The sequence below is a fragment of the Miniopterus natalensis genome, chromosome 1, assembly GCF_054644295.1.
Source record: "Miniopterus natalensis isolate mMinNat1 chromosome 1, mMinNat1.hap1, whole genome shotgun sequence".
NCBI classification, from domain to species: Eukaryota; Metazoa; Chordata; class Mammalia; order Chiroptera; family Miniopteridae; genus Miniopterus; species Miniopterus natalensis.
The window spans coordinates 68,813,838-69,052,445 of NC_142081.1; the positions used below are offsets into that span (position 1 = coordinate 68,813,838).

The 238,608-nt window shown below is 47.8% G+C and overlaps 12 protein-coding genes and 1 non-coding gene across 21 annotated transcripts in view; 6 read left to right on the forward strand and 7 right to left on the reverse strand.

Annotated features, from left to right (window-relative positions):
• Window positions 1-299: 299 nt before the first annotated feature.
• On the forward strand, window positions 300-31,455 carry RNF212B (ring finger protein 212B). The gene is made up of 15 exons (XM_016205825.2): window positions 300-447; window positions 2,486-2,617; window positions 6,931-6,983; window positions 7,346-7,420; window positions 19,847-19,962; window positions 21,399-21,459; window positions 22,196-22,224; window positions 23,437-23,483; window positions 23,701-23,743; window positions 23,904-23,964; window positions 24,340-24,388; window positions 25,358-25,397; window positions 25,676-25,776; window positions 26,889-26,950; window positions 28,462-31,455. The coding sequence occupies exons 2-15, from the start codon at window positions 2,518-2,520 to the stop codon at window positions 28,525-28,527; spliced, it is 903 nt and encodes a 300-aa protein (XP_016061311.2). The 5' UTR covers window positions 300-447; window positions 2,486-2,517; the 3' UTR covers window positions 28,528-31,455.
• On the reverse strand, window positions 29,721-37,536 carry HOMEZ (homeobox and leucine zipper encoding). 2 transcript variants are annotated; one of them, XM_016205826.2, is made up of 2 exons: window positions 37,390-37,536; window positions 29,721-32,452 (listed from the first exon to the last, which is right to left on the reverse strand). In XM_016205826.2, exons 1-2 carry the CDS (start codon window positions 37,427-37,429, stop codon window positions 30,852-30,854), a joined length of 1,641 nt encoding a protein of 546 aa, XP_016061312.2. In that variant the 5' UTR covers window positions 37,430-37,536; the 3' UTR covers window positions 29,721-30,851. The 2 variants fall into 2 exon arrangements, with proteins under 2 accessions (XP_016061312.2, XP_016061313.2); XM_016205827.2 differs by lacking the exon at window positions 37,390-37,536 and adding an exon at window positions 35,711-35,848.
• A 5,860-nt stretch (window positions 37,537-43,396) lies between these two features.
• On the reverse strand, window positions 43,397-48,537 carry PPP1R3E (protein phosphatase 1 regulatory subunit 3E). The gene is made up of 2 exons (XM_087822961.1): window positions 48,121-48,537; window positions 43,397-47,855 (listed from the first exon to the last, which is right to left on the reverse strand). Exons 1-2 carry the CDS (start codon window positions 48,535-48,537, stop codon window positions 47,433-47,435), a joined length of 840 nt encoding a protein of 279 aa, XP_087679087.1. The 3' UTR covers window positions 43,397-47,432.
• A 3,832-nt stretch (window positions 48,538-52,369) lies between these two features.
• PABPN1 (poly(A) binding protein nuclear 1) lies at window positions 52,370-69,580 on the forward strand. Of its 5 annotated transcripts, XM_087822980.1 has the most exons (9): window positions 52,370-52,384; window positions 52,684-52,771; window positions 53,245-53,684; window positions 65,242-65,356; window positions 66,059-66,126; window positions 66,712-66,818; window positions 67,384-67,471; window positions 67,558-67,709; window positions 68,646-69,580. In XM_087822980.1, the coding sequence occupies exons 3-9, from the start codon at window positions 53,253-53,255 to the stop codon at window positions 68,683-68,685; spliced, it is 1,002 nt and encodes a 333-aa protein (XP_087679106.1). In that variant the 5' UTR covers window positions 52,370-52,384; window positions 52,684-52,771; window positions 53,245-53,252; the 3' UTR covers window positions 68,686-69,580. The 5 variants fall into 5 exon arrangements, with proteins under 5 accessions (XP_087679106.1, XP_087679103.1, XP_087679117.1 ...); XM_087822977.1 differs by lacking the exon at window positions 52,370-52,384 and having other exon boundaries at window positions 52,497-52,771; XM_087822991.1 differs by lacking the exons at window positions 52,370-52,384; window positions 52,684-52,771 and adding an exon at window positions 54,305-54,421 and having other exon boundaries at window positions 52,834-53,684.
• Window positions 69,581-74,786: 5,206 nt separating this feature from the next.
• LOC148094194 (U6 spliceosomal RNA) lies at window positions 74,787-74,889 on the forward strand. Its single transcript, XR_015716289.1, has one exon. It is a non-coding gene; the product is annotated as a U6 spliceosomal RNA (small nuclear RNA).
• A 2,211-nt stretch (window positions 74,890-77,100) lies between these two features.
• Window positions 77,101-79,967, reverse strand: SLC22A17 (solute carrier family 22 member 17). Its single transcript, XM_016205834.2, has 6 exons — window positions 79,294-79,967; window positions 78,952-79,097; window positions 78,677-78,782; window positions 78,299-78,516; window positions 77,899-78,010; window positions 77,101-77,742 (listed from the first exon to the last, which is right to left on the reverse strand). The coding sequence occupies exons 1-6, from the start codon at window positions 79,329-79,331 to the stop codon at window positions 77,454-77,456; spliced, it is 909 nt and encodes a 302-aa protein (XP_016061320.1). The 5' UTR covers window positions 79,332-79,967; the 3' UTR covers window positions 77,101-77,453.
• Window positions 79,968-86,889: 6,922 nt separating this feature from the next.
• Window positions 86,890-94,752, reverse strand: EFS (embryonal Fyn-associated substrate). Of its 3 annotated transcripts, none has more exons than XM_016205835.2 (6): window positions 94,593-94,752; window positions 90,743-91,021; window positions 90,341-90,481; window positions 89,527-90,243; window positions 89,064-89,153; window positions 86,890-87,881 (listed from the first exon to the last, which is right to left on the reverse strand). In XM_016205835.2, the coding sequence occupies exons 1-6, from the start codon at window positions 94,608-94,610 to the stop codon at window positions 87,447-87,449; spliced, it is 1,680 nt and encodes a 559-aa protein (XP_016061321.1). In that variant the 5' UTR covers window positions 94,611-94,752; the 3' UTR covers window positions 86,890-87,446. The 3 variants fall into 3 exon arrangements, with proteins under 3 accessions (XP_016061321.1, XP_016061322.1, XP_016061323.2); XM_016205837.2 differs by having other exon boundaries at window positions 87,689-87,877; XM_016205836.2 differs by lacking the exon at window positions 90,743-91,021.
• A 9,169-nt stretch (window positions 94,753-103,921) lies between these two features.
• On the forward strand, window positions 103,922-108,176 carry IL25 (interleukin 25). The gene is made up of 3 exons (XM_016205774.2): window positions 103,922-104,498; window positions 104,693-104,928; window positions 107,407-108,176. Exons 1-3 carry the CDS (start codon window positions 104,490-104,492, stop codon window positions 107,660-107,662), a joined length of 501 nt encoding a protein of 166 aa, XP_016061260.1. The 5' UTR covers window positions 103,922-104,489; the 3' UTR covers window positions 107,663-108,176.
• Window positions 108,177-108,789: 613 nt separating this feature from the next.
• On the forward strand, window positions 108,790-111,665 carry CMTM5 (CKLF like MARVEL transmembrane domain containing 5). Of its 2 annotated transcripts, XM_016205775.2 has the most exons (5): window positions 108,790-109,134; window positions 110,097-110,249; window positions 110,980-111,072; window positions 111,262-111,346; window positions 111,444-111,665. In XM_016205775.2, the coding sequence occupies exons 1-5, from the start codon at window positions 109,009-109,011 to the stop codon at window positions 111,455-111,457; spliced, it is 471 nt and encodes a 156-aa protein (XP_016061261.1). In that variant the 5' UTR covers window positions 108,790-109,008; the 3' UTR covers window positions 111,458-111,665. The 2 variants fall into 2 exon arrangements, with proteins under 2 accessions (XP_016061261.1, XP_016061262.1); XM_016205776.2 differs by lacking the exon at window positions 110,980-111,072.
• A 2,192-nt stretch (window positions 111,666-113,857) lies between these two features.
• On the reverse strand, window positions 113,858-138,128 carry MYH6 (myosin heavy chain 6). The gene is made up of 37 exons (XM_016205838.2): window positions 137,928-138,128; window positions 136,589-136,732; window positions 136,229-136,385; window positions 136,103-136,130; window positions 135,735-135,846; window positions 135,360-135,452; window positions 134,398-134,461; window positions 134,063-134,161; window positions 133,521-133,624; window positions 133,297-133,435; window positions 132,099-132,367; window positions 131,647-131,817; window positions 130,186-130,495; window positions 129,442-129,512; window positions 129,075-129,162; window positions 128,869-128,986; window positions 128,636-128,759; window positions 128,216-128,352; window positions 126,453-126,708; window positions 126,077-126,319; window positions 125,714-125,890; window positions 125,283-125,428; window positions 124,951-125,041; window positions 122,525-122,914; window positions 122,052-122,178; window positions 121,842-121,960; window positions 121,297-121,493; window positions 120,596-120,779; window positions 120,260-120,425; window positions 120,035-120,159; window positions 118,835-119,143; window positions 118,325-118,528; window positions 117,340-117,465; window positions 116,855-117,130; window positions 115,085-115,180; window positions 114,253-114,387; window positions 113,858-113,881 (listed from the first exon to the last, which is right to left on the reverse strand). Exons 1-37 carry the CDS (start codon window positions 138,126-138,128, stop codon window positions 113,858-113,860), a joined length of 5,820 nt encoding a protein of 1,939 aa, XP_016061324.1.
• A 4,981-nt stretch (window positions 138,129-143,109) lies between these two features.
• On the reverse strand, window positions 143,110-166,132 carry LOC107531658 (myosin-7). The gene is made up of 40 exons (XM_087823033.1): window positions 166,095-166,132; window positions 164,698-164,751; window positions 163,847-164,055; window positions 163,424-163,567; window positions 162,992-163,148; window positions 162,775-162,802; window positions 162,063-162,171; window positions 161,889-161,981; window positions 161,725-161,788; window positions 161,236-161,334; window positions 160,903-161,006; window positions 160,146-160,284; window positions 159,928-160,046; window positions 159,665-159,814; window positions 159,214-159,384; window positions 157,970-158,279; window positions 157,622-157,689; window positions 157,163-157,250; window positions 156,410-156,527; window positions 156,177-156,300; window positions 155,757-155,893; window positions 155,260-155,515; window positions 154,436-154,678; window positions 154,085-154,261; window positions 153,154-153,299; window positions 151,194-151,284; window positions 150,094-150,483; window positions 149,497-149,623; window positions 149,245-149,363; window positions 148,384-148,580; window positions 147,639-147,822; window positions 147,303-147,468; window positions 147,039-147,163; window positions 146,185-146,493; window positions 145,733-145,936; window positions 145,486-145,611; window positions 145,098-145,373; window positions 144,095-144,190; window positions 143,839-143,973; window positions 143,110-143,246 (listed from the first exon to the last, which is right to left on the reverse strand). The coding sequence occupies exons 3-40, from the start codon at window positions 164,045-164,047 to the stop codon at window positions 143,229-143,231; spliced, it is 5,808 nt and encodes a 1,935-aa protein (XP_087679159.1). The 5' UTR covers window positions 164,048-164,055; window positions 164,698-164,751; window positions 166,095-166,132; the 3' UTR covers window positions 143,110-143,228.
• Window positions 166,133-184,490: 18,358 nt separating this feature from the next.
• NGDN (neuroguidin) lies at window positions 184,491-191,488 on the forward strand. Its single transcript, XM_016205845.1, has 11 exons — window positions 184,491-184,528; window positions 184,859-184,918; window positions 185,541-185,612; window positions 188,520-188,657; window positions 188,908-188,992; window positions 189,079-189,131; window positions 189,382-189,502; window positions 189,596-189,764; window positions 190,508-190,664; window positions 190,802-190,859; window positions 191,314-191,488. Exons 1-11 carry the CDS (start codon window positions 184,508-184,510, stop codon window positions 191,331-191,333), a joined length of 954 nt encoding a protein of 317 aa, XP_016061331.1. The 5' UTR covers window positions 184,491-184,507; the 3' UTR covers window positions 191,334-191,488.
• Window positions 191,489-226,495: 35,007 nt separating this feature from the next.
• ZFHX2 (zinc finger homeobox 2) overlaps window positions 226,496-238,608 on the reverse strand; it is a 25,165-nt gene continuing 13,052 nt past the window's right edge. Inside the window, 10 exon segments of the mRNA XM_016205846.2 lie at window positions 226,496-227,666; window positions 227,927-231,409; window positions 231,577-231,703; window positions 232,155-232,355; window positions 234,038-234,096; window positions 234,533-234,607; window positions 235,878-236,118; window positions 236,677-237,080; window positions 237,083-237,193; window positions 237,377-238,604. Of these exon segments, the coding sequence (XP_016061332.2) occupies window positions 226,687-227,666; window positions 227,927-231,409; window positions 231,577-231,703; window positions 232,155-232,355; window positions 234,038-234,096; window positions 234,533-234,607; window positions 235,878-236,118; window positions 236,677-237,080; window positions 237,083-237,193; window positions 237,377-238,604 (6,909 nt within the window). The 3' untranslated portion in view covers window positions 226,496-226,686.

Below are 238,608 nucleotides of genomic sequence, written 5' to 3' on the forward strand. Positions count from 1 at the left end.
TTTCTAGCGTGTCATTGTCTACTGGACCAGTATTAGGTTTACAGTATTTTCACCTCGTTTCCACAGTAACACGTATGGGATTAGGTCACATTCTTTATTTGTTCCCAGTCTTAAATGAAGTAGATTTCCCAAGTAAACGTAGAGCAGTCCTCCCTCCGGCCGAGCCCCGGGAGGCCCGCCCTCGCCCTCACTACGCGCCTGCGGGCCCCGCCCACGCGCTCCGCACACTGCTGGCCCCGCCCCCGCCCCGCGCGCGCAGTCGCTGGCTGCTCTCGCCCATGGGAAGCTCGCTGTAAAATTTCCCGCCATTTGCAGCACGTCCTGAGGAGAGCTGGTTGATTTCGGTGAGAGCTGCAGTCTTCTGGGATCACGGCGGGCAGTCGCGCTGTAAAGGAACTACTGGTAAATTTAAGACTCAGCCAAATCCCTCTCACCCGGAGAAACCAGGCAAGTCTTGCCCTCACAAACCTTGTTAGCTGCCCTTATAGGGGTTCGTCTGGCCAATTCATTTGACTAAAATTGTTGTTGCTGCCTCTAAGCAAATCAGGGCATATATAGTGGGGCCTTTTCAGTAGTTCTGTTGACTCCCTTCCTGTTAGAAGTTACTGTATAGTGAGCAACAAATTGAAATCTGAAGCTCATGGCTTTGAATATGTAATACGTTTGCATTGATTAAGTTTTTATCGTGAATCTTAATTTACGTGAAAAAAATTTAAAACGTGGTTCAAACTAGCCATCATTCTTTTAGCAAACCTCTCCATAAGCTATGTTAAAACTAATTTTTAGAGAAAACACTTAGGTGGGGGGAAAAAAATTTTTTTCATTTTCCCAATTTAATTTCAAAGGAAATCAAGCTAGTAGATATTATATCCTTTAAAAAATTTTTTTGAACCATCATCTCCTTTAATCCTCATGACAGCCCTGTGAACTCACACCTACTAATGTCCCCCTTTATATATGAGGAATCTGAGGCTCAAGATAGGCTCCACAAGTTCTTTGAAGTCAAAATGGCAGGACCTATGTTTCAAACCCAGAGTTGCTTAAAAGCTCAGCTTTTGAACCATTTACACGCAAGTATATAATTACCAGATCTTAGAGATCGTACTGTTTTTGAAGATTATTGATAATTATTAAATACAGAGCTAATGGCCAAGTTGGTCAGCATCCTGCCTCCTTGTCTTCCTTCACTTATGTTGAGACTGCAAAGGCTGACAGCATCTTCATTCTGGGGGTTCTGTTTCTGTTTTTGCGCTTTGAAATTACAGGCTTTAGGAGACTGAAACACGGGAAAGTTGTTTTGCCGCAGCCATTTAGGCCTTTCCTTGTTTTCTTCCATGCCTCAGAAGACACACTGATCCATTACTGTGGAATTGTCCACAGACAGCGTGGCAGGCCCAAGTCGTCTTTCTTGGCGCCTGGGCAGTATGGGCCCTTTGGGCCTGGAGAGCGCACCGCAGTGGCAGCGCTGGTGACAACCGATGGGGGAGGCCGCACCTCGTGGCAGCGCTGGGCTAGGGGGACTAGGAGGCCCTGCGGGCCACGTGGGCCGATATTCTTAAATAGTATATTCATGAAATTAAGCATATGAACTCATTAAATATATAAGTAATTACAGCTCATTATGTATTACTACAGTTCTGTATTTTTGACATGTCAATTTCTTAATTTAAAAATCTTACAAACTCACATTTACATAGTTATGTATTTAACAAATTATATGGAATTAGTATTGGAAGAAAATATGGGACATAAGGTTGCCATGTCTAACAGAAAGACTTACTTAATGTGATAGCAAGAACTTGACACACGGAGTAAGAAGACTTGAGTTCTAATTCCAGAGCTGCCACTAAATAAAGTAGAACTTTGGACAAGTCATTGAATTTCATTGAACATTAGGTATATCTTTGGGAAAATAATGGGATTGGACAAAATGTTAAATGATTTTCAAGACCCCTTCCAAATCTATGATTCTGAGTTTTTCTGTAGAGTAGAAGGGAAAGAATACAAGCTGAGAAAACATTATTATTCACAAACCATGTTTCCATTAGTTAAAATGTATCCCAAGTGGCCCATATATTATCTATATTTGGTCCACTGCTCCTGATTCCATCTCGCAGTATCATAGGAAACTATTAGGAAAGAAATGGATGGTTCCTTTTTTTTTTTTTAATTAAGAGATTAATTATGAATTAATCCAAAGAGCCTGGAAAACATAAAAAACATAGAGGTAACACCCCCCCCCATAATCATACCATTCAAAAAGAATCTCGTCGTTGTCCTATTACTTTTCTAAATATGTATATTTCTTTATAAAAAATGGTATAACATAGTCTGCAGTCTGCTTTTTTTCACTTCAGAGCTATATGTAACTTCCTTTCAACCAGTTGGAATATGCATAATAATATGCCTACATATCAGTAAGATGGGACCGAAGCAAACATTGTTATGTAGATTTTGGAACAGCTTTAATTCTATTCTGCCCCAGGTTATTCCTACTTTTCCTTTATCTGCTGCAGAATGGATTGGTTTCATTGCAACCTGTGTTTCCGAAAAGATGGGGCCCATTTCTTTGTCACCAGCTGTGGCCATATTTTCTGTAAGAAGTGTGTGACTCCGGGTGAGTGACTTACCTGACTTAACTGTTTTCAGATTCAGGCAAAAATGTTTTTAACCTGGAAATGATTAACCATTTCTCTGTGATTCTTGGGATAAAAATCACTTAGTACACCAAAGGTGGTTATGGATACTGTAGGAAAGTGTTGATTATGGAAATTGGAGGACTCTATTAATAATGATTTAGCTAATGGAATACCCATTATTTGTTAGTGTTTTGAAGCCTGTGGCAGTAAGAAAGCCACAAGATTATCAACCTGATTAGAAAAAAAGTAAAAAAATGGGTAGAGCCCTAGCCAGTTTTGCTCAGTTGTTAGAGCGTCAGCCCTCAGACTGAAGGGTCCTGGACTCGGTTCTGGCCAACGGCATGTACCTTGGTTGCAGGCTTGATCCCTGACCCTGGTTGGGGCAAGTGTGGGAGGCAACCAATAGATGTGTCTCACTTCAGTGTTTCTCTTTTTCTCTTTCACTCTCTCTGAAAAACAATGGAAAAAAATATTTTCTGGTGAGGATTAAAAAAAATAATGAGGAGGAGGAATAGAAACGGGGGAAAGTTTGGTTGGTAACAAGAGCCATTTCTAATTGGAAGTGGTCTAGCCTGTGAAATCAATTTGATTAGAAATGATTATGATGGTGGTGGTGGTATAGCCTAGTAAGAAGCTAGGAAAATTCCAGGACAAGCCGAATAGGGAAACTAAGACAGTTAAACAGCAGTTTGCAGCCTCCTAGTAAGTCCTATTTTCCCCAGACCAAGGACATTTGAGAGTAAATGGTTTGCATTTCTCCTCCCTAGCCAGAGGGTAGATAGCTTAAATCACCCTATTCCTGGAGACAGATAACATCCAATTAGCGCCATTTGCCAACCACACCCAAGGACAGACAAATTAAGAATAAACCTCATTTTGGTACATCAGCATAAAGCTGATGAATATTCTATTGATCCGCCCCCAAGACCTCCCCTAAATGCCCAGCCTTTAAAACCCCTGAAAATGAAGTCCCAATGCCCATGCCCACTCCTCCCCTCCTCCAAGGCAGCATGCCAGCACCATCTCCTTTTCCCCTCCGGGGGGTCCCCTCCAGACTTGCAACCAGGGGAGCAATGGGCAGCAGCAGCTTGTCTAGGGCTTAACCTCTGAATCTGTCTCCAAGGCCCCCCCTTCTCTCTCTCTGACTTCTCAGTGAGCCAACCCAGCCCAGCCTAGGCTCTCCTGTTACTTCTATGCTCTTCCTTGTTTCACCGTCCTAAGTATATTTTTGCTGTGGCCAATAAATTCTTGCTTTTCTACACTTTGTCTTTTGATTGAAATCTTTCCTGCAAGAAGACAAGAACCAAGGTCTCCCCGTTTCCCCGGTAACAGTGGTGGTAGTGGTGATACCTTTGCATTTTAAAGAGTATTTTCACAGGTTCTAATTTTATGTATTCTCACCACAATCCCATGAGGTTGTCAATGTAAGAAACATTCAAACCTATAGAGAATTTTTGTGAGTTTATTTGAGCCAAACTGTTGACAGTTGCCAGGAAGCAAAATCTCAATGGATTGAGGTAATGCTCCAGAGAATGGCAGTTTTGCACCTTACTTTATACATTACAATAAAAAGAAGATGTAAGTGGGTTACATGAAATCCATTGGTGATAGGTTAGGGAGAAAGCAAAGGGGGGTGGACTTCTGGGATTGGATGAAAAGTAAAATAGACACATCTTTTCATAGGTGGGTATAGGCTAGTTAACAGTCAATTAACATAGCAATAACAATGAGGATTTATGGTCTACACCCTGCTGCATTGGTTGTGCCCTGAGGGGTCTAGGAAAAAGAGGAGTTATCCTGAACATTCCAAAGGTGTGGTATGGTAGATGCAAAAGACAATAGACAGGCTCAGTTAAGGTAAAGATTGACTTTTGTCAAGGAAGATTCTAGACTAGGACATGACTACTTGCCATAAACTGCTTTTTGTTAAAAAGTTTAAATTTCAGTCCAGCCGGTGTGATTCAGAGGTTGAGCATCGACCTGTGATCCAGGAGATCGAGGTTCAGTTCCCAGTCGGGCACATGCCCTGGTTGTGGGCTTGATCCCTGGTAGGAGCATGCAGGAGGAATGACTCTCTCATCATTGATGTTTCTTTTTTTTCTTTTTTAATATATCTTTATTGATTTCCAAGAGAGGAAAGGAGGAGGAGAGAGAGAGAGATAGAAACATCAATGATGAGAGAGTCATTGATTGGCTGCAGCCCGCAACCCGGGCATGTGCCCTGACCAGGAATCGAACCCGAATCGCCTGGATCCCAGGTCGACGCTCAACCGCTGAGCCACGCCCGGCTGGGCATCATTGATGTTTCTATCTATCTCTCTCCCTCTCCCTCCCTCTCTCTGAAATCAATAAAGACATATTAAAAAAAAAAAAAAAAAAAAGTTTAAATTTCAGACCATCTTTTGTGGTTACTTTAGGTCTCTGAGTTTGCAAGGCTGCCACACAGGCCTTCCCTGAGCTTGTCAGGTTAGCATGTGGCCCCTCTTTGTTTACAAGGTAATTATTAATAGACCCACTTTACAAATGAGAAACTGCTTCAGATAGGATAAATGATTTGACCAAGTTCTTGAAGCTGTTAAGTCTTAGAAATGAGATTTGAATTTAAGGTGTTTTAAGACCAGAAGAGGGTCTTAGGATATGGAACTTTGATCAGGAAAGATTTTATAGAAGAGATGTTGCTTCAATAGAGTTTTTTGGTTTTTTCAATATCGTCTTACTGATTTCAAGAGGAAGGGAGAAGAGGAGAGAGATGAAAACATCAATGATGAGAGAGAGTCACTGATTGGCTGCTTCCTGCATGTCCTCTACTGGGGATTGAGCCCACAACCCCGGAATGTGCCCTGACGGGGAATCAAACCGTGGTCTCCTGGCTCAACCACTGAGCCATGCCATCCAGGTGCTTCAGTCAAGTTTTGACTAATAAACTGGAGTTTGCCAAGTGCATAGGCAGGGCAGATCATTCTAGTTCAAGAGAACAACAGGTATAAGGGCATACCATATCATAAAATCACGGTGCAAGGGACTACACATGGTTGAGATTTGTAGAGCATAAAAATAAGATTGGTGATAGATGAGGCTAGACAGTTGGGCAGTTGCCAGATAATGGAAGATTATATTACAGGCTAAAGAACCTGAACTTTATCCTGCAGGTGACGGAGAGCTGTGGAAGTTCGTTTGTTTTGTGTTTTTCTTAAACAGAAGAATGATTTGCATTTACTACCTCACTCTAGCAATAATATAGAGGGAAGCCTGGGAAAAACCTTTAATCCCCAAGGAAAGAAGAGTCAGGTTAGGTAGCCTCTGGAGAAGCTTTTCTGTATATCAGTGATTTTCAGCTGGTGTGCTGTGGCACACTGATGTGCTGCAAGAATTTTTAAAACCTGCAATACCTGACTAGTCAAGGGCACTGGCCTCTTTCCCCTTGGATTGTCAAATAAAAAAATGACAACAGCCAACACAACAATAGCCGTCTAGTGTGAATGAATCAAAATTATACCTATTTTTTTGTCTGATCGGCAAAAATATTTTTTGGTATGCCACAGAATTTTAGTAATCAGTTTATGTGCCATGAGATGAAAATGGCTGCTCTATGTGAACCTCATAACCTTTTAAAATTATCTGGTAATGTAACAAAGCTTTTGACTATAGTAACAGCAGCTCACTTTGGAGCAGTTTGTCTCAGTGAAGCATATGCCATGTGATGGTTTTTCCTGACATGGCATTTATCTTCATAACCGGCACTACTACTAAAATTTCAACTTACAAAGAAAGATTAGGCATTTTAATTTTCTCATCTTTCAGAATGGGTTAATTAGAGAATAAGAATAGGAGAGCTTCAAAACAAGATCAGGAAGATTAACAAAGTGAGAATAGGGAGGAATAATTGGGGAGTTTTCTTAAAGTATATGATCTATGCCTACTGTCAGGTAGGTGGGATAATAAAGAGTAACTTAAAGTTGAAATCACTGATACTCTTGCACTCTTGCCAGTACTCTTGTAAATGTCCTTCAGTACTTCTGCCAGGGCCTTAGAACTCCCTCACCCACAGAAGAAAATTGGTAATTTTAAAGAGGGAGATGGGTAGAGGTACAGTGTAAAAGTCTGACTTGTCATCAACATACAACTTTTGAAATGCTGATTTAGAGAACAGAGCTCAAGCTCATGTCCTTTTTTAGCAAATGGTATTCTAAATTTTTTCTTCTCTTGATAGCCTACCTGACTGTTACCATATACTTTAGGAAAATCTTACCTCATGTCCATGAAAACCAAACCTTTCCCCTTTCCTCCCTAGAAAAATGTTCTGTTTGTGGAGCTGCCTGCAAGCACCTGGCTCTTTCTGATAATGTAAGTTTTACTTCCCCTCGCACCAACCATTTTATCCTGGCCTGTAGGAAGTATACGAAGAGTATAGTTGAATGACTAAGCACTGAAATTTAAAAGAAAGAAATAAACAAAACTCACAGATAGCGATTGTAAAAAAAAAAATCGGAGTAAACAATAGATAGAATTATTTGTGGCTACTGTTACAGAAGCATGGGATAAGGATAATAATCTACATCTAGAGCAGTGGTGATTGCCTTTTCATTTAGCACAATGAAATAATACCAGGTGCTTTAGAAGGAGTGGTACATCCTTTCCCACATTTGCCAGTGTTTTATTTCATCCCATTGTGGATATGCTCAATGTTTGTGTTGCTCTCTTCAAAGCTGAAACCTCAGGAGAAGAAGTACTTCAAAAGCCCTGTGGAGACAGCTTTGCAGCATTTTAGCCACATCTCTCAGGTATGAGAAACAAAAGTGAAGAAACTGATTCTCCAGGCAAGTTCTAATTGCATCTTATTCTTTATCAAAGCTTCTCTTTGTACACAATGGACAGAAATTGGCCGCTCTGTTTACTTTCTTCACTGATGATATATATCTCAATGGTTAACTTTTACTGACCCAGAATCTGTGAAAGGCTGTAAAAACCACTATGTAGCTGACATCTTGCCTTGTAGTTTCCAATTCTATTAAGTAATTTTTAAGAATAAAGAAGGTTCTAAGGAGCTTTATCATCTTTCTGTGTAGACTAATGAATCTTTTAAAAATTAATTTGAGCCCGGCCAGGCGTGGCTCAGTGGTTGAGCATCGACCTAGGATCCAGGAGATCAGGATTCAATTCCCGGTCAGGGCACATGCCCGGGTTGCAGGATAGGCAGCCGATCAATGACTCTCTCATCATTGATGTTTCTGTCTCTCTCTCCCCCTTCCTTTCCTCTCTTTGAAATCAATAAAGTTATGTTTAAAAAATAAAATAAAAAATAAAAATTAATAAAAATTAATTTGAATATATAGGCCTGACCCTGCAAACAATAGATTTAGTGGTCTCTCAACCTTTCACTTATATACTTAAGTTCAAGAAAGGATTTCTTGTTTCCCATTCTCACTTTTCAGTAACCTTTCTTAGTAATGCATATATATTTAATTCTTCATTTAGTGTTCATAATTGGTTGCCTGAATTTTAGAAAAATATTTTTCTTGATGCATCATATGTTGGCATACCATTGACTTGGTCAGGAACAAAAGGAATGTAGAAAAACAGAGAAAAAAGTCAGGAGAGCCATTTGAGAGAGTTCCTAAATTGTAAAAGCTTTGGTTTTTCCCTTGTACTCTCAGTTCTCCACTGAGATTATGTCATAGTCTCATGGGGTTGCTATCTTGGCACGTTTCTTAAGATTTTTATCACTATGCTTCTACTCTTATCTCATTCTTAGGAAAGTATCCCTTCCCTAAACATGAAGAGGAGCCTTAGTCATTTTCTGGCCAAAGACAGTAGATTTCATTTTTCTTTGGTTCACTCTTCAATACTAACTCTGGAGAGAGAGGAAGGGGAATTGAGGCTTTGGCTGCATCCTGCTTTTACCTGCTTGGGTGAAACATCACATTTTAGATACTATTTAACATTATAGGGAGATAAAATCCAGCTGAGGGCTGAAGGAGAAATGTAAACAAGGTCACATGAACAAGAGAAAGAGCAGACCTTTGGTTAATAACTAAGCCCAGGATTAGTTAATGATTAGTAGAGAAATTATATGTAGTCTGAATCTTAACCTACCTAATCATGGGACCAATTACACATGGTCAAATAATCAAGATAAAATAAACGGAAAGGGTCAGTTAATCATCACTTTAGTAAAGGGCCAGTTTGGTGAAGTCAGCAATGTCTGAAAATGTGTTTTCCTAATCTGTGAAGTTAAATAAGTGATCCAAGTAATGTCTAGATTGCCTCACTAGGCTTCTGCTCAAATTTTCCTTTCTCATTCAAACCTTTACTGACCCATATATCTTAAATAATAGCCCCAACACTTCCTACTTCTTATCCTGATTTTTCATCATAGCACTTATCTCTAACATTATGTAATATATTTGTTTATTGTTTGAATCTGGCACGGAAATGTAGTAAGCTTCATGAAGGCAGAGATTTGGTTGGTTTTGTTTATTGTTATATATCAAGCTCTTTGGATAGTTCTTAATATGTAGTGGACACTCAAAATATTGTTGAATGAATGAATGTTGATCTAAATATCCACTTGTGGGTTTTTCTGTTGTTAATCCTCACTTGATATTTTTTTCCATTGCTTTTTAGAGAGAATGGAATGGAGGGAAGGAGGGGGAAAGGGGGGGAGAAAGAGAGAGATCAATTGATTACCTCCCACAGGCACCCTGACCCAGGCTGGGGATTGAACCCATAATCCTTTGGTTCATGGGCCCACACTCTAACCACTGAGCAACACCGGCCAGCGCTCGTTTGTGTTTTAATCATCACCAATCTCTGTAATGACTTGACAAGGGCATTTTTTCTGCTGTACTACTCTCTGGCCAATAGTTGATCAAGCTGCTCCTTTAGAATTCTTTATTCACCTCTAGATAAAACTAACTATATTTGGGGATTGGAGAGCCTATATGTACCTGATAGCTTTCTTCTGTTCCAAGGTCATAGACTACATGCACTCTTATCCACAACTAGACATCTTGCAAATGCATGCCAGTAATTGTTCTTTCTTTGGTAAAGCCTCTGATTTCTGTAGGCAGATTTTTGCTCTGTCCTTTGTACTCCTATCCCACCTTGCTCTTAACTCTGCAAAAGTGTTTTAATTTACTTGTTCATATGTCTGTTTCTCTCATTGAACTGAAGCTTTTGAAAGGCAGGTATCATATTTGTATTGCCCAGTGCCTAACTAGGTACCTGGAACAAATTAGGTACAGAAGTGTTTGTTAAGAGAATGAATGCACATGTAAGGCTGGAAGAGTGGGAGAGAGGAAAAGTTCAAGGTAAGGTTGGAGATAGACTTGATAGTATAGGGACTCGTAGGCTGTGGCAAGGGATTTAGATTCTCCTTTAAGTGCAGTGTGACACCACTAAAGGGTTTTAAGTAAGGAAATGACATTATCTGATATATAATTTTCAAAGAGAATCTGGCTGTTGAGTGGAGAATGGATCATACAGAAGTTAAGAGTAGAAGCGGGAAGACCAGCTATGAAGCTAAGGGAGAAATCTAAGCAAGACTGCTTGGGCCAAAGTGGTGGCAATAGAAATGGAGGGGGTAGTTTATGTGAGATATGTTTTCTAGGAAGAATTAATAGAACTGCTGTTGATTTGGATGTGGAAGATGTAAAAAAGAGGAGTCAAGCAAGGTGTCTGGGTTTTTGTCTTGAACAGGTAAGTTGGATGATTGTACCCTTTACCAAGACTGAAAAAACCATATGGAGGGAAAATACCATTTTGGACATATTAGGCTGTGGGTACTTGTTAGAAATCCAGGAGGAGAAATCACAAAGGCAGATAAATTTACCATTCCGGAGCTCAGGACTTGGGTTAAGAAAAGAAATATAAGTATGGAATTCATCAGGATATAGTTACTTTTTTTTTTTTTTTAATATATCTTTATTGATTTCAAAGAGAGGAAGGGAGAGAGAGAGAGAGACAGAAACATCAATGATGAGAGTCATTGATTGGCTGCAGCCCGCAACCCGGGCATGTGCCCTGACTGGGAATCGAACCCTGATCTCCTGGATCCTAGGTCGATGCTCAACCCCTGAGCTACGCCCGGCTGGGCAGGATATAGTTACTTTTTAATCCTTATCCGAGGATATGCTTTTATTAATTTTAGAGGGGGGGAAGGGAGAGGGAGAAAGAAACATCAATATGAGAGAGAAACATTGATTGGCTGCCTCCTGCACATGCTCTGACCAGGGATTGAACTTGAAACTCAGGTATATGCCCTGACTGGGAATTGAACCAGCACCCTTTTGGTACATGGAACAACACTCCAACCAGCTGAGCCAACCAGCCAGGGCAGGATATGGTTTTTAAAGTCTTGGAACTAGATGAGATTACTCAGAGAAAGAGTCCCTTCAATATCTAGTGATTAGGTAGAGGAGAGGAGCTATACCAGTTGGGCTAAGTGTAATGTTTTTGAGATTCATCCATGTTGTAGCATATATTAGGACTTCATTAGGACTTTGTTCCTTTTTATGACCAAATAATGCTCCATTATATAGATGGATATGTTTCATGTATCCATTCATTAGTTGAGGGACTAAATTAGAGTTGTTTCCACTTTTTGGCTATTATGAATAATACTGCTAAGAACATTTGTGTATGAGTTTTTGTGTGGACATATATTTTCATTTCTCTTGGATATATACATAGGAGATGACTTACTGGGTCAAGTGGTAACTCTGTGTTCAACTCGTTGAGTTCTTTGAGGAACTGCCAGACCATTTTCCCAAGTGCCTGCAGTGTATGAGGGTTTTGATTTCTCAATATCTTTGCCAACGCTGTTTTTAACTGTATTTTTATTATAATCATCCTAGTGGGTGTGAAATGGTATCTCACTGCAGTTATGATTTGTGTTTCTCTGGTGACTAATGATGTTGAGCATCTTTTTGTGTGCTTATTGGCCACTTGTATATCTTTAAAGTAATGTATATTCAGATCCTTTGCCCATTTTTAAATCGGATTATCTTTTTATTATTAGTTGTAAAATTTCTTTAGATAGTCTAGGTACAAGTGTCTTACCAAATATATGATTTGCGAACATTTTCTCCCATTCTGTTGGGCCTATCCACTTTAAAATTAAGAGCAAGTAACAATTCTCCATTACATAAATATAAATAGGAAGAACAGACAAATAAGACATCAAATAGAACAGAAAATAGAAATTAAGTTAAAAATGAGAAAAAGGTATACATTCACAAAGAAAGACAAATTCAGAGAAAAAGACACAAATGGATATATAGACTTTTGTAAATTTAGTATTGGGGTTGACAAACTTTTTCTAAAAGGGCTAGTAAATATTTAGGCTTTGCAGGCCATATAATCTCTACTTCAGCTACACAACTCTTCTGTTGTAGCACAGAAGCAGCCATGGGCTATATGTAAACAAATGGGTATGGCTGTGTTCTAGTCAAACTTTATTTACAAAAACAGGCGGGGGGGGTCATTTGTAATACTTTCAACAATAAAGATAAATTTTAAAAAATAATAAAGTGATTAGAAGAGTAAAAACAACAAAAAACAGGCAGCTAGCCATGATCAGTAGTTTGCTGACTTTGAAGTCATGTTTTGCTAACGTATACATAAATAACTACCATATATACAATTTGAATAAAATCAGGTCAAGGGCCGATCTCATCAATAGATCTGACCAATTCTTCATCTCTCACTTGAATTTTAAAAAATTGAACAACTGAGATAGTCAATGGTGCTTTTGAAGAAAGGTTTATTTAGTCTAAGTTTCTCTGAAAAGGAAAAGCTAATCTGTCAGTATGTACAACTTCTGAAACAGTATAGTTGAGTCTTCATCACCACTGAGCAGGAGGTTGAGGAACCTTAAGCCAATGTGAGAAGTAATATTGTTTTGATAACAAACTGTGCAACCCAAAACTTAACCCCCAACCTCATGGGCTGCTGTGGCTCTCTCATTCAGAGTGGGTACCTTTGACGTCTTATTAACAGTTCTCCAATTGCTTTTGAAAAGGATGCACTTTTAGGGTTCTTTTTTGCTCAAACCTATTCTCTCTGAGCAACACAATAATCTATTTCAATTACAAATCTGGACATGTAACTGCCGTTTCAAAACCCTTTGGTGGCTTTCCATCACAAGTTTCACACTCTTGAGAGTGACACCTAGTTCCCGTAATGATCTGGTTTCTCCTAACCTCTGCAATCTCATTCACAACCACCTCACATCTTATATGCCAACATAAGTTCTTAAGTAGGTTATTTATTACCTAATCTATAAAGTAGACTTAATTATTTGCAGTTCTTTTATATACCATATAGTTTCATAACTCTGCCTAGAATGCTTGACTTCCACACTCCAAAGGCTGAATAGTTACCTCTTAATCTTATTTCTGTACTTTATACATACACTGTTCTGTATATCACTTGTGCTTTGTTTATTGGTTCACATGTCTGAATGTCTTTTCTACTAGAGTAATGAGCTACTAAAGGACAAGGACCCATACTGTTCATCTTAGCATTTCCAGTTCCACCACCCTACTTTACCAATTATCAGCTCGTGGCCAGTCTTCCTCTATATCTATTGCCACCTCATACAGTTTATTTTGAAGCCAAAACCAGATATCATATCATTTCAATCTGTAAATATTTCAGAGTGTGTCTCTAAAAGATGGGGACTCTTTTCTTAAATATAACCATGTCATGCTAAAATAATAACTTTTTACTATTATCAACTAATCAGTCAGCATTCACATTTCCCCAGTTGTCTCATAATTATTTTATTTTATTTTTACTCTCATAATTATTTTAAAACTTTGTTGGAATTGGGTTTCAGTAAGATCTATATAGTTCAGTTGGTATGTCTTTTTTTAAAAAATTTATCTTTATTGTTGAAAATATTACAGATATCCCCCCCTCTTTCCCCCCATTTATCTCCCCCACCCCAGGCCTTCACCATGCTATTGTCTGTCCATGGGTTATGCATATATGCATTTAAGTTCTTTTATTAATCTCTCCCCACCCTCTTCCCCACCCCCACCTTCCCTTTGAGATTCATGTCTGTTCCATGCTTCTATGTCTCTGGATCTATTTTGTTCTTCAGTCTGTTTTGTTTATTAGATTCCACATGAGTGAGATCATGTAAAACTGAATCAGGAAGACTCAGAAAACCTGAATAGGCTAATAACAAGTGATAAGATCGAAGCAGTAGTAAAAAACACCCAGCAAACAAAAGCCCTGGTCTGGACAGCTTCACAAGGGAGCTTTCTAATTCTTTAAGTTGTAAGGTCGGGTAGTTTACTAAAAACTTTTCTTCCTTTTTGAGGTAGGCCTGTAGTGCTCTGAACTTCCCGCTCAGGACTGCCTTTGCTGTGTCCCATAGATTTTGGGTTGTTGTATGTTCGTTTTCATTTGTTTCCGGGAACTTTTTGATTTCTTTCTTGATCTTATTGGTAACTCATTCATTGTTTAACGACGTGCTATTTAGCTCCCATGTGTTTGAATGTTTTTGAGTGTTTTTACTGTAGTTGATTTCTAATTTTATGCCATTGTGATCTGAGGTGCTTGATATGATTTCAGTCCTCTTTTTGTTTTTTAAATATATCTTTATTGATTTCAGAGAGAGGAAAGGAGAGGGAGAAAGAGAGATAGAAACATCAATGATGAGAGAGCCATTGATCGAGCCCACAACCCGGGCATCTGCCCTGACTGGGAATCGAACCCTGATCGCCTGGATCCTAGGTCAACGCTCAGCTGCTGAGCCACGCCCGGCAGGGCTGATTTCAGTCTTCTTGACCCTGTAGAGACTTGTTTTGTGTCCTAACATGTGGTCTGTTTTTGAGCATGACTCGTGTACTTGAGAAGAATGTATATTCTGCAGCTTTGGGGTGAAATGTTATGTAAATATCAATTAAATACATCTGATCTAGTGTGCCATTTAGTCACTGTTTTTGTGTTGACTTTTTGTCTGGAATATCTATCCAGTGAAGTCAGTGGGGTGTTCAAGTCCATGACTATGACTGTATTGCTGTTGATCTCTCCCTTAAAGTCCTTAAGGTTATTATTGCTAGGTCCTTATTTATTGCCATTTTAAGTCTTTAGGCCTCTGTTTCTCTATTTCTTCTTATTACAGCAGTCCCTTTAACATTTCTTGCATTGCTTCTATTTCTACTTCTAATTACAGCAGTCCCTTTAACATTTCCTGCAGTGCTGGTTTGGTGGTGATAAACTCCTTTAGCCTTTTTTTGTTGGGGAAACTCTTTATTTCACCATCTATTTTGAATGATAGCTTTGCTGGATAGAGTAGTCTTGGTTTCAGATTCTTATTGTGCATTACCTTGACTACTTCATGCCATTCCCTTCTGGTTTGTAGAGTTTCTGATGAGAAGTCAGCTAACAACCTTATGGGAATTCCTTTGTAGGTAACAGATTGCTTTTCTCTTGCTGCCTTTAATATTCTCTCTTTGTCTTGAATTTTTGGCATTTTAATTATGATGCCTCTTTGGATTCTTGCTTGGGACTCTCTGTGCTTCCTGAACTTGTGTGACTTTTTCCTTCACCAGGTTAGGGGAGTTTTCTGTCATTATTTCTTAAGATTCTCTAACCTTTGCTTACTTTCAACCTCTTCTGGCACTCCTATGATGAGAATATTGTTCTATTTCATGTTGTTCCACAGCTCCCTTAGACTGTCCTCCTGTGTGTTTTTTTAAATATATCTTTATTGATTTCAGGGAGAGGAAAGGAGAGGGAGAGAGAGAGAGAGAGAGAGAGAGAGAGAGAGAGACAGAAACATCAATGATGAGAGAGTCATTGATCGAGCCCGCAACCCAGGCATGTGCCCTGACCAGGAATTGAACCCCGATCACCTGGATCCCAGGTCGACGCTCAACCGCTGAGCCACGCCCGGCCGGGCTGTCCTCCTGTTTTTTAATTGTTTTTTCTTTTTGGATCTCTGATTGAGTGATTTTTTTCTACCCTATCTTCTAATTCACTGATCTGATCCTCAGCTTCCTCTAATCTGCTGTTTATTCCAATGTATTCCTTATTTCTGACTGGTCATTTTTCATAGTTTCCATATCTTTTTTCATGTTGTTGAACATCCTTAAAATCAGTATTCTGAACTCTATATCTGATAGATTGCTTATATCTATTTCATTTACCTCTTTTTCCAGAGACTTCCTTGTTCTTTCATTTGGGGCTCGTTTTTTGGTCTCTCCATTTTGGCTGCCTATTTGGGTTTGTTTCTATATATTAGATAGGCCTTCTAAGACAGTATTTTTGGAACATCTCTGGTGCAGGCCAATGTCAGACGCTGTTTGTGACTGGCCTTTAGAACGCAGTTTGGAGCTATCAACAACCGACGGCTTGAGGCACCCTCTGTTGGAGCTGGGTGCATTTGGACAGCACCAAGAGGCACACCAAAATTTGCTTTTCCAAGGCCTGGTCCAGAAGCAGATCAGGCAAAGCCTCAAAGTACTCTCCAGTTGATATGTTTCTTAAGTTTCTTTTAAACTGTAAGTTTCCTCTCATATCTTTTTTTATAATTGTTGAAGAAAATGGTCTTTTGTCCTGTAGAGTTGTTCAAAGTGTAGATTTTGTTCATAGAATCATTTAATATGCTTGTCCGTGCTCTGTGTTTCCAGTAAGTTAATAGTTAGATTTAGGCTTAATCAGAATCATTTGGTTGAGGGGATTGGAGGCAAGAATACTTTATAGCAGCATTGTGTTCCACCAAGAGGTATGTAATGGTCTTCTGTCTCTTGTTTTGTTTGATGGTAGCCATTGATAAACTTTACATAGATCTGTAATGCATTAGGAGTAGCAAAATTCTGATATTTTATCATTCCTTTCTCATTTTTTTAAAGCTGGAATATGTCTGTAAAGAGAAATTTCCTTTTCTTAACTGTATGATTACCTTGAGATATAATTTTAAAATACAGATATTATGGAACAAAGGAGTCAGTTTCACAAAAGATATATAAGGCAAACTAATAGGTTTTGGGTGTCAATGTGAGATAGCAATACCTTTAAAGTAACTTAGCAACTCCTTAATAAACATTCAAGACATTAAGATTGCATGGGAATATAAATCTTCAACTAAAAAAATTCTGACATTTACAAATAAGAGTTAAGAAAGCCATTCTTTAGCATAAAAAATAGTCAGTCAAGCTAATATTCATTTCCAAAATATATACTGCCATTACAAACAAACAAAATCCCCTTTTAAAAATAAGGTGGTAAAATGCACATTGGACCAAAATATCTTATGTCTTTATAATAAACTCCTGAGCCATCCCTTTGCTTTTGTTATGGTGCTTCTCTTGGTATCTTTCAGTGATTTCTCCCTTATTTTCTCCAACCTCTTGCCATTAACTGGACCTAATTCAGACCTGAGTTTTAAAATACTTTCTTCAGTAAATAAAAAATAATGTTCCATGTTGTCAGTTCTAAAATGAGTCAGAATCCAGAACATGAAGACCAGGATACCCTTACTTAGTTCTATAGTATGGAGATATAGGAGAGGAATCTGGGTCTAGAAGTAGGTAGTTTCATACTTTATTCCAATAAAATAAACAATATTTAACACTTGGAGATATCCAGACGTGTTTAATGTTATCAACAGAACTACTTTTATTATTATCTGTTCTGTGTTACTGTATTAACAAAATAATCCCAAGTTAAAAACACACGTGCACACACAAGTGAGCAAAATTTGTCCTTCAGGGGGGAAAAAAGCCAACCTTTTTATGAGGCTGAAGGATTTGAATGAGACAGAATAATAAGTTTGCTAACAATTGAACTTTTCTTTTTTTTTTTTTTTTAATATATCTTTATTGATTTCAGAGAGAGGAAGGGAGAGGGAGAGATAGAAACATCAATTATGAGACAGAATCATTGATTGATTGCCTCCTGCATGCCTCCTACTGGGAATCGAGCCTGCAAGCTGGGCATGTGTCCTGACTGGGAATCGAACTGCTATCTCCTGGATCATAGGTCGATGCTCAACCGCTGAGCCAAGCTGGCCAGGCAACAACTGAAAATTTTTAAATACTGAGATTCGTTACTGAGTTAGGTTTTAGAATCTTCTTTCTTTTTTTCTTTTTGATCCTTAACTGAGGATATGCCTTTATTTTTTATTTTTTAAAATATGTTTTTATTGATTTTAGAGAGAGAGGAAGGGAGAGGGAGAGAGAGATAGAAACATTGATGAGAGAGACACATCAACATCCATTGTCTGCTTCCTATACGCCCCTTGCTGGGGATGGAACACGAAACCCAGGCATGTGTACTGATTGGGAATCCAATCAGTGATCTCTTGGTGCATAGGTCGATGCTCAACCACTGAGCCACACCAGCTGGGCAGGATATGCTTTTATTGACTTTAAAGAGAGAAGAAGGGAGAGAGAGAGAGAGAGAGAGTAACATTGATTGGTTGCCTCCTGTAGGCACCCCAGCTGGGGACTGAACCTGCAACGTAGGTGTGTGCCCTGACCAGGAACTGAACCCACAAACTTTTTGGTGTACAGGACGATGCTCCAATCAACTTAGTCACCAGGCTGGGGCTGGTGGATGTATTTGAAATAGGCTAAACATTTGTACTCTAGCATTGGGCAAAACCACTTGTTCTTCTCTTCTGACACTTCTTACTGGTGGTTGTTTTTTGGATTGGTGTTTTTTTTTCTTGGAATGGTCAGGTCTGAGATTTGGGTTTGAGTTTTAGGGGGGATAAGTAGGCCTGCTTAGGCCTGGGCAAAAGGCTCTCCAGTACTGCATTCTGGAGTTCTGCAATAGGGTCTGTTCTCTGTGCATGTATGACCCTTGGTGGTCTCAGAGGGGGAAATGGTCTAGGGCAGGATTTGGATTTTCTTGGCCCTAGCCTGATACTTAATGTCACCACAAACTGATCTCAAGTAGGTTGAGGCCATGGCCGGTGTGGCTTAGTGATTAGACTGTTGCCCACACACCTGAGGGTAGCGGGTTCAATTCCCAGTCAAGGGCATGTACTTTGGTTTCACATTGATGTTTCTCTTTCTCCCTTCCTCTCTTCCACTCTATCTAAAAATCAGTGGAGGCATACCCTTGGGTGAGGATTAACCAAAACAACAACAAAAAAGTAGGTCAGGAGATTGGAATACTATCTCAGCTATATATTACATTTATCTGTAATATCTGTTGTTCCCCAACACCCCACTACCACTATCACCATTTTAGGTAACTCCCAGAATTCTGAGTGAATTTTTTTCTGCTCCTGCACTGTTTAAATTTTCTAAAATGAACATGTTTCACTTTTTTTGAAGTCAACTTAAAAAAAAAAAAAGTAGACCATAATTAATTCTTATCTATGTAGAACTAGTTTAGTTTGCTTTGAATGGAAAGGAAAGAGGCTAGAGACTGTATAACTCTTAAGTACAATTCTGTAGTAAGGTGGCAAAAAGAACTTTTAACTTAGGTAAGAACAAAGGTTTATGACAAGATACCAAGATCTAGGGAAGGACCTTAGACAAAAGGTTTATAGTCTTGAGTAGGGAGGAAGCAGATTAGACATAAATACTGCTGTGTATTCAAAAGTAGAGCTTGACAAAGCTAAAACTCTTTTTAAATATTAACTTTTGACTTGATTCAGTAATCCCATGATATGCACATCAGTATATCATACGGTGGCAAAAGAGAAAATTATTTGTTGGTGCCGAGAAATAAAATTCAGGAATAAGTAATCCCCTTTGGTACCTTGTCACCCTTTACTGTAGCAGCATAAGCAGCCTGTAAGTGACTATGTGAGTTTCTTAGGGAAAGTAAATTGGTTACCAGTGCTCTGGAACGTGGAAGCTGAGTCCAAACGAGTAAGATAAATCCAAACTAATCTGATAAGTTAGATCAGAACAATTCTAAGCTTGAAAACGTTTTTTGGGTATCACTCTTCTTGCCAAGATAAAATATTATATTTTAAAAGGGCCCTTCTACTATGTTAGAATATTCTTTTTAAGATCTTAGGAAGCCATTTTTCGGGAAATGGAAAGCCTTTTTTTTTTTTTTTTTTTTTTTAAGTGCTGAGCCCTTTAGTTCTGGGGAGTCACAAGTTAGGCCAGATGCTCAGAAGAAAATGATAAATAATAAAGTGTGAATTATGAATTCCCTTTGTTGCCAGAAGTAAAGGGAAAGGAGTTATGGGGGTGTTTGTCAAAAGTTCTCATTTTCTTTCGTAGGTGTGGCGTTTCCAGAAGAAACAAACAGATCTCCTCATTGCCTTTTATAAGCATAGAATTACAAAGTTAGAAGCAGCCATGCAGGAGGCACAGCAAACAGTGACCAGACAGAACAAGTAAGTCGCAGATGAAATCACCAGAGAGCTTTTTTCTTTCAGAGAAGCTTATAACCCTCAATTCCATATGGTTGCAAAGACTGAAAATTGTTCCATGTGTGTTTGTTTATCTTGGGCAAATCAGGTACAGAATTTTTGGTCCCCTCAATCTCATTTTATTTTCTTCTTTCTTCCCTCAAGGGCCCTCCTCATTTTATAGCTTTCCTGTCCGACTTACTACCCCCCCCCCCAATCAAAAACTGCTTTTTCAGAGAAATCAGGCATAGCTTTTTCACAGTGATAAAGATAAGGGACAGTATTTAAAATGTTACTTCTATGCAGCCACTATGGAAAGCAGTATGGAGTTTCCTCAAAAGATTAAAAATGGACCTACCATTTGACCCAGTGATCCCACTTCTAGGAATATATCCTAAGGAACCCGAAACGCCAGTCAAAAAGAACTTATGCACCCCTGTGTTCATAGCAGCGCAATTTACAATAGCTAAGATCTGGAAACAGCCCAAGTGCCCATCAGCAGATGAGTGGATAAAAAGCTGTGGGACATTTACACCATGGAATACTACGCAGCTGTAAAGAGGAAGGACCTTTTAGCCTTTGGCACAGCATGGAGGGAACTAGAAAGTATTATGCTAAGTGAAATAAACCAATCGGAGAAAGACAGGTACCACATTATCTCACTTATATGTGGAATATAATAAACAAAATAAACTGATGAACAAAATGGATCCAGAGACATAGAAGCATGGAACAAACTGAGGGATCTCAGAGGGAAGGCGGGGTGGGGAGAGGTTAATTTTTCTTAATGTAAAGATTAAAAAAAGTACAGAATATTCAGCACAGCGATGTTTGCTGTACAAAGCTTACTGTTACAAACATTGTTATAGCATGAAACTATTGAGTCTGATTAAATATATTATGATATAATCATATCATGGAGTATCATGCAGGCATTAAAATTATGCTGTGATTTATCTTTGTTGCACAGAAATCTAGCTGTAATATTAAGTGGGAAAAAATTACAAAATGGTAATTATTGTATAATTCCACTTTAGTAAAAGTAAAAGTAGCTATAGGAAAAAAAGAAAATAAAGCTTAGGGCAAACTAAAAAAAAAATAATAAAATGTTACCTCTAAGAAAGTATATTTTGGAAATCTTAAGCTAAAAGATGGAATCCTTGATGGAAATTTTCATATATCAGCAGGCCAGGGGTATATGTGGAGAAGAAATGGAATTCTATGTAAACTCTGAAGTCAATACCAAGTGATTGTTTATTTTGTCCATCTGATTCTTACCATTGTCTCCGTGAATCACTAGATCTCAGAGTGAAATACCGTGTATAGTGGCAGGCATCTCTCCATAAACATTAATTAGATGATAATAAAAATCAGGTTTTTTTATCCCACTGACCTGCTGATTGTTTTCATCTTTTGCCTAGAGAGCTGTCAGTCTTAAGGAAGGAGAATGGAGAACTAAAGAAATTTTTAGCTATCCTGAAGGTGAATGAAATTGATTTTCCTTATGATTTTCTCTCCTTTTTCCATCTATCTAGCAGATTTAATAGAATAGTGTTCCCTAACCTTTTTCACATATAACTAATAATATGTGTATAAGCACACTGTAGTAGATGGATGAGGCCACAGAAGACCTTGGAGGGCTGAAAAGATCAATATTTAACACAGTGGTAGCCATCCTTGAACATCACTGAGTCACAGCATACCATTTGGAAAGCTCTCTTATAGAAAAGGCATCTGTTATAACTTAAAATTTCTCTTCAAGAATCCCAAGACACCTCAAGACCCTTCCTGTGCCTCAAATTGTGTTTTCGAGACATTTGTCTCTTCCTAAGAATGTACTTTGTACATATATAATGTTCTTGATCATACTCCTGTAACTGTTCTAGCACATTGTAATCCTTTCATTTTTCTTTCTCTCCCCTATTTCCTCATGTATCTCAGTCTACAGGATTCCCAGTTTTTTATTATTTTATCTTTATTGTTGAAAATATTAAAGATGTCCCCTTTTCCCAATATGTTTTTATGAGGAGGAACTAAAATGTTATTCCCCCAAAGCTAAAATGTTCCTAAGGAAACGCTGCTGCTATCTTTTCTCCTATTGGAAGTCTTAGCAACCACAACTAGCAGACACTGAAGCTTAGGTATCTAACAAGTGAGATCCACTGATTAGGACCCTTGAGCTGCAGCTTCCTTCACTCCCATTTTTTTTCACTTACAGGAATCTCCAAGTTGGTACCAAGGAAGCAGGTCAGTTTTATCAGGCCCCATTCTAGACCTCTTTGAAAATTTCTGTTTTTTCTTGACCCTTGGTTGTAATTCCTATGTGCACTCTGAGGTGAAGGAAATGGTTGATGAACTTATCTTTCACTTCTCCAAGAGTTCTACTCACTGAAAAGTGCTGAAGTAAAATCTTGAAAGTAAAGCTAACCCTTGACCGTCACCTTATGAAATCTTACTCATCCTTCAGAATTCAACTCCCATGCCATTTCTTCTGTCAGGATTTCATTAGGCAGAGTAGATGTTCTATTATTCATTTATGCAATAAATATTCATTAAGAGACCACTTTTGAGTGCTGGGTGTACATCACCAGTCATTCTAATTAGTAATGTCTGTACCCTACCAATTGTTCTTTTTTTTTTTTTTTTTTTAATATATTTTTATTGATTTCAGAGAGAGAGAAAGGGAGAGGGAGAGAGAGAGAGAAACATCAATGATGAGAGAGTCATTGATTGGCTGCCTCATGCATGCCCCACACTGGGCATTGAGCCCTCAACCCAGGCATGTGCCCTGACCCAGAATCAAACTGCTATCTCCTGGATCCTAGGTCAGTGCCCAACCGCTGAGCCACGCCCAGCTGGGCACCAGTTAAATATGTTTAATGTTAGCTCTGTATTGGTGGATTAAAAAAACAACAAAAAAACATAGCTCCTGTACTCACAGAAGTTACAGTCTAGTGTTCTTTCATACTTCTATACTTCTGATACGCCCATTATAACACTTAAACATTTGTTTATTTGTTTATTTAGTCTCTCCCACTACCCTCTGAGCCTCTCAGAGATAGGAATCATATTTTAGTATCTAGGATGTATAAGCACTAAATAAATGCTTGTTGGATAGATGGATGAGGGGATGGAGAGAATGAGGGAATGGTGGATATATGAATGAAAGGACAGATGGATAAAGTTGAGAGTATTTGGCAAGGCACTGAGGAAAGAAAGAATGAAAGGAGAACTTCAAAACTTCTCCTATTATGGGCAATAAAAGGGAGTTGGACAGCCAAGGGGTCTCATGGAAACTTCGCCTCCATATTTTGGGGTGATACCTGTTAATACATAATAATAAGTAATTTATTCTCAGAGTGGAAGCTATTTCTAGAAACAATGATTTGACTTATCCTCTACTGTGAAACTTAACTTCTACTTAGAAATAATAGAGCTGCCTTTTTTTTTTCCTTGCAGGCCAACCACACCTCGACCAGTGGGCATTACTTCTCCAACACAGTCAGGTAGAGAACATTTTTTTGCTCAAGTATCTGTGTAAGGTGAATAAATATTCTGTTCCCATATGGAAGATGCTTTCCTCTTGGAGACTATAATATGGTTTCCCTAACCTGTGTATGATATGAGAAGATCATACAGTCAAATACCCACTTGCAAAAGATTGGCTAGGCAAGAGCACACTATTGATGGCAACTTTTCACTCTGTACTTTCTTCTTTTTCAGTTACTCCAAGACCCAGTTCTCAGCATAGCAGCCAAGTGGTCAGGTGAGTAGGAAGCCTACGTAGCAACATTAAACTGTTGGCAAAAGTGGGAAGATGAAAGAAATACCTACATGTGGCTGAGTTAAGGACTAAGGAGATTTTGGGTCTATGTGAAAGTTTAACACCAGGTTTGCTTGTTTCCTTTTTGTCTCACCTTATACAGTCGGTCCTCCTCAGTGGAGTCTATCCCTTATAGAGTGGCTGGCTTTAATAGCGTGGGACAAGTAAGTAAGAGTTACCTTCTCTTTCCGGATTGAGATTTCTAATGCTAAATGAAAGCAAAGATTTAAGGCAAGAATATTAAACTTACGTTGATGTTGGCATAAATTATCTGATGCCATCCTGGACTTTCTTTTCTTTTGGCAAAGCAGACCTGATGTTAGAAGCTGATGCACTCAGATAATGAATAGGGGTGAAATAGTGGAAATGTTCAAGGACTAAGTTAACAGTCTGTCACGTTCATTTTGGAAGTAGTTTTGTTCTCACTCTCGGAGAACAAAATGTGTTTCAGTGTGTAGATATAGAGAAATAGCAAGGAGTAATGGAAGCCAGAAAACCAAGGTGTATTTATTAATTGATGTTCATTATTTGTCCATCAGGGAGCCAGAAGCCTTCAGGGAAGAAGCACTCCCAGAGACTCTTATATTGGTGAGAGGAGAGGAAAAAACCGTGTCAGAAAACAAAATACTCTGTGTATACCCCAGCAGATTTCTGGTTTTCTATGCATAATATAATGGGATTTTACTTTGTTCCAGTGATTCCAGATATCTAGACATATATTATGACTTTTCAAATAATGATATTTCTGTTCTCAAACTGATAAGGGGGCGATAAAAATTTGAGTGATAGGAAGTCATTGGAAACCTCATCTAGTCAGATGGGTGAGTTAAATAATTAACTTGGATTTTTTTTTTTAATTGCCACAAGATGGCAGTAGAAGTTAGGTTTAAAAGGGAGGTTAACTAGATGCTGATTATGTTAGCCTGCAGGGTATCTGGCTTCTTCACTGTGTATTAAATGTTAAAATATTGCAGTGAAGAAATATTTTGGTTCCACCCACTTAATTTCTTGTCTCTTCCCCCTTAGAACTATTACTGTTATTACTATTTTCAAGGGCATTAGACAGTCCATAGAGAATACTTATCAGAGATTTCCCTTTCCAAAAAGGCAATTTTGAAATTCACAAATCTCTTTCTGGATAACAATTTTGAACTTCACCAAATAGTCTCCCCCCAACTGTTTCATACTTACCTCTTTGAAAAATGTAGATGTTCTCACCAATTTATTTATGGTAGTTTTGTAGTAATATTCCCTCTTTCATTCCTGATTTTAGTTATTTGAGGCTTCCTCCCACCCCACCAGCCTGGCTAAATATTAATCAGTTTTGTTGATCATTTCAAAGAACCAAATATTAGAGCAGAAATAAAGATTAGAGCAGAAATTAATGAACCTAGAGAAGAGAAAAACAGTAGAGAAAATAAACAAAATCAAAAGTTGGTTCTTTGACATATATGCTGAAAGTCTTTGATCCCTAGTTCCTTTGCCCTGACCCTGAGCATACTGAATCTCTTCTCCAGTTCATGGATTTTCTCACAGGCTCATTTTTATGCTTTCTAGAAACTCCTTCTCCAGCTTCCACTCACAGCCTATCTTACAGGTGAGTAATACTGTGCTTCCTTTCACTTGGGATCTGTTCACACTGACACTCTGCCAGCAGCCCTGGGGTTTCTTCTCCACTGGCCTGTACCACTGAAGTTTATAAGCTACCTTGTAAACAGTAAAGAAGCTTGCATGGTATTGTGTCTAATATACATCTGAATTACTTAATTTTATTCTCATTTGCAAGCTGGGTCTCTGGACTAAATGTATAGATTTTTTACATATGCTTTTTAACTTTATCTTTCCTTTGCTGATGCTTTTATTTCCCCTCCATAGAACTTCATCTGCCTCCTCTGGACTGGGGATTTTCTCTTTCAGACCATCCTTAAATAGTGGGGATTCAGGCCACATACAAGTACTCACTCCCAACAATTCAGGTAAGTTAAGTAACATTCCCAAAGGATTGTAGCTTCAACCACTGACACATATACAATAAAATGAAAAATTTCAAGGTGAAAATAAATTGTTCCTCCCACAAAAAAACATTGTCTTTAGTTTGACTTTTACTTTTTTTTCTTTTTTTTTTAATCCTCACCCGGGGATACTTTCTTCCATTGCTTTTCAGAGAGAGTGGAAGGGAGAGACACTGAGAGAAACATTAATGTGAGAGAGATACATCGATTGGTTGCCTCCTGCACTCGCCTTGACCAGGGCCGGGGATCAAGCCTGCAACTGAGGTACGTACCCTTGGCTAGAATCGAACTGAGACCCTTCAGTGCACAGTCTGATTCTCTGACTGCTGAACCAAACTGGCTAGGGCTCTAGTTTGAATTTTTAATATTCTGTAAGTTATTCCATTTCCTTACCATTGAAAGGAGGCTTTGCGTTTTGCCTAAATAGCACTCATCCTGTCACCAGCTAAATTCTGCTCTTTAGCCAGAAGGTCAACCTGTAGAATTAAACTGCATCTCCCTCCTTCTCCTTTTTGAGATCCCTGTTTGAACACTGCTAGGAGCTCGGTTTTGAATGAGAATGATAAAGCCAGTATCCTATTTTCTCCCCATCTTTTTCAAAAAGGTACCTCTGCTACCAGTCCTCATGATAAAGGGCTGTCATCTTCCATAGCGCAACAAAATCTTTATATTGTTTCTACAACTTTCTACTTACAAAGTCAAATCTCTCTGTTCCCACAGGAAAGGAATGGACTTTATAAACCACTTTTTTTTTTTTTTTTTTTTTTTTAGCATATCTTTATTGATTTCAGAGAGAGGAAAGGAGGGGGAGAGAGATAGAAACATCAATGATGAGAGAGTCATTGATCAGCTGCCTAGCCTGCAACCTGGGCATGTGTCCTGACCAGGAATCAAACCCCAGTCTCCTGGGTCCTAGGTCGATGCTCAACCGTTGAGCCACGCCCTGCCGGGCTATAAACCACCTCTTAAATTGCTTAGTGAACAGTTTTTCCCTTCTGAGTAGTGTTCTGCAGATTAAGAACTACCGGGGAACTGCCCAAGGAAGATATCTTTCACCATTCCATTCTATCCTTCAGGTCAGAGGGAGAGTAGAACCTCACTAGAGAGTCTTCCTGGTTTCCAGCTACCAGTCCTGCAGGTGAGACCTGGATAGTCTAACTTGTCTACATATCAGAAACTCACACAGTTAGGCCTGCACACTAGATACCTCACTTTGGTCTCCTCATTCTACTCTGGTAGAGTGTAACCAGTGGGGAATGATATGGGTTTCAAGTGTGATAACCGTACGTAAACAATTTTCCATAATGGTCTCAGTTTCAAAGATTCTATCCCACTATCAGATTAGTTTCTTGCTTTGGGGTTTAAAAATTAGGTCACATACTAGTGAAAAGCTTTAAATTGAGAGGTCTTTGCGAGAGTGAGCTGTGTGTATGGACACAACTGACAGATTCCTAAGTTTCACAAATAAAGTATTCTCAATGGAATACATCTTTTGCATAGAGGTACTGCTGGAACTAGGAAAACCCATGTTTATTTCTCCTGAGATAGCCAGAATAATGTTTTATAAATTTATGGGACTGTGATTCTGATCCAGGCAACAAGGGGAAAATGGCATGGGATCGAGAAGAGGTTTGTTAAGGAGCTCTATTCAATGAAAACTCGTCTTGACTTTTAAGTTAACTTTTATGGCTTGGTTGTGAGGATATTTAAGCCCTTTCTCCATACCAAGCCTGGTGACCCCAGGGACATACTAAGGTAGGTAAATATTTTGGCCTCATATTTCAAAGTTCCCTTTATTTCACTCAGCAAGAAATTAGGGCCTACACCCTAAGAGGCAATACTGGGAAAGTAACATCCTTCTCTAAGATCCTCACAAATGGAGGGATTAACCTACAGATGAGAAGACTTGAGCCATATAAGCCATCTACAAAGATATGGGCCCTAACTGTAAAAAACCATTTGTGAAAAAGTTGAAAATTTAATACCTGTTGGACATTTGATTTTAAGGAGTTAATAGGGGTTTTTTGTAGGTATAATGCTATTGTGGTTATATTATTAAAAAAATAGTCTTATCTTTTGAAGATACATACTAAAATATTAATAGATAAGAAGTTAAATGATTATCTGAGTTTTGCTTTAGTATAATCTAGTAGAGAGGGGCCGTGAGAGTAGAAATGAAAAGTGGGCCATGAGTTCTTTGTTTAAATTGGGTGATGGGTACATGTGAGTTCATTATGCTACTCTACTTTAATGTTGTTGTTTTGAAAATTTTCATAGTAAAGTTTTTTAAAAAGTTATTGAAGAAAGTGCCACCTCCCTGGAGGCATGAGACTTTTGCCTCTCTGGTAATCATCTGTGGGTATGGTAGTATTATGTTCCAGGTCTTCCAAAAATAGTTTTATTTTCAAGTAGTCTATCTTATCACCAGAAACCACTGAAATATCAGTTTCATAAGTAGCAACAAAGCCTTTGATACACTAGATGTCTCAAATCTTAGTTTGGAAGTTAGTTAGCACACAATGGAGAAAACTATGGGAAAGCAATAGTGGTGGTTTACTGTCCTGATAAATTTCATAAAATGGCTTGAGAGCGCCTTACTTGTCCTTTTGGTTATAAACACCCATATCTGCCTTTTCTCTTCTGCTGCAGACTCTCTACCAACAAAGGCAGATGGGATTAGCGAGGGGGAGAGAAGCATGGACCACTCCCAGATAGATCATCGTCAAGGTCTGATTTGTACATACAGCTGAAGGACAGATTAGCATCTGATACCCATTGGGCGTGATGGCCTTAGAAAATGTACCCCTGCTTGGTTCACTATTTTCTCTTGATCTTTACCATATACACCCTGTATCACCTCCTTGGAAAGTGGTTAGGTCTTGCATAAGGCTAGTGCTTCCAGAAGATTACATTTCTCCCACAAGACAGGTAGCTCTCTTATTTCCTACAACTTGAAACAAAAGTTATTAAAACATTTCTTGTCACCCTTGGGTGTGGGGGTAATGTACTCATAACTGTGTTTTACTTCTAGATTTCATTTTTTAGTTTTGGATATATTCTCCTATTGCCAATGTTAACAAGCAACAATTCTCCCTGTCCCAATTTGATACTTTCTGTTTGCCTGTTGTTTTCTCTATGCCTGGTTATTATGAAATATGTTGATTTTCCTTTCTGTCTGATAATAGTTGGAGACAGACATTCTGCTTACTAAAAGTACATAGATAATGCAATAAAGAGGATGTCCTTTTTTGCTACTGCAACTCTGCTGGTATTACAAGCTCTAGAATGGTGGAATGGGTAAAGAACACTACCACTGAGATCAAATATTTATTCTTCTTTGGGTACTAAGGGGTAGAAATGAGGAATTACATGGGTAGGCCGTGAGCAGGCAGGCCTTAAGCAAAAATATTGAAAAAAAACTAAAGATAGCAAGCCTCTGCCAGAAATAAATTAGGTCTTGGGAATGACCTTGTAGCTGAACTAAAATCCCATTACCCTTTCTGGAACGCTAAAATTTATTTTTAAAGGCATTTCCAGGCACACCTCAACTCCTGAGCAAGAGCCTGTGCTATAGCAGGTGCAGGAAACAATCTTCCTAGTGATACTGATCTGTTGCCTTTCAAAGTTATTGTTCTTTTTTATTATTTGATTTGAGAGAAACACTGATTTGCTGTTCTACTTACTTATGCATTCATTCGTTGATTCTTGTATGTGCCCTGACTGGGGACTGAACCTGCAACCTTGGTGTAGCAGGATAATGCTCTAACCAACTGAGCTACCTGGCCAGGGCAAAGTTCTTTTAATTTACCTCAATATATCTTGCTGCTTCAAATATAAATAAAATGTATACTAAATCAGAATGTTAATGTATTTGGCTACTTAATCTCTAAACCATAGAAGTGGCAAAGTAGAGGAGAGAAACAATTTTATTTTTGGCTTTTTTATTATTCTAGCACATTGGAGCTTCCACTCTTATTTCTAGATGACATCATTATATCTGACCCCAGCTGATGAAAACCATTCTTAAACGTCAATAAATTCAGTTAAAGACCATGATCCCTCTGTCCCCAAGACAGATCCTATAAAGAGAGGGAAGTCTCTTTTCTGGATACAAATTGAACCAACACCAGAAAGATGAAAAATCAGTCTGTCAAGTTAGGAAGGAGTATCAGGCTTGTAAAACCAAACCTGAAAAACCTACTTGCAGTCCTCTGAACAGTAGAAACCATCCCCTTTCCTCTACCCTCCTGTAATCTAATTCTACTTTTTTAAAAGGACATCTCTCCTAATTCCCACCTCCAATAAATATCCAGTCTAATTTATTCTCCACCCAGTTATTAAACTTTTTCACAAGCTCCTTGGGGAAGACTTACCCTGAGACATAGTGAAGAGAATGGGGATTTTGGAAAGAGATAAAAAGGTACAAGGCAAAGTGGTCTCAGTATAGGAAAAAACATTCTGCTTCCTGTGCAATTCAATGAAATCGGTAAAACATATAGAGTTGGTATGAGGAAGAGTTGAAATATTTGTGAGACTGGGACATACTGAGATTCTTAGCTGCATTATGCATGGACTTGTGCTCAGAGGAAAGGAGAGGTGCAAGGCAGCCTTATATTCCAGGAAAAATGGTGGGACTAGGGGATGCACTGGAACCAATTCAATCAAAAATTCTTTACACCTTCTTTCCAATCCTCCTAAAGACATGGGACTAAAGTCAGGCCTCTCTGTAGTACACTAAGGGAAAACAACAGCACATGAGAGCAAAAGCCTTTACCCAGCCCATAGTCTGGACCCAGTCCTTAGCAATCTTCATTGAGGCTTAGGCCTGATTTCTGCCCATTCAATCCCCACTTCACTTTGTGCCTTATGATCATCCTCCCTGGTCCACCCTCACAACATCCACCTTTCCCCCAGCCTCAAGAACACAACGCTTTTCAGTTCTTTGCCACAAGGTAACTTTAAAAATGTGGTTTCTTTGTTTAAACAGTTACTAAGTTGGTTGTCTTTTAGTAACAGACTGCCCCTCCCATAGCCCCCATTCAGTCCTGTATGATCACATCATCATCATCATCATCATCATCGCTGTCGTCATCGTCGTCCTCCTCATCTTCATCGTCCTCTGGCAGTTCTTCCTCCTCCTCCTCTTCCTCTTCATCTAGACAAACTACCACCTCAGCTGGCTCAGGTAATCGAGAATCAAACCAATCCAGTACCTGTTGTGTGCTAAGCCTTGATGCCTCACTCAGTTGAGGGACATCACTTTCCCGTAGCTGTTGGTGGGCTGCCCAGTACCTCTCCAAGGGCTGTATATCCGGTGGAGGTGGAGGCATCGGCAGAGGTGGTGTCTCAGCCCATTCATTCAAGGAGCGGGTTGAAGGTGATGGTGTGGGAATTGCTGGATCCTGGAAACTAGGGGCACCAGGTACTGCGTTGTCCCGAAACCATTTTAGTTGCCCATGCTTCAAGGCATAGCGTGTGTCACCAAACCACTGAATAATCTCAGGCCGAGGTAAACCAGTGATCTGTTCTAATTTATGGTAGTCCTCACGCCGTGCCCATTGGCACTGTAAAAAAAACGATTTGAGGATAGCCAACTGCTCTTTGGTTTTGCGCTTTGTCTTTCGCTGGCGTTGGGTATCTGGGGAAAGGTATTCTGCAGGGCCAACCCTACCTAGTACTGAGTTAGGCCTTAGCCTCTGGGGCCAGGCTGGCTCCACATGTATGGGTAGAGCCTGTTCATTGGGTGAGAGTGGCTGCGGGAGACAGCCCAGTGGCTGGAGGGGTTTAGAGGTGACTGTGATTCCATTAGCCAGTACCTGGAAAGAGGAAGAAGAGGTAGAGGAAGAAGAAGTTACATTACATGCTGACCCCTGCTTACAACTACTGGCAAGTAATGATATTGGTGGGGGTTTATCCCGAGTTTGTGGCTGATGGACAGCTGTGGAGCGGTTCCAGGAAGCAGTACCTAGGCCATGTGACTGTTTGGGACCCCTGCCTGCCTGTTCCTTAGAGAGGCCACTGCTTTGAGGATCCTGCCAAAATTCTGATTGGTGGGAGAATGCCCCACTGCCAGGTGCTATCAGAGACTCCTTTGTTTTCTGGTGACTCACTGGCTCTGAGGGATCGCCAGGCTCTACCTTCAATCCTTTCACCTGGGTGGGCTCACTAAGAGTCAGGGGCACTATTCCAAGACTAACTTGCTCTGGAGGTGGCACTGGAGGAGGCACCTCCTCTGGGGGCCGCCCTGCATGATGAGTAAAAGAGAGAAGGGATTTGAAATGGAGTTGATCCCTGTGATAGACCACTCGGGCTCGAGTCTCTTCTATTTCTTCAGATGACCAGCTAATGCCACAGCGGAGGCGCTGGGCCATGAACCAAGTCTTGACTTTTTCCATCTGCAGTCCATAGCGTAGGCAGAGAAGGGCAATGTCTGCCAGACTGGGATAGGGAAAGTAGCTGAAGGTTTGTAGCAGGTGTTCATTGCCATCCAGCTCACTGGTCTGTGCTGCTTGGGTCCACACAAGCTGGAGCTCCTCAGAGATTGGAGGGAGGCAGATGAGCCCCGCAGCGGAGGTATTAAGACTGCTGGCCTCTTTATTAGGAGGCATCCCGCTTTCAGATTTGTGCCCTTCAGAGATAGCTGTAAGAAGAAGAGGAACATCTCAGTCATTAGGGTTCCTCTTTTGGCCCATTACTCAATTTCTAACAAAATGTTGTACTCCAAAACAATCAACTTTCTATGTGTACTGTGCTGGTTTGCTTTTAAAATGCTCTAACAGTTTCTCGTTTACTTTCATAACCCTGTGAGTCAGAGCCTGCTAAATTTCCCATTGTATGAAAAAAAAGTCCACAATTATCCCAAGTCACATGACTAGTGACTGTTTTCACCAAGATGAAAATATGTCTTTAGATGTTAGGAAGGAAAACATCCTTATAAAGCCTTTACCTTTCCAATTGAATTTACTTCACCAAGTTCATGGAATAAGAGTCACAAAATAAAGACTCAACCACAAAAACAAGAGGAACAGTGATCTTGTTACAAATGCGTTAGCTCCTAACAATTTATTATCTCAAGAATGTGGAGATGGTTTGGAAATACAACATATGAAAATCTAGAAGGTAGGACAGCACTGTTCCTCTGCCCAATCCCAAGCCCTTTTCCTTTCCCTTCTTGGAGATGGAGTGTTGGGGAAAGGGAGAGAGATAGTACCTTTAAGCCCAAAATCCAAACCTGATAGCTTTAGTTTTTCTCTCAGTAGGATGAGATAGGTCAGATATCTGGGTCAAATGGGGCTTACCCACCCCCCACCCCCATGAGGGTAAAGAGGGGAATGTTTCCTTCCCCCAAGTCATCTTCAGAACAAAGGTTATCCCCTCCCCCCAGCCTTTGTCTCTTCCAACGGCTTGGTCTCTCTCCAGGGAGCCTAGAGAACTCCCTCAGAATTTAACAGCCCCCTTCATACAGGGCGGAAGGCCTGCCGCTCTTAACTCTTCAGGCCAGCTTTCTTCTCTGGCCCAGGTGGGAAGGTTCATAAATTGTAAGCAGGTCCTGCAAGCCACCCAGCAGCACTACTGGTCCTGGGTGTGGGGACTGCAGGAATATCCCCTCCACATGCTTCATTCCAGAAATACCTGCTCCAGTTATTCCCCAGGTTAATCTTGTTGACTGAATTTTAATTCAGTTCCCTGTGTGGGTTTTAGAGACAAATATTACTTCTAATAAGTTAAAGATGGGACGGGATTCTTATGCAAATACTACAAGATGAATTGAGAAAAATCTCCAGACTAAAAAGTTACAAGTAGAGCAGGGTAATGAGGGATTTTATATGATGATTAGAAAAGTTCAGAAGCATTTTATTATCACCATTCCCTTTAACAAGCAAAGCTTAAATGAAGCCCATGCAGATTCTAAAGGCAATATATATTGAAGAGAGCCTTATGAGGGTAAATGGAGGCAGTATGGCAAAGTGGGTAGAAGCGTGATTCTTGAATAAGGCCAATCTGCAGTTTGAACCTCAGTTCTGCCACCAGCTATGTGCTCTTGGGCAAAAGTTACTGAACTTAAATGAGCCTGTTTCCTCATGTGTAAAAATGGAGACAGTGCTGGGCATATATAAAGCTATTTTTACTGAGCAACTACTATGTGCTAGACATCATGTGTAGGCAGGGTCCAAAGCTGCTGTTAGAGGTGGAATTCTAGAGTGAAGCAAATTTGAGATTAATCGAAGCACCACCACTTCCTAGAGTGCTGCTTGTACTTGGGCAAGTTATGTAACCCTCTAAGCTTTAGAAAAAAGAGAGGTCATAACAATATCTACCTCACAAGTTTATGACTAGATGAAAAAGTGCACTTGACATTATGCCTAGAACAAGGCTCAATAAATAGCAGCTTTTATCATTACTTCAGCCTCTTTGGGTGATTCCAATATAAGGTAATGCTCCTCCTAGACAATACGGGAAGTGAGGCAAAGACTGAATCCTTTAAAATCACTGTTTAAAATCTGTTTTTTCAGAGTCCTAATAACAAGCACAAGAGGAAAATTATGTGTGATTTTATACTTCTTATATTTTGAAAGTTTGATATAATTCCAGAAAGGATTTTGCTGTTTTAAAAAAGTATGAAAACCACTGCTTTAGGAGAATTGATTCCGTAACTTGGCTATAAATCCTTTTTGATTGCCAGGGGAATTGCCAGTGTGGTAGCTCTACTTTTACCCTCCAGGTACATCCCAGACAGTTGAGTGCCCTGTGAGGAATTGCTTGCACGGTCACATCTAACCCCCAGGAATACCACCAAACCAAAGCTAGAGAATACTTTATGAATGCAACACTTGACATCTACTTAACCTTATTTGTGACTTTTTTTTTTTTTTTTTTTTTTTAATTCACCCTCACTCCTACAATCTTGTGTCCTGCTCTTAAGGACACAGTAATACTTTGGATATGAGAAAAATGTAGCATAAGGAATAAAGCAGTCCATTATGAGGATGAAGATTGCCAGACAGGAAATAAGGCAGGCACAGCTATAAGCCTAGAAGGAAGCATTTTGCTTTCATTTATGTGGTTTGCTCAGATTCTCATAGCATCTTCTTGATACTTTAGTGTAACATGCAGTAATGCAAATACCATTTGGTATACTGTATACATCCAGTTTTCCAATTATGCAAGAGTTCCTAATACAGAATGGTGGCTTAACTTAAGCCAAAGCTGTATAGCTGGGTACTTCCCTGGAAGAATCTGGCTTTGAAATAGAAAGAAACTACAACTCGAGTGGTTCATGAGAACTATAACAAGAAGGGTAGATCCTACAGTGATCAAAACCACAAGGAAGACACTACAGTGACTTGTGCCTGCATTTGGAAAGGGAAGGGGGGTGGGGGAAGGAATCAAAGCTGCAGAAATGACTTCTACAGGCAGAGGTGACAGTGATGGTGGGATTATCAATTCTGAATAATTACTAAATTTGTATTCTTATTAAATATGCCAGATATGCCCTACAGCTACTTAAAGTCACTAATAAAAACCAGAGTCAGGATATCACCCTTCTTTCCCTTTGGGCTTTCCATATCCCTGGGCAGGTGGCAGAAAAGAATGAGCTACCTTAAGCTTCCAGGCTAGGTATTCACACAATCCTAGGAAAAAAGAGGTTTCAGCTGAGGCTTATGGTTAAAGCAGGAGACAGTTCTAGAGACTAGCTATGATCCTGCTAAATTCCCTAAATCTTTATTCAGAAAAGAAGTACTGACTGAAATGTGTTTTGATGACAGTTTTAAGGGCCTTCAAGGACTTTTAGTGATATTCAACTTAATGTGCTTCTCAACTTTTTAGATCATGACCCTCTTTTCAAATCAGATGAAAGTTATGGATACTCCACCCCCAAATAAACATTCACACTTACACATTATATATATAATCTGATGGGGTTCACTGGCTGCTCAGAAGTCCAGCAGAAGAACCTCTGTTTAATGTTCTCCCAAGTTAATAAATGCAATGGTGGTAACTGCTTAAAGAGGAACAAACAGCTTGATGTGAATGGATGGAAAGAGTGGATGGAAGACTCAAGAGAATTTAAGTAAGTGGGTATTGGTGATATTAGCTAGAGAGAGTGGGAGGGGTGTTCAACTGAGCCAGGAGCCTGGCTTCACTGACCCACTGGATTATATGACCAATATCCATAGTGCCCTGGATGCCAGAGGCTGGTAGGCTACTTGTCTAGTATGCCAAAATCATCTGCTTCCTTCAGCTGCCCTGTATACTTGGGCAGTTATGTATGATTCCAAACCTGCTTATGCCTGTTTTCTGTATTTATATAATAATGTAATTAAACATTACATAAACCTATGAAATATTAGTGTATTCAAAATGGTTGCTATGAGAGACATAATACAAAGGAGTATACATTTTAAAAACTGTTGAGTTGGGAGTAGGCAAGGTAACTGTAAAAGACTTGAGGGGCAGGGGACTTTAAAAAATCGCAAAAGGATTCTGCATTCAGTTTTCTTCAAAAGTGTTCAAGTTCTCACTCTAAAGAAACCAAAACTGAAAATCATACATGATGAGAGGCAGGGGCTCCGGTATTAGATTGCACACTAGAATTGCCTGGGAAACTTAAAGCCGGGCACCCTCTAATTTTTACTTAGTCTGGACTGGGGCCCAGGCATCATTAGTTTTAAAAAGTTCTCAGGGTGCAGCCACATTTGAGATTTGCTTGTGTAGTTTATTCCAGAAAGACAATTAAGAACTCCAATCAGCAGATTTACACAAACTTGGGGACTACCCCAAAAGAGTGGTGAAAAACATACTTTTAATGACAATGCTTAGATATGTACGCATCATTTTAAAAATCCCCAACTTTAACTGGCTTATCTATTTTTCCCGTTACTGCCATCTACCTATCCTCATCATATAAAAGGACTTCACATGTATGGTGAAAAGGTAGTTTATATGATAAAGGATCTGATCTGGGGCCACCTTACTTATTATAAACAGGTCTCAGCTTCAGTCTTTCAGTTTAGAAGTCTCAGAATTGGACGCAACACCAGGAACCTCTCTGAGGACTCGGGTCCTTACTTTCCCGGTCGGTTTTCTGAGTACAGCTGGGTCAGAAGGGGCAGTTTCTCCTAAACCTTCCATTCCCAAAGGCCAATGCTCCCCAGCAGTAAGACCAGGTTGGTTTCTGTACGTGTGTTGAGGTCGCCAGGAGGTAGTCATGGGGAGGAGGGCGGTCTGGGAAGGAAACGTTTCTCCTAGCCTCCATTTCACAGGCAGTCTAGAAGGCTCCAAACTGGGTCAGAGAACAAAAAGTTGCTGCACTTGGGGCGATGAGCCCCAGGGATCAAGCGAATCTCAATCCTCCCCTCGCCAAGGGCGTCCCAATCCAGCCTTCCCCTCCTCCCTACACACCCACTCGCCCTCCCCCAGTTACAACAAGGAACCAAAAAGTCCATAGGAGAAAGGAGAGAACCCGGCGAGTTCGAAACTGGAATTCTGCCCCCCGCGCGGGGATAGGGCTCCGTAGGTCGGAGATCATAATACAGGGGCTGGGAGGGGAAGTCGGAGGGGCTGGGGATCACTCACCGCGGTCCGGCCCGGGCGGCGGCTCCCAGCCTCGCACCATGGGCCGGGGGGAAAGGGGGAGAAAGGGCAGGGGGGCCTCCGGGGTGGAAGTGGGGTTCCCGCCCGGTGCGGCCTGCTCCGAGCCCACCCGCGCGGAGGGTCGGGACCAGGAATGCCCCTCCCGCCCCCGAGAGCGCGCCCGCCTAGCCCGGCCCTGCTCCAGCGAGTTGGAGGCGGGGCGGATGGGTGGGGCGGTACCAAGGTGGCCCGGGTCCCGATTCGTGGACGCAGGCAGGCGGGTACCGGAGGAACACACTGGCCTTGCCATTGGCTGCGTGGGCCTCGGCTGAAGCCGGCTATTGGCTGCGTGGGCCTCAGCCGGGGTGGCTATTGGGTGCGTGGGGCAGGGAAGATGTCCTCCTCCGGGGCCAGGGAATCTACCCCCACCCTCGACCTAGCGGCGCCGGACCTTCGGAATACGCGGGGCCTTGTTCCTCTCGGAATTCCCCAAGGAGTTCACAGCACTTTGCCGAACTGTCCAAACTGCCAACAACTACTTCCCATTTGTTTCCTCCTAAGGAAGACCTTTTCAGCATCTCCGCAACAGCCTCACACGCGGGCCGCGCCTTCCCAGCCCAGGGGACGACCGCCGTCAGCAGCGTCACTGGAAATGAAGCGCCTAGAGGAACCTGGAACTTGCTCTCGAGATGGAGCCAGTATCTTGCCACCCGGAAAGACGAGGAGGATACTAGGAGCGCGGCACCTTTTGCTTCCCGGGTTCAGCTGGCGCCAGACAGGTGTTCCCAAAAACGCGCCGGAGGCGTCACCTCATTGGGACCTAACAGGTCCCAGGTCCCCTCCCCGCGCGTAGTAAACACCCGGAGCTCTGCCTCATATTTGGGACTTTGATTTTCACCATCAAAAAAAAAAAAAAAAAAACCCCACCAAAAAACAAGATGACAATAAAATGGGCTTTCCGCCAATGCAGTATTCCACACACCCCGAAGTTCTGGGACAAAAGTTTGTATAGTTAGGATTCTCAGTCTTCCCACTAGAACTTGGTAACAGTACTTTCTGAAGTGACTCTCCGGTCCTTATGCAGGTCTTTGAAAAAGTCTCTTTTGCCAGTTCAGATCACTTTATAGCCCTATTTTCTGCTGCTGGCCCTGTACTTGCCCCTGCCTCCCTGCTCTCCTTCATTACATTTAGTAACAATCTCAACTCCTAAGAGCCAGCCCCGTGTCCTTCAAGTTAGTATTCTGCAAATACGTAGGAGTAAGCAACAGAAAGACACACAGGGTACGGCCAAAGTAGGTTTACAGTTGTTTGTATGGAAAATAATACAATTAATAAATAATACAAGAACAAACTGTTTCATGTACTCAACTGTAAACCTACTTTGGCCTCGCCCGTATATACTCACCTTTAGAGTTAGAAGATTTTGATCCCTCAGGGTTTAAGCTAGGGCTGGTGGTATATACAGACCTCCTCAACCAGACCATTACAGTGCCCCAATTATTTGTATGTAATGAAGGAAGGGAAAAGTGAAACATTTTAGAAGCTAGCAGCCCTCAGTTTTCAGTGGAGTGGTCATCCTCTCATAATCCAAACAATGAGACTTGTTTGGCTGGAAAGTCAGGAAAGAACTGTCTGTGGGAATTTAGTGCCTGACCCTGAAGGGTTCAATCAATCACTTGGGCATCACTAATCACAGGCTTGGAGTTATGATTGGTGAAGAACTCAGCCACCTTTCTTGTCTCAGAAAGACACTCGCTCCCATTGTCAGGAGCCAGGAGCAGAATCAAAGACAGACTTAGGAGAGGGAAAACCCAAGGAAAGGAGAAGAAACTCCTCTGCCCCAGTTCTGGAGCACAGGCTGATGTCTCCGTCTTTTGTGTGGGTTTCAAGCTAAAGCTTTAGAAGATGGAGTGGACTGGGTGGGGGAATGGGAGAGAGCTAGAGGCTGACAATATCAGAAAAGTGAGGGTCCCACCTTTAGCAAGACAATAATCCTCGTAGCTCTAACAGGGACTAGTGCTGAAGAGTGGGGATTCATCATGTTGTTCTCATGGTAGAAAGGTTAACCCCGCATAGTTGGTAAAAATCCTGTCTCCCTTTGCATGGCTCAGGCATTAGGAGGACTGACCAGAGGTGCATTTACCCTCTCTAGCTTAGGAAGATAAGTTTCACAGACTACTTCCAAAGCACTGGAGGAGCCCCAGCAATGTGTTAACCTGGCCATAGATTTTTGTAAAATTTGAAAAAAATACTTAAACTGCAATTGAGGCAAAAAAAAGGGGGGGGCAAAGGCCTCAAACTCTACCCCTCCCCTCCTATTTTTTGTCTTGGCTGGAACATTGCAGACATGACCTTCATTGACCAACTGTTCCTCCTCTTCCCCCTCCCCAATTTCCTGTAATTGAGAGGACAAAAAAAAAAAAAAATCGCTATCTAGAAAAGAGGGTTAAGGACAAGCTGTGTTGGCAGTCACCCCACCAGTGTTTGAGGCAGAGGACCACCCTATCTACCCCTTGCCCACGCTTAGTAAAAACCTTCCACCAAGACCCCATTGGAGCTTCTAGCTCTCCGAGGTCGCCCACTCTCACTTCTCAAGTGCATACTATCGCTTTAATAAATTTACTATGGTTTGCTAAATCTTTCACATTCTTGAATGCTTTCTTGTTCCTTGACAAAGACCTGGACCCCGGTATCAGGTTGAGGCCTCCCTTAGTTTCCCTGGGTGCCTCCGGGCATCACAATTGGTTAAGACTGATGTTTCTTTCCTTTCTGACTTTCCTTCTATCACACTTTCCATTCTGTCAGGTATAACTGGAAGGGCCTTGGGCATTTGGGGATTGGCTAAGGAAATTGTTTGGGATACACTTAGTTTGGGTTTTGTAGGTATACATCTGTGGTTTGCAATTACTTCTGTGAATAAAAAGTAGGTATAGTGTTATGGGTTGAACTGTGTCCCCCTCCAAAAAAATTTGTAATGTTAGTCCTAACACCCAATACTTCAGAATATGTTTTCAGAGATGAGGTCTATAAAGAGGTAATTAAATTAAAATAGGCCTTTGAGGTGAGTCCTAATCCAAGATGACTGGTGTCTTTATAATAGGAAATTTGAACACAGATATGCACATAGGAAAGACCACATGAAGACATAGAAAGAAAATGACTATCTATAAGCCAAGGAGAGAGGAACCTCAGAATGCAATCAACCCTCCTGACACCTTGATCTCAGACTTCTAGAACTGTGTATTTGTGTTGTTTAAGCCAGTCTGTAGTAATTTATGGCACCCCTAAAAAATTAATACATATAGCTTCCAATATTACTAATGTCAACAATTCAGAGTATACCAGGTCCTTGAATAATGAGTTGTTTAACGTCATTTTGCTATAATGATGAGGTGCCAAAGGAACTTCCTTGTTTATGTCAATTAGCCTATGGTAAAGTTGGTTTTATTATACCTTGTTCCGCTTAAAGTTGCAGCACCTGTCAACACATTGAGAACTTAATGTATATGACATTGTAAATTTGAAATGCTCCAAAATCTTACACCACACATACCAAAGAAACTTGATAGTTTTTCCCAAGTTTGACAAAAGTCCTAAAAACTATGACATTCTCACTTACAAGGTGTGGTGAAATATTCCTATTATTAATTTTTAAGTGATCATGCAGAAGACTGAATTACCTTTCTACACTTTATAGAAAACATTAAGTATAATCATGAAAATGCTATCAAAGAGCATGCAGCCAAAAACAAAATTGTAGGGGAAAAAATAGGTTTGCCAGGTAGTTTTAAAATTTATTTAGCTTTGTGATTTTAGCTTTTTAAAAATTGTAATTTGTTCATCTTTTCTCATTATATATTCTTTTGTGCCCAACATATTTTCCTTTAAAAAGTTCCAAGCCCGGCCAGGCATGGCTCAGTGGTTGAGCATCGACCTGGGATCCAGGAGATTGGGGTTTGATTCCCGGTCACGGCACATGCCCGGGTTGTGGGCTCGATCAATGCCTTTCTCATCATTGATGTTTCTGTCTCTCTCTGTCTCCCTCTCCTTTCCTCTCTCTGAAATCAATAAAGATATGTTTAAAAAAAAAAAAAGTTCCAAAAGTTTGATCTTCCCTGGGATTAACCAAATGGAGATAGTGAGTTTCTGCCTATTTAGGAGAACCCTGCTGTGTTATTCCCAAGAAATACCAGAGCTGAGAGCTGACACGTCAGAACTGCAAGTATTGAGGATTTGGGATAGCAAAAGTTGCAATGAAGGAGTTTGTGGAAGAAAGGGTTCAGACAGACCCACTGCCAGACTAAGATGTAAAAAGTCTGGAAAGACATTAGGGCTACAGAGGGACCCTAGGCAAAAAGCCATGGTGTGAACCCCTGGAAAGCGTCCACTTACCTCTCCTTGGATGTCTGCTCCTCATGTTGACTCCTCTTTAGCATATGTAGTTTCACTTACACATACTACTCTGCAGTGACATCACAACTTGGCTATTATGATGTAATGAGGAGGCATCTGATTATTCTCAGCTAGAGCTTCTCTACTAAGAACATTGTCTCATTGCTTAGTGGGTAATTGGATTTTTTCATCAATACTATGCTAGAACTTCACCTTTTTCAAGGATGCCTCCCTTTAATATGTTTCTATTGCCCCATTCTGGATTAGACAGAGGTCCCTGCTTTTTCTCCCTGTCATATTTCTCATCTTTGGCTTTAGGGTTGCCCTTGATAGGGAAGAGGGCTTTGCTCTTCTTTCCAGTGCTTAGGAAGCAGAATGTAACTTGGGTTGCCCCCTTAAGGAAAAATAGCTCCCACCCAAGCGAAGACACGGGACTGCTACCCAAGCTGTTCCCTTTGATGGCACCAGCAGCTGGTGCTGTGTGCTAGGAAACTAAAGCACTGGACCTTGATAACTTTTCCCACTACTACCCCAAATGGTGGTGGGACTATTAAGGTGTTGTATACCTGGGTAGCCCAATCCCTTCCCACACAACTTTTGCATAGCCAGAGGACTCAGGAAGACAGGGAACAGGACTTTTAAGAAATGAGATGACGCCCAGCCAGGCGTGGCTCAGTGGTTGAATGTCGACCTAGGATCCAGGCGATCAGGGTTCAATTCCTGGTCAGGGCACATGCCCGGGTTGTGGGCTTGACCAATGACTCATCATTGATGTTTCTATCTCTCTCTCCCTCTCCTTTCCTCTCACTGAAACCAATAAAGATATATTTTAAAAAAGAAAAAAAAGAAAAAGAAATGAGATGACCAGCTGGCCAGTGTTGCTCAATGGTTGGGCATCTACCTATGAACTAGGTCATGGTTAGGTCAAAACCCGGGTTGCAGGCTCAACACCCAGTAGGAGGCAGCCGATCAATGATTCTCATCATTGATGTTTCTCTCCCTCTCCCTCTCCCTTCCAGTCTCTAAGATCAATAAAAACATTAGGAAAACAATACACAAGATGACCAGGAAATTGGCTTCTGGGTCTCTTGCCATTCTCAGCCCAAAACAAACAATACTTCCCAGTATCTAGTGATATGTTCTTTTCACATTTCAACTTTATTTCAAACACGAGGTCTTTTATCCAGAAGGGAGGGTCAGTGTATGAGGAAGCTGAACAGGTTTGGGGCCCAGTGAATAGGGCTGCACTCTGAAGGGGGTGGGAAGGCTCTGGGCCTGATGAAAACAGTGGTTTGGGGGAAATTCACTGGGCAAACTTCCCTTTCCTATCCAGGTTAGCTATTAATGGGTGGATTATGCAATCTTTTTAGCAACTTTTCTTTAGTAATATTACCAAAAAAAGTGCCAAGGATGGGGACACTGAGAAAACTACCAGTTCCTTTTGTTTCTCCTTAGGCCTGGATGAGGAAGGGAATGGATACTAGTAGCAGAAAATGAAACATTTCTGCCCAACCAGGTGTGGCTCAGCGGTTGAGCATCAACCTAGGATCCAGGCGATTAGGGTTTGATTCCTGGTCAGGGCACATGCCTGGGTTGTGGGCTAGGCAGCTGATCAATGACTCTCTCATCATTGATGTTTCTCTCTCTCCCTCTCCTTTCCTCTTTGAAATCAATAAAAATATGTATTTTTAAAAAAGAAACATTTCTGATACTATCTCTTGCCATGAAAAATTATGGGTCTGACTGTGCAGAGGCCTGGTTCATAGCCTGGGAATGGGATGTGGTCAAGAGGCCTGGGCTTAAGCCCTGTCTGTCCTGAGCTGTACTAAAAAAAAAAATTCTTTGCCCTGGCTGGTGTGGTTCAGTTGTTGGAGAGTCGGCCTCAGCACTGGGGGTGGGGGAGGGTGGGGGTGTCGCAGGCTCAATTCCTGGTCAAGGGCTCATAACTGGGTTGCAGGTTTGATCAGGGTGGGTGCAAGAGGCAACTGGCCAAGGTCTCCTTCACATTGATGTTTCTCTCTCTCTCCCTTCCTCCGTCCCACTTTAACAATTAAGGGAAAAAATATCCTCGGGTGAGGATTAACAAAAAACAAACAAAAATTCTTTGACCCCACTGGAGTTACTTTTCATCTCTGAACCTATGTCCCCATCTGTACAGGAGCCGGGACCCAATGATCTCTAAAGACAAGCCTTTTTTCAGGTCTCTGTTTCTATGACCTGTGGATTACAAGGATCCAGAGGAGCTCCAGAGAAATATAGGAACTTAGAAGCAAGGAATGTGAGAGTTAGATTGGGAAGTTGAGGAATTAGGGTTTATTATGAAGAGAAATGATGAGCAACATTCATAAGGAGAAACAAAGATAAAGGAGGAAGGCTATCAGACATGTGAGGTCTGGCTGAGAGGAAAGGGCAACAATGTTCCTGCTGTGTTGCTTCATGGACCCAAGCCCCTCACCATGGTTAAGTTCCTCTTACAGCACTTCCTGGCCCACAAGTGACATATTATATTGTAAATTGCTCCTGTTCATATAGTCATCAGCCTTTAGAGGAAAGTCTCCATCACAATGCCTAACACTCCTAGTGTTTCCCAAATCATATCAGACTATCAGCTTACTCCAGGCCCTGGGGCAGCTCTATATGGGAAGAACCAGGAGACTCATGTGCTGGGTCTATAAAGTTGAGAACGGGGAGCATGAGTGAGCCATAGTGCTTCTTACAGAAAACAATGGATTATCCTTGGTTCCCTGCCCCCAACCAGCTTGCATTTATGCACTAATACCTGGGCTCTCAGAGAGGGCCCAAGCACACAAAGCATCCTGCAATTGTCTTAGGGATCCTTCTAGCAGAAAGTTTAGGTAACTGGCCTATTCAAGGCTAGTGGGGGTGGGGGTGGAGGGGTGTAAAGGGGCTTGGCATACCAGCAGCTATGGAGGGTTGGCTAAGGATCAGGGGAGAATCCCATTATATGGATTCAAATGGGTTCTAACTTCTCTAGCAGGCAGGTGGATTGGTCCCTTGCTGATCCTGCAGAGCTGGGACACTAGCACAGGAGACAGCAGCAAACTCCTGGAAGGAGATGAAGCTTGGGACCCTCAGAGCTTTACCTTCTCCAAGCCACTCAGGAGACTGGGAGGATGGGAAAGCAGAGCACAATTAGAAACTGTGGTGTGTTCCCCCCCAATAAGAGAGAATATATGGCAAGGTTTTTAATTTTGTTTTTAAAGGAAAAAATATAACATTATGGTTACACATAGAGGCTCTGGAGATTTCCTGGGTTCATAATCGTAGCTCTGCCATTTACTAGCTGTGTGATCTTGAACAAACTACTGAGTTTTTCTGAGCTGTTTCCTATCTCTAAAACAGGGATAATATTATAACGCATGCAAGACACCAGATTTTAGTAGATAAGTAAATGTGAGCTACTACAACTGTTAATACAACATAACAGTACACATACACATTAAGCAAGAGATTACTAAACACTGAGCCTCGACCCAATCTGTCTCTCCAGTATACTCTCTTGGGTTCTTTATTGATGACTAATAAGTATGTTGCTTGGTGGTTTCCAGTACAGTTTCTCTTTCACTCTGCTGGAACTTTGACCTGAAGGTGATCCATAAAATGCATGAAACTGTTTTCTTCACCAGAAGGATGATGTTTAAATGGGCATTTGAGGAATGACTCAGGGTTGCTCTCTTTCAGCCATCTTTCTTCAAAGGATTAAGGCTTTGGACAGGATAGGCATGGTAAAAAGCCCCATGTACGGGTACATGCCCATGCACTCTCTCTCTTACTGACAAGGAAAAGGCAGTTCCGGAAAATGTTCTTTGAGAAATCAGTAGCAGATAGAAAAGGGGGTGGGGAGCTGGTTACCTGGGAGCTTTCTTCATCTGCACCAGAAACTGCTTCTTTTCCCTCTTCTCCCTTTAGAAGACTGTCAAGAAGGAACCTGAGGGAGGAAGGAGGACCAACCATAGTTTTGAAGAAAAAGCAGGTTTTCTACCCCTTCTGGAGGGAGAAGGGAGAGCAAAATGAACAAGGATGAGAGGGAGGCAAATGGAAACAGAGAAAATGAAGGTAAATACCCCATATGCTAAAAGAAAGATGAAAGTGATGAGAGAGGGACAAGAAAAGAGAAAAGCAAAGAGCTTAGAACAGGGTAAGAGGAAAAGAAAAATAACTAGCAGAGGTTAACCATGAGGAGAAACGTAAGGCATGAATGTGAATGGGTAAAAGTCCAGCTTTCCCATTTCAGCTTGCTCAGGATGTGGAGCAGACTGCCATCTTCTGGTGCCATCTAATTTTCAAGTTGTTTTGATTCTTCGTTTGAAATGCTTTCCCTTTCTTATACCCATAATCCTTTCTCAAGAGAGCCCCTAATATTGTTTTCTTTCATCTTTGGGACCCCAAGCATAATTTTCCCCGAGAGATATACCTCTTCAAAGCTGTCTCAGAGAACCCAGGCTGGGGCCAGAGCAAAAAGCAAGGGCAGAGGATGGGCTGTGGTTTGAGACCTGAATACGGAGGTTGCAGGCTGGTTTGAGGATGCTTCCTGGGCTGTGAAGGACCCATCCTCAGTCCCAACCAAAGGCTAGGGGTCTGTGTGTTCTGAACTAGAGCACTCCAACTGTAGGTTGGAGAATGTGGCTTCTAATCTACACTGTGCCACTCACGGATCATAAAATGTTAAAGCAAAAAGGGCCTGTAAGAGATCACCTAACCCAAATCCAATTTCCCAGGGGGAAACTGGGCCCCAGAGAGGTGAAGAAACTTGCCCAAAGTTATACAGCTAGTCAGTGATTTCCTTGTCTTCTGAAGCAAAGCAGAATAGCAATTCTTGTGATTCACTGTCCCTTGATAAATAGAGTTCATAAAGTGCTTATAAGTCATTAGAAGGCACCCCAGAAAGGTAAAGCTGGCATTTTCCTGGAAGCCCCTGAGTGTACCAGCCCTTTAGGTGCTACATTTGGCCACAAGGACAGGCCTGGAGTTTTTTGCCTTCCTTTTAACCCCTAGGGCTGCCAGGAGGCTGGAGGAAGGAGCTCTGACTGCTATCTGCCATCACCCAGGCAGTTCACAGAGACCGACGCCAGGGACAATCAGGGGTGACAAAGGAATCCTGTCATAATGCCAGGGACTAGGGAGCAATGGCCAAGTTCCTGGGACTTCAGCAAGGCAATTATGGCTGAGTTAAAGCTAGGATGGGCAGGGCTGGGGGACCTGAGGTGGCAAAGTTGGGAAAAAAAAGGGAATGAGCCAGCAATCTAAACGACTTGACACAAAATACCTCCTCAATCCCAAAAAGGTACCTTATCCTTCGACTGCCTAGGCCTGCAAGTCTTTCTCCCAGCGCCCACTCACGGAAGAGAACGTCACCATCATCACTATTTTTTTGCTTTTTTCTAATGCTTCCAGCACCCTTTCCGGTCTCCTTTCCTTAGGCCTTGGGATCCTTTTACTAAGGTCCTACTGGTGTTCTCCACCTTATCTCACACACTTCGATTCCACCCACTTCCACACCGCTTTCATTTCTCCCCCACTTGACTCTCTAGTACAACTCGCCAAACTCGGCTTCTCTGGTTCCTCCCCGCCAAATCTTCGGGCTCCCGCAGTCCCCGCAGCCTCTGGTATTTCCGCAGCCGGCCTCCGGCGTCTCAGATAAAGTGGATCCAGCCCTGCGGCTCCGGGGTCCCGCTACTGCCAGGGTGCTCGGGCCCGCGTAGAGCGTAGTCCCGGCCGTCGTTGTTGTCCCAGAACTCGTGGCCCGTCACGCGGTAGCGCAAGGCGAAAAGCAGGGCGCCCCCAATGGGCGGCGCGGGCAGACGGAAGGCGAAGCGGTCGGCGCGCGGCGGGGCCGGGGCGGGGCCGGCGTAGGCGGCGGGCGCCTCGCGTTGGCTCCGCCAGCCGTCGGCGCTCCAGCGCACGCTCACGCGCTTCTCGAAGGCCAGGTCCAGCACGCGCGCGCTCCCGGCCACGCCCAGCGGGCCCGCCTCGGCGCGTTCCAGGCAGATGCGCTGCGCTTGCAAACGGGCGGCGAAGCCGGGCTCGCTGGCCGGCTCCAGGGCGGCGCGCGCCTCCTGGGAACGAAAGAGGGAGAGGGAGGACAGAGGCTCGGGGACTAGAGGGCAGAGACAGGAGGAGGGGTCAAGGCGAGGAACTGGGCCAATCCAAGCCCGACCCTGGGGTCCCAGCCCGACCCTAGAGCCCCCGGCCAAAAGGGCACTAAGCGAGCAAGGCCGGGGTTGAGGGTGAAGATGGATATTCCTTCATAAACTTACTCCCCCACGCCCGCCGCGGCAAGGATGGGAAGTCCTGGGGAAGAGGCACGCCTCTGCAGCCTACCTGGAGGCCGCGGGCGCGGGGCTGACACGGAGCGAAGTGGCGGAGGGCGTCCCTCTGCAGCTGGACCTGCACGTGGCGGGGTACCCGGGGCAGCTCTCCGGGGCGGAAGCGGCGCACCACGGCCAGCTCGAGCCCCAACGCGTCAGCGAAACGCACTCTCTTGCGGGTGTCGGGGCTGCGGCTCCGGGGCGCCCGGGCCCCGCCGCCTCCGGCGGGTGCGGAGCGAGCCCGGCGGCCCCGGTTCGAAGCGTGAGCGCGGGATCGGGCCCGGAGGCGCGTCCCGCCCTCTCCTGGCTCCTCCTCCGGCTCCTCCTCTAGGCTGGGCCGCTGGCTGCGGTAGTAGGCTCGCTCTGTCAGCGCGGCGATGAAGCTTAGGTTGCGGGGGATGTCGGTGCGGGGGGGCCGCTCGCGAGACATAGCACCCGCAGCTCCGCGGGGCCCGCCCGCCCCGCCGCCGCGTTACCCTCCCTCCCAATGGCTAGCCCGCCGGGAGTCCACGCAGAAGCCGCCCGGGCCGCTTCAGCCGTTCCTCGCGTTGCGTACTCTCCTTGCAGTCACCTCCAGGATCCTCTACCTCCCGTAGTTCTGCCTCAGTTCCGTGACTACTGTTCCCTCCCTCTGGCTGTCAGCTCCCAGGGTTTTAGCGGATCATCTGTCTTCTGCAAGCTGTTTGCTCTGAGCGTGCGCTCCGCCGCGCACACCCTCCGGTCTCCGGACCTTCGAGGCCCCCGCCCGGGCCCCGGCCCCCGCCCCCGCCCCCAGCTCTCTGACAGGTGGCTCCGCATCTGTCTTCTGTGCCGCCGTTGCTGCTGCTGCACCAGGGGGCGGGGACTCCACCCTTTCGGTCCTGAGTGAGACCGCTCTACCATTTTTTTAAAAAAATGGCCTCAACCGTGTTGGAAGAGTTAACGCAGGATGTAAAGAGTAACGTTTCCTTTTCTTGCAGGGGATGGTCCAAAACGCTCAGCGTGTGACTTTTTCTTAAGGGCTTACCGTTTTTTTTTCTAAACCTTAGGCTCCAGGTTTGGGAGCGGAGTGGAAGTGGGTGCAAAGAAAGGAAGGTCATGAAAACTAGATAGAGTCTCAAATAGAAGCTGAGATGTGCTCACAAGAGCTGATGGCCCATTGGAAAGAGTTCTGGACTGAGAGTCGTAGAAAGACATAGGTTTGGGTCTCACCACTGGTGCTATTTAGCTGCGTGATCTTGAGCAAGGCAAACTTCTCTGGACCTCAGTGTTCTCATCTGTAAAAAAGTGGATTAGAGTTCTGATCTCTAACCAGACTGTAAGCCCTTTGATGACTGAGGCTGTGTCTGATTCATAGTCAGTTTCATCACATAGTAGGCACTCAAATTATTGAATGAATAAGCACACGCTCTCTTGAAGCTGGGGCTGTAGGGTTCTGTTTCCACAGAGCTGGCGGTTTTCTTCATTTTTTTCATTGTTAGTGAAAAAGCATGTGAAGTTTTGTTTATTTTTTTTTCCTAACTTACCTACGGATCTTATATAGCACTTACAATGTGCTGGATATGGTAGTAAGAGTTTTACAAACATTAACTCATATAGTACAGCCATCACAGGAGCAGGGAGTATTATTATGGCTATTTTACAGATGAGAATATCAGTGGAGAGAGGGGCAAGGACTCTTTCCCAGGGTCACATAGATAATAATTGGGGAGCTGGGATTAGAACTTCAGCAGTCTGGCTCTAGAGTCCACTTTCTTATTTAACTGGTTAGATAAGATTAAAACATTCAGTGGTAATACTTAACATCTTCAGAGTATTGAAATATGGAGACTCTTAGAATAGAAATGAAATCTCTAAATTTAAAACAGGAGAGTTTAACTATAAAATCACTAGTGACTAAATTGGAAATAAACTGAGATATATACTATCTTAATATTGTGCAATCCATTCCTGTTTGCATTTTAACACCAGCCATGCTATTGTAATAACCACAGCAATGCTATTTAGCCAAGACTAATTTTTAAAGTGATATTGAGTTTTATTTTCTCATTATATATATATATTTTATATATATATATATATAATATATATATATATATATACCCATGGACATACTATTTTCATATTTTGGTGCAAAATAGTATTTCACTAATTTGTTTTATAGTCAACCAGTTTAAAATTGTCTTCCTTGCTCTGGTGAAATATATCAACAGAATAGATAATGTTCAAGATTAGCCTATGTGGTTTGAAATTTCCTGGTAAAAGCTCTGTTACCTTGTCTGCAGTTTGAGCTGCCATTCCTTGGCTCTGTGGTATTAGTCTGAGAAGATCCTTGAGATATACAGCTTTGGACCCAGTATAATTCCTGTTGGTCCAGCAGCTCTGTTCTCCTGGCTGCTCAGACTGACACTAAACCTTTATTCCAAATAAGCCTTTGTTTCGTAAACAGCCACTGTAGTTATCTTCAAATATCTGACTGGGACTGCTCAATAACTGGCCAGAGGCATTGAGTGATTCATTCAATCAACATTTACTAAGAGTCTGTTAGGCCTTGAGGACATAAGAGTCTGTTAGGCCTTGAGGATATAAAAGTGAATAAAATTCAGTTCCTGCTCTCAAAGAGCTTATAAATAAATGTGTGGCAGACAGAAATATATTTGGATCCTGAAACTTAAAAATGTTTTTATTTCAAGCAAATGTCTTAGAAGAAATCAGGATTGCAAATGAAGGACTAGAAGACTAGAAGGAAGCAACCTTGTTGGTAGCAGCTGGAATGATCAGCCCAAGAGCAAAGAAGAAATGAGGGTGGTTGAAAGGATACAGTCATTAAGGAGTGAGATAGGCTATACATTCAGAATACAGGGGAGAGCTGAGTTTGGTCTTATAAATGTCATAGATTCAGTTTGGACTTGTAAATGGCCATGATAACAACATTGATAACCTGAAGTGAAGAGGGACCTTGAAGCAATACAGTGTTAAGACAAGCTTTCAAGTCCAAAGTAGATTGAGTCCTAGCTTCTCGGTATGTGGCTTTGAGCAAATTGCTTAACTCTCCAAGCCTTACTTCCCTCATCCATCGAATGAGGAGGAAACAGAATAAGGACTGGTGTGAGGATAAAATATGCACGTAAAGAAAGCACTTGGCACCTAAGAAGTCTTCAAAATGTGTTAGTTATTATTAATGTTACAGGAAAGACCTTGCTTGGCCAGTGACCAGAGGGGCAGATAGGAATACCGAGGCTTGGACTGAAGGCAGAAGCAAAGGGAACTGGCAGGAAAGGAGAACTGGGTTACCTCTTTCTGGCCTTCAGTTGGAGATCTCTCCAAATGGAGCTGAAGGAAGTGCCAGCTGCAAAAGCTGATGGGCCCATCAGGATACCTGAGAGTGCCCTTGTGTGGATCAGCTCTGGTCAGACAGCTTCACACCCTGTGAACTGTCCTGTATAAATGTACTGCCATGTATAAATAATAGGCACATATATATGTAATCTGAAAGGATAAACATCAACCTTGATTGGCAACTTCCAGGAAAGGAGGAGGAATTGTGGGATGGGGAGAGGGAGGGAGATTGAGGACTTGTACTTTTTTCTCTATACCTCTATATTGTTTGACTTTTTCATAATGAAAACAAGTTCATGTGTTGCGTAAAAACAATTAAAAACAAAACCAATCTGATTACAAAAACAAGAAAGAACATGAAAAGTTACCTGCAGAAATTGCTTGTGATCCAAGTCCTGGCTCCCTGATGCCTGGCTAAAGCCACAGCCTACAAGAGACCACAGGGTTAAAGATCCTGGAGAAAAGGGGAAGTGAAATGTTTAGTGACTATGTTGTGTGTGCCAGTTCCACGGGGCAAGGCACCTGGCAGGCAGTTCCTGCTGGTATGGGAACTGCTTCTCTTTTCCAGGCACCCACTCCAGGCCTGAAAAGTTCAACAAGTGCATGGAACATCAGAGACCTGCAAATGCTGAATTTGCTCCGAGGTTTGCTGAGGCCCATATGGCTTCTCTGGGCAGCCTCCAGGGTCAAGCAGCCCAGCCCTCGGTGCCCTCTCCACCCTGCTCTTCCTGGCCACCAGCAGCCCTCTCTCTTCCTGCATTGTGGCCCTTCCCAAGCCTGCGTCCCAGCCCCGCCCCTCTCTCTGGACGCATCTCTGGGCCCCATCATCACCAGGCGCCAGGCCCTCCCTCCCGCCCCCCCTTTCTCCTCCCTCCTTCCTTCCCTCCCTTCCTCCCTCTCTCCCTCCCTCCCAGCTCCTGCACCAGGAAACGGCCTGGATCCCGGCGGCGGCCTGACCCGTGAGATCTCTAACCTGGCAGGCGGGAGGGATTGGAGACAGGCTGAGGGTGGGGGTGAGGGAGGAGCTGGGCCTTTGGGCTGCACTGGGGGGAGCCCGGAGTAGAGATGGTGTCGGCAGGAAGCCCTTGGCCCTGGGTTTCCTGGGAGGACAGTCATTAAACATGGATTCGGCCACACAGCTGGTAGAGCGTTGGAGGCAGAGGCCTGGTCCTGGGAGCTGCAGCCCCAGCCTTTCCCAGCCCAGACCCTGATCCCTGGCCTTCCCCACCTAGCTCTGATGCCCTCCTCCCCTTCCCAGGGCTCCGCGCTGGCCAGGAGGATGAAAGGCCCCAGCTGGGGGCTCCTTGCCACCAGCGCTGGGTCCTAAGAGCTGCCATCCAGGCTGGGTGAGTGTGCCCTTCCTTCTCTGTCCCTGGCAACCCCTTGGTTCCCCCACCTTTCCCTTCAGCCTCTGTCTCCTCCCCCATCTTGTGCCTCTGCCAGCATCTTCTCATCCTACCTCTGGAGAGGTCCTAAGCCTCTTCTCTAGCCAAAAGGTGTGTACTGCCGAAGGGGGGTGTTGTACGGGTGTCATAGAACTGGTGTTGTCTTATTATGGGAAAAATCTAAAGCAGTTTTAAATTAAATTTACTTGTTTACATTTAATTCGGCATATTACGAATTTAATGGCCAGCCCCTCGTGCCCTGGCCCGTCACCATGATTTAATTTCCTTGCTCTCATCTCTCCCTGCCCAGTGGTCTCTGAGCATTTACTCCCACCTCTCTCCCTGTCTCATTGGATTGGCCAAACCTGAAATGCCCCATTCTGGGTCTCTGACCATATATATTCATGCCAGTCTTTCATCCTTGACTGTTACAGCCGCCCGGATGGCGACCCCAGCCTCGGCCCCAGATACACGGGCTCTAGTGGCAGACTTTGTAGGCTATAAGCTGAGGCAGAAGGGTTATGTGTGTGGAGCCGGCCCCGGAGAGGGCCCAGCAGCTGACCCGCTGCACCAAGCCATGCGGGCAGCTGGAGATGAGTTCGAGACCCGCTTCCGTCGCACCTTCTCTGATCTGGCGGCTCAGCTGCATGTGACCCCAGGCTCAGCCCAGCAACGCTTCACCCAGGTCTCTGATGAACTCTTCCAAGGGGGCCCCAACTGGGGCCGCCTTGTGGCCTTCTTTGTCTTTGGAGCTGCTCTGTGTGCTGAGAGTGTCAATAAGGAGATGGAGCCACTTGTGGGACAAGTACAGGAGTGGATGGTGGCCTACCTGGAGACGCGGCTGGCAGACTGGATCCACAGCAGTGGGGGCTGGGTAAGAAGCTTCTCACTTGCTGCTCTGCACATCCCTCTGCAAAGCTGGTCTCCAGAAGCGGGAGGGGGCTCTGGCTGGAGGCTGGGGGCGGCTGTGCTGGGAATGAATGAGGCATGGGGCCTGAGGCTCCCTATTTGGGTGGAATCAGATGCCCTCACTATAGGCATCACATTGAACGCTGAACTCCAGGGCTGCCATGCAGTCATCACTGGATGGGCTCATGGTCTAAAGCAGAGGACAGAATCCACAGTACCCCTGGGAGTGCCAGCAGAGAAATGGCATCCAGACATCAGGAACATTTTACATTTGAGTACGTGGCAGGGGAGCAGGAATCAGGGATGGGATGTGGTCAGGCAAATCTAGGTAAAGGATGCCAGTTCTGAGCAGAAGTTTTGGCCAAGGAAAGGGTGGGATTCACCTGAGGCAGGGAAGGCAGATGAGCCAGGTGCTCATGGGGGATAAGGGGATTGCAGCCAGTGGAGCTTTGGCCAGAGAGGGGCTGGGTGTGGGGTAGTGCTTGCAGTGAATGGAACTGGAACTCTTCCTCTCCTCTTTTCTCTACTCTTTCCTCTCCTGATACCCCTTTCTCCTTTTTCTCCTACTTCCCTTCTCTCCCACAGGCGGAGTTCACAGCTCTATACGGGGACGGGGCCCTGGAGGAGGCTCGACGCCTGCGGGAGGGGAACTGGGCCTCAGTGAGGACAGTGCTGACGGGGGCCGTGGCACTGGGGGCCCTGGTAACTGTAGGAGCATTTTTTGCTAGCAAGTGATAAAGTCCTGGGCCAAGTGGGGCTAGGTGTGGCTGGGGGACAGGAGAGCAGGAACCAAACAGAGAAATGCCCTTGAAAGAAGTGGGGTGAATGGATGGACATGAAACAAGGATGGGCAGGGGCAAGGTAGTGTGTGAGGGAGCTGAGTGTGCCAGCAGGCAGTTGGAAAAGTGAACTGGAGACCTTGGGGAGTTATTTGGAAAGTCAAGGGGCCAGGAGATAGAGTCATTCCAGGGTTAGGGGGAGGTGGGAGGGATCATGCCTGTAGATGTAGGCACAGGAAACTTGCTGGAGCTTGGTTTGAAGCCTTGAGGAAGGTGGACTTGCATAAGGGGTTGGCATCTCCATCGGATGAGTGGGATTTGGGGAAAACACAGAAGGCACATCCCTTTGAATAGAAGCTCAGATTCTCAGGTGATAGGGAGATGTGGCTGTGACAGTGGGCTGCTTGGACACGCGTGTGCATGTGCACGTGTGCTCATGTGCATGCTGGGCTGCTTGTCAAATTTGGTGGTAGTGGGATTCTTTAAGGAGAAAACATTCCCTCTTGCAAGAATGGGGCAGTTCTCTGCCTCCTTCCCCCCTTCCCTCCTCCCCTTGTCCTGGAGCCTCAAGGCTGAGGGAGAAACACTGTATCCAGATGAGAGGGCTTTGGGCACTTCTCTGCAGAGAGTCAATAGCAGGGCTTTGGAGAGAAGAGCAGTTCTGTAGCTGGCCTTGTTCCTTCATGGTCCCCTTTCCTTGTGCATCATGCACTTGCTGCTGCCTCCTGGGCTCTGACAGAAAGGCAGGGCTGCGGAGCCTGCAGTGGGTAGAGGCTTTGGTAGCTGGACCTGCCTGCTGCCTTCCTCTCCCACTGGGGCACACTGGTGCCTAAAGTGTTCCCTATCTCTGGGACCTTCTGTACCCAAACGTAAACTCTAAATTGGGACTCTAATTTTCCTTCTGAGAGTGGATGTACATGCTGATCTAGAATACAGTCTGGGTCCTGCACTATGTCTCAGTGAGACTGTTGATGCCTTGAGAGGAACATTCCAGCTCTGAACCCCATGGGTGTGAGGGTGATGTGTACTCTGTGACTGGCCTGTTCCGTGTGGTGGGCTTTGGTGCTGCTTTATCAAGGGCCAGGTGTATGGGTTCTAGAGTACCTACCATGATCTGGAAACATATTTTCTTTGAAGCCACGCTATTTGCATGGGTGTTACTTGTCTGTACCTCAGAGTCTGCGAATGTTAACTTTAGAGCTCACAGTCCTTTAGAACAGATTCAGATTATAGCTTTTCCTTTTGAGAGAGAAATTATTTCACTCCAAATGCATGCCCTGAGCCAGACCTCACTGCTGCACTTTCTAAGGTGCTAAAATTGCTGCTCTCCAATGCTGACTTCTTTAGACACAGTGCTCTAGAACCCTACCCTTGATCCTGAGCACTGATCAGCTTAGCTAGACTAGACCATGGTTGACTCTTCTTGGAGATTTTTCACTTGGTCCCAGAAGGTGGCAACATAGTTGTACTCACTAGAATGTGGGACCAAAATTGGCCTCAGGTGTTTAGCCCAGACTTTTGTGCTTGAGATAGGGCTGCACTTTTTAATGGTATTTATGGGGGAGGTGGTAGGCTGCATGTGCCACTTGGTCTGTCATGAGTATGCTGATACCAGAAACTCAGAGCTGCTCTGTGGCAGGCAGTTGGGGTGGGGGGGTCTCTGACTTGCTCAGGACAAACTAGGCCAGTGGTTTTCAAACTGCTTGGCAGAGCCACAGTTTCCTAGGGGTTGCCTCAGGAGTGCTTGGGGGAGATGAAGGTGAAGAAGGCGGGGCGCAGAGCAGCTCTCCTTGTAGTTGTCTTACATATCGGGGTTCAGGGTAAGATTTTATTTGCATTAAGGGTTTTGCTGCTGAAAAAAGTTGGAAAACCACTGACTAGACCATCAGCTCCAAATTGGAGCCTGTGCTCCCCTAGGTTTAGGGCAGACTCATCACCCTACCCTCTACTACAGGACGCCTTTCCATGTTAGCTCTTCTGGGGGGCCTTTAGCAAACAGGGGCAGCAGGGACCATGGTTACTGAGATGCCCTGCTCTGAGGCCTTCACACCTGGGTGGAAGGACAGGCTGTTTTCTGAAAGTGTAAGGGGCTTGGTCTGGATTCCCAGAAGCATAGCTTGGATGGGACCACAGTGGGCTGTTTTGAATGATCCTGCCCTTCTTAGTTTGAGGGGCAATGGAAACCCCAGAGACTCTTCTGTCAGGGAAAAGTAGAGACTCTCCTCTAGAGCCATATAGTTCCTTGGGATTAGTTCTTGGCCAGGAAGGCTGAGTATGGCTCCCAATTTTTAAATCCATTTCTTTTTTTTAAGTAAGGGAAATAAATCTAATTGCCATTTTGCAGAGATTAAATAGGTGGAGAGGGTGTTTTCCTTCTCTTCAGAGCCCAAAGGGACAAATAGGGACTTGCTTAGGCCAAGGAAGGAGCAGAAGTAGAGCAACTGGGTCCTGCAAATATTAAGCCCACTCCCCACTTATTCTAGGGCATACACTATTTTACTTTTTTAAATCATAAAATGGCGGGAGAACAGATCTGGTTAGTTTAGAAGAAAAGAAAAAGCTCTATAAATATAAATATATATTCCTGTATTTTTATTTAATAATTTATAAATACCAAGTTCATTTGACTTTTATTTTTGTGTAATATGTAATGGTCGTATTAAAAATAAATAAATAAATAAATAAATAAAGCCCAGAAGTTTAATGAGAAGGACTGAGTAGGGTTTGTGACTTCTACACTGTATAGCCTTGGGGTCAGGACATTTCTTGATCCAGTCATCTCTTCATGCCCTTGTTAAAGGCAAGAATTAGAGTAACAGAGATTTTGGAAAGTGTTGAGATAGAAAAAGAAAATCAGAGTTGTTCCCCTATCCCACCTCTGTCAAATGCCCAAAGCCAAGAACTCCAGCTCTGCCAGCCCAAGCCTTAAGAGGGTGTGTGATATGGTACTTTGGGACGGCCACAAAGAAAAACCAAAAGAAAACCTACCAAATATCTTTGTGTGATGGCAATCAAGTCCCTAGTTGTAGTTCAGCCTCTAATCAGTAGTATGTGATAATAAGCATTTCTCCCTAATATACCCTGCTGCCTACTTCAGACTTAAAATAAGTCTGGCAAAAATGGAGTCCCTGCTTCCTTTCCTGTTCCCCTGAGACATTTGGTTTCAGACATTTTAATGCGAACTGCTAAGTTGGATGGAAACTACAGGAATTATTCAGCCCATCCTTCTGTACTTCTCGTCTAGGACCACATCAAAATCATGTCTGACAGAAATAGGGATCCTAATTTTAAATTACAAGTAGGAGTTTTTTAGTCTTTCTATAATCTAGTGCAATAAAGTGATATTTGGGTTTATTTGTTAAATTGTAGTAAGAAATATACTGCTTAGAGGAATCCAGGGTTGCATTTCCATTCTCTGTAGAAAAATCTACAGGGCAAGCCATCTTAAAATCTGAGAGTGGCTTGGTGATCATGGCACTAGGGGAAAGGGGAATTAGATGCTATCAATAGTTAATATCATCAGGCTATAATAGCTAGCACATTTATCTCCACTGCAGTGTTATTGGTTAATGATTGATTTATATTTGCCAAAAAGCATTTGCAACATCTTATTAGAATACTCAAAAGACAAAACATGGGAAAATACAGATTTTTAAAGTAGGGAAAATTGAAACATAATAAAATGAAAGCAAAGGGAAAATTAATGCACAGAAGGCATTCTATAAGCAGTTTTCCCAAATACTAAAGCTAGGCTATGAATTCGGTTCTGAATTTCTTGGCATCCAAAGCAAATTAGAAAACACAATGAGATTCACATTCCTCTTAGGATTTGTAAAAGCATATCAGTTTCCAAGATGGGCAAAAAGTTTTGTGGCTCTTCTGAGAAGACACTGAGTGATGTAGAGGACACCACCATCTTTAGTACCTGAGAGCAAATATGTTGTTTTGTGTCACTGTTTCTTATAGAAACACCAAATGGGGATTCAGTAGGTCCTATGCTTGTCCTATTAGTTTCATCACAATTTTGCCAAAGTATGCTCTGTGATGCTACAGTTTAATGTAGGGCTAACTTTTAGACTATCTAAATGGACAGATGATTATCTTTCAGACAGTTTTCTGTGAATGTTACTTCTCCAAATGGTATTTTTGGTAAAAGTTAAGCAACATTTAGTTATAATTTTTAGCAAATTGATGGATTGTAGATACTCTATGTTTTAAGATCAGATCCTTTGAAAACTTTAAAAGCTGCCTTAAATGTGGATATAAGTGAGATATAAATAACATTTTAAAAGTCAACCAGAAAACAATATAATCAAATACTATATAGTTCTTCATTCAGTCATTCATGTAACAAAACATTCAAGCATCTTCTCTGTGTTAAGCACAGTTCTAGGCACTGAAGTAGAGAGGTAAACAAACAGGCATAGATTTCTGCCTTCATGTTGCTTACATTCTAGTAAGAGAAACAAACAAACAGTAAATAAATAAATTTCACAATATTCACTAACATTTCATGTTAGGTGACAAATGCTATGAAGAAAAAATTCATTAGGGTGGGATTGGAAGGTGTAAGTAAGCATGTATAGATTTCAATATTAAATACAATGGTCAGGGAAGGCCTCATTTCTAAGGTGACTTGAGTAGTCATTAAAAATGAAATTGGAAAAATATCTTTATTGACATGGAAAGATGTTTCTGTATCTTATTGGATAAAAAAGAAAATAGATTAGAAAATATATACAGTATGATCCCCCCCAAATAAATAAATAACTGTGTGTGCACATGCCTCTATATGTATTTTTGTGTTGAAAATTTCAGGAAGGGTATATACCAAAATATCAGTAGTGATTATCTCTGGGTGGTGGATTTTATGGGTGATTTTGTTTTATTCTTTTTGCTGTCAGTATTTTCTGATTTTTTAAATAAGGAACACATTTCTGGTACAGTATATTAAAGTAAGTTTTTCAGGTGCAAAGTTTTTAAAAAGTTAACAGCAGAATGGAAATTAAGCAGCCCAACAGAGATTCCTTCTCTTAAATGGCCACCTCCCACTTACATACAAGGGCAGACCTAGGGGGTTAAAGTAGGTAGGGCCAGATTTTGATTAGTAAGAATTGGAGCCTGCTTCAAAATAGAGTAAGTAAATGATCAAGCTCCAAGGTTCTATATCAACACTGTCCAGTATAAATATAACACAGGCTACATATGTAGTTTTATGTTTTTCAGTAGCCTCATTAAAAAGGCAAAAAAAGCCCAGCCTGGTGTGGCTCAGTGGTTGAGCATTGACTCATAAACAAAGAGGTCTCTGGTTTGATTCCTGGTCAGGGCACATGCCCGGGTAGTGGCCTCATTCCCCAGTAGGGGTCCTGCAGGAGGCAACTGATGGATGTTTCTCTCTCTTCCTCTCTCTAAAATCAATAAAAACATTAAAAAAAAAAAAAAAAAAACCCTGCCCAGTGTGGCTCAGTTGATTGGTTGGAGCATCATTATACACTGAAAGGTTTCCGGTTCGATCCCTGGTTGAGCAAGTACTGGAAGGTAATTGATCAGTGTTTCTCTTTCACATCAGTGTTTCTCTCTCTCCCTTCCCCTTTCTCTAACATCAATAAGCATGTCCTCGGGTGAGGATTAAAAAAAACAACAACAAAAGCCCAGGTAAAACTAATTTCAATAATATTTTATTTAACCCAGTATTTAAAAACTATTATAATTTCAACCTGTAATTAATATTAAACAATTAAGTTATTTTGCAGTCTCTTTTTCATACTAAGTCTTTAAAATTTGGTGTATATTTTGACACTTCCAGTACATCTCATTTTGGACTACTCATGTTTCAAGTGCTCAGTAGCCATGTGTGACTACCATATTAAACAGTATAGTTCTAGATTACAGAGGATTATTATAGCTGGTAAAAATTTCAAAACAGAGCCCTAGCCGGATAGCTTAGTTGGTTAAAGCATCATCCTGATACACCAAGGTTATGGGTTCGGTCTCGTCAGGGCATTTACAAGAATCAACCAATGAATGCATAAATAAGTGGAACAACAAATAGATGTTTTCTCTAAAATCAATCAATAAATAAAATTAAGCAAAAAAATTTTATTTTCAAAGCAGGAGTCAAAAATAGGCTTGAAGCTACCATGAAGCCAAGTATTTATGTTAAGTGAGAAAACTTTTCCCTCCTGGACAAAACTGGAGATGCCCTCATTTTATTGATTTAATTTTGCTTTTCACAACTGCACTGACCATTCACTTCTATTAACACATTTTTTCTTCTAGGGCACATCACTGAGTTTCAGTTTTCCCAGACTTCCACAGCTCTCTATTGATAGGTTATTACTAAAGGAAAATTATACTCATAATGGGTGAATCTCATATCATTACATACAATTTTTTTTTAATTTTTATTGATTATTTTTACAGAGAGAGGAGAGGAGAGGGAGAGATAGATACATTGAGTCATCAATCGGCTGCCTCCTGCATGTCCCCTACTGGGGGTCGAGTCTGCAACCCAGGTATGTGCCCTGACCTAGAATCCAACCGTGACCTGGTTCATAGGTCGATGCTCAACCACAGCCATGCCAGCCAGGCAACATACAAATTTTTAAAAAATTCTCAGAGGGAAACTAATCTCTGATATTCTCTATGCATCATTAACAGGCAAGATATTAAATCAGATTATTACAGAAGAAAACTCATTCAGTTACCACTTATTGAGCGCACAGTGATAGGCAATGGGCAAATATCAGCAAGATGGTGTTCATGCCTTCCAATAGGGAAGTATCTTTACAAATATCTTTTAAAATATGTTTGTAAAAGTAATCATGTTTATTAGACTAAGTTTGGAAGTTGGAGTTAATTTTAAATAAAAGTAATATATGATATTGTGGGAAAATCATAGAACACAGAAAATTATAAAGAGAAAGATTAGTCATCATCCTTCTACCCAGAAAGAACCACTATTAACATTTTGGCATATTTTCCCCCATCTTTTATCTGTACTTATATTTTATGATCATACTGTATATATAATGTTGTGTACTCCAATTCCAATTACCATTATATTGCAAGCATTTTTCTTTATCATTAAAAAAGGCATAATGACTATATAAAATTACATCTATGTTTGTACAATAATTTTCCTGACAGTGCCCAGTTGGACATTCAAGTTGTCTACATTTTTTCACTTTGATGGATATTCTAATTCTCAAATGTTTTTCCAGTTTTTATATTATTTCTTTAGGACAGATTATAAGAAATACAGTTACTGGGTTGAGAATTTCAACATTTTAAAAAGCTTTTGGTACATATTGCCGAAGAAAAGACTGTAGTGGTTCTTGTTCCTTCACACCATCCCTCCTTACCCAAGGTTTTTGTTGTTGTTGTTGTTTTAATATATTTTATTGATTTCAAAGAGAAGGGAGGGGGAGAGAGACAGAAACATCAATAATGATAGAGTCATCATTGATTGGCTGCCTCCTGCACACCCCCTGCTGGGGATGGAGGCCGCAACCCGGGCATGTGCCCTGACCAGAGAATTGAATGGCAATCTCCTGAATCATAGGTTGATGCTCAACCACTGAGCCATGTGGGCCCAGCCCAAGTTGTTTTTTAAAAAAATAAGATTTACATAGTTTTAATCATTCTTTATATACAAAGTTACATTCTACTTTTTTGGACTAACAAAATATTTTGCATGTTATCACACACTATGTGTAAAACCTTTTAATAGGTACATAATCATCTTTGGATGTAATTATGGTTTGCCTGAATACTTGTCTATTGCTGGAACTTAGTTGTTTTTTTCCTCCAATTTCAGCATCATAGATAATGTAATCTTTGTGTTTTTAAACAGACCTTATAGTAATTTTGATCGATATGAGTTTTGAAAACTGGCTTTGAATTCCCTGCTCACTTCTAATTAGTTCCATGACTTGGGCAAGTTACTTCAGTTTTTCCTCATTCCTAAAAAAGGATATGGTTTTGGAAATACTTCATAGGGTTGTCGTGAGAATGCAATGAAATAATATAGTAGAGAGGCTAGGATAGTGCCTGTTACAAAATCGAGTGCTCAACAAAATTAGGATTCAAGGCATTAAAAAAATATATCCCATTTCCCTTCATTGGTTTGCTTAGATTAAACTAGATCCCGCTAAAACATCCAAACCTTGACTGGGTTAAGTACAGCAGAAAAGATTTTTCTTCCAGTGAACTCACATTCTTCTAGAGCTTGTCTTCCATGCTGAACTTAGTTCTCCCAGACCACTGAAGCTGAGATGGCTGAGGAAGCAATTTTCAGTGAAATTTAAGTAATTGTGACTGCTCCAAGTTCCCCTGTTCCTGAGGTAAGGATTTGTGAGAAAAAATGAGAGTGAGGGGGGAAGAGTGAGAAGCTTTTGACTCTTGCTTTAGCAAATAGGGATCTCCTCTAGTCCAAATGCCCCTGCTCCTATTGGGGTTAACTATTTGGTTGGGCTCACATTAATCTCGCTTTCAAACCATAGCTTGGCTACAAACATCCCTCTTGCTGACATAGCACCGCCGTTCCTTCCTTTTTAACAAATGCATAGGATCACTACTATAATATGGCAACCCTACCTTCCAAGACTAGGTCTCATTGGTATCTAATAGTGCAACGGTGTGGTGGGAACCTGACTGGAGAAATTCCTCTGGGATCTGAAGGAGGGTTTGGGGGCTGGGAAAGCACTTAAGGTGAAGGGTGGTCCCCAGGTCCCCAGTCAATGCAGCCTTTGGTCAGCAAACATTATTGGACACTTAACTATGTCTAGGCATATTGCCCCACAGTGGAGATGCAAATATAAACAGGATCCAGCTTCTTATCTCCAAGCTCTCCGAACCTAGTTAGGAAACACAGCACAAAATGATTAAGCACAGTGAAGTAGGCCCGCTCGTAATGGGCCAGGGGAGGCTAGTGGAAGGCGTCTCAGCAGCGGTGATGCTGAGGTTTGCGACGGTCTTGTTAAAGGGGGACTGCATGTAGAGAGCCACCGACGCGCTCAGTGCACCCCCTGGAACGAGGAGTGTGGAAATAACATTAGCGCAGTAGCCTAGTCCTGAGGTCTCTAAGCCACGGTGAGGAATTTTTGAGACTACCTGGACAGCAAGGGGGTGGAAACTCAGCCTGGGAGTGGTGCCGATTGGAGGGGCGACACTGGAAGCCAGGAGACCCATTAGGGGGCTGTAGCAAATACTCCAAGCAAGGGAAGGAACAGGCTGAAACTGGGGCATGCACAGAGGTCTCGGAAAATATGCCTGTGCAGGGAGACAGAACCGACAGGACTCGTGCTGGTAGCTCTGGAATAAGGATTCCTCCCTGCTTTCTGGTTTGGGAGACCTGGTGGATGATGTACCAATAACTTGAATGGGAAAAGTAAGCTCCTTCCTGCGGAGCTCCATCAGAACCCTGCATCTCCAGCAACATCCCACCTAGTGGTGCTTTTCTGGTCAGGAGACCAGTTTCCGGCTTCTACCTTACAAGAGCTCCCTAGTTGGCAACCAGTAGTAACAAGATGGCGGCCACCTTAAGACTAGTCAAGTGACCTCGGTTTTCCCCTGCGGTAAGCCCGGCAGGCCGTTCGCGGGCAAGGTTCATCTGTCACAAAACGGGTATCAGCCCTTCACGAGCCAATCGACATCTGAGACGGCCTCTGCGTCGAAGCAATCGGAAGATTGGTCCTTTCCATTTGTCAAGCCAGCGACCAATCACGGAGCGCCATATACCTTGCGGGCCCGCCCATAGACGATAGAAGCAGGAATGTCGTCACAGTGTGGCGGTATTGTTACCTAAGGACTTGGGAGGAGGTGGGACGTGTGTTGATTGACTGACGGATTTCACCTACCGGGATTTGAGACTTTGGCGCAATCCCCCGCCTTGGAGGTGGGGTCTTATTTGATTGCCAAATAATATTCCCCAATGGAGTCCTAGCTCGTGGTGACGGGCAGGCTGCTTGACTAATGAGTCGTCGGCGTGGCCCTCACAGTTCTCCAATCGCTGGGCGGCGGGCCCCAGTCTGAGCGGCGATGGCGGCGGCGGCGGCGGCGGCAGCGGCAGCGGGGGCTGCGGGCGGTCGGGGCTCCGGGCCGGGGCGGCGGCGCCATCTTGTGCCCGGGGCCGGTGGGGAGGCCGGGGAGGGGGCCCCGGGGGGCGCAGGGGACTACGGGAACGGCCTGGAGTCTGAGGAACTGGAGCCTGAGGAGCTGCTGCTGGAGCCCGAGCCCGAGCCCGAGCCTGAAGAGGAGCCGCCCCGGCCCCGCGCACCACCGGGAGCTCCAGGCCCTGGGCCTGGCTCGGGAGTCCCCGGCAGCCAAGAGGAGGAGGAGGAGCCGGGACTGGTCGAGGGTGACCCGGGCGACGGCGCCATTGAAGACCCGGTGAGGGAAGGAGGGCGAACGAGCTGGTCGGCGACCGGCCGTGTCACGGGAGGCCCAGAGCTCAGGCGAGCGGGAGGCAGGCGGGGGGGTGCGGGTGGGCGGGGAATAACGTGGCTGGGGCCCGGCTCGGATCCTCGACCGCCAGAAGAGGCCCGGCCGGGTTGATTCGGGCGTCATGGGTCTCTAGTGTTGTTCTACAGAAGGTAGCTTGCATTTCTTTTCATAATGACCCTCGCGTGGGGTGAGGGAAATGGCCGAGCATGGTTGGGGCCGCGCGCGGTGCGAGAGCAGGCAGAGCCCCTGCGTTGGTTCCTCTTAAGCTCTTCTCCATACCTTCTCCACTCATTGTAGGAGCTGGAAGCGATCAAAGCTCGAGTCAGAGAGATGGAGGAAGAAGCTGAGAAGTTAAAGGAGCTACAGAATGAGGTAGAGAAGCAGATGAATATGAGTCCACCTCCAGGCAATGGTGAGTAACTGGCGGTTGCACGCGGAGCCGGGGTCCTCGGATTGGAAGGGTTGTGGGAGCACGGGTTATATGGGATTAGATGGTCCGCACCTTGGAGCTGCTTGGCTGAGCAATTACTAGTCAGGTGCCGGCGGTCATAGTCCATTGTGTATTCCTCTGACCTTTGTGGGACAGAAGCTATGTTTTGGTGATGGTAGTCTTGTGCTTCCCTTTGTCCCTGTTACAAATATATTTCTCATTGTTCTTAGTCTACCTCTACGCTTTGTGGAGGTTGCCAGCTGGCATTTGACCTTCAAGTTTAATAGTTCTTCCTTAAGTTGGAGACCCTTTAGTTAGGAGTCCTGAGATAAACTGCTCAGCTGCAAGGAGCTTCCCCATTAACCAAAAAATGTCAAGACTCAGCCCATTTAATTTTGTTCACTTTTCAAATCATTTCAACCAAAGCTATTCAGTAGGGACTTGATTTCGGGACAGGAAGGGATCCTGTACTGTTTTCTTTGTGTGTTTTTTTAAGTGAATGTGTTATTTTGTTTCTTAATCTGTCTAATACTTAGCATCTCCTGTGTGCCAGGCACTATTCTAGGTAATGGGTGTAGCAAAGAATGGACCAAAATCTTCATCTTCACTAGTGGTGGTGGTGGTGCGTATATTGGTCAAATAGAAAACAAGTGTTTTCTTCTGATTCTTTTTTTATTTTCAAAGCTGGCCCAGTGATCATGTCTATTGAGGAGAAGATGGAGGCTGATGCCCGTTCCATCTATGTTGGCAATGTATGTACTAGGGCCCAGATTGGGATTGGTGGGAGTTCTTATCTTGGGGAGTTATTTAATAGGAGTCGTGAAAGGAACATTTCCAAGTCTTAGCCAGTTTAACTCAGTAGTTAAGAGTGTTTGCCCGCGGACAGAAGGGTCCCGGTCAGTTCTGACCAAGGGCATGTACCTTGGTTGCAGGCTCAGCCCCAGTCAGGCCGCATGCAGGAGGCAGCCAATCCATGTGTCTCTCTCACATCGATGTTTCCCTCTCCCTCCCTCTTTCCGTCTCTCCCTTCCACTCTCTCTGAAAAAGCAATGGAAAAAATATCCTCAGGTGAGGATTAAAAAAACATCTCCAGGATAGGTGGTGGATTTGGGGGTGTAGGGGGAGGGTTGGGAGAAGGTAAAAGGTAATAGCAATCAGCAGAGCCTTTGGGCTTGGAAAGAAAAGAGATTAATTAGTTCCTTAGAGAACCAGATTTGATGTGCCTTAGTCTATATGGATGGCCTACCCCAAAGGCTAAACAGTGTATCTATTGAGATGGGAATTTGTCCAGTACCTTTTAAATGTACCCCACCACACACACACATATACCCCCACAGGTGGACTATGGTGCAACAGCAGAAGAGCTGGAAGCACACTTTCATGGCTGCGGTTCAGTCAACCGTGTTACCATACTCTGTGACAAATTTAGTGGCCATCCCAAAGGGTAAGTACGGAAATATATTGGGGTCATTTTAATCACAATTTTAAAATAGATTATTTTATATTAAGCACTAAGTTAACTTGTTCAAACAAGTGGTCTTTGTCTTTTAAGATAAGGCATTAATGTTGATGTACAGAGGTGGGCAAAGGTAGGTTTACAGTGACTTGTATGGAAAGATGTATAGTAGGAGAACGAACTGTTTTGAGTACTCACAACTGTAAACCTACTTTTGCCCACATTTGATATGCAGAGGTTGCACATAAATACCTTCAGAAGCCAGACAAAACAAAGATGAAGGCTAGGTATGGATGGGATCATGAACTAGAAGGGGAGGGACAGCTTCTGCTTGGCCCTAGCTGGTTCCACCACATGGAAATTCAGGTCTTGTATACCCTATTTTATAATTTTCCAAGAGTAGTTGGGAATCTTGATTAAAATTTTCCTTTAGATTTTGACCAATAATTTAAACGTGAACACATTGTACCCAAACAAAGTATGCCTGCAAGTTGGATTTGACCTATGAGCTACTATTTGCATTCGCAGATAGCTAAAGTGACACTTTTTTCAGGTTTGCATATATAGAGTTCTCAGACAAAGAGTCAGTGAGGACTTCCCTGGCCTTAGATGAGTCCCTATTTAGAGGAAGACAAATCAAGGTAAGCCCCATGCTCATTGCTATTTTGGTTCTATGTAAACTCTTCAGGTTGACTGAAGCTCTATGTTGTACATCTTTCACTCTCAGGTGATCCCAAAACGAACCAACAGACCAGGCATCAGCACAACAGACCGGGGTTTCCCACGAGCCCGATACCGTGCCCGGACCACCAACTACAATAGTTCCCGTTCTCGATTCTACAGTGGTTTTAACAGCAGGCCCCGGGGTCGCGTCTACAGGTCAGGATAGATGGGCTGCTCCTCTCCCCCGCTTCCCATGAACCCTGTATGCTTCCTTCTCTCCTGATCTGAGGAGCCTCCCTCCCTAACCCTCCCCTTGGTCTCCAGGGATTTGGTCTCCTGCCTGTGCAGGGTGAGGAAGGTAGTTGCAGGCCAGGCCAGGAGGCCAGTCTCGTCATCTTTTTCTGGAGCAGGAATTGGTGATAAGGGCTGGATCTCTCCACTCTGTTCTGAGAGATGCGTCTTCCCCCAGCATGATTTTCCTTGAGAGTTGGAGGCAGTGAATGGGTTTACACAGGAGGTTTGGAAGAACAGGGCCTCAGAGCAGTGAGAATTACTGCTTGGACATTTTTACTTTTCCCAGTTAGGAAGAGGTTGACGTTTGAATGTCCCTTGGAAGAATACCAGAGGCTAGTTGATTCTCTTTCAACAGCCATGTGGGAGGATATTGAGATATTTACTCTTTAACCGAGCCAGTCTTTTGCAAGGTTAATTTTCTCACTGAGCCTAGTGTGCTGCCCATGTTGTTGCTTTGCTTTACCTCTGTCTCTTTTCATTTAAATAGGTAAGTTAGGCATATAGACGTGGGCTTTTCATAATATTTGCCTGTCTGCTCCCATGAGTTAGGATCTGTTGTTCAGGGCCTAGGGTTTAAGAGCTGTGGAGAATTGAGAACTGTACAGAGTCCTTTTTCTTGCTCCTTTGTCTCAGATGCACTTCTCTATTGCCACTGTTTGGAGAAGTATTTTTTTAATTCCCCCCTCCCATTTGCCAGCTGTGTCACTGTTTCTGGGATTGTGGGGTCAGTTTTAGGACACTTGGAAATTTCTTTCCCCCCTTCCCTTCACAGTAACTGGGGCGAGGGCCCATGGGGAGGGGCTTGTACTGAACTATCTAGTGATCATGTTAACACCTAACTCTCCTTCTTTCTTCCAGGGGCCGGGCTAGAGCGACTTCATGGTATTCCCCTTACTAAAAAAAGTGTGTATTAGGAGGAGAGAGAGGAAAAAAAGAGGAAAGAAGGAAAAAAAAAAGAATTAAAAAAAAAAAAAGAAAAACAGAAGATGACCTTGATGGAAAAAAAAAATATTAAAAAAAAAAAAAGATATACTGTGGAAGGGGGGAGAATCCCATAACTAACTGCTGAGGAGGGACCTGCTTTGGGGAGTAGGGGAAGGCCCAGGGAGTGGGGCAGGGGGCTGCTCATTCACTCTGGGGATTCGCCATGGACTCGACTCAACTGCGCAAGCTGCTCCCACTGTTTCCCTGTCCCACTTCACCCCTTTGGGGGCTGCTCAAGGGTAGGTGGGCATGGATGGTAGGAGGGTTTTTGTTTTTTTTATAACCCAGGGCTCTGGAGGACACCAAACTGTTCTGCTTGTTACCTTCCCTCCATCTTCTCCCTCACTTTCACAGTACCCTCCTGCCTGCTCCTGTCCTGCCAGGTCAACCACCCACCCCACCCCTCTTTTCTGGCTCCCTGTTCCTTCAGATTGCCTGGTGATCTATTTTGTTTCCTTTTGTGTTTCTTTTTTCTGTTTTGAGTGTCTTTCTTTGCAGGTTTCTGTAGCCGGAAGATCTCCGTTCCGCTCCCAGCGGCTCCAGTGTAAATTCCCCTTCCCCCTGGGGAAATGCACTACCTTGTTTTGGGGGGTTTGGGGACTTATTTTGTTTTTCAGGTTTTTTTTGTTTTGTTTTTTTGTTTTTTTTTTCTTTGCTTTTTTTTTTCCCTTTTATTTGGAGGGAATGGGAGGAAGTGGGCACAGGGAGGTGTGGGAGGTGGATTTTGTTTATTTTTTTAGCTCATTTCCAGGGGGTGGGAGTTTTTTTTAAATATGTGTCATGAATAAAGTTGTTTTTGAAAATAAAAATTGTTTGGCCTTTTGAGTGTAAGGAATATTTATCTATCTTCCTATTCTCTCATATCTCAGGTGGCTGTTAATTCTCCTTTGTGAAAGTGCTGGTGTGGAAGGGAAGTTCTCACGAATTAAGGAGTAGGAGTTGTTAACTAGCAGCAACATTATGTGTTTAGTTAATGATAGTTTTCTGGATAGCATGTAGCCCTGATTGGAATTTGAGAGGTAAATTAAATGAGTTTGGGAAGTAAAAGAATGGCCAGATTAGAATGATTTAATAGCAATTCTGTGTGTGCTTCTGATAAAACTTATGTGCAAATGAAGTATCCACACCAGCAATACTAGATTCGTAGACGGGGGTCTTGGTAGCCTATCCTGCCGCCTTTACCCCGTAGTAAGCTTAAGAAAAATAACATTTAGCTAACAGACAATTGCAAAACATATTGTCTTAGCCATGCAGTGACCACATGATACCAGCTAACTTATTTTGGGTCATTCCATTAACATGGACTTCAAAACCAGCTTTCATTGTTTTAGTTTCCTTAAATTTAATGGTTTAGTTACTTGGTCATATTAATAACCTAATTTTCCATTTTCTAATGTCAGATTGGTCTTAAAATCCTTGGGTGCTATAATTACCCCACTCAAGCCTTCATAGATTCTCCATTACGTACAGGGTTTCAAATATTTTAAACTTCCTGCATGTGCCATTGACTCATGTTCTCAGGATGTTTTGTTTATTGTCATTGCCTCAGACCTAGACTCGCCAATAATCATAGAAAATGGCTCTGTTCTGTATCCACGGATCCTTAACCCACTTTGTGTTCTGAATTCTCAGGTGGATAGTTGACCACTTAATTTAGCATTTGATCGTTTATTGTACTACTTTATGTGACTTGTTAAGCATTTGAGGGTATGCCTTTTAACTAGATTCAACTAAAACTGCTTTAATCTGAGTGTGGAGACGTCTGCAGAAACTGATTAGCAAGGGGCTGGATAAAGTGTTACTTTACTGGAAGTAGCTTGATGCCGTTAATGCTGGGAAGGTCTCATGTATCCACCAGGGGGCGCTGAGTGGCTATCAAAAATCCCTACAAATCTTGGATCTTGGAGGATGAATGTCATTATTTGCTCTTCTTTGTTTTTAGTTTTGTATGTTTAGTCAGATTCTTAATATCCTGTCCATTCTCTCTATTCTACTTTACCTGCTTGAGCAATCCCCTCATCTCCACTGCAGTGGGCTCCTGGCAGATGTCTCTGGCTCCAAACTTCAAAGGCCTTACCAGAAAGGCCTTTATGTTGTCACTAGTAGTATGAGCTCCAGTGTGGACCTGAGGCCTTTTCCAATTTGATCTTGATGAAATTTCCCTGCCACATCCATGAGTTTTACTTTATTTTCATGTATTGCCCGTGCTGTTCCTCAGGCCTGCTGTGTCCAATGCATCTATTCTATCAGTATCATAAACCAAGCACCACAGTTGAGAAACCTTTCTTGATTTAGAATGAATCACTGAGTCACCTCTGCATTCAGGACAAGTTGTTCCTATCTCTAGTACTTAATTCATGGCTTTATAATTAAGATATTTATATCCTGTTTCTCCACTAGACTGCAAGCTTCTTGAGGGCATGGATTGTGCCATTGTAACAGCTCACAGTGCCTGCCACTTAGTAGGTGCTTAGAAGATGTTAAGTAATAGGTCAGTTTATCTCGGATCCCTTTATCCTGAGCCTACTGGTTCCTATCCTTATAGGAATCAGATTTTCAACTTTACCTGGTCTTTTTCTCTGTAGCAGCATCAGTAATTTTAGAGACAGTGGCACTGGAAAGTTAGTTGCTTTCCTTGGGAAAGATTGGTTACTTTTCTGTCAATCACTCCTGATAAGCTCTCTCTTAAAAAGGAATAGGAATGAGCCCAGTCTTACTGGGAATCTGTAGGAGGGAAGTGTAAAGGGGAGAGATTGGGAGAGCCTGTTTACAAGATTTCTCTGGGGTGGGTCTGAGTCAGAGATCCTTAGACTGTAGGTGATAAAATGAGTGAAGACAACCCAGTGCTTTTTCAGGTAGGATTTGCGTAACCTGACAGCAATAGAGAAGATAGGTTGCTAGGTTTTTTCAATGGCATAATAACTTTCCTTTTATGTATGGTTTAAATGAGTAGCCTTTCTCAAATCATGACATAATTTTTGAATGTCTTTCAACCCTGTTAATTTCTCATGCCTTTCCCCCCTTTTTTATGCCTATGATAATCATTTACCAAGTACTTTTCAAGTGCTGCACACTGTTGTAGGTGCTAGAATTTGTTACAGGAAAAGTCCAGCCGGTGTGGCTCAGGTTGAATTTCGTCTCATGCACCAAGAAGAGGTCACTGGTTCTATTCCTGGTCAGGGCACATGCCTGGGTTTTGAGCTCCATCTCCAGTAGGGGGCGTGCAGGAGGGAGCAGATGGATTTTCTCTCTCATCAATGTTTCTTTCCCTTTCCCTTCATCTCTCTCTAAACAAATTTAAAAAGTAAGGAAACTAATTTTATTAGAAAGTGTCAGTTTGCCATACCTCTGACTTGCATCTCACCAAAAAACTCTATGGAGTTTGTTTTTTTATATAATTCACATACCATAAAATGTGTCTTTTAAGTGTACAATTCAATGGTATTTATATACATAATTTTCCCTCCCCCCAGCCCCTAGCAACCACTAGTTTACTTTTTTCTCAATGGATTTGCCTGTTCTGAATATTTTATATAACTGGAATTGTATAATATGTGGCCTTATGTGTCTAGCTTTCACTAAGCACAGTGTTTTCAAGATTCATCCATGTGGTAGCATACATCAATAATTCGCTCCTTTTTTATGGCTGAACAATATTTCATTGTATAGCTACACCACATTTTGTTTATCCAGTCATCAGTTGATGACATCTGGGTTTCCATTTTTTGACTAAGGAATAGTGCGGCTACAAACATTTGTGTATAAGTTTTTGTGTGAACATACCTTTTCATTTCTCTTGGGTATATGCTTAGGAGTGGAGTTGCTAGGTCTTAAAGTAACTATGTTTAACATTTGGAGGAACTGCCAGGCTGTTTTCCAAAGCAGCTGCATCATTTTATTTATTTATTTTATGTTACCTAGAGGTTTTTTAAAAATTTTTTATTGCTTTCAGAGAGAGAGGAAGGGAGAGGGATAGAAGCATCGATGAGAGAGAATCAATCGGCTGCCTCCTGCACACCCCCTACTGGGGATCAAGCCCACTACTTGGGCATGTGCCCCGACTGGAAATCGAACCCACGACCTCTGGGTTCATGGGTTAACACTCGACCAGTGAGCCACACTGGCCAGGCGAACCTGCCCCCTTTTAGTGTACGGACGACGTTCCAAACAACAGTCCGCCAGCCAGGGTGCTGAACTATTTAATTCTAATAGTTTTTTTGTGTGGATTCCTTAGGACTTCCTATATACAAGATCATGTCATCTATAAATACAGAGTTTTATATTGTCCTTTTCATTCTGGGTGCCTTTTATTTCATTTTCTTGCCTCATTTTCCTGGCTAGAAGAACTTCCAGTACAATGTTGAAGTGGTGAGAGCATATATCTTTGCCTTGTTCCTGATCTTAGGAGGTAGGCTTTTATTAGCCTTTCACTGATAAATATGTTAGCTGTGGGTTTTTCATAGGTGCCCTTTATCCCATGGATGTTAAAAATAAACATGTTGTTCTCCATGCACACCATGTTCTGTTATGCCTCTAGGCTTTGCATTATTTCTTCTCTTTTCTGTCCCTGGCAAACTCAAGGTTCAATCCAAATATCAGACACTTTCCTTGACTGTCTCCAATAGAGTATATCCGTTCATCTTTAGAGCTGCTACAGCAGTTTTTACATTTCTTTGCATTTTTCATACAAGATTGTAATGATTTGTCTCAGTTTTCTGAGCTCTCATAGGCAAGGACCAGAGCCCTTCCCCAGATTTGAGGCAGCACCAGACAGTAGTGGATAATCAGTAAAAATTGGTTGGTTGAAGGCCAGGCTAGGTTGAAAGAGAGGAATGGGAGTGGCCTTCATGGCCTTCATATAACTTTCATTTTTAAAGTAGGTTTTTATTAATTTCAGAGAGAGGAAGGGAGAGAGGGAGAGAGAGATAGAAACATCAAGGATGAGTCATTGATTAGCTGCCTCCTGCATGCCCCCTACTGGGGATGGAGCCTGAAATCCTGGCATGTGCCCTGACTGGGAATCGAACCTCGATCTGGTTCATGGGTTGATGCTCAACCACTGAGCTACAGCGCCGGGCTTCATGTAACTCTTTAAGGTTAGAAATGTACCCTGTATATCCTTTTAATGCTCCCCTCAATAATCCATTATGGCTCTTAGTTGTGAATCCAGCTAGAAACATTTCTAAAATCTGTTCATGTTTCAATCAGTACAGCCTCTCCAAGGTGAGTAGTCATTTTTTTGTCTGCCTGAAAACCCTATCCAAGTTCCTGGGGTAACTCCTAAACTTAATATTACAAGGTAAATAATACTTTCTTTCACAGTGTTTAGACATATTTCCTATCTGGTATTTAGTAAGAAGATTGCAGGCTCTCAGGTCTCAAGATCTGGCTACTCTAATTGCTTACCAGTCAGGTAACCTTGAATAAGTTACCTTTTCAAACCTCAGTAAAAGCCCAAAAAAATAATAGTCATTTTTTCATGGGGTTATTGACGAGGATCCAATGAGATCATGTGGTTGGTCAATTTTAGAGCAACTGACAAGATCTTAGTTGTTTCACCTACACACATTGATTGACCCTTTCCACCTGCATTGTGAATTGCTTGGGGACAAGGGTCTGTGTCTTCCCCTGTGCATTGATTCTCTGCAAATGCTTCCATTCTCTTTGCCTTCATCTCTACTGTCAAAGTCGGAGAATCTTGCTCTCTTCCACTCACCCTCCTGCAGGAGCTGCTCTATCTTGCTAGTGTTATTTTCCTACCCTGTCCTTTTTTCCAGCCAGTATGCAAAGAATGGGTTCATTAATATGCCCCTTTGAGCCCTGGCTGGTGTGGCTCAGTTGGGCATCCTCCAGTGCACTGAAAGAGGTTGCCAAGTCAGTTCCCAGTCAGGCACATGCCGGGGTTTTGGGCTCCATCCCCGGTAGGAGTCTTACAGGAGGTAGCCGATAGATGTTTCACTCTCACATTGATGTTTCTCTCCCTCTCGCTTTCTCTCTCTAAAAGTCAATAAAAAAGTGCTCACTTAGCACATATACTAAAATTAGAACGATACAGAGAAGATGAACATGCCCCCTGCACAAGGATGGCACGCAAATTCCTGAAGCGTTCCATATTAAAAATAAAAAAGAAATGCCTCATTGATAGCATTACTTACAGTGTGTGTTGGACAGTGTCATTAGCACATAAATAACTCCTTGGCTCTACACGGACTCTTCCAAAAAGTATAAGTGCTTTCTTATGTCCCAACCTGTTGGTTCTCACAGACTCACTAGAGATAACGGTATGATCTCTTGTTTTATCATCAGCTATCCAAAGTAAAAAGTCAATATTGGAGTCAGTTAAAACCCCACAGACATTGTTCTACAGAATGTGTGATGCAAAGTTTGTAACTGCGAAGGAACTGCGGTATAGAAAGAGCAGCCAGAAGGGGTTTGAGGCCTGGCTCTGCCACTTAATGGCAGATCCCTGAATTTCACTCATTTCCATTTTCTCAGTAGTTAAATAGGATAAAAATATTTCAGGGGCTGTGGAGATTAGATGAGAAAGGTTCTTATGAGTTCTCCGGTAACATTATTATTATTACTGAGATCCTAGCAGCATGGCCTCAGACAGGGATTGGCAAAGGGGAAGGAGATAGGAACACTGGTGCTGTGGGAACCTGTGGGTAATGGTCCTCCCTTCTCTGGAAGTGGCTGGCCTCAAAATTTTGATTTTTCTAAGAATCCCTCTCTCCATGACCACTCCACCCTTTCCTACCTCCAGGCCTTTGCTCTCCCTTTTATCCTTTGAGGTGAGCCCTAGGCTCTTCCCTGAGGGTTTTCTGCCTTTAAGTGAAGTCTTACTTCCTTCAGGATGCAGCCTTTAGGTGGTCCAAGCCACTGGCCTCTCCCTCCTCTTTAATACTTTTTTTAAAAAAAATGTTTTTATTGATTTCAGAGAGAGGAAGGGAGAGGGAGAGATTGAAACATCAGTGATGAGAGAGAATCATTGATTCACTGCCTCCTGCATGCCCCCTTCTGGGGATCAAGCCTGCAACCTGGGCATGTGCCCTGACCAGGAATTGGACTTCGACCTCCTAGTTCATGGGTCAGCACTCAACCACACCAGCCAGGCCTCTTTAATATTCTTAGTATTAGATGGATTTTAAGCTCCTTGAAGGATGGCCTGTGCCCTGTATCTTGAATGGTACTAATCTATAAAACAGGCACCATTTGCTAAAAGAATGAACAAATACTAATTTTTTTAACTTCTATCATGTGTCAGGCTTTGGTGTTTCAAAGTTGAGTAAGACAAAGTTTCTTTCCTCAAGGAGCTTACCATCTAGTGGAGTAATATAAGAGGCACTTGTGTTATCTTGTTTAATCCTCAGAGTAACCCGTGAAGGAAGCTAGAAGTTAAGAGATTTGCCCAAAGTGGTAAAGCCAGGCCAGTGGTAAAGCTGGTCTGAGAGGCAGTCCCAGAGGTGGAAGTCCTGCCACCACCGAGTGCCTAAAGACTCACCCCTCACTTCCAAGGGTAGTGCTCAAAGCTTGGAAGGAGTTGGGGAGGTGGCCATAGTGTGCATCAATGAAGAGCTCCAGCTCCTGGATCTAATCATATCCCAGCTCTGTCACTCATTAGCTTTGTAACCTTGGGCAAGTTACTGAGTCTCTCAGAGCATCAGTTTTCTCATCTGTAAAAGAAGAAGACTGTAGTGGGTATTCATTGTTTTTACCTGTACAACATCCAGTCCTACTTCTGCAAACAGCACTCAGGTGTTGCTTTCCATCTCCCTAGTTGTCAGTAGTATGGTGGGGGTGGCATGTTACTCAAGTTAGCCAGTCACTTGCTCTCTGGAAATGAATCTTCAGTGGGCGACCCAAAGATTGAATCCCACTGGAGTTCATTCATCCAGGTGACAAAAATATCGCTGGTCCTATTCCCTGGACCCCAGAGGCCTCTCTGGTTCCTTACCTTTTATGACTAGTTCTGCTTCTCCTTCCATTCTGTTAGCTCCCCACCACATCCCTCTTAATAACTTTCCTTTTTGTTTGAGTTCATTAGAGTCCATTTTTATTGCTTGCAACAACAAAAAACTTTGATCCAAATACCTACCTTGCAGTGTTGTAAGGATTAAGTGATTAAATGAGGTTTGTAAAGTGCCTAGCCCTCTCCTAGCAGCATAGCAATCAGTAATGGGTGGTAGTTGTCTACATAGTTAACATATGGGGGGGGGAGGGGAGATGAGGGGGCAGGGCACAGGGAGGGAGGGAGATTGTTATTGGTTTTGGTTCCACTGAGAAACCTTCCCCCAAGAGGTAGCTAGAAGGACAACAGAAGGGAGGGAAGTCCAAGCTATGGTATGCTCATTTATTCAAAATGTTTTTATTGAAATAGAATGATAGAGCAAGAAAGAATGAGGTCTGGGAGGATGTCTTTGAGCACAGGATGAAGCCCAGACCAGGTGGTTACAGTGTGGAGCTCTCTCCCTGTCCCCTGACTCTTGCCAAGGAAGTGAACACAAAGCAGCAGGGAGGGAATGGGGTTGGGGCAGCCCTCTGAGCTCTCCTTGATGGCTGGCGTGAGGGGCCTCTGAGCCTTATGGGCAGCCCTGCCTTCCTCAACCCTCCCAATGTCCTTATCAGGGCCTTATGTCACCTTTCTGTACGAGCCAGCCTCCTGCCAGGGTGCTCAGAGGCCACTCAGAGGGCAGGGTTGGGGGTGGCAAGCAGTGGGACATGGTCACAGCGGTTAGGGGGTGGCTGCCGTAGCAGAGAAGGCCGGCGGCACAGCTCCCCATCCCGGAGCACCTCAGGCAGGAGCTTGCGCTTGGTTTCGGGCAGAAGCATGATGCTGAGGATGCAGAGGAGGGCACAGGCTGCCAGCACCACATGCTGCAGGAAGGCTCCGTGGCCCATGTGGAGGCGCTGGGCTGGGTCACTCAGCCCTCCAAGTGCCCCCAGTGCCATGATCAGGCCCAGGCCTCGGCCCCTGGGAGAGATGGAGTTGGCATTCAACCTCTAGCTGTGGGTCTCACCCCAACCCTTCTCCAGCAGCCTTTCCTCCTCCATCCCTCAGGCTCTGTCCTTGGTGGGGGACCCGGAGACCTGGCCTTGCCCCTGCCCCTGGCAGCTCCCCTGCTCTCACCGGACAGTGGTAGGGATGACTTCAGAAGCAAGGAGGGTACTGAGGATTCCAGCGGCTTGGGAGGAGAAGAGGCCAAGGACAGAGAAGGTGGTGATGGCGGCCTCGTTCAGATCTGGAGGACCAAGAGGGAGGTGTGAATGGAGGCGGGAGACATGCTTGGCTTTGTCCCTGGCTCCACCCCCCTGCCCTCTGATCCTATGGCCAGCTGGGTGAACTCTGGGCATTCCCCGATTGGGAGAACAGACAGCATGCATGGCCAGTGGAAGGACTGTGGAGATCTGGGCAGGGGCTGGTCTTGTCTTTGAAGGCCTGTGCCGGAAGCTGTGGCTGAGCCTGTCTCAGATACCTCTGCCTGGGTTCCTTTGCTGAGCCCACACTATGGGGAGGGGAGGGTACTCACAATCCCACAGGCCCAGCAGTACCAGGGACGCAATGCCAGTGAGGGTCATCAAGAGAAGCAGGATGCCCCGGCGGCCAAATCGGTCCACGGTGATGCCCAGGAAGACGCAGGCCAGGGCCGCTGTGCCGCTGGCCAGCAGGGAGCCCAGGTAGAAGTCTGATGGGCTCCCTCCTCCTCCCACAGGCTGGTAGCAGTGACGAATGGCGTGGGCAATAAAGCTGTGAGAACGGGTAGGAAAGCAAAGAAGGGTGCCTGCATCCCCACCCGCAATCTTCCACGGCCCTGGCTGCCCTCTATGGGTGTCCTCAGACCTTCCCCACCCAGCCAGCCCCCATCCCAGCTACTGGCCTGGCCCTTGGCTCAGACACCCAGGCTCACTTGGTGAAGCCCAGGATAAGCAGATTCTTCCAGATGTTGCGGTAGTTGAGGAGCGATGCGAGCGAAAAGGAAGATGTTGCAGGGAGAGGTGAAGTGTTCTCCAGGTCTTTGGGCGAGAGAAAGGGAGGAGCTGTCTGTTAGAAGTAGCAGCAGAGAACCCAGGGTCCTCACACATGAGTGGTGGGGACCTTGGGAGAAGGGGCACAGCTATAACCATGCAGAGGGCATTGTCATGTGTGCACGTGAGAGATCATCTTTAGGGACCCTTGTCTTACCCTGCAGGGCCTCCTGGGCCTCTTCTCCCAGCATCTGCCCATGGGGCCGGTTCCGCTCAGCCAGGATCCTCAGCACCGACTGGGCCTCCTCAATCTGTCGCTTCACTATCAGCCACCGTGCAGACTCCAGAAACAGACCAGGCCAGCTGGGGGCAGGGGTGCAGGGTACACGGTGAAGCCTCCCATCTCCTGACACAGGGGTGGGAAACTGCCCCCTCTGAAGGGCTGGGGCTGGGGCAAGCCTGGGCGAGGGGCAGTGGAGAAGAGGGCGTCCTCTGGGCTACAGCTAAGCAGGAGGGGAAGGTGAGAGCGACCAGGCCGCAGGTGAATAGTGATACTGACCCATAAAACAGGAAGAGGATGCAGGGAGCGGTGATCATTCGCTGCAGAAACCGCCAGTCCTTAGAGACAAGGGCCAGGCCGAGGAACAGGAAGTGCCCCCCCACCCCAACTAACTCCCCTGCCAGGGCCACCCGAAGCCTCTGGGTTGGGTCGCACAGCTCCAGGCCTGGAGATACAGCAGGGACAGGGAGGAGAGGTCAGGGAGGAAGGAGGGGGGAGGTGGAAGGGAGGACAGAGAGTGAGGTCAGACCCTGGGTGGAGGCTACATCTGTGGCCTCCCACAGACTAACCTCTGAATGGCAAAGAGTGGAGAGATTGTTCAGTCCTCTCCTCTCCTGCTCAAACCTGGGAGGGCTCGAAGGTCAGAGTCCCTGATAGGTGTTCAGCGTTCCCAGTTACAGGCCCTTTCACATCAGACCTTATTTGACCTTCATATCAACTCTTGTTCAAGGTCACACAGCTAGTTAGGATTTCATTTTTAAAATAAGACTATTCCCTGACAGCAGTAAGTCTAGGGCAAGGGAGTTCTTAAAGATAGTGGAGGGAGAGGGATGTGGAGAGATGCGAGATCCCTGGATTCTTCAAAGCCTGGGCAGAAAGACGGCTGAGATTCTGGACAGCTGAAATTTGGGGCTGAAGAAGGGACAGGGGACCCTATGGGGCAGTGGGAATGGCCTGGGATATAGAAAAGCAGAGGTGAGCCCCAAGGGAAGGACCTCTTGGAGGGTGCCACTCACGCATCAGGTAGACACCAAGGTCAACACCGGCAAGCAGGAAGCCCAGGAGGAATCGAAGGGCCATGACACCTGTGGAGGAGCCTGCAGCAGCCCCTCCCACTCCGCAGGGGCCCACCAGCCCCAAGGTCAGCAGCACAATCCCACGTCGGCCGAACCTGGAAAGAGTGCAGGGCCGCTGGTCATCGAGACTCCCTGGGGGAGGCATTGCTGAGTGGGGCCCAGCTGCCCAATTCACAGCTGGAGGTATGAGGATGGGGCCTTGGGAGCAAGAGCTGGACTGGGACTAAGGAATGTGGAAGGGATTGGCACCATGGGTAAGTGATGTCTGGCAACCAGGCACTGGGGTATTGCTATGGTCCTGTGGGGGTGGGACCAGACTCTTGTGGATGGGGCTATTGGAAATGCTGTGGACATTTCTCCATGGAAGTGAGACCAATAATCAGAGGAGATGGGATATTGCTTAGGGGACTTGGAACCACTGATTCTTGGTTATAGAGGTCAGTTGGGATGAAGCTTGTCTTGCTCAGACTTGTCAGAGAAGATGGAGTTATTGATATATGTAGGGAGTTGGAGCTACTGATCAATGGAGGTGGGCCAATTGGCCACTTGTGCAAGGGGATCGTATTGGTCAGTGAGGATGAAGCTAATTGATCTTAAGGGACTGAGTAATTGATTTTGGGGGATGAGGCCATTGTCTCATGGGGTTGGGGCATGGGTCTATTAGTCCATAGGGATGGTCAGTGGAGATGGGGCCACTGGCCAGAAGATGGAGCCACTGATCCATGAGAATGGAGATAAATTATATCCATGGGGTAGGACTATGGATCAGTGGGGATAAGCCCTAACCTTCAAGATTGGGCAATTGATCTTTGGGGATGGAGCCATTGATTCATGGGGTGGGACTACTGGTCAGTGGGGATGAATCTATTAATTCATGGGGATAATCAGTAAGGATGGGGTCACAGATCAGGGGAAATTAGACTATTGGTCAGTGATGATGGATAGGGCTACTGAGCCTTGGAGGCCAGGCTGTGATCTTTGGGGATAAGACCAAAGACCTTTGGGAATGAAGATTGGGATCACTGGCCATTGGGAATAAAGCTATTGACCCAAAAGAGTGGGGCCATATTTCCATGGAGATGAGTTTATTGGTTAATGGGGTTAAAGCTACTGAATTTAGGAGACTAAATTATTGGTCTTAGGTGATGAGGTTATGATTTCATAGGAATGATGCTACTGGTCTGTGACAACGAGGCCACTAATGCATGAGGATGGGCTATTGACCTATGGATTTAGAATAATTTGCCCACAGGGATGTGTGACTACTGGGCAGTGAGGATAGGTATTGATTTTAGGGAATTGTGTTACTGAACGTTGGGTTGCTTTTGATCCATGAGAGTTGAGCTATTAATCCATTTAGATAGGACTGTAGATCAGTGGAGATGAGTCTAATAATCCATAAGGATGGTCAGTGGTGACTGTTGAGAATCAGAGGAGATGGGACCTTTGATTCCTGGGGAAAGCTATTGGTTGGTGGGAATGAGCTGATCCTTGAGATGAGGCCACTGATTCATGGAAATGGGGCTTTTGGTCTGAGAGGATCTGAGAGCACTGAAGACCCATGAAGATGGGACCTTTAATTTCTGGGGGAATGGTGCTATTGTGGTCATTGATCCATGGGGGTTGGACTATTGTCCCATGAGGGTAGAATCATTTGTGTATAGAGCTGAACTATATTAGTCAATGGGAATGGGGCAGTTGATAGTTAGGAATTAACATAATGATCTTTAGAAATGAGGCCATTGAGATGGAGCTAATAGTCCACATGGATGGGGCTATTAATGGGGTTGAGTCCATTAATCTATGAAGATGGTGAGGGAGGTGGTTAGTGGTGATAGGAACAATGGAGGAGGAGCTAAGATTTTTGATGTGTAGAGATAAGGTTTTTGGTCATAGAGATGGAGCTATTTATTGTCTTTGGAGATGATGCTGTTGGTCCATTGATATGGGGAATTGGGGTGAAGTCATTTTCTTGTGCAGAAGAAGTATGGAAGGAATATTTCCTGATGGGGAGTGCAACTGAGGCAGGGGTGGGGCTGCATATCATGGAACAGAAGAAGTCCGTTGAAGGCTGCAGAGTCCAGCCACTCCTCTTCGGCCTCTTGCCAACACCAGCTGCCTCGGCTAGCCTGCCTAGCACCCCCTCCTCTCTGCTTGCCCTGTCCCTGGCAGCCCTCACCTGTCCGCAGGGTAGCCCAGGAACAAGTATCCGGAGGCAAAGCCCAAGATGAAGAGGATCTGCTCCAGGATCACCTGCCAGCCCAGGTCACACACCAGATCCCACTGGGGATGTGAGAGGGACGGAGTGGGCGTGAGGCCCTGCGCTGGCGGCCCGCAGCCCGCCCCCAGACCCGCGGCCCACCCCCGCGCCTCACCTGGCCGATGGCATTGGTGGTGAGCACTGGCAGGCCGTTATAGTCCCAGTCCTTGAGACAGTGGTTGAAGTCCGGCGGGGCAAAGCCACTGCACGAGGGGTCTGTACTGGTGGCAACGCGGCTGGCGGCGCTGGCAGCAAGCGCCGGGCTGGCGACGCCGGCACTGCTGGTGTTGGGGGGCTGCTCCCAGCCAGAGGCGTTGGGGGCAAAGCCCCCGTAGTGGCAATGCAGTGGGGGCGCCAGCGTGAAGATGGGGTCCGAGGCCAGGCCCAGCGCCACGAAGAGCACAGGCAGGCAGCAGAGGCCGAGCTGCAGCTGCTGGCCCCCGCCCAGCGCCCCTATCTGGGCAAGCAGCGCCTCGAAGCTAAGGGGGCCGGGGGGCACGGCCAGCGACAGGCTGCTGCCCAGCCCGTCGCCGCCCGCGTCGCCCTCCCCCTCCCGCTCGCGCTCGCGCTCGCGCTCACCCTGCAGCTGCTCCGTGGGCACCGCATCTCCGAGGGTCCCGACCTGCTGGGTGGGTGGGGTGGGGGCGGGGACAGGCAGAAGAAGGGTGAACCGGAGAAACCGCAAAGCGAGGGAAGAGGGCGGGCGCGCGCGGGGGGGCAGTCGGGCGGGGGATGCGCGCGGGGAAAGGCCGGGCGCTGGACGCGGGCGAGGGAAGGGATGGCGTAGCCCGCGGCGCGGGCACTTACTCCGTTGGGGCTGGGGGCGATCTCTACATTGCTGTCGATTTTGCTGCCGCCCCCGCCATTGGGCTCGGGGGTCCCGGTGGCCACCCGGGGAGCCAGCTTGCCGACCTCAGGGGCCCGGCCGGGCCGCAGCGAAAGGATGCCCTGTCCTCTGGCCCGGCGGTGCGCCGGCTCCCGCACGCAGAGCCCAGAGACCCCGCTCTGTAGCTCTGCAGCCGCGGGTGCCTCCTTCGTCTCTGCGATCTCTGCGCCGATTTCTCCTCCCCTTCCTCCAGACTCTCCTCCCCTTCTCACGTCAGCAGAACCTTCGGTCCAGACTCTTCGTCAGAGAAGAGGAAGGGGGGCCAGGGCCCAGGAGAGGGAAGGGGTGGGCTCTGTCTCTGTTCCCTGCGTCTGAGGCTATTGCGGTAAAAAGGGAAAAAAGCTGAAGGATAGCAGCTAACCGAGGCAGATGCGAGATTCCTTCTTTGCCTCCAGTTCTTCCTTATCACCCACCCATCCATCCACTCATTCATTCATCAGTAACATTTATGAAGCTGCTACTTTGTGCCTGGCCTTGTGCTAGGCTTTTGGGATAACAGAATGAACAAAACACCTTGGAGTAGCTTACTGGAGGGACAGACGAGTGTAATGACAATTACTGTGCAGGGCACGCATATGGAGGGCTGGGCTGGGCCCTGTGCTCAGCCCTGGCTGCACTCCTGCACAGGACCACTTTCTCCACATTTCACTCTGGTTGAGTCACCATAATTTCTCAACAGCATTTGGCACTGATGACCACCCCTTCCTCTAAATACTTTCTTCCTTGACTGCAAAGACCCACAGTTTCCTGGTTTGCTTCCTCTTTCTCTTTTCTCTGCTGCAGGCTCATCCCGCTCCTCATCATCACTCAGTGCCTGTGAGCCTCAGAGGCTTAGTCCTAGGCCCTCCTCTTATCTCACACTGTTCTCTGCACCTGGGGATCTCACCCATGCCCACAGCTTCATCCTCACTATAAACAATACAAACCAACACAAACCTCGTACCCAGATTTACATTTCCAGCTCCTGTTACTGAACCACCTCCCCAAAGTCAGGTTTGTGTGCCCAGTGCACTAGTGAGCCAAACACCGAGACGCTGGTGCTTGGAGACAGAGAGAGGTTTATTTGATTTGGCCAAATGGAGAGGACAGGAGAGCAAGAGCTCTCAAATTCATCTTCCACAAGAAGTAAAAGTAGGGAATTTTTATGCAGCTACGGAGTAGGAAAGGGGGCGTTTCAGAGAACTGAGGGAGAAATCCGTTCTTCAGTCACTGTTGACTACCAGTTTCACTCCCACCTCTTTTCAGAGCCCCAGACCCTTGAAGCCTTCTTCTTTGACGGTTTTCCTTGGATGATCCATAGGGACCTCAAACTCAATGTGTCCAAGACCAAACTCATGCTCACCCCCAGTAACTTGGTTGTCTTCAAGTGTGTCCTCAGTGAATGGCATCCTCGTCATTCAATTGTGGCCAGATGCTCAGGTGACAGTCCTTAGAATGCCCTCGTCCATATGCCCACATCAACTCCTTTACAAATCCTGTCCATTTTACTTCCTATATATTTCTCTTATATTCTGCTTCTCTCCATCTCTACCACCATTAGTCAAGCTACCTGTTGCACAGACTGCTTAAGCCTCCTAATTCCTAACTGGTGCTCTGTGTCCACTGTGTCAATCTCCTTTCCCCGTCTGTTATGTATAGTGCAGGTGGACTGATCTTTTCAAAATGCAGATCTGTTCATGTCCCTTTCCTGCTTAACAACCTTCAATGGCTTCTCCTCACCATTAAGGTAGATAGTAATATTTTAGACAGCTCATACGTGGCCCTGCATGCTTGGCCCATGCTCTCTGAAGCTCCATCTCACTTCTCAAACATTCACCACAGTCACACTGGACTTCCCCCCCCCCCCCCCAATGCCACAGGACCTGGCACAAGCTTATTTTTATGCTAAGTTTCTCCTCCCCCTTAGTCAAGTTCTTCTCATCCTTCAGCAGTCAGCTCTAGCATATTTGCCTGAGAAGCCTTCCCTAACTCCCAGAATTGCTCCTTAGTGTGATTTACAGACCAACAGCACCACATCACCTGGGAGCTAGTTAGAGATGAAGAATCACAGGCCTTTAAACCAGATCCCCATTAGCGATGCACTTTTCTAAGAGGTTTGATACCTCATAGGTACTTTATTCTCTAATCTCAGGGAAGGACTGAAAGGGAGTGTCCTGTCAGTCTGTCAGGAGATTCATTCCCTCTTCTATCCACTGAACCACACTTCTAATTTGTCCCCTCTGTTCAGAAGTTTTCCAAATATGGGAAACTCTTCTAATGCCTTTAGCAGCCTCCCACCACTTCCCTCCCCACAAATCATTTCAGCACCTCCTCAGAATTTACTTTGGTGCTGGCACAGCCAACATTCCTTGAGGATTTATTTGTCTGTATTCTTGTGTCTATCCTGGAGTCATCCCTTAACTTTATGTGGTGCTGGGCTGTTAACGTGCGTTATCTTGTTAGGGCCTCACAAGAACCCTGTGAGACCATTATGATCAACCTCATATCAAAGCTGAAACCAGGACTCCGAGGACTGGCAGGATTTATTGCAGACACAGGTACATGACGTTTCTGAGACTTGCTCTAATTCCAAGCTGATCTCTTAACATTCTTTCTGGATTATGGAGGATGGCTCCTGTTACAAGTCTTCAACATATAAGGGTGAATTCTGGTGGCCCCAGAATCTGGAAATGAGTCTTCTTTTGAGAGTGAAATAAGGAAGGAACCCATAACGGAGGCAAATGCACAGGGGATGCCAAGAAACTAGGAGGTGATTGAACTTTGGGGTGCTTCCAATCCAGTCACTGTGCCAGGGCATCTTAGGAAAGCAGGACTGAAGCAATGGATCTGTGGCTTGAACTTCGCTTGTGGCAAATGGCTAGAGTGATCCCCATCTATGTATGCTATGGCTCATCTTTTCCACCAAAGCCCTGAGGACTATGGACTTCCAACAAACTGCATTCATCAGCCCCTCAGCTTCTCTAAAAGATGGTGTATCCAGAATGATGGTCAGCTGGAAGCCTGGGAAGGGGAGTTTAAGGGGCCAGACCCACTTGGGTTAACCTAAGGAAGAGGGCACCTTGGCTGGCCAGCAGCACTCTCCAGCTGACCAGAGCTATCCTGAGGCACAAAGCTGACTTAGGGTGACCTCTTCAGTACAGAGCTTTTAAAGACTATACGGCCAGCCTTTCCACATGTGTACCTCTCTAATAATGTCATTTTAGACAATGTCTTGGAGAGGCCCCCGGTCAGTCATGAGTGTCTCCTGGAATGCTAGTTGCCAAGTTCTTTTGGGTTTTCTCATCCGTGGGGTCTCAGTTCAGATATCACCTGCTAACCATCCTGTCTAAAGTCTCCTTCAATGGCTTCTCCTGTCATGTAATTAGTCCTTCACATCACCCTTTTCATTTCCATTGCCAGCAACTGTCAAATCCAAATCTGTGGCTTTTTAAAAAAATTTACTTACTTTAACTGATTTATGTCCATTCAACCCCCCTCCCCCATATGCTTTCAGAATTATGGCACGTCATGGGAGCTGGGAACTTGCTGAGTGAAGTTAATTTCCCCTAAATGCCTAAAGGCACCCTGTCCATAGTGTGTGCCCTGTAGGTTTGACTCAGGGCACCAGGCCTGCATTATCTCCTCCCCCCAAGCTCCCAAGAAACAGTCAAGGAACCAGACAGCAGGGTTTATTGAGGTGCATGCCCAGTGTCTGAGGCCCAGCTCTCTCCAGTTTCCTGTGGGCAGGGGTCCTCTGGCTTCTCCCAGAACTTCACATTCTGGGCAATCAATGTACTGCCCTCATTTTCAACTAACAGTGAGGCATTGATGTTCTACAGCCAAGAAACAGGACAAGAAAGGGGCTCCAGGTGGTCCAGGTTTCAGCCACCTGACTCTGGGGCCAAGCTCTCAGAGGTGGTGGCAGTGCGGTGACTGCCCCAGGCTGAGAGAGGAGAAAGAGTCCAGTTCTTCCTTGCCACAGAGGGCTGGCACCTGCTCCTGACAAAGCAGGGTATATTAAATAAAAATAACTTATACAAAATGGCTCATACAAAAAGCTGTGGGATGGGGAGAAGAGACACCTCTGTGAGAGACTGAGATGACTGGAAGGGGCAGGAATGGGGAAAAACTGCCACCTCTACTAGTCCCTAAAAGAGACACCTCCAGCTGCCCAAGGACTGGAGGGGTACTCTGGCAGGCAAGGGAGGGGCAGAGCAAGGCCAAGGGGCCCTCAGGGGGCCAGGCTGGTGAGCAGGGTGGTGAATTGCAGGGCCTTCCCAGCCAGCTGTGTCACACATTGTGCCATCTCTTGGGCTGCAGAACCAGATGGGTAGCCCAGAGCGGCCGCCTTGACAGCAAGCACAGTAGCCTGCAATGCCTGGCCCAGTGCTGTACCTGCAGCCCCAACCTGTGCTCGAAGAGGGGCAGAGGCTGCCAGCCGGCCCAGGGTGTCCCCAACAAACACCAGGCGGTGAGCAGCCACCACCACCCGCTTGCCATGGGGCACGAAGAGGCTTGGGGGCTGGTTGGCCCTGGTGCTGGACATCAGGGCTGCCACGGCTGCCTGCAGTGCTGAATAGTGCTTCTGGCACTGCCCTGCATAGAAGTGCAGGAGCTGTAGGTCTCCAGTGGGCAGAACCGGTGGCTTCCCTGGGGACAGGACTTCCTAAGGGCGAGAGGAGTGGTCAGTGGGGATACTCTCATTAGTGTCACTTGTGCTCTCGTTTCCTTTCTCTTACCCTCCCTTTGCGCCTCAGCCCTTTCTTCCTAGTGCAATCCCTTTAGCTCTTACCTCTGCCATCAGGAAATTTAGATGCTCATAGCAAGCGGCAGAGTTGATGCCAGACAATCTGGATTCAGACAACCTCAAACAAGTCTCTGAACTTCTTTGTTTCCTTATCTCTAAACTGCACTAGTACTGCACTGTCCAAAATAAACATATTGTGAACCACACGTGCAATTTTAACATTTATAATAGCCACATTAAGAAAAGTAAAAACAAACAAACTGCTTTGTTTTTAAACTCCAAATACAAAAAATGTTAATTTCAACATGTACTCGATATATAAATTAAGATTTTTTTTTTTCATGCCAAGTCTGCAAAATCTGGTGTGCATTTTATATTATAGCACATCTCCATTCAGACTAGCCACATTTCAAGTAACTGATAGTCATATGTAGTTAGTGGCTACCACATTTGATAGTGCAGGTCTAGTATCTGCCTCCTAAGGCTGCCGTGAGATGAATTGACACAATATATAGAAAGGGCTCAGGACAGAGCATTGAATGCTGTATGCCCTGTATGAGCACTTTCTATGGCTATGATTAGTGTTGACACATGTGATGTGCTTAGCACAGGGTCTGGCACTTGAGACATACCTGACAAATGGTAGCTATTGTGATTAAGACTATTTTAGACAGGGTGAAGGAGACACCTCACTTTCTTGAGGTTAACTGCCCACTTCAGAGCCCCTGGCTTCTTAATGGTGGAGCCAGGATTAGGAGCCAGGTCTCTTAGGAACCCAGGAATTCAGTTGGAAGGAGCCTCAGAAGTCATCTGGCCCAGCTCTAACCCACAGCCCAGAAACTTGCTGCTCTCAACTGCCTGGTTTTCTGATTCCTCTCCAACACATTCTTTCCCCGCTTTCTGAATTCCTGATATCCTTTTCTAAGTTCCAGCTCCTTCCTCTTGAATTTTAACTCGTCTTCTCCAACTGCTCCATTTCAATGAACTTTTACCCCTGTCCTAATCTAGTTCCCTTGATGGTTCAGTTAAGAATATTCCCTCTGCTCTGTTCCTGCTCTTCCTTCCCCAGGCCCTTCTCTAGCATCACCCACACAGGATTACCTGCTGCTCCAGTGGCCCCTTCTCCAGCAGTTCAGGATCCTCGGGGAAGGCCTTATCCAGGGGCCTAGATCCCTGAGCTTTGTCCATACCCTGCAGGAAGGGGTCAGGGTCTCAGTGCAGGGGTGGGAGAGCAGGGCAGGGTGGCCTCCCTGGCCCTTCCCACTTCCCCTTCCTTCTGGAGGTCTCTCCTGCCATCAGAGGTTTCAGTCCCTGGACACCAGGTCTGAGAGAGCTCTGGTGGCAAGTCAGAGGGCTCAGGGACCACAGCCTGGATTTAGGGGGAGGAATATGACACTGGTACAAGTGGTGTGGCCAAGTACTGGGGTCCCAGACCAGAAGGTGCAGGGCCAGTGGAGGGGAAGGAGGGAAGGGAGGGTTTGCATCTGGGCCCCATGCCTTCTCCCTCCTCCCTGTGGTTCTCTATGGGGGCATTTTGAGTGGGGCTGGCCAGAGGTGAGCTTACCTTCAGGTGGACGTAGTCGTACTCCTCGGCCACCGGGATGCCCTCATACTCATTGTGGTGTCCTGCTGAATCAGCTTCCACCTCCTGGCCCTCTGAATCCCCCTCGACCTTGGGACCCCCGTAGCCAGGCAAGCGGGGTGGAGGTGGGGGCAGAGGCCTGTCCTGGATGCTGCCCTTTCTGCCCGGGGCAGGAGAAGGAGCTGGGGAAGGACTGGTGGCCTCAGAAACGGGCAGGGCAGGCAGAGGGCGGCGGGACAGGCTCTCAGCAGAGGGCAACCGGGGCCTGTGTGAGGGTGGAGGGCTTCTGGCTAGAAGCAGGGCCAGGGTGTCCGGGTCAGTGGGGGCTGAGGCTCCCGGGGGCTCTGGAGAAGGTGTCTCTGGCCCCAGCAGGGGCACGTCATAGATGCCCTCATCAGTGCCCCCACTTTCCCCATCTGCTAGCAGCTCCTCAGGTGCTTCATACAGATTGAGCAGGGCCGATGCTCGTTTCAGGTTGGAGGGGGCAGCATAGAGGGGTGGCCCTGGCTCTCGGCCCTCCCATTCCAGATCTGGCTCCAGCTCTGATGGTGACTTTGGGGCCAGAGGCACATCGTAGGGAGCTTCATCCTCTCCAGGGGGTTGTGAGGTGACTTGGGCCAGAGGGCAGGAAAAGGAAGCAGGGGAGTCATAAGGGTCACTGGAGGGAACTCGGAGGGCAGAGGGAGGCACGTCGTAGACCTGGAGAGGGAGTGGCCAGTTACCATCAGGTTCAGCACTGGACTCCCTCCAGAGCTATCTGTTCCCTGCCCAACATACACAGACCTCTACCCCTCACCTCCAAGGCATCTCCAGGGACAGCCAGTTGGGTCCTGCTGCCTCTGGGGACCTTGTAGATGGGGTCAGGGGAGGGCAGGCAGGATCCAGCTGGAGATCCTAAGGTCAGACAGGGCCGAGCTGGGGGTGGCACCACATACACCTGGGGGATCGAGACGTGTAGGTCAGGAGGAGGGGGACCAGGGAATCAGTAATGTGTGCCTTGGAGGAGCGTAGACACCTTCCAACCCCCTCCCTGTTCCAAGGGGAAGTAGAACCCAGAAAGGGCTGGCAAACAGGCTTCCTACAGCAGAGCCCTGAAGAGCTGCGATCTTAGGGCTCTCCCTGCCCAGCCTCGCTGCAGGCACCAGCAGAAGGGAAAGGGGGTCTCCTGACTTGGGGTTGGGAGGGCTCTAGCTCTCACCTCCTGGTCCTCATTGCTGTGCTCTGGGGCTGGATATGGTGAGCCAGGCTCGGCTGGGGGCACCTGGAAGAGGCTGGGCTTGGGTGCCGGGCCATCAGGAAGGAGCTTCACTCTGTTGGCGGGCACAATGCCCTGCTGGCCATGCAGGGAGCAGAGGCACCAGCCATTCAGCCCACCAGCACCCTCCCTCTGCAGTACCCGTAGAACATCCCCTCGGCGGAAGGACAGCTCCTGGGGGGACTCAGCGGTGTTGTCGTAGAGTGCCCGGGCCAGCTGGGCCTGGTGGGTGAGGTGGGAGTGGGAAGAGGGGTCTTCACACACATATTAGGTCATGGCACCTCCTGCTCAAAACACTTCAGAGCTCTTCATTTCCCTCAAGCTAAAAATCTGGCCTGTCTCAACTCTTCCTGCCTGGGCTCTGCCTTGTCTCCCACTTCATTCCCTGCGCACTCCCCCTTCCTTTCTATTCCTTGAACTAGACAAGTTCTTTCCCACCTCAGGGCCTTTGCACTTGCTATTTCCCTTACCCAGAAGGCTCTTCCCCACTGGCCCTTTTCCACCTTTCAGTTCTGCTTAAATGTCACTTTCTCAAAGAGATCTTTTCTTCACTCTTCTTACACCCCATTCTGTGTCTGTCTTTACTCATTGTTTCCTTCATAATACTTTATACTATTTATTTACTTTTTTATTATTGATTTCTACCCAATATAGTATAAGTCCTGTAAGAACAAGGACTGCTATATTCCTAGCCTCTGCAATAGTGCTTGACCTGGAATCAGTTCTCAATAAACATATGCTAAATGAATTTCTTCCAAAGCCTTGTGTATACAAGGAAGTCCTGCTAAGGTCTCCCACAGAATCTCCTTTACCTTCCCCGTTTCCCAGTCAGCATCTCCCACAAACCAAAGGTTAGATGAAAGTGCAGAGACCCCTCACTTTGAGAGAGGCTGGGAGAGGCCTAGCCCAGACAGTACTTGCTCATAATAAGGAAGAAAACAGAAACCCAAGCAACTGTTTTGTTCTCAATCTGAGCAAATAAGGTTCTCAGGAGAGGCTAAGGTTACCATGGAGAAAAGTATATAGAGGGGTAGGTGTGTGTGTGTGTGTGTGTGTGTGTGTGTATGTGTGTGTAGGGTGGCTGGTGGACCAACCAAGAGCAAGCATTTATCAGCCTGTTTCCAGTCTTGACTGGTAGGGCCATCTAAGCTTTTTCCTTGGAGAGCCACATGCTCAGGTAGGAAGTTACAGATACCAAGTGCAAATTATGTATCCAGACACTGTGCAAGTCTTTGCACTAATCAGCTCATCTCATTTAATCCTCACAGCAACCTTAGGAGTGAAGAGCCATCATTAGCCCCATTTGGAAAGGAAACTGGAACAGAGAGGTTAGAACTTTACCCAAAGACATACAGCTGGTACAGCTGGTGGGGCATGATTTGAACCCCAGGCTGTTGATTCCAAAGCCTGCACTATCGATTGCTCTTCTACTGCCTCTCCACAATCACAAACATTAAGGATCCACTTTTGCCCTGACTGGGGTGGCTCAGTTAGGTTGGGCATCGTCCCTGTGCACTGAAAAGTTGCTGGTTCGATTCCCGGTAGGGGCACATGCCTGGGTTAGGGGCTCGATCCCCTGTAGGGGGCAGTGCAGGAGGCAGTTGATTGATGCTCTGCTCACATCGATGTTTCTTTTTCTCTCCCTCTCCCTTCTTCTCTCTAAAAATCAATAATATATATATATATATATATATATATATATATATATATATATTTTTTTTTTTTAAAAAGGATCTACTTTTTTCTTCTTCTATTAGTAACAGTGGTTAAGTCAAGAAGGTCCATGACTCAGATTATACACAAATTCCCTTTGCTAGTCACCCTTCACAGGGCTCTGGTTCCAAATGTTCTTTGGTAGAATCAAGCTCAAACCACTCAGTATTGAAATATATTCCACTTCAGTTATGTTTGCTAGGTGACTGAGCCTGTTGGCAGCATCACGGGCAGTGGTGATGGAGAGCAGGTAGTAGGTATAACTGAGCAGGTAATCCACATGGGCTAATTCAGCAAAAAGTCTCAGGCTGTGTTTAGCCACCAGCCCTGGGAAGAAGGATGCCCAGCATGAGTGCATGTTTCCCTTGGCTGGTGTTTCCCTCGGGTGGAGAGGTTGTTCAGCCCTTCATGGCTGGGTGATTTCAACAACAAACTGACTTCTCCTCTTGCCCAATTCCAAACTCATCAAACCATTTTCTGATTATATTGGCTTCTAAAGGACATTGTCCCACAGAAGGAAAACATGCTAACCAGATGACACAAATTCCTGGTTAGCATGACACTTTTCTAACTGTAAACTATAACTCAGTGTTTTGGATCTAGCCAGGGGTTTAACACCACAGTTTGGAAGCATACGGAACTGGGTGACTTTAGGCAGATTGTTAAACCTTTCTGAGCCTCAGTTTCTTCTGTAGAATTCCATATGCTTATCTGAATATCCATTTTTGGATAATAATAGTATATCCTCACAAGGATGTTGTGAAGGCTGAATGAGATAATGTGTGAAGCAACCAAGACAAAGCTTAGGGCTAGTAAATGCTCAATAAATATTAGCTGTTATTAGGATCTTATGAGTTTCATTAGCATACTCCCCCCCCCCCAGGGGTGTGTAAAAAGAAAAATCTGCCTCCTGGGACTACATAGCTGACCAGCTGGCTCCTGAGCCAGCATCTTTGTCGGAGTACACCCACGATTTTCAGGATCTCTCCCTCTCCCTCCTGGCTCTGAAAACTACGATGGTTTTTCTCACCATCATACAGATGGAGGAACTAAAAGGAGTTTAGTTTGAGGAGTGAAAATTGAACTCTTCTACAGGGACATGGAGGATGTCAGGAGTCATGCTTCTCTTTCCAGCCTCCTTCCCAGAGTACCCATTCAGAGGGGGCCAGAAAGCAGATGGCAGCCTAGCTTTCGCTGGGAATCCTAGGGCCTAGGGAAGGGTGGAAAGAGAGCAGAGTTGCTTGGAATTCAGACAAGGCGAGCTAGACAGAAAGTAGAGGTGGGGCTGTGGAGAGCTCCTCCCAGTGTTAGGTTTGAATTCTGTCCAATGGAGCCAAACCTCTGGGCCTTGCAATTGCAGGCACCCAGGCCCAGATGCTGATAGACTGATTGATGATGGGTGTGGTCACTCTGCTCTACCCCCTCCTCAGGGACTAGGCTGACTTGTGAGGGGGGGGCTGCCTTAATGGGGGGTGGCAGTGGGCCACAGCTCTCTGGGACGCCTCCTCCCACGGTCCCATCATACCAACCAGCTGTCTCCTCCCTTTGTCCCCAGAAAGTAGCCAGAGGCTGGCGGACATCACCTCCCCCCTCCATCTATTTTCTCTTTCCCCCTGCCTGATCTCCCTCTTTGTTCCATTTCCTCCCTGCCCCTCATCCCGCCTCTAGAGAAGGGCCTTCTTGGGCCCTCCAGCCTCTCCCATTCTCCCGCAGCCACCTCCATTCTTTCAGCCCCCTCCCAACCTTTTACTTGCCTCCCAATCACAAACCCCTGCCAGCCACCAGTGGCCCCCGGTTCCCGCCAATAAATGAGCCGGTAGGACGCGGGCTAGGCTTGCCCCCTCCCCTCTTTCCAGGACAGCCTCTAGAAAGAAAGAGAGGAACGGGGAGGGGGTGCGGAGAAGGGGGAACCCAGACCGCAGGGGCTGGGATGGGGAGTGAGAACGGAAAACAAAAGTGAGGAGAGGGACAGCGTCCTGGAGAAGAGACCGAGGAGAGAGACAAAGAAGGCAGAAACGAGTGACAGCGCGGGGCAGCGGCGAGGGTCTCTGCCCCGCAGCCTCCTCTCCGGCGGACTCACCGACGTGGCTATGGCCATGGCCTCGGGCTCGCGCGCGGCCGGCTCCAGGCCGGGCTGTTTCGCTGACTTCAGCAGCGGCGGCCCCGCACCATGGAGGCGGCCCCCAGCTTTGGCGCCTGAGTCGTGGCCTCCGCAGAGGTTGGAGGAGGAGAAAGAAAACCCACAAAACTCCCCAAATGGGAGGCAGCTCGGCCGGGCAGGAGGAGGAGCAGCGGGGCGGGCTGGGGCGTCGCTGCGGGACCTTATCCAAAGGCGCGCGCTCGGGCCCCGGGGCCTCCCGGGGGCCGCCGGGTTGGCCAGGCCCCCGGAGCCGCCTGTCCTAGGCCGTGGAGACACCCCAGGTCCGCAGGGTCCGGCTCCCTCCCAGGGCAGGGGCAGGCGAGGAGGGAGAGCTGAGGGGCTCGACGGGGCCTGTCCCGGCCGCTCAGGGTAGCCCCGAGGGCTGGGAGAAGCCGCCGGGGCGGTTGGGCTGGACGAGCGAGTTTAGGAACCAGTCCAACCCCGCCGCGGGTAGGAGAGCGGGGCTCCCAGCGCTGCGGTCGGGGCGGCAGGGGCAACGCGGCGGCCTCGCTGCTGCGGAGGGAGGGGGAGCTAGAACTGAGCCGTAGGTCCCTCTTCAAACTCGCCCAACTTGGCGAAAGGAGGCCCGGCTGACGCCAAAGGCCTGCGAGAGCGGGGCCGCGGGGCTGCGTGGCCGGAGCGCCGGCTTTGGGCCCAGGCACTCGCGCGCCCCGCGGCGGGCGGTTCGCACTCACGCACACCAGCCGTCAGCGCTCCCGGGCCTGGGGCGCCGCGACGGCACCGCGGCCACGCGAGGCTCGAGTGGGCGGGACGGCCTTTCCAAAGCCAAAGAGGGGCTCACGGCGCCCGCCCGCCCACCTCCGCCCCTCGGTCGCAGCGCGGGACCACCGGCGCCAGCGCCCACGCCCCGCACCCGCCCTCGGCGCCGCCCCGCTCACGCGCACCCTGGACGGGGCTTCTTGGCTCCCCCAGAGCTCGGGGCAGCTCCCAGGTGTCTGGGAACGAAGAAAAAGGCCACAAAGGAAAAGGAGCAAAGAGAAGGCTTGAAGGAGGGGCAGGGGCCTGAGAACTCGCCTGGAGATGGGGCGGACACTAAGAGAGCTGGGAAGGCTCCGGGGGTCGCGCGTGGCCTTTAGGCTCCCCTCCCCGCCCCTCCCCGGCCCCGCGCTCCCTCTCAGTGCAGTTCCTTTCTCCTCCCCTCGGGCCCTCTCGGCTCCGGCGCGGGGCTCAGTCCGAGGGATTTAGAGAAAGGAGGGAGGGGAAAAGGGAGGGGAGGGGAAGGGGCGGAGGAGAAAGGGGGACGATCCCTCCTTAGGCGGGTGTTGAGTTTCAGCTCTGGACCCTCCGGCCAAACTGCCAGTCCCTCCCGGTCTCTTTCCCCGCCCCTGCTTTCTCCGGACTTCTCGACGGCCCTCGGGGTGGCCTGGCCTGCCCCCTCCTGGGGGCTCGCCTCTCGCGGTCACGCCCCCCTCTCCCCCGCCAGCCCCTCGCCTCTCTGCCTCCCTTTCACTAGCTCCGTCTTTCCCGTGGGCGGGAGCGCACTCCTTGCGCCTTTCTGGGGTCCTCAGTGGAGCCTCTCTTCTCCCTTGGGATTGCCTTTGCAAGGGTGACAGGGTTAGCAGCCTTTCTTCGGGGGGGACAGACCGGGGGCCTGGGGCTGGACGTGGATTCTGGCTCTGGCTAAGAACATGAAACCTGACCGTCTGGTCCCAGAGCTGCAGCTGAGCGAGTCGCTGTGCTGCCTCTTAACACTCCTCTTCCAGTCTGGGCCTGTCCCCAGCCCTCTCCGGGCACACTTCTGCTGCCACGAAGAGTAGGAGTGGAGACCATGGGCACGAAAGGGCAGAACTCTTTCAGAGGAGCTGGGATCTGGCCTTACAAGAGTTTCAGCCGAAAGGACAGGGCTCTTGGGTCTCCTCACCTCTCCTGCCACATTACTAGTTGGCGTGTGTGCGCTGTCTCCAGCTACTCTCCCACCCCTCCTTCTTCTTTCCTTTGAGGCACAACATACATCAAAGCATCGCAGAGGCTGAAGGGAAGCCTTCTTTCTTCCGTTTTTGAGGTTCCTGGTATTTTTTTTAAAAAGTGAGATGCTGAACAGGACTGAAAAGCTGTAGTCTATTTTCAATATTTACATTTAACAAATGAACACTTCAAATTGTTGATGTAAGAATCGTCCAAACCTGTAGAGTTTTTATAAGCATTCATTTGAACCAGACTGAAGCCAATGTCACAAAGCAAGATCGCAAATGCTGCTCGAGAGAATGATTAAGAGGGAACTTAAGGAAGATTACGTGGAGGTTGGGAGAAAGCAGGTACAGGATAGTTAACTAGATTATGTGCTCCCTTGAGGGTGGTCACCTTCAAGGAGTCTAGAAAAGATTACTGCTGGCATTTCAAAGGTATGTTAACCTAGGTGCATGAGAACAATGGACAGGGCTTGCTTAAAAACCTTTACCAAAGAAGTTATACCCACTTTGACCTGTCCAGTTAAGAATTTATGATCAGAGCACCCTGTGAGGTTATTTTTGGTCACTGAACTTGTTCATATCCTGTTTTACTTGCACAGAAACAAAAAAAAATAGACTCTATGTATAACCTCATTTGGCAATTGTTAGATGGGCCAGGTACAGAAACCCAGGTACAGAAACTAGGGTACAGAGACTCACCAGGGCATGAAGCCCCGAAGCCTAGCAAGGGGCAAAACTGGGAAAACAAGAACTTTGTCCTCAGGGTAACCTATCCTCCCCCCAGCATATTGCTGGTCATGAGGTTAGACTAAAGATAACATCTGGACCTCAATTGTATTGCAGCTCCAGGCCCAGAAAAGCAGCAAAACCAGACAAGTGGACCAGATACAGTGACTAATGACCCCTTGCCCTGGCACTGACCAATCAGTGGAGACCATGACCGTGACAGAGCACAACTGGAAAGATGATGAATATTCTTTTGAGACACTCCCCTGAAACCTCCCCTAAGATTTCCACCTGCAAGAGAGAGATAAATATGCTTAAGACAAAGGACCCAGACTCATCACTTCCCCCTTCTTCCTTCCAAGGGGACCCCATGAGTCTTGCAATCAGGGGAGCAATGGGCAACGGCAGCTCGTCCGAGGCTTACCCTCTGAACCTGCCTCCAAGGCCCCCTTCTCTCTCTGACTTCTCAGGGAGCCAGAGCAGCCCAGCCTGGGCTCTCCTGTTGCTTCATCTATGCTCTTCCTTCTTTCACTGTCCCAATTATATTTTCGCTGCCATCATGGACCCAATACCCTTTGACTCAGTGCTGTGTAACCCTACCCTTTGGATATCCCCACCCCTTTCCCTTAAATAGATTTAATTTTTCTTTATTCACAGTCTGAGAAGGCTATTTAGCCTACCCACACACCGCTGACCTTATTGAACTGGTATTCTGAAAACACCACCCCTTCCTTTCCCTTCCCTATTGCCTGGGCACCCATGAAGACTCCTATGCAGAAGGGAGGGATGGAACCTATGCAGTGGATTAGGGAGAGATTCTGAGGTGAACATGGGGATGGACATTGGTTCTGGGCTTGGCTCAGAGATGGAGTGCAGACCTGGGCGTGGGACTGGGAATCCTGAACAAACTCGGACTCTTCTAGGGTGGTAGAGGAACTTATAAATTTCTAGATGCATCTGAAGGGAGAGCTCCCCCATTCCAGCTCCAGCCTGATCCAACTTCTAACAGATTCCAGCCCTGGGGGGCCTGGCTGCCTGGAACATGGACACTCTGGGGGTCACTGTATGCTCAGGGAACTGACAAGGCAAATTGGGGTGGACAGGAAACCCAGTTCCCAATGCTCTGACTGACTGGCACAGGAGAAACAGAGGAAGGCCAGAAAGGGCTAAACAGGAAGGAACTCTAGGACCAGGTAAAATGGTTGTTTGGGAGGTGGACAATGGGGCTTGGTACTTCAGGAAATGTAGGTGGGGGCAGCAGAGTGCAAACCTGCAGGAAAGTACTACTTCTGGAGTGCTTAGGCACTGAGCAGAGACAGACTTGGAAGTGAATCCTAGTTTATTAGCTGTGTGGCTTTGGTCAAGCTACATTACATCTGAGTCTCAGTTCCTTATCTGTAACAGTGACTTTGGTGAAGCGTGAAAAGCCTCCATGACTTTTCCTCTTCACCTTGGCTCTCCCTATAACTTGTGCTCTCATGAAAGGGTTTTTTTGCTGAGGGAAAGAAGAGCCTTTTCCCTCGCCTTATGCCTCATCCTTGCCCTCTCTTTCACAGTGGTTTAAGGTGATTTTAACTTGTGCAGGGAGGGCTGTGGGCTACAGTTCAGGCTGGAGAAAGCCCAGGCAGGATGGCAGTTAAGACCCTGGGAGGTAGCCTCATGCAGCCAGGCCCTCAGCTTCGAGGCTTGTCTTTACTATATTCAGAGGAAGAAAGGACAGAACCCCTCCATCTGGGTCCCAGTCTTCTCTCCCCTTTCCAACTGCCCTCTCCCTCACCCCACCCGATGACTTTATTGATCTTTTCCTTGTTCCTCCTGCTACTCAAAACTTCTCAGGTGCTCATGAATTCTTCCAGCTCTTCTTCCTTTGGACCCCTTAGCATCCAGATTGCCTGGATTCTTTTTATTTTATTTTTTTAATCCTCACCTGAGGATATTTTTCCCATTGTTTTTTCAGAGAGAGTGGAAGGGGGAGAGAGAGAGAGAGAAATATCGATGTGAGAGAGACACATTGATTGGTTGTGTCCCTCATGCACCCTGATCGGGGCCTGGGGACTGAACCAGCAACCGAGGCACATGCCCTCAGCTGGAATCAAACCCGGGACCCTTCAGTACGCTGGTCAAAGCTCTAACCACTGAGCCAAGGCTTCTAATCCTGGTTCCAACACTAGCTGATGACTTTGGCAAGCTATACGACCTCTTGGAACCTCTGGGTTCCTGTCTGTAAAAATGGGATATTAATGGAACCGATAGTATTGACTTGTGAGGATTAAGAGAATCCTGAGAACAGTGCTTGTCCCGTGATATATAAATGTTGGATAAAAGCAACTGTTATTGTTGTTATTTGATGCCAGCCCGGAGGAGACTATCAAGGACACCGTGCTGCTCTTGTGAACCTCATATCACAGAGATCACGCTTGAATCCAGTCAGTACTTCCCCACTGACCTTGAAATAAAATCCAAATGCTCCACCACAGTACCCTGTGTGAACTGGTCCCTGCCCACCTCTCCCATCTCATCACATTCCCCTCTCCCTCATACTCTTTGTTTTCCATCCACACTGTCTTTCTGTTTCTCAAATATACTCAGCTGTTTCTCACCTCCAGGACTCTGCATGTTCCATTCCCTCTGCCTGGACCGCTCATCCTCACAAAGGCCTTCCCTGGCTTTCTAAATTAAAGCAATCCCCTGCTCCCATAACTTCCTGTCTCATAACACTATTTCATTTTTTAAAAAATATATATATCTTTATTGATTTCAGAGAGAGGAAAGGAGAGGGCGAGAGAGAGACAGAAACATCAATGATGAGAGAGTCATTGATCGAGCCCACAACCCGGGCATGTGCCCTGACTGGGAATTGAACCCTGATTGCCTGGATCCTAGGTCGACGCTCAACCGTTGAGCCACGCCCGGCCAGGCACGATTTCCATTTTCTTCATAGCATTTATTATCAGAAATTATCTTGTTTCCTTATTTATCATCTGTCTCTTCCTAAGATGGAAGTTTCATGAGGCAGGGACCTTATCTAGCTTGTCCTCCACTGCATTCCTAGCATTTACAATAGTGCCTGATGTAAAGTAAGTACTCTATAAATATTTGGTGAATGGATAATGAAGAGGGGGCAGCCTCGATTGTAGTACAAAGCTGAGTAAGCTACAGGCCCTCTCCCTCTGGGGAGATACTAGCACCCAGCTGAAGAGGGGGTTGTGGGGCTTCTTGTCCTGTGTGCTGATTCTCTATGTCTCCCAGGCCACACAGGGTTCTCTTTGAAGGCAGGCTCCTGAGCCTAAGCATCTTTGTAACTAAAGGTGACACTACAAATAATCAGCAACCAATATCATTATCACCTTACCAATCAGCAGTGTTCTGGAGGCCTTAATTTGAGTCAGGCCTTTAGTTGCAGGACCACAAGGAGGCTGTGATAGATAGGGGTGCCCTGGGGCTGAGGATATTATCTCTTTACCAGCAGGAGCAGAGATATTTCAGCATTTTAACCACCAGTGCCCCACCTAATATCAGGTGAGTGCAGATGAACTTCAATAAACTCTGCCGAGTCCTGTGGTTTCAGCACTGTTTCAGGAGCTGAGGTCCAGAGCAGCTAAGCTAGTTGGCACTTTTGTGGCCATCCAGGTTAAAACCCCTCACCCCACACCCAACACACACATACTTCTGCAAATAAGGAGAAAGGACCAGAGAGGGTCCAAGGTCAAGAGCTGATCAAAGCCTGGCTTGTGTCACTCAGCGGTTGAGTGTTGACCCATGAATCAGAAGGTCATGATTTGATTCCTGGTCAGGGAACATGCCAATGTTCCGGGTTCAGTCCCCTATAGGGGCTGTGCAGGAGGCAACCGATGGATGAATCTCTCATCATTGATGTTTCTCTAATCTCTGAAATCAATAAAAACATTAAAAAAAAAAAGACCTGATTAGGTGCAGGGTTGGAACTTCAATCTATCAGGTGAGGATTTAAATGTCTTTCTGAGAAAAGGCCGGTTCAGCCATATTCTAACTTTCTGAAGCCCCAGGAGCCTTTCCTGGCCAAGGGTGGAGGTATATTCCATCACATCTTCCTTGCCTTTTCTGCTAGGTGCTGACTCTCTTCCCAGGGGCACAAGGTTGGATCTTCCAGCAGGTCCCCTCTGCCTGCCAGGTCTGGCCCAGGCAGGTGAGGACACACTGGGAGGCACCCTTGATGTCAGGTGCTGGGTGAACTTTTCTTTCCTCCCACCTTCAGCATTCTCCCCATTGCCACACCCATCTCCCCATACTCCAAAGGATTCCCTGGAAGCTGAAGTGACTCAGGGATTCCAAAACTAGTCACCTCAGGAGGGAAACCCTCTGGAAAATGTTTCTCATGTCAGGGAGTTACCATAAGGAGTCCCGCAGAGATGCCACTGAGATGAGATAAGGGCTGGGTCTGAGCAAACCGGCAGGGTGGGGGTGAGTGGATCAGAGCACACATTCTCTGTCCTATCTGACCATCCCTGGAGGAGACTGTGTGGGTGGAGGGATCCTCCCTCTGCCTTTCAGGGATTTCCTCAGAGGAAGTCCTGCTATAGAGGCAGGGGGACACCGCAAACCCTCTCCTGAAGCTCAATGTTCTGGACAACCAATGTGGGTTTTTTGCAGCATCAGCAAGTAATAAGTAGCTAGGATCATTCCAGCTCTTTAGAGCACCCCTCCTGGACCCGGGCGGGGATGGGGTTGGGTGGGCAATATCTGGAGGTCTGGACCAATGTCAGGCTCTGATTAGTTTGGGGGAGACCCATAAGGATTCAGGTCTTCTGGAAGAACACTGCCCTCTCACAGCCTTTTCTGGGGTTGGAGGCTGCTCAAGACACAAAGAGCCACCCTGGGGGCCTCGTGCCACACCAAAGGCTGGGGAATAGGAACCGGGGAGCAGTGGGTCAGGGCTGAATGCCTGAGTGGGCAGGAATGCCCTGTGACCTCATGTAGGTTCTGATGGGACCTGTCCCAGTCCAAGCTCAGGTGAGCAGAAAAGCACTTACTGCGAGCATCCAACCCTTTGCATCCAACCAGGGGCAGCACAGTGTGGCACCTCCATGCCAAGAGCTTAGATTTGGAGTTGGTCAGGGCTGGAGTGGAAAACCAGCTTCACCCCTTCCTAACTGTGTGACCTTGAGGAGGTTACTAAATTTCTTTGGGTCTCAGTTTCCTCATTTTAATATGCGATAATAGGGATAGTAGTTTTCATCTGATGGTCTTATTGGAAGGTAAAATGTGCTGATGCACCTACAGGCCTTGGCACCATCCTGGAACATGACACAGAGTGGAAAGGCCAACAGAGTATGGAATTGAGAGAGTCTGGGGGCACAGGGGTGAAGCGCAGGGCAGTGGGAGCAGGGTGATACAGTCCTGACTCAGTGCTCTCCCAGCCTCCACTTATTCCCCCTGAGCCCTTCCCCACCCCCGGTTCCAGGGCCCCCACCAAGCAGTTTCCCACAATCCTCCAGAATGCCCCCTGGTCTCATTTCTACTATGCTTTGGGGATGCTTTGCCCTACAGCAGCGATTTTCAACTGGTGTGCCCGCAAGAATGTTTAAAACATGCAATACCTGACTATTTAGTCAGGGGCACTGACCTCTCTTCCCTTAGATTGTCAAATAGAAAAATGACAATAGCCAACACAACACTGGCAGTCAGATATGAATGAATCAAAATTGTACCTATTCTTTTGTCAGATGGGCAAAAAATATATTTTTTGGTGTGCTGCAGAATTTTAGTAATTAGTTTATGTGCCCTGAGATGGGAAAGGTTGGAAATCGCTGCCTTAAAGCATTTGAAGGACTCCTCCTCACTCTATAGTTAAAATTATTCCTGGTTCTCTTTGTTTATTTCCTGTGTCCTTGGTTACGAGAGGAGTATTTTCTAAGGGAAAACACATGCAAATCAGGAAACCTCATTCTAGAGACAATGTCAACATACGGTGTGTGTAGAGGTACAGGAGGGGTGTGTTGTGGGTGTGGGGTTTGAGGGGGGTCAATGGACAAGGGTGAAGAGAAAAGACCTGGAAGGATGTGGGCTCTGGCCTGCTCTCAGCATAGTGCCTCTCAGGCTGGGTGGTCCCTGGCTGACCTGTGTCTTTGGGGGTCAGGCCCAGCTTGAGCCAGTGTGAAGCACACCATTCTCCAACCCCTCCCCAGCCGATAGTGGCCCATGCAGTTGGGGGCTCTGAGGCTGGTGGGTTCATCTCATGGCCTAAGAACAGCAGCTGCCCCTACTTTGTCCCCATGGCCCTGTGAGTAGGGGTGGGGGCAGGTTGGTCCCTTGAACTGGGACCTCCGGTTGGGTCTTAGGTTAGGCAGTTACCAGGCCCCTGCCCTTCTTGGCTTTACCTTCTCATTTGTGCCATGGGAACAGTTACTCACAGCTTCTTCCATTAGACCCTGCATATCCAGCCAACAAACTGATGGGGTGGGGGCCTTTCTGGCAGTTCTGTGGGATCAGAGAAAGGGTGGGATGGGGGGCAATGGGGGTTTGGGTGGCCATGGAGAGGGCGAGGGTAAGTTAGGGAGCTGGTCATGGACAATGGGGAAAAGTAATAGATGATAGAGGTTACAGAAGTTGGGGTCATTGAAGATGAGGAAGGGCTCAGAGAACAGAAGGGATGAGGGTTACAGGAGATAGAGTGGAAATAAATGTTCACTAAGGTGGGTGGTCAGGAGGACTTTTGAGAAGAAAGGGAATGGTGGAGACAAGACCCTGAGTGAGAGCAGCAGAGACCATGGAAATGAGGCCTCTTGAAGAGAGGACAGATAATGTTTCCTAATTTTGGCTACCAAGCCATCCAGAGAAATTCCCATAATGCCAGTTTTCAAAGTCCCAGAATAGCAGAATACTATTACTTTGACCCGGTGCAAAGAAAAGTTTACCCAATAGGTTTCCAGGCATACAATGATATTCATCACAACTTCCATGAGTAGAGCATTTTAAGCACCTTTGGAAACTCTGTCAGGTTTTCTTTGGTTTTGTTTTGTTTTGTTTTTTAATCTCAGGTTACTCCCTCCAAAAGGTAGTGGAAATAAATTTGAATAAACAAAACAGGTTTGCTGAAAATAAAACCAGGACTCCTAAACTGCTCCAGCCAGCCTACTTCCACAGGGCCCTGCCTATCAGCCTGTACAGCACCACCCTGGGCGAGCAGCATCTAGCATCCGGCATGAAACAGGTGAGTGTGCAGAGGCTTGCTGGGGACGGTGCCAAGCTGGAAAGCGGCAGGGATGTTGCTGTGTGTGGAGGGAGGCTGGGCTTCAAGGTTCGGGACTGGGGATCAGGAGCTAGAAAGCAAGATCTCAGGGAGCAGCTGGGAGAGGGGCACCCAGACTAGATGGGAGTGGTTTTCTCACTGGCCTTTTCCTACAGGTGGTTGCCTTCTTAGCAGTAGTCATGGGAACACACACCCTCAGTTTTCGGCTTCAGAAGGACTGCATCCACTGGCCCAGCTGCTTTCCCATCAAGGGACAGGACTCCACTGAAGAGTTGAACACTGTGCTCATGCCTCCCCCAGAGATCGCTAGCCTCACCGACCACCCGGTATCCTGCAAGGCCAGCGAAGACGGACCCCTCAACAGCAGGTCCATCTCCCCCTGGAGATATGTGTGAGTCTGCTGTCCCCTCACGAATGCCTGCATGTGTACCAGGCAGGGTGTATCTGAGAGGCCAAGGGAGTTCTACCCAATTCCAACTTACCTGCTTCTTTTTATCTCAGAGAGGCCATAAAGGTTTGGGTGTTAGACAAGGCCTAGTCTGGGTCCTAGCTCTGACTCTTATTGGGTGATCTTGGGCCAATTACTCAAGGTTTCAAAGCTCAGGTTATTTTTCACCTGTAAAGTGAGATAATACCGGATAGGCTTATGTGCAGATCATGTGACATAATGCATGTAAAATCTGTATTTAGTACATAAAATGCCATCTCTCTCCTTTTCTCCTTCCCCTCTTTCTCCTCCCCCTTCATCTCTCCAACGGCTGTGCTTTTCTAACTAGCATATCAGGGAATCGTGGTATGACTCAGACACGGAGCATCCCCATCCCGAGTGCTCTACCTTGTGATGTGAGTGGGTTATAAATATACCAGGATAATAAAACTCTCATCTTGGGGGTGGCTGGGTGGCTGGAGCACCAGGCTGCTGACCTCAGACCATGAGCAGTCTTAGTCTTTCACTCAGTGTGCCACACAAATGTGATAGTTCTCTATTTGTGCCACGATGTGAAAAATATTAGGAAGCCCGGCCGGGCATGGCTCAGGGGTTGAGCATCAACCTGGGATTCAGGCGATCGGGGTTCAATTCCAGGTCAGGGCACATGCCCGGGTTGTGGGCTCGATCAATGACTCTCTCATCATTGATGTGTTTTTTTTTTTGTTTTGTTTTTTAAATATATCTTTATTGATTTCAGAGAGAGGAAAGGAGAGGGAGAGAGAGAGAAACATCAATGATGAGAGAGTCATTGATCGAGCCCGCAAACCGGGCATGTGCCCTGACCGGAAATCGAACCCTGATCGCCTGGATCCCAGGTTGACGCTCAACCGCTGAGCGACGCCCGGCCGGGCTCATCATTGATGTTTCTATCTCTCTCTCTCCCTCTCCTTTCCTCTCTCCGAAATCAATAAAGATATATTAAAAAAAGATATATATATGTATTAGGAAGCACTGAAATAGGGACAATGAAACAAAATACTAAAAATTAGGCCTTAGGGATCCCAAACATATTTCTCCTTCTGCCTTGTGTTTCTACTCCTACTCTGGCTTAACCTTGGCTTTGGGGATGGGTAGAGATGTTCAGTGGGTAGGGAAGAGGGGTTGGTTCTGACTGAGACTAGATCCAGGGTGGAGACTCCTGGTCACTGTGCTTTGAAATGGCTCAGAAGGCTGGCTGGGTCCTGGGAAAGCTGGGGGTCAAATGGCTAACTCAGTTGGGGTCCAGACCTGTTTTTGGGAGGCTGTGGGCCCCTGAGAACCACTCAGGTGGTCTTCCCTAAAGTGAGTTCCTTGCCACACTCATCCCATAAGCTGCTCCTTAGAAAAAAGTGATGCTGTCAAGCAAGTGTGGATAAAGCTGCTCCCGCCCTGATCCCCTTGGAGACTCACAATGTGCTCAGCACATTAAAGTCTGGGAGAAGGCACAGAAAAGAAACAATTAAACTCATCTGGCTACAGACCCCTTCTCTGGCAAGGTACTTATTAGGGAACCCACTTTGGAAAATGCTGTGCTAGCTGAGCCCCAGCTTCTGAGGGCTTGTCTGCATGGAGTCCCAGACCTACGCAACACCTACTTTTCACCTTTTTTGTTTTAATCTCACCCGAGGATTTTTTTTCATTGCTTTTCAGATAGTGGAAGAGAGAGAGAGAGAAACATTGATGTGAGAGAGACACATTGTTTGGTTGCCTCCCGTACTCGCCCCAACCTGGTCAGGGACTGAGCCTGCAACCAAGGTATGTGCCCTTGGTGGGGAGTCGAACCCCAGACCTTTCAGTCTGTGGGCCGATGCTCTAACCACTGAGTAAAACCAGCTAGGGCTACTTTTCGCTATGAGATCCTTTCAGAATAAATAAGTAAGTCTCACCATTCACTCTAACATGTGCTTATAATATATGCACAGCCGCTGTCTGGAGGAGGTGCAGGAAATGATTGACAGTGGCACCTTCTGGGGAGTGGGACTGGTGGGGAGATAAGACAATTAGTCTTCATTTTATATTTTTTAAATGTGAAAACAGTTTTTACTTTTATAATTAAAAATACCCTAAAATGTAATATCAAGTACAAAGAGAAACCTGATGCCAGAGCCCAGTGTGTATATCAGAGGGAAGCGGAGCTGATCTGGTGGAGGGTTGGAAAGCCACACTTCCGTCCTGACCCTCGCCATTGAGGAAAATAAATCCCAGAGAGGAGGGGGTGATTTGTTCAAAGTCACCCAGCAAGTGGGTGCCAGAGGTAGGGCATGAAGCCAGGCCTCCCAACCACACCATTTCCTTCCTCTGGCATTTCCACCCACCCTGGGCCCTCCTTGCATCTGGCCCAGGCCCTGTCTGCCCAGCCAGCTTCCCTCAGGGCCTGACTGACAAGTGCCACCCCCACAGGTTGGACAGGGACTTGAACCGGCTCCCCCAGGACCTGTACCACGCCCGTTGCCTGTGTCCACACTGCGTCAGCCTACAGACAGGCTCCCACATGGACCCCCTCGGCAACTCGGAGCTGCTCTACCACAACCAGACCGTCTTCTACCGCCGGCGGTGCCCTGGAGAGCAGGGTGCCCGTGACGGCTACTGCCTGGAACGCAGGCTCTACCGTGTCTCCTTGGCTTGCGTGTGCGTGCGGCCCCGTGTGATGGCCTAGTCATGCTGCCCATGGCTGGTCCCTGGTCAGAACACTGGAGCTGCGTGTACAACCATTTACTATGGTGAGCCAGGACGCCCGAGTGCGCGGCCCCTCCAAAGTATCACCTGGAGCAGCAGGATCGTGGGACAGGACGGAGACTTTATAGGAAAACACACTTGAACTTTTTGGAGTGGATGGGAAATGCAGGTGAAGCGAAGGGAGCAGCAGCTGCTGTGGCCGCTGGAAGCTGGCATCCTGGCACTTCTTTTAATAAAGCTCTGTCATTCCTGGAGGCCACCACCCATCTCTTCCTTTCCTCCCATCCTCAGCTGCCCTCGAGAAGCACAGGCACTTTCTTGATATTTTCTCCCTTGCCAACAAAGAACCCTCATTTCATTTATGTGTTTGCTTGTTCGTTCATTTATTCATTCATCAAACACTCAGTGAGCATGTTACTAGACTTCTGACATGGGTGACTCTGAGGAAGAAGCTGTTCTTGAGCATGGAGACTTATCCAAATAAATAATCTGTATTTAAAATGGCTTAATTTGTCTTTGGCATCCTGGTGCCTGAACACCTTGTGGTCCCCAGCCCAGTCCCTTGTCCTCCCCATGGTCAGCCCTCACCTACCGCTTCTCTAGAGTTTCCGCTGTGGCCTCCCATCTCTCTCCTCTGGCTCCCTGGTCCATCCCTGAACACCAGGGTGGGGGACAGGCCACCCCCTGGCATGCTGGAGAGACAGAGGTCCATTGAGGCACTGCGGCAAGAACACAGCACCCCCTTGTCCCCCAACAATCTGCCTTTGTCCTTCATCTTGGCTGCTACAGCTGGGTCCTGGGGGTGCTGCCTGGCCCGGCTCCAGCTCCCACCGCCTTAAAAGGAAAAGGGAGAAAAGATGGGCCAAAGAAGAGGGTTAAGGTTAGGGGTGGGAACACAAACTTCTTTAGGCTTAGGTCCTTGGGGGTTCCTAGTCCAACCCGTTTCTTGGCTCCACTCCCAGCTCCTCCCTGTCTCCACAGACCTCCTCCTTTTCCCCCTCCTCCCTTCTCCAAGTCAGAGGAGGGTTGGCCACTCCTCCCCAGCCCCTCCTCTCCCCTCCCCTCCCCTTGTGCCTCTTGGGGGCCGGTGCAGGCACCAGCAGGGCCACTCTGGGCAGCTGGGTGAAGGCCTATCTGGGCAGGCCTCCCCCGGTGGGCGGTGGCTTTCCCCTAGGACCCCACAGCAGGCCTACACGCTTCACTTTCAGGTTTCTCAAAGTGCTTTCCTTCTCTTGTCTGCTTACCCATCCTGCCAGGTTTCCGTCTTCCTGTTTCCCTTCCTGGGCTGCTGGCAGTGAGGTGCTGTGTCTGGTGGGCCCCGTGGAGATGCTCAGTGCTCTGGATCGCCGGGACCGCCCCCCTGAAGAGGGGGCAGCTGCAGGGCTCCAGGGCTTCGCTGTGGACAAGACCTTCCTCTCCTCCCTCAAAGGCATCCTGCTGGAAACTGAGCTGGTAACAGCAGCCACCCCAACCTGGCACCTCCATGTCTCCTAGCCCTGGCCCCCTGCCCTGCCACTACCTCTCTTCCCAGGCTTTCTGGGCACCCCTCCTACCCCCAGCTGCCCCTCTTTCATCTCCTTCCTGCTTGCCAGCTGCCTCTGCATCTGGAGGCAGTTACAGCAGGTTTCAGTCGCAGCAGGAAGGATTGAAGCTAGCCGGGTCAGCTTTCTGGGACATCAAGGGAGTGCAAGACACAGGGACGGGATGGGGGTAACACCAGCCTATCTTTCCCGGGTCCTAAGATGGCCCCTTCTTGACATGTCCAAGAAGTCCAACTATCAAAAAGGGCAGACTTCCTAGAGCCCCATTGTATCTTTTGTCTGTTCCCATGAACATCTGTTCCCAGGAAAAGATCTCCCCGTAGTAACTTAGCAAGGCCTTCGTATAGAGGTGAGTCTTCTGCACAGGTGCCATCCTGCAGTGCCAGGGCCGAAGGGGCCCTGGAACCCACTGTGGGGCGTTTTGTCTTCTAAACCTTGTCTCTTGCCACAGAGCCACAGGCTCTGGGCCTTGTTAGAGGAGTTTGAGGCATCTGGGAGTGGGAAAAGGATTATGGGGCACAGGCTGCCTCTTGGGGCGCAGGGCTCCTGCAGGACTCCAGGGACTGAGTTCACACTGTGCTCTGTGTCCCAGCAGGACACCAAAGTGCCAGGGCTGCTGGGATGGGCAGGGGCAGGGGGTGGCTGGTCATCCCCAAATTAGAAGATTCAAATCCTCCTGGGCTGGCAGAGATGGGAGGCTGGAGACTCCCCTTGGGCAAAAGCCCTGGAATGTGGTTCCTACCACCAGGGATGGGGAGATCTTCAAGGACAGGTGGTGGGGGCCAGTCTGGGGGAACTCCTGAGGAGGAGAAAGTCAAGGCCAGGCTGTGCCTGCATCTCCTTACCGGCAAGTTCACACACTCGGTCCTGCAGGCCCTGACCTTCATCATCTTCATCTGCTTCACGGCCTCCATCTCCGCCTACATGGCTGCGGCCCTGCTCGAGTTCTTCATCACCCTCGCCTTCCTGTTCCTCTATGCCACCCAGTACTACCAGCGTCTCGATCGGCTGAACTGGCCCTGTCTGGTGAGGGACCCTGCCCCCTGCCCCCCCATTCTGGCTCCTTTCTTCTCCTCTGAATGTGGAGTTTTCCTTTCCTCTCTAGCCTCTCTCCTTCTCCCTGGGTCCCTTGACCCCAGTCGGGCTTTGTCCCAAGCTGTGCCCTGTGCTTAAAAACTGCTTTGACTCACGCTGATTCACAGCTGCTGGGTCACTGACAATGAGGACGCATATCCTTTAAAATTTTTTTTAATTGATTTTTTTAGAGGGAGAGGAAGGGAGAGGGAGAGACAAACATCAATGTGAGAGAGAAACATCCATCAGTTGCCTGTCCTATGCGCCTGACCAGGAATCGACCTTTCGGTGCATGGGGAGACACTCCAACCAACTGAGCTACATAGGCCAGGGCAGGATGCACATCCTTTAGATCTGCTCTCTCACTCATCAAAGGCCCAATCCAAGCCCCAGACCTGCCTTGGCACCCAAGGCTGGCATCCCCCAGCCTTATTCCTTGGTCTCAGCTGCTGAGCCTGTGTCAGCTGCACCCCAGACCCAGGCTTTCTGTCCTGGTCACTCTGCATTCACCTGCATCCCTTCCCTGGATAGCCTGTGAGCTCCCTCTCTCTTTTCTCTTAAGTGCTTTAGGTAGTCCAGGAGCATCTTTATGCAGGGATTGTGGGCTGGAGGGCTAAGTGCTGACTAGCCTGGAAAAGTTCAGGGGGATGCCCCTGCCCTCTGACTTCCCTTTGACCCCCAGGACTTCCTCCGCTGTGTTAGTGCCATCATCATCTTCCTGGTGGTGTCCTTTGCAGCTGTGACCTCCCGGGATGGAGCTGCCATTGCTGCTTTTGTGAGTTCAGGCCCCAGAGCTCTCCAGTTCCCCAAGGACCTTTAGCTGGTGCTACTCACTTTTTGTGCCTCCCCCACAAGCCTAAGCCAGTGCCTGGGGCTCTGACCCACACCTTGCCCCCAACCACCCACCTACCTCTCCCTAATACTGGGTGGCTTTTGTGGTGCCATCCCCACTCCTGCTCCACAGGTTTTTGGCATCATCTTGGTTTCTGTTTTTGCCTACGATGCCTTCAAGATCTACCAGACTGAGATTGTGCCCAGGGCCACTCAGGGTGAGTGTCTGTGTTCTGGAAGAGGAGATGCCCTTCCACCCCCTGCCCCAGCTGCCCCAGCCTGATATGCCTTTCCCTGCTTGGCTCCATTTCACAGGGGACCAGCAGTGACCCCAGGGCCACAGCCAGACCAAGGGGACAGTGGAGCCCAGGGACATCTCTTGGATTCACTAGCACCCTGTCCATTGTCCCCCACCCCTGATCTACAGAGATGGAGACTGGCCTGAGAAGTCATGGGGATCTGTTTGTGGGCCTGGTGCTCTAATATCTGGCTCCTGGTAAAGCTGGGCTGAAGAGGGGTGTTATGGAGAGAGGAATGGGCAGGAAGAAGTTGGTCATTTCCAAATTAAAAGACTCAAATCCTACTGTTCAGTCTTTTTCTTCCTCAGAAATTAGGCCTATCAGAAATCCAAGGAGTGTTCATAGAAAGGTTGCCTGGAGCAGGTCATGGCCCCTTCCCTGGTACCAGGTCTCAGCAATGAAGTGGGGCGCAAGACTGAAGATGCTGAAGACATCTTTCAGCACAAAACTTCCATGCCACAGATCTCTGTATGCAAGGCAACTTTGTGGTGTGCCTGGTGGCTGGGCACCTGGAGTTCTGTGAGTAGGAACAGCCTTCCTGATGTGAGTGCTCACTGCTACTCCTGCGCACACAGGTTTGTTAGCGGTTTGAAACTGAGGTGCTTGCCTGAGGTGTGTGTGTAGAGCTCCCCCTTGTGGTGTGGGAGCACTTGGCCTGCAGGCTACAGGGGAGAGGTCAGCCTGTGGCTTCAGATGAGGACTGAGGTTCCCAAAAGGCAGGCACTGGAAGAGGCCTTAAATATCAGCCCTCATTCCCCATAAGAGAAAACAGGCCCGGTTAGGGGAAGTGACATCCTTATTTGTGACAGAGCTCGGACTAGAGCCCAGTGCACCTAACACCTCAACCAGTGTTCTGGATACTGTACAGAGTCCCCTTATAGCTCAGAAAACATGATCCAACCTCACCTCCAGCTCCCTCCACCAGTGGGTCCACCTTCCCAGCTTGCTAGCACCCAGTAAACATTTCTTGAGCATCTCCTGTAGGCAGGATCCCTGTGCTGGGCCCCAGGGATTCAGAGGTGACAGGCAGGCCTGTCCTTTAGCACTCAGGGACTGGTAGGAGGCAGGCTAATGAAAGGCTGTCATGATTCCCCATGATGAATGCTCTGGGAAAGCTCTGCCCAGGAGGAGTTTGGAGCAGGCACTGCCACAGCCAGGACAGTCCTGTGCAGCCAGGCTGTCCCTGCCCAGCCCCACAGAGCCCAGTGTGGCCTAGCTCAGCAGCTCATCCAAGCTGACTTGCTATCTCCTCTCTCTAATGCTTGTTTGCTCCTGTCCTGAAATGCTTTCCTTCTTCTGGGTGCTCCTTCCAGATGCAGGCCCCAGCTCCTAAGCCCTGCCTGAACCCTGGGACTCTGGTAGATGTGCCTGGCTCCCCTTGGTGATAACCACGGGTATCTTGGTCTGACTTCTCTGGCCTCCTGCTTCTTGGTCTTCTAGCCTCATGTCTTGGCTCCTCACCAGAGCTGGAACCAAGGTTTCTGTGTTTCTCTAGTCTCTGCTCACAGTTCTCAGGGCTTCATGCATACCCCATTCTGAAGACTGGGGGCTAACCTTGGGGGGCAGGGCAAAGCCTCAGAAGAGGGCTAGAAGGGGCTTAGCCAAGGGCATCCAGGAGATGAGGTGCCAGGGGAGGGGATGAGAAAGTGGTCAGGGGAGCCTGGCTGTAAAGCCCAGCATGGGGCAGGGGTTTGCCTGGAGCAGAATGAGGTCAGGACCAGTCCTGTTCCCTGAGAGCTGTGTGACCCAAACTAGACGATCCCTTGTGGGAGCTCAGAGAGAGAGAAGTGTCATTTATGGTGTGTACCTACATGTGCATCTGTGCCTACATGTGAGGAGCTGAGCCACAGAGGCTGAGGTCAGTCCTTGGCCCCAGCTGACTGTCCCTGGGGATCATGGGGAGAGGGACTCCCCGTGGGTTACTTCTAAGGGGCTGATGACTACAATGGGACCTGTCCCAACCTCTTTATCTGCATGTCCATCCCCAGCCAGCTCTACACCTCTCCTTGCATCAGTGGGAAATTTATTTTGGAGGAAATGGGTGTCCCAGGACACTTTTAACCCTGGCCTCAGAGGTGGGATAGGTGGAGAGTGGCTTCAGCTTTGGCACTAAAATTCTGTTTCTCAGTGTCTAGAATTGGCTCACCCTTCTGGTGTCTTTGTTTTATCCACTTTTGAAATTTCTCCCTCTCACCCTTTAACTGGTTGACTGAGCAGAATTGGACTCATGGTTCTGCTGTCCCAGGGAAGACACTTCCCTTCTCAGGGTCTCAGTTTCCTCCTCCACAGATGTGGGAAACCTTGGCTACCACAGCTTGGACACAGGGCAGGGCTGCTTTCCAAGCTCAGGACAGAAAGGACAGGGGCTCAGGCAGAGTGTGGCACTCAGATTTATTATAAGTTAGCAAGAGCAAGGTCCTGAAGGCAGTGTCATTCCTCATCATGCATTTTCTGCTGGGAAAAGAATAAAAAGTGTGAGGGGGCAGCTGGCAAAAAGGAGGAAGGCTGTGGGGAGGAATCTCCAAGGCTTTCATGGGTGTAAGGGAGATACCCTGAGAGGGAGAGGTTCAGGTCTCAGGGATATTAAGATTCCATTTAGGGGTCTTTGTGATTTAGGACCTCTAAATGGAACCCCGAGGGGCTGGGGTTCTGTAGAGGTTCCAGTCGTAGGGTTGCTCTGAGCAGGAAGGGGATTGTCAGGAATGGCTGCTATGGGACTCTTAGGGCTATCCAAATATAGGGTAAGAAGTGCCCACTCAGAGGGGCACTAATGTTGGAGGAAAGTTGCTGTGGGGGTGACTAGCCAAGCCTGGGAAGGGACTCACCTTGGTGCCGATGTCACGGCTCTTGGCCCGCAGCTTGTTGACCTGGGACTCAGCGATGTCCGCCCGCTCCTCTGCCTCATCCAGTTCATGCTGCACCTTGCGGAACTTGGACAGGTTGGTGTTGGCCTGCTCCTCCTGCAGGGTTCAAGGGGGTAAGAGGATGAGGTGAGAGGGGGTGGGGACTCCCTGTCCCTGACTGGGTTCAGTACTCTCACCCTTCACCCATGTTCCTGCAACAGCCTTGCCAAGGGCATCCTACTCCTGGCTTGGCACCTTCCTCAAACCTGCCCAGTACTCAGAATCCTCCATGGTCATCCACTGCCCAAGATGACTCCCTGCTGCCTGGTCCGGTCCTACTCAACTCTAGCTTCGCTGCACCCGTCCAACTGTGAATCTGATGGACGCTCCTGTACCTGGGGTTTCCTGCATAGGTGTGCTCAGCAACACCTCACATCCACACTTTTCTGCCCATCCAGATGTCTTCCTCACTGTGCTATGCCTGGTCGGTTTCCCTTTCAGGCTCAATTTCACTGCCACCTTCCAGCCCTTTAGCATTGTCTGGCCTCCTGACCTATATGAGCAGCCACACTGCTTTCTCCTGGGCTTGGATATGAATTATAAGCAGCTTGTAGGCAAGTCCTGGGTCAAATAAGCATTGCTTTTGTTAACTCAGTGTACCTGACACAACTCTGAGCACACTGGACACCTGTAACAAATGTTTGAAAGTTAAAGTGACTACAAACGCGTTGTCCAGGCCCCATGCTGGGGAAGACACTTATTGCTTCAAACCCACAGGAGTTATTCATTAGAGTGGAGAAAACCATGAACTCACCGCCTCCTCGGCCTGGCGCTTGTAGGCCTTGACCTTCAGCTGCAGCTTGTCCACCAGGTCCTGCAGCCGGAGCAGGTTCTTCTTGTCCTCTTCCGTCTGGGGGTGGATGGGCAGGAGAAGTCAGTTTTGGGGGAGGAGCAAGTGCAATCACCTTTTCCTCCCTCACCACCCCACTTTTCTCCCCAAGTCTTAGCTGCCCCTCCCTCAAATGTGCCAGGTTAAAGAGGTGGTTGAGAGAGTCCATCTCTGACACTCCTTGTAGGTCAAAGGGCCAAGACAAAGTCCTCAGTCCAGGATTAAAAAGCAATGAGAGCACTAGCTGGTTTGGCTCAGTGGTTAGAGCGTCGGCCTACAGACTGAAGGGTCCTGGGTTCGATTCCGGTTAAGGGCATGTACTTCGGTTGCAGGATCAATCCCTGGCCCTGGTCGGAGCATGTGCGAGGCAACCAATCGATGTGTCTCTCTCACGTTGATATTTCTCTCTCTCTCTTTCTCCCTTCCACTCTGTCTGAAAAAATAATGGAAAAAATGTCTTCTGGTGAGGATAAAAAAAAAAAAAGCAATGAGAGCTGCCGCCTTAGAGCTGGAAGTGGGGGCAGGGGCTCAGAACCAAATGGAATTCCATCATCTAATAATATGGAGACACTGGACTGTTCCAGCTCCAACTTATCAGTTCCACCATAGATGCTCTGGGCCAGGGGTTCTAGAGTGACCAGAAAGGAATAATGATGAATGCAGAAAGAAAGGGGTATTATAGTCCAGATCATTCCAACCTATCATAACCCAATATTCTAATATACTATACTTGGCCAAATTTTGGGCACCAGGATCACTGATTCCAATGTCACTTGATCCTTCCTGTCTCTACCTCGTTGCATGTGCTAGGCTGACGTTTCCTAGGCTGACATTATGTCCACAATATGTCTACAGTTCTACGTCTGTATCTTTTCCTGCCCCTCATATCCAGCTGTCAAATGGACCAATAATCCTTTCTCTGTCTTTTGTTACCAGGCACACTGTGAAAATACTGAGTCACAGGCAAAAGCTCTGAGCTATGCATAGGGAGGTCTTAGAACATTTTGGGATCTTCTTTCTCTAAGGCCTTCTATCTGTTGTCCCAGAAGTTCCATGAAAAGATCTGAGTCTTTTCCCATCCCTGACTTCTATCCCTAAAGTGCCACACAGTGTCCCTCCTGATCAGGTTAGTAGAAGGTGGAAAGATTCCTTGGACTATTCTGAAGCCTTCATGGTAGACCTTCAGGTTATTAGAAAATCTGGGGAAATTCTGATTAAAAGTGCTTTCAGAAAGTAGAAGTAGACTTTCCTGCATTCACTGGAAAAATTCATGGACTGAAGCCAAACTGACTCTGGAATACGTGAAAGAAAGTTAATCTAGCCCAGCCGGGTATGGCTCAGCGGTTGAGCATCGACCTAGAATCCAGGAGATCGAGGTTCGATTCCTGGTCAGGGCACATGCCCGGGTTGCGTGCAGGAGGAAGCCGATCAATGACTCTCTCATCATTGGTGTTTCTCTCTCTCTCTCTCTTCCTCACCTTTCCTCTCTCTGAGGTCAATAAAGATATATTTTTAAAAAAGAAAGAAAAAAAGAAGGTTACTCTAAAGGCAGCTTTTCAAGGAGCAGGTTTCAGGAGGGCCAAGTGGCATTTCCTGGGTGACGGTCTGGCATGGGGTCTGTGGGGGCCAGGAGGTGGGTCTAGGGTAGCCCTTTGACCTCTAGTGGCCCAGCCCCAGAGCAGCCACCAGCCACACCTGGTAGGTGAGCTCCTTGATGCGCCGCTCGCTCTTCCTCATGCCCTTGACTGACTCCACGTTGCGCTTCTGCTCGGCCTCCAGCTCGTTCTCCAGCTCCCGCACCCGGGCCTCCAGCTTCTGCAGCTGCTTCTTGCCCCCCTTGAGGGCAATCTGCTCGGCCTCGTCCAGCCGGTGCTGCAGGTCCTTGATGGTCTGCTCCATGTTCTTCTTCATGCGCTCCAGGTGGGCGCTGGTGTCCTGCTCCTTCTTCAGCTCCTCCGCCATCATGGCGGCCTGGGGACAGGAGACAGATGTAAAAGAACTGGGGCTCCGGTCTCTTCACCCTCAAGGATCACCTCTTTCCCATCCTGGCGTTTGCTCCCGGAGGCCCTCAAACCCACGGAACTGCAGAGTCAACTTGTTCTTACAGCACAGTGGCCTGGCCTGGCCCCAGAGCCCTTGTTCATGTCTCAGGGGAGGCGGGAAGGTGCGGGGACACTCACGTCTGTGATGGCCTTCTTGGCCTTCTCCTCAGCGTTTCTGCACTCCTGCACTGCCTCCTCCACTTCTGACTGGAGCTGGGTCAGGTCCGACTCCATTTTCTTCTTCTGGTTGATGAGGCTGGTGTTCTAGATACGGGCAGAGAAAACTTTCGAATGTATACTTTGTCGCCTGATCCTACACTTTATTCAGAGAGAATTAAAACTGGTCATTTATTAAACACATGTCTTGCTTTTAGTATATACTCTCTTTTTCACCTGCTTTTCCTTTTCTTATGAGAATAGAGAAGTTCTAGATGTTGTATCTAATATTATCAGCTCTGAAAAAGATGTCAAGCAACAAAGAGTCTGCAGTTCTACTCCTGAGCCCTTTAGTAACATGGCTATGCAAAAGCATAAAAATATTCCAAGGAAAATGGGAATAACTTTATACCAGGACAATATCCTGGAAATGATTACAGTTACAGAAAGAATGTAGTGGGGTAAGGAAGAGAGGATCAGGTCAGTGCATGATGTCATTCCCACACATACTAGATTATGGAACTCTACCGGGCACTGCAATAAAATGGGCACAGAAACTCATTGCAGAGTACAGCAGTGTCCATGGGATTGCAGAAAAATGGTGTTCTGTTGAGAACTTGCTTTGTAAGTAGACACAGTTGTGCTCTTTTAAATTCCCAAAGTCCCATCTTTACAGAGCAAGATGGAGGTGTTTTCTAGATCAAGGATATCGAATAACAGCATGTATAACTCCTGATTTGGGACTTTGGCAGGCATCACCAACCAATTATGACACTCTTAGTTTTTATATCTATACTCCCTTCTCAGGTAGTGGTTCCACAGCCACGACTAACAGATGAGAGTTGACTCAAGAGATAGCTTGGGATCCTGGTTTAACATGCTCACTCAGAACCTCTGGTTCAGAGCATCTATGTCCCAGGCTCTGCCATTCAGCAGGTTTTCCCGTGGTGGCCCCTGACCTCCTCACCTGGGAGTGCAGCAGCTGCACCCGCTCGCTGGTCTCGATCAGCTCCTGCTCCGCCAGCTTCCGAGACCTCTCCGTCTGCTCCACCACGGCCCGCAGCTCCTCCAGCTCGGCCTGCAGCAGGTTGTTGCGCCGCTCCACGATGGCGATGTTCTCCTTCAGGTCATCGTTGGCCCGAACTGAATCGTCCAACTGGATCTGGGTATCCTGTGAGGGGAAAGAGTAATGTGAGGAGGACTCCCATTCGGGGTCTGATGTGCCCTATCCCAGATTCACAAACCTCTTGTCAAGTGGAGGGCAAAGAGGCACCTTCCCACATCTGGTCTCTAGGCCTGGAGGCTGGTCTGGTCCAGGACATGCTTTAGAGTTTGGTCAGTTCTCCTCCCCCAAGCCTCCAAGTCCAGGAGGTAGGTGACTCCCACCTTCTCATATTTGTTAGCCCAGGACCCTTTTCTCTGGCCTTCACCATCCCTCTGGGCACACCCCCCTTCTGAGAGCCCCAACTTCTATTACCTTTAGATGGGCTTGGGCAATCTTCAGGTGCTTCTGGGCCTCTGAGGCTATCCTGTTAGCCTGGCTGAGCTGGATTTCCATCTCATTGAGGTCGCCCTCCATCTTCTTCTTCACACGCAGGGCCTCGTTGCGGCTGCGCGTCTCTGCGTCCAGGGAGGTCTGCAGCGAGTCCACCACCCGCAGGTGGTTGCGCTTGGCCTGCTCCATCTCCTCGTCCTTCTCAGCCAGCTTCCGCTCGATCTCGGCCTTGATCTGGTTGAACTCCAGCTGGGCCCGGAGGATCTTGCCCTCCTCGTGCTCCAGGGAGGCCTGGGAGAAAGAATCAAAGGCAGAGAGTCAGGGCATGGGGCAGGGTAGAAAGGGAGACCAGTTGGATTTGGGTGTCAGCCAGGACTACGGCCTGGAGAGGAGAGCTGGGAAGAGACCAGGTAGGACCTGCCTTCCAGGCCACCTGGGTGCTCTGGGGGAGGAGGTGCAGGATGCCCTGGGCTTCCACTGCCAAAGACAGGATTTGGACCTCACAATTGCCAAGAGCCCCCAGCACCAACACTGCATGGTTCTGACTCATCTAAAATATTATAGAAAAAGAAGGGAGTTTTATAACCACAAATTCAAAACTTTACCTTTGCTTTCCAGGCCCCTCATCCTCGTGAAAAAAGTTAGAACCCCCAAACTCAGGGCTATTCCTAGGTTCTTAAAAATGAACAGTAACAATAGCTAATATATATCAAGTGCTTAAGTGTGTTACTTCATTTAATTTTCATAATAATCATACATTAATCTTATTAGATATGTACAATTAATTTCATTTTACAGGCAAGAAAACTGAGGCACAGAGATGTTAAGGAACTTGCTCCATGACAGTGGAAGTCCTGAAGCCAAGTTTCAAACTCAGGTCTGTTTGACTCTAGAGCCCTTGCTGCCACCCACTGTTTAAGGGGTTATTATGATGACCAGGCTTCAACTTTATAAACTTGGTGGGAAACCATATGGCTTATGATCAGACTGTGATGTTTCCTTTGTGCAGACCTTGGCCTTGGAGATTCGTGGGTAGTGGGTAGGCGACTTTCCACTAAGAATAAGAAGCCAATAGCTTTGTCTTGGGGTCAGGGCGAGAAGGACTTAAGGAGTCAGAAAAATAGAGTTGGGGGGAGCAGGAGAGAGTTCAAGGCAGGGGTGCAGGCGGAGCCAGGCCCTCACCTCAGCCTCCTCCAGGGCCGACTGCAGCTCCAGTTTCTCCACCTCCAGCTGCTTGCGGACCTTCTCCAGCTCATGCACATTCTTTCCTCCTTCTCCCAGCTGCTCAGTCAGGTCCGAGATCTCCTCTGAGGATTAGAGGGCCAGAAAGCTCAAAGCCTGTGTTCTCTCTAACACCCAGTGGCCCTCCTTGCCCCCACCCCTCCCTGGCCTTGGACCCCAGCGCACCCTGGAGGTTCTTGTTTTCCCTCTTGAAGGTCTCCAGGTGCTCCAGGGACTCCTCATAGGCGTTCTTGAGCTTGAAGAGCTCGGTGCTGAGAGAGCGCGCCTCCTTCTGTGAGGACTCCAGCTCCGACTGCGACTCCTCGTACTTCTGCTTCCATTCAGCCAGGATCTATGGGGACAGAGTTGGGTTCACTGCGCAGTCCCCTGCCCCACCTCCTGGGGCTGCCCAGGTCCCTTGCCTGGACTCAGCTCCTCCCTGCTCCCAGGAGGATGTCCTTGGCCTCATACTGATGCCAGTACCCCTGCTCTGCCCCTGACTGAGGCCCCCACCAGGCCCACCTTGTCGAAGTTCCTCTGCTTCTTGTCCAGGGCTGCGGCAGCCGCGTTGGAGCGCTCCACGTCCACCATCAGGTCCTCGATCTCGTTCTGCAGCCGGTGCTTGGTCTTCTCCAGGGATGAGCACTTGGCGTTGACGGCCTCCACGGCCTCCTCAGCATCCTGCAGCCGCTGGGCCAGCTTCTTCCTGCCAGGTTGGTTGTGTGTGTGTGTGACTCTACCCGGGAATAGCGGGGCCTTGGGACTGCCACATGGGGAGAACCCACTCCCTCCCCGCAGATCCTTGAGACGATGAGCAGACCCTTTAGGCCCTGGGACTCCAGCCTTGAGGGAGCCAAGGCTACGGATGCCTAGAACAGTCTCCTCCCCACATGCAGCAGCCTCTGAGTGGCAGCCCCCACCTGTCCCCATGCCAGGCTGATCGATGGTAGCTCCTCTGACCAACAAGCTTTTTGCTCGTCTTATACGTGAGCATCAGGTATAACCCGGGCCAAAAGCTCGCCTGTCACAGGAAGTGAGTCAGGGCCAGTTGGGGTTCACTCAAGAGTGCAGGATCCAAGCACCTCTATTTTCCACCACATTTCTCCCACCCTCCTCTCTCTCCTACCTCAAATCTCCTTCCCATTCCCACTTTGCCTATCTCACCCCATGTGCTCTGGCTTCTCCCTCTCTTAGATTCAATGTGGGGGCTGCCTGGGACTCACTTGGCCTCCTCGAGCTCCTCGGTCCGCTGGATGGCGTCCGTCTCATACTTGGTCCTCCACTGGGCCACCTCCGAGTTGGCCTTGGACAGGACTCGCTGCAGCTCCGCCTTGGCCTCTGTCTCCTCCTCGTACTGCTCGCGGAGCAGGTCGCAGTCGTGCCGGGCCGACTGCAGTGCGTGGGCCAGGGCGTTCTTCGCCTGGGAGGTGGGCGCCAGGAGGTGGGCTCAGCTTTCAGGAAAGCGAGGGGGTATGCCTTCCCCTGTATCCAAATCCTTTTCATATCTACGAACTTCAACTAAGGCCCCAGCCACAGTCAGGGTGCAGAATCTCAACATCCTAGAGTAGCTTCCCAGTCTGCCCACCCCACCCCTTTACAAATAAGAAAAGAAGCACTTGATGATGCAAGTGTGGCTTAGTTGAAGAGAAGAACCTAGGCTAGAGGCCTTCCCATACAGGGGCCTCTCTTCTTTCCATTCCCGGTGTTGATGTTAACTGCCCCGGGGCTGCCCTCAAGCCTGTCCTGCCGCCTCTTAGCTGAGCCTCACCTTGCCCTCCTCCTCCAGCTGCCTCTTGAGGTCCTCCATTTGCTGGGTGTAGGAGAGTTTCCCTCGGGTCAGCTGGGAGATAAGTGCCTCCTTTTCTTCCAGTTGCCGGGACAGCTCGCCTGGAGGTGGGAATGTGGGTTTGTGGGCCATTGAAGAGGGCAACCAATGGCTTATTCTGGGGCTGGTACAGGGCTGGTTAGGAACACCCACCATTCTCCGTCTGCAGCTTGGCTTGCTGCGTGGTGAAATCGTTGAGGGAGCGTTGGGCCTCCTCCAGCTTAGTGCGGTACTCGTTGGCCTGATCCTCCAATGTCCGAGACACCTTCTCCAGGTTTGCCTTCAGGCAGTAAAGGGGCAGAGAAGTGTGAATGTGGGAGGGGCTGGAGTTGTCAGGGAGTAGGGGCTGGGTAGACAAGAGGAAGGAGGGGAGGCCAAGGTGGGGAGAGCACAGAGGGCAAAGGTGTGAAATGCGGTGGTGCTGGAGGGGAACAATCTGAAGAGGGTGCCTGAGTTCAAGAAGGGAGGAGTGGTGAGGAGACGAAGATATGGTTAGAAGGCAAGAGAGAGACCAAAAGGTGATGGAGGGAGTGACAATGAAAAGAGAGATGGCAGGTAGAGAAAGTGGAAGGAAAGCTCAAGCTGTGAGGGAGAAGAGGGCGAGGAGAGGCTAAGCACAGGCCCACCTTGGCCTTGATGATCTGCTCCATGTTGGAGGTGACATCGTCCAGCTCCAGCTTGAACTCACTCTTCTCCTTCTCCAGCTTCTGCTTCACACGCTGCAGGTTGTCAATCTGCTCGCCCAGCTCGGCCACACTGTCAGCATGCTTCTTGCGCAGGGCCGCTGCCGTGGCCTCGTGCTGCAGAGTGGCCTCCTCCAGGTCCCGCCTCATCTTCTGGAACTCAGCCTCACGCTTCTTGTTCATCTCAATCTGCACAGATGTGGCCCCGCCAGCCTCTTCCAGCCGCTCGCTGATCTCCTCCAGCTCCCGGGACAGGTCTGAGCGCAGCTTCTCCACCTTGGCTCGGGCAGTGCGCTCAGCCTCCAGCTCCTCCTCCAGCTCCTCGATGCGTGCCTGGGCCAGGACACAAAGGGCTCAAACCCATAGCCTGGGAGCCTCCTCCCCCAGCTCTAGAAGACTCCTGGCCCAAGCACAGAGGTCCTGTAGAGCAGTGGTTCTCTAGGGGTCAGTTGGCAATGTCTGGAGACATTTTTGACTGTTGTGACTGGGGTAGGAGGTTGCTACTAGCATCTAGGGGGCAGAAGCTAGGGATGCTGCTAAATATCCTATAATGCATAGGCCATCAATAGGAATTTGGTTGAAGCCAAAACTTCACGGCACTTCCCAGGGGCATCTCAGACCCAGTCTAAGAATCTGCAGCCCTAAATCCTGAGAATATGTGTTCAGAAGGAATCTTGGGATTCGTGAGATCCCGAATCTCATAGATTCCACAGATGCACTAGGCTCTGCTCTCCTAAACATAAGGCAGGAAAGCAGATGCTTGTATTTTACAAATATTTGCAACAATATGCCTCACAACAACCAAAAGCTTTTGATATCTTCCAAGTTGACCATAAAGTCCAGTCGACCACATTCTTCACTCTACAGGGCTTGCTTTATTTATGCCCAGGACTGGGCTCCAGTTTTATTGTCCCCTTCCAGGCCAGCTGAGTGCCCTCCTCTGCCTCTACCTCATTCTTCTGGCCTTAGCCTTGGCCTTGACTAAATGGGAATAATGTCTCATCTACCATTTTGATCTGTTGTTTGACCAGCCAGGAGCAAAGGGGAGGATTGCTGAGATCCCTTCAAGTGTGGTCATGGACAGTCTTAATGGAATGTGGGTGGGTGGGTTCTGGGTGCAGGAGAGAGAGGACCACCACGCCTCTGCTCCCAAGATGGAGAAGGTGGGGCTGTGTGCGAGACCTTGAATAGGAAAAAGGAGGAGCCACAGCCTGTTGCCAAGGCCTGATGAAGATAACAGTACTATTTTTCTGGATCCTTGAGTCAAAGAAGTTGCCCAGACCCATGGTAGAAGAACCTGAGGATATCCTGATTTTCTGGCTAAAACCCAGAAGGTGCACCCAAGAAGAGGGGAGGGCAAATTATCACTGATGGCAGCCAGTCCCCGAGCAGCCCCTAGAGGAGTGAAATTGTGTTCATGTGTCACTTGCAGCCTGGGCCATGGGACCCAAATGCTGAGGGGAAACCCGCTATCTGCACTAGCTGCCATCTGACCAGAAACTGAGAGGATAAAGCCCTGCCCCCAGTAGCATGGGGTCACTATGTCCAGAGCAAGCCATGCAGCTTTTGCTCTTATAAAATGGTAATGACAGTATCTGTCTTCTTTGTTTCCAGGGTTCTGACAAAAACAGGACTAAAAGCTCATTAAAATTCGGGGTGCATTAAAGGTAAGGGAGACTGTGGCTGTTAATTTAATCTCCTCTTGCAGAGAGGTGAGAAGGCCATGGGAAGAAAAAAGAACCCGTCCTTGCTAGCTGGCTGGCTGACTTCTAGTTGACAGAGTGGTTTCATATACACTTTTTCCTGTGATCCTTTGTAAGCCAGGGGTTATAGTCCTATTTGACAGATGATAAGAGACTCTGAGGCTCTGAGCGGAAGTGACTTGCTCAAAGTTGTAGGAATTCACCCATATCATGGGTGCTCTGTGGGGATTAAGCCTGGGTTAGTGGCTGTGGTCAGTAACCGGGAAGAGTATGAACAGAGCAGCCTGTGAGGTGCTCCACGAAGGCACTTCTCATTCCCATGCAGGCGGAGAAGTACAAAAAAAGGGTTAGAGGAGAATCGAACCTTAGCAATTGTCCCAGAGCAGAAAACCTATGAGGCAGAGCATAGCTCAGAAAGAGAAGCCCTTTTTGTAGGTATGATTCCCGCCCCATTCCACCTCCACCCACAAAATAGTCTTGCTGCAATAAGACATTACTGTTCTAATGGGAGAAGGCTGGTGTTTCCAAGTGCCTGTAATCAGGACTGGTGGGACCTTTGGAGTGGCCTGGAGTTCTAGATACTGTCTACAACCCTAAGCAGCTCCTGAGGCCATAGCTGCATCAGAGCCATTGAGCACCCCTGGCCTGCACTGGGAAGAACTTTACCTGGTTTTCCTTCAGTTTCTTCTGCAGCTGAAGGGCCAGTGCCTGCTCATCCTCAATCTTACTGTTCTGCTGACTAATGTCAAACTCCTTCCTGGAGGAGAAGCAGGGTGACAGGTGGTCTTCCTTTTTCTGTGCCCATTCTCTTCTTTTGCCTTGACATGCCAGGACCAGTCCCCTCCCCCCTGGCTAAAAGCGTGAAGGAGGGGGGCTGTGATTGACACCTCATTCCATTGTACCCAGAGCAAACATGGCCAGTGGGGGTGCAGCACCCTGTGCTCTAACCCTCTGCCAGACACCTCCATTAGCCCTTCCTGGCCACCATAGTCTCCTACTTCTTGAGCTTTTCTTCCAGCTGCAGCTTGTCATTCTCTAGGTCCATGATGCTCTCCTGGGTCAGCTTCAGGTCACCCTCCAGCTTCCTCTTTGCTCGCTCCAGGTCCATGCGCACTTTCTTCTCCTGCTCCAGGGATCCCTCCAGCTGGTGGAGAGAAGAAAACAAACAGGGTGTAGATAACAAACAGAGATCCACAGTGCATGCTTATCTGCTCTCCTCTAAACTCAAAGTCCAGTGGATTGGAAGTCAAAAGCAGCGTAGAAATTCCTGCAAGCACAAAAAATCCAGAGACCCAAGCTAGGACTACAGAGAGCAAAAAGGCCCTAGGGGTCACAGAATTTAGTTCTAGGGATCAGGAACCTCTTGGTCATTGGTGTTGCCTGCAAAATCCTGACCTGAGAGAGATCAAACGTGGTTCTTATTACTCACATCATCCACCTGTTGCTCCAGCTTGACTTTAGATTTGGTCAGTGTGTTGACCTTGTCTTCCTCAGCCTGAAGGTCATCCAGGGCCTGCTGGTGGGCCTCTTGCAGAGCTTTCTTCTCCTTAGTCAGTTTGGCGATGATCTCATCCAGCCCAGCCATCTCCTCTGTGAGGTTCTTCACCTGTCAACCAAGAACCCCATCCCTTTTAGGTCCAAAGGTTACCAGCCTGGAGACATTTTTGCCATCTCCAATGCCAAGGACCATGCTGCTATCAGGATTCCCTGAGTGGTCTAGTGTTGGTTAAGGTCAGTGTGGTCTTTGAATCCTTTGGAGACCTGGGCGGGAACCAGAGGGAGGTGCCCTCACCTTGTTCTCTGTTGCATGCTTCTCTTTCTCCACCTTGGCCAGGGTCAGCTCCAGGTCATCAATATCCTTCTTGAGCTCAGAGCACTCGTCTTCCAGCTTGCGCTTCTTGGCGGTAAGCTCGGCGTTCATCTCCTCTTCGTCCTCCAGCCTCTCATTCATCTCCTTCACCTTGGCCTCCAGCTGGATCTTGTTCTTGATCAGCTGGTCACAGCGTTCCTCTGCATCATTGAGGTTGTCTTGTTCCTGGAAGAAGAGGACAGACAGGAGAGCTGGTGATCAAAGACAGTAGAGATCCAGGGTTGGTCCCTGGTGATGAGATTTGCTATAATCTAGGGGAGGGGAGAAGAGAGGTGAAGAAACAATCATGTGGCCTCACCGCCTGCACTTGGAGCTGCAGGTCATTCTTTTCCTGCAGCAGGGACACCATCTTCTCCTCCAGCTCCTTGCGGCGAGCCTCGGACTTCTCCAGTGTCTCTTTGATGCGCCCAAACTCCTCCTTCATGTTCGCCATCTCCTTCTCTGTCTCTGCGCTCTTCAGTAGAGGCTTGATCTTAAAGTACAGTTTCATCCAGGGCCAGTTCTTGACCCCCATGAAGGCCCGAATGTTCCACTGGATTACCAGAAGAGCATCCCTGGCAAAGAAGCATGGAGGAAGGGAGGGGCACTATGAAAGGGCACTTCCCAATCATGGGCAAACTGCACTTGGCTCCCAGCCCATCTAAGCAAGGTTGTAGGCATCTGTGGGCAGGAGCCCTATCTTGCAGCCTTGATAAGATGCTCACTTCAGCATTGTACACTGAACATGGAGTTGCTCAATAAACATTTATTAGTTGATCAATTAAAGACAAGGGCAGTTTATATCTTTCCTACTGGGGCCTTAGTAGTAATGAAAGCTACCACTTATAGAATGTTTACTATGTTCAGTATTTCTAATCTTATAAGAATTTCAAATATTAACATAATAAAATTATGTTTTACATATAAGGATATCTATAATATATGTTATGAAGCATGAAACAAAATGACTATCCATGAACCTATCACCCAAACAAGAACTAGAGCATTGCCAGCAATGACTCTACCTGTGTGTTCCTTTCTCTCCCCTTTTTTAGTCCCCTCACCAGAGGCAGTCACTACCCTGAATCTTGTGGTTTTCATTTCCTAGCTTTTTCAAAAATACTATAACTATATGTGTATGTATCTTTAAACAATATGCCACTATTTTTATTATTTATGAGCTTTATGAAAATTGAATCACACTATATGTATCCTTCTGTGACTTGTTTTTGTTTATTCAACAATATGCTTTTAAGGTTCGAACATATTACACCATGTAGTTGTAGTTCCTTCCTTTTCGTTGCTATATAATATTCCACCAAACGACTATATTATTTACCCATTCCCCTGTGGATGGAAAATTGAGTTGTTTCCAGATCTTTGCTATTTTTACTAATGCTGCAACGAAGAGTCTTTTGTTGTCTTGTGTTGTACACATGTAGAAGTTTTTCTGTGAACATGTACTCAGGAATGGAGTTGAACGGTATGCAATTGTTCAGCTTTAAAAGATGATAAATTGTTTTCCAAAGAGGTTGCACTAATTTACACATCTGTAAGCAGTGAATCACACACTTCCTGATTTTTGTAAATCTAATGTGTGTGAATGGTATCTCGTGAGTGTTTTAATTACATTTCCCTATGAAAAAAATTTTTTAAAGAATTCAAAATGAGCCCTGGCCAGTGTTCTCAGTGGTTAGAGCATCAGCCTGCGCACTGAAGGGTTTCAGGTTTGATTCCAGTCAAAGGCAAGTACCTGGGTTGTAGGTTCGATCCTGGTCCCGGTCAGGGCTCATGCAGGAGACAACCAGTCCATGTCTCTCTCTCTTTCTCTCTCTCTCTCTCCCTCCCTCCCTCCCTTCAACTCTCCCTGAAAAATGAATGAAAAAAATATCCTCTGGTGAGGATTAACAACAACAAAAAAGATTTCAAAATGAGACCCTGAGTGGTAAAGTCATTTGCTCAGACAAGCTGATAAGTCATAGAGTTAGGATTTGAACTCAGGTCTTCTGACCCAAGCCAGTCTATACTACTTGTCTGCTTCTTACATCTCTGGGGACACCTCTCCCTTCCCTCATGCCTCACCTGCGCTCCACAATCTTCTTGAACTCAATGCGCATGAGCTGGCCCCGGGCCTGGGCCTGGATGCGGGTGATGATGCGGCTCAGCCTCTCATCTCGCATCTCCTCCAGTAGCCCCAGCAGCCCTGCCTTGAAGAATACCTGCAGACAAGGGGGAGAGCCAAGGGGGCTGCAGCCTCAGAGAAGGCTATCAAGGGTGGAGAAAGGGTGGGAGACCCTCGCTGAGCTCCCAGAGGACCCGTCACCTGCTCGTTCTAGACTTGGGAGTGAAATGTGAAAGATAAGACAGGAAGGAAGCCAGGCTTCCAGTCTTTGGGTTGATGCAGGAAGCCAAGAATCAGCGGTCTGCCTTCCAAACTCCCAGCTACTCCACTCAGCATGACTGCATGTCCTGCAATTCTACCCCATGGACCTCTAGACTCACCTTGGTGTGGCCAAACTTGTACTGGTTGTGGTCAATGTCCAGGGAGCCCAGCAGCTTCTCTGACCCCTTTCTGCTGTCAATGAACTGCCCTTCAGGGATGGCTGCTGGGTTGAGGATGCGATACCTGGGAAGGAGGCGCCCAGAGTCACCCATGTTCTGCACTGGTCTGCTCTGCCCACAGAATTTGGGACCACCTACAGACTCCATTCCCCATGAAGTCCACCTGTACTCACCTCTGCCTGAAGTCCCCGTAGAGGATGCGGTTGGGGAAGCCCTTCCTGCAGATGCGGATGCCCTCCAGCACGCCGTTGCAGCGCAGCTGGTGCATGACCAGGGGGTTGTCCATCACTCCTGTGGCAGTAGGGAGGAGAGAGAGGTCAGCCTCAGGGCAAGTGATGCCAAGTGCCATTCCCAGACTAGACCCTTCCTCATGGCTCACCCGGAGCCTTCCGTTCATTGGGGATAATGCAGCGCACGAAGTGAGGGTGGGTGGTCTTCAGGTTGGCCATCAGCTTGTTCAGATTTTCCTGGGGGTGGATAAGAGGAGGGAGTCAGGAGTCACAGGAACCATCCCTTTGGTCCCTGGTCCCTGGGCCCAAGATAACCTGTCACCAGGACTCTCAAAGGGATAAAGAGTTGACACATAATTTATGATGTGAGCTCAAGCTTGTGTAGAATTTACATGCCAAAAATGACCATGCAGCTTGAGATTCTTTCTTCCCCAAACTCAGAGCATCAGGTTAGGGCGGTGTACCCAAAGGCTCTGGGCTGGGCCCGCCCACCACAGGTCTCCGGACCCTTCTCACCCGGTGGAGGGCTGACACCGTCTGAAAGGATGAGCCCTTTTTCTTGCCTCCTTTGCTTTTACTGCTATCCCCTGAAAAGAAGAGAAAGAATCATGACCAAGAACTTTAAACAGAGGAGCCCTTGGGCAGGGACAGGACTCTGACTTCACTAGCTATGTGACTCCTTATTTCCAAGTCTCAGTTTTTCCGTGAGGATAGTAATTACCTTTAAAGGTGTGAAGATTAGATAAGATCAGTACCTAAACATGTCACCAGTGCTTGCCACATAGCAGGTGCTGAAATAGCATCGGCTCACTTCTCCCACCCTCTTCTAACCCCACCCTTCATGCTGACATCTTTCCACTTGCTACTTTTCTTCTGGCATTTCACCCTCCTTTCAGCCCATACCCTTCCTCTTCCTTTTCTGACCTGGAGGCTCATTTGTTCCTCTCAGTTTACCATAACCACCTACTCGCAAGCTCTAATGCTGGGCGTGGCTCAGTGATATGTGCTCTATCTTCGCTGACCTCCAGGTGCTCACAGTCTTGAGATGACACATGACATATACACTGATATCCATAACACAAAGTGGAACATGGCACTTTCACAGAAGGGGTACAGATGGACTACTGTGGGATCTTCTGGCCCCCATCCCATGGCTCACAGGCTCCCTCCCGCCTCTAGAGCCATGAGCTTTGAAACAACGGGAACCCTTGCCCCTTGCACCTGAAGTGCTCTGGCCCAGTGCAGAGGCTGCCCTCTTACCTGCATCAGCGGCAGCATATGAGGAGAAAAGTGTGGCCATGAGCTTGAGGGAGGACTTCTGGTATAAGCCCACCACCGTCTCATTGAGTGGGTCTTTGTTCTTCTCCAGCCAGCCGAGGATGTTGTAGTCCACGGTGCCAGCATAGTGGACCAGAGAGAAGTGGGCTTCCTGCTTCCCCTTGACATTGCGAGGCTTCTGGAAGTTGTTGGACTTGCCCAGGTGGTTGTCATACAGCTTGGCCTTGAAGGTCATGTCAGTGGCCTTGGGGAACATGCACTCCTCCTCCAGGATGGACATGATGCCCATGGGCTGAGAGCAGGGTGGGGAGGTAGAGATAGTATCACTGAGCACATACCAGGCTTCCAGAGTCCCATACCCTGACGGAGCATCAGCCCAGTGTAGCTGGCAGGCCACAGAAAGCCTGCTGCCATCTCTTGTCCTCTTATAGGAAGCCAATGCTCTTGGAATTAACCTAAATTCAATTATATTCAAATCTGGCCTATATAACCTTTTTCTGCCCCAGAATACCCAGTGAAGAGCCATGTACCTCCCATCACCCCGCGAGCCCCCAAGGCCTCCCAGCACAGACCCCGCCTTCCTGGATAGCAATGACCCCAGAAGACAGTGAGGGCAGGGACAGGAATGTGTCAGAGCCACCAGACTGCAGGGCTGGCCAGACCCCTCTCTACAAGACAGATAACAATTCTGCAAGGGATGGTTAGAGGGATCCAGGTTCTGCACAACATCCTGCTCTTCAGAAAGGATGGTGGTTTTTGGGTTTTGACTTTTCTTGGGGCAAGAATTCTATTGAAAATTTGATGAAGCAAAAACTGCCTCTCCAGAAGAAATGCGTGTATACACATGCACACCGACACCCACACCCACACTTTTCCATATAGTTTCAAGGCATTTTGAGGTCTCTGGAAGAGCAGCACCCTAGATAACCACCCAAGGCCTGAGGGAAGCTTTCCTGAAGGACAGTGGCTGCGCTGGATGAGGGTCAGTCCCTCCAGACTCTGTATCAGCAAAGCCCAAGGGCATCCTGAGGGCAAGTTAGCCCTGGGAGCCTCCCACAGCTTCATCCCTGTCTCTGGGGTCTATAGGAAATACGGGCTTTTCTCAGTGAAGGGGGAGAGGATGGGAACCAACACCCCTAGTTTCAGCCGAGGATCTGCCCATGAGTAATGCTTCCCTTGGAGTGTCAGAGGGGCCAGGAGTCCTCTCGTTTACTACATCCCCCTCTGAAGACAGTGAGATGTGACCACTGTGAGGACAAGTCCTGGGAACAGAAGGAAGGGGCTTGTCCTGTGTGTGTCTGTGACTCCATAGTGGGTGAAAGCTGAGCCTGGAGAGAGGCTTGGGATTCTGGGGACTTGTTTCTTGGCTGTAGAAGGGATGAAGCTGTTCCTTTGTCTGGGATGATGGGGAAAGGAACGCAGGGGATGGGGCTGAGGCAGCACCTTCTCAATGAGGTCGATGCAGGCCTGCAGGTCCATGCCAAAGTCGATGAACTCCCACTCGATGCCCTCCTTCTTGTACTCCTCCTGCTCCAGCACGAACATGTGGTGGTTGAAGAACTGCTGCAGCTTCTCGTTGGTGAAGTTGATGCAGAGCTGCTCGAAGCTGTTGAACTGCAGGGGGAATGAGGGCAGAGCCCGGTCAGGTAGGCAGGTATGCTAGTGGCCAGTGGGCTCAGCCCAGGGCTGTGCCCAGCCCAGCGAAGGGTGTGGCTGGTCCCCTCCGCTCCCCTGTTGGAGCAGGGAGGGAGGACCCCCCTGAAGACAGGAATCTGACTGCCTTGGTCACTACGAACCCCACTTGTCTCTCTGGAGCCTGGCCTATGGTTGTCCTGTGGCCTGTGCCAATGAGTGTTATTGCTCTCCCTACTCCCAGGCCCCCCTTCCGAACTCACGTCGAAGATCTCAAAGCCAGCAATGTCCAGGACTCCAATGAAGTACTGGCGCGGCTGCTTGGTCTCCAGGGTGGCGTTGATCCGTGTCACCATCCAGTTGAACATCTTCTCATACACTGACTTGGCCAGTGCCCCGATGGAGTAGTACACCTGCTGCACGCTCTGTCCCTTGGTGACATACTCATTGCCCACTTTCACCCGAGGGTGGCACAGCCCCTTAAGCAGGTCGGCTGAGTTTAGTCCCATGAGGTAGGCAGACTTATCGGCATCTGGTGGAGAAGGAAAGGAGTAAGCAAGCACTTTCAGCAGACCCTCTTTCCCTGCCCCAGGGCCAGAGCCTTTCTGAAGGATGGGGTCCAATGCCTTCTCCCTAAATAGCTGCAAATGGAGGCCTGGAAGGGCACAAGGCTTGCTGTGGTTACACAGCCAGTATATGCCCGAGTCAACCTGAAGCCCAGGACCCTTCATTCACCTTGGGCCTCCCACCACATGGCAGCTCCTCTTGCCTCCATCTTTATGTGTGTTGGGTGTCTCTGGCCCAGGCCCTTCACTAGCCCTGTGTTAGCATGACCCCAAGCTCACTGTGCATTCTCATCTCTCCAGGGAAGGGATGGGAAGAGACATGCTGTGCTCCCTGCCTCCTTTGTTCGCATCCTAAGACAGGCCCAGCATTGGGTATGCTCTACTCAATCCACGTGTTGACCAACTTTACTGGCTGGAAAGTTAAGTTCCTAACAGCATGTTGAACAGCCCCCACCCCCACCCCAACTCCAGCTCTCCAAATGTGCCTCCCAGTCTGCCCACCTCTCCCATGTCCCTCTCCCTCTTCAGCCTTTACCACACCCATCTACGCCACAAACCTTAGGTCCTCTATGGGGACTGACGTGGGGACAGTGGGTGGCCAGAGGCCTGGCTAAGCTCTAACAGAAAAGAAAGCCTGGAGGCAGGGCTGAGTAGGGAGGGGGTGGGGGCAGAGCCTGCCCCTTGGAAAAGGCGGCTCCCTCTGACTACCTGCTTCTCAGACTTCTGGTTTCCTCCCACTTTCTCTATTGTTATCCACCTGGCTCCTTAAGAATTGTTAAAAGGCACCACTTTTGGATGCAGTGTGGGAGACCCTGCTCCCAGAGGACTGTCTCTTCTTGACCGTGAACACCCAGCACCTCCGGCCTTCCCAGCGCCTGCCCTCCTGCCCTTGAACCTTCGGTGCCGTCGGGCTCGGCCTGCTCCTCCCGCTGCTTCTGCTTGAACTTCATGTTTCCGTAGTGCATGATGGCACCCGTCAGCTTGTAGACGCCAGCTTTCTCCTCAGCAGTGAAGCCCAGCACGTCAAAGGCGCTCTGGACAGAGCACAAGAGGCAAAGAGCTGGTTGGAGTGGGTGGCCCAGGGGCCCTCTGGAGCCCTCACACCACCTCCTCACTCACGTCTGTGGCCAAGAGCTCCTCGGAGTCGTCGATGGAAGCCACAGACACCTCTCCCTGAGACACGAAGGCATAGTCGTAGGGGTTGTTGGTGATCAGCAGCATGTCTGTCCAGGCAAAGGGCAGGGGACAAGGGGGCGGGAGGGGTGGGAAGGGGTTGGGAGAATGGAGAAGAGGCCCAAGAGCAGATAGAGAGGAGGCGAGTCAGCAAGGACCATGGAGAGGTTCCAAAAGAAATTAAAAAGTAGGAGGGGTTTTGTGCCCCCCCCCCTCAGGAGGGAGGACAGTGGGGAAATGACACCAAGGAGAAGAAGAGGGAAACAAAGAGGAGGAGAAAGCCAACAGGGAAGGGGAGGAAAATAAAACAGGAAAGGCTGGGGAGGGAGGCAAGAGGAGACGCAGGCAGCCCCAAGGTGGCGCAGAAGGAGAAAGCCACTGGGCAGGTGCAAGGAGGAGGGAGGTGGGGGGGGCAGGGGAGGACGTGGAGGGCACTGGTCCTGCTTGGGGAGGGCAGTGGGGCAGCAGGGGCATGGGGCCGGGCTCACCCAGCAGTTCTGGCTTCTTGTTGGACAGGATCTGGTAGAAGATGTGATAGTTCCTCTCAGCCTTGAGCTGGAAGATCACCCGGGACTTCTCTAGGAGATCTGAAGTGAGGAGAGGAGAGGAAGGTGGGTAAAGAAGGGGAGAAGGTTGATCCAGCAAGATGGAGAGAGTCAGGGGAAAGCCACAGTTTAAGGAACAAAGGACTAAACTAAAGCTGAGAGACAGATGTAGACGAAGACAGAAGATGGAGGGGAAATGAGGAAATAGGGCCACTCTCAGGGGAAAAAGGCAGAGGAGGGGTGTTGGGAGAGGTGTGCAGGGCTGCCTGCATACTTACAGGTCTCTATGTCTGCAGAAGCCAACTTTCCAGTGGCCCCAAAGTGGATCCTGATGAATTTCCCCTGGGGGCAGATGGGACAAAGAGTGAGGAAACTGGCCAGAAGAGAGAGAATTGGGCTCTTGGACTTCAATGCAACTGGGAATGCCCTGGACATGTAAATGACTTATTTGGGGCCCCAGTTTAGTATCAGTAAAACAGGGAAAGGATGACATACCACCCATGGATCTTGGAGCAGAAACAATGGCACAGGAATGAGCACAGAAAGAATGCCTCCTGTTTGTACTTCTGATATGACCTCATGTAATCCTCTCAGTGACTAGTACTACTTGTTTCACAGATGAAGGGACTAGGACTCAGACAGGTGTGGGACTTGCTGGGCAAGTGTAAAGCCAGAGAATTGGCTCCAATATCTATGCTCTCTTCCCACTCTAATGTGGAAGAGCTCTAGAAAGAGAAATAAGGAAAATCTAGAATGTGACCAAATCTACCCCATTTCTTGACTATGGAACAGCTCTGGTGACTCTGTCTTTTTCCTGAGTTCCCAGAACCCAGGAAACTAGGCTGAGTAAGGAGGGTTGAGAAAGAGAGAGAGAGAGGCATTTGTTGATACCCCAAAGTCAAACACAGGACAATCAACTGGGTGTGGTTAGTGTTGGTTAACAGCCCCCCTCTTTTAAATCCTCACCCATAGATATGTTTCCATTGATTTTTAGAGAGAGAGGGAGGAAGAGAGAGAGAAACATCGATGTGAGAGAAGAACATTGATTAGTTGCCTCCTATACTCATCCTGACTGGGGGTTCAACCCACAACCTAGGTATGTCCCCTGACTGGGAATTGAACTCAACCTTTTTGGTGTATGGGAATATATTCCAACCAACTGAGCCACCCTGCTAGAGCTAGCACCCCTTTTGTTGTCAAAGCCAGATGAAGCCAGTTGGCAGTGGTCAAGGGCACTCACAAATCGGGAGGAGTTGTCATTCCGAACAGTCTTGGCGTTGCCAAAGGCCTCCAGGGCAGGGTTGGCCTGGATGATCTGGTCCTCCAGGGTGCCCTGCAAAGGGAGCAGAACCATGGGAATTCATCTTCTGTCCACCTTTAGGTGATGGTGGAGAGGGCGGGGGCTTCTCTGGTCCTGGGGAAGGGGGTTGGGGTTGGGTGCACTGCTGGGGAGTGTGCAGCTCCAAAAGGCCATAGAGTGTGTATCTTTTGCCAGAAAGGTCTGGAGCACTGGGTTCAGTGGTGCTGCCACCACTGTTCCTCAGGGCAAAGCTCAGGGTCACCAGGGTCAGCCTGCCCCAGACCCCTTCTGCAGAGCCTGTGGCCCAACCCGCACCTTGTTTGCATTGGGATTGTCCTTCTTGCCACGGTCACCTATGGCTGCGATGCTGGCAAAATACTGGATGACACGTTTCGTGTTCACAGTCTTCCCAGCCCCGGATTCTCCGCTGGAGGCAACAGGGACCCATCAGAACCTAGGATTCCCACTGCCCTCCATTTGGAGCTCAGCACTGCCCCCTCCTCCCTCAGAGTCCTGGCCATCTGACCTCCTCCACCAGGAGGATTTGCTCACCATCATTGGTCACTCCAGCACTTTTCTGAGAGCCTAGCACCCCACACTCCTTGCACTCACAGCCTTAAACCATTCCTCAGGAATCAGCCTGGGTCCCCCAACCCCTCTGTGGGTGGATGGCGCTCACTCACGTGATGAGGATGGACTGGTTCTCCCGATCTGGAAGAGAAAAATGGACAAGCACTGGGGTCAGGGCTGAAGGCCTAGGTCCATGGCTGCAGGGCTGAGGAGGCACCAGGCAGGGCCACAGGGCTCACCTGTCAGCATGTACTGATAGGCGTTGTCAGAGATGGAAAAGATGTGGGGCGGCGCCTCACTCCTCTTCTTGCCCCGGTAGGCGGCCACCACCTCAGCGTTGTACACTGGCAGCCACTTGTAGGGGTTGACCGTGACGCAGAAGAGGCCTGAGTAGGTCTGGAGCAGGAGACAGGTAGGCAGGAGAGTCCCTGGTCACCCCAGCTGGCTCCTCTCTTCCTGCAGCTGACCAGGGGCAGGAAGGAGGTGGGGGCACTGGGCCCCTTGGGAAAGATTTGACCTTCTCCCCTTGCGAATGTCACCCTGCCCTACTTTGGCCTTGGCCCAGGACGAGCTCCCTGCCATGTGCAGAATGCACTCACGTAGATCATCCAGGCCGCATAGCGCTCCTTGAGGTTGAAGAGCACGGCGGGCTCGTGGAGGAAGGTCAGCATGGCCATGTCCTCGATCTTGTCGAACTTGGGCGGGTTCTGCTGCATCACCTGGTCCTCCTTCAGGGTCACCGTCTAGGGAGGGAGCATGGGTCATAGGACAGAGTGAGTATACCTCCCAGTCTGTAGTTACCAGCGTCACCCATTTACCTCCTCCCAGAACATAGGCCACAACTTGGCCTTGGAGGCTCCCACAGCTCTTTTCTGACCAGTGCTTGGGTCCTACCCCAGAGTTCCCCAGAAAATTTGTCCACCTCCTGTCTCTCCCACCCCAGGGACTGTCTTAGAGTCCCTGTGTCTTGTCAGTACCCCAGACCCTATGCCTATAAGTATTACTGTTCAGTCCCTGTTTCAAGTCTAGTGACAAACTCGGAGAGGCTGCCAGCTCTGTCATCTGGGGCAGTGCTTGAGGCAAACCTTCACCTTTACTGGAAGGACATCTCACCCATCTGCCCTACCTCCCCACTGGCCACTGTCACTGTGGTTTGATTGGCACTGGTCAGTCTGCCATGCTCTGATGTCGTAAGATCTTGCGGGCCAGTATTCCAGCATTTGTTACAGTGGAGGAAGCTGTGGCTTGAATAATTAAATGATGTGCTGGGATGGTGGCTAGTTAGTGGCAGAGCTGGGATAAGATTCAAAGCCCCCAGTGGGTTGTGGCCCATTATTCCACACCTTGCTGGGACTAAACACTCAATCAGTGCATCTATAAGGCACACAGTCCTGAGCTGCTGCTGGTGACCAGTGGCAATTCTCACAGCGGGCATGAGGGACAAGGGACCTGAGGCTTCTGAGTGCCAACCACTAGCCCCGGGACTGAGCATTAAGCTTAAGAGTTCCTGCTCTTTGTGTTCATCTGGGTCTTGAGTTTGCTCTTGGCTTGGGTAAGGGGAATTTGGGAGTTTGTCTGTGGAGAAAATTGAGGCACAGAGAAGAGGGATACAGGTTCGAGAAAGGAGTTTTGTTTGATGTTGTGACTATGCCCTCTATCAACGAGACCCCTTTGAGGAGGAAATCAGTTGAGGTTTCCAGCATCCTCTCTGGCAAGGGGTGTGAAATGCTGGGTGGTGCCCTGTCACACTCACTCAGGTCCTCCTGAGAAAGGTCAGAGTTCTCACTCAGATACTGGGCTCCTCAAGGGGGCATGTCTTGCAACCCAGCTGGCTTTGGCTCTTCTCCAGGACCCATCAGCTCCCAGTGCAAGTGGCTCCACCTCTGCACCTCCCCAAAAACCTTTCTTCCCCTTCCCCTGGCCCTGTGCTTCACGCACCTTGCCGTTCTCGGTCTCCGCAGTGACCTTGCCCCCCTCCCTGGATACGATCTTGGCCTTGACGAACTCCTCTTTGTCATCAGGCACAAAGCATTCAGTGCGGATGTCGAAGGGCCGGGTCTGGGCCTCTAGACGCTCCTTCTCCGACTTGCGGAGGTACTCGGCTGCCGCCCCAAAGTCAGCCATCTGGGCATCACTCATCTTGTTGCTCCTCTGTGGCAGAGACAGAAGGACCCAGGCCTCAGTGGGTGGCACTGCCCGCTGTACCCCCACTCCTTGCCCCACCTTCTCATCACCTGGGTCCTATCACTCTCCCCGGCCCCTCCCTTGAAAGGCACCTGGCTTGGGTCCAGCCCTCCCCACTCAACTTCTGTTTCCCTTGCCCTCTGAAGTGACACTGAAGGAGAATCTCTGTGAGGGGTCTGCAGGGGGTGGAATTGGCTGGAGTTTGCTAAGGGGAGGTGCTGAGCTGCTCAGAGGAGAGACAGTGAGCCCCTGGTCTAGCCACCTGGCTCCCAGGAGAAAATTGGGTGGTTCTCACCTGGTTATCACCTCACAAAGAATTCTGAAGAGTCTGGACCATGGGTGGAGCCACAGGGGTGCAGTCAGGCAGAGAGAGCAGGGAGATGAAGAACCATGGAGGCAGGCCGACGGGGAGAAGGGAGGGGTGGGATGTGGAATCAGTTGAAATCAGAGAGAGGCAAAGAGATTAGAACACACAGCAAGAAGGGAGAGCGAGGGGGAGAGACACAGAAGTATGACAAGTATTGACAAGGACCAAGAGGCAAAATAAAACCAGGCAAAGAGAGGGAAGCCATAGAGGAGAGAGAAAGATGGAGACAGCATGGGGAGGACCCAAAAAGCAAGAGATGCTGGATGCAGGGAGATGCAGATGGAAGAAAAGGGGTTTCAGGTTTTTCCATTGGAACCTCCTCTCTGTCAGTGGGAACTTCCCAGGGCTGGAGGAAGGCAGTTCTAGCTCTACCCTTGCGCCTCCCACTTACGTGTACCCCATTCCCCCGTGAAGGCTGAGAGTTCTGGGGCTGGGCCACAGAGCCTCGGCCCAAACCCCCTTACCTGGTTCAGAGGAGTGTCTGTCTGTCTTTGCAGCCAGCTCTTTTTATATCCCGCTGCCCCCACCCGCTTCCTAAATTTGGAGTCCTTCCGGAGGGACCCTCCCTCCCACCTCTCTCCACCGCTAGCTCCTCCTCCCTTGATCCTTTGGCTCTGGAGGTGACAGAAGGACAACCGGGCCTCCAGATTTGCCCATGAAAGGTCTGTTGCCCCAGCCCCTCTGGCTCCAGGGCCTTTTTTAGTCCTTGGGCACATTCCTCCCCTCCAAAGGACTGATGGGCAGATAGTGGGAAGACTGGACCTTCTCACACCACCTCCCCTGTCCCACCAGGCCCTTACCTTGGTTATTTTTAACCTGAAGGGTGAGTTGAGCACACTGGGTGAGGGTCACCTTCTCCTACATGCTTGTCCCCTGCCCCCAAACCACAGGCTCCCCCAATCTTTCTCACCACCCTCTCCTTTCCACTCTGGCCTGTCCTCACATGGCCCCAGGCTGGGAGCATCTCCCACTCTCTGCCCTGCAGTCCTACAGTGCTAGGGACGGGGAGCTGGAGCCAGGATGCCCAAGTAGGGGGTCTACTGCTCAGCTCCATGACCTCTGTGCTGCCCTCTCTCAGCACAAAATCTGTGTCCTGTTTCCTTCCGTTCCTCAGTTTTTCACACAGGTGTCCTCCCAGAGATCTGAGGCTGTGCTGCTTTAGGGACACATCTGGAGCCCCCCAGCCCCTCTCTGAATGCTCCTGATACAATGCCCATCATCCAATCTCTCAAGCAGGGGAAGAGGGGTTCCCTCATTCACCACAGCAAATCTGTACACAGACCCACAGGCCAATGCCCTTACATGCGGACTTGAGCACCACACATCCACACCCATTCTTAAGATTTTCACGCTTATAAACTTAAGCTTACAAATTTTACTACTTGTTACACACACTGACACACACATTTGCACATCCACATAAGCTTTTACTCTTCCACTGCCACCTTCTGCTCCTGGTGGGGGACAGCAAGGGCATGGGAAGAGGCAGGAGGCATTAATCCCTGGGGCCTGAGGGAAGAGGGGTGGGGGTGGGGGGTTGCTCCCTTCTGCCTCTCTGAACTGCCAGAGGGTACAGGTGCTGCTGAAGCTGGTTGGGGCCTGGGGATTTGCACCAGTTGGGCCCTAGGCTCTGCATTGCCTAAGGTGGGGGTGGGGGGTGGAGCTCAGCAGCCTGCCACCCTTCCCAGGTAGAGCTTTGGTGCCCCTTCCAGCCCTCTTGAGGCTTATACTCACATGCCCTTCTCCATGGTGTCCCCAAGTGCCCCAGGCTCTCAAGGCCCCCTCCCCAGCCTCCACTGATGCCACCTCTCAGAGGCAGTAGGTGTCAGGTCTTTTGCAGCCGTGCCCGTTATGACTAAGTGGACATTGTGTTCAGGAAACAAAGCCAGCCTCCCCTGCTCTGGCTTTCCCCCACACCCTCACACCCAGGAATACTCTCCCAGCCCCCCACCCCATCTACTGTCACCTCTCAATATAGCTCTAGAGTGTGGAGGTGGGTAGGACACACAGGGGTCACCTTCTCTGGGTAAGAGAGCTTTCCATTAAGTATGTGGCTTCTCTCCCAAAGTTCCCAACTCCCTAGGACCCTCCATTGCCCCATTAGCAGACTCAAGAATACATATCTATCTCCAGAGGACTTGTATCCTATATCCAGTGTCCTGCGAGTCAATGCCACACTCCCATCTCCTGCAGGTGCATACGTCAAATTGCTATCCCCAGGAGATACAGGCCACCTGTCCCCAGCTCCAGGTCACTTGAGGCCCCATTGTGCAAGCTGGGGGGTTAGCTCTTGGCTCACTGCGTCACTGCCTGGTTCCCATTGCCCTGGGGACATGATAAGGGGCTGAGAACAGCAGGTCAGGCTGGGTCAGGTCCAGGTGACAAAGACTGGGCTTTGTCCTCAGGAAACCCTGTGTTCTGAGCAGGCCAGACTCCATGTAGGTGGAGAGGGGGGTGAGGGGTGGCAGGCAGCTCTTGGTGTCTCCTATGGAAGGTAGGAGGAGGGAAGGGGCTGACTTGGTTCCAGGCTCTGCCCCCTGTGTGGCCTGGTTTGCCCTCCTGTTCCTCTCGGACGCCCCTTCCACTCTCCCGGCTCTCACACCCAAACCCGCTCTCCAGCTCCCTCAGCTGCCCCTCATTCTGCTGGAAGTCCTGCAGGGCAAGGGCATGAGCTGGAGGCTCCGGCCACAGGTGAGGAGATAAGGAGGTAGGACCAGATCTCCTCTCTTCGCTTGGCTCCCTGTATCTCTGTCTGTCTGTCTGGCCATCCTTTCCCTTTGCCTGGCTTCCTTTCTCAAGGTCTGACCTGGCCTCGGCCGTGTTTCTGCCCATCTTGGGGTCTGACGTGCCTACATTTCAGGAGTCTCTGCCTTCCCTAAGCCTGACCTCCGCTTGTCATCTGCCTGTCTCAGCTCTGCCTCCACGTCTTGCTCCAGGCTCTTTGCTGATCTCTCTCTCATAGCACTGTTCTCAGCTTTCCTGATTTTCTTTGCATCTGAAGGTGACCCGAGATTCTTTCCTTCCTTCGGGATCACTCGCCTCAGCTCTTTGGGTTCCTCTATCCAAGGCTCACCCTCCCTTCTCTCCCATCCCCTCTCAGCACCCTCCCCTCGGGTGGCTCAGCTGCCAGTTCCCTCTCACACTCTCTATTGCCTGCTGTTCTCTCAGCATCCAGCGCCTGCTCTGTCTTCTGCTCTGAGAGCTTAGATTCTCTGGGTGTCCCCTGCACCTCCCTTTTCAAATGTGTCCCTCTTTTCTCTACCTGATCTCATTGCTCTCGGGTGGGAGAATGGAGAAAGGTGCCAGGAGAAAGGTGGGAGGGCCTGCGTATCTTTTCTCTTTGATGGTTTCCCTGGTCCTCCTGTGCCCAGGTTTCTTGAGCTCTTGCCCTCTCTCTCCCCTGCCACCCTCTTCAGCTCTTTCCCTTTCTCTCTTCTCCCTTCCCCTCCTGTACTCTGCATCCCTTGTTCCTGGGATGAGCCCTTGCCCTCACTCTGACTGCAACATTCAAAGCTCAGAGGTCAGAGTCTGGGATGGAGCAGGAGCGGGGCTGGGATTGGCTGTGTGTGATGGGGTTGGGGACATTCAGCCCAGCGTTGAACCAAGGCTTCCAGAGTCTCAGCAGGAGGCTGACAGTCCCATTTCCTCCTGAGCCCCTGGCCTCCATGGCCCACAGTCCCAGGCCTTTGCTAAGCAGCCCAGGAGAGTCAGTGGCTCCAGGGAGACTGGGCTTGTTTAGCTGCAGTGGGGCTTGCTCCTTCCTCCCAGCCCCCCAGCCCCCCAACGACCCCACTCCTCCTCCTCTTCCCCAGAGTCCTGCTCACACGTGACTCTCCCCAGTCCCTCATCTGCTTGCTTCGCCTTGAGATGGTCTGCTGTGAATGGGCCACTGAGGAGAGACTTGTGAATGGAAGTTATAGTGGGGAGAAATGAGGGAGAAGAAAGGAGCCCCCTGGATGGAGGGGCCCAGGCCCTGGGAGATGAGGGGGAGGTGAAGGTGGGCTGCGGGTAGTGTTCTCCTGCCTAGGTGGGGAGAGGGGCACTGGCCTTTAGGGGTGGCTGTGTCTGGAAGGGTAGTGGGCTACAGGGGCAAGTCCTTGTGCTCTCCCAGAGACCTGCCTTGACTGGGGTTTGGGGGTCATTACCCTACCTACTCAAGTGGGTCACATCTCAGAGGGTACTCCTACACACGAAACCCCCTCCCCATGGCCCAGCCCTGCTATTGTCAGTGGCGGTGGTGGGGTAGCATTGATCAGAGCTGGGACGTATGTCCATAGGAGATGGGCTCACGTGCTCTAGGTGAGTTTTAAGGGCTTCCCTAAATTTCCTTAACCTTGAGTGTCTCTGAGCCAGGGAGAGGGCTGGAAGGAGAGGTGTCAGCTGCTGAGAGGGAAGTGAGGGGGGTGCAGGCACTGCTGCACTGGGGATGCTCAGACCCTCACAGGCTCCCTGGGGAGGCTTCTTTGGTCTGGCCTGTGAAGCTGCCCCTCCTCCCCTCACTCCTGTGTCCCACCCCTGTGCCCATATCCTTGTGGCTGGCAGGCAGTGAAGAAGAGTCCAGAGGCAGGATCTCACTTCGAGGAAAACTGTTTTATTCTGCTTCCTCTAAGAGGGCTGCTTTTATAGGCTCCGAGACTGGGATTCTGTTGGTGCCTCAGGGCTGAGCAGAGCAAGGAACTGTGGCACAGCTACTCCTCATTCAAGCCCTTTTGAAAGAAAACACAGTCCAACTTAGCCCTGGAAAGGTGGGTGTTGGGTAGGGTTGGGCACAGAAAACAAAGGGGAGACAGGGCACTTGGTGGGGTGGGGGACTGCTGTGTGGCCTGACAGGGACCCCCTTGGTGGGGGAGGGTGTATCCTAGGGATTGGTTGGAGGGGCAGTTCTGGAGGGTAGGACTCTGGGTCAGCCAGGGGGAGCTGTGAGGGTGAGGACAAGGGTGCTCTGGGATGTTGACTTTAGATTTGCTTTGCAGGTTTGTAGGCCGAAACTAGGCGCAAAAAAAGTGGAAACTGGCAGCTGGGGGAAACTGGGCATATATAGGAAATTAGGTGTTCTAGGGGTTGCTGACTACTCTAGGGCTGGGGTTTGCAAAATCACTGAAAGTGAGAGCTGGAAGAATCTTAGAAGTCACAGAGGACTGAATCACCCTGCCTTCTAGGGCCTTGTGCTCCAGCTGTGGGGGATGAATGAAGAGGAGGCATCCCTTGTGTGGGGGGCTGAGTCTGGGCACTGATATGAGGGGGTGTGCTGCCATGGGGGCCACTAACAAGGCCTGGGGGTGGGGGTTGAGAACCCACCTTGGTGCCGATGTCACGGCTCTTGGCCCGCAGCTTGTTGACCTGGGACTCAGCGATGTCCGCCCGCTCCTCTGCCTCATCCAGTTCATGCTGCACCTTGCGGAACTTGGACAGGTTGGTGTTGGCCTGCTCCTCCTGCAGGGTTCAAAGGGGTAGGAGGATGAGGTGAGAGGAGGCGTGGGGTCAGCCTCCCAGTCTAGGGCACTGGCTCTCCTGTGTCCCTCCTCCAGGCTCAATCTCTAGCAAGGTCACTCACCGCCTCCTCTGCCTGGCGCTTGTAGGCCTTGACCTTCAGCTGCAGCTTGTCCACCAGGTCCTGCAGCCGAAGCAGATTCTTCCTGTCCTCCTCCGTCTGGGGGTCAGGGGTGGTCAGGAGTGAGGATGGCACAGTCATAGGAGGCATGGCCCCTCCCTCCACTTGTCATCTTCACCCTGACCCAATTCTACTTTCTGATCCTCACAAAACATGTAAGTTCTCCTTATAATTTTTCGTCCCCTCCCAAAAAAGTATAAGTATTTTTAACAGTTTGTACCACGAAAGGGTCTAGGGAGCTGATGGACTCTAAAAAGTGTGCACAAAATTGTTAGTGTGCGCCATTTCGGGGAGCAGGCCCTTGGGGGTTCTGGTGCCCTATGAAGGATAAACCCCACAGCTCTAGAACCCAGCAGGTGCTGGTGGTGACTCTGGGACCACAGGTGTGATGGGATCTCCTGGGCTGCAGGGAAATGACATAGACTTGATAGAGATTAAGGACATATGTGCATAGAGGGATGGTGACTTTCTGGGTTGGACAGAAACAAAATATAATTGAGAGTCTTATTCTAGAAAATACAATGGAAGGCTAAAGTCTACACCTCCTTGTGTAACTGAAAAGTTTTGCAGTTTGTTTGAATGGCTTTGGTATATCTTTTTGGTGTATTTTAGTGGTGATGGTGCCAGGCCAAAGCTTGGCCACATACTTGCTTTCTGTTTAGGGTGAGCTCTCTCTGGAGCTCTGTGTGTGTCCTCAGGGGACAGGCTGAGGGTGAATGCTGAGGAGGAGCTCTTAGCCAGAGTCACAGAGACTGACCTCTGAGCCAGGGGACACCCAGGGCAGGACAGGGATGAGCAATGTGGAAACGGGCATCCAGGGCTTGCACTCCCATGCCTTGCTCTGGAAGAGGCTCACAGAGAACACTTCATTCCTGTCCACTGGTGGTCACCCTGGCTTCAGGCCATGGTACAGAGGACCCGGCCCCAGAGCAGCCACCAGCCACACCTGGTAGGTGAGCTCCTTGATGCGCCGCTCGCTCTTCCTCATGCCCTTGATCGACTCCGCGTTGCGCTTCTGCTCGGCCTCCAGCTCGTTCTCCAGCTCCCGCACCCGGGCCTCCAGCTTCTGCAGCTGCTTCTTGCCCCCCTTGAGGGCAATCTGCTCGGCCTCATCCAGCCGGTGCTGCAGGTCCTTGATGGTCTGCTCCATGTTCTTCTTCATGCGCTCCAGGTGGGCGCTGGTGTCCTGCTCCTTCTTCAGCTCCTCCGCCATCATGGCGGCCTGGGGACAGGAGGTGGGTGATAAGTGGTCTGGCTGAGTCCTCACACTCACCACCCAGGAAGGAGACCCTGGCCTGGTGCAGGCGGGGGGGGGGGGCGGCGGGGGCACTCACGTCTGTGATGGCCTTCTTGGCCTTCTCCTCAGCGTTCCTGCATTCCTGCACCGCCTCCTCCACTTCGGTCTGAAGCTGAGACAGGTCTGCATCCATCTTCTTCTTCTGGTTGATGAGGCTGGTATTCTGAGGGCCAGGGTGGGCAGAGCATGAACAGCACTGAGCATCCATGACTGGCTCCCAAACCTCATCTGCTGGGCCCTGCAGCCCACGCTTCCCTCCAGGAATGCGCAAGGGAGCTGCTCACCTGGGAGTGCAGCAGCTGCACCCGCTCGCTGGTCTCGATCAGCTCCTGCTCCGCCAGCTTCCGAGACCTCTCCGTCTGCTCCACCACGGCCCGCAGCTCCTCCAGCTCCGCCTGCAGCAGGTTGTTGCGCCGCTCCACGATGGCGATGTTCTCCTTCAGGTCATCATTGACCCGGACTGCGTCGTCCAGATGGATCTGGGTGTCCTGTGGATCAGGAGGATGGACATGAGAGAGGGAGCTGGCCTCTGGCCTGTCAGAAGGCTCTTACACTGAACTGGATGCCAGTGGAGAACCACTGTGGTGGCTCAGGCGGAGCTGGTGGGTTGTCTCTGCAATGGCCTGGGGCAGGAAGTATGTGGAGCTGTAATGGGACACCACCAGCCAACTTGGCCACGTGGAGGCCATCCCCTCTCTGGGCAGCTGACTTCCTGCTTCCAAGAGTCACCACATACCTTCAGCAAGCTCTGGAGGCTCTTGACTTGTTTCTGGGCCTCAGCAGCTATGCGGTTGGCATGGCTGAGCTGGATTTCCATCTCATTGAGGTCGCCCTCCATCTTCTTCTTCACACGCAGGGCCTCGTTGCGGCTGCGCGTCTCTGCGTCCAGGGAGGTCTGCAGCGAGTCCACCACCCGCAGGTGGTTGCGCTTGGCCTGCTCCATCTCCTCGTCCTTCTCAGCCAGCTTCCGCTCGATCTCGGCCTTGATCTGGTTGAACTCCAGCTGGGCCCGGAGGATCTTGCCCTCCTCGTGCTCCAGGGAGGCCTGGGAGGGGGGCGGGGAGAGAGGGTCCAAGGCAGACAGTCAGGGCATGGCCGGGGCAGGGGTCTGTCCATGAATCACAGATACAAAGTGAATTCAAGAGTGGTGTAAGTGGGTCAGTCAAAGAAGCAGAAGGAGGAAGAAGAAAAGAGAATTTAAAAGAAAAATGAAATAGGCCTAATTGAAGGTGACTCAGGCCCCGCAGAGGAGAGCCAGCAAAGAAGACAAAGGAAAATGAAGAGAAAGATGTTGCCAAGGAAACAAGCAATCAGGCACAGAGTGTAAAACCCCCAAAGAGGGAGGCAGAGGTGGAAAGGGGAGGAGAGTGAAAACAGAAAATCTTTCCTAAGATGTCATAGGTAAAGTGTTTGTGTGAAGGGAACTGAGTGACCTTTTCATTCATTCCACAATATTTGTTGAGTGCCTACTATGTGCCAGGCACTGTTTTAGGCTCTAAGGATGGACCAGTGAACAAATCAGACAAAAGGGAGATGAGAACAGGGACCACAGCCTAGAGCTCCCCCCACCCCCACATTACCCCCCCACACCTCCGCCTCCTCCAGGGCCGACTGCAACTCCAGCTTCTCGGCCTCCAGCTGCTTGCGGATCTTCTCCAGCTCATGGATACTCTTTCCACTGGAACCCAACTGCTCAGTCAGGTCCGAGATCTCCTCTGTGGGAGGGGCCGAACAACTCAGTTGGGGGCTGCCCTGGTCCACTGGGGGAAGGTGTGTGCCTCTTGGAGGCCCTGTGTGGTGCCAGGAGTGGGCATTCTTCCCACCCCTCCCCGGTGGTTTCCAGCCCCAACGCACCCTGGAGGTTCTTGTTTTCCCTCTTGAAGGTCTCCAGGTGCTCCAGGGACTCCTCATAGGCGTTCTTGAGCTTGAAGAGCTCGGTGCTGAGAGAGCGCGACTCCTTCTGTGAGGACTCCAGCTCCGACTGCGACTCCTCGTACTTCTGCTTCCATTCAGCCAGGATCTATGGGGACAGAGTTGGGTTCACTGCGCAGTCCCCTGCCCCACCTCCTGGGGCTGCCCAGGTCCCTTGCCTGGACTCAGCTCCTCCCTGCTCCCAGGAGGATGTCCTTGGCCTCATACTGATGCCAGTACCCCTGCTCTGCCCCTGACTGAGGCCCCCACCAGGCCCACCTTGTCGAAGTTCCTCTGCTTCTTGTCCAGGGCTGCGGCAGCCGCGTTGGAGCGCTCCACGTCCACCATCAGGTCCTCGATCTCGTTCTGCAGCCGGTGCTTGGTCTTCTCCAGGGATGAGCACTTGGCGTTGACGGCCTCCACGGCCTCCTCAGCCTCCTGCAGCCGCTGGGCCAGCTTCTTCCTGCCCGGAGAGGTGGGAGTGGTGGGGGGTGGGAGAGGGTGGGGAGGGTGGAGGGTGTGGATTTGACAAGAGGAAATGACATGAGTCTTGTGGAAAACAATCCTTGAAAACTCAGAAGCGGGTGGGAGAAGCTTGAGGATGGGCCCCAGGGGGCGAGAACGGGCAGGCAGAGTCTTGGTGGCAGGATGTGAAGACCCACAGCACCCAAGAGGGCCTTCTGGGTGGCATCCCCCTAATCCTGGGCCAGCCTTTACGCTGCAGACATGGAGGGGACATGAGCTTCTGCAGGCCACCCCATCTCCCCCTCCACAGCACCCTGCCCCAGGTGGGAGCACTCTGCCCTCAGACAAACCTTTTGTTCGTCTTATATTCGGATGAGAAACATAACGCGAGCAAAAAGCTTCCCTGAGAGGAGAAGGAGGTGGGGCCAGGGCAGGGTCCTCCTGTGTTGTCAAAACCAAGCCAAGCATCCGTCCCCATGCCCAACCTGCTGAGGTTGGAGCGGCACTATGTCCTGCCTGCATAGGGTCCCCAGCCAGGGGCGGGCTGCCTGGGACTCACTTGGCCTCCTCGAGCTCCTCGGTCCGCTGGATGGCGTCCGTCTCATACTTGGTCCTCCACTGGGCCACCTCCGAGTTGGCCTTGGACAGGACTCGCTGCAGCTCCGCCTTGGCCTCTGTCTCCTCCTCGTACTGCTCGCGGAGCAGGTCGCAGTCGTGCCGGGCCGACTGCAGTGCGTGGGCCAGGGCGTTCTTCGCCTGGGAGGTGGGCGCCAGGAGGTGGGCTCAGCTTTCTCCATAAGCAACACCCGCCCTTGCCCACCTCTTCACCGTCTTTTCAACAGCCTCCCGTGGCTTACCTCTCTCTAAATCCCCACTGGACCCAGAACAGTTTACTGAGAACGAATAAGAAAGTACGCCCGTGCAGCACTGCACTCTACAAAAAGCTTCGTGCCCATCAGCCCCATGCTCCTCGAGGCAGCAGGCATTATCACCCCCACCCCCATTCTGAGGGGAGAAGACAGCGGCTTAGACACGGTCGTGATTTCCCCAAGATCACCCAACCGTAAGAGGCAGGTTAGAACTTGCGTCCTGGCCTGTTTTTAAAGTCATACTCTTTCCCCTTTTTCAGGAGCTCAGCAAAATGCTAGAAATAGGCTCTAGTGAGTTTCTCTCTCCAGTTTCGGATTGCCCCGCTAACCCAGGGCCCGTAGGCACCCTTAGCCCATGTAGGGTCCAGGAATGGCAGCAGAAAGCCTGGGGATTAAACGTAAGAGGCATGTGGTGGGGTCTAGGCTATTGCTCCTTTTGGAATTCTGGGAGGATAACGATGGACAGCAAGTCCCAATCTGGGGAAAAGAAATGATGTGGATGCAGTGCTATGTCCTGGCAGGGGGCCAAGTGGCCTGAGTCTAGGCCTCACCTTAACCTCCTCCTCCAGCTGCCGCTTGAGGTCCTCCAGCTGCTGGGTGTAGGTGAGCTTGCCTCGGGTCAGCTGGGAGATCAGCGCCTCCTTCTCATCCAGCTGGCGGGACAGCTCACCTGGAAAGGCACCAAGGCACACTCAGCTCCTGAGGCCAGGCACTCCTCTCTCCCCCAACTCCTCTCCTAACCCTCAGGCTCCATTCTCTGGAGAGGTATGTGTGTGTCTACCTAGGGCTGGGGTGGCGCTCACCATTCTCAGTCTGCAGCTTGGCCCGCTGGCTGGTGAGGTCATTGACAGAACGCTGGGTCTCCTCAGCTCTGCTCCGGTGCTCATTCATCTGGTCTTCCAAGGTCCGGCACATTTTCTCCAGGTTAGCCTGAGAGAGGAGGGAGAGTCATACGATGGTTGTAGGGGGCATCGAAAGGGGTGTCATGGAAGCAATTAAAGAGAAGGAAGAGGCGCCTTGGCCAGTGTGGCTCAGTTGCTTGGGCCTCTTCTGTGCACTGAAAGGTTGCTGGTTCGATTCCTGGTCAGGGCACATGCCTTGGTTTCGGGCTCCATCCCCAGTAGGGGATGTGCAGGAGGCAGCTGATCAATGTTTCTCTCTCATCATTGATGTTTCTTTCTCTCTCCCCCTCTCCCTTCCCTTCTAAAAATCAATTTAAAAAATCTTTTTAAAAAAAGAAAAGGAGAAGGAAGAGGGAAGGCATAGAAGGGAGGAGAATATCAGAGGACTAGAGAGAAGAAGGAAAGTGGGAAACTGAGCATCAAAGAAGAGAGGTGACATGGGAAGAACGTGGAGGTGGGTGGAGGGAATTGGAGGAGAGAGGCTAAGCACAGGCCCACCTTGGCCTTGATGATCTGCTCCATGTTGGAGGTGACATCGTCCAGCTCCAGCTTGAACTCACTCTTCTCCTTCTCCAGCTTCTGCTTCACACGCTGCAGGTTGTCAATCTGCTCGCCCAGCTCGGCCACACTGTCAGCATGCTTCTTGCGCAGGGCCGCTGCCGTGGCCTCGTGCTGCAGAGTGGCCTCCTCCAGGTCCCGCCTCATCTTCTGGAACTCAGCCTCACGCTTCTTGTTCATCTCAATCTGCACAGACGTGGCCCCGCCAGCCTCTTCCAGCCGCTCGCTGATCTCCTCCAGCTCCCGGGACAGGTCTGAGCGCAGCTTCTCCACCTTGGCTCGGGCAGTGCGCTCAGCCTCCAGCTCCTCCTCCAGCTCCTCGATGCGTGCCTGGGCCAGGACACAAAGAGCTCAGATCCATAGCCTGGGAGTCCCTTACTCCAGTTCTAGAAGACTCCTGGCCTGTCTGGAACAGCAATTCAGTTTTGTTCTACCAGTGGAGGTATGGAAAGAAAAGAATTTGGGGGAGATGGTTTAGGCAGCAGAGTTAGCCTTCCTTTATGCCAGAACATTATACATTCTCTATACTGCAAGGAAAGTGGTTGAAGCTTGCTCTTGAAGAGGGACAAAGAGACCTGTGTTCTAGGGACCTCTGTTTAAACTGTGTTAAAGCAGTCTAGTGGGGAAATCATAAAAGTTAGAATGAGAGAGCCATGTTTGTTGACCAGACAACTGAAGACCTAACTGTCTGCTCTAGAATTAAAAACTGAAGTCACGGATCTTCAGGGCTGCAGAGACCTTAAAAGCTACCAGGTAAGAGGGGAGGACATTGAGACCCAGAGATCTGGCTTGGAATAGGAAGCCAAGATTTCTGGCCTCCTGATCTGTGACCTTTTCAAGGTCTCTTCCTACATCATCCTTGGATCACCAGCCCCTCATGGAAGTATTCCATGGGGGAACTATGATAGCTCAGTGTCCCCTTTCTTGGACCCATAGCAAATGTCTGTGATGCTGGGGAGAAGACAACCTGGAGGAGGGGGTTGGGAAACTGAGAACCAGCCCAGGGAGTCCAATGCCCACCTGGGCATCCCAGACTTTACCTGAAGCTCTTTGAGCTTCTTCTGTAGCTGACCACCCAGGGCCTGCTCATCCTCAATCCTTGCATTCAGGGCATTCAGCTCAAAGTCCTTCCTGTGGAGAAAGAGGGAGGCTAAGGCAAGGGAGGCCATTTGGGATCCAGGAGGGTCCACCTGTGGCTGAAAATGGTAATAAAACAAATGAACATCAGGATTTCATTAGAAAAACAACTTCCAAGCTGATGGAGGGTCCACCTGTTGAAGGACTGAAGTCCAATAAGAAATGTGATAGGAAAAGCACTGCAGGTGGAGTGACAGGACCTGAGCTCTGAGGGACTCCCCTCTTTGGTCTGTAAAATGAGGGGGTTGGACTAGACATTTCAAAGGCCTCTTTTCACTCCAATGGTCTTTAATTCTGTCACTCTTTGAATTTGGTTAAACTTTCTGACCCTTTGTTTCCTCTTTGGTAAGTTGGGGCTAAAAATACCATTCTTTAAAGGTGGTTTGAGGATCAATGGGATCATATATTTACTCACTCATTCTCTCAGAGCCTTTCAAAGTCCTGACTCTAAAACACCATAAGATCCTTGATTATTCAAATATGTTCCACAGGCTCAAGTTGGAAAGTGGAACTATACATTTTGGAAAGACTTGCAATAAGAATTAGAACCACTGCCTGGCCGGCATGGCTCAGCGATTGATCATTGACCTATGATCCAGGAGATCACAGTTTGATTCCCAGTTAGGACACATGCTTAGATTGAGGACTCGATTCCCAGCAGGGGGTATGCAGGAGGCAGCCGATCAATGACACTCTCTCATCATTGATGTTTCTGTTTCTCTCTCCCTCTCCCTTCCTCTCTCTGAAGTAAATCAATAAAATATATATTTTTAAAAAGAATTAGAGCCCGGCCAGGCATGGCTCAGCAGTTGAGCATTGACCTAGGATCCAGGTGATCGGGATTCGATTCCCAGTCAGGGCACATGCCTGGGTTGTGGGCTCAGTCCCCAGTAGGGAGTGTGCAGGAGGCAGCCGATCAATGACTCCCTCATGATTGGTGTTTCTATCTCTCTCTCTCCCTCTCTTTTCCTCTCTCTGAAATCAATAAAGATATATTTAAATAAATAAATAAATAAATAAATAAATAAATAAATAAATAAATAAATAAAAAGAATTAGAACCATGACTTCATGAGAACAAAGAAATGGCCTGACCCATTTCTCTGTGGCTCTCTGGGCTCTCTGTGAAGCACCTAAATGATCTTCCTTCCCCCCCTCCCTCCCTCCCTCCCTCCCTCCCTCCCTCCCTCCCTTCCTTCCTTCCTTCCTTCCTTCCTTCCTTCCTTCCTTCCTTCCTTCCTTCCTTCCTTCCTTCCTTCCTTCCTATCCTCACCTGAGGATATTTTTTCCATTGCTTTTCAGAGAGAGTGGAAGGGAGAGAGAAAGAAACATCGATGTGAGAGACACATGATTGACTGCCTCCTGTACATACCACGACTGGGGCCGGGGATCCAGCCTGCAACCAAGGTACATACCCTTGGCCAGAATTGAACCTGGGACCCTTCAGTCCGTGGGCTGATGCTCTAACCACTAAGCCAAACTGGCTAGGGCTAAACAAACTTTCTTGAGAGGCTTTTGGTGTGGAGACTTCCTCTGTGTTAACAGCTGGTCCCCTAAAAGACTTGTGTACAAAGGGTGCGAGCTGTTATTTTCCATCCCTTTTAAATGCCCAATAGAAAAAAAGAGCTTAAGGGATTCAAGTTAGACTCTTTGCCAAGGAGGACTGCCGGGTTCTGATGTGCATGTCTGGGGGTGGAAAGCACTCTTCCTGGAAGCCTTGACCACAATTTTGCACCCACTTATTGAAGCTGTATGAGGCTGTTGCCTCTGAGGATGGATGTCTTGGGTCAGCTTAGGCTGCCATCCACGGAACAGGGTGCTGGGTTGGGGAGAAAAAAAGGCAGCAGGGAGGGAAACACGCTACTTTTTCAGCCGCTCATCCAGCTGCTGCTTGGCGTTCTCCAGATCCATGATGCTCTCCTGGGTCAGTTTCAGGTCGCCCTCCAGCTTCCGCTTTGCTCGCTCCAAGTCCATGCGTACCTTCTTCTCCTGTTCCAGAGACCCCTCCAGCTATTGGAGAGAAGGACCAGTGTGCCACGTGAGGACAAGTATCCTGACTTGGTTATTTGAAAACTCAGTCACTCCCGGGTTGGGGGATCCCAAGAGATGTCCAGGGCTTTGGAAAGCTTCCCCAGAGTGGGCCAAATGTTACCAAGGGCTGTGAGAATGCCTAGCATGTAAGGATGCTCAGTAACTGATACATGATTGAATGAATGACTGTGGGATGAAACCCCAAATCTACATTCATTCATTCTGCATACTATAAGCACCTACTGGGTTTCAGGAGCCATGCTAAGCACTGCAGAAACAAAACTGACTAAAACCAAGTTTCCACCTAAAGGCAGCTCAGTCTTATGGCTAAGACAGATGCTTCAACAATGATAAGACAGAGTGATAAGTGACTCAAGATGTGCACAAAGAACTATCTGTGGAAACAGTGATCACTGAGGACCAGATCCTGTCTGAAATATTAGAAATCCAAAGGTTCTCTTTGAGGAGCCTCACAAAATTCCCAGAGAAATGTAGCATGTTCTTATGAGATAATCCTCTGGATCCTGTGGTTGAAGGTAGAGATTTATAGTCTTGAACCTAAATTGGAATAAGGAAGCCCATCTCTACTGTTGATTGTGTCAGTGAGATGATCTACATAACTCACATTTGATCATCCTTCCCCTTTTCTATTCCTAGCTCCCTTCTAGAAATGTATCAGGAAAGGAAGCACTCTCCAATACCTCTCCCCCCACCACACACACAGATGGACATGGTATGTCTAGGCCTTATGACAATCTACTCACATCATCCACCTGCTGCTCCAGCTTGACCTTGGCCTTGGTCAGTGTGTTAACCTTGTCCTCCTCAGCCTGAAGGTCATCCAGGGCCTGCTGGTGGGCCTCTTGCAGAGCTTTCTTCTCCTTAGTCAGCTTGGCGATGATCTCGTCCAGTCCAGCCATCTCCTCTGTGAGGTTCTTCACCTGTCAACCAAGAACCCCATCCCTTTTAGGGTCAAAGGTCACCAGCCTGGAGACATCTATTGCCATCTCCATGCTGCTATCAGGATTCCCTGAGTGGCCTAGTGTTGGTTAAGGTCAGTATGGTCTTTGAATCCTTTGGAGACCTGGGCGGGAACCAGAGGGAGCTGCCCTCACCTTGTTCTCTGTTGCATGCTTCTCTTTCTCCACCTTGGCCAGGGTCAGCTCCAGGTCATCAATGTCCCTTTTGAGCTCAGAGCACTCGTCTTCCAGTTTGCGCTTCTTGGCAGTGAGCTCGGCGTTCATCTCCTCCTCATCCTCTAGCCTCTCATTTATCTCTTTCACCTTGGCCTCCAGCTGGATCTTGTTCTTGATCAGCTGGTCACAACGCTCTTCTGCATCGGCCAAGTTGTCTTGTTCCTGAGGGTGAGGCACAGAGGGGAGGCTGTTCAGTGGGTGGGGTCTTTGCTGTAATAAGTGGAAGGGGGGGAGGCTAAGCCCTGGCTATAGGAGGGGAGCTCCAGGACATCCTCCCACTGCAAAAAATCTCAGAAGGATGGGGGGAAGAATTTTAGGGCAATGTGATGGGAGCTTTGGGGGATGGGAACAAAGGGAAGGGAACCGGAAGTCTCTTTATCTGGCCTCTTCCTCTGATCTCCACCACTGAAGGGAGAAAACTACATATATATATATATATATAGCAATGAGATGGGAAGCTTTATTCCCTGTTTAGGGATGAGGACATTGAGATTCAGAGGTAATGCATAGTTAGCCCAAGGTCACAAAATTATTGAGCTGTGGATCCAGGATGAACCTAGGTGGAAAGCCTGTATTTTAAACGTTAGTTCTTTCCCCCTTTCCCTTTCCTTCTCTCAAGGGACCTCTTTGGAGGCCTTTGAAAATGTTGATTCCAGAATCCTTTGTCTGTGAGGGGACAAAATGGTTAGCCCCTGGGTGGGGAGGTGCAGGGTGGAAGAGCCCAAAGGGACCCAGAGCCTCACCGCCTGCACTTGGAGCTGCAGGTCATTCTTCTCCTGCAGCAGAGACACCATCTTCTCCTCCAGCTCCTTGCGGCGAGCCTCGGACTTCTCCAGCGCCTCTTTGAGGCGCCCAAACTCCTCCTTCATGGTGGCCATCTCCTTTTCTGTCTCTGCACTCTTCAGCAGAGGCTTGATCTTAAAGTACAGTTTCATCCAGGGCCAGTTCTTGACCCCCATGAAGGCCCGAATGTTCCACTGGATTATCAGCAGGGAGTCTCTGCAGGGGCCCAGCGAAAGAGTTGGTGAGAGATCTCTCCTCCTTCCTTCCTGTTCTGAGGCCCTGACTACCTAGGCCCTTTCCTTCATCCATCCTGTTCTCTGACCATGAGGCCCACCCTCTGTCCCTATGAGACACTCCTGCTGGTTTTATTGTTTGAAGATCCAGTGAGCTCTTTCTCCTGACTGCCCATGAACCAGCCTTGGCCTCAGGCTGGCCCCCTCCTTTTGAGATCTCTCACCTGCGTTCCAGAAGCTTCTTGAACTCCATCCTGGAGAGCACACCACGAGACTGGGCCTGGATGCGGGTGATGATGCGGCTCAGCTTCTCATCTCGCATCTCCTCCAGCAGCCCCAGCAGCCCTGCCTTGAAGAATACCTGCAGACAAGGGGGAGAGCCAAGGGGGCTGCAGCCTCAGAGAAGGCTATCAAGGGTGGAGAAAGGGTGGGAGACCCTGGCTGAGCTCCCAGAGGACCCGTCACCTGCTCATTCTAGACCTGGGAGTGAAATGTGAAAGATAAGACAGGAAGGAAGCCAGGCTTCCAGTCTTTGGGTTGATGCAGGAAGCCAAGAATCAGCGGTCTGCCTTCCAAACTCCCAGCTACTCCACTCAGCATGACTGCATGTCCTGCAATTCTACCCCATGGACCTCTAGACTCACCTTGGTGTGGCCAAACTTGTATTGGTTGTGGTCAATGTCCAGGGAGCCCAGCAGCTTCTCTGCCCCTTTTCTGCTGTCAATGAACTGCCCTTCAGGGATGGCTGCTGGGTTGAGGATGCGATACCTGGGAAGGAGGCGCCCAGAGTCACCCATGTTCTGCACTGGTCTGCTCTGCCCACAGAATTTGGGACCACCTACAGACTCCATTCCCCATGAAGTCCACCTGTACTCACCTCTGCCTGAAGTCCCCGTAGAGGATGCGGTTGGGGAAGCCCTTCCTGCAGATGCGGATGCCCTCCAGCACGCCGTTGCAGCGCAGCTGGTGCATGACCAGGGGGTTGTCTATCACCCCTGCAGCAGTGGGGAGGAGAGAGAAGGTGTGGGGAGAGCACTGGACTAAGAGCCAATGTCCTGAGTTCTGATCCTGGCTCTGCCACTTGTAAGCCTTTAACCTTAGCAGGTCAGTTAATAATAATCCTTAATTACTTTTCATTTTTTTCTAACTTTTAAGAGTAACCAAGGGCTTTCACATTTTTATTTGGTTTATGCCTATTATCATAGCATAGCCAGGGCAGATATGTCCCATTTTCTAGAGAAGAAACTAAGACAAGAGGGGTTAAGCTCAGAGAGGTTAAGCCCAGAGAGGTTAAGGGGCTTGACCAAAGTCACTAAGTTGATCAGAACAGAGCTAAACCTTAAACCCAGGCCCATGAGCCTCCATCTCCTTATCAGTCAAAAAAGGATAAACGATTCTCATGTCTCATTGGGGGTTGTAAGGCACTCATGAGGTAATGTCCATCAAAGAGCCTTACACATTACCCTGAGTTACACATTCCAAAGGTAAAGCAGCACTGGGGTGGAGGACCTCACAAGGGAAAGGAAAAGAATGTGATTTGAAAAGTGCTGTAGTAGGAAAGTAGGAGGTGACTTAGAAGGCCTGTTCTTGGAGCAGTGAGTCTCCAGCAGTAGTGAGTTCTTGGGCTCACCTGGAGACTTGGTCTCATTGGGGATGATGCAACGCACGAAGTGGGGGTGTGTGCAGCGCAAGTTGGTCATCAGCTTGTTCAGATTTTCCTGTGGCCCAAAGAATATGAGGGAAAAGTAAAGAAAGTGGAAAAAAAAAGAGAGAAGTAAGAATGGGAAAGGAGAGGAAAAACAGGAAAGACAGAGGGAGAGAATGCAAGGAGCTAAAGAGAATGAAGGATGCTAGGGGGAGACATGGGGAGGAGAGAGAGGATAGGAGGCAGGAGGGAAAGAAAAGAGAGGTGATGGGAACTGAGTAAGGAAAGAGGTCAGCAAATGAAGAAAGAAAATGGAAATGAAGAGATGAGAAGACAAAGTGTGGAAAGGATCACAAATGGAATGAGACAGGGAGTGCGAGGAGTCAGGATGAACAAGGCAAGGAAGGATCCGTGCTGGGCCAGGGTTAGGGGCCACGCACTCACCCTGTGCACGGCTGACACAGTCTGAAAGGATGAGCCTTTCTTGGCCTTGCCTTTGCCCTTATCAGCAGCTGTGGGAAGAAGAGTCAAGAAAGGGAGCACAGGTGGGCGTGTGGGGAGGCCAGGGCAGGTGCAGTCATATCCTCTAGCTTACATCCTCACAGGCATTTGGACTCCAGGGGACGGTCTTCACTGTGGGTGCCTCAGTTTCTCCACCCAATTCTACCTCAGTGAACCTGTAAACCTTGAGTGCAGCCTGATATGGAAGTGGTGGGGTGTAGCAATTGTCCTGCTTCAGATCCAGGGCAGAAACCCTGTTCCTTAATCCCCTGGTTCCCAGTCTCTACTTACGTGCATCAGCAGCAGCATAGTTGGCAAACAGGTTGCTGAGCAGCTTGAGGGAGGACTTCTGGTATAAGCCCACCACCGTCTCATTGAGTGGGTCTTTGTTCTTCTGCAGCCAGCCGAGGATGTTGTAGTCCACAGTGCCAGCATAGTGGACCAGAGAGAAGTGGGCTTCCTGCTTTCCCTTGATATTGCGAGGCTTCTGGAAGTTGTTGGACTTGCCTAGGTGGTTGTCATACAGCTTGGCCTTGAAGGTCATATCAGTGGCCTTGGGGAACATGCACTCCTCCTCCAGGATGGACATGATGCCCATGGGCTGAGGGTGGAGGGGAGAGTGTCACTGATCATGCCTCATACAAATGGAGATAGAGCCTGCTCTAGGGTCATTATTTGCTTATAGAGATACCCCATTTGGGCATTAAGGTATCAGGCTCAGCTCTCTGTACAGTTATCTGTTGACTGGCACCTATTCAAGCCTTCCCAAGGTGGAAGACTTTGTTTGATTTCAGAGGGACCTTTGTGAAAGTCTGGGAATGTGGATGCTATAGGTGCTTTACATATCACTCATCACCCAGATCCCTGAGATGGTGCAGGTTGAAAATAGGGGCACTCTTGCCCTAGCCAGTTTGGCTCAGTGGTAAGAGTGTCGGCCCATGGACTAAAGGGTCTTGGGTTCGATTCTGGTCAAGAACATGTACCTTGATTGCAGGCTCGATCCTCAGCCCCAGTCAGGGCATGTAGGGGAGGCAACCAATCAATGATTTCTCACATTGATTTCTCTTCCCGCTCACCCACTTCCCCCCTCTCTGAAAAACAATGGAAAAAATATCCTTGGGTGAGGATTTTAAAAAAGAAAATAGGGGCACTCTTACAATTTCCCACCCCACCCTCAAACTTTCTGCTCCTTAGATGGGTAAGCCAGAGTAGCTAAACACACTGGTGGGGGAGACCATCCTGGAGGTGTCTGTCCTCTGTGTGTCTACTCTCAGGCCCATGGGAACTCAGCTCTCCTAGGTATCACCCTGTCCTGGATGGCTAGGACAACATAGGGCTCTGGAAACTTTCACTCAAGTGTGGCACAGCCCTTGAGCGGGTCGGCTGAGTTCAACCTCATGAGGTAGGCAGACTTATCAGCCTCTGGAAGGGAAGAGTAGGTAGCAAAGGATCTCTAGATCCTGCTCCCCAGAAAGGATGGGGTTCAGTATTCATGTGGGTATGAGTGGACAGTTCAGGTGGGGCTGAGGCAGCACCTTCTCAATGAGGTCGATGCAGGCCTGCAGGTCCATGCCAAAGTCGATGAACTCCCACTCGATGCCCTCCTTCTTGTACTCCTCCTGCTCCAGCACGAACATGTGGTGGTTGAAGAACTGCTGCAGCTTCTCGTTGGTGAAGTTGATGCAGAGCTGCTCGAAGCTGTTGAACTGCAGGGGGAATGAGGGCAGAGCCCGGTCAGGTAGGCAGGTATGCTAGTGGCCAGTGGGCTCAGCCCAGGGCTGTGTCCAGCCCAGTTAAAGGTGTGGCTTGTCCCCTCCCATCCCCTGTCAGGGCAGGGAGGGAGGACTCCCTTGAAGACAGGAATCTGACTACCTCCATCACTGCTGAACCCTACTTGCCTCTCTGGCGCCTGGCCTATGGTTGTCCTGTGGCCTGTGCCAATGAGTGTTATTGCTCTCCCTACTCCCAGGGCTCCCCCCGACTCACGTCGAAGATCTCAAAGCCAGCAATGTCCAGGACTCCAATGAAGTACTGGCGCTGCTGCCTGGTCTCCAGGGTGGCGTTGATCCGCGTCACCATCCAGTTGAACATCTTCTCATACACTGACTTGGCCAGTGCCCCGATGGCATATGACACCTAGAAGGTAGGGAGAGATCCAGGTGAGGAGACTTGTTAGGAAGAGTGAATTCCAAAGCTCCCACTACACCATGCAAGCCCCTGCCACCATTTATCTTCTGAAGATGACCCACCTGCTGGACATTCTGCCCCTTGGTGACATACTCATTGCCCACTTTCACCCGAGGGTGGCACAGCCCCTTGAGCAAGTCGGCTGAGTTCAACCCCATGAGATAAGCAGACTTATCAGCCTCTGGAAGGAAAGGGTAGGTAGCAAAGTTGATAAAGAGATGACTCCTCTGCAGATGCAACCTTCAGTGACACAACTGCCCTCAGCACCCCAGACTCCCACCTTCGGTGCCGTCAGGCTCAGCCTGCTCCTCTCGCTGCTTCTGTTTGAACTTCATGTTTCCAAAGTGCATGATGGCACCAGTCAGCTTGTAAATAGAATTCTTCTCCTCTGGAGTGAAGCCCAGCACGTCAAAGGCATTCTGTAAGAAGGCCCCATGTTGGTGGACCACAGGAAAGGGAGGATGGCAGGGAAATGAGATCTCTCTTCAGTTGGAGAGAGAACCCTGTGAGTTCTGAGATTCCCATACCCAGTGGCGACTCCAAAACAAAGATGGGAGGTGCAGGGTGGAGGGCAGACATCCTCTGCCCCAGGGCCAGTGGTCACATCTGTTCTCTGGAGGTGCTCTGGGTTACCCACACATGCTTCCTACTGTTGTCCGTTTTCTAAGCCCCACACTTGCTTCCATCCTGGACCTTCCATATCTGTCCATATCTGTTGTTTACCTAACAGCCTGCACAGCTCATGGAATCCACATGACCTCCTCCCTTCCCTTAGTGATGCCTTATTTTTTGACTTGTCTGCTTCTCTGTCCCATGGCTTTCAGTTCTCTCTGAATTGATTGGACACCAAATACTGGCCAGCTCTTTCTCATCACACTTATATCTCAGCACACCCTGGCCAGAGCAACATGCTGGGAGGGCCATACCACTACAAACAACAGACAGTCAATGTCAGCTGTACTCCTGGGCCAGTGGAATGCCCATTTGCCCCTCACCACCAATACCTTCATCTCTCGATTGGGTCCTTACACACTTACATCAGTGGCCATGAGCTCCTCAGAGTCATCAATTGAAGCCACAGTAGTCTCTCCTTGGGAGATGAATGCATAATCATAGGGGTTGTTGGTGATCAGCAGCATGTCTGGGGGAAGAAGATGTGATTAGGATGTGGCACAAACCCTTGACTCTCACTGGGGCTGCCACAGCACAGGGCCTGCAGAAAAGCAAATGACAAGACTTAATGTGACACCACATCCCACAGAACTCTATTCAGCAGTGCCATAAACCCAGTGCGCGCCAACAAGCAGCCCAAGCAGAAGGGACCAGGTTGCCATGGAGACAGTTGGTCTCAGTTGGTAGCTCTGACTCACCCAGCAGCTCAGGCTTTTTATTAGACAGGATTTGGTAGAAAATATGATAATCTCTCTCTGATTTCAGCTGGAAAATAACTCTGGATTTTTCCAGAAGGTCTGTGAACAGTAGGGGAGAAAGAAAAGGTTGGAATTTAGGTACAAGGAAACAAAAATGAATGCTAAATCTAGCAAGCAAAAGGCAGAGGGAGAGGGATAAGAGGAAAGAGAGAGACTCATACACAGACACACAGAGTTGTAGATGGAGACAGAGACCCAGTAGGAGAGAAATAGTCTCAGAGAAAGACACGCAGAGCTGCAGAGACAGAGATGGAGAAAGACCAGAGGAAGTCTCAGAGAGAGATGGATACACAGACACACAGATACAGAAAGAGGGAGAGAGATTGAGGGCCAGAGACCTGGAGAGAGACAGAGAGAGAGAGGTTGAGATCAAGATGGTTAAAACAAGGGTGAGCTCAGGCTGAGCCCTAGCAGATTCATGGCACTCACAAGTCTCTATGTCTGCAGATGCCAACTTTCCAGTCGCCCCAAAATGGATTCGAATGAATTTCCCCTGGAGAGATAGAGGAGAGTAGTGAAGAGTTGAAGGAAAGCTCATATTTGATGCCATCCCTCGACCAGCCCAAATCCCAAGTCCAGGGTCAGGGACTCACAAAGCGGGAGGAATTGTCATTCCGGACCGTCTTGGCATTGCCGAAAGCCTCCAGGGCAGGGTTGGCCTGAATGATCTGGTCCTCCAGGGTGCCCTGCAGAGGTCAGGAGGGTGGCAAGTGAGAGGGTTCTCTCCCCTTTTTGTAGTGTGGGCCCTTGGGGGACAACAGACCTACCTTGCCTGTGTTCTGGTCCTTCTTACTGCGATCTCCAATGGCAGCAATAACAGCAAAGTACTGAATGACCCTCTTGGTGTTAACTGTCTTCCCGGCCCCGGATTCTCCTCTGTCAGGACATTCAGGGGCTCATTAGGCAGTGCACAAACACTGCTTGAGGCTAACAAGCTTCAAGTCAGGAGAGAGTGCCTGGTCCTTGACAGTGGGAACCCTGACGAAGGCAGCTGACAGGTGCTAAGCATCCCAAACACATAGCTGTATTCTGACATGCCCAGGGTCAGGGGTAGTGACCAGGAAGGATGGCACAAGACGGTGCTGGGTTTGGGCCTGTGGAACCTGGTCTTAGCTGGGCAAAGTCAATCAGAAGAGACGGGCCTGGGCTGTTTTGAGTAAGAATGGGTGGGGCTGGAAGAACGTGGAAGGGAAAGATGGAAGAAAATGAAGAATTGAAGAAGACATGGTGATACTGGTCTTAGGGATAAATGATGAACTGGAGAAGAGTGGATGCAGGGGATTGGAGAGGAAAAATAAGAGAAGGAAGGGAGAGAGCAAAGAGAAGGTAAGGGGAAAGGCCAGAGAAGGAGGAGCTGGCATGAAAGTGGAGGGAAAAGAGGAGCTGGTGTGAAGCTAGGGGCCCTGATGGGGCTGGGGACCCTGAATGGGCTGCGGTCAGAAAGATTCTGGAAGGGAACAGGGTAGGAGCCACACTCACGTAATCAGGATGGACTGGTTTTCTCTGTCTGTGGGTAGAAAATGGGGAGGGAAAGTCAGGAGCCACACAGGATGCTCTTGTTTGGTGCCCCCCTATCTCCTTGCCCCCTACCCTTCTCCAGGCCTGCCCCAGCTGCCAAACCCCTCCGGAGAAAAGCCGGAATGTGCGTTTCCTCAAGTGGGGTGCTCAGGAAAACCCTTCACTTGGGGTCTGTCACCTGTCAGCATGTACTGATAGGCGTTGTCAGAGATGGAAAAGATGTGGGGCGGCGCCTCACTCCTCTTCTTGCCCCGGTAGGCGGCCACCACCTCAGCGTTGTACACTGGCAGCCACTTGTAGGGGTTGATGGTGACACAGAAGAGGCCTGAATAGGTCTAGGGGTAGAATAAGAGAAGTGAGTTGCTAGTGGGAGGGATGGCATTAGAGTTAGAGAAAGATTGCAGGAAAGGGAGAAGGGAAAGTCTATGAATACATTAAATCTGAGTAATGCCAGCCCCCAGGGTATTAGAACTAACCAAGGATGTAGGGACTATGACAGAGTGCAGTACTGCCTGGGCACAAAGAACAGAGATTCTTGTCTCCAGGATGGACATATGTATGGACCAGGAAGCTACCAGATTCAGAGGGATGTCACAGATGGAGCACTCACATAGATCATCCAGGCCGCATAGCGCTCCTTGAGGTTATAGAGCACGGCGGGCTCGTGGAGGAAGGTCAGCATGGCCATGTCCTCGAGCTTGTCAAACTTGGGCGGGTTCTGCTGCAACACCTGGTCCTCCTTCACTGTCACCGTCTGCAACAGTCCCCACACAGAGCCTACTGTCAGCCTTCCCTCAACAGAGACAGGATTTGGGCAAGTTATAGGATGATGGTGTTTAAGGAAGAAGGAGAAGATACATTGGATGTTGAGAACTAGAAGGGCTGTTTGGAGGATGTGGATCCCTACCTAAAGGAAAGGAAAATCGTATTGCTTTTAGGTCTATGTGGGGTGGATCTTAGCAACACCTCTCTCTGTCCACCCAAGGTGTGGGGGGTGCCCAGAGAGACCTCTTATGCCAGCCCTGCCACCTACCTTGCCATTCTCTGTCTCGGCAGTGACTTTGCCACCCTCTCGAGACACAACCTTGGCCTTGACGAACTCTTCTTTGTCATCAGGTACAAAGACATCCTTCTTGAGGTCAAATGGCCTGGTCTGGGCTTCCAGCCGCTCCTTGTCTGACTTGCGCAGGAAGGGGGCAGCGGCCCCAAATATTGCCATCTCTGCATCCCCCATGGCGGTGCCTGCAGTGGGCAAGAGAAGGAGCTGGCTGCCCTCCCACCCACCTGTCCTCCCCTCCACTCTTCTCCCTGAACTCTCCTCTACAGTGGGAATCCCAGAGCTAGCACCATGCTCAGGAGTCAGGAGGGGTCACTGGCAAGTCCCTTGTTCCTTGAGCTTGTCCTTCAACCTGAGAATGCCTAGCAAATCTGTCAGGCAGATGGGGAAACTAAGTTGTTTTTTTTAAGTCCTCACTCAAGGGTATGTTTTTATTGATTTGAGAGAGAGAGAGTAAGAGAGAGAGAGAGAAACATTGATGTGAGAAACATTGATCAGTTGCCTTCTGTATGCACCATGACTGGGAATAGAACCCACAACCTTTTGGTATACAGGATGATGCTCCAGCCAACTGAGCCACCTGGCCAGGGCGAGAAGGGACAGCTAACTTTGTTCAGCCTGGGACTCCCCTGGAACAGGGAGGAGCATCCTGGGCTTCTTGGAGCAAGAAATTGACTATATCCATCTCTGACCCTTGTCTTTCCCTGGCCCCCCACTAGTCACAGGTGACAACTCCTGGTCATCAAGACATTTTCTGTAAGGCAAGGCAGAAACTAGAGTGCCATATCCTCCCAGATCCTCCACACCCCATCTTCAGCTTTCCTTACCTTGACCTCTCAAATATGTCTGTAAGAGGAAAGTGTCTCAAGCCCGTAGGGAACCTGGAGAGAGGCAAGGCTGGGTCAGTGCCACCTCCCTGCTGCTCCCTAGCTCTGCTCTTCAGCACCTATCCACCCCTCCCCTAGGGCTGAAAATAGGTGGGAAGTGGTAGTCAGCTTCTCTGGTTCTGTCCTCTCTCTTGCTTTCCAAGCACTATTCCTTTTATCCCCAAGTGCTAATTCTAGTTTTCTGACAACAACTCAATTCTGAGCCCTAGTCACCCTCCCTCCTGGGAGATGATCCCACCCTTGCCTGTACCCATCTAGTGAAACTTGTTTTCCTTGATTTATTGAAGAACAACAAATGCTCATATTTGTTCAGAGCTTTATAGCCTCCAAGGCTTTTTATGTACATATTCCTACTCAATCCTCAACCCATTCTACATATGAGGAAATCAAGGCTACAGGGCTTGCTTGTCCAAGAACACGTAACAATAAGTGGTGGAGTCAGGACTTGAACCCTAGTCTCATGACTCTAAAGCCATTTCTCTTCCATCCTGTCCCCACTTGATTGTGGGGACATTCTCAGAGAGGAGACCGTGTGGGCATCTTCTTAAAAACACTCCCCTCACACAGCCAAAAGCATTCCACTGTCCTCTGAGAAACATGCATGCCCGCCGCTCATGTCTCACAGACACACTCCCTTCCTGCATATACCTCGCCGCCCCCCCAGTGTGCCATTATGCCTCAGCAACAGACGTGCACTTAAATATGTGTACAGCTTAAGTAGGCTCACATGCTGTACACTGTCGAGTATACAGAGACCTGGAACAGCCACACCATGTGTCTGGGAACACCTGTTGCAGGGTGTACACAAACTGTAGCAGTCTCGACTCCTGGATGCACACACAAGCACTTCCATGTGCATGGACGTGGGTAGTTACCCATCGCAGACCTCACAGAACTAGCTTTTCAGCATACCCACTTCCTAAGAAATCATTCTCTGCCATCCTCTTGCCCTGTGCCTCGCCCCAGATGGACCTGCTTGTCCTCAGGCATGATCATAAACACATCTCCCACTCGATATTTCTGTAATCTTAGACAGTGAGGTACATACTCTTCCTCACCACGTGTTCAGACCATACACGCACACCACATGCACACACACACACATGCACACCCCTCTAATGCATTCTGGTCTTATATGCTTTGATATAAACATCCCTCAGTAACACATGAGCCCCCCACTCCTCCCCACGCATGTTTGGGCCTGAACATGTGTGCTCAGTTACCAGATCCAGTACTCTGCAGGAAGCCCCGCATGCAGCTTGCTGTTCCTAGAGGAGCCCTTTCCTAAACCTGGGCCCCCCTTATCCCCAGGAAGGCTTCCAGCTCTGTGCTCCTACCTGAGCGCAGAAAGGACAGACAGAGTGCAGGAGAGAGCTGTGGAGCCTGACCTGGTCAGGGGCCGTATATATGGAGCAGCAGGGCAACCCCACCCCCACCTGCACCCAGTCCCCAGCCCGATTTAGAAAGGGCTGTTGTCACTAGAAGCATTTCCCCCAGGCTCCCCCCTCCTAAACAGCACTCCTCTCCCCCCTTCCAGCTAGGAAACAATTGGAAGTGGTCGTCATTGTTATGGCATGGAGTGTGCAGGGTCTGAGTTCCAGGGGGCGGGGATGGCTCAAAGTGCAGCCAAAATATCTCCCAGGCCAGGCCTCACATTCCACAGCTGGCAGGCAAGGGAACTGACCACAACTGACCACCTTGTGACCTCAGGCAGGCAAGGCCCTGACCCTCCCCCAGGGCTCTCTTGGCCCCAGACACAGCTGCCCCTTGGTCCCCTGTCCCAAGCACTGGCCTGGCCCCATTTGCACAGTGTCCTCCCTGCTCCCTGGCTTGGGTCCTGCATCCAACTGAGATGAGAGGGGGCTGAGTGTGAGCAGCAGAGGGTGGGGCAGAAATGGTGGCTTGGCTCCAAGGTGGGGGGGCAAGACTGAGGCAGCTGGAAGAAGTTTTCCCAGTCAAGTGACAAGAACAACGACCAGGAAGCTTAGAAATGGGGATTCTGGCTCTGATACAAATTTCCTTGGACCAGCCAGGTGATATGTTGAGGTCACTGAGCCTCAGAGCCAGACAGGCCTTAGTGATGGGTCCAAGTTCTTCATTTTATGGAGAGGGGAAGTACCTTCTTTAAGGTCGAGCAGCCAGTCAGGGCAGCAAAATTCAAGGGTGCCAAAAACCTCAGCAAATGGAAGAGGGAGCCCAGCCTGTGTAGGGAAGCTGGGAAGGAGAGCTGGGAGTCTAAGGATGCAAGGATCCAATGTGTGCGGAGGGCAGGGTCCAGCTTCCAGATGTTCCTGCCTGATGGAGTCTCTGCCTAACTCCTTTCCCTAGTTCTGCCCACAGGTACTGAACACCTAGTCCAGAGCCAGACACTCTGGAGCCACAGATAACACAGCTCCTGTAGGAGACCCCTAACCAAGACAGCCGTTGCCTGGCCCACCCAACCTCTTATGTTCTGTGGAATAGTGTCTGTCCAAACCTGGTGAAACTGGTATTCTGGCAAGTGGGGCAGAGAGACAGGAAAGATCTGCCCCTTTCCTGCAGGGTTTAGGAGCAGCCTGAGTTAGTAAGGAAAAGGAGCTGGAGCTCAGCCTGTGAGCACAGGACATAGGCAATGCCACTGTCTTCCAGCAGTGGTGTGCAAGCCTCCCTGGCTCCAAGTCCAGGCAAGCACTGCCTGGTTTGGTTTAGAATCCCCCCTCCTTCCCAAATGCAGCTCTTTAGCGCATGCGGGTTAGCCTATCTGGTTAGCTGTCAGCTTGGAAGGAGAGTGGCAGGCCTGGGGGATGGGGGCAGTGCAGGTACACTTTGAAGGTGGTGGGCACAGCAGGGAAGCGTAAATCTAGGTGGGGGGGCCTCAGTGGGAGCTGCTTGGTAACCAAGGCATAGCCTGAGGGCATTGAGGTGCAGGCAAGTAGGAGCAGGGTGAGAGGGGTAGGGGGTAAACCGTGAACACAGGGGCCTTGTCCAGTGCTGCTGCAGCTCTGCAGTGCTGAGGCATACAGCTGCTGGGGCAGCCCCTGTGGGCCCAACTGCTAACGTGTCCAGCAGAACAAACTGGGGGTCCTGATCAGGCCCTGCCACATGCAGAGGAATCAAGCCCACTGGTAGGGACCCCAGTTCCTGCCAGGGATTGGCAATGAAGGGCAAAATCTTTCTCCCTCTCTGTTTTTAAAGAGGTTAATAACTTTTATATAGTTGGTTTATATTGTAAAGTCTACATCTATGGTTTAATCAGGAAGAAAAGTTTCAGCAAAATCTCTTTTCATGCATCCCTTCCAGGTTTCCAAGCTCAAAGCTGCTACCCCTCTCTGATTTTCCAGGGCTCAGGCACAGAAGCAGGCCATTGAGATGCACCAAGAATACTTGGGACATGACTGAGCCATTTCAAAGCCAGTGTCTTCACAGTCAGCCTCTGTGGCTGTGGAGCTAGGAAGCCTTTTTTACATTTAGTAAATCAACTGTACTTTGCTTTCTTCCTAGTGGGCTTGGGGGCACTGGCCTACTGGTGTGACAGTGTTACTGTTCTCCACACCCCATTGCAGAATAGAACTTGGCCTCCCCGCCTCTAGTCTCTGCCTAAGATCTCCAATCTGAAGACAGATTGGAGGGTCTGATGTCCTTAAAGATCCCCACTCATTCCCCAAGCCTCTGGCACCTGCTTTTGGCTCCATGATTCTCTTCCTTCTGCTCTCTATTATATAAACTGATTCCTTCATTCAACAAGTATTTAATGAGTGCCTACTATGTGCCAGGCATTGTTCTAGGAAATAAGGGTCTAGTGTGACCAAAATAAAGACCCCTCTTCTGAGTAGCTCTATTTAACTGTTTGAAGAATTGAAATCCAAGCCTGAGCTTATAGCCAGTGCCTTTGCTCACATGCACATTCCTGGTGGAGGGAGTGAGGGGCCAGGGGCCCCACTGGATGAGGTGGGTTGGATCTCACAGAGTGTACGACAGAGTGATAGCAGACAAGACAAAGGAGAGCAGAGCAAAATGCTATAAATAAAGAGGGACTGGAAGAAAGCTCCTTCACCAAGGTAGACCAAATAAGGCCTGGAGTGGAAGGAAGGTGATCTGTCTCCCCTGCCCCTCCCTCCCCTCCCCTCTCCGGCATTGTGCCTGCTTTGTCTGGGCTCTGTCACCACCCTGATCAAGTGTCAGGCCCAAACTGGGGCCATTTGCTGTGAACATGCCATTGGGAGTTCAGAGGAAAAGTTGCTAAAATTACTACCAAGAGTGGGGGGGGGGGGAGAGGCGCCCTCGGGTAAGTTCGAGGAGACCCCAGTGTGGAAACAAGCCCCCAAATCCAAAGGAGTGGGAACAGGATAGGGGCAGAAAGAGGCAGGGGGCTTGGCCCAAGAATGAGGCACCAGTTGTTTGCACATATGGGAGAAGGGACCCACCCTGGAGTCGGGCTGAACACTCCTATTTGCCTGCCCCTAGAGTCCCTGACCTTGGGGGGACCCCAACCCTGGCTCCACATGAGCCTGGGATTAGGGCTTAAGCTTTGTGCTTGTCTCAGGTTTCCCTTTACAAACAGCTGCTCCTTCTTGTCATTTCTTTTGTCTTCCTCCTGGCTCCAAAATCTTTTGTTCCCTTCTGCACCCGGCCCTCACCCCCTAGTCCAGAGCCTCTGCTTTCCGACAGACAGTAGACAGCTGGGAATGTGGGGGCAGGGGCTGGGTCTGGCCCAGTTTTGTTTGGTGTTTGGGAAGGTGGATCTTGCCATCAGGGAGTGCTGGATAGGCAACTTACCCAAAAGGAGGCTTTGTGGACTTGGTCTGTCTGGTTCCAGGGCTGGAAGCCTCAGAGGGCATGCCTGGTGAGCTTGGGGGTCAGACACAAAGATTCACTCCATTTTCTAGCTGTGTGGTTGAGGTGAGTCACAGAACCTCTCTGAGTCAGTTTCGTCATCTGTAACATGGAGATAGTCACATTTCCCTCTCAGGGCTATAAAGACCACTAGAGTTTGTACAGGTAAAGGGCCCAGCACAGCCCCAGACACACAGTGGGCCCTCACTAAGGGGCAGCTTTTACTGTTAGGAACACAGACTTCACTGCAGGTGGGTAAGGGTGGTTACACTGCCATAAGTTCTCTGCCCCACATCTCCCTTAGCTCCACTAATCAACGTGGTTCAAGGGATGTCTGGGCCAGGGTGAAGAGAGACTCAGCAATCCTGTGGTCTCTTCCACCCATATTATGGCTGCCCTTGGGAACATCATGACCAGGAGGCCAAGTCCTCAGGCTGTCCCAGCCCTGAGGCCGGGAAGGGCACCACTGCCGGAGTGTGGGCCATGGACTAACCCTTGTGACAGACCAACATGCTGAGCTGAGGTCCACCCAGAGTTGCCCAGGCTAAGTGGTGACATTGGCCAAGGACATTTAACAGGAGCAGAGGCCCCAAGGAAGAGGCTGCATGGCCATTAGACCTAATTGGAAGCTAGATTTTTGTGTATGTGTCCTGGCTAAAAATCTTAGGGATCCTGAGTGGAGTTGCCTGGGGGAGCAGGGCTGGTCTTAGGAAATTGGGTGGTGGAGGGGAGGAAGATTAAACTGAAGCCCTGGGAGATGGAGGGACCTATAACACACAGTCTCAGCTACCTTCCGCAGCCAGTCTTAAGACAGAGCGTTGGTGTTTGATGAACTTGCCAGGTGTGCCTCCCTCCCAGCTTCCAGCCTATCTCATTCTTCCTCCCACTGCCCGGCTGAGTCCCAGGGCTGGATGCAGAGGAGAATGGCCAGGGTATTGTGATGTGAAATAATTGGGCAAACTGAAAAACAGCATCCTGGAGTCACTTGCTGGACACTTTGGTGTCTCATCTGGAGCCCTGCACACTGCTCTCTCTATGATGGGCCCCAGCTGGGGAGGCAGCATAGGCCCCTGCTCCTCCACCTGAGGTCCTGCTCACAGGCATCCCTGTGGCTGCTGGGCCTGGATCAGCCCAGGCTGTGGAGAGACCATGGGATTTACTAGGAGCCAAGAGGCTGAGTAATCAGCACTACCCTTCCCCCAAGGGGAGAAGAAATTCTGTACTTCATTCCTTTCTTCAGAGGCCCCACTTCCTTAAGCAGGCCTCCCTGGGATCATCTCGTCTCCCTGCTTCTACCACCACCGTCAATGCAGATGAGTGCACACAAGCGCACATGCCTACACACATATACATACATGTGCATACGTGTACGCCTCCACACAAAGACCTATAACACACAGTCTCAGCTACCTTCCGCAGCCAGTCTTAAGACAGAGCGTTGGTGTTTGATGAACTTGCCAGGTGTGCCTCCCTCCCAGCTTCCAGCCTATCTCATTCTTCCTCCCACTGCCCGGCTGAGTCCCAGTCAGTCACTGAATCAGGTGCCTTGCTGAACTCGGCTGTATGCCCAGGTCTGTGGGGGCCACAGGGGGATCACATGGCCTCTGACTCATAGGCATTCCCTTCAGCTCAGGAAGCCACAGGTAACGTACTAGAGAACGGGGAGGATGGTCCAGGGCTACACAGTGTGGTCCACACCCAGAACAACCCAAAGGCAGAGAAGCTCCTGTTCAGTGTGGGTTGGAGCAGTCAAAGGTTTCTAGGTGGGCATCTGAACTGGGGCTTGAAGGCAGGAGGGTAAGGCTTTGAGAAGCACTGGGAATTGGGGATGTGGTCTAGGTGATCAGAATCACAGCATGACCAAAGGCGTGGCAGGCGATGGCATGCTGAGGTAGTAAGGACACAGAGGACATATTCCTAGTTGGACTATGGGGGTCTGGATATTTCAAGGGAGGCCACTTTGTAGAAGAGGGAGCCTAGTATGCCAGGCACCATGCATATTATCTCTCTCAGTGCTCACATTTGCCTGTCAATTAAATTGCATTTTATGGCTGAACAACAGGGTCCAGAGAGGCCAAGGCTTTTGTTCAAGATCAAGCAGCAAGTGTTGTGCTGGGATTCAAACCCAGGTCTGTCTTGCTCCGGGGTGTTTTCTACCGACACTACCATGTTTCCCAGACCAGCAAAATGGACAACATCCTGGAGGCAATGAAGAATTCCTAAAGCTCTGGACCAGGGCAATCACTGTGAAGGTGTGACTTTGAGAGTTTGAGGGGCCTCACAGGAGTACTATTGGGCACTTTGAAGAAGGAGGGGCTGGAGGCAGGGGACTGGAGAGGAGGCCAGAGTAGCAGTCAAGGTCAGGAGGAGGGTGTGGCTAGCAGACTTGAAGAGGAAAGGGCAAAGCTGGAAGGATTTCTAAGAAAGAAAGAAAAACCTTGTTGACAGACTGGATGCAGGAAATGCGGAAGGAAGACTCATGACTTCGTGATGTTTGACAAGGACAGGGACAGCAGCCAAAGGGAACCAGCTCTTAGGTGGGCAGGAGGAAGGACTAAGTGTTTGGTTGGGAGGAGCTGGAGGTAACAATGGGGCATCTGATAAGAGATGCTTTGCATTCCTATAGGAAGTTGGAATTCTGGGACTGGCAGGCAGGCGGCTGAATGAGGCCGACCGCCCCAGGGACAGTGGAAGAAGCCTTGAGATTGGAGACAGGAGGGAAAGCTAGAGGAGATACCCACGGCGCCAAGATGGGAGACGGAAGAGAAGCCCACAGAGAACGAAGATGACTTGAAGAGAGTCAGGGAACACGAGAAAAAGGCAGTTTCCTAGAAGCCAGAAGTGTTTCAAGAGGAACAGGTGGCTGTAGTGTCAGATGCCAAAGAAAGACTTCGTGTCAGGGAGACGGAGAAGAGAAACTTGAATGATCTTGGGCAAGCACCTTCTGTAGAGTCACAGACGAGCCTGTCTGCAGTGAGGTGTAAAGAAAAAGCTGAGTGAACAGGAAGTGGAGGCAGTGGATATAAACAATGCGTTTGAGGAGCTTGGCAGTGAAATGAAAGAGATTAGACAGCAACTAGACGGGGAAAAGGGCCAAGTAACACTGTTTTGTTTTTAAGACCAGGCAATTCCAAACACATGAAGAGGGGGTGATAAAAGATGCCTTTGTTTTGATCCCCATTTTGTTTTATATTTCCTGGTTCTATTTTCTTTTCCTTTTATTTTATTTTAAATTTTAAAATTTTATTTTTGTTTAAAATATTACAGATGTCCCTTTTTCTCCCCAATGACCTGTTCCACCCCATTCCATCCCCCTCCCAGTCCCTCTCCGCACCATTGTCCATGTCTTTGGGTTGTGCATATACGTATATAAATTCTTTGGATACTCTCTCCCCCTCCACCCACCCGCCCTCCTCCGTCCCTCTGACATTTGTCAGTCTGACCTATGCTTCCATGTCACTGAATCTATTCTGTTCATCAGTTTATTAAGTTCTTTAGATTCCACGTATAAGCGTGATCATGTGATGTTTGTCTTTTCCTTTTAAAAAATTTTTTTATTTATTGATTTTAGAGAGAGGAAGGGGAGGGGGGAGAGGGAGAGAGAGAGAGAAAGAGAAACACTGATTTGTAGGTCCACTTATTCATGCATTCATTGGTTGATTCTTATATGTGCCTGTCCAGGGATTGAACCAGCAACCTTGGCTTTAAGGACAATGCTCTAGTCAATTGAGCTGCCCAGCCAGGGCTTGGTTCTATTTTCTTATTCCCATCTTTCTTTCTGGAAGCCTGAAGGGTGGTCTGGAAATACCTGGAGAGTTGAGATGCTCACCACCATAAAGTGGGCTTGCAAATGGGAGGCTCAGCCAGCTCTCTCGTCATCTCCAGATACACACATAGGGAGCTCAGAGCAGAGCTTGGGGCAGCCCCATCTCTCATCCTTTGGCCCTCACCAACTGGCCTTAGAAGGTCTTGGTCTCCTGTGTCCCAGGGTAACGTAGGGCTGGAGGTGCAGGAAGTCACCCTAGAGAGTCATCTGGAAACACAATTAGCACCCATGACTCAGCTTCTTGCTTATGCCTCAGTATTTTAATTTTAGCTAGAAAGAGGATGTTCCGGGGTTGAGGTACAGGTGCCTTTACCTGCCCCACCCCATAACCCAGCTGTGGGATAACTGCTGGTCTCTGGGAGCAGGGCTTTGCTGGTGTCCCAAGAGGATGGAAGATGGGAGGAAGGCTGATCCTTCTCTAATGTTCCTGTGCTGCAGCGCCGTGTAGCATTCCTGCGGTTGGATGTGCAAGCCCAGGTTTACGTCAGACTTGAATTCCAGCCCTTTGCTACACATGCTGTACACAATTATTAGAAACTGATTAAGAAGACACAGAGGTGCATACATTATGCAGGTCCTTCCAGCCTTGGGGGAGGGTGGTAAGTGACTTCCTTTGGTCTGACTTGGAACGGAAGAGCCTGGGGCACCGGCTGCTGTTTTCTCTCAAGGGAGCTTTTCAGGGGCAGCAGGCAGCTTGACTGCCAGATCACCTTGGAACCATGGGCCTGACTAGGGACCAAGAGCTGGTCAGGCTCCTCGGTGTCTAAGGGGACCAGGGCTGGGGTCTTACCTGCAGAAAAGAAGGAAGGGCCTTTATCAAAGAGCTTTGGATTTGCTAGATAAAAAGAGCCTGACCCATTCTGAGCAGGAAGAGTGGAAAGCAAGCAAGATGGTGAGGTAGTCTGTTTGTTGGGGAGCTGGAGAGAGGGGCATGCCAGGAGGTACAGGGGAGTAGTAGGGATAGGGCTGGCAGAATGGGGGTTCAGCTGTGCAGGGAATAGGCCAAGACTGCAGAAAGGGGCAGAGCTGTGTAGCTGTGGGTCTGTGTGTGTCAAGGGGGGGGGGGGCTGGGGAATGATAATGACCTTGCCCCAAGGGCAGAGTCTCACAGCTCTGAGTAGTCAGGGCAGGGGGCATAGGTTCCAGCCTGGCTTAATCGTGCCTAGGCCCCTTGTCTCTGAGATTACAGCCCTGGCTGCCAAAAGCAGCTCCATGGGAGTGGTGTAAAACAAAGCGAAAGGCCCTTTTGTGGTACTGGGTTCCTAAGAATAGCTCTGGCTCGGCTTAGGGAGGTGTCTCCCATGGCCTGCATAACCTGGGTCTTGTTCTCAGAAGTGTCCCTATGCCTGGTGTCTGGTGGTGATGATTGCTGGTTGTTAGGGGAGTGGAAGCTGTCAGCTCACTCCAGCCTGTTACTTGTACTTGTCCAGTTCAACTTTGAGGGAAGCATAGCAATGGGGCAGGGGGAGCGGACAAGAAACCGGTCTAAATGTGTTAGGAAAGAGAGACAAGAGCCACTGGTTTGGAAAACAAATCTGGCTCCTGAAGCTGAAGACAGTGAGGATCCAGGGAAGAGGGAGTGGGGTAAAGTGGCCAGGAGGGAGATGGCAGTGGGATGAAGGATAAGTGGGAAAGGCTTGTAGGAAGTGGTGGGAGAAAGCAGAGCAAGACAGAGAAGAAGGGAGAAAAGGTGCAGGAGACAGGAACCGGGAAGAAAAGGGATGAGGAATTAGGATGGCTGAAGAGGAAGGTGGAGAGGGGCGCAGGAGGAGAGGGAATGCATGGGCATTAACAGAGAACAGCAGATGAAAAGAACAGAGAAAGAAGTGGTGAAAGACAGCGAGCACTCCTACACAGACATAGAGCAGAGGAGGGAGTGGTGCAGCTCTTGGAAGAGCTTGGAAAAAAGGCTCTCAAACACCATTCCTGTGAGATAACAATGCAGTTTAAATCCCTCCCTAATCTCCCTTCCTATTATTAGCCCTGCGTCCTCTCAGAGATGGGGCCACAGGTCCCTGGGCTCTGTCCTTTCCCCATGCCCTTGGCTAGAATTAGACGTGCCTGCGTGGTCATCTGCTAACCATGGTTCTTCTGGCTTTCGGCAATGCCACTGGAGAAGAATGTGGAGAGGTGGCCGGAGGAGACAGGAAAGTCACTGACACCTTATGTGGAATAGGCAACACCTAGACACGGAAAGGGCTAAAGAGGCAGGCCAGAGGCCTCTTTGCCCTCAAAGAGTTTTCAGATCAACGAGCACATGGCCAACATGAACACAGGTCCAGAGTGACAACAGTTAACATGTGCAAAATAACTGAAAATCTGAGTATAGAAATATAGGAATGCAGAAGTGCTGCCACTGAAGGCAGAGCAGTGAGGAGAGCCAGCAATTAGGGAGGTGTCTGGAGCAGGGAAGCTGGAGGTGGTCCTTGAAAGGGCTGGGTCTTGAGCAACTCTCTTCATGGCCACTGGTCAATGCTGTTGGCTTTCTGAAGGAAATAGGGAGATGAAGGCGGCTCTGTCTACCTTTCTGGTCCAACCTCTAGGAAGCAAGGCTGTCATAGTTCAAACAAGGAGTAGCAGACTCCAGGGTTTTAAGCAACTTATTTGTTGCTATTTACTTGAAACTGTTTTCTTTCTTGTCTAATTTTTTCTTTTTATGTTTTTCCCTTGCCCTTCCTCTTGCCTCTAGTTTCCTTAAATGTTATTTGTTGTTTTGATATTTTAAATGGCCAAAAGTTATTACATATATTTTTATCTTGAGCTCTTTCACCTCTGATAAATCTAAATAAAATACATGATGAATAGTGTACCAATGAGGGTGAACAGCTGCTGTTCTCTGTTCCTAGGAGAGTTCCAATTGCTCCTGCAGCATAAGGGACATAGATAATCCCCTGGATCTTATGCAGGGAGAGGGCAGAGGTAGCTTCTCTCTCCCCCTCCCTCCCTCCATCCCTCCTTCCTTCCCTTTCTATTGTTTTTTCTTTTTGTCTCTCTGTCTTTTCTTCTCAATCTCAAATCTCTTTCTTCCTTCCTTTCTCACTCCTTCTTTTCTTCCTCCCAAGCTATAAAAGTAATGATCATGGAGAATTAATACACAGCATAGGGAATAGTGTCAATAATATAATAACTATGGACCATGACAGGTGGTTACTAGACTTATTGTGCTGATCACTTTGTAAGGTATATAAATGTTGAATCACTGTGTCCCACACCTGAAACTGATATAATATTGTATGTCAACTATAATTTAAAATGAATTTTTAAAAAATTAATGCTCATTGCTTTAAAAATTCAAACAATGAATCTTCTATAAAGCAAAAGAAGTGGAGCCCCTTCCACTATTCACAGTCCCACTCCACAAAGACAACCATGGTCAATAGTTGTAGTGTATCTTTCCAGACTCTTTTATGTGTATGTATAAAATATGTATTGGGATTTTTTTTTTTTTTACTGGGATGCACAAAAATGAAATGTTTGTAGTTTTTGAATCATCAAGTCATGGATGATTCCAGGGTCCCCTCTCAAGTAACTTGCATTTGGATGATTACCAGAATCTCCAGAGGATGCACAGTAATCTGCTCTCAAAAATGAACCAAAATGAATTAAAAAATGAATCAGAGAGGCTGAGGAAGGATCTATATAAGTATGCTGGCAAACACTCCCTTTCTGCCTCTTCTTTGCCTCTGGAACCTCCCTCTTAGAGAAGGGGTCACTGGGACAGAGAGACTCTGCCTGAGGGCAGAAGTGACAGTAGGTACATGGTGGGCTCTCAGATCACAGGGAAATGATCCTAAGATAGCAGAGGCAACTATCTGTCTCTGCTGTGAAAGAGTTTTGTTTTGTTTTGTTTTTACAACAGTGACACTGACATAATGATGCCTGATCATTTCTTTTGCAAAGCCAATTCTGATTTGTCCCATTTTTCATGCTTGGAAATTTACCTAATCATTTCTGTTTTGGGCTATGTAACTTTTCCTTTAGGTCACATTTGTACCTGTCCTTTGTTGTGGAAGTTCTGAAGTGGCCTTTATCCAAAAGTCAATCAAAAGTTGTGACCAAGATCCTAATATAGTTGGTGACTCTGGTGCAGCCCTTGAGCTGACAGCTGGTGTAGTGTGGATGGCTGAATTCCTGATGCAAAAGCCTAAGCCCAGAAGCATCTGAAATACCCTGCTCCCTACTCTCCTGCTCTGTGCTGCTCCCATGGGCTCACCACTCTCCACAGCAGACCCCAGACTGAGTCAATACTAGTACCTCTGGTTTCTTCCACTTCCCAGAGACCTATGCCCTGGTCAATCAAGGGAACAGCCAAGATGGGGGAAAAAGGAAAGAAAAGTCCAAGGCCACTGTTAAAGATTTTGACAGAGTGAGGTCAGTAGGATAAGGGTCTGAAATATGGAACTATCTTGTCATGTAAACAGGGAGTGTGCATGTGGAGGACTGAAGTGGAAGGAAGGCTTGAAATCAAGAGAATGGAGGGTGGGAAAAAAGTACAGAGAATGGGGTCTAAAGCCCCAAAGGATACTGGGAGGCCTAGGAAAGCCAAACCACGGATCCTAGGGAGGAGGGCAGGAAGGATGGCCTGGTTCCCACTCCTTGTCCTTTTTCGCCTCTCCTATTCCTCATCACCCCCATGGAATCAGTCTTTCCCCCACCTCTGGCCCTATTTCTGACCCCAGGCAGGAAGGACAGAGTGAGCTCTTGCCCGAACTTGGAGTCTCAGCATCAGGTCATCCTTGCTGCTGTGCCCTAGTTCTAGAAACTCCGCTTCTTTCTTGTTCCTAAGAATTGGGCCCCATCCTGTGCCCCAATCTGGTAACTGAGCCCTGTTCCTGTTCCCTCTGCTAGAGGCACTCTCTTGGTGACCCTCTTAGTTTTTCTGGCTCCTGTCTACTTATCAGAGATTAGATTTCCTCCTTAAGCCCCAGGCTGGAAGCTGGGGGTCCTATTTTCTGCCAGTAGAGGGAGACTGCATATCTTAAATATTTACAGAGTAAGTTTCAACATCAAATAAACCTGTGTTCAAAAAGCCTGGCTCCACTATGAACCAGCTGTGTGGCCTGGGTGAGTTACTTAATTTCTGAAAGAAAAAAAAAGTATTATGCAGTGTTGTGACTCAAAGTGTGATCCATGGAGTGATACATCCACATCAATGGGAGCTTGTTAGAACTTCAGAATCTCAGGCACCAACCCAGATCTACTGAAACAGAACCTGCATTTTAACAAGACCACCCCCTGGCCCAGCCAGGTTATTTAATGCACATTAAAGTTTGAGAAGCACTAATGTAAAAGAAAGAGCACAGGCTCTGGAACCAGGAGGATCTTGCTTTAAATCCCAGCTTTGAATCTGAGTCTTACCTGTCAAATGTGGATGGTAATACCTCCCCCATATACTTGGCTTTAGGATTATGTATACGAAGTTATAAAAAAGGAGCGGGTGTAGCCATTATGAAAAACAGTGTGGAGATTCCTCAAGAAATTAAAAATAGAACTAACATATGATCTAGAAATCCTACTTCTGGGTTTATGTCCAAAGGAAGTGAAATCATCATCTTGAAGAGATATCTGCACCCCATGTTCACTGCAGCATTATTTACAATAGTCAAGACATGGAAACAACCTAAATGTCCATCAAAAGATAAAGGGATAAAGAAAATTATGTATATATGTGTGTGTGTGTGTGTGTGTGTGTGTATATATATAAAATGGAATGTTATTCATCCTTAAAAAAGGAAATCTTGTCATTTGCAACAATATGGATGAACCTGGAGGACATTACGCTAAGTGAAATAAGCCAGACACAGAAGGACAAATACTGCATGATTTCACTTATATGAGGAATCTAAAAAAGTTGAACTCAGAAGTAGAGAGTAGAATGATGGTTCTCAGTGACTGGGAGGTGAGGGAAATGTCGTTCAAAGGGTACAAAGTACCAGATATGAAGGATAAAAGTTCTGGTGATTTAAAGCACAACATGGTGGTGACTAGAGTAAACAGTATTGTACTGGGTACTCCAAATTTGCTAAGCAAGTAGATCTTAACTGTTCTCACCAAAAGAAAGAAGAAGAAAAAGAAAAAAAGAAAAAGGTACCTATATGAGGTGATAGATATGTTAATTAGCTCGACTGTAATAATCATTTCACAATGTATACATATGTCAAAACATCATGCTGTACATCTTAAATACATATAATTTTATTTCTCAAATGTACCTCAATAAAGATGGGGGAAAAAGAAGTTATAGATACAGCTCCCAACAAACAGTGAATGCTCAATAAATGGTATCTATTACTACCACCTGCCTGCTTAGCTTTCCAAACCTGTTCCAATGCCCTCTTATTAGAATGTCTTCCTGGTTCTGCGTGCTTTAATAGACTAACTCCTTTTATCTGATGTCAGGCTGGTCTGGACATCCTTGCAGCATCTGCAATGACAATGTTCTCTAGTATCTGCCCCATGTCACTGGGCCCTGTCTTATAATTCCAGATCCCTGCTCCTTCCAGTTTGACTGTTCAGCTCGTGTCAATGGGCATGGTTAATGGGAGCATGCCTCGCCACAGCCCAGAAATGAACATTCATTCCACTAATACTGATCAAGCATCAAGTGTGTGGCAGGCACTGTCCTGACTTCAGGAGGTCATAGATTAGTACAAGGTGGAGACATACAGTGACAGTACAGTGTGATAAGCACTATGATGGAAGAAGTACCAGGTGCTATAATAGAAGAGGTCCAGGAGGACAAAGCAAGGCTACCTAATCTGAAGGCTCTCTGGAGGAAGTGATTTTTGAGACTTGATGGGTGAACTGGAGGGGTCAAGGAAAGAGGAACTGGAAGAGAGATCAGCATGTCCAAAGGTCTGAGAGGAATTGAAATGAATTCCAGTGTGACTAAAGAATGGGAGTAATCAGGGAAATTAGGGCAAGAGAGGAGCCTGGAAGGCAGGTGAGTGCTGGTCACAAAGGACCTTATGAACCAAGTTAAGAGAATCTGGACTTCATTCTGCATGCACTGGGCAGCTGTAAATGTGTTTTAAGGGTGGAAAGTGATATATCTGATTTTATAGAATAAGTGGTATAACCAATCAGTCTTGGGAAAAGTGACATTAAGTTTTCTGATTCATTTGTATAGGGGATTCTAGAATTGTGGTCAGAGGCAGGAAATGAAGAGACCTGCCTAGAGAATCTGGGAATTAGAGATGAAAAATGGAAAGAGGTTCAGGAGAAGGGAATGTAACATTATTTCTATTATTCTGCACATTTCATGTTTAACATCTCCCTTGTTAAAGGTGCCTCCTCCCTTCTTTTCCATTCTCTTTTTAAAATCACTAGGCAAGGCCCCAATCACAAGTGTCCTCATAAAAAAGTCAGAGAAAGAAGATTTGACACACAGAGAAGAGGAAGCAATGTGACCACGGAGGCAGATATTGGAGCTACCAGCTTGGAAGAGGAAGGAATGGACCATTCCCTTGAGCCTCCAGAGGGAGCATGGCCATGCCAACAACTTGATTCCAAGACAGTGAAAGTAATTTCAGACTTCTGGTCTTCTGAACAGAATAAATTTCTGTTGTTTTTAAGGCACCAAGTTTGTGGTAATTTGTAAAAATCAGTTACTGTAAATCAATACAACATAAAAAATAAAACTCTTAAGAATGAATTTAACAAAAGAAGTTCAAAATGTACTCTCTGAACACTAGAAAATATTATTAAAAGAAAATTTAAAAGACCTAAACAAATAGACATCTCATGCTCATGGATCAGAAAAGAAGGCTTAGTATTGTTAACATGGCAATACTCTCCATACTGATCTACAGATTCAACACAATCTCTATCAAAATTCCAGCTAGCTATTTTGCAGAAGTTTACAAACTGAAGTTTACAAACTCCTGAAGTGAGGACAGTGCCTGCCACAAAGTTGGTGCTAAAATTCATATAAAATGCAAGGGACCCAGAATAACCAGTCTTAAAGGACTCACACTTCCCAATTTCAAAACTTGTTACAAAGGTACAGTAATCAAGATAGTGTAGTACTGGTATAAGGACAGACATGTAGATAGATCAATGAAACAGAATCAAGAATCCAGAAATAAACCTGTACATTTATGGTCAATTGATTTTCAAAAAGGGTGCAAGACAATTCAATGGGGGAAAGAATAGATTTTTCAACAAATCGTGCAGGGACAACTGGATATTAAAATAAAAAAGAATGAAGGTGGATCCTATATCACACCCTACACAAAAATTAACTCAAGCCCAGCTGGGCGTGGCTCAGCGGCTGAGCATCAACCTACAATCCAGGAGATCATGGTTCGATTCCGGGTCAGGGCATGCGCCCAGGTTGAGGACTGGATCCCCAGCAGGGGGCATGCAAGAGGCAGCTGATCAATAACACTCTCTCATCATTGATGTTTCTCTCTCTCTCCCCCCTCCCTTCCTCTCTCTAAAATCAATAAAGATATATTTATTTAAAAAAAGTTAACTCAACATGGATCAAAGACCTAAATGTAAAAACTAAACTCTTAGTAGAAAACATAAGCATAAATCTTCAAAATCTTGTATAAAGCAATGATTTCTTAGATATGATACCTAAAGTACAAGCAACCAAAGAAAAATTAGATAAACTAGACTTCATCAAAATTAAAAACTTTGAGCTTCAAATGATACAAATGATACACATCATGCAAGTTAAAAGACATCCCACAGAATGGGAAAAAATATTTGCAAATCATATATTTGATAAGGGACTTGTATCCAGAATAAACAAGGAATTTTTATAACCAATAATGAAAAGACAAATAACCCAATCAAAAATGGGTGAATGATCTGAATAGACACTTCTTCAAAGAAGATATACAAATGGCCCATAAGCACATGAAAAGATGCTCAACATCACTAGCCATTAGGCAAATGCAAATCAATATTACAGTAAGATACTACTTCATATTCACTAGGGTGGCTATAATTAAGACAGATTAAAGCAAGTGTTGGCAAAGCTATGGAGAAATTGGAACCCTCATTCATTGCTGATGGGAATGTAAAATGGTGAATCCTCTTTGGAAAACAGTCTACAAGTTCCTCAAATGGTTAAACAGTTATCATATGACCCAGCAACTCTACTCCAAGAGAAATTAAAACATATCTCTCCACAAAGATGTGTATACAAATGTTCATAGCACTATTCACAACAGCCAAAAAGTGGAAACAACTCAAATGTCCATCAATTGATGAATGCATAAATAAAATGTGGCATATCCATACAATGAAATATTATTCAGCAATTAAAAAGGAATAAAGTTGTAATACATGCTATGGCATAGTTGAACCTTGAAAACATTATGCTAAGTGAAAGCGCCAGTCACAAAAAACCACATATTGTATGACTCAATTTTTATGAAATGCCCAGAATAGGCAAATCTATAGGACCACAAAGATTAGTGGTTGCCTAGGACAGGGAGTGGGGGTGGGGTGGAGGTAAAACAGTTCCACCTATTGGGCACACTGCTTTAGGGGGTGATAAAACTGTTTTAAAATGTGATATTTGCACAACTTAGTGAGTATACCAAAAATTATTGAATTAACAGCTTAAAATGGGTGAATTATATGGTATGTATTAAATCTCAATAAAGCTGTTAAAAATTTACTCAGTATGTATGTACAAATGTTATGAATGATTGCCAGTTTATGATTCTGTCTTCTTTGCCAACACTCGTTGAGTCCCAGGAGAGTTTTACAAAGGTTTACTGTACTGCTAACTCCAAGATTTTCTTGTAACGAGATGGCTGACAAGTATTTAATAATTTAAAGCAAAACAAGGCAGTGTAATTTGTCATTGATATAATGCATAAGAACAAATTAAATGTCAAGTTCCAAGAAAAGGAAAAGTTATTTGTGACCTAACTAGAAAATTTATGTTGAAATGGAAATTTTTCCCAATACAAATCCTGACAGATGGTAAAAAACTGTTGGTTAATTTACTGAGTAGGCTGTTAAAGCACAGGGAGCCTGCATGCTGGGCCTGAAGCAGCAAATAAATGTTAGAAGCGGAGGCATGGGGACTAGATACATATTCCTTCTTCCTGAGCCCAGAAGATTTAGAAACCAGGAATTCCTCACCCTGGCTGCTGAGATCTGAAGGTTAGTTCTTCCTTAATTCCAGAAGGCGGCTCCAAGTCGGAAGAACCTATTTCTAGTCCTAGGCCCGCTCTGCCGTTGCGGGACAAATTCAAGACCATCATTTGCCCTTGCAGTGCTTATTTCGTAATGCATAGGCTGGGTTTGAACCAAGTTCTGCTGTAGACCTGTGTGACCAAGGGCGAATCACTTAAATGTGAACCGGCTTCCATATTTGTAAAACGTACTCCCTTTCATGTCTCCAAACTGGTAGTGAGGAGTGTTGGGGCGGCATCTGGAGGTCTTTCCACCATGCCCAGATGTACGCACGAAGAGGGTGAGCGTCTTGGTTGTCCGTTCTAAACCCTGGCTCTGGCTTCCCTGGCCCAATTCTCTCATTTACAGGTGAACAAAGCTCCGTGACCGAGTGACTTCTCCATGGATACACAGAAGTACGGTCACAAAACTCCATCATAAAGGCCTCGGGGTCTGTGAGCAATGTGGCGCAACCGGCGTTGAACCAGCAGCCGGGGACGGCGAAGCGCAACGTGGCCACCTCCTCAGAGCCAAGCGGAGGCCCGCCATCTAGAGGGCGGTTCGGGCCCCGCAAGGAAAGCGTGGTGAAAAGGCTCTGGATACTGCGGCGTCCAGGAACCAATACGCTCTCAGTGATCTCGCCTAACTCCTTTTTTCCATTGGACCTCTATAACTGTCAATCAATCACTTACCCAGTTTTTATTGGTTTAGCTTCAATCATTCTACTCAATTTACTAATCACATGGTTTTTTCCAAGAACATCTTTACGTTATTAGCTTTCTTCCTAAGTCTGATGGATTTAACCAGTTCTTCTATTCCATTGGCTGGACCCAGTCTCTCTTCTTGTACATCCTGTTTGAGGCGGAAGTGAGCAATCCTTATTCCTATTGGCTTAGATTTGCAAGCAGTGGTTGTCCATCAGTCTATCAACCAGGAAGTACAGCTCCGGAAGAGGCGGGCCTTGTAAAGATGGCGGCCCCGGCGACTACGGTTTGTTATCTTTCTCCGGTTGCTGTCGCATACGTTTCCTTTACCCTAAATGGCTCAGGCGAATTATTGGCGCAGGGAAAGGGTGGTGATGAAAGTAACTTCAGGGAGGCAGCTTCCCTGGCACAGCCGGGGGAAAAGCAGCAGTAGAGAGTCCGGGCAGGAATTACCACTCTCTCCAGTAACCTTTGAGGGGCTGGCCCGCTAGGAGGCAAGGCTGCTTGTGAACAGGAGTGGGAAGAACGGAAGTCTGGGGTGTCCGAGGAAAGTGGGGGCTTTTTCATCTCATTATCCAGAGGAAAGAATGGTTTTTCTTTACTCTCCCTCCTGTAGGAGGTGCTGGAGTCAGACTTGCCTAGAGCCGTGGCACTTTTGAAAAACCTCCAGGAGCAGGTGAGTAATGTCATCCCTTTGGAGCAGATTAATCACGGATTGCCTTTGACTTTGTGTGCTTCACCTCCAGACTTTGGAGATTTGGGGTACATATTTGAATGCTACCAAATACCATAAGAGCAAAAAGATTTTATTACCTTTTCAGGCTACAATTAAAAGTAATTGTATCCAAAGGAATACAGAAAACTCAAGAAATAAATTATCTGAATAAATTTCCTTTATTATTATAGGTAAGGAAACTGATGCTGGGAAAGGTGATGTGATTTGCCCTCTGAATGCCAAGCTAATGTACATTTATATAATTCTGTACAATGTAAGTTCAGCCAGTACAGATAAAGTTACAGTCCCCTGTTACCACCATCCCAGTCCCTATCACCTCTTCATGGTTTGGTAAGGTGGTTTCTTTAGCTTTAAAAAGAGGTGAAAAGTTTTTTCTACCTTTTGAAGAAGTATCAGAAACCATATCTCTTATTCTTTCTCAGAACTGAAAAGAAGATAATACTGTACCCTGGAACCGTGTTTAAAATATTTTTTAGGTGGCATTGTTTAGCTTTTGCCTTTCACAGCTTACAGAGATCACTTGGTGTATTCTAGTCAGCTGTTTTATTTGGACTAATTTCAGGTAATGGCTGTAACTGCCCAAGTTCAAGCTCTGACAAAAAAAGTTCAAGCTAGAGCCTATCCTACAGAAAAGGTAAGACATACTTGAAGAGTAAGTATCCCCTGACTTGATGTTCTCAACAGTTCTTTCATGATAGGTTTTGTTGAATAACTTGTATACTAAGTGCTGGAGCTTTAAAGATGAATAAAATCCAGTTTCTGTGTTGAAGTGTATTAAGACAGATCAAAGTAGTAGATATAAGCAGTAGCAGCCATGTTGCAGAGTCATGATGGGTGGCTGTGCAAGCTGAGGAGAGAGATTAAATGATTGCCAGAGGAGCAGAGGAAGTCAGGGAAGGCTTCTCAGAGGAGGTAATAGGATTGTGAGGAATAAATGGGAGTCAGAGGTACAGAGAGAAACAGATATGCAAAGGAACAAAGTCCTGAAAGCATGGTGATACTCTGGGAAAGGAAGTGAGTCCTTTAGTGTGGATGGATGTAGAGTGTGTGTGTGTGTGTGTGTGTGTGTGTTAGGAGTAGGAAATAAGACTGGGAAAGCAGTGATTCTGTGAAAAGTCTTTGTCAGCTGAGGAGTTAACTATTGTATTTCATCTAATCTAAGATGCTGTTAATTGAGGACATATCACTCATATATACTAAGAAAAAATCCTACCTGTTAATCTGTGACATATGCTAAGATACTGTTGATTAAAAGATGCATCCTGACTTCAGAGATGTCAAAATATAAAAATGATGTTCATCTTAAAGTTGAAATATGGTAGTTTATAAATTAAGGTCTTGTAGAACCTTCTCAGGGATCATTGAGTATGGCCAATCTAGATAGAGGGTTTTGGATCCCTCCTGCTTGTAGAAAATCTGGTGTTATCTATTTTATATATAGAGCTTTTGTCCTAAGATGTTATTTAAGCAAAACATACAGTAGGTCAACAAAAGTATGAAAGTCATTACAGTAGGATAATAAGAATAATTGAAGGATTTTTAATCATGGGATTTATGATGTAGAAAGCAGTTTTGTGCTTTAGAAAGATAGCTAACAGCATTTTTAATATATTCTCTTTGCTTTTTCTTTCTTTATTCAATTTTGTTCTTACCTATTTTTATATTTCCTGATTTTTTAAAATCTTTGCTTTTTCTTCCTTCTTTGTGTTTCTTTTATGTGCTTGTAACGCAATTTGCACTTGACAGTGCCCAAACATGTCAGAAGAACCTACTTCTCAAATTCTTGGCTGTCTTTATTCTGGGTACCATGCTTTGTTCCATTTTAATGCCTTTTTGAGATGGGCTGCTAGCATGTATCTTAGATCACTATATATTTGTTTATTCATTGAGCAGATATTTACTAGCTTGTCACCAAAGACTTTTACTAGGTGTTTTATAGGTTACAAAGTGCTTTCATGTTATCTTATTTGAGTTCCATAATTACACTTTGACACAGGAAGTAAATACTGTTCATATTACAGATGAGGAGACTGATGTTAGAAGGTTAAGTGACTCACTCAGTAGTTGACTACTGAACAGCTAATTCAGAAGTTAAACTTACTGTGGCCTGTGCACCAAAGGGTCGTGGGTTTGATTCCCAGTCAAGGGCATGTAACTGGATTGCAGGTTCAGTCCCTGGTCCTGGTCGGTCCTGGTTGGGGCCCTGTTGGGGATTGGGATCATGCAGGGCTTGTGCAGGAGGCAATCAGTGTTTCTCTCTTATATCAGTGTTTCTCTCTCTTTCTCTCTACCTCCCCTTCCACTCTCTCTAAAAATCAATGGAAAAAAATATCCTTGGGTGAGGATTAACAACAACAACAACAAAAAGTTAAACTCAGCTTGTCTTCTTTAAGTTCTTTGCTTTTCCTCCTGTACTACACTAGTGCTGATCTTAAGAGCTTATCTTGTTAGAGTTAGACTGAGTTTGAATCTCAGTTCTGCTTCTATTACTGTGTAATCTTGGGCAGAGTATTTAACCCGTTTGATAAAGGTCTTCCCAGCGCTGTGGACTTTCTCAGTTTTACTTTGTGCAACAGTGACTCCTTTTTTAAAAACAACTGTAACTTACGTCAGTGCTCATACATGTTACTTTTATTTAAAAGAATAAACATATAATATTTGCTTAATTTTCTACCTGTAAATATAATAAACTTGTAATTTTAGAAAGTTTGTAAGATACGTAAAAACACAAAGAAAATTAAAAATTTTATGTAATCACTGTTCTGAGATAACCACTAGGGTACATTTTTTGGAAATTTATTATAAAAGTAATACATGCTTGATGGAAAAACAGTTTCACAGTGTGAGCACTCCATTTCTTCCTTTTTCTCATTTTGATCTCCAGAGATAGCATTTGTTAATTGTGTGTTATTTTCCAGATGTATTTCTGTATGTATAAAATGTGTGCATCGTACTCCCCCCCTTTAGTCAGAACCATATTATATGGAATATGGTGGAATTAAGTTAGTACGACAGGAATTATATCACTGTGTATAGATCATTGTTTTTACCTGTATCACATAATTCCATTGTATGGGGATAAAATCAGTAATTGTTTTTGATTAAATTAACTTAGAATTCAGCACTGTATGGAGACATTTTTGATTGTCACAACTTAAGGGGGGCATCAGTGAGTAGAGGCTAGCAATGCTGCTGAACAGTCTCCAGTGCCTGGACTGCACTCCACAAATCATCTGTCCACAGGTGTTAATAGCTCTGAGGTTGAGAAATCCTGCTATAGTCATTTTGGGGATACTTTATTGATTTTCTTGCTCTTACTGTGTTTCAATAGTGCTCTGACCTTTGCTTCTCCCTTGTTAGTATAATTTTCTCTGCGGCCATTTTAGGTATAGCCTCTCCCTTGAGATTACTCCAGATACCTTGTATGAATTGATTGGGAAAAACTTGCACTTGGAAAAGTTTACCCTGTTTGTCCCAGGCTTTCCTTCTGATTCTATGGCTAAAACTGAATTTGTATCCCTTGCTATTTTGTTCAACTCAGGGTCTCAGCCTCTTGGAAGTGAAAGACCAGCTGCTGCTCATGTATCTTATGGATTTGAGCCATCTCATTCTGGACAAAGCCTCAGGAGGGTCTCTTCAGGGACACGCTGCAGTTTTGAGACTGGTGGAGATTCGCACGGTATAAAGCATTTGGGATCTTAGAGTCCTAGGTTTCCAAATCCTAAATTCCAGGACTTTCACATAGTAGCTCTCATTTGAGTGGATGTTCTTTTGTTTAAGTGAGGAAACCAAATGAAAAATAGTATTTTTCTCTTTATTTGTTTTGCTTTGTGCATATTTTAGGTGCTTTGTCTGGCAGCTTAATAAAGGGACTCTGGCCCGTGCTTAACTTTGGGAAGGGAATGTGATCCTTTTTAACCATGTTACAGGTTTTGGAAAAACTTCGTCCCTTGGACCAAAAACTGAAGTATCAAATTGACAAACTGGTCAAGACTGCAGTGACCGGCAGCCTCAGTAAGTGGAGGAAGTAGTACGCTATGTGTGGTTCATCATGAAGTCCCAAATCTTGTAAAATCTCTTGGTTGTTTTTTATGTTTTAGGTGAGAATGACCCACTCCGTTTTAAGCCTCATCCCAGCAATATGATGAGCAAGGTAAAGGGTTGCGTTATCCTGATTTTCCTGAGTAATCTAAGCCTGAATGAGCCTCATGGTGATCCTGGATCTCCTGGGATACTCTTATTGCTATTGATGCTAAGTTTGTGCCTTAGAGTGTTGACTATAAGATTCCCCCTTCTCCTTTTTGTTTATTTTCCCATCTCCCCAGGGTACTCCAGCTTTGTTTTTTCTTATCACCTGTCTGCTAACACTTCCTAAGTTTGTGGACATTATATTCTTTTTGTAGTTGAGCTCTGAGGATGAGGAAGGTGAAGCAGAGGAAGGCCAGTCTGGGGCTTCAGGGAAGAAATCTGCAAACGGAGCAGTTAAGAAATATGTTCCACCACGTTTGGTTCCAGTACATTATGGTATGAACTGTGGCTACTATCTCCTCAGTGTGAATTGTTTCTCTTCTCCTTTTCTCTATTCTGGGATAACCCTTGCTAATTTTTATCACATAGATGAAACAGAGGCTGAGCGGGAGAAGAAGCGTCTAGAACGAGCCAAAAGGCGAGCATTGAGCAGCTCTGTCATTCGTGAACTTAAGGAGCAGTACTCAGATGCTCCAGAGGAAATCCGCGATGCCCGGCATCCTCATGTTACTCGCCAGAGTCAGGAGGATCAACACAGGTCTGAGTCTTTGCAATTAGACATTGTTTTCTGTGCTGTAGAGACCTGTGTGCTTTGGATGAATATGATTAAATCTGGTACCAAGAGAACCCATATTATATGGGTTCTGCCAAACTGGAGTGGGAAACTTGGGAGGACAGTTTCTAAGAATTAGGGGTTTGAAGTACAGAATAAGAACTGGGAAAAAGATCTTTTTCCCCCCAACTGAGCAAACACTATATGAAGAGAAATATATGCAGTTCCACCTAGCAGGGCATTAACATTCTGTAGTTCGCTGTGACAGCTCTCACTTGAGCAGAAGGCAATAAAAGCAGGTTTTTGTAGTGGCATCAAGATTGCTAGATAAGTCCAGGGAAGAGAAGTAGAAAAGTGATTATAACTTGAGTGCAGACTCACTGACTTTGCCCGGTTGATAGGCTTGAGTGAAAGGGCCCAGGTGGCTAATCCTGTCTATGGATCTGAAATACAAGAGTTTTCTGATAAAATAATAGTTTAAATATTCCAGTGGTTGGTCTGTGAGTTCATTTGTAGGGAGGAAGGAAGTTCTAGCACAAAGACATTTCCTTGAAGTTCAGTATTGAGCATTTGGTATATCCTTACCAAATACTATATTGCCCTGCTATGACATTTCTTGAGAACTGTCTGAATAAGGGGTGAGTAAATGTCTGGGCCCAGGTGCTGGGCTGCAGCTTGTGTCTTATGGACTGAGCATGCTGGAAACAGTGTCTGTGTTTCTCTGGCAGGATTAACTATGAAGAGAGCATGATGGTGCGTTTAAGTGTCAGTAAGCGAGAGAAAGGACGACGAAAACGCGCAAACGTCATGAGCTCACAGCTTCATTCTCTCACGCACTTCAGTGACATCAGTGCTTTAACAGGAGGAACTCCTCATCTTGATGAGGTGAGGTGTTACAGTGGTGGGAGGTGACCTTGCTTTCAGCCAAATGTACATGGGTCTTGTTACCATGGGGAACTTGGGAAGGGATACTAACACTTGCAAGCACACTGCCATTCCTTCACTTTTTCATCTGTCTCCAGGATCAGAATCCTATTAAGAAGCGGAAGAAGATATCTAAGAAAGGTCGGAAGAAAAAAGGTCAGTAAATGGCTAGGACTTAGGTGATCAGGTGCAGGGTAGAGAGTATGAATTGGGATGCCAGCTTTGGATTTGCCATCTTAGGTCTTAACAACCCCTATAATAAATATCTCTTCCATGCTGGGCATTAATCTCTTTAGAGGTGGGATTTTATTTTTCTTCTTTCCCAAGCTGAAAATCAGCATCATTCACAAAAGAGATTTCTGGATTCTTTCTCTGAGTTCCCACAGTGCCTGTTGAGGCTTCCTTAAATAGAACTATAAAAGTATCACTTGAAGGAACCATTATCCCATTTCAGTTTCTTCCTACTCAGAGTCTTTTGTCCTGGGAGGATATAGAGTGCTGCCTAGGGGACCCACCCCTACTGAGCCCTTCTCTCTAGATGTCTTTTTGTTCTTTCCCTTCAGCTTTTCCAACTGTCCTTTGCCTCATTCTTGGTTTCCCTTCCTTTCAGGTTTTCGAAGGCGGCGGTGATTGTGGGTGTACATATTTATATATGTTTTTTGTCATCCTGGGATACTTCTAATTTCACTGTATGTAGGTTTTCCCCCCTTGGAATTTATAAATTGTTTGCTCTGGACATGTGGAAATATCTTTATTAATAAAACTGATTTTACTTATGAATTGAAGCCCCTTTTGCACATGTATGACTCAATTGCTGGGTGTGGGGAATTTTAGGTGAGAGCAATAAAAGGGAAATATGAGATTTTGAGGGGAGTGGGAGAAGTTTGGCTATATATAGTTTTTTTTTTAAAATAATAGAAACTAGCAGTTGGTTATTTAACAAAAAAATTGAGAGATTAGAGTACTATAATCAGCTCTTCGAACCCATGTTGTCCCAAGTTCCTGTATGGTTTATAATATAGATAACCTGAAATGCATGGATTTTAAGTTTTATTAATGTAACTTGCTGGCCACCAGGGGGCATTAGTGGTTCAGAAAAACCTTGATGCTTGACTAATCAAAAGTAAGATAGAATCTTTCCTCATCAGAGTTACTCTTGTCTCCACTTCTCTGAATGTTTTGCTTTTCTTTCTAAAATAGCATGAACATAGGGCTGATTTTAGCTCAGTTATTGAGTGAGTTTATCTGGAGGGAATGGTAGAATGAGAAGACTAAAGTATGAAGAATCAGTATAGTCTTGTATTTTTCAGTCACTTTGACCCTCCTCCAACTACGACCTCAGTTTGCCAGTCAGTAAAGGCCATCCCATTTATTTATTTATTTATTTATTAAAATATATCTTTATTGATTTCAGAGAGAGGAAGGGAGAGGGAGAGAGAGATAGAAACATCAGTGATGAGACAGTCGTCATTGATTGGCTGCCTCCTGTGCGCCCCCATTGGGGATTGAGCCCACAACCTGGGCATGTGCCCTGACCAGGAATCGAACCATGATCTCCTGGATCCTAGGTAGATGCTCAACTGCTGAGCCACGCCCAGCCAGGCTTTTTTTTTTTTTTTTCTTTTTTTTTTTTTATAAGCCAGCCTTTTTACAAAGAGCTTGCAAAAGAATGCCAGCAAACAGGCAGAAAAGTTCCTATCTTAAAGACTAAAAGAATGAAAGTCTCACAGAAATATCTGCCCAAGTCAGGACACTGGTAGGAGTTACATATCTGAGATCTATTCTTTTCAGAGAATGACCTGTTAGAGATCCCTCACTCCTTGGATAATACAGAAAGTGAAATAGGAATGGAAAGAAGTTGAGGAGTCTGTAACAGAGTTAATTTATTGGAGTTTAAGGGCTTGAGGTCTTATGAACAATTTTCAAGTCTGGCATTCCTGTGGAGTGTCATGAAGAGGGATATAATTTGGGTCATTACATCACTAGAACCTTGTTGATTCTGATTCCTATGAATTTGGAACTCTACTGGTCTGTCTGATTGGGGTGGGGTCTGTTTTCAGTCAGTGGCAGCCTGGTAGAAAGTAGGAGATAGCCTAGTAATGTTCTCTGTTAACTCTGTGATCTTGGGCAAATCACTTAACATCTCTGGTCTTTAATTTTCCTCAGCTGAAAAAGAAATGGGTTAGTCTCTGAGATTCCCTCCAAGCCAGAGAGCCTAGAGCTGTTTCTCATGGATGACAACAGGATGCTCTTACTTCTGGGGCCTCTAACTTTTAGTCCCTTGCAGATCTGAGAGAGCCTGACGTGCCCAGGGCCCTCATACTTTTATTTCTTTGAGTGAATCTAAGCAAAGAGGCACAAGAGCAGACTTAGAGATTCTTTACCCCTTTCTGGCTGAACTACCTGGACTAGAGGTTCAGTTTAAAAAATGCTTAGGACTACTGCATTTGCTTAGAACTATTGCATTTACTTCTAATTTACTAAAATTTTTGATTATGAGAACTGCCAAGGGAAAGGAGGAACTTTTTTTTTTTTAAGATTTTACTTTGTGTTACATACTGAGCTAAGTGTTTTACACTTAATCCTTACAAAATACATGTCATCTCTATATTACTAGTGAGGAAACTGAGACAATCAGTTTTTTGCCCAAGGTTACGCAGCTAATAAGTTAGAGAACCAATGCTTGTGAAACACAGAGGATGGAGGACCTCAAGTGTCCAGGGATTTATGAGTCTTCAGAGTTTTTGTTTTTTCCTTTTTAAAAAAATAATACTGGTAGGTAGTTTATAACCTCAAACTCCCCTCTCCCTGCTGCTCATTTCTTTTCCAGGCCTTGCTTTCAAAGAAACCACAGAAGTTCCAGACACTGTTCTGGCCTCTTGGTATAGCAGTGGACTGAACAGACAAAAATCCCTGCCCTTGCAGATCTTATAATTCAATCCAGTCTTCTAATGTCACAACGTCTTGTTATCCTTGATCTAATAGATGACAGGCAGTATTTGAAAGAGGTTTTTAAATAAGAGTTGAATAATTTCTGAGAATATTTGCCCCAGAGTTATCAAACAATGTTTAGAGTATATTTTTGACAAAGTTTTACATGGATTTTTAATGTGTAAAACAGGCATAAGGGAGGTTACTTTAGTTAAAGTGAGAATGAGGGGTTCTGGAGCTCCATATTGTCATGGCTCTCTTTCCCCAAGATTTCTGAGGAGCTCTAAGGAAACTTTTGAACTCCACAGAATGTAGTTTGAAAACCACTGCAGGCCTGGCCGGGTGTGGCTTAGCGATTAAGCGTTGACCTAGGATCCAGGCGATCAGGGTTCGATTCCCAGTCAGGGCACATACCCGGGTTGCGGGCTGCAGCTGATCAATGACTCTCTCGTCATTGATGTTTCTATCTCTCTTTCTCCCTCTCCTTTCCTCTCTCTGAAATCAATAAAGATATGTTTTTTAAAATATATAAAAAAAAATTTAAAAACAAACAAAAAAGCCCCACTGCAGTAGAGCAAGGGACCTAAGATTTAGGATTTGAGGGTTTCTTTATGGCCATTGTTCTTCTTTCTCATTCCTACCCATAAATTCAGTTCTTTAGTCTTTCAGACCACATGAATGTCAGATTTTCTCAGTGCAGTGCTAACAACAGATTCATTTCCAGTGCTCAGTAATGTCTGTCATTAGTGCACATGAGCATCTGTTCAGTTTTATCAGGTGATGGTAAAGTCTTGACTCTGTTCTGGACAAGGAATTTAGCATCTCTGCTTTAGTTTAATTTTCATCTTGAGGGGGTGGGGATCAGGGTTTGACCAAGACCTCTTTTTGCCTCTAAAGCGTTTGTTACAATTTTGTGAAGGCTTGGCAAAATGTCTGTCAGGAGTTCACATAGTCTTCATGGATACCTTATTAGAAAGATACATTTGTCTATAAGGAAAGGATGACCTGATTATGCCTGTTTTCAGCACCGTGGAGAGTTCAAACTCATTCCTTGTATTGGGTTGGTGGAAGGTACATAGCTACACCAATCCATAGAGCTGTGTGTGTAGACCTGCCCTTTTGCAGGGCTCAGTTTATCTGTCCAGTCTCCAGTTCTGATTGGTACAGATTGAGTGAGAGTCAGCAGCAGTCCTGAGTGTTCCCATCCTCCCTGGGATCATGAGGTGTGTAAACTTCAGATTCATGTTCAGATATCTAAGGATTTGGCCAACTTAACAGGCATATGAGTGAAATCGTGCCTTCTGCTCTATTGGTAACATCATTCATATAGTGATGCACAAGGTTTTTAACAGTCCTTGAAAAAACTCTGCTTTTCTTCTTTGCTTACACACCCTTGAGAAGACTTAAAGTTGCTTTTTCATTCCTTGGGCCCAGCCTCTTTTTCTGCCTCTGCATGCAGAAAGGCATCATTGCGCTGGCTCTCTGCCCAGTCTTGCTTTTGTATTTCTTTGATCTCATTGTTCAGAGGGTCTCAGAGAAACCCCAAGAGCCATGCCTTTGCATGTTTAAGCTATTGATGCTTTTGAAATAACAGAGCTTCGCTGTGTAAGAAGTGTATTAAAGGTCTATCTTGAACAAATTTGGGTCAATAGGTGGCAGTAGTCACCTAGTTCCAAGGCCCTGACACCCCCTGAACACAAGCGCATTTGATGGCCATTATGTTTAAGGTTTTGAGAAAGGAGGTCACATTGCAGTAAAAATGGGGGAGAAGCAAGCCTTTTTGTTGGAATCCAGGAAATGCTGAAATGTGCTAGATTATTTCTGTGAGGGTGTTGGAGGGGGAGATTGCTGTCAGCTGTGAAGGGCATGGTAGCAAAGGGCAGGGCCTCAGGATTGGGCGAGTGTGGTGTGAGTACTAGGGCTTCTGAGAGCTAGAGTAAGACTTAAATGAGGACCAGTGCTAAAAGCATAGAGTCTAAGGTTGGGGGGAGTAGAGAGAGGGAGAGAAGTGGAGGAGGGAGAGGCAGAGCTGTGTGAAGGGACTGTGGAAAGGGTGGGCTGTGATGGGGAGAACTGTGGTTAGAGGGGGAGGGGTAGGCTGCAGCAATACTGAGCCTATCTAATGGGGGAGGGGAGGGGGAGATACTGGTCTCTGCTGCAGCTGCATTGGCTCCCCTCCCCCACACTTTCCAAGGAGCCAGAGCAATGCTGACAAATCTGTCTTCATGTATTTATTATTATTAAAAATGTGAAGGATCCTTCCTTCCTGGAAGCACAACAAATACCACTGATCACATTTCTCTCTCCCCTCCCTCTGCAGAGCTTTTGCATTCTCTCATTCTTTCCACCCTACCCCTCCCACCCTCTGTTTGACTGGTGGGGGGACCCTACCCTTTCCTTCCCTGAGCTTGGTGGCTCCCTGGGGGTTTCTAATGATGGTTGGGAGTTGCAAGGCCTTGCTGGGAGGAAGCAGCTGAATGGGGGGCATCCATTGCTCCAGGGAGGGAGTTGTACTCCAGCATCCAGTAGGGAAAGGAAATCACTTGGAAATAAAGATGAAATCCTTTCTCCAGCTAATGTAAGAAGAAGCAGGTGCACACATTCCTTTATGAACCTAGCATTCCTCCCTTTTTATACCCTTTTCCTTTCTACTGCCTGAATTCTGAGGGAGAAACCCCTTTGGAATGGAAAAAGCCAGGAGTTCTCTGTCTTCCCTCCCTTACCTTGTTAAGTACCCCTCCTCCCAGGAGAGCCATACAGAATTTATTCTTCTAGCTTGAATGTTGTGTTACTGAGAGCTTTGAAGGGCAGAAGCCATGGCTTCCCCCTCCCTACCTGCACCCCAGACTCCCCTGCCCAGGTGGGGGCCTCTTTTGTTGCTGTTTGTAACCCTTCACCATGCCCATAGGTGGTGCTGCTGTTGCTCTGCATGCAAGGTCCTCCTCTCCAGCACTATTCCTCTCCACCCCCTGGTGCCCTCCCCCGCCCTCCCCCATCCCCAGCCCTCTTCTGCCTGATTGTTATTCCACCAACGTCTCCTTTACTGTTCCCTTCCTCAAATTAATTTTGTGGTGCTCTTTTTTTCTGCAGTGCCATCTTCCCCTCCCCCCTGCTCCAGCTCTCTTGCTTTCTCTGTCTCTCTTTCTCTCTGCAGGATTTTCATCTCACGCCTTAATCTAAAATCTACACTCTTCTTTATTCCCTTTCTTTTTCTTTATCTCTTCTACCTTTGGCATATTACAGAAGACTCCTAATGAAAAGGGGCTGTAGGTGAGAGTGGGTTAAAAAAAACAGGGTGAGGGGAACTTAGGGGTTAGTGTAGAGGGCTAGGTCAGAAGACAAGGCTCTGTGAGGGAAATGAGTAGAGATGGGGAAGTAAAGGAATCCTTTGCTGTCCAAATGTATTCAGTTTTTAGATTTGGATAGTGAGAGTTCAGCTGGCAAGGGATGCTGTGTTATCTGAATTTATAGAATTTCATTCCACATGCTGGGAAAATGGGAGACAGGGAGTCACAAGAATTCAGATAATAGGGCTTCATCCAAAAACTTTTGGTTTCTATTGCTAAGGATAGCTCTGCTTTTGTTACCCTTTATTTTGAAGACTCTGGAGGAAAACCATGCTCTAAAACCTGTTCTGTAGTTTCTTATGAAGTGTCCTGTTACTGATCTTTTGAGTCCTTAGAAGGTTCTTGCCAGGGCAGTTTTGATGCTTAATGGACACCCTGGCTGTCTGGACACTGCTGAACATAATTCTGGCTGCTCACCTTAGTTAGCTCCTGTAGCCTGCCCTCCTCCTCCTATTATTCCATCTGTCCTTTATCTCAACTAGGTTTACGTGGTTGTCCCACTCAGCCATAGCTCCCTTTATTGTTTAGTTTTTCCAGAATGTAGTCCAAACTCATCAGACCATTATCCTTAGCTCTTGGCCCACCTTTTTTTTTTTTTTAAATCCTCACCTGAGGATATTGTTTCCATTGCTTTTCAGAGAGAGTGGAAGGGAGAGAGAGGGGGAGAGACAGAGAGAGAAAGAGAGAGAGAGAGATGTGAGAGGGACACATCGATTCGTTGCCTCCCGCATCAGGGCCGGGATCAAGCCTGCAACCGAGGTATATGCCCTTGGTCGGAATCAAACCTGGGACTCTTCAGTACACGGGTTTACTCTAACCACTGAGCCAAACGAGCTAGGGCCCACCTTGCTTCTTAATTTTATCTGGAGACCACTCATTGTGTGACCAGTACAGCCCTAAGGCTAACGGGCCAGTGTTGTTGATTGTAAAGGTATCAATATCTAGAATGGCTAATTTTATTTTATTGAGTTGTTTTTATGAATTAATAGCATCCTAGTAACTCCCTGGATAATAGTGCTGAGTCTTTGCCTTGGAAGTGTCTGCAAGATGGACATTGTGGCCTCTTTTTTTGTTCCCTGGTATAAGGAGATTTCCTTAGCTTAAGTGGCAGCCCCAGAATGACTGGCTTCCATCTCCCTAGTATGTGCGCATCAGCGCTGACTTCTGGATTGTAAAGAGAGGCAGAGTTGGCTTGCCCAGCAGGGCCCTGGAAAGAGCCACACTGAAAAATGGGTTAGAACACCACACCCTTCATTTTATTTTATTATCTGGGCCTTGGAGGTGCCTGTGGAAACTTCTCTTTTATCTTCCTTTCCTGCCTTCCTAAGGTGTGTATATTGTGGAGGCACATGGGCCAGTGGCCTCTTTGTTTCCTCGGCCGATTTTCCTACTGCCCTTTTCAGAGACCTCTCGTCCTATTCAGGGGACTCTGGTTAGTGCCATGGACTCATGTAATATAGACAGTGTTCCCTGTTAAGGTACCTCTCTTTAAAGGCAAGGCTCAATAAATATTTGTTTCAGTAAATGGCAGGGGCTTAGAGGAAGGAGTATAATAGTATTCTTCTACAGAAGAAACTTTTATAAATTAAGTTCTGTTTCTTTGCTACATGCTATAGTGCTGTGGCTAAAATTGGTTGATTTTTGTTTTCTTCCACTCAGGCCCTATGAGGGGAGTGATTTATCCAAAAGTGTACAAATAAGTCACTAGCGAAGCAGGCATTAGAGCCTTTATCCTCTTGGACATCTAGTCTTTTTGTTGACTACCCTTAGGAAACCAATGTTCTCGTTTTATCCCCAGGGTCACTTGTAGCCATTAGCAGGCTAGGTTCTGTGTTTAAGCCACCTTAGCAGGCCTGCTGGGGGAGAGCATCAGCAGTGGGAGAGGGGGTATGCGGGCTGGTGAGGTACCTGGCTCACTGAAAAGGGGCTGGCATTTCCCTTGGGTGTCACACATCATGCCTTTTGGAGGAGCGGAGACTTTGCCGAGGCAGGGAATTTCCAAAGCCCTGGTTTCTATTTTCCATTTCAGATTTAGTTTGACCTTAATGCTAACTATTATACCCCTTCCTCTAAGCCTTTTCCCCTCAAAAGTATCTTGGGCTGGATAGCACATGGTGGTAGATGCTGGAAACTCTGGACTCTGCTCATTTGCAACTAACTCTTCAGTCCGAGGACCACAAAAATTAATGAAAGCCCTGTGGACCTCCCATTTCCTCCCACTAGTGCTGATAATCCTAAGTCTTACAGAATTTCTCTCTAGTGTAAAGCCATGACTGTGGCTATATTAATAAATGTTCTTATAGGTTTTATTATTAATTAAAACCTAGACTAGGAAAGAAATTCAGAAATCATTCATGTATTTCCACTTTGACTGAGCCTGTAGCAACTTACTCTGAGAGCTGCTTTGTCTCATCTGCCAGCCTTCAGTTTAGCACGACGGGCAAGCTCTGGAGAATAAAAAGCCCCTGAGTTTCTACTTCCTCTCCCAGTTTTGATTCACTCACTGCTAGCTCTTGCATGAAGCCCTAGGTGGTAAAGAGATCAAGTCAGAATTCCTAGCCAGGAAAACCCTGTCTCTTAGCGACAATGATCCTTGTCTGCCATTGCATTCAGCTCTATGGCCGTTAATACCAGAAAAGCTTCCTCTGGCTTCATACCCTCCTTCTCAGTTTCTTTCAGTCAATTCTTATGTAATCTGTCACTTCTTGCCCTCCTTTCTCCCCTCCCAAGGCTTTAAGCTCCAAAGCTTCCTAGATGCGTCCCACCAAAGGGGTGCTTTCTGAAACCCAGCCCTTCCTCTCTTTCTCATCCCTCAAATCCTCAGGTCATTCCCCTCTTGGATGTATTTCCCTCATAGTATCAGCTGACACCCTTAGAGAGCCAGCTGGGTGCTGCTAAAAATCCCATTCCTCACCCATCTCCCTGCTGGAGTTCCTAGAAGCAGATTCTGCAGCCTCCTGTCATCCTAGCCTCCTTTTCTGTTCATTTGGAAGTTTTTCTCCATTGCTTTTGATAAATTCCTGGCTTGGCAAAAATATCCAGTATTTAGGAAGATCCTGCAGGATGAGTTCCCTCTCTCTGGCACTTTAGTTAACCCTCAGAAGAATCTGCTCCTGCCACCTTCCTGCAGTGCTGCCATTCCCCCTCTGCCTGGCCTACGCTGCGCGGGCTTGATAAGTGGAAGTCCTCTGCACAGCCCTCTTTATCCATCTTGGCAAACAAAGCATGGCTCTGCCCCTGACTTCTCTTCGTTCTCCATTATTTATCTCTTCTCCTTCACCTCCCACTGCTTCCTTCCCTTCTCACATACACCCTTCATTCCTCTTCCTTTAAATCTCCACTTGTCCACTTACCGTTGCCCATCTGTGCCCACTCCTGCCACCCCACATCTTTCATTTTCAGTAGCCATCTTCCTCATCGCCTCTCATGCTGAGGAAGCAGCGTGGTATGGGAAGAATGGCTGCAGAGTGGGTCCCTGGTTGTCAGAGTAAGCTATCCCTTTTTTCCCAGAGGATCAGTGGCTATCTTTTCCCATCTTGTTTTCAGTGGTCCTTAGGAGCCAGGGAACCCCAGGATGCTGACTTGCTTTTGGGATGAAAAAGCTCTCCTCTTTACTTCTTCCAGTGTTGAAGAGGAGAGGTGTCATTTGGTTCAGATGCCCGCTTTTTTTGCTCTTCTTGAGTGTATGTCTGTCGTGTTTCTCCCTCCCTTTCTCTCGTTTGCTCCCTCTTTCTATCTGTCCCGAGTACAAAGCAGCTGCAGGACTGAATGAGTCTGTCTAGAGGCTCTGCCAGTCTATGCCCCTCACTTTTGCTCCTCCCCCTCGCTGTGCGTGCTATTGGGTGGGGGTGAGGGGTTTGGAGGGCGGTGGCATGGTGCCAGCCAACCCAGAACCATCTGTGGTGCCTTCTGCACTGAGGCGGGCTCTCTCCCACCCTCCTCCTCTTCTGCCCTTCCTCTCCCATTTTTAATTAGCTGCTGAATTAATTAAATCCCACATGCTAATTAACATTCCTACAGGGAAGAATACCAGGTCAGAAAGTAGGGGGTAGTAAAGCAAGGCTTCTATCCATTTAGGATAGATTTAGGGATGGGAAGGTAGAGGAAATGGGAAAAAAGTGTTGATGAGGAAAGAGCAATCTAAGAGTGGAAAGACACCTGAGAGAGGTATGAAGAGACAGAGAATGGAAATCATGGAGAGTGAATATATTAAAAAGGAAAATAATTAGACATTAACATTGGAGAAATGAAAGTGTCTTGAAGCCTCTAAAGATTAGAGGTAGAGCTGTGGGTCTCCAACATTAGCATGCATGAATAACCTGAGAAGTAAGGATACAGAGGATGCTAATTTGATGCCCTGAATGTTTTCTAAAGAAATAAATCTCAATTTTAATAGGAGTGCTTTAGGTTAGAAATGAAGAACTTCCTCCTTACAAGGCCTTGGAATGCTGTACCGGAGGAACTCTTTGGGAGATAAATTCTTATCTGTCTAGAATGGTGAAAGTTTGCCCAAAACCAGGGGAAGTGATGAACTTTGAAGGTTTTTTTTTCCTAGGGAGAGAAATATTCATCCTTAAGTGTACACTGTGTCCTGGAGAACCAAGAAAATCCAGAATGGGAAAATTAAGGATTCATTTTCAATTCCCTTTCCTTATTGTATTCAGGGTGAACTTTGAGTTTGCTCTTGTGTTCCTGTCAACGTCTTAGGGATGAATCTTCTCTTCAAACCAGATAATTGCTTCCTTGGGAGGTTGAGAGCGCTGATTCCTAGCCAGGACTTCAGAAAGATGACTGTCTAATGGCTGGCATGGGGAGACTGGAAAAAGGCTGGAGTTATATATGGCGCAGAAGAAGGAAGGTTGGGGTGTGGATTGACAAGCATATGACTGGCACCAAGGATTCCTTTAAGGTCACTGAACAAAGGGACAGCTTGCTTGTCATTACTTTTCTCTTTTGAAAAGAAAAGAAGACTATATTCAGTACAGATCTAAACTCTCCCTGTCTGGCTCCTCACTAAGAACTAAAGTCTTGGAGGAGTGCGTTAGGTTAGCAGAGCCTCTTGATGGCAGCTACCCCAGTGTTTCCCAACCTTTTTCAGTCTGAAATACACCAGGAGCAAGTGCTATCTTGTCTCTGCCCCTAACCACCATTCACTTAGATAGCATTCTCTGCCATTATTCATACTGAAATATTAATTCACTCAAAAAATAATTGCATTTAACTGTGCAGAGCATAGAGTATCATTAATTAAAGAACACTTATGAAGTACCTACTATCTGCCAGACACACTAGGCATTCATTAGGTTTAGATAAAAAAAATAAAGAATAAGATAGAACTACTACATCTGAGGGGTTTATATTTTGATTCGGGCGGGGGAAAGATGTATTCAATAAAGTGCAGTAACTGTGTGTATATGTGCAAATGTGCATGAACTTCTGTAACACCTATCGCCTGTGCTGCTTTTGTGTCCTCTTATACTTTTTCTTTCTTTTATATGTGTCCTATCTGTCCATAGAGATGGTAGCTCCTCGAGGGCAGAAACCCATGTCTTTAGAATGAGTTACACATTTCAGTAGTACAAAGCTTCACATGCTTGCAACTGTTCAACTGTGTTGACTAACATACAGCCATATATCAGGGAATACATGTTGCTTTAGAATCTGTGACATTCCTAGTTATGGCAAATATTTGTCCTCTAAAGGGAACTCTTATTTTTTAAAGTTATAAAAAACATGACAGAGAGTAAGATAATTATGTGACGAGTCAGGTAAGTCACTAAACAAGATAATGGTCCTTAGTCTCAGTGGGATTTGAAGCCAGGTCCTAAAGAAGGACCAGGGCTGAGGAGAGGGAGTTGAGTGTAGAAAAAAAGTCACAAGCTTGTTTGTATATGTACTGTATTTCCTTTCACTTTTTATAGCCATTTCCTACCATCTTCACACTCAGAATTATGATTAGGCCATTCATACACATTTATGTCCTGTTTTGTTCACTTAACGCTGTATCATATTTTCCTATGCTATTAAAAAATCGGATTAAGAAATGATGAACATGTGATAATACATTATGGATATGCAATAATTTATAAAACCATTTTTTTGTTAGACATTTAAGATGTTCCCAGATTTTTTGGTGGTGTTTTTTTCCTTCTATTATGGATACCCACATCTTTATACATAGATCTTTGTAATTTTCTGAAGTAGAATATCTGGAGCAAAGGAAGAGGACCCCCCATTCTGGTCTGTGATTGAGTTAGATTTACCCAGGGGAGCTTATTATTTAATTTCTTAAAAGAATTTATTTTTTTGAATAGGTGAAAAATATAAACACTACAAAGGTAATACAATGAAATCTCCTTCCACCTTTGTCCCTGATTTCCCTTCCCCAGAGGTGTTTTATGTCTGTATAAGTACATGTGGAGATACAGAAGTTTTATTAAAAATAGAGCTCATTTGATCCCACCTCCCAGAAATTCTAATCCAGTCTAAGTGGAACCTTGGAAAGCCTTTTTTACCCTCTAAAGCTTTCTAGCTAATTCTACCTTGCAGCCAGATTTGGGAACCACCAAGTTAGATGAACTCTTGGGATCCTTTCCAGCTCTCAGATTTAATGACTGAAACTCACAGAATTAATAATTAAAAAAATAATAATGGTTAGTGTTAAGACCAAACCATAATCAGGCATCATAAAGATTCTCTTTGAAATGATGTCAGGGATCTAATTTTGGATACTGAGTCTAATTTTTGATACTGAATTTATTGTTATTAATACAAACAATGCCTAACATTTATTTAGTGTTAAGGTTCTGTGGAAAGTACTTTATACATTCTCATTTAAACCCAATAGCACCCTATGTGCTAGGTAATTCTTTTTTTAAAAATCCTCACCCAAGGATATTTTTTCCATTGCTTTTTCAGAGAGAGTGGAGGAGGGGAGGGATATGAGAGAGACACTTCGATTGGTTGCCTCCCACATGCGCCTCGACCGGGGCCAGGGATCTAGCCTGCAACGGAGGTATGTGCCCTTGGCCAGAATTGAACCCAGGACCCTTCAGTCTGAGGACCGATGCTCTAACCCCTGAGCCAAACTGGCTAGGGCTGCTAGGTAATTCTTAAACCAAGGCTTTGGAAAGATTAAGCTGCTAGCCCCCATTATCAAGGGACCATTAAGTGGCAGAATGAAGATTATAACTCAGGTCCTGGCCTGTATGACTCAGTTGGCTGGGTGTCATCCCATGCACCAAAGGGTTGCCTTTTTGATTCCCTGTCAGGGCACATGCTGAGGTTGCAGGCTCGATCACCAGTAGGGGGCATGCGGGAGACAGCCGATCTATGTTGCACTCTTATATCAATGTTTCTCTCTCTCCCTCTCCCTTCCTCTCTCTCTAAAAAGTCAATAAAAATATTTTTCAAAAAAGATTAGAACTCAGGCCTCTTTTCCAGGCTGGTGTTCATTGCCTTCCTCTCCCGACCCCCATCATGAGATTATACTATGCCTAGTATTTGATAACTTGCTTTTTTCACTAAAAACATATCTTGAATATCTTACATTTCACATATAAAGGTGGCCTTTATATCTTAGTTCATTTTTAGGGCATTGGAGGTATTTTGTCATTCACTGCACATGAATACATTTCTAAAACAAATTTCAAACAGTACAGATAAGGGAAACCCCCTTGATCCTCACTCCCTCAAGTCTTACAACCACTGTTATCAAATTCATGTGTACCTTCGGGACCCTTTTTCATGCATTTATGTATGTACAAAAATATATGGTTTTGTGAGTGTTTGTAGTTGTTTTATTTTTACAATAACGGGAGCATACTATACAGAGGGATTTGTAACTTGCTCTTTTATCATAATTTAAAATCTTGCCATGTCTCTACCGAAAGATCTTCCTCAGTTTTTTAACTGCTACGTAATGTGTGTGGTTTACATAACTGTTTCCTTAATGATGGAAATTATTATAAACACTGCTATTGTAAAGAATGTCGAATTATTTTTCTCATAAATGCCTAGAAGTAGACTGCTAGATACAAGTTGGAGATGTTAGTGGAGAGTGCCCTCCACGAAGTCTAACCCAGTTTATGCTTCCCCAGCCGTGTGTGAAAGTGCCATTTCCCTCGCCAGCACAGGCACACTGCAGCTCTTCCCCTGAATTTGCTTTATGTTAATTGCTTCTTCTAGATGGTCTCTTGCAGAACAAGCCAAATATTGACAGATCTCTTTTGATTAAACTCTAGGGTAACTTTTCCCCTATTATTTCTGACCTCTGTCTTGAACCTGTTCTCTGAGATACATAGACTTTTTTTTTTAAGAGTCTAATTGTCTAAATCTTGTGTCTCTTCTGGCACATCCTCATGCCTATCTGCATCTCCCTTTGCAGTCGCTAATATGTCTGGAATGGTTTAGGTATAACCTTGCTTACAGCCAGAATGACTTTTAATTATTTATTGGCACAGGGAGAAGCAAGTTGAAGAATTATATATAACACTTTGTTTTAATGTATTGCTTATTTTCTGTTTTAACACTGTTTAGTAGCTGTTATTTTTCCCTCTTTGCCATCTGTTCAGAATGTGTGTCAGGCTACCTTGAGTGAAAGCCACTAGAGGGTAAGATCATCAGGAGGCCTCTTGATGACAGGGCAGCACTGGCCAGCACCCAGAGTGAAAATGGGCCTGCCCTGATGATAAGGGGCACAGGCAACGTCAAACCCTACTGACTTTTGGATCACATAGTTAGGAATAAATAAGCAACAAGGAAAAATAAATAAATGATACTAAAATTAAAGTGTTAGAAGAAATAAACATTGTTTGCTATATTAACAGGTTCAGTTGCCTTAATAAGTATTTGAGAAAAAAGAAAGGCAACAGATGAATTTGGGAAGCCTTCTATTCCTTAAGGCCTTCGTGGATTTTTCTCCCGTGTGAGTGATGGAAGAGTAAATATGTAAGAGGCCTCTTCTAGCCCTGGGGATCAAAGATCCTTGAATAATTTGGAGTGTTTGCCTCTGTGGCCATAGAAAGTGCAAGTTGGGTAATTTAGCTTCCAGATCTTAATGCCATGACTGATGAAGGAAGAAAAAAGTGACAGTGAGGGACCATTCAAGAAATTCCAGAGCATTAGAGCTGAGAGGGAGTTTGGAAGTTGTTTAACAATGGCATATGGTTTAATGGGCTTTGGAATCTGAAAAATAACTGATCTTGAAATTCAACCAACTTTCTAGCTGCATAGTTTTTGCCCAGTTACCTATCCTCTCTGAGCATCAGTTACTTCATTTGCAAAATGATGATAATAACTACGTCATAGGATTTTTATGAGGAATAGAAATAAGTATAAAACATTTCTCATAGTGCCTAGCATATAGAAGGTACTTAGTACATGTGCTTAACACATTGGCCAGCATCCTGATTTGCATGAGGAAACCGGCTCTGGGAAGTGAAATGGGCAGCCCAAGTTTATCGCTTGTGAGTAGCAGAGCCAGGCCCTGGATTTAAATTTCTTGACTTTTAGCCCAGTTTTCTTTCTGCCACCCCACAATGCAGTTGTTTTTCGTTCATTTTTTATTTGAAAAAGAAAAGAAAAATCATGCTGCTACCACCCCTCTACTCCCTCCCCCTACCCCTATATGCATTCTTCTTTGTTCTTCTTTGTGTATAGAGAGATAATTGGGACAGGAACCCTGCAGAGGTATAGGATAGGAGGAAGCATTTAGTTGGAGAGGCTTAATTGACCAGCTTATCAAAAGGTCTTGCCAAGCTGGCAGTAAACCAGTGATCCTGAGTCCTGCTCTGGCTGTAAGCAGTGAAGAGTATGCTTGAAGCTCCTCCACTCCCTCCCCCTTATTTCCTACTGCGCTTGCAGGCTCTGGTTGGCCAGCACTTCCAAATGGATGAGGCTGATTTGAGCCAGTATCCTATTGGTCAACTGTTTTCTCCTAACTAGGAGCTACTAAGGAAGATGGCTGGTTGGCCCTTGGGATTTTTCTGCAACCTGCAGAGGGAAGAAGGGAGGAAGAGGTGAAACTGGAAGGTCCAAGACTGAGAGTCTGGCCTCAGCAAAGAGATGCAAAAGTTGCCCTGGCTAGTGTGGCTCGGTTGGTTGAGCTTGGTCTGGTGCACCAAAAGGTCGCCAGCTTGATTCCTGGTCAGGACGGGTGCCTGGGTTGTGGGGTCAGGGCACCTGTGGGAGGCAGCCAATCAATGTTTCTCTTTCTCTCCCCCCTTCTCCCTTGCTTTCTCTCAAAAAAAAAAAAAAAAAAATCATTTAAAAAAGAGAAAGATGCAAATGCCTGGGAATCCTTGGCTCCCTTATTGTTAAATCCTGTGCAGATATTGCCCTGGATGGATGAAGTTGGCAACACTTACCCACTCTCCTTCTTGAGCTTTGTCAGGGACTCTTGTATCCTGTGCTGCCACATCCTGTCACTGTGGTACCCTGTGCTCTGGACCTTTACCTACCTTTTTTTTTTTTTCTTTTTTTAAAATTTTTTTATATATCTTTATTAATTTCAGAGAGAGGGCAGCAGAGGGAGAGAGAAATAGAAACACCAATGATGAGAGAGTCATTGGGGATGGAGCCTGCAACCCAGGCATGTGCCCTGACCGGGAATCGAACCTGGATCTCCTGGATCCTAGGTCAATGCTCAGCCGCTGAGCCACGCCCGGCCGGGCTACCTGCTTTTCTTGATCATGTTTTATCTCTTCCTACTCCCATTCCCAAAAGGCCTTATTTCTGTCAGGAGACAGTGAATAAATGAAATCAGCTAATCACTGCTAATTAGTCTGATTTCTCATGATATCCTTCCTAGATAATGCCTTAACCTAAGTAAGAGAAGCACTCTGGACATGGGTAATTTGGGCAGCATGGTATCTGTAACAGGTAGCATTTGCTAGGTGTGCACTAACTCTGAGTACTGCTTTTGGTATTAGGCACTGTGCTAGGTGCTGGGATAAGATGCGAGCCTCTTATGGAAGAGTTCACAGTTTAGAAGTGAGTCAGGCATGTTCAAATAGTCATTATAATATGAGGTGTGCTCTGGGGCAGACTATTTGTATAAGGTCTCAGTAACATCAACTGAGCAAATCCATTGGATATGTTGGGGGAGATTTTGGGGCCTCATTCCTGGCCTGGGTGCTGGCAGTAGGGAGCCTGCACACTTTATTTGTCTGTAGACTGAAGATCTCATAGAAACCTGACAGTATAGTGGAGTCAGAACTTTTGAGAGTTTTTTATTGGTACAGAGACTCTGTATCTGAGAGGAATTTTCTTGATGGAGCAAAAGCCTTGATAGCATTGTTCAATCACCGAGGGGTAGGGACAGTCATCACATGCTTTTATCCAGTTCTCTGAACTAGAGCTGGATTAATCAATAACTTTTTTGAGCACCAACCATGTGCAAGGAAGGTATGGGAATCAGGCATATAGATTCCTTTCTGGACCCCAGAAGCCCATGGTCAAGGCTCAGGGCAAAGCTTGTAGGGCCAAAAAGAAGGAAGGATAGTGATTTAGAAATTACTATTAAAACAGCTTAGTGGCAAGAATTGAGCTACCAATAATTACATCTTTTTTAAAAAAATAAAAAGTACTCCTTGCTTGGAGCTAGCTACTAAGCAAAGCCCTTGATAAATACTTGACTGGCTAAGACTTGTCAATGCAAGGAAAGCCTTTCTGAGGGCCTTGGTGAAGTGGTATTGCATCACTTGAAGAAATAAAACTCTCTCAGCTCTTAAATGTGTATAAATATATAGTGCTTTAGGATCCTTGGAGGGAGATGGCAAACTAAATGCAAAATACCATCATTAGTCTGGCCCATGCCATTGGGAAACCCTTGTCCTATTTTATAATATATTTACATATTAATGTAGGGTAGATATTATTCCCTCTTTATAGATGAGATGAGGCAACTGAAAGACAGGCTGACTCTCCCAAATTCACTCAGCTGGTAAGTGGCAGAAGTGGGAATGGAGCCCAGGTCATGCTCTAGGTTACTTTTCTCTACCCCATGTGGCCTGACTGAAGCCATAGGCCGCTCACATCTCATAATGGGACAAGGTGAAGTAACTAAGGTAGAAAGGTTAAATGTTTTGAGCTGATCTTATCTTTGTTTCAGAGAAAGACCTTTACTTAAATGTCACCTTCTTTGTAACTACCCCATTTAAAATTACCCCTTGCCCCTCCTATACACACTCCTATCTCCCCTGCTTTATTTTTCTCCATAGCATTATCACCATTTTACATTTTTTTATATATATATACACACACACACACATATACATATTTATACACACACACAGACATACATATATACTTAGAGATGGCTTATCCACTGGACATTGCCTTATGGTACATTTTAGGCTGGCATTTCAGAAGCAGAGGAATGAAGTATAGTGATTAGAGCAAGCCCTGACGTGGGTCTTGGGCCTTGTCTTCTGGCTGAGAAGAGATTCTGCCAAGTAAAAGAATCTTAGAAGTCTGCTTAGGATAAAGCTAATAGTAGATAATGTGTGGAAGAGATCTGAGGAATAGACTCTTAGGTTCCTTTGCTCTTGTGCTTGGTCCTGGGCTCTGTCAGGGTTGGGGAGGCCAAGAGGGTTCTGAGTGCTCGGGTTCCCTAGAGTAAATTGTTTAGGTTTATCCAGTTATGACTAAGGCTGCTGTATTAAAACTCCAGGTTTATGCAAAATATAATGATCGATGAAAGAGAGATTATTCACTTATACAAAGATTCTGGGCATTCGTGTGCTATAGATGACAAAACCCTGGACTAAGATTTATCAGACCTGGGTTCCAATCTTGGCTTTGCAGCTAATTTTCTGGGTAACTATTGATAAGGCACTTAACTGCTCTAAAGCTGGCTTTCCCTGTTTTTCTCTAGGTTGTATGAATCCTGTGAAATCATAAGTTTTAAAGTCTATAGAGAAAGGAAGGAAATGAATATTTATTAGCATTTATTGAATGACTCCTAAGTGCCAGCCACAGTATAAGATGTTTTCATTAGGAAAATTAGCTCATTTAATCTTCAAAACTACTTGGACCATTTCACAACCATTTTAAAGATGGGGGAACTGAGGCTCAGGGGGATTTGCCCTCAGAGTCAGTAACTTTTTCAGGGTTCTGGGTCTACTGCATGAGCTCCTTCCTCAGAGTCTTTGGCCCTCGAGAGACTTCCAGGTGATCCTGCCCTGAGTGTGTGTTGGAGCACTACTGCTTGTCCTGGCATGATTCTCTACTGAGCTTCAAGACGAATAAATAAATTGTTTTTGTTTCTCAGTGGCATTAAAATGGGGATCAGGAAACACAGCAGTCCTAAACAGTGTTCTTTGTCAACAACCTGGATGAAATAGATTAGAGTGTTCCCAAGATCTCCAGCTCTGCCCAAAGCCAGTGGGCCCAGCATTTTACCTGTTGATCTCTCTCCTGGAGCCTCCTCTCTCTTGATCTCTTTTGGCTCAAACACCTTTCTTTCCCCTTAAGTGTTCATTTCTCACTCAGCATGTTCTCCCTGGGTGACACCATTCATTCCCAAGGTTTCATCTCCACCAGTTTCCTAATAACCCCTAAATCTGTACCTTCGGCTCAGTTTTTTTCCTTGAGCTTCCTACTCCTATATTCATGTGCTTGATGGGTCATACCTCACCTGGATGATCTAACAAACCTTGGCTTAACATTTCTAAAGCCAACTCCATCATTCTCTCATCACATCTACTTCCTTTATTCACTTTTCCGGTAGGTGGTTCCATTATCTTCCTGATCTCCCAAGTGCCAAAGCTGAGCATTATTCTGGATTTTTCCTCCATTCACCCCTATATACCATCAGTTAAGGAAAGCTGATGTTACTTCCCTTTCCTACTACCACTGTTTTTGTTCAGTTTCTAATAATCTCTAACCTCAACCAGCCACAACCTCCTGTTACCTCTGCCTCTGGTTTTATCCCCATTCAAATTTACCTCCAATTAGCCACCAACGTAATCTCTGAAGCACAAATCTTACCATCATTCCCCTGCTTAAAATCCTTTACTTGCCCCTGGTAACCTTCAAAGTAATGTTCACATTTCCTAATGTGGTTTACACAGAAGGACCTGCCTGATGTGTCACCTGCTATCTTTGCCTTATACTTTATGCTGCGCAGCAATGGTCTGCTCACAGTTCCTTGTGCTCACTGTTGCTCTTTTGCAGACGTAGCACAGTTCCTGGCATAGAATAGATACCCATTAGTTGAATGATAGTGAAATATATAAATGTGAGAGCCACTGGACTAGAAGCAGTCCAGGTTCAGAGCTTCTAGAATAGAATACTAGTGAACAACTTAGATAGAGAGCCTAATCGTTCTCCTAACAGTTTGTGTGAACACTGTTGACTTTATAAAATTCTTTTCTGCTCTTAGTTTTGTGGTAAGGGACTTGAGTCCCTTGGGATTCAGGACACTTAGACCTAGTTTTGAATCTGTCACTTGGGGTAACTCCCATCCCATCTCCAGGCTCAGGATCACTGGGTGAGCAAGGCAGTTAATAGAATGGGCTCTGGAGCCAGGCTGCTTTGTTGTAACTCCAGATGATCCTCTCAACAGTTAACCCCTCCTGCCTCAATTTCTCCATCTATAAAATGGGTTTCATAATAGTCCCTATCTCACACAGTTGTTGAATGAGATAAGTTAATATAGTGCCTGATATAGAGGAAGTGCTAAGTAAATGTTGGTCACTATTGTTGTTGTAGGAAATATTTGGCCTTGAGAGGTCTCTAGATAAATTGATTATGGGGTTCACCTAGTGGAGGCAGAGAGAACTCAGGGCTCCTTTTCAATCCTTAGTCCTGGGAATCTCACCTAGCAAATTAAAAGAGTGACTCACTCTTTCCTATCTGTGGAATGGGCAGGAATAATGCTTGCCTCTAGCAAGTTCCTGAAGAATAGAAGAACCAAAGAAGAAAGAACAGATGTGAAAGACCGAATGGGTATTTCCCATCCCTGTTTGTATCCTCTTCCTAGATGCCTTTACCCCTAGGCTCCCAGAGCCTTCTTGCTGCTCTTAGGACCCTGAGACAGCCATGACATCCCTTCTTGCTCATGACTTGTTTCCATTCTCCTAGGCCTCTATCTTAGAGAATCCAAGAGTTTCTGGGCTGGGGTCCAACTGATGGTCATTGTATCATCCCTTTGGGAACATCTGCTTAGTAGTCGCCCTTCCTGGACAGGCAGAGTTGCCCTAAGGGGTAGTGCCCTCAGTGGCTGGCATGTTGATTTCCTTTCACTTCTGTCCATTAGAGCCTATCAAGGCAAGAGTCTGTATTGGGCCCGGCACTTGGAAGCACTCCAGCCGAGCTCAGTCCCAGGCCACTCCCCTGATAAATGCTGAATTTCTCCATATAAAATGGGCAGAGGGAGATGCTTCCATCATTCTAGACACACTCATTTATATCTGTTTACATTTCAAGATGACATATTTAAACTTGATTTCTAAAGAGGCTGTCAAAAATATAAGGTACAGCATCAAGACACTATGGGGTATGGCCTTATCCATGAGCCATGCTTCATCTTAGCTTTAGACCACTGCCCTCCTCCACTTCCTCACTTTCTTTCCATGTTTCTCCAAGTGCTGTTTTAATTTTTTGTACCTCTGGTGGAAAAGAAAATGGCAAGCCCACCAGATAAGTCCATTTCTTCTGGTCCTGGGCAGTATGGAGAAGAGACAGCAATAGGCTTACTTAGTAAGTCACCTAGCTGTTTGTCTGTACCCAAGTTCCTCAAGGTGTGGCCTAACCAATGCCAGTTATTAAAATCATCTTGAGGAGTGGAGAATTAAAATGCATATTTCTAGTCCTTCCTTGTCCTATTGACTCAGTCTCTGGAAGGTGGCCTGGAAATAAGCTCTGTAAAGAAGCTTATCAGGTGATTCTCATGCTTACTCAAGTTGGAGAATCATGGATTTAGAGGTTGGTTTGTTAGTCTCCAACATCCTTCAGTAGAGGATTGAAGTTGGCCGAGGAGGGCTAAGCAACTTCACTCAATGGAAGTCAGGAAGCTGCTTGGGGTTCAGCTGAAAACATCCCATTTAGATATCTGGTTTTCCTGAATGGCATGTTCCCAAGGCTGTGATGGAAACGGAAGGGAATGGCCAGAATGTAGAGTGTACTGAAGTGTAGAATGTAGAGTGTACTCCACTCCTTGCCAGAATGTAGAGTGTACTGAAGTGATGGCTCATCTCTCTCTGTCCCCAGCCCCAAATGATGGAATTAGATGGGTCTGACTAAAACATGTACTGTTCTAATCTTAGCTTCATTCATTCAGCAACTATTTATTAAGCACCTACAATGTGTCACACACTACTTTTGGTATTTGGGATACACTCATGAACAAAGCAGAGGTCCCTACCCTTGTGGAGCTTACATGCCAAAGGTGAGAAATAGAAAATAAGCAATAGACATAATAAACAAGTCAATTATGTAGTATGTTAGTAGGTAATACAAGCAATGGAAGAAAGAAAGGGCAGGGCAGGGTAAAGGGGCTGGGTGGGGCCGGTATCGGTATTAAATAAGGCCGCTGGGTTGGCCTTCTGAGGAAAGAGCAGGAGGAAGACTGGCCATGCAGGTCTCTGGGAAAATGCACATCTGCACAGAAAATACAGCACAAAGGCCCTGGCATGGGGAGCAGACTGTGTACCTTCAGCTTGGGGCTCAAGGCCTTAAACCATTTTTCTAGAAAACTTACTACCATAACCCTACTTCTTTTTTTCTATTTTAAAAATATGTCTTTATTGATTTCAGAGATAGGAACTGAGAGGGAGAGAGAGAGATAGAAACATCAATAATGAGAGAGTCATTGGTCGCCTGCCTCCTGTATGCCCCCCACTGAGCCCACAACCTGGGCGTGTGCTCTGACTGGGAATCAAACCTCGATCTCCTGGATCATAGGTCGATGCTAAGCCACACTGACCGGGCATTACCCTACTTCCTTTAGTGCTCAGGCTCTTAAGGAAATCTAACTGTAGCCTTAGAGGATGTGCTAAGCTTACAGAATTAGAGAAGGTTGGCACTGGAAGGGACTGTAGGCACATTCCCTTCTTTTTATCAGAAATGCAGGGAAATCAGGTGCCACGCTGAAAGGTGTGGCAGAGATGGGACCATACTGCAGAATCCTTCCTGCTCATTAGTGTTAGAGTTCTCTGAGCAGTTTTGTTTGAGCCTAACCCTCTAGAAGGCAGAGAAGTGGGGTGTGGAAGTGGTGGGCTGGAGGACTTTCCATCTTCCCCCAGTGTTTCTGGCTGCCTTTGGCCTTCCCTCTGCCTAGTCCCGCCCCCTGGGGACCATTACTAACCAATCTATCCCCCTTCTTTTCTGCTAATGGTGGAAAGCTTAGAGTGGCTGTCAGACAGAGTGATGGTTCTAGAAGACAATACATAGTTTATCAATATTGGATTTTGTAACTTGCCTCTGCTGCCACCATTGTAGGGAGCCGGCCAGGCTTGGCAATGTTTGATAATAGAATCATCATCATTTATATTGCTGCTCTGGAGTGCCTCTGCTACTGACAATATCTCTGTGCCTGGGGGCCGGAGAGAGAAAGGGGCTCTAGAAGGGAATGTGAACTGGGTTGGAATCCATGACCCTGGAAAGCTGGACTCTGGCCTCTCTTACTGACCACTGAAATAATTTAAGAAAGAGCATAATTTAACAAAGGTGCCGCCCAAGGATAAAAGCAACCCTAAAATGCTTTTATTTCTGTGCCCTGTGAGAACATCCAGGCTTTACCTCTTGCTCTCTGGTTGGGTAGTTGACTCCACTTTGTCCCCTCTTTATCAGATGGTTCCTCAGCCAGAGAAGTGGTCAGCAGGTGGACAGTGAGTCACACTCAGAAGTGGCTGTGCCATCCCAATGCCAAAGGGTGGCCCCGCCGGGAACACGGAAGGGAAGGGGAGATAGGGTACTGGGGCACTTACAGACTTGTAGAGCCCCAAGGGACCTCATCATTCCCGGAAATTTGGATATAGAGCTGTTTGGCAAATCAAGATTATATTTCAAAGCTATTCTCTCTTTAAAATGCTGTGGCCAGTTATCTTGTGAAAAGAGTTATCATTCTTGTGAAGTTGGGGCGGGCAGGGTTGTGTACTGGAAGGTGGGTGTGAAGTGGTGCAGGCTCACACAACAGGGCCCAGAAAGCAAAAGCAATTGAATAATATTCTTCAACCTTTGGAATGAGCTAGATTCCACCTATTTCAGTTGTTCTCCAGCTCCCCAAAGGGCCCCATGAAAAAATATGGGCTCGAGCTATGGCAGAAAAATGGATATTCAGCAGCTCAGGGCACCTACAGGCCCTGGCTGGTATCTGAGGCTGGCTCCCTGGTCGCCTTACTCTAGTGGGTCACCTGTGCTTCTTGAGGATTCTGATGGAGCAGTTAAGCAACCTCGGGCACTCCAGGTGCCAGAAGGAGGGTAAGGAAAGGGAAGTTCTAGGAATACAGTGGAGATAGCCCAAGAGACATTTGGGGGTTCCTGAACAGAATGAGGTTGAGGTGGTGATGGGAGTCCAAGTTTGGGTTGGTAACAATGATATATGTGTATACTGGGGGCAGGGTCATCCTAGAAGAGAGGGTGGAGCTTCGTTAGAACTGAAGTTCTGAATCCAGATATCAAGAACACTTGGGGAGATTTTGTAAAATGCTTGCCCCCATCTCCATGCCCACAGGAATACAGAATAGACTCTCCAGAGGCAGTTAGATGCTTCAGGCTTCCAAAGGTGGAGATGGAGGCAAAGGGCAGGGGTGGAAAAGACTAGGCTCAGGTCTTAGCAAAGGGAAAAGGGATCTCCATGAAGCTCTCTAAAAGTAAATATAACTGATAAATCCCATGCTGGCTTTGTCCCCGAGTTTAAAATCAACATAGAGAAACAGAAATAAGCTAAAAGATCAGGAAATCCTGGTCCTAATGCCAGTGCTGTCATCTAGTGGCTCTGTGACCTTGAACAAATCACTTCACCTCTCTGAATCTCAGTTGCTTCTACTGTAAAATTAAGGAATTAGGCTTAATGGCTGCCAAAGTCTCTTCCCAGCTCTGAAATTATATGTGTCTTTCTAGAGAGCGATATGGTTTCCCCACCGTGAGCTGGTTTGGTACTTTCCTGCATTACAGTCGGAAGACCAGAGCCTTGGTGCTGTCCCTTTGTTTATGGAATGTTAGATTCAGCTGACCTGGGGCCAGTTCATTTACCTGTCAATTTCTAGGCCAGAACCACCCCTGATCACTTGGTGGAGCTTTCCTCATAGTGGAACACTGCTTCTGTGGGAAAAGAAATAATTAAGTTAGAAATTTTAAAAATGAGGGTTCCGTGGCCCAATGACTTTGAGAATCAGTGGGTTAAATACATTCAAGTGTTTCTTTTTCTTTCTTTTTTTACAAGACCTTTCAGAGCCTTTAATACACCAATACGCATTTTGAATCTCAAGAGGGGGAATACACAGCATTTCCCAAACTAATTTGGTCATGGAATCCATTTTTCTGAGGAGCATTTTTCATAGGGCACCCCAGAAAGAAGTTTCACTCTACTGGCATCTCTCCTTGAAAAACAACTCACTTTTCCCCAAATTCTTGACCTTCTAGATGGGTAGGAATGTCCACTTTTCCTAGTCTGGAATCCCAAAGACAGTCTTTTGTCATGGTCTTCCTGGGCAGCCTGGCAGGCATTGCCAGTGATTTTTCTAATTGTTATTGAATCCTTATTGAATTGATACCCATCATGGTTCCCCATATTGATCCCCTGCAGCAGATGCTCACAGAATGCCCTCTTCACTTGACAAAGGGGTAGCAAGGGGCAAGGCAACATGGGCTTCTCTGAGCTCAGAGCCTTCTCTTGTGACCTGGGCTCACTGAGGGTCATTGCGGCTGGATTGATAGGTATTAGCTGTTGACTCTCTGGTTTGGGGTTGTTTTTCAATAAGAGACAGAAAAAAAAGCTGCCAGAGTCCCCCAGCCTAGGAATACATACTTTTCCAGGCTGGGCTAGGAGGGAAGGTAAGCTTGGGGATAAGGAATTGACCATGTTTTATTCGGGCAGGAAAGACTGGGTTGCACTCACTTGGACTCAGACAGTTTTTACACCCATTTTCCATGCCCCTGTCTCAACACTTTGCCCTCTTTCTCACTCATTCGTTTGGTTTTTTTCCATCTCCTCCCTTTTCTCCTAATTAGACAGGGCTCTCCTTCCTCCTCCCACATCCCAATCTCTTCTTTCCATTCCCTCTATGTGCCGCACCCCCCTCCCCAGCCTGGCAGCCTGCCCTTTAGGAATGTTAATTAGCATTCTCGATTTAATTAATTCAGTAGCTAATTAATGATTGGGGACTGGGGGGTGGGGAGCTGGGGTGCAGGGGAGTTGGGGGCTGGAGGTGGCAGGGAGAAATAGCAGAGGCTGCAGAAGGCATCGCAGATGGCTGTGCGGTGGCTGGCACAGTGCCCACTGCCATGGATGCAAACATACACACGCACACGTACACACACAAAAAGGAAAGGGTGATCGAGGAATAAAATCAAAAACGGAGAGAAGGGCACAGGGGCCCTGGGAACTGGGGGTGGGGAAGGCTCTAGATCTATTTGAATCTGCTCCGGAAGTGGAAGAAGAGAAAAAAAAAGAAGCCACTACAGACGCAGAGAGAAGAGCGCTCTCCCGATACCCCACCCCACCCCCACCCCACCCCAGCCACCCCTCCTCCCTGGCATGGGATTCATGGGCACCAGCTGAGGACAGGGTCCCCTCACTCTGCCTGCCATAAACATTGGCACCGAGGACCCAGACTCAGAAGGACAGGACATTCCCAAAGAAAAGAGTTTTTCTTTTAAGTTGCTTTTTAAAATATATATGTATATATATTTTAAAACATTGCACTCGCTTTGGTGTGAGGGCGAAGGCGAATGAAAGAAGGTGACCGAGCCAAGAGGAGAGAGCACAGATGGCTTGGTGGTGGTATGGTGTGGTGAGTTGTGGGAAGGAGGAGAGGGGGTCTGTTAGAGGTTGGGGGTGGGCTGAATGAGGACCCTGTTTTCCTCTTTTCATTTTCTGTGGATGAAGGAGAGAGAGAAAGAGAGAGAAAGGGGGTGGGGAGAGAAGCGAGACAGATGGCAGAGTGGAGAGGCGGCAGCCAGTGCCGGCACTGCCCAGCTTGGGCGGACCCAGCTACCCCCGCCTGCCAGCTTTCCAAGTGCCACCCTTCCCCCATCCTCCCCTCTCCCCATCCCCCCAGCTTGGCACTGATCTCAGAGAGAGAGGGAGGGAGGCTGGGCAAAGAGCATCTGTTCCCTCCATTCTCCCAGCTCCATCGGCTGCCAACCTAGGGCCATCGTCTGCCTCCATCACCCCTCCGCCCGCCCGCCCGCTCGCCTACCCACCCAATCCCAAATGGGTGCTGGATCAGGTGCCGAATCTGGCTGACTCCTCGGGTATACCAGTCACTATGCATTGCTGTGTGTCTGCCACTGCTGCCTGGCACTCATGGGGCCGTGTGTGTGTGCGTGTGTGTGTGCGCGCATGTACATGTACGCATACGCGCGTGCTGTATGTGAACCTCCTGGGCATGGGTGGGGGTTGACACTGCGGTTGCCAACCTAGTGTCCAACCAGAAAGACAGAGGGATGGAGTGGAAGGAGGGGAGAGGTTTGGGGCCTGGGAGGGCAGAAGAGGGAACATGAGTTGCTTCGTGCTGCCTGCTTATAGGCATTGGCATTACAGCTGCCACCCTTGTGCCCGCGGAGATGGAAGGAGGCGAGTGGGGAGGGGAGCAGCGGCAGGAGTCCTGGTGCTCTGGGAGGAAGGCTTGGTACCCGGGAGCCACTGTCATCATATCCATCAGGCTGGTGCCTCGAGCTGGGGCAGTGGAAATGGGCCCCAAGAGGTAGAGACGAGGGGTGGGGAAATGTTGCTGATGTTGCTGTTCCTCTAGAGCTCAGCTCTGAGAAATGGTTGGACTGTGAGGTCGTTAGTCCTCTTCCAGTCTGGAAAGTAAAGTGGTGGAGAGAGTAGCCAGGGAAGTGCCAAGAAAGCATCTAAGAGCCAGAAGGGACTGCCACTGCTCCCCAGGGAGAGCTCATTGGGGCTGGCAGTCTGGCCCTTTGTCAGAGCACTGAAGGAGAGGCAAGGGGACTTGGTGTGAGGCGGGTGGGTGCTGGCACTGCCCAAGGAGCCTGCACAGGCTCTGGCATTGTGAGGAATGGGGGAGGGTGGCAGTGCCTCTTGCCAATCTGGTTGAGAGGGTTATGCCAGGAGTGAAGGGAGAAGGCAAGATGTGTGTGCGCGTGCACCTGTGTGTGTGTGTGTGTGTGTGTGTGTATGTGTGTGTATGTGTGTGAGAGTTATTTGGGAGAACAGACTTTTTTCTGCCAGGACCTCCTTCCCATTCCCTCTTAGGCATGGGGAGTGGAGCAACAGACGGAGAGAGGCGTGAGGACACAAAGGAGGAAGCGCGCCATTGCCAAGACCCCAAGGAAGAAGGATGGAGAGGCTGGCAGTCCTGCCTGGCCCCCAGCCAGTTTCCTGCTGAAGATGGCCAGATCCTCTTGCCTGGTCTGTATGTGTTACTATGCCGGAGTGGTGGGGGAAGGAAGGGCTTGCTTGCTGATCTGGGATCTAGAATGGGAAGGGCACCTTTCTGCGGATCCCATTGGGACTCTCCACTCTAACAAGTGAGGTGTCTGATTTTCTCTCTGGGGCCTTTCTCTTTTCCCCCTCCCTCTACTCCACCCCTCTTTCATCTCTCTGTCACCACCTGGGTCCTACTGCTTGGCACCCAACCAACTAGATGCTGCCACGCTTGGCAGTGCTGCACTGGCACGTGAACAGTATCTCAGATCCTGGCACTGCGGCAAACCCAAAGCCGCCAGACATACTCACGACCGCCACTTGGCGGCAGTGAGAAAGGGGGCAGCACTGCCAGGCATTGGGTGGAGCTCTGTGCTGGGGACTGGCATCAGAGGATGATGCCCCATCAGCAGGGCTGAATCAGGGCTCTCCAGCCTATCCCAACTCCACCTTCCTCCAACTGGATGGCCACCTCCCTCCTACCCTCATAGCCCCCAAGAAAGGGATTTAGATGGTGCCATACGCAGTTTAAGCAGCTATTCCAACAGAAGCTGGAGCACAGAGGGACTAGGTCATAGGTGAGAGCCACATGCAAGGCTCCAGGCCAGTGGACTATACACTCCTATTAGCAAGGATAGAAGAATATCCTAGGAGGGTGAAATGCGATCCTAGAGAGAGGCCAGCCAGCTATGTTGTCACAAAGATGGTGCCAGAAGAGACTGGAAGGAAAGAAGTAGGAAGAAGGAGGGACCCTCAGGCCTTCCTATTGTGTGGTGAGGTAGTTTGTTCCTGATATATTTCATTCTTCCCTGTGCCTTGTAATTGGCTGAGCTGTGGTTGAAATGAACCAGTTCTTTCTCCCTTTTTAAAAGGCCTATCTTCAATAACAGTCCTAGAAAGATGGAGAGGTGCTCTACGTCTAGAGAGACAGGCAGACATTAGAAAGACAGAGGCGCCTCAGACTTGTCCTTTCAGAAAGACTATTCAAGGAGATTTTGTGTTTAGGAATTTCTCAGTGGAACCCCAGTTAGAGTTGGATAAATGTCCGTATCTTTGAAATCTACCCCTGGAAGGGAGAGCATGGATCAGCAATGGGCCCTGGTAGAGAAGAATGCCCCCGGAGCAGAATCCCCAGCATCTGTGGTGACTCAGACCAGACCTGTGCCTTCAGAGGCAGTGCCGTAGGCAGTCCCACAAAACTGGAAGAACTTTGAGCAGTTGGGCTTGCCTTGCTTCCTGGGTAGCCAGAGACTGTAGAGCAGTGACTAGGAAGCTCTTAGGGTAGAATTGGCTCTGGGTGGTGTTGGGGGAGGCTGGGTGGCTCCAATGAGGAATAGGACCTGCCCAGAGGGAAGTAAAGCCGTTGCCCATGCTGGGCTGAGCTACTTGGAGCTGGGGCAGTTCTGAGTTCAGCATCTCTGGAAGTGGAATGAAGCTTCAGAAGAAGCAAGGTGGTTTCCGCAGCAGAGGAGAAAGCAGTGAAGTGCTCAGCTAAGGGGTGAGTGGACAATGGCTGTAACTTTTCTCCTGTTCAAGAACAGCTGACATAAGCAGAAGACACAATCAGACTTCCAAAATATTGGAGGTGGGGTTGATGTCAGTGCAATCAAGAAGACAATCTGAGGTGATGCTAGGCTCCTGGCTGGGCTCTAGGTGCTGGAGAGTTGGGGGCAGGTCACAGATATATATGGGGCTGAGAGGTCTAAATTAGTGTTTCTTAAACTCCAGAGAGCACAAAATCCCTTCAGGAGTTTCTGATTCAGTAGGCCTGCATGTGGTCCAGGAATATGCATTTTAAACAAGCACTCAGGTGACCATGACACAGGTGGTCGAAACTCTGAGAAACACTTCTAAGAGATGGAAGTCACCTTGTGGGACAGTTGATCTAGTCTGGAGTTATCACGCCTTTTGCATCTTTCTTCTTCCTCCCTAACCACAGTCATGTCTTTATATTGTCATGTATGTTATATGTGTTGTGGGATGTGTGGATGTGCGTTTTAAGTGGGGCAGCAGGAGGAAAAGAGGTGACTGTGAGGTCAAATCAGGCAGATTTAACCTGTGAGAACTATGCTTCCCACTGACAGTAATCATCACAGAAGACTCCCTTAGGGAACATGCAGAATGTCCTCTTCCTTTCACCCCAGATTCTGGCTCACCGCTGCGAACCTCTAGGTGAGGAGCGCTGTCAGGAAGTTGCTCTCTGGGGTCTAGTCAGATTGGTGTGGATAATGTGGCTTATGCAGGATGGGTCCTGTTATACTTCTCTCTAGAGGCAGGTCAAGGTCCCAGCTGCGGAAGTAAGTGAGCCCAGTGCAGGACCTAGCCCACTGCTGATACTCAGCAGGTTGCAGATGATGCTGTTGTTTGAGCACTTGGTGGACTTTCCAGGAGTGAGCACAGCGCAGGTCCTTCCAGTTGAGATGATGCAGGCTTGGTCTCAGGGAGGGGCTGTGTATGTGGGCAGTGCTGAGCACCTGCTGGTTACTTCTGATGTTTTAGCCATTATTTGTGTAAGAACGTGTGTATGGTTGGGAAGGATTATGAGTCAATCTCAGGTAACCATACCCCATCACCTTCTTTCTGGTCCACTGATAATCAACATGCTTGGGAGCCGCAAGATACACCGACAAGGAATAATGCCATTTATCCATCCTGTGTGGAAGGCTGTCGGGGTCGTCTATATGGAGAATAAGGGGGTGGGTCTTTACCCAAGTATATGTTCTTTCCATAAAGTTAGTCTCTCCCTGAGGCATTCCCTGGGGATCACTTCCCATCCTTCCCAAAACTTGAGCCATTGTCTAGGTCTCCTACCCATGTCCTCTCCCTTGCTTTCCTTTCCTCTGAACCTTTTCACAATGTATCCAAGCTGTAGTGCTGTAGACCCTGTGGCTGGATCTACACCTTTCTTGTAGCAAGAGCTTCCTTGGTATTGGGGGCATTTCTTCCTTAGTCCTCTAGAAATGTCATCCTCCTGGCTTACAGTTTTCTCACTATTGCTCCCCACTGATGGTTTGAGCTCCCCACTGCAACCTAGAAGGAAATGCTCCCCAGTACCTGGCCCTTCCTATAGCACAGAGTCCCAGCCCAGTTTACCCCTGTGTTGCATATAAGTTTCCCCCAGAATTTTCTCCTGATTTCTCTTCTACATCCCTCCCCTCCCTAGAGTCATGCTCCAAAGGAGTGTAAGATCCTTTCCTCATGGATTAATGTTCACATTTGGCCACCTTTCCTGACACTAGTTACATTTCCTTGTGTATAAGCTTTTCCTACCTACTGTTGTGTGAAGAAAATTAGTATGTATTGGAGGGTGTTTCTACTTAGGGGAGTGTTGGTATTGGGTCTGGGACATGTCCCCTGTGCCTTTATGCCCATGGGGCCTATACTTGCTGCATTTGTGTGTATCCCTGCAGCTCTGTCTACACGGTTCTGCTGCTGTTTCTGACCATGTGCTTGCTTATCTTGTTGGCGGCTATATATACAAAACTCTGTACTTCAGGAATGAACATTACGCAGGTGAATGATTGCCTGAGCAAATGTGTCAAAGCAGATCAGGGTGGCGACGATTTGGGGAATCAGTGATCTGGTCTATAAACCCTGAAAAGAACAAATACAAGGAAATTAAGGAGGTAGATGATATTGTACCTGGAATAGTTGGCATTTTTTGTTCTTGTGCATGCTTCTGTAAGTACACTTAAGGGGCTAGAGGGTGGGGGGAAGAACAGGTGTCTTTTTGTGGTCCTATTGCAGACTCTACCCCATTTAGCCAGTAAGGCTTTAGATTCTCATATTCTTCTACAGATTTTGATTTTTGTTCCTACTTGAGAGCTGGATACCTTAAGCCATCCCCACCCAGACTCTGGTTTAGAGCAAAGACAACCAAGGTCATTTCCACCTCCTGCCTTCTGGTACTGACCTGGGCAGTAAGTAGGATGGACCAGAATTTGGATGTTTTAGGACCCACGTATGTCAGAAACCCTAGGCCTTTGCCACAAGCCATGGAAGACCCATCTTAGGAACCATCAATTCAGGCTCACTTTAGGGCTGTGGAGTATTCTACATAATAGATGTTGCTATGTCAGGTGCTTGAGTTGGGGTTACTACTGCACAGAAGCAACAGGAGTCAAGCCAGGTGTTCACCTCTAGCATTCTGCATAGGGCTGTGCTGACTCGGCTTCTGCCCATCGGAACAGCTAGCTCACTGCACATTTCTGGAACAGGAGCGCTGAGGACTCCTGATCTGAGAAAGGGGTTGGGGGCGGGGGTGCTTCCAGCCACTAGGAACATGGAGTGGTGTACCCTCCAGAAGCATGCTGATTGACCCAAGTCAGCAGAGTCAGCCATACTCATCCCCCAAATCACAGGGTTCCTGATAAGGACAGTTGCTCCTGTCTACTATTGTGAATGTCTCTGGTGTCTCCAGGCCAGGGTATCTAGGTGTAAAAGAGTATGTTGGAGGGCCAGAGGGGAGGGATTTCTGGCTATATTAACTCCTGGTGAAAACATTCATGGTTCTAACTGAAGCCAAGCTACACTGCTGTAAATCCCTAAAATGCATGATACCACACCTCTGATCATCCCATGCCAGGTGTTTGCCAAGGTTTTCTTTAAAATGTTTCCTCTGTTTCTCCTATTTTTTTTTTTTTAATTTTTTGTTTTCGAATTTTATACACAAGTCACATTCCCAGAAAGCAGAATGAAAAAGCTTCTTTCCTCATACACATGCTGCTAAGAAAATAGTTTGTACACAGAATTTCAACAGGAGAAAAAGGATAGGGAAGAAGGGAGGGGTGCAAGAGAGAGAGGTGAGGGAAGGTGGCAGCAAGAGCAAGACCACAGTAGGCCAGTTTCTAGCCTCCTGCTTGCATTTGTAACTGGCATTTTTGGCATCATCAGAATAACTAATTCCACCCCACCCCAGTTTGCTAGAGTTGGAGCTTTTAATTTTAGAAATGAAGGGGACCGGAAGTGAGATTCACAGAACATACAGGGACTAGGGACAGCCATTCTTAACCCCCTCCCCCCTTTCCATCTTTTCTGCACATAAGCCACTGCTTCAGTATTAACATGTTCACAGAGTGGAGTGACAGAGACTGGGAAATCCAAATCCAGGGCTGGCTCAATGTGTGTGTGTATATGAAACGGAGAATGGGAGTGGAAGAAGCCTGAAGGGAGAAAGTCTGGAAGCAGACTCCCTCACAAGGGAAGTTCTTAGGGGCAAGAGTAGTAGAAGATACTATCTGGAGGACTGGGAAGTTTTGGGGGCTTTTCTTTGCTAAAATAAAACACCTACTTCTCCACCCTATTTCACTTTGGCTGGGCTTTGGGGTTGCTACACTTACCACCTGATGCTTACAGAGACAATTAGGATAGAATTGGGGAACCGTGTCCCAGCTCATCCCTCTTGTTGGTGGTATCACCCTGTCAGAGATTCACCTTGTGCTTCAGTCATCTCCTTGCCCACCCATCTCCCCACAATCATGTTCTGGCCCCCATGGGCCTCACCACATGCTCTGACTCCTTTTGGGGTGCCCCCAGCAGCTGCTGCTTACTGGAGGGGCTGGGCTGAAGGGAACAGGCGCCAGGGCAGAGGACAAAGGGGAAGAACACAGATGGGGAACAAGCATCCCCACAAGCAAGGAGGTTTAAGAAGTGACCAAAATGTGAAGGGGCCACAGGGAGGGAAAGGAGTGAGTAAGGGTTTGTAAAAGAAATGAGTAAGAAACGGTGGTTAGCTATATGAAAAAAGCATACCCAAAATTCAAACACCATACTGCCCTGTCCCCCTTTCCTTCTGGCACTGCCAAGACATTTTTAGCAGCACTGGCTTTTCTCACAGCTGGGAATGAGGGGATATTACCTCTCCTGATAAATACTCAATTCAGAGGCACGGATGTGTCTCCCAGTCTCCAGGCTTCTCCCCATTACCAGTCCCCCCATCCCCCCCCCCCCCCCCCCCCGCTGGGCATGACCAGGGCAAGGCTGCACTGCTTTGTCCCCAGGATCACCATACCCATGCAAGGATTTAAAGCTGTTTGATCTTCCAAAGATGAGGTGCTTTCAAGAAACCCTTAAAATGGGGAGGAGTGACACAAACAGGAAAAAAACACATTTGATAGGAGAGTTTTCAGGTTTTTTTCTGTATTTTCCAAGTTTGTTTTTCTTTAGTTCATTCCTCTGGTCTCTCCATCTCTTGCTCCCATGCACATGTGTGCGTTCTCTCCTTTTTGGTTGTGTGTGTTTCAGTTTTGTGGGTTTTTTTTTTCAAGAACTTTGGATTTGCCGTTTGGTGGACAGCGCCGGTCCCAGAGGCTGGACCCCCACATGGCAGGGCTGGGATAAGGAGCAGGCCCACGGCTGCTGAGAGGATCTGTTTAAAGCCTTTGAGAATAAATTACTGCAGTTCCCAGGATGCAGGGTGGGGATTGGCAGAGGGGTTCCTGGTGGCAGCTTCCCCTAGAGTCCAAGCCACAGGGACTCCCCTGCCAGGTGAGGGAGTGTAAGGAGAGTGAGCTGGGAGCATTTCTCCCCACCCCAGACCTAAAGTTTGGTTAGTTTTGTGGGCTCCCTGCCCAGCCCAGGCTCCAATCTTGAGAGCCAGCTGGGTATTTGGAAAGTTTTTGAGCAGTATGGTGCTCTAGACAAGGGGGCAGGAAGGAGAAGAGGGAGCAACAGTTTATTTTCCTTCCCCCTTCTTTGTCTTGGGGTTTCTTTTTCCTTTCCTTTTCTTTTTTTTTTTTTTTTTTGGTGTTCTCAGTCAGTGGAACAGCATGGGAGAACATGTATTTGTGTGTGTGTTTATAGGAGTTGGGGTGTGACTGGGAATTCAGTGGGGAAAGACTGAAGGACAGATTCTGTGTGCGGTGGGCAGGGCAGACATGAATGGTCAGGATGACAAGATGAGGGTGTGTCTGTGAAGACACAGGGCTAGGAGTTGTGGAGGAGTATATCTGGGGGAGGGGAGGAGGCAGGATGCTGCTGGAGGGGGTGTGTGTGTGTGAAGCCCACTGAGGGTGGGAATTGAAAGATTCCCATGAGGTGGGCGGAGCTGAAGATTGGGGTGAGGGATTTGAGGTCCCATCAGACACCCTTTGGGATAAGAGAGGAAGCCCTGAGGCCCTCCCCTCCCCCCAGATCTTGGTTTATCTGTTTATAAAGCTAGAAGTGTAGAGGTAGTAGTAGTTTTTGGGTTGGAGTCCGTGTGAGGTAATCTTGCTTCCTCTTTGGCAAAAGCCACGGCAGCCGTGGCAGCAGTGGCTGCGTTGGTGACGGTAATGGGTGGGCCCCCTGGGGGTGGGGCCGCCTTTCGCCTGTGGGCCGAGGAGCGCAGGTGGGAAGCCAGGGCTTCACGCCCACTCAGCAGCACCTCACATGCCAGGCAGTGGTAGGTGCAGATGGGCACCCGAAGAGGGGGTGGCACGGAACCACTAGAGCCCCGCCCAAAGAAACAGAAGGATCTCTGATGAGCAGTGGCCGGGGCCTCCCCGTCAAATGCCATCTTGCACTGGCGGCACAGGTAACGGTAGGTCACATCCACAGTGGAGATACCAGTGCTGCCTGTCAGCAGCTCGTCGGCCTCCCCGGCCTCCCCCTCTCCTGGAGCAGGCAGTTCGGGAGGCTTTGGAGGTGCTGTGGCTGTGGGCTCGGGGGGCTGGGGTGGTGGCTGCAGGAGGGCATTGGGGAGCAGTCCGATGAGTGTCTGAGGTATCACAGGGTTCATGGGAAATAGCCCCTTCTTCATGCCATAAAGCTGTTGGAAGTAGGCCCCCTGTAACTGGGGGCCAAAGACAGCCGGTGGTGTGGCCCCTCCTGCAGGGGGCAGTGGGAAGGGCAGGAACTGGCCCCCCAACAGGGCTGGGACGGTGGCCTTCAATGCTTTGAGGTTCTTGAGGGCATCAGTGGAAGAGTTGGTGGGGGCTGCAATTGGTTTTCGCTCACCAGAGACCTTGTCCCCAGAGGGCTCAGTAGGTGGGCCCGGGGTGGGGTCATTGGTGCCTGCTGTGGAGGTGTTGATTTGGTCGGGCACAGGTCTCTGAGGTAAGGGGCAGCCTGGGCCAGCAGTCTGGACCACTGTGGTAGCAGGCAGGACTGAAGTGGCGAGGCCAAGAAGGCCTGAGGAGGCTGCAGGGCCTAGGAAGATGAAAGGAATGATGAAGGATTAGCTACCTCATGGCCCCTCATCCTTCCTGCTATAGGCTACCTCCAGCCTCACTCACTCATTCCCACCACTAGCCTCCATGCTCCCTTTCTTCCCTTCTTTCCCCCAGGAGCCTGAAACAAAGGAAGACCACAGGCTATAGGAGATGGGAAGAATCAAGAGGGAAAAGGGAGGGCATGTCATTAGAGGGAAATGCTCTCTGAATTCCAACTCCTCCCAACCTTCCACTCACCTGAATTGAAAGGAGCTAAACTGCCCAATGGGGGCTGGGCCAGAGCTGGGCCGGACAAGAGAACTGGGGCCAAGCGAGGCAGGGCTGGGGCAGCCCCAAGGGGCACAGAGGCAGGTGTGGTGGCAGTTGGGGCCTTGGGAGCCAGGGATGCCTCAGGTGCTGGGGCCAAGTCGTAGCACTTGCTTTCACTCTTCAGTTGGGCTCGGACTGCCTCCTTGAGCTTGGCCAGGTGCTGGCGGGAAAAGAGATGGCCTCGGCAGGAGACATAGAAATCGTACTTGACGTCACAGTAGGGGCAGTCCGTGCGCTGGGCTCCCAAGGGGCCCTCATTGCTGCCCCCAGCCCCACCAACTGCTGCCCCCTGCAGTTTGGCCTTCTTTTCCTTGGCACGGGCATTCTGGAACCAGACCTGGATGACTCTCTTGGGCAGCCCAATCTCCTCCCCCAGCACCTCGCACTCCTGCATGGTGGGGGTGCGGTAGGCTTCATAGCAGGCTTTCATGATCTTCAGCTGCAGGCTGCTCATCTGGGTCCTGTAGCGCCGCTGCCCCATTCCATCTGGAACCCCGGCCCCACCTGGTCCCCCACTGGTCCCTCCAGCCCCAGGGGACTCTGGTTCCGCCAGGCTGGAAGCAGATGAATCACTTAGATCTCCTGCAGATGGACTGCAAGCCTCACTCTCTGGAGAAGCTTTCACAGGTTCCTCTGGGCCCTCATCCTCACTGGGGGGAAGGGGAGGGGGAGGTGGGAGAGGTAGAGGTGGCTCTGGTGTTGGGGTGGTGGCCTCCTTCCCAGGAGGCAGAAAAGGCAGGGGCCCTATAGTAGAGGTGACTGTGGGATAGGGAAAAGCAGGTGCTTCTCTCTTTTGAGCCTCCCTCCCAGTCCCATCATCCACCTTTCCCAACAAGAGGTTGAACTTGGGGAAGGGTGCAGGGGTGGGTGTGACAGAGGGCTTGACTGCCGGATTGGGCACTCCCCCAGAGGTGCCTCGAAATTGGCCTTTCCTCTCTCGGGCCCTGGTATTCTGGAACCAGACCTGCACCACCCGCTTTTTGAGCCCCACTTCTTCAGAGATGCAGTCGAGCATCTTGCGTGTCGGATTGGAGTCCTGCATGTACCAGCGGTACAGGATCTCCAACTGCTCAGGCAGGATGGTGGTGCGCAGGCGCTTGTCCCTGGGAGGCTCACCCTCCCCTCCACCCCCTGCTTCACTGCCCGTGGGGGACAGGCTGCCATCCTCAAGCTTCCTCTTGAGCGGTGGCCCTGGCACTGGTGGAGTGCCTGCCACTAGGGGGTTTCGCTCCCCAAACACCAGCAAGGGCAGATCTATGAGGTGTGGGGAAGCACTGGGCTGCACAGATGGCAGGAAATGCAGTCTGCGGTGACTTGTCAGGAGGTCCTGGCTGGGGAAAGACATGGCACACTGGTCACAGGTGTGGACTGGGGTTGGTGAAGGAGGAGGCCTCCCTTCAGGCTCTCTGCCGTCTGGCTTTGTTGCTTCTGCTTGGCTCAGCTCCTCTCTGTCTGGAGGCTCTGGTGATGGGACCTTGGGCCCTTTGGGGGGTTCCAGGCCCTGTTCCTCCTCTGCGTCTTCCTCCTCTACCTCTTCTTCCTCTTCCCCTCTCTCTGCCTCTTCCTCTTCCTCTTCCGTGGGCTGGTCATCATAGCATTTCTTAAGGTGTCGCACCAACTCAAAAACACAGGAGAAGGTGGTGTGGCAGCGCCTGCAGCTAGAGACTCCCCCAGTGCCTCCTACTGTTGGTGTAGGCCCCCCTTCACTGGCATTTTTGCGTGCTTTCTGGCGGGCATTCTGGAACCACACTACCACCACACGGCTAGCCAGGCCCAAGAGACTTGCAAGCCGCTCCACCTCTCCGTCCTTGGGGTAGGCACTGGTCTCAAAGAAAGACTGCAGAGCTTGGGTCTGGAACTCTGTGAACTTGGTTCTGGAGAATCGGCGGCCTGCAGGCACTAGCGGAGGAAGATTCCCTCTGGAGTTTTCTTCCTCCTCGGAGGGCCAGTGTCCTCCTGTCCGGCTTCGCTCCTCAGGGGGATGGGCCCCCCCTGTCTCAGGCTCTGGCACCAAGAAGGGTGGACCCAGTTGGGGAGCAGGTGAATCCAGAGACCCATCAGGAGGTTTGGGAGGCTCTGCAGGGGGCGGGTACAGGCTATCATAGCTCTTTCGAAACTGAGCAGCATAACGGCTCAGGGCCTCAAAGGGCAAAAAGCGGCAGTGGACATGCTCCTCGTGTGTCTTGAGGATGAGCATATTAGAGAAGAGTTTCCCACAGGCCCTGCAGGCCAGCTTATCCCCACCCCCCAGGGCTTCTGGTGGGGGTGGGGTCGGAGGAGGGGGTACAGCCTGTTTCCCCTCATTGTATTGGATCACCAGCTCAAAGCCAAAGTTTTCTAGAAGGGCTTTAGCTGCAGTGCAGGTTGCCTCATTGGGTGTTGGTTGAGGGGGTGAGGCTGTCCCTGCCTCGGTTCCCTCTTCAGCCATGGGGGGCCGCTCCCATTCCTGCTCAGCCAGCTCTGCCTTTGGGGGTGGGGGTTGGGGAGGAGGGGTGGCAGCTGGCAGAGATAGCAGGGGCGCAGGCCCAGCCAATGCCAGCTTAGGCCCCACCTTGAGGTCATGGAGGTAGAAGGGCAGGAGCAGCTGCTGCTGCTGGAGCTTAAGCAGTGATTCGGGCACCAAAGGGAAAGGGGGCAGGACAGGTGGGGTGAAGAGAGGAGCTGGGAATCGGTGTAGGTCCAAGGGAGGGGGAGGAGGAGACAAGAAGGGCAATCCAGATATGAAGCCATTGGGGTCGGGGCCCTTCTTATCAGTGCCTGCCTCCCCCTCAGTTTCGCCTTCTTTGGGCTCTTCTTGGCCACCACGGTCTGGTCCCTCAGTCTTGGCATCAGTCTTGGACCCCCGTGAACGAGTCTGGTGCAGAACTGAGCGCATGTGGATCTCCAGGGTGGAGCTCTGGTTGTAGGAGACTCGGCAGACTGTGCACTTAAAGGGCTTGTCTGTGGCAGCAGGGGTAGCAGGTGCTGTGCCAGCCTCTCCCCGGGCAGGGCTGGAGGGGTCAATGGCAGCCTTCTTCATCTTGTGCAGGTGGGAGACAGAGTTATAATGGACCAGGAGGATATTCTTCTGTGTGAAGGACTCTTTACACACAGTGCACTTATAGGGCCGGGCAGGGTCCAGAAACTTGTCCAGAGCAAAGTTGGTGGTCTTCCGATAGGTCAAAGGGTGTCGAGAGTCAGCTGGAGCTGGTTCTGCAGGGCGGGGCTCTCCAGCAGTCCCCTCTTCCTCCTCAGTCATAGTGGATGGAGGAGCCATTTCTTCAGCCTGGGCATCAAGTCGAGGGGCTGGAGATGGGGCTGGAGAGGGGGGTTGGTCAGGGCTTCCTGTGGGCTTGTCTGGGGCCTCAGCTGAGGGCAGGGGAGGCTCAGAAAGAGAATCGGGACTCGCTTCTGGGGTCAGGTGAGGGCCTTCTAGGGGAGAGAAGGGGTTGCAATGAGAAGGGAACTTTAAGTCAAACCCCACCCATTCAATATCTAGGGCAACTGATCCTTGCCTCAGTTGCCTTCAGACCTTCATGGTCTGTGTAGCCCAGGTCCCCTTTCCTGCCACCTTGGGAGGTTTGCCATCCCTTCCTTACCTGCTGCCTGGTCTCTGCTGGGTGCAGGCTCTGGCCTGGGAGCCAGGGGCTCTGGGCCATCCCCCAGAGGGCTGAGAGAGGGCCCAGGCAGCACTTTGGTCATAAAGGTCATCTCTACGGTTGTGGCCTGTAAGGGAAGAAATCCCAGTGACTTCCCTCCCACCCCCTGGCTACTCCTATGCCTGTGCCCAGCCCTTTTCCACAGCTCCAGCCTCCTCTGGACAAACCTCCCACCTAACGTCTGCTTTTCCCACCCACAGAGGAAAGGGCCTGGGCTGCACCTCTCCTGTCTGACCACCCAGGCCTGCTGTGGAACAGCTCTTCTCAGGACTTAGTGGAAGTGAAGGAAATGCTTAGCTTCCTCACAGGCAAGTAGAGGCAACTTATTAGATAAGCTCCACTGTGAGGTTCCCTCCAACTCTAAAATCTACTTTCAAATCTGTAAAATGCTGTTTCCTTCACCAACACTCACCCCCAACACACACACTAGCCAAGCACCCCCTCCTTTGCCTCCCTTCTTGCTCCTCCTGCCAGGCCTTACAGGGCCGTGCATGAGTATTCAGCCAGCCTGTACTCACCACAAGCAGCAGCTTCTCAACGCACTCCGGCACCACGTTGTGAAGGTGGCTCAGGTGGAAGTGCAGGGCAGGCCGGCCCACCAGCTGCTCCTGGCACAGTGGGCACCTGTACTTGGGCTGCACTGCATGTTGAGAGAGTGCATGAGCCCTCACCTGCTCAGACTCTGGGCTCAGGAAGCTGCAGTATGGACAGCAGTATACCTGGGGGACACACGGGAGGTGGATGGGGTGTCAGGGACAGGTGGGACCTACCATCACTCATCCTTTGGGCTCCTGGACACAGCAAAATCCCCCACTCCCAACAGAGGAGGAGTGAGCCCAAGAGGAAGGCATCACTGTGGACCCAACCACAGTCCTGAAAGTTGGCTCCTCCCTCATTTCCCATGGACTGGGACAAAGGCCTAAGCTAGGCCACCACCTTGCCTTGCCTTCTTTCTTTGTCTGGCCCTCTCCCTCCATCCTGGCTTCTTTTTCTTCGGTGTGTCTTTCCCTGTTTCTGCTGCCCTACTCAGTTCTCTAGCTGACAGTACAAGCCCTGTACCTACCTCCCAGGGATTTAGTTTTCTTTTCTTAACCACCCTCACACTGCCTGTATCTTCTCCCTGAAATGGTTCCCCTTCCCTCTGGCACTTCCAGGACCCAGAGTCTCCCTTGTCTTGGTCATTGTGCCTCCCCAAGGCCCCTGAACTAAGTGTCTCAGGTAGGCGCCCTCCCTACCTGTCTGCTCAGAAGCCAGCTCATTCTCCCTCAGAGGCTCAGCAGTTTCCACTTTCTTTTCCTTCTTTTATTTTTCTTCTCTTCTTAATACAAACATTCACCATAGCTCCCCCAGTGGCTCAGGAAATTCTGGCCTGGCTCTTTTAGTGCATTACCACCCACACCTCTGGAGGGTGGGACTGGGGAGCCTGGGGTAGGGCCTGGGAAGCCCCTGTTTCCCCCTTAGTCACCTGATTGCCTGTCTGCCAGCCTGCATTTGTCTCCCTGGCTCACTTCCTATCCTTCCCCCTCTGCTATCAGTCCAGGCCTGTGTGCCAGAAAAGGGATGCTCATCTGAATGTACCTAGGCCTAGGAGCAGACATCTGAGTGGGTCTGTTGAGGGAGTAGGAGTTAGGAGGAGGGAAAGCTGAGGACATAAGCCATTACTACAGCAGTTTGCAGGAAAGCAGTCATGATAAATACTGCATATTGCAGCTCCAGTTTGGAGAGCTGTGAGGCACAGGATGGCACCTCAAGACCAAAGGCTGGGAGTCCCCCAAAATCAATCAGGCCACAGAGCTAAACTACTGGGGCCTGCCTAGGTCAGGCAGAGGACTGGGTCTGGAGACTTAGAGATTTGCAGAGCTTGCTGTCTGGGTGAATCATCTGGGCTGGTGCCTCTGCTCTCAGGAGGTGGTGCCAGAACACTTCCATCCAGGTTCAGGGCTTCCGGCAGGAGGTGAACATCCACATCTGGTTGTCTTTCTTCCCATGGCAGAAATAAAGAGCTGGGCAGCAGCTAGTTTTTTTGGTTTTGCCTTTCTCTCTTCATTTCTTCACTTCTTTCCTCCCTCTACCTACCTCCAATTTTTCCTGCCCTCAATACAGCTTCTCTCTTCACATTTCCCTCCAATTCCTGCCATTCTTTCCTCATCTCCCTCAGTGCTCCACCCCTGGGGGCCAGCTCTGCCCCCTGTTGGTGCTCAACACCCATAACTGGGCCCAGGTGGAATTTCTTAGATGTATTCTGAATGAAATAAGTCACAAGCACGACAAAATTAGGTCTTCAGTCTGAAATCTCTGTAAAGCTCTGCTGATTATAATTTCTGCCTTCAGAACATGAGCAGATCTCAATAAAACTAGATCCCCACCCCCCTCAGCTCTTCCCAGTTACCCCAGTTCTGACCGTGGTCTGGCTGGCACTGTCTCCAGGAGGGCCAGTCTTGTTCTCTGCCTCTTCAGAAGCTGAAGATGAAAGGAGAGGAGATTAAGAGATTCTACAGACCTCCCTCTTCCTTTCACAGACCCCCAGCTCTTAAGATGACCTGATTTGTAGCACAGAGCTTCCAGAGTAGGGGGTTGGGCTCTGGGGAAAGGGAGAAAGGGAAAGAAAGTAGAGCTATACTGAGTACAGTGAGGGGAGGCTGACTCAGCAGGGCTGACCCCAGGTTAGCAGGATGGCCAGGTTTGGGTCCTCGAAGAGAATAGAAGCACCGAGCCTTCTGTGGCTCTGCCTCCCTTCCCTCTGATGTGTCCTTTCTTTTGATCACTTTGGCTCCTTTATCCTGAGCCTTGCTGGGTGTGTGGGTTACTGCAAGGTTCCGTGAACATCTCAGAATGTATTAGGATTGGGGTGGGGGGGCCAAGGGATGGAGGGAAAAGGACCAAATGAGCAACTCACCCAATTGTTCTGTCTTGCTCTGGGCATCTTTCTCAGGGGTGGGTGGCTCAGGGAAGGGGGCAACAGGAGCCTTCCCTGTGAGAGTGAGGGGAGAGTCAGCTTACAAGGATGAAGCATCAGGATGGGGAGGAGATAGAGCAGAGAAAGCAGGACAAGCAGCCAGGCAATGAGGGAGAAAACAGATGGATAAATCAACAGGCAGGGGAGGGCAAAAAGAATTGCAGAGGACAAGGGGAGAGAATTACAGTTAGAATTGGTAGGGTCTAAGAATCATCTCTGGGAGTCCAGCCCTGTCACTTGAAGATGAGCAAACAAGTCCAGTGGCAGGTAACAGATACAGGACCAAACTCAGCTCCTTGACTTGACTGATCCTGGAAGTGAGGAGCCCAGAAATGTAGAGGGAGGGCACTGAAGAAGGAAGGTGAAGTTGAATGGAAGCAGCTGTGGTGAGCAGGAGGCAGAGGTCTAACTGGGAGAGGAGATTACCACTCAAGCAAGAATTGACAGATGTGTAGGAATTTATTTTCGGTGGCGGCCTAATTAAAGTGTTAAAGTTCCTTAACTCCATTCAGCCTTGCGCCAGGATCGTTAGCTATTGATCTGGGCCCCTCCGGCACTTAACTCCAGCCAGCATATTGGCAATTCAATTAGCACCAGTCAATGCTGCCTATTCCTGGTTCCTGCTGTCCGTGCCCTCACCCTCACCCACCACTGGCCTCTATGAAGCCTGGACGCTCTGTGCACCTCTGACAGCCCCTTCCAGGCCCTCATCCTGCACTGTCTGAGTCAGTGGCACCTGATGGGCCGTTCAGTTTCTACAGGTACAACCTGAGCTGCCTTGGGGGACCCTCAGCCCAGCCTTCAGGCTGAAGACCTCCTAGGAGACAGGAAAAGGCTGGGGAGCTTGTCAAGGGCTTCCCATGCTGCCTTCAGACCATGCCCACAGCTCCCATCAGTTTCTGATATGTCCTGGCCCATTCTTTTCTTTCTGCCTCTGATGTTCCTGACCAGCTCCTGCCTACCCCTTACCCAGCATTGCTAGGACACTGGTCAATACTTGGAATCACTGGGTGACTCCTCATCTCTCTTCCTGTTCTCTGTTCTCTACCTAACAAAGTCCATGCCCTTCTCTGCCTCCTCCCTCCAACAGCCTCTTGTTTCCCCCTTTGCTCGGCAGCCCCACTGTTCCTGATATCTGGTTTTGTTACCTCTTTACAGCTCCTTTCCACCTGCTATTGAGTGCCCACAGACCCATTCCTCCTTGTATCACTTTCTCGTCAGCCCTCAACTCCCGTGCCAGCTGCCCTCCCTGCCCACCCTTCCCCTCCAGTCCCCTCTTCCTCACCTGGAGTCCGGAGCTGTCCGTGGCTGAAGCTCAGGATGCTCTGAAGAGCTGAGAACCCTTCCTCAGCTACTGGGCCACTCTGTAACAACTGTAGGCGCCGCTGGGCTTGGGCATCACGATGGGCTGGTGCTCGCAGGTGCTGCAGCATGGCCAGGCGAGAGGGCGTCTCCCAGGCACACAGCAGGCAGCGGAACAGCCCCAACTCTGCCCCTGCTGCTGGCCCCTCCATCTCCAGCAGAAACTGGAAAAACAGAAAGAGGCTACTCAGGCCCAGAAGGAACAGACACCTCCAGATCTTGGGGGCTCCTTTGCCTTCCTGCAAGGGAGCCTGACCGGCATCAGCCCCTCCCTACCAAGCCCTTCCACCCTCCTGAGCTCCCCTATTCCTTCCTAAGGCCACCTGAGCATTAGAGTATCACTGCTTCCCCCCCCCCCCCCCCATTCTTCTCTTCCTCCTACCCATCCTGGACTCTCCTAGTTTGTGAATGGAATCTCATTCTGTTCTTAAACTTCTGGCGATAAGATGGGCTGAGCAGAGGCAGATTCCTCCCTCTAGCCCAAACAAAAGCTGAATAAAATATCGGATTCACTTTGTCCAAGTCCACCATCCTTGGTCTCTTTCTCCACATGTTTTTACTAAATAGCATATTACCCTGGTGCATATGTACCTTTTTCTCAAGTTCTGCCACGATGGGTTTTCCCATCCCTTTCCCATTCTGCATATCCATCCCCATGCCTTCTTCCCTCTCCCCAGAGGCTGTCTGTTCTGCCCTTCACCCCAGGCTTTTCTGCCCCTCACCTTATAGACCTGGCTGTTTTCCTCATGGGCTGCCCCCCGGGCGTGCAGCTGCATCTTCTCTTTGCTATTGGACTCAAAGTCACAGATGTTGCAGCGCAGGTGCAGGGGGGACACAGACCCATAAGGAGTCCCATCTCCCAGAGGCATGAGGGAGGGAGTGCCTGTGGCCCCACTGCCCTCCCTCAGGTGGGCTGCCAGCTGGTACTTCTGAGCATGTTTGTCGGTCTTGAGGTGGAGTTGGAAGTTGGCCTTGAGCTGGGTGCCATAGCAGCAGAGTTTGCAGCGGTGGGTATCACCAGCCACCTCCTTCCATTCAGCCTCCGGGAGACTGCGGCCCATGCTGCAGTGGTAGAGCAGCAGCTCCAGGTTGTCAGTGCTGAAGGCCTGGCACACGAGGCAGCGGATACCTTCAGAGATGGGCTGTCATCTGGGGGCGGCGAGGTGGGCAGGCCATCAGACAAGGAGCCCAGGAGCTGACTTTGAGGCAGGTGGGTGTCCGGGGAGAGGCTACCAGGGGCTAGGGGACAGAGACACATTAGTGGCCAGAGGAATGGAGCAGGGTCCGCTTGGTCTGTGGGAATGTGGGTGGTGGGTAAATGAGGATAGTGCTGAGGTTACCTAAGTAGGAGAGAGCAGGGAATTGAGTTTAACCCTGGAAGGGGGAGGGAAGGGGAAGAGGAGCAAAGCCCAAGGAGCTTACCGGGTGTAGGGAACTTTCGGGCAGGTGCTCCGAGCTGGTGGAAGCCGTTGAGAAGCAGCTGGGTCTCCAGGGGCTTGTCTGGCCTCAGCCCAGGGCCAGGCAAGGGAGCCTGGGGCTGCCCTAGAGCCTGTGGCCCAAAGTACTGGAAGAGTTCAGGGGTGGTGGTGGGGGCAGCCCCTGCTGGAGGCGGAGGGCCTGGCCCCACCAGCCCAGGTGGCAGGCCCAGTGGCAGCCCCTGGTGGAGCATGAGGACATTCTGCATGTGCTTCTCAGAGGTCATGTGGATGCGCAGGTTGCGAGAGATGTTGGTCTCATAGCTGCACACCTTGCACTGCCAGGATGATTTGGTCTTGGGCTCCTTGTCCCCTGAGGAGGGCGGCAGCGATGCCTCTGGGGGGCTTCCCTGCCCACCAGGCCCTCCCTGGAAACCCTGCAGGTTGGCCAGGTGCTTGTCAGACTGCATGTGGATGCTGAGGTTGCCCTTGGTGGTGGTGGAGTAGTTGCAGATGTCACAGCGGTAGGGCTTGTAGCCACAGTTGTAGCTTTCTCCGCGTGCGAGGCGGGGGTGGGCCCCCCCAGCGCTGCAGTAGCTGCAGTGACTGTTGCTTTCAGGGTGCTTCTCCCGCATGTGCACGTCCAGGGTCTGCTGGTACTTGTAGTGCCAGTTGCACTTGGGACACTTGAGCGTCTTGCAGGAGTTGCGTGAGTGTAGCAAAGACATGTGGCTGGACAGGCTGAGGCCCTGGAAGGCTGCAGGGGCTGGAGTGTAGTCGTCAGCTAGGCGGTAGGGCTGGGGAGGGTCACTGGGGTCTTCAGGAGAGCCCGCTGGGACAGGGAGAGTGCCCCCCTCCTTGGAGGTGGGTGAACTTTGGTTGAGTGGGGGACAGAGCCCTCCATCCTCTTCTTGCCCCTCGGGGAACCAATGTGGCCCTGCCTCTCCTGCTGCCGTTGGTGATTCTTTGGCTTGGGTTAGGCTGGGGTCCCAGGTTGCTGGGATTGTGGATGGGGAGGGTGGACTGAGGGCCATGACTTCTGTGGGCAGAACAAGTGCCTGTGTTTCTGCCTCAGCGGGGCCATCTTCCGTCTGGGCTACATTCGCCTCTAGGTTCACTGTGCTGCTGTTGTCAAGGGGTATTTCTGAAGGGGGGCAGGCAGGTGGTTTTGGTTCCAGAAAGCTTAGGAGGGCCATGCAGCCCTCATCCCCCTCCTGGAGCACAGCTGGGTTGCCCGGC

Excerpts from the sequence above, each read along its gene's own strand:
- IL25 (XM_016205774.2), top strand. Across the intron at positions 104,929-107,406 it reads ATCTCCCCCTGGAGATATGT|GTTGGACAGGGACTTGAACC; the intron begins GTGAGTCTGCTG and ends CCACCCCCACAG.
- RNF212B (XM_016205825.2), top strand. The coding sequence starts at position 2,518 with ATGGATTGGTTTCATTGCAACCTGTGTTTCCGAAAAGATGGGGCCCAT. Across the intron at positions 2,618-6,930 it reads TAAGAAGTGTGTGACTCCGG|AAAAATGTTCTGTTTGTGGA; the intron begins GTGAGTGACTTA and ends TTTCCTCCCTAG. Across the intron at positions 25,398-25,675 it reads ACTCACAGCCTATCTTACAG|AACTTCATCTGCCTCCTCTG; the intron begins GTGAGTAATACT and ends TCCCCTCCATAG.
- MYH6 (XM_016205838.2), bottom strand. The coding sequence starts at position 138,128 with ATGAGTGATGCCCAGATGGCTGACTTTGGGGCGGCAGCCGAGTACCTC. Across the intron at positions 129,513-130,185 it reads ATATGCTGCCGCTGATGCAG|GGGATAGCAGTAAAAGCAAA; the intron begins GTAAGAGGGCAG and ends TCTTCTTTTCAG. Across the intron at positions 113,882-114,252 it reads GCCGTGACATCGGCACCAAG|CAGAAAATGCATGATGAGGA; the intron begins GTGAGTCCCTTC and ends TTCTTTTCCCAG.
- HOMEZ (XM_016205826.2), bottom strand. The coding sequence starts at position 37,429 with ATGGTGCGAGGCTGGGAGCCGCCGCCCGGGCCGGACCGCG. Across the intron at positions 32,453-37,389 it reads GCCGCCCGGGCCGGACCGCG|CTATCTCTGAAGGGCACAAA; the intron begins GTGAGTGATCCC and ends TTCTTCTTACAG.
- PABPN1 (XM_087822991.1), top strand. The coding sequence starts at position 53,181 with ATGCCCCATTCTGGGTCTCTGACCATATATATTCATGCCAGTCTTTCA. Across the intron at positions 53,685-54,304 it reads TCCACAGCAGTGGGGGCTGG|GCGGAGTTCACAGCTCTATA; the intron begins GTAAGAAGCTTC and ends TCTCTCCCACAG. Across the intron at positions 54,422-65,241 it reads CCGTGGCACTGGGGGCCCTG|GAGCTGGAAGCGATCAAAGC; the intron begins GTAACTGTAGGA and ends CACTCATTGTAG.
- NGDN (XM_016205845.1), top strand. The coding sequence starts at position 184,508 with ATGGCGGCCCCGGCGACTACG. Across the intron at positions 184,529-184,858 it reads TGGCGGCCCCGGCGACTACG|GAGGTGCTGGAGTCAGACTT; the intron begins GTTTGTTATCTT and ends TCCCTCCTGTAG. Across the intron at positions 185,613-188,519 it reads GAGCCTATCCTACAGAAAAG|GGTCTCAGCCTCTTGGAAGT; the intron begins GTAAGACATACT and ends TGTTCAACTCAG.
- PPP1R3E (XM_087822961.1), bottom strand. The coding sequence starts at position 48,537 with ATGTCTCGCGAGCGGCCCCCCCGCACCGACATCCCCCGCAACCTAAGC. Across the intron at positions 47,856-48,120 it reads CCCGCGCCCGCGGCCTCCAG|GAGGCGCGCGCCGCCCTGGA; the intron begins GTAGGCTGCAGA and ends TTTCGTTCCCAG.
- LOC107531658 (XM_087823033.1), bottom strand. The coding sequence starts at position 164,047 with ATGGGGGATGCAGAGATGGCAATATTTGGGGCCGCTGCCCCCTTCCTG. Across the intron at positions 157,690-157,969 it reads CTATGCTGCTGCTGATGCAC|CTGCTGATAAGGGCAAAGGC; the intron begins GTAAGTAGAGAC and ends TTCTTCCCACAG. Across the intron at positions 154,262-154,435 it reads AGCATGCAACAGAGAACAAG|GTGAAGAACCTCACAGAGGA; the intron begins GTGAGGGCAGCT and ends CTTGGTTGACAG.
- SLC22A17 (XM_016205834.2), bottom strand. The coding sequence starts at position 79,331 with ATGATCACCGCTCCCTGCATCCTCTTCCTGTTTTATGG. Across the intron at positions 79,098-79,293 it reads ATCCTCTTCCTGTTTTATGG|CTGGCCTGGTCTGTTTCTGG; the intron begins GTCAGTATCACT and ends CCCTGCCCCCAG. Across the intron at positions 77,743-77,898 it reads GTCATCCCTACCACTGTCCG|GGGCCGAGGCCTGGGCCTGA; the intron begins GTGAGAGCAGGG and ends CATCTCTCCCAG.
- CMTM5 (XM_016205775.2), top strand. The coding sequence starts at position 109,009 with ATGCTCAGTGCTCTGGATCGCCGGGACCGCCCCCCTGAAGAGGGGGCA. Across the intron at positions 109,135-110,096 it reads TCCTGCTGGAAACTGAGCTG|GCCCTGACCTTCATCATCTT; the intron begins GTAACAGCAGCC and ends TCGGTCCTGCAG. Across the intron at positions 111,073-111,261 it reads GAGCTGCCATTGCTGCTTTT|GTTTTTGGCATCATCTTGGT; the intron begins GTGAGTTCAGGC and ends CCTGCTCCACAG.
- EFS (XM_016205835.2), bottom strand. Across the intron at positions 90,244-90,340 it reads TCCCTGGAGATGCCTTGGAG|GTCTACGACGTGCCTCCCTC; the intron begins GTGAGGGGTAGA and ends CTCCCTCTCCAG. Across the intron at positions 87,882-89,063 it reads AGGGGCCACTGGAGCAGCAG|GAAGTCCTGTCCCCAGGGAA; the intron begins GTAATCCTGTGT and ends TCTCGCCCTTAG.